Source organism: Xenopus tropicalis, chromosome 8 (genome assembly GCF_000004195.4).
Source record: "Xenopus tropicalis strain Nigerian chromosome 8, UCB_Xtro_10.0, whole genome shotgun sequence".
NCBI lineage: Eukaryota > Metazoa > Chordata > Amphibia > Anura > Pipidae > Xenopus > Xenopus tropicalis.
Window position 1 is genome coordinate 130,474,514 of NC_030684.2, and position 286,540 is coordinate 130,761,053.

Here is a 286,540-nt window from a genome sequence, read left to right on the forward strand (position 1 = left end):
GACTGTTACCCCCAATGTTTCTATATATCTGTAACCTTGTTATGGGCTAAGGGGGCCCAGCCTGAAGGCCAGTTAGGGGGAGATTTGGGGTGAGTGCTAATCAGTGCCCTGGGTACCCCTGGAACTATAGCAGGGTGACTGTTACCCCAATGTTTCTATATATCTGTAACCTTGTTATGAGCTAAGGGGGCCCAGCCTGAAGGCCAGTTAGGGGGGATTTGGGGTGAGTGCTAATCAGTGCCCTGGGTACCCCTGGAACTATAGCAGGGTGACTGTTACCCCAATGTTTCTATGTATCTGTAACCTTTTTATGAGCTAAGGGGGCCCAGCCTGAAGGCCAGTTAGGGTGGGATTTGGGGTGAGTGCTTATTTGTGCCCTGGGTACCCCTAGAACTATAGCAGGGTGAGTGTTACCCCAATGTTTCTATATATCTGTAACCTTGTTATGGGCTAAGGGGGCCCAGCCTGAAGGCCAGTTAGGGGGGATTTGGGGTGAGTGCTTATTTGTGCCCTGGGTACCCCTGGAACTATAGCAGGGTGACGGTTACCCCAATGTTTCTATATATCTGTAACCTTGTTATGGGCTAAGGGGGCCCAGCCTGAAGGCCTGTTAGGGGGGGATTTGGGGTGAGTGCTTGTGCCCTGGGTACCCCTGGAACTATAGCAGGGTGACTGTTACCCCAATGTTTCTATATATCTGTAACCTTGTTATAGGCTAAGGGGGCCCAGCCTGAAGGCCAGTTAGGGGGAGATTTGGAGTGAGTGCTTATTTGTGCCCTGGGTACCCCCTGGAACTTATAGACTTATGATAACTTAGCTGTGTCTGTGCTGTGATAACTCAGCAGTGTTTTTAAAAATATATGGGACATCAAACATGCATTCTACCCAAATATCACCTTAAGTGGCCTTAATGTTGGGTGGTAAGCTGGCCATTTAATAGTGTTCAATTCCTGGTCAATGCAGAACATTTTGCCCCCCACCTTGAAACAAACATCTTTGTACATTCACCAAGGCAAATCCCAAACACGTTCCCACTTAGATTGGGGAGTCCCCTCTCTGTCTCACCCAAAAATGCACCCATAAAATGTGAATGTGAGTGTTCCTGCTGCTCATTCCCTACTTCTATGTGCTGCTCATTCCCTACCTCTATGTGTTGCTCATTCCCTACTTCTATGTGCCGCTCATTCCCTACTTCTATGTGTTGCTCATTCCCTACTTCTATGTGCTGCTCATTCCCTGCTTCTATGTGCTGCTCATTCCCTACTTCTATGTGCTGCTCATTCCCTACTTCTATGTGTTGCTCATTCCCTACTTCTATGTGCTGCTCATTCCCTACTTCTATGTGTTGCTCATTCCCTACTTCTATGTGCTGCTCATTCCCTACTTCTATGTGTTGCTCATTCCCTACTTCTATGTGTTGCTCATTCCCTACTTCTATGTGCTGCTCATTCCCTACTTCTATGTGTTGCTCATTCCCTACTTCTATGTGCTGCTCATTCCCTACTTCTATGTGTTGCTCATTCCCTACTTCTATGTGTTGCTCATTCCCTACTTCTATGTGTTGCTCATTCCCTACTTCTATGTGCTGCTCATTCCCTACTTCTATGTGTTGCTCATTCCCTACTTCTATGTGCTGCTCATTCCCTACTTCTATGTGTTGCTCATTCCCTACTTCTATGTGTTGCTCATTCCCTACTTCTATGTGCTGCTCATTCCCTACTTCTATGTGTTGCTCATTCCCTACTTCTATGTGTTGCTCATTCCCTACTTCTATGTGCTGCTCATTCCCTACTTCTATGTGCTGCTCATTCCCTACTTCTATGTGCTGCTCATTCCCTACTTCTATGTGCTGCTCATTCCCTACCTCTATGTGTTGCTTATTCCCTACTTCTATGTGTTGCTCATTCCCTACTTCTATGTGCTGCTCATTCCCTACCTCTATGTGTTGCAGGAGGAGGAGACGTCCCTCTCCCAGTGACTGGCCGTGTAGGGGAGACTGTCACACTGACACCCCGTCTGTCTCTCACACATCCCATTGAAGGAGTCATATGGATGTTTCATGTTAATGGGATAAAAAAAATCCTGGCTGAATTCAGAGACCAGAAGTTTATCAGAGTGAATGAGAATTATTTCCCCAACCGGCTGGAAGGGTCTAACAGTGGCACCGCATTACTGATCAGGGAGCTGAGAATGGAGGATTCTGGGATGTTCACTGCACTCATTTTTGTTAATGGAAAAATGAGAGACATTTCTTATAATCTTACTGTGTTTGGTAAGTAAGTGTGTGTGTGAGTGTATGTAAGTGAGTGTATGTTCCTAAAGGCGAGAGAGTTGTTGCAGCTCAGAGCACACAGACCTGTATGGAGGAAGTGTGTTGCTCCCCAACCCCTTGGGTGTTGCTCTCAGTGCCCCCAAACCAGGGAGTTATTTTTGAATTCCTGACTTGGGGGCAAGTTTTGGTTGAATAAAAACAAGATTTCCTACCAAATAAAGCCCCTGTAAGCTGATAGGGTGCATAGAGGCCCCTAATAGCCAATCACAGCCCTTATTTGGCTCCTCCATGAACTTTTATGGTGCTTGTGTTGCTCCCCAAATCTTTATACATTTGACTGTGGCTCACGAGTAAGAAAGGTTGGGGATCCCTGTTACACAGAGACAGACAGAAGCCAATAGGGGAGTTACTTTTCACAAAAAGAAAACAGATTATTGGATAAGAAAATATGTAGGTGGTAGTGGTGGGTGAAAAAATTTGCCAGGCATGGACTCGAGGCAAATTTCTGTGTCGCTATAGGCTAGTGTGCTATTTTAAGCACCAGTAACACCTTTACAAAACCTTCTAAATACCCCATTTCCATGAATATATTGGGTAACAGGCTGGTTTTCATGGATAGCAAAGTGAGGAAAGTAGTCTTCAGTTTCCAGATTTAGATTGGACCCCAAACGATGGCCAAGGAGTTTGCACAGGAAGCAAAACAACTATTATAATGATGTACAGACATTGTCTATTGTATGTGTTCTGAATAATGTTCTTGTAATTGCAGAGCCCATCCCTACACCAGTAATAGAGAAGACATTAGATGGGAATTCCACTGATCTCTGCCATCTTCATTGTTCTGTCCCATCAAACTCACCAACCCTGTCCTACAGTTGGACCTACAGAGATACTGGCACTGACAGACTATATGCCAATGGCAGCACAATCACTGTATCACTGAAGGATAAGGCATTGGGGGCAGAATTTACCTGCTGGGTACAGAATCCTGCTCACAGCAACAGCACATCCGTCCCTTTATATCCATGTGGGGAGGCACAGACAGAGGCACAAAGGAAGGGTATGTATGGGGAGGCAGAACACTAACAGTCTAACTGGATCCCAAGTTTACATAAATAAAAGGTAATTAGGATTTAAAAGAGAAGGAAAGGCTAGTAAAGTTTTAATCTTAAGCTGCAGGCATACCTTCAGTTCTCTCAATAGTGCCCTTAAGTCCCCATATTTCGCCTGTTCAGATGATCAGAAGAAACAGAGAAACTTTGATGAACAGTATTAAGTAGGTACGAGTATGGAACATATTATCCATGCTTTGGACCTGGGGTTTTATGGATAGGGGATCTTTCTGTAATTTGGAACTCCTTGACTTAAGATTGCTAAAAAATCATTTAAACATTAAATTAACCCAACAGGGTTGTTCTGCCTCCAATAAGGGGTAATTATATCTTAGTTGGGATCAAGTACAGGTACTGTTTTATTATTACAGAGAAAAGGGAATCATTTAACCATTAAATAAACCCAATAGGGCTGTTCTGCCCCCAATAAGGGGTAATTATATCTTAGTTGGGATCAAGTACAGGTACTGTTTTATTATTACAGAGAAAAGGGAATCATTTAACCATTAAATAAACCCAATAGGGCTGTTCTGCCCCAATAAGGGGTAATTATATCTTAGTTGGGATCAAGTACAGGTACTGTTTTATTATTACAGAGAAAAGGGAATCATTTAACCATTAAATAAACCCAATAGGGCTGTTCTGCCCCCAATAAGGGGTAATTATATCTTAGTTGGGATCAAGTACAGGTACTGTTTTATTATTACAGAGAAAAGGGAATCATTTAACCATTAAATAAACCCAATAGGGCTGTTCTGCCCCCAATAAGGGGTAATTATATCTTAGTTGTGATCAAGTACAGGTACTGTTTTATTATTACAGAGAAAAGGGAATCATTTAAACATGAAATATACCCAATAGGATTGTTCTGCCCCAATAAGGGGTAATTATATCTTAGTTGGCAACAAGTACAGGTACTGTTTTATTATTACAGAGAAAATGGAATAATTTAAACATGAAATAAACCCAATAGGGCTGTTCTGCCCCCAATAAGGGGTAATTATATCTTAGTTGGGATCAAGTACAGGTACTGTTTTATTATTACAGAGAAAAGGGAATCATTTAACCATTAAATAAACCCAATAGGGCTGTTCTGCCCCAATAAGGGGTAATTATATATTAGTTGGGATCAAGTACAGGTACTGTTTTATTATTACAGAGAAAAGGGAATCATTTAACCATGAAATAAACCCAATAGGGCTGTTCTGCCCCCAATAAGGGGTAATTATATCTTAGTTGGGATCAAGTAGGGGTACTGTTTTATTATTGCAGAGAAAAGGGGAATCATTTTTAAAAATTAGAATTATTTGCTTATAATGGAGTCTATGGGAGATGGCCTTTGGAACTTTCTGGATAACAGGTTTATGGATAATGGATTCCATACCTGTACCTGTAATAATGCTAGAATTGAGGGGGAAGAGGGATGCAGGATTATGAGTAAAAACATGTAGATTTGCAGCTAAATAGTGCACTGTGACCTTGTGCTTGTGTGTAAATGAGCCCTGAGATGACTCCGCCTCCTTTTATACACAGTACAGCTGTAGGACAGATAGTGACCCAGTGTTTAATGGAGTGACAGTTGCATTGGCCTAATGGCTCAGATGAGTGACCTAATGAGTTGCCAGTACACACATTGCTAATACCCCTCTAATTCATTCATAGCCAAAAGCTGCCATTGGATTGGGAAAACAGATTTCCATCACAGAAACTATTTTAAACAGTGAAAGGTAATGTTTTTCATAAACAGATAAACAGAAAGACGTAGTTATGCTAAAGGAAGGATTTAAATTTGATCAGGATTCCCCAACCTTTTTTGCTCATGAGCCACACGCAGATGTAAACAGTGTTTGGGAGCCACACAAACACGATGCCAAATAAGGGCTGTGATTGGCTGTTTGGTAGCCCCATGTGACTGCTGGCCTGCAGGAGGCTCTGCTTGAAGGAAAACTGTGTCCCTGTGCTTCCAAAACTTGTCTCCAAGCCAGGGCTGGAACTAGGGGCAGGCAGAAGAGGCATGTGCTGAGGGGCACCAGACACTTACCTTATCTGCCATCCAACCCTTAGTTCAGTCCCTTCTATCTTCTCTGTAGCTCCCGCTCCTCCCCTGGTCCCCAATCCCCGCTCTTTAAGTTGGGCGTGTAAGGAGGGAATTGGAGAAAGGGAAGGAGCAGGAGGGAGGGTGATGAGCAAGGGGCGTGGTGATCTGGGTCCTGCTGTGGGGAGGAGCTGGAGGGAGGGTGACGAGAGGTTGGGGGGTTGGTGTGGCAATCTGGGTCCTGCCTTGGGCGGATTCAAATCTCATATTAAGTGAATAAATACTGCTAAAATAATGAATTTTGCAACAACAGCTCCACCTGCTGATCAGTTTCTGCTCATGATCCAGCCGAGGAACTTGTTAGATAAAAGGAAGAGGACTATTCTGAATTTCTGCTCATATGTGTCAACTTACTTGTGCACACTCCCATACTAATCCGGTAGCTACAGATACCCACTCACATTCACACTCTTCCTACATATATAAGCATATATCCCTTACTCACATTGATGCTTAAAAATGAATTCTGCAGGAAATTAGATTAACTTTTTCTTCTTGGCCAATTATTTTCGTCAGTTGTTGAAACTGATAACCTTTTATCTTTTCAGCTTTACTACTACTGTATATATCAGTATAAATTCACTCATCTGGCTTAACTTTGACTCCTTTATTGTATCCTTATTTTAATAAACAGTAACCAAGGAATAATGGTAACTTTCTCCTTTTTCATTACAGATGGAATTTGCTGGATTAAAGTATATATTTATCTCCCTGTTATTGCCGTACTCGTTACAGTAGTCGCTACAGTAATATTTGTTACAAGACAGAAGCACACAATAAACCAAAGAGCAAGGTGACACCAAACCCCATACAGCCTCTTTATGTTAATAGCCCACCCTTTTTTTAACTGTTACTGTGCCACATAAATAAGGGGGATTATGATGCAGAATTTGCTAGTAGATGAGGCTTCTTTAACATTTATAGACATGTATAGGGGTGGGTGTGTGTTAGTAGAACATCCATTTGAGTTCTGTAGGTACATTGATGGATGCCACAGATGGAGTGCTTGCTTGATGGATCAGAGATGGTGGGCAGTGATGAGCAAATCTGTCGCTTTGCTGAAAAATTTGCAAAACAGCAAAAAATTAGCAAAATGCATTGAAGTCAATAGGCAACTTTTTTACGCTGGCGAAATTTTATACTTATTTTCTTATTCCAAATGCATTAAAGTCAATGGTCAAAGTATGAATACTGGAGAATGAACAGCAAGTAGGACAGAACAGTTCAGTATTAACAATATCAGCAACATGTTGACCAATGCAGTTTATTAAGTTGATTTTAAAGCATCAGAGAATGTTTTCTGAATAAATGCAAAACTACTGTATATACAATAAAACACATGTATTGAAATACATTTGGAACATGACTGGTTAAATTATTATGGGAAAAGGAATGCACATGGGCTAATGGTGGAACTCATTTCTTGAAAAAAATCTGGGGTGGGCTCACCAGGGCAATGACTTTTGTTTAATAAATAGATTTCCAGAAATAGTTAAATTTTAACAAAAATAATAACCACAAATGATACTCTTTGCAAGGCTATGGCTTCTCTGCTCTCTCCCTTCACACTGCTAGAGAGTGCTATTACAGGAGACTTCTCTCTAGAGAGAGCTCACCTCCATTATCCAGTCACCTTGTCTCTCACTGACTTACTTCTCTTCTCACTGAATTTCCTCAGTCCATTTCTTCTTTACTGGGACCTATTTAGCTTTGGGCTGCCTGCATCATCCACCCTTCTCTAAAAAGTAGTCTCCAAAGGGGCTGATGCCTAGGATCCTTCCTTCTTTATATGCCTGGAAACCCACCTGACACCCCTGGACCAATAAGGAGCTTTAGACATATACTGTAAAGGATCATTTAATAAACACAGCATAGTATAATGAGCACAAAAAGGAGGGAGCAGGGAGGGCATGCCCCCTGCGATCGCATGGGGTTAGTGCGAGCAGGGGGGCACCAGCTATTGGTGCGGCAAGGTGGCGCCACGGGTGGGGTGAGCGCGCTCATTGGTGGGAGCGCGGGGCGCGAGGGGTTAAAAGGGGGTGGTTTTCGCGGGCTTACCGCTTCACCATTGCGAGCTGTGCAGGAACGGCGGGCTGCGTTTGGAGTGTGAAGCAGAGGGGCGTCTCAACATGGCGGCTGGGCGGCGACTTTCTTTTCAGGAGGTACGGGAATGGCTGCAGAAGGAGGCTGGTCAAGAGGAGTTGAGGGAGTTATCTCATTTGGTGGCTCCAACGTCTGACACGCCTTCAGAGGAGGCGGCTGTTCCAGCAACTGGCAGGGGAAGGGGGAAGAGAAGAGCAGCTGTTACCAGGTCTGTCAGTGCAATTAAAGCTACAGCAGCAGTGAAAAAGGCAAAGAAAAGGAGAGTGGCTTCTGCAAGCTGTGCAACAGGTAATACTTACCAATGGCCAGCAATGTCTCCTCCTGCTTCAGTTGGTGCTTCCCATGCGGATTCTGTGGAAGCAGGTCCTAGCACTTCAACAGCTGGGGAAACAAGTCACAGAAGGGATGGTAATGTATTAACTACTTCACTTCTTTCTAACACTGCCACAGCTGACACTCATAAGGATTTTGAAAGTTATGTGCAGAACTTGGTGCAGGCTATGTTAACTCCTTCAGCTGATACCTCTAAGTCACGGTTGGGGACAGGGATTCCTGAATCGTGTCACAGAGATATCATTACATGTAAAGGCACTTTGTTGGGTTTACACTTACCTTTAGCGGTGAAGGAAAAAATTTATAGAGGTGATTATATTGATATTTTATCTTTGTTGCCAGCTGCAAAAGGGTTCATTAAAAACAAAGGGGACTCTGAGGAAGAAAGGAGAAGGCCATTAGCCAGGACCTTTTCAAACTGGCTTCAGGCTTTCTGCATTTTTGCAAATTTATTATCTTCTAAACAGCCTCACTTAGCGCCACAGTTATTCAAGCACATAGACATAGTTCTTGAGGCTTATAAAAGTTTTGGTGGAATTGGGTGGTTTATCTATGAGGAAAGGTTCAGGCAAAAAATGGCGGTACATGGTGATATGGAATGGGGTTCTAAGGACATTGATTTATGGTTAGGAATGATGTCCTATAGAGTTCAGAACCCCAGCCCAGTTGCTACTCCAAAGCAACCGGGCGCTAAGCCTAATGCTTGCTGGGCATTTAATGAATCGGTCTGTAAATGGCAGGCCAATTGCCGGTATAAACATGAGTGTTCGGGTTGCGGAGGCAACCACCCTGCTTTTCGTTGCCTTAAAAAGTTTATGGCCAACACTTCAGCCAGAGGAGCAGGAAAAGAGCAAATGGCAAAGGGCGAACACCCCAGTGAAGGTGGCAAGCATGGAGCCCTATTTAAAACTTTACCCAAATCAGGAGAAAGCGGCACTAATTAGGTTTGGTTTTAGTGAAGGGTTTTGGATTCCCCATTTTGATAGCATTGAGTCCCAACCAGTTTTTGCTAATTTGAAGTCTGTTTTGGCAGCCCCTGATACAGTAAGGGAAAAAATACATAAGGAAATTTTGTTAGGGAGGGTTGAAGGCCCATTTCAAAACATTCCCTTTGAAGGATTCAGGATTTCTCCGTTAGGTTTAGTCCCTAAAAAAGAGTTAGGCCAATTCAGATTGATTCATCACCTTTCATATCCTCGTGGCGAGTCCATAAATGATGGGATTGACCCTGAGATTTGTTCGGTGAAGTATGCGTCTTTTGACCGTGCTTTATCTATGTTGAATCAGTGTGGTAGAGGTGCTTGGTTAGCAAAAAGTGACATTCAGTCAGCTTTTAGATTATTACCCATACATCCGGGTTGTTTTAAATTATTTGGTTTTCATTTTGACGGGCATTATTATTTTGACAAATGTCTTCCAATGGGTTGTTCCCTTTCTTGCTTTTATTTTGAACTTTTTTCTACGTTTTTAGAATGGGTAGTTATGGTGGAATCCGGTTCTAAATTAGTATTACATTACTTAGACGATTTTTTATTCTTAGGTCCATTTAATTCTAAGTTATGTGCATCCAATCTTGAGCATTTCATTTGGATTTGCAGCAAGTTTGGTATTCCGCTAGCAAAGGAGAAGACAGTCCCCCCTTGTAGGGTTATTCAATTTTTGGGTATTGAAATAGATACAATAAAAATGGAATTTAGGCTTCCCCAAGAAAAATTACATAAACTGAAAGAGCTTGTGCGTGCTGGCTTGCAGTGTAACAAAATTAAACTGAAGCAGCTCCAATCTTTACTTGGCCATTTGAACTTTGCAACAAAAGTAATCCCAGCTGGGAGGGTTTTTAGTAGAAGACTGGCGGCTTTAACTACCGGGGTAAAAAATCCCAATTGGCACATTAGAATCCCAAAGGCATTGAAAGAGGATTTGGCCATTTGGGACGAATTCTTATGTTCATACAATGGGAAATCAGTATGGCAATCTGAATTTTCGGATAATGATTCCCTTAACCTATTTACTGACGCCGCAGCTTCTTGCGGTTATGGGGCATTTTTACAAGGCCATTGGAGTATTGGCAAGTGGCCTGAGCAGTGGAAGGATTTTGGCCTGTTAAAAAATTTGGTATTTTTGGAGATGTTCCCCATAATTGTGGCGTTGGAGCTATGGGGAAGTAGTTTAGCAAACAAAAGAATTATACTTAATTGTGATAATGAAGGGGTAGTTCATGTAATCAATAATCTTACTACCAGTTCCCCCCCTGTTTGGAGACTTTTGCGTCATTTTATTTTAAAAACACTTAAATTAAATATTTGGTTTAAAGCTAAACACCTCCCCGGTTATGCTAACAGAACTGCGGATGCTCTCTCACGTTTCCAGATAGATGTGTTCCGGGAACTGCAGGATCAAGCAGACCCCATGTATACTACTTGCCCACAACACATATGGGACATCGTCTGGATGGAGTGATGGAATTAGTTTGTGAATCTGTCTCTAAAAAAACATGGGCAGCTTATTGTGCCGCATGGAGGGATTGGATTGAATTCCTGGCAGCTCACCCTGTAGATAGTGAGCAGGTGGAAACTTTGGCGCAATTTGTGTTGGAAGCGCATAAAGGAAAGACTACAGTAGCTAATATTAAGAAAAAGCTAATGGGTATTGCATTCTTTCTTAAGTTAAATCGTCAGGCGGATATCACTAAGGCCCACTTGATTAAGCAAATGTTAAAGGGATTGGCTAAAAAGAAACCGGTAATGGATTTAAGAAAACCTATAACCCTTAGCCTGCTTGAAAAGCTTATGCATGGCTTGGAGTCAATTTGTTTTGACATATATGAAACAAAGTTATTCCGTTCATTATTTTCCATTACATATTTTGGGGCCTTCAGGATTGGTGAAGTGGTAGCTTCTACAAAAACAGCGGTTAATGGGCTTCATGTGCATGATGTTTCTTTATGCCAGCGCAGGCTAAAAATTATCTTAAAAAAATCCAAGACTGACCAGTTGGGCCTTGGGAAGTGCATTTGGTTGGGTCCTATTCAAAACAATTTATTATGTCCCGTTGCGAATTTCCTAAGATTCACGGGGGTACGGCCCAATTTAAACTCCCAGTTCTTTATTCACAGGGATGATACCCCTGTTTCTAAATTTCAATTTAACAAAGTGTTTTTGAAATGTTGCAAAGTGATTGGTATACAGGATTCCAATTTCACTTCACATTCTTTTAGGATCGGGGCGGCCACACAGGCTTCTTTGCTGGGTTTCAGTGAGGAGCGTATAAAGAAACTGGGTCGTTGGCAGTCCCACAGGTTTCGTTCTTATATTAGGCCTTCATTTGTCAGTTCTTGTCCTAATTAATTTATTTTTGCATAGATCCAGTGGTGAGGAACGTATGGATCATAGGAGACTCATATATCGCTTGGTCAGAGAAGAGAGCCAGGGTGAGACCATATGGAACCAATTTAGAATTCGATAAAACTTCAGTCAAAATTATCTGGAAAGGAGTTCGTGGCATGGTTTGGTGTCAGGTTATGGAAGTTTTAGCACAAATGCAGTGGGAATGGGGTATGCCTGATATTGTATTATTTCATGTTGGGGGAAACGACATTGGGAGAGGTAGTTCAATTAATATTATTAGGACGATTAGGAGAGATTTATCTTACTTGCATGTAAGCTGGCCTGAAGTCGTGTTCATCTGGTCAGAGGTTGTATCCAGATGGATATGGACATCCAATTGGGGCCTGAGATACTTAGAGAAATGTAGGAAAAAAGTTAATTTCTCTGTTGCAAAATTTACAAAAACTTTAAATATGTTGAGTTATAGACATGTAGATCTTGAAGGAGGTGGTGTTGGCCTGTATCGTGCGGATGGAGTTCATTTATCCGACATTGGCCTGGATATATTAAATATAGGCTTACAAACAGCAGTTGACAGAGCCTTATTGAGATGGGAGGTGGCCAAGCCCCACTAAAAGTTTATATTCTTTTTAGGGGGCTTGGCGTGGAGGAAAATATGTTTAAAAGGTTATACAAACATGCTGGCCGGGTTTATGGCAGTGTTATATATTTCATTATTTCGGAAGACGGCCTGCTGAGGTAAGCAGAGGCTGGTCAGTCATATATAAAAGTGTACAAGTTATGATTTAATGAACTTTAAGTTGTACGTTGATTTAATAAAACAAGCTGCGGCCTTACACCACCTCACTCATTGTCTCTGTCTAGTTATTGTGTGTCTAAGTTAGTATGGTGAATGCAAGCTACTAACCCCAAGGAGGGAGCAGGGAGGGCATGCCCCCTGCGATCGCATGGGGTTAGTGCGAGCAGGGGGGCACCAGCTATTGGTGCGGCAAGGTGGCGCCACGGGTGGGGTGAGCGCGCTCATTGGTGGGAGCGCGGGGCGCGAGGGGTTAAAAGGGGGTGGTTTTCGCGGGCTTACCGCTTCACCATTGCGAGCTGTGCAGGAACGGCGGGCTGCGTTTGGCCCTCCCGCCCCCCCCTTTTTTCCTTTCCTTTTTTGTTATTTCTATATAAAAAAAAAAAAAAAATTATATATATATGGTTTGTCACAGCTTGTTTTGAGGAAAATATGTTTAAAAGGTTATACAAACATGCTGGCCGGGTTTATGGCAGTGTTATATATTTCATTATTTCGGAAGACGGCCTGCTGAGGTAAGCAGAGGCTGGTCAGTCATATATAAAAGTGTACAAGTTATGATTTAATGAACTTTAAGTTGTACGTTGATTTAATAAAACAAGCTGCGGCCTTACACCACCTCACTCATTGTCTCTGTCTAGTTATTGTGTGTCTAAGTTAGTATGGTGAATGCAAGCTACTAACCCCATGTGCAGGACATCACTCAGTATTGGCACAGGGAAAAGGGACATTTTAGACTATCCCTTGATTGACCAGAACCACCCACATTTATACTCTGTCTGTCTTAATCTCTGCTACTTACCTGCAACCTCTGCCCTTTTGGGGTCTGCAAGTAAAAGGCACGGTGTAAGAGCTGTGCACAAGGAAGAAGGTCTTTCATCCATTTACGGAACAAAAAGGAAATGCACAATTGGATACCAACACATTTGCCCTATGGAGGGAACCCACAAGTGATGATGAAGGAATTTTGGTGGTGAGATTAAGAAACTGAGGTGTTTAATGGTAGCAAATAAAGGGGTCTCAGATCCAAAAGGCCTTAGACCCAAAGGTGCTAATAGATGCTAAAACCTTCACCCGATACTCAAGATGTGGTCTAACCAATGATTTTTACACACTGTTTCCACTGTATCATACCTGTATCCATTGAATTAAACACACTTTTTTTTAACATTTTTATTTATAATTTTGCACATGACGTTGGCCTTTACAGCTGCTGTTAGGCACTGAGCACTGCACAAAGCTTGCTATCTACTGTTATTCCTAGATCCTTTTCCAATAAATGATTTGCCAGAACTAAAAGCTGTCAAGCTATAATGAAATTACTTGTTACTCCAGCTTGGGGGCATGATGTTAAATTGTTCAAACTGCTTGTTGAGTTTAATCATTGTTTTCTAAAAATATTAGTCACAGCCACAGCCAGCAGCTCACGTTTCTACTGATCAATGAGCCTCACTTTATTTTATATAGTAGCGCTGCCACTGGGACTTTAGGGCTTGATGTCTACTATATGCCTAGCACCCGAATTAATATTTTATTAGTATATAAACATGAAGTGCTATACTTTTGAAACTGCTAGTAGGCTGCATCCATATGACTCTCCAGTGTCAACTACTGAGCACTGTTCATTTCAAGCATCAATTATCAGCCAAATAAAGTGTTTATCCTAGATTCACAGTTCCTGATTGATAGCGTTGATCCCCAGACACAGTGAGTATCATGTAATATTGCTAATAATAAGTTAATAAGTAAATGTATTATTGTTGTAGAGCAGTCATACAGAAACACACCTCTCCCACACACTAGTAGGTACCATTGACCACCTGATGCGTGGGCCCTGACCATATCCGTTACAAGTGATAATGCTAACGTGGGGTTTGGCCGACTGTTTCACTCCCCTTAGTAAAACAGAAAGTCTCTCACTTGCTTGGTGTAAATGTGTTAACCAAATACTAGGAACTCTCTAAACCAAATGAAACAGAGCTGACATAATCAGAAAAAATAGAAATTAGATGTCTTTTCATGTACAAAAAAAGTCAACGAGACAAATATTTCCTACTGGAAATGCAACCTTTAACCTTATAACCTTATATATTATATGGGGCACATTTACTAAGCAATTTTGAGAAAAAAAATACATTTTTTTAACTATTTTCAAGATTTACAAATGGGTTTTTGCCAGTACAGGTATCTGACCCCTTATCCGGAAACCCATTATCCAGAAAGCTTCGAATTACGGAATGCCCATCTCCCATAGACTCCATTTTAATCTATTGGGTTTATTTCATGGTTAAATGATTCCCTTTTCTCTGTCATAATAAAACAGTACCTGTACTTGATCCCAACTAAGATATAATTACCCCTTATTGGGGCAGAACAGCCCTATTGGGTTTATTTCATGGTTAAATGATTCCCTTTTCTCTGTAATAATAAAACAGTACCTGTACTTGATCCCAACTAAGATATAATTACCCCTTATTGGGGCAGAACAGTCCTATTGGGTTTATTTCATGGTTAAATGATTCCCTTTTCTCTGTAATAACAAAACAGTACCTGTACTTGATCCCAACTAAGATATAATTACCCCTTATTGGGGGCAGAACAGCCCTATTGGGTATATTTAATGGTTAAATGATTCCCTTTTCTCTGTAATAATAAAACAGTACCTGTACTTGATCCCAACTAAGATATAATTACCCCTTATTGGGGCAGAACAGCCCTATTGGGTTTATTTAATGGTTAAATGATTCCCTTTTCTCTGTAATAATAAAACAGTACCTGTACTTGATCCCAACTAAGATATAATTACCCCTTATTGGGGGCAGAACAGTCCTATTGGGTTTATTTAATGGTTAAATGATTCCCTTTTCTCTGTAATAATAAAACAGTACCTGTACTTGATCCCAACTAAGATATAATTACCCTTATTGGGGGCAGAACAGCCCTATTGGGTTTATTTAATGGTTAAATGATTCCCTTTTCTCTGTAATAATAAAACAGTACCTGTACTTGATCCCAACTAAGATATAATTACCCCTTATTGGGGGCAGAACAGCCCTATTGGGTTTATTTAATGGTTAAATGATTCCCTTTTCTCTGTAATAATAAAACAGTACCTGTACTTGATCCCAACTAAGATATAATTACCCCTTATTGGGGCAGAACAGCCCTATTGGGTTTATTTAATGGTTAAACGATTCCCTTTTCTCTGTAATAATAAAACAGTACCTGTACTTGATCCCAACTAAGATATAATTACCCCTTATTGGGGGCAGAACAGCCCTATTGGGTTTATTTAATGGTTAAATGATTCCCTTTTCTCTGTAATAATAAAACAGTACCTGTACTTGATCCCAACTAAGATATAATTACCCCTTATTGGGGCAGAACAGCCCACATTTCGCCACCAGTGGTTTTTTTTGTGAAACAGGGGCAAAATTTTGCTACAAAAAAATTGCGGTTGCGTCAAAAGTGATGCAGCCCCGTTAAAATGGGCATGGTCGCATCCAAAAATTTGCATGTGTCAAAAAAAGTTGCATTTCATGAATTGTTCCATGAAGCAAAATGGGATAGATTCACTCCTCACTACATGTATCATTTTTATGTTTAGGAGTGTAATTGAATAAGGGCACATTCTCATTCTGTAGTTCAGATAATTTCATTGGATTTCTCTCATATTTAGGAGGTAGATTTTGACTGAACTAAATCAGGAAATAATGTTTTCACTTTTTTCTGCAACTCTCAGGCTTGAAATGTTAGTTGTTGCTAGTGCTTAATTACCCTAGCAATCAGGAGCTAGTATGGAAGCCAGAATAGAACATCAACAGGACAGGTCCTCAAATGAAAGATAAGAAATTTAAAATAAAAATATCAATGAACATTAAACCCTGACTGTCAATGTGGTATTGGGTTTGGGAGGCAATTTCATTCAAAATGAGGAGAATCAAAACTTTAAAGAAATAGTTATATGTTATGGGGGCAGATTAATCAAGTTACATTACATTATTCGGGTCAGTACCAATGTGTTTTGCAGCAGTTACAGCATTTCCCACCATCACATCAGTAACATCACTAATATTATACTCACAGTCACTTCTCCCCCCTGTTTCCTGTTATACTGCTGCCTCTCATTCCCCTTACTGCTCTCATTTACCCCCCGGCTGAGGATATGAAGGGTTAAATGACACTCTTATCATTCATATATTTATTTCTTATCTATTCAAACCAAAGATTCAGGTCTATTTTATTTTTTTAATTTCATATATCAACAGCAAGCTTCCCAAGCCAGTGGCCCTCTGCTTTGATATTAAGAATATTTTTGAGGATTTTCACTCTACAGGCCGCTGATATGCTCTGCCCATAGTGTAATACCAACGTGGGCTTTTGTTTTCAGCTTTGCCCTGGCCGTACAGCTTGGCAATCAGGGGCAGCAGGAAAGTGATCTTGTGGGATTATTATACTAGGGGGCTGATTTACTTACCCACGAACGGGTCGAAATGAGTCCGATTGCGTTTTTTTCGTAATGATCGGTATTTTGCGATTTTTTCGTATGTTTTGCGATTTTTTCGGATTCTTTACGAATTTTTCCTTACCCATACGATTTTTGCGTAAAAACGCAAGTTTTTCGTATCCATTACGAAAGTTGCGTAAAAAGTTGCGCATTTTTCGTAGCGTTAAAACTTACGCGAAAAGTTTCGCATTTTTCGTAGCGTTAAAACTTACGCGAAACTTTGCACCTTTTAAGTTTTAACGCTACGAAAAATGCGCAACTTTTCGCGTAAGTTTTAACGCTACGAAAAATGCGCAACTTTTTACGCAACTTTCGTAATGGATACGAAAAACTTGCGTTTTTATGCAAAAATCGTATTGGTAACGAAAAATTCGTAAAGAATCCGAAAAAATCGCAAAACATACGAAAAAGTCGCAAAATGTTCGTTTTCAAGTCGGAACTTTTCCAATTCGGGTCGGATTCGTGGGTTAGTAAATCAGCCCCTAATTGTCAGCTCCTGTGTAACTGGGATAACTGGCTCATTTAATCAATATGATTACATTTAGTTCTTGGGTTTCCCACTTGATGTTTTGGGCTTCATTCCTCATTCCCTGTGGTGAGTACATTTGCTTTAGTCCTCTATCCCTTATTCCCTACTCCCCAATGTACATTTAATCAACTTTTAATTTACATTTCTGAGCAGTGTATAAAATTCACCTGTAACCAGGTATTTTAAAAAAAATAAAGCATCTTTATTTTAATGTGAGTTGCTGAGCTGCAATGATTGCATTAAATATTAATCCTTTTAGGGGGCCAAGCCTGAAAGCCAGTTAGGGGGGGATTTGGGGTGAGTGCTTATTTGTGCCCTGGGTACCCCTGGAACTAGAGCAGGGTGACTGTTACCCCAATGTTTCTATATATCTGTAACCTTGTTATGGGCTAAGGGGGCCCAGCCTGAAGGCCAGTTAGGGGGGGATTTGGGGTGAGTGCTTATTTGTGCCCTGGGTACCCCTGGAACTAGAGCAGGGTGACTGTTACCCCAATGTTTCTATATATCTGTAACCTTGTTATGGGCTAAGGGGGCCCAGCCTGAAGGCCAGTTAGGGGGGGATTTGGGGTGAGTGCTTATTTGTGCCCTGGGTACCCCTGGAACTAGAGCAGGGTGACTGTTACCCCAATGTTTCTATATATCTGTAACCTTGTTATGGGCTAAGGGGGCCCAGCCTGAAGGCCAGTTAGGGGGGGATTTGGGGTGAGTGCTTATTTGTGCCCTGGGTACCCCTGGAACTATAGCAGGGTGACTGTTACCCCAATGTTTCTATACATCTGTAACCTTGTTATGGGCTAAGGGGGCCCAGCCTGAAGGCCAGTTAGGGGGGGATTTGGGGTGAGTGCTTATTTGTGCCCTGGGTACCCCTGGAACTATAGCGGGGTGACTGTTACCCCAATGTTTCTATATATCTGTAACCTTGTTATGGGCTAAGGGGGCCCAGCCTGAAGGCCAGTTAGGGGGGGATTTGGGGTGAGTGCTTATTTGTGCCCTGGGTACCCCTGGAACTATAGCAGGGTGACTGTTACCCCAATGTTTCTATATATCTGTAACCTTGTTATGGGCTAAGGGGGCCCAGCCTGAAGGCCAGTTAGGGGGGGATTTGGGGTGAGTGCTTATTTGTGCCCTGGGTACCCCTGGAACTATAGCAGGGTGACTGTTACCCCAATGTTTCTATATATCTGTAACCTTGTTATGGGCTAAGGGGGCCCAGCCTGAAGGCCAGTTAGGGGGGGATTTGGGGTGAGTGCTTATTTGTGCCCTGGGTACCCCTGGAACTATAGCAGGGTGACTGTTACCCCAATGTTTCTATATATCTGTAACCTTGTTATGGGCTAAGGGGGCCCAGCCTGAAGGCCAGTTAGGGGGGGATTTGGGGTGAGTAGGGATGAGCGAAAAAATTCGCCAGCGTCGGTTTCGCGGCGAACTTTTGTGTTTCGCGAAACGGCGGCAAAAATTCGCCGCGAGGCAGAATTTTGACGCACGTCCAAATTTTTTTGTGGGGCGGTTATTTTTGGCGCGCGCGCGGCCAAATTTGGTCGCGCACGAGCAATTTTTGCCGCGAGCCGCCAATTTTAGTCGCGCGCGGGCAATTTTTGACGCGTGTGCCGATTTTTCCGCCGTGCGACGAAAAAAAACGCGCGACAAACGGAAACATCATTTTTGCCTTGCCCATTTCTTCCACATCAGCCAATTAGATTGGAGCCCTCCCACTGTCCATATAAGGAGGTGCAGAGGCGGCCATTACTCAGTGCGTTTTTGGTAGTGGATAGAGTAGGAGCTGAGGTGTGTGAGGTGTTGTCTGTTTAGCTAGAGGTAGGAGTTTTCTGTGAGCTTTCTGTGAGTCAGTGCAAGTGGAAGTTGTGGATTTCAGTTCACTGCTTTCCCTCTTCTGCTTGCCTGCTCCCCTGTGAGACCCAAGAGCCCTTGTTAGGGCTACGTTTGTCTGTCTTTGTTTGTGTGTGTGTATCCCTTGTGGGTGCACACTTCTGGGGTTTAGTCTTTTATTTATTTATCCCTACCTTCCCCCAAATATCCAAACCCCCCTATTTTTTTTTCTTTTTTAGTTGGTCCAGGATGACGGGCCGTGGGATGGGAGGAAGGGTGGGATGGGAGGCAAGGGTGGTGAGGGTGGGAGGAAGGGTGGTGTGGGTGGTGAGGGTGGGAGGTGTGGGTGGTGAGGGTGGGGTGGGAGGCAAGGGTGGTTTAGGTGGGAGAAGCCGTGGTGCTGGCTGTGGGCAAGAGCCCAGCACACGTGCTATGCCCAGTCTGGGCAATATAGGGCAGCAGCCACAGCAGCAGCAGCAGGTGGCAGGTCGCAGTGGGGCAACTGGCAGTCGCAAGACTTTGCCAGATTTGTTTGCCACCACTTCGCGACCTATTCAGTCGCAGCAGGCAGAGGCAGTTATGGACTGGCTCACCCAGGCTACCTCGTCTGCTGCAGACTCTAGTGAGCAGCAGGAGGTGGCATCACCTGCTAGCTCAGTGATAAGGGGCATGCTATCCCCCTTATTATTTGATCCTGAGGTGGAGTTCAGCCCAGACACCCAGGATCTTTTTGATGATCAGACAGGTATGGGGGGGCATTCCTGTCTGATGAGGAGGAGGTGTATGTGGCACAGCACACCACATCAGCTGTAGGGGATGTTGGGCAGGGTCCCCTAATGGCAGGGCAGCAGGCTGATGAGCCAGATGTGGATGCAGGGTCTGATCTGGGGGAGGATGTTGAGGATGATGGGGACAGATCCTGGGTGCCGGCTCAGGAGGATAACAGCAGCAGTTCAGAGGGGGAGCTGTGTGTTGTTGTTAGTGATGCTGATGAGCCGGCCCCAAAGAAGCAGAAGACCCCACCAACCACTGCTAGGGGGGGTAGGCAACAGGGCAGCACTGCACCTGGGTCCACAGGCTCTGGGCGTATGGGCAGGGACCTTCAGCCTTCAGGTCCCCAGCCCTCCACAGCAGGCAAGGTGGTGGCCCGCACTTCAGCAGTGTGGGCATTTTTTACGTGCCAGAGTCAGGACCCGTCAGTAGCAGTCTGTTACCTTTGCCGACAGAAAGTACGTAGGGGGCAGACAGGGTCACATATGGGAACATCAGCATTAAGTTCCGATATGAAACGTCATCACAGGATGACGTGGGAGCAGCACCAAAGTGGCAGGGCACCGGGCGGCAGCGGTGCTTCCTGTCCACCTCCTCCCATTCCCCAGGGAACAGGTGCTAGCTCTCCAATCCCTGTAGCAAGGGAAGAGGATTCTGAGGCTCACAGTAGGAGGCGGCCACTGTGCAGCTCTGCCTCTTCTGCAGCCCCCTCTGTCTCCTCCTCCTCCTTATTGCCATCTGCACAGCCCCTGACCCGGCAGGTCTCCCTCCCCCAGTTCCTTGGCCGCAAGGCACCTCTTTCCTCCAGCCACCCCCAAGTGCAGAGGCTCAATGCCTGCCTGGCAAAGCTTCTGGCAGTGCAGCTGCTGCCCTATCAGCTGGTTGACGCAGCCCCCTTCCGAGAGCTGATGGCTTGCGCTGCCCCTAACTGGCGGATCCCCAGCCGCCATTATTTTGCCAGGAAGGCCGTCCCTGCCCTCCACCAGCAGGTGGTGGATAATGTGTCCCTGTCCCTCGACTATGCTGTTGGGGGCAGGGTGCACTGCACCACAGACACCTGGACCAGCAGGCATGGGCAGGGGCGATACATTTCCTATACTGCCCACTGGGTCACCCTCATGAGTGCTGGGGAGGGTGGAGGCAGCAAGACTCCCCTCAGGCTAGAGGTGCCTCCCCGTGGGGTAAAGGGCAAACCCCACACGGCCACTTCCTCCTCCTCCTCCACTATGGAATAGCCACCCCTGAAGCGTCCCCGCAGTTGCCAGGATGTGCTGCAACTCCTCTGCCTTGGAGAGAGGAGTCATACTGCACCTGAGCTCCATGCCGCCTTCCAGACTCAGGTGCAGCAGTGGTTCACTCCCCGCCAGCTCCAAGCAGGGAATGTTGTGTGCGACAATGGTCGCAACCTGCTGGCCGCCCTCCACCTAGGCCGTCTGACCCACATGCCTTGCTTCGCACATGTTCTCAACCTTGTGGTTCAGCACTTCCTGAAGAGCTACACAGGGTTGGGAGTGGTGCTGGAGAAGGCACGTAGGGTATGCGGCCACTTCCGCAGGTCCCCCACCGCCAGCGCGTCTTTGTTACGGATGCAGCGGCAACATAGTTTGCCACCCCACCGGCTGATCTGTGACCTGCCGACGCGCTGGAATTCGACCCTGCACATGGTGGAGCGCCTTGTAGAGCAGCGCTGGGCGGTCAGCAACTACCTGCTGGAGCACAGTGCCAGGGGTACTCAGGGGGCAAATTTGGGCTATTTCAGTACAGAGCAGTGGCAGCAGATGAGGCAGCTCTGCCGAGTACTTGCCCCCTTTGAGCAAGCCACACGCTTTGTTAGCAGGGACAATGCATGTGTGAGCGACATTATACCCCTGGTTTTCCTCCTCAAGCGCACGTTGGATGGCCTGCTAGAGGAGGGTGACGTGCCTGAGGAGGAGGAGGAGTGCAGGCCCCGTAGGCAGGTGGAAGGGGCTGCGAGGCATGATGAGGAGGACATGCCTGATGAGGAGGATGAAGGAGAGGAGGACTGGGTGCCTGCTGAGCAGGGGGAGCAGGGCCCACGCCACCCTACCACCCCAGCTGTTGTCCGCGGCTGGGAAGACACAGAGCAGGGGGAGGAGGCAGGAGATGACCTGCTGCATCTCCAGGGCAGTCAAGAAGAGGTTGGTCGGGGACACCTCTTCTACATGGCTGCCCATATGCAGACATGCCTCCGGAGTGATTCCCGGATCTGCGCCATTAAAGACCGGGAGGATTATTGGGTGGCTACAATGCTTGACCCACGGTACAAGGAAAAGATGGCGCAGTTCCTTGTACCCAGCCAGAGAGAGAGGAGGGTGGGTCAATTGAAAAGGGCTCTGTGCGCCAAGCTGATGGAGGCCTTCCCCCAGCCTGACACTCAGGCCTCCACTACTCCACACATCCAGCAGAGACAGGAGTCTAGCAGCAGCAGCAGCAGCAGCGCAGCTAGAGGTGGTGGGAATCTAATGGATGTGTGGAGAAGCTTCTTCGAGCCTCGCAAGGCAGCAGCAGGCCTGGTTAGCACCCAAAGTCACCACCAAAAACGGCTGGAGAATATGGTGGCTGACTACATGGGGTCTGTGAGTGTGCAGGACGCCATGCACACTGATGATGACCCCATGAATTTTTGGGTGTCGAGGCTCGACCAGTGGCCAGAACTGGCACAATACGCTCTGGAGGTGCTGGCTTGCCCCCCTGCCAGTGTCCTGTCAGAGCGTGTCTTCAGTGCCGCAGGTGGGGTGGTCACGGAGAAGCGGACACGCCTATCCACTGGCAGCGTGGATAGGCTATCATTTATGAAAATGAATGAGGCATGGATTAGCGGGGATATGTGCCCATTGCTGACATCAGGGACTAGCCTCCTCTCCTTCCTCCTCTCCTCCCAGATGTACCCTCCTCTCTCAATTGCTGCCTTATACTCCCCTAATAATCTAGTTGCTGCTGCTGCTGCCACTATATCATCTCATATCATATTCTAATTTGTGGCCTATCAAGGCTCCTTACAATGTTGCTACTCTTTCTTAAATTCTAATTTCTTCTAATTTGGGGTCTGAAATGGCTCCTAATTATATTGTGGCTAATCCTGCAAAATATCATCTACTTTGGGGCCGGAAATGGCTCCTAATTATACCGTTGCTACTTCTGCTAAAATATGGACCAATGTCTTCTAATTTGTGGTCTGTCATTTTCTAATAACCTGCTGCTGCTGCCGCTGCTGCCACAGTATCGTCTAATTTCTTTTAATTATGGCCTATCAAGGCTACTTGCAATGTTGCTATGCCTGCAAGTAGCGTCTACTATGGGGCCGGAAATGGCTCCTAATTATACCGTTGCTACTTCTGCTAAAATATGGACCAATGTCTTCTAATTTGTGGTCTGTTGTTTTCTAATAACCTGCTGCTGCTGCCACAGTATCATCTAATTTCTTCTAATTATGGCCGATCAAGGCTACTTGCAATGTTGCTATGCCTGCAAGTATCATCTACTATGGGGCTGGAAATGGCTCCTAATTATACCGTTGCTACTTCTGCTAAAATATGGACCAATGTCTTCTAATTTGTGGTCTGTTGTTTTCTAATAACCTGCTGCTGCTGCCGCTGCTGCCACAGTATCGTCTAATTTCTTCTAATTATGGCCTATCAAGGCTACTTGCAATGTTGCTATGCCTGCAAGTAGCGTCTACTATGGGGCCGGAAATGGCTCCTAATTATACCGTTGCTACTTCTGCTAAAATATGGACCAATGTCTTCTAATTTGTGGTCTGTTGTTTTCTAATAACCTGCTGCTGCTGCTGCTGCTGCCACAGTATTGTCTAATTTCTTCTAATTATGGCCTATACTGGCTACTTGCAATGTTGCTATGCCTGCAAGTATCGTCTACTTTGGGGCCAGAAATGGCTCCTAATTATACCATTGCTACTTCTGCTAAAATATGGACCAATGTCTTCTAATTTGTGGTCTGTTGTTTTCTAATAACCTGCTGCTGCTGCCACAGTATCATCTAATTTCTTCTAAATATGGCCTATCAAGGCTACTTGCAATGTTGCTATGCCTGCAAGTATCATCTACTATGGGGCTGGAAATGGCTCCTAATTATACCGTTGCTACTTCTGCTAAAATATGGACCAATGTCTTCTAATTTGTGGTCTGTTGTTCTCTAATAACCTGCTGCTGCTGCTGCTTGGTTGGTTTCAACCAAGATCAGCTGCTGGCGATAATTGCCATTTGATTTCCAAACTTGTGCTGAGGTAAACATCGTTGGTCTGTAGGCACAAGAATTTTCCGTGCTGCAATTTGCGCCGTCTGATCCCAAAAGCCTGTGCTGAGGTAAAACAGTGATGGTATGTAGGCACAAGGTTTGAACCAAGATCAGCTGCTGGCGATAATTGCCATTTGATTTGAAAAGTGAGAGATCTATGCTGTTGTAATGGGAAGATCTTTTATTAGAGAAGCGCCGTGGAATTGAAAAACTTATGCCGAGGTAAAAATCAGTGGTATGTAGGCAAAAAGCTTCAATTCCTAATATTTAATTTTATGTAAGCTCTAATTGGTAATTTAGTTTGGTCATTGGATGCTTTTGATTTTTATGGAGGAGGTGGGGGAGTTTGATGCATTGGTAAACTCCCTTCCCCCTCCTCCCCTTTTCGAATGTAGAAGCATTGTATTGCCAACTGCCTGTGCTGAGGTAAAAACGTTGGTATGAAAGCACAAGGCATAAAGTGATGATATTGTCTCTGCCTTCTAGGTGTTTAGTGATAACTGCTGTCGATCATTTTATAGGTGCTCAGTAACAGGCTGAGATTGACCATTGCGGCAGGAGTAACTGTACATTAAAAGTTATTTAGTCCCTATGTAGTGGACAATTATATGTGGAACATTTTGAAGCTAAGTAATTGCAATATTGATTGATGATGGCAAATAAATAAATAAACAATTAAAAAAGGAAATCAAATAAATAAATAATGAAAATAATTTACTTCACACAAGTTTATTATAAATAAGGATATATTTGGTGACATCTATAGAAATACATTTATAATACAATAATAATACAATAATTTACAATCCTTATGTTTTCATTCAGGCCGACCCCATTACTTCTAGTTTGGGGGGTGTAAGATTGGCAGCAGTTTCAGTTTCCCCATAAAAGTCAATGGGTGAAATTTGGCTGTTGTTGACTTTAAGTCATCCAACAAATGTTGCTGTGTAATTCGAGGTGACCCCATTATTATGTTATTCAAGTTTGGGGGGTGTAGCTTCAAAGCTGTAAGAGTGACAGCAGTTTGATAATCTTCCCTGTCAAAGTCAATGGGAAAATTGGGGGGTTCAGAGGGGCACCACAAAAAAACGGGGGTGGGATCGCTTAGAAAAGCACAAGCAACCTGCTCCGCTATAGGGTGAGGAAGTGTGTGGAGTTTGGGTGTTGTACCCCTAAACCTGTAGGAGGAGTAGCGTTTAGAAAATGGGGGGCGCTAAGAATAAGAAGAAGCGGAAGAATCAGCTGATGTTGAAGAACAACCCAACATAATAATAAAGTTATTGTATTGTACTTGTATTGAAGGCTTGCATTTCATTATAATTAATTGAATTATTTAATGGAGGTGCAAGCCAAAAAAGCATAATGGTTCTGAGGCTTATTCAATACAATAGCAGAATAGTCAAAATTGTCACTTACGTGTCAAACTAGAGGCCTGTGCGTAAAAATTCACACTTGCACGTCAAAATATATGCTTGCGCGACCAAATGTACATTTTCGCGACCAAATATAACCTTGCGCGACCAAATGTAAATTTTTAAGACCAAATATATACTTGCGCGACCAAATGTACACCTACACGACCAAATATACACTTGCGCGACCAAATGTACACCTACACGACCAAATATGCGCTTGCACGAACAAATGTACGGTTCGCGACGAAATATTCGTGCGCGCGACAAGCCCGGAGTGCGCCGAATTCGTTGTTTGCGCTGTAATTCGCGCGCGTGCGCGTTACGCGACGCATCCGCGTTACGTGACGCGCGCATGCGGGTTACGCGGCGCGCGCGTCAATAGGGTGTGTCCCTAGTATAAATACCTGGTGCCCTGCCCTGTGACCATTAGGACTGGAAAAAATTGCAAGGCGTGGACATGGCAGGACCTGGGAACATGAATGAGGTGCAGCTGCGGTACTTCATTTCCTTCCTGCACCGGGAGGGATATGACAATATCCCAGCAGGGACTCCCGGGATACAATTCATCCGCAGGGGGATAATCAGGAGACTGCGGCGGCGCCTCAGACGGGATCACCAGGTCAACCTTAGTGTCCGCGTCTTGCAGCGTCTGTGGAGTGACGTCAAGCGACGTCACACAGAGCTCGTGGAAGAGCTGAGGGGAGAAGTGGAAGGTAGATTTTATTAAAAATTAGTATAAAGTTTTTCCTTCAAAATTACCACTCACTTGTTTCCTATTTAATTTGCTATTTTTGAGCAAAAATGTGTTTGTGCAAAATAACATTAGGATTGGAACAATAGCCATAATTGCAGATTATTTAAATAGAGATTATCTCTTAATGGTGTTGCCCATCCCATAACTGCCATGCTTATAAATGGCCTGCCCCATACCTGCCATGCTTATAGATACCCTGCCCCATACCTGCCATGCTTAGAGATGCCCTGCCCCATACCTGCCATGCTTATAGATGCCCCTGCCCCATACCTGCCATGCTTATAGATGCCCCTGCCCCATACCTGCCATGCTTAGAGATGCCCTGCCCCATACCTGCCATGCTTATAGATGCCCCTGCCCCATACCTGCCATGCTTATAGATGTCCCTGCCCCATACCTGCCATGCTTATAGATGCACTGCCCCATACCTGCCATGCTTATAGATGCCCCTGCCCCATACCTGCCATGCTTATAGATGCCCCTGCCCCATACCTGCCATGCTTATAGATGTCCCTGCCCCATACCTGCCATGCTTATAGATGCACTGCCCCATACCTGCCATGCTTATAGATGCCCTGCCCCATACCTGCCATGCTTATAGATGCCCCTGCCCCATACCTGCCATGCTTATAGATGTCCCTGCCCCATACCTGCCATGCTTATAGATGCACTGCCCCATACCTGCCATGCTTATAGATGCCCTGCCCCATACCTGCCATGCTTATAGATGCCCTGCCCCATACCTGCCATGCTTATAGATGCCCTGCCCCATACCTGCCATGCTTATAGATGCCCCTGCCCCATACCTGCCATGCTTATAGATGTCCCTGCCCCATACCTGCCATGCTTATAGATGTCCCTGCCCCGTACCTGCCATGCTTATAGATGTCCCTGCCCCATACCTGCCATGCTTATAGATGCCCCTGCCCCATACCTGCCATGCTTATAGATGCCCCTGCCCCATACCTGCCATGCGTATAGATAATGGTTTTCCTGTAGTTACATGACACATCTCAGCCTGTATCATTTGTTCAGTACAAATTTCTCAAACTGAAATTCTTTCATTGCCTGACGAATGGCTACAGGTGGACCCAGGTGCAGATGGGGCGGAGGCACCAGATGCAGCTGGTCCACCACAGCATCCACCGTCACCTGCACAGGCTCCCCATGATGACGAGGCAGTGGCAGCAGCACCAGCAGCACCCCCCCAGGAGCATGTGATGCCGCCTCCCAAACAGGGGGGGCAAATGTCTTTTTGGACCTCCTACAAGAGGTCTGCCAGGAGATGGCCCAACTTAACCAGGGCATGGCCCTTATGAGGCAGGACATGGCCCTTATGGGGCAGAACATGGCCCTTATGGGGCAGGACTTAAAAATCATTCAGGAGGCTGTCCTGTCTGGTTCTCCTCCTCCCCCTCCTCCTCCTCCTCCTTCTCCTTCTCCTCCTCCTCCTCCTCCTCCTCCTCCTGCTTTTATGTAGTTTAAGTGCATTGCACCGTTGTGCAATTTTGTTCATTAAAATCGTCTTCGTCTTCATTTTCAATTTTCATTAAAATCTTCTTCATTTTCAATCTTCAACATTTGTATTTTATTTCATTTAACTACTGATCAGATGATACTTGAAGTCGTGTAACATTACATAGTATTTTAGTAGATTCATTACATTTACACAAAAATATACAGTATATTCATGTTAATGTGGAATACAAAGCACCCAGATGTTATCTGTTCATATTTGTGTTTGTAAGCTAGTAGTAACATATAAAATATAGATTGTACTTTTAGGTACTTTTTTAGTGCAGTAGTAGATACCATTACCTGTCAACCAGAAGTAATGTTAAAAATCACAAACATGTTTTTAAGTAACTTACAAAATGGGAGTCTTTTTTCACTTGGGAGAAAACACTTGTAGCATAGCGGATAGGAGGATCTCTAACAATGTAGGGCATGTGTGTAGCAGGCAGTATACTCAGCCAAACTGCATGGGAATTGGTCTTCCCATTGACTGCAATGCAATTTAGCCAATTTTGCAACCTGTTTGGGAATTTTGCCACAAAGCAAAACATGGCAGATTAATTTAAAGGGTGGTTCACATTTAAGTTAATTATTAGCATGTAGTAGAATAGCCAATTATAAGCATAGTAACATAGTAAGATAGGTTGAAAAAAGACATACGTCCATCACGTTCAACCTTAATGCCTATATATAACCTGCCTAACTGGTTAATTAAGAGGAAGGCAAAAAACCCCATCTGAAGCCTCTCTAATTTGCCGCAGAGGGGAAACAATTCCTTCCTGACTCCAAGATGGCAATCGGACCAGTCCCTGGGGCAACTTGTACTAAGAGCTATCCCCCCTACCCCTGTATTCCCTCACTTGTACTGAGAGCTATCTCCCCTACCCCTGTATTCCCTCACTTGTACTGAGAGCTATCTCCCCTACCCCTGTATTCCCTCACTTGTACTGAGAGCTATCTCCCATACCCCTGTATTCCCTCACTTGTACTGAGAGCTATCTCCCATACCCCTGTATTCCCTCACTTGTACTGAGAGCTATCTCCCCTACCCCTGTATTCCCTCACTTGTACTGAGAGCTATCTCCCCTACCCCTGTATTCCCTCACTTGTACTGAGAGCTATCTCCCTACCCCTGTATTCCTCACTTGTACTGAGAGCTATCCCCCCTACCCCTGTATTCCCTCACTTGTACTGAGAGCTATCCCCCTACCCCTGTATTCACTCACTTGTACTGAGAGCTATCTCCCATACCCCTGTATTCCCTCACTTTACTGAGAGCTATCCCCCCTACCCCTGTATTCCCTCACTTGTACTGAGAGCTATCTCCCCTACCCCTGTATTCCCTCACTTTACTGAGAGCTATCCCCCTTACCCCTGTATTCCCTCACTTGTACTGGAGAGCTATCCCCCTACCCCTGTATTCCCCACTTGTACTAGAACTATCTCCCCTACCCCTGTATTCCCTCACTTGTACTGAGAGCTATCTCCCTACCCCTGTATTCCCTCACTTGTACTGAGAGCTATCCCCCTACCCCTGTATTCCCTCACTTGTTTACTGAGAGCTATCTCCCATACCCTGTATTCCCTCACTTGTACTGAGAGCTATCTCCCCTACCCCTGTATTCCCTCACTTGTACTGAGAGCTATCTCCCATACCCCTGTATTCCCCCACTTGTACTGAGAGCTATCCCCCCTACCCCTGTATTCCCTCACTTGTTACTGAGAGCTATATCTCCCTACCCCTGTATTCCCTCACTTGTACTGAGAGCTATCCCCCCTACCCCTGTATTCCCTCACTTGTACTGAGAGCTATCCCCCCTACCCCTGTATTCCCTCACTTGTACTGAGAGCTATCCCCCCTACCCCTGTATTCCCTCACTGTACTGAGAGCTATCCCCCCTACCCCTGTATTCCCTCACTTGACTGAGAGCTATCTCCCCTACCCCTGTATTCCCTCACTTGTACTGAGAGCTATCCCCTACCCCTGTATTCCCTCACTTTTACTGAGAGCTATCCCCCTACCCCTGTATTCCCTCACTTGTACTGAGAGCTATCCCCCTACCCCTGTATTCCCTCACTTGACTGAGAGCTATCTCCCCTACCCCTGTATTCCCTCACTTGTACTGAGAGCTATCTCCCCTACCCCTGTATTCCCTCACTTGTACTGAGAGCTATCTCCTACCCCTGTATTCCCTCACTTGTACTGAGAGCTACCCCCCTACCCCTGTATTCCCTCACTTGTACTGAGAGCTATCTCCCCTACCCTGTATTCCCTCACTTGTACTGAGAGCTATCTCCCTACCCCTGTATTCCCTCACTTGTACTGAGAGCTATCTCCCTACCCTGTATTCCCTCACTTGTACTGAGAGCTATCTCCCTACCCCTGTATTCCCTCACTTGTACTGAAGCTATCCCCCTACCCCTGTATTCCTCACTTGTACTGAGAGCTATCCCCCCCTACCCCTGTATTCCCTCACTTGTACTGAGAGCTATCTCCCTACCCCTGTATTCCCTCACTTGTACTGAGAGCTATCCCCCTACCCTGTATCCCTCACTTGTACTGAGAGCTATCCCCCCTACCCCTGTATTCCTCACTTGTACTGAGAGCTATCTCCCTACCCCTGTATTCCTCACTTGTACTGAGAGCTATCCCCCATACCCCTGTATTCCCTCACATTGTACTGAGAGCTATCCCCCTACACCTGGTATTCCCTCACTTGTACTGAGGAGCTATCTCCCCATACCCCTGTATTCCCCATCACTTGTACTGAGAGGGCTATCCCCCTAACCCCTGTATTCCCTCCACTTGTACTGAAGAAGCTACCCCCCTACCCCTGTAATTCCCCTCACTTATACTGAGAGCTATCTCCCATACCCCTGGTATTCCCTCACTTGTACTCGAGAGGCTATCCCCCCCTACCCCTAGTATTCCCTCACTTGTACTGAGAGCTATCCCCACCCTACCCCCTGTAAAAACCTAGTCCCCCCTGCACCCCCTTGTACTGAGAGCTATCATCCCCATAACCCTGGTAATTCCCTCACTTGTACTGAAGACGCTATCCCCCCTACCCCTGTAATTCCCTCACTTGTACTGAGAGCTATCCCCCCACCCCCTGTATTCCCTCACTTGTACTGAGAGCTATCCCCCCTACCCTGGTATTCCCTCACTTGTACTGAGAGCTATCCCCCCTACCCCTGTATTCCCTCACTTGTACTGAGAAGCTATCCCCCCTACCCCTGTATTCCCTCACTTGTACTGAGAGCTATCCCCCCTACCCCTGTATTCCTCACTTGTACTGAGAGCTATCCCCCTACCCCTGTATTCCCTCACTTGTACTGAGAGCTATCCCCCTACCCCTGTATTCCCTCACTTGTACTGAGAGCTATCTCCCCTACCCCTGTATTCCCTCACTTGTACTGAGAGCTATCCCCCCCATACCCCCCTCGTATTTCCCTCACTTGTACTGAGAGCTATCCCCCCTACCCCTGTATTCCCTCACTTGTACTGAGAAGCTATCTCCCCTACCCCTGTATTCCTCACTTGTACTGAGAGCTATCTCCCCTACCCCTGTATTCCCTCACTTGTACTGAGAGCTATCTCCCCTACCCCCTGTATTCCCTCACTTGTACTGAAGAGCTATCTCCCCTACCCCTGTATTCCCTCACTTGTACTGAGAGCTATCTCCCCTACCCCTGTATTCCCTCACTTGTACTGAGAGCTATCCCCCCTACCCTGTATTCCCTCACTTGTACTGAGAGCTATCTCCCCTACCCCTGTATTCCCTCACTTGTACTGAGAGCTATCCCCCTACCCCTGTATCCCTCACTTGTACTGAGAGCTATCCCCCTACCCCTGTATTCCCTCACTTGCTATCCCTACCCCGTATCCTCACTTGTACTGAGAGCTATCCCCCTACCCTGTATTCCTCACTTGTACTGAGAGCTATCTCCCCTACCCCTGTATTCCCTCACTTGTACTGAGAGCTATCCCCCTACCCCTGTATTCCCTCACTTGTACTGAGAGCTATCTCCCTACCCCTGTATTCCCTCACTTTGTACTGAGAGCTATCCCCCCTACCCCTGTATTCCCTCACTTGTACTGAGGCTATCTCCCCTACCCCTGTATTCCCTCACTTGTACTGAGAGCTATCCCCCTACCCCTGTATTCCCTCACTTGTACTGAGAGCTATCCCCCTACCCCTGTATTCCCTCACTTGTTACTGAGAGCTATCTCCCCTACCCCTGTATTCCCTCACTTGTACTGAGAGCTATCTCCCCTACCCCTGTATTCCCTCACTTGTACTGAGAGCTATCCCCCCTACCCCTGTATTCCCTCACTTGTACTGAGAGCTATCTCCCCTACCCCTGTATTCCTCACTTGTACTGAGAGCTATCCCCCATACCCCTGTATTCCCTCACTTGTACTGAGAGCTATCTCCCCTACCCCTGTATTCCCTCACTTGTACTGAGAGCTATCTCCCCTACCCCTGTATTCCCTCACTTGTACTGAGAGCTATCCCCCTACCCCTGTATTCCCTCACTTGTACTGAGAGCTATCCCCCCTACCCTGTATTCCCTCACTTGTACTGAGAGCTATCCCCCCTACCCCTGTATTCCCTCACTTGTACTGAGAGCTATCCCCCTACCCCTGTATTCCCTCACTTGTACTGAGAGCTATCTCCCCACCCCTGTATTCCCTCACTTGTACTGAGAGCTATCCCCTACCCCTGTATTCCCTCACTTGTACTGAGAGCTATCCCCCTACCCCTGTATTCCCTCACTTGTACTGAGAGCTATCTCCCCTACCCCTGTATTCCCTCACTTGTACTGAGAGCTATCTCCCCTACCCCTGTATTCCCTCACTTGTACTGAGAGCTATCTCCCCTACCCCTGTATTCCCTCACTTGTACTGAGAGCTATCTCCCCTACCCCTGTATTTTCCCTCACTTCTACCCTGTATTCCCCTCACTTGTACTGAGAGCTATCCCCCCTACCCCTGTATTCCCTCACTTGTACTGAGAGCTATCCCCCCTACCCCTGTATTCCCTCACTTGTACTGAGAGCTATCCCCCTACCCCTGTATTCCCTCACTTCTAATGAGAGCTATCTCCCCCTACCCCTGTATTCCCTCACTTGTACTGAGAGCTATCTCCCCTACCCCTGTATTCCCTCACTTGTACTGAGAGCTATCTCCCCATACCCCTGTATTTCCCTCACTTGTACTGAGAGCTATCCCCCTACCCCTGTATTCCCTCACTTGTACTTAGAGCTATCCCCCTACCCCTGTATCCCTCACTTGTACTGAGAGCTATTCCCCCTACCCCTGTATTCCCTCACTTGTACTGAGAGCTATCTCCCCCTACCCCTGTATTCCCTCACTTGTACTGAGAGCTATCTCCCCTACCCCTGTATTCCCTCACTTGTACTGAGAGCTATCTCCCCATACCCCTGTATTCCCTCACTTGTACTGAGAGCTATCTCCCATACCCCTGTATTCCCTCACTTGTACTGAGAGCTATCCCCCCTACCCCTGTATTCCCTCACTTGTACTGAGAGCTATCCCCCCTACCCCTGTATTCCCTCACTTGTACTGAGAGCTATCCCCCTACCCCTGTATTCCCTCACTTGTACTGAGAGCTATCTCCCCTACCCCTGTATTCCCTCACTTGTACTGAGAGCTATCCCCCTACCCCTGTATTCCCTCACTTGTACTCAGAGCTATTCTCCCATACCCCTGTATTCCCTCACTTGTACTCAGAGCTATCTCCCATACCCCTGTATTCCCTCACTTGTACTCAGAGCTATCTCCCATACCCCTGTATTCCCTCACTTGTACTGAGAGCCATCTCCCCTACCCCTGTATTCCCTCACTTGTACTGAGAGCTATCTCCCCTACCCCTGTATTCCCTCACTTGTACTGAGAGCCATCTCACCTACCCCTGTATTCCCTCACTTGTACTGAGAGCTATCTCCCCTACCCCTGTATTCCCTCACTTGTACTGAGAGCTATCCCCCCTACCCCTGTATTACCTCACTTCTACTGAGAGCTATCTCCCCTACCCCTGTATTCCCTCACTTGTACTGAGAGCTATCTCCCCTACCCCTGTATTCCCTCACTTGTACTGAGAGCTATCTCCTCATACCCCTGTATTCCCTCACTTGTACTGAGAGCTATCCCCCCTACCCCTGTATTCCCTCACTTGTACTTAGAGCTATCCCCCCTACCCTGTATTCCCTCACTTGTACTGAGAGCTATCTCCCCTACCCCTGTATTCCCTCACTTGTACTGAGAGCTATCTCCCCTACCCCTGTATTCCCTCACTTGTACTGAGAGCTATCTCCTCATACCCCTGTATTCCCTCACTTGTACTGAGAGCTATCCCCCCTACCCCTGTATTCCCTCACTTGTACTTAGAGCTATCCCCCCTACCCCTGTATTCCCTCACTTGTACTGAGAGCTATCCCCCCTACCCCTGTATTCCCTCACTTGTACTGAGAGCTATCTCCCCTACCCCTGTTTTCCCTCACTTGTACTGAGAGCTATCTCCCCTACCCCTGTATTCCCTCACTTGTACTGAGAGCTATCTCCCCATACCCCTGTATTCCCTCACTTGTACTGAGAGCTATCTCCCCTACCCCTGTATTCCCTCACTTGTACTGAGAGCTATCCCCCATACCCCTGTATTCCCTCACTTGTACTGAGAGCTATCCCCCCTACCCCTGTATTCCCTCACTTGTACTGAGAGCCATCTCCCCTACCCCTGTATTCCCTCACTTGTACTGAGAGCTATCTCCCCTACCCCTGTATTCCCTCACTTGTACTGAGAGCCATCTCCCCTACCCCTGTATTCCCTCACTTGTACTGAGAGCTATCTCCCCTACCCCTGTATTCCCTCACTTGTACTGAGAGCTATCCCCCCCTACCCCTGTATTCCCTCACTTGTACTGAGAGCTATCCCCCCTACCCCTGTATTCCCTCACTTGTACTGAGAGCTATCTCCCCTACCCCTGTATTCCCTCACTTGTACTGAGAGATATCTCCCATACCCCTGTATTCCCTCACTTGTACTCAGAGCTATCTTCCATACCCCTGTATTCCCTCACTTGTACTCAGAGCTATCTCCCATACCCCTGTATTCCCTCACTTGTACTCAGAGCCATCTCCCCTACCCCTGTATTCCCTCACTTGTACTGAGAGCTATCTCCCCTACCCCTGTATTCCCTCACTTGTACTGAGAGCCATCTCCCCCTACCCCTGTATTCCCTCACTTGTACTGAGAGCTATCTCCCCTACCCCTGTATTCCCTCACTTGTACTGAGAGCTATCCCCCCTACCCCTGTATTCCCTCACTTGTACTGAGAGCTATCTCCCCTACCCCTGTATTCCCTCACTTGTACTGAGAGCTATCCCCCCTACCCCTGTATTCCCTCACTTGTACTGAGAGCTATCCCCCCTACCCCTGTATTCCCTCACTTGTACTGAGAGCTATCTCCCCTACCCCTGTATTCCCTCACTTGTACTGAGAGCTATCTCCCCTACCCCTGTATTCCCTCAATTGTACTGAGAGCTATCCCCCCTACCCCTGTATTCCCTCACTTGTACTGAGAGCTATCTCCCCTACCCCTGTATTCCCTCACTTGTACTGAGAGCTATCTCCCCTACCCCTGTATTCCCTCACTTGTACTGAGAGCTATCCCCCCTACCCCTGTATTCCCTCACTTGTACTGAGAGCTATCTCCCCTACCCCTGTATTCCCTCACTTTTACTGAGAGCTATCTCCCCTACCCCTGTATTCCCTCACTTGTACTGAGAGCTATCTCCCATAACCCTGTATTCCCTCACTTGTACTGAGAGCTATCCCCCCTACCCCTGTATTCCCTCACTTGTACTGAGAGCTATCCCCCCTACCCCTGTATTCCCTCACTTGTACTGAGAGCTATCCCCCCTACCCCTGTATTCCCTCACTTGTAATGAGAGCTATCTCCCCTACCCCTGTATTCCCTCACTTGTACTGAGAGCTATCCCCCCTACCCCTGTATTCCCTCACTTGTACTGAGAGCTATCCCCCCTACCCCTGTATTCCCTCACTTGTACTGAGAGCTATCCCCCTACCCCTGTATTCCCTCACTTGTACTGAGAGCTATCCCCCCCTACCCCTGTATTCCCTCACTTGTACTGAGAGCTATCCCCCCTACCCCTGTATTCCCTCACTTGTACTGAGAGCTATCCCCCCTACCCCTGTATTCCCTCACTTGTACTGAGAGCTATCCCCCCTACCCCTGTATTCCCTCACTTCTACTGAGAGCTATCTCCCCTACCCCTGTATTCCCTCACTTGTACTGAGAGCTATCTCCCCTACCCCTGTATTCCCTCACTTGTACTGAGAGCAATCTCCCCATACCCCTGTATTCCCTCACTTGTACTGAGAGCTATCCCCCCTACCCCTGTATTCCCTCACTTGTACTTAGAGCTATCCCCCCTACCCCTGTATTCCCTCACTTGTACTGAGAGCTATCCCCCCTACCCCTGTATTCCCTCACTTGTACTGAGAGCTATCTCCCCTACCCCTGTATTCCCTCACTTGTACTGAGAGCTATCTCCCCTACCCCTGTATTCCCTCACTTGTACTGAAAGCTATCTCCCCATACCCCTGTATTCCCTCACTTGTACTGAGAGCTATCTCCCATACCCCTGTATTCCCTCACTTGTACTGAGAGCTATCCCCCCTACCCCTGTATTCCCTCACTTGTACTGAGAGCTATCCCCCCTACCCCTGTATTCCCTCACTTGTACTGAGAGCTATCCCCCCTACCCCTGTATTCCCTCACTTGTACTGAGAGCTATCTCCCCTACCCCTGTATTCCCTCACTTGTACTGAGAGCTATCCCCCATACCCCTGTATCCCCTCACTTGTACTCAGAGCTATCTCCCATACCCCTGTATTCCCTCACTTGTACTCAGAGCTATCTCCCATACCCCTGTATTCCCTCACTTGTACTCAGAGCTATCTCCCATACCCCTGTATTCCCTCACTTGTACTGAGAGCCATCTCCCCTACCCCTGTATTCCCTCACTTGTACTGAGAGCTATCTCCCCTACCCCTGTATTCCCTCACTTGTACTGAGAGCTATCTCCCCTACCCCTGTATTCCCTCACTTGTACTGAGAGCTATCTCCCCTACCCCTGTATTCCCTCACTTGTACTGAGAGCTATCTCCCATACCCCTGTATTCCCTTACTTGTACTGAGAGCTATCCCCCCTACCCCTGTATTCCCTCACTTGTACTGAGAGCTATCTCCCCTACCCCTGTATTCCCTCACTTGTACTGAGAGCTATCCCCCCTACCCCTGTATTCCCTCACTTGTACTGAGAGCTATCTCCCCTACCCCTGTATTCCCTCACTTGTACTGAGAGCTATCCCCCCTACCCCTGTATTCCCTCACTTGTACTGAGAGCTATCTCCCATACCCCTGTATTCCCTCACTTGTACTGAGAGCTATCCCCCCTACCCCTGTATTCCCTCACTTGTACTGAGAGCTATCCCCCCTACCCCTGTATTCCCTCACTTGTACTGAGAGCTATCTCCCCTACCCCTGTATTCCCTCACTTGTACTGAGAGCTATCTCCCCTACCCCTGTATTCCCTCACTTGTACTGAGAGCTATCTCCCCATACCCCTGTATTCCCTCACTTGTACTGAGAGCTATCCCCCCTACCCCTGTATTCCCTCACTTGTACTTAGAGCTATCCCCCCTACCCCTGTATTCCCTCACTTGTACTGAGAGCTATCCCCCCTACCCCTGTATTCCCTCACTTGTACTGAGAGCTATCTCCCCTACCCCTGTATTCCCTCACTTGTACTGAGAGCTATCTCCCCTACCCCTGTATTCCCTCACTTGTACTGAGAGCTATCTCCCCATACCCCTGTATTCCCTCACTTGTACTGAGAGCTATCTCCCATATTCCTGTATTCCCTCACTTGTACTGAGTGCTATCCCCCCTACCCCTGTATTCCCTCACTTGTACTGAGAGCTATCCCCCTACCCCTGTATTCCCTCACTTGTACTGAGAGAAATCCCCCCTACCCCTGTATTCCCTCACTTGTACTGAGAGCTATCTCCCCTACCCCTGTATTCCCTCACTTGTACTGAGAGCTATCCCCCATACCCCTGTATTCCCTCACTTGTACTCAGAGCTATCTCCCCATACCCCTGTATTCCCTCACTTGTTCTCAGAGCTATCTCCCATACCCCTGTATTCCCTCACTTGTACTCAGAGCTATCTCCCATACCCCTGTATTCCCTCACTTGTACTGAGAGCCATCTTCCCTACCCCTGTATTCCCTCACTTGTACTGAGAGCTATCTCCCCTACCCCTGTATTCCCTCACTTGTACTGAGAGCCATCTCCCCTACCCCTGTATTCCCTCACTTGTACTGAGAGCTATCTCCCCTACCCCTGTATTCCCTCACTTGTACTGAGAGCTATCTCCCATACCCCTGTATTCCCTCACTTGTACTGAGAGCTATCTCCCATACCCCTGTATTCCCTCACTTGTACTGAGAGCTATATCCCCTACCCCTGTATTCCCTCACTTGTACTGAGATCTATCCCCCCTACCCCTGTATTCCCTCACTTGTACTGAGAGCTATCTCCCCTACCCCTGTATTCCCTCACTTGTACTGAGAGCTATCTCCCCTACCCCTGTATTCCCTCACTTGTACTGAGATCTATCCCCCTACCCCTGTATTCCCTCACTTGTACTGAGAGCTATCTCCCCTACCCCTGTATTTCCTCACTTGTACTGAGAGCTATCCCCCCTACCCCTGTATTCTCTCACTTGTACTGAGAGCTATCTCCCCTACCCCTGTATTCCCTCACTTGTACTGAGAGCTATCCCCCCTACCCCTGTATTCCCTCACTTGTACTGAGAGCTATCTCCCATACCCCTGTATTCCCTCACTTGTACTGAGAGCTATCCCCCTACCCCTGTATTCCCTCACTTGTACTGAGAGCTATCTCCCCTACCCCTGTATTCCCTCACTTGTACTGAGAGCTATCCCCCATACCCCTGTATTCCCTCACTTGTACTGAGAGCTATCCCCCCTACCCCTGTATTCCCTCACTTGTACTGAGAGCTATCCCCCCTACCCCTGTATTCCCTCACTTGTACTGAGAGCTATCCCCCCTACCCCTGTATTCCCTCACTTGTACTGAGAGCTATCTCCCCTACCCCTTTATTCCCTCACTTGTACTGAGAGCTATCTCCCATACCCCTTTATTCCCTCACATGTACTGAGAGCTATCCCCCCTACCCCTGTATTCCCTCACTTGTACTGAGAGCTATCTCCCCTACCCCTGTATTCCCTCACTTGTACTGAGAGCTATCCCCCCTACCCCTGTATTCCCTCACTTGTACTGAGAGCTATCTCCCCTACCCCTGTATTCCCTCACTTGTACTGAGAGCTATCCCCCCTACCCCTGTATTCCCTCACTTGTACTGAGAGCTATCTCCCCTGCCCCTGTATTCCCTCACTTGTACTGAGAGCTATCTCCTCTACCCCTGTATTCCCTCACTTGTACTGAGAGCTATCTCCCCTACCCCTGTATTCCCTCACTTGTACTGAGAGCTATCTCCCCTACCCCTGTATTCCCTCACTTGTACTGAGAGCTATCCCCCCTACCCCTGTATTCCCTCACTTGTACTGAGAGCTATCCCCCATACCCCTGTATTCCCTCACTTGTACTGAGAGCTATCCCCCATACCCCTGTATTCCCTCACTTGTGTTGAGAGCTATCCCCCCTACCCCTGTATTCCCTCACTTGTACTGAGAGCTATCTCCCCTACCCCTGTATTCCCTCACTTGTACTAAGAGCTATCCCCCCTACCCCTGTATTCCCTCACTTGTACTGAGCGCTATCTCCCCTACCCCTGTATTCCCTCACTTGTACTGAGAGCTATCCCCCTACCCCTGTATTCCCTCACTTGTACTGAGAGCTATCCCCCCTACCCCTGTATTCCCTCACTTGTACTGAGAGCTATCTCCCCTACCCCTGTATTCCCTCACTTGTACTGAGAGCTATCTCCCATACCCCTGTATTCCCTCACTTGTACTGAGAGCTATCTCCCCTACCCCTGTATTCCCTCACTTGTACTGAGAGCTATCCCCCCTACCCCTGTATTCCCTCACTTGTACTGAGAGCTATCTCCCCTACCCCTGTATTCCCTCACTTGTACTGAGAGCTATCCCCCCTACCCCTGTATTCCCTCACTTGTACTGAGAGCTATCCCCCCTACCCATGTATTCCCTCACTTGCACTGAGAGCTATCTCCCCTACCCCTGTATTCCCTCACTTGTACTGAGAGCTATCTCCCCTACCCCTGTATTCCCTCACTTGTACTGAGAGCTATCCCCCCTACCCCTGTATTCCCTCACTTGTACTGAGAGCTATCTCCCCTACCCCTGTATTCCCTCACTTGTACTGAGAGCTATCCCCCCTACCCCTGTATTCCCTCACTTGTACTGACAGCTATCTCCCCTACCCCTGTATTCCCTCACTTGTACTGAGAGCTATCTCCCCTACCCCTGTATTCCCTCACTTGTACTGAGAGCTATCTCCCCATACCCCTGTATACCCTCACTTGTACTGAGAGCTATCCCCCCTACCCCTGTATTCCCTCACTTGTACTTAGAGCTATCCCCCCTACCCCTGTATTCCCTCACTTGTACTGAGAGCTATCCCCCCTACCCCTGTATTCCCTCACTTGTACTGAGAGCTTTCTCCCCTACCCCTGTATTCCCTCACTTGTACTGAGAGCTATCTCCCCTACCCCTGTATTCCCTCACTTGTACTGAGAGCTATCTCCCCATACCCCTGTATTCCCTCACTTGTACTGAGAGCTATCTCCCATACCCCTGTATTCCCTCACTTGTACTGAGAGCTATCCCCCCTACCCCTGTATTCCCTCACTTGTACTGAGAGCTATCCCCCCTACCCCTGTATTCCCTCACTTGTACTGAGAGCTATCCCCCCTACCCCTGTATTCCCTCACTTGTACTGAGAGCTATCTCCCCTACCCCTGTATTCCCTCACTTGTACTGAGAGCTATCCCCCATACCCCTGTATTCCCTCACTTGTACTCAGAGCTATCTCCCATACCCCTGTATTCCCTCACTTGTACTCAGAGCTATCTCCCATACCCCTGTATTCCCTCACTTGTACTCAGAGCTATCTCCCATACCCCTGTATTCCCTCACTTGTACTGAGAGCCATCTCCCCTACCCCTGTATTCCCTCACTTGTACTGAGAGCTATCTCCCCTACCCCTGTATTCCCTCACTTGTACTGAGAGCCATCTCCCCTACCCCTGTATTCCCTCACTTGTACTGAGAGCTATCTCCCCTACCCCTGTATTCCCTCACTTGTACTTAGAGCTATCCCCCCTATCCCTGTATTCCCTCACTTGTACTGAGAGCTATCCCCCCTACCCCTGTATTCCCTCACTTGTACTGAGAGCTATCTCCCCTACCCCTGTATTCCCTCACTTGTACTGAGAGCTATCTCCCCTACCCCTGTATTCCCTCACTTGTACTGAGAGCTATCTCCCCTACCCCTGTATTCCCTCACTTGTACTGAGAGCTATCCCCCCTACCCCTGTATTCCCTCACTTGTACTGAGAGCTATCTCCCATACCCCTGTATTCCCTCACTTGTACTGAGATCTATCTCCCCTACCCCTGTATTCCCTCACTTGTACTGAGAGCTATCCCCCTACCCCTGTATTCCCTCACTTGTACTGAGAGCTATCTCCCCTACCCCTGTATTCCCTCACTTGTACTGAGAGCTATCCCCCATACCCCTGTATTCCCTCACTTGTACTGAGAGCTATCCCCCCTACCCCTGTATTCCCTCACTTGTACTGAGAGCTATCCCCCCTACCCCTGTATTCCCTCACTTGTACTGAGAGCTATCCCCCCTTCCCCTGTATTCCCTCACTTGTACTGAGAGCTATCTCCCCTACCCCTGTATTCCCTCACTTGTACTGAGAGCTATCTCCCATACCCCTTTATTCCCTCACTTGTACTGAGAGCTATCCCCCCTACCCCTGTATTCCCTCACTTGTACTGAGAGCTATCTCCCCTACCCCTGTATTCCCTCACTTGTTCTGAGAGCTATCCCCCTACCCCTGTATTCCCTCACTTGTTCTGAGAGCTGTCTCCCCTACCCCTGTATTCCCTCACTTGTACTGAGAGCTATCTCCCCTACCCCTGTATTCCCTCACTTGTACTGAGAGCTATCCCCTCTACCCCTGTATTCCCTCACTTGTACTGAGAGCTATCTCCCCTACCCCTGTATTCCCTCACTTGTACTGAGAGCTATCTCCCATACCCCTCTATTCCCTCACTTGTACTGAGAGCTATCTCCCCTACCCCTGTATTCCCTCACTTGTACTGAGAGCTATCCCCCTACCCCTGTATTCCCTCACTTGTACTGAGAGCTATCTCCCCTACCCCTGTATTCCCTCACTTGTACTGAGAGCTATCTCCCATACCCCTGTATTCCCTCACTTGTACTGAGAGCTATCTCCCCTACCCCTGTATTCCCTCACTTGTACTGAGAGCTATCTCCCATACCCCTGTATTCCCTCACTTGTACTGAGAGCTATCTCCCATACCCCTGTATTCCCTCACTTGTACTGAGAGCTATCTCCCATACCCCTGTATTCCCTCACTTGTACTGAGAGCTATCTCCCATAACCCTGTATTCCCTCACTTGTACTGAGAGCTATCTCCCATACCCCTGTATTCCCTCACTTGTACTGAGAGCTATCTCCCATACCCCTGTATTCCCTCACTTGTACTGAGAGCTATCTCCCATACCCCTGTATTCCCTCACTTGTACTGAGAGCTATCTCCCATACCCCTGTATTCCCTCACTTGTACTGAGAGCTATCTCCCATAACCCTGTATTCCCTCACTTGTACTGAGAGCTATCTCCCCTACCCCTGTATTTCCTCACTTGTACTGAGAGCTATCCCCCATACCCCTGTATTCCCTCACTTGTACTGAGAGCTATCCCCCTACCCCTGTATTCCCTCACTTGTACTGAGAGCTATCCCCCCTACCCCTGTATTCCCTCACTTGTACTGAGAGCTATCCCCCCTACCCCTGTATTCCCTCACTTGTACTGAGAGCTATCTCCTCTACCCCTGTATTCCCTCACTTGTACTGAGAGCTATCCCCCATACCCCTGTATTCCCTCACTTGTACTCAGAGCTATCTCCCATACCCCTGTATTCCCTCACTTGTACTCAGAGCTATCTCCCCTACCCCTGTATTCCCTCACTTGTACTGAGAGCTATCCCCCATACCCCTGTATTCTTTCACTTGTACTCAGAGCTATCTCCTATACCCCTGTATTCCCTCACTTGTACTCAGAGCTATCTCCCATACCCCTGTATTCCCTCACTTGTACTGAGAGCTATCTCCCATACCCCTGTATTCCCTCACTTGTACTGAGAGCCATCTCCCCTACCCCTGTATTCCCTCACTTGTACTGAGAGCTATCTCCCCTACCCCTGTATTCCCTCACTTGTACTGAGAGCTATCCCCCCTACCCCTGTATTCCCTCACTTGTACTGAGAGCTATCCCCCCTACCCCTGTATTCCCTCACTTGTACTGAGAGCTATCTCCCCTACCCCTGTATTCCCTCACTTGTACTGAGAGATATCCTCCCTACCCCTGTATTCCCTCACTTGTACTGAGAGCTATCTCCCTTACCCCTGTATTCCCTCACTTGTACTGAGAGCTATCCCCCTACCCCTGTATTCCCTCACTTGTACTGAGAGCTATCTCCCATACCCCTGTATTCCCTCACTTGTACTGAGAGCTATCTCCCATACCCCTGTATTCCCTCACTTGTACTGAGAGCTATCTCCCATACCCCTGTATTCCCTCACTTGTACTGAGAGCTATCCCCCCTACCCCTGTATTCCCTCACTTGTACTGAGAGCTATCCCCCATACCCTTGTATTCCCTCACTTGTACTGAGAGCTATCTCCCATACCAATCATACATTGAAGGTTTCAAAGCCAGAAATGTTTTCACGCCGTTTACGATCGCCCAGATATGAAAAATTTGTGACTTTCGGAACGCAACCACGATATTTTCGTACAACCGATAAAAGAATTTTCATGATCTTTTCGAACATCAGAAATTATTGTGGTTACTACAAATTTTTTCCAATCCTACTTATAACAATGCCAAATTCGCACTTCAATGAATGGGCCCCTAAGTGTACCACTGGCCTGAAGCCTTAGGGCTAATTCCCAATGCCCCACACAGTGAGTATGGAAAGTGCACAAAAAGCTGCAATCAGTCATTTTTTTCACTTTGCCCACTGCATGGGACAAGCACTGTGCACCCCCGCTCTACTGGCATAGAGCCACCTATGGGTGCCATTCTGAATCATTGCCATACTAGAACCCACAGGGTTAAAAACAGCACCTGCTCCTGTTTATGAAGTTTCCAATCTAAACACCACATGAAAAGAACCATCTGTCATATCCCCCCCCCCCCACCCATTGCCCTCTTACTGTTCTTACCTCTGCTTAGCCTCCCCATGCTTTCATTTTATATATATATATATATATATATACGCACATTGTACAATAAATATGTTTAAACAATAAACATACAAGAACCCATATAAAAACAATCATTATTACAAGAGGTAAAGACGGCCTTGCCCTGAAAGCCACCCCTGTTTGTTGTCCTGTTCCTACTTCTTAGAATAAATGATAATATTATTATATGACATTCTGATTTTGCTTCATAGCACATTGTATTTCAATTGGGCAGTGTCTGTTATATAGCCTTATTAAAGGAGAAGGAAAGTCATTTTGGCATTTTACTGCCAATAGATTTGCCACATTAGTGCCACCTAGAACAATATATTTATTCTGCAGAAACCATTACCATACCTGAGTAAACAGCTTTAGAAGCTTTCTCTGTTTGCTTAAGACAGCAGCTGCCATTTTAAGTAGCTTCCTGCCTGCAGCTATAGCCCTTATAGCTGAGATCACACATTCTCAAGGGAGGGGGGGAGGGAGTTCTTAGCATTCTAATGGGAGGGGGAGCAGGAGAGGGGGTAGAACTGCGCAGACTCTGGCCCAGGGAAAAAAAGATGTTTCTGAGAGAGGAAGTCACACACTGGAACATCATGTTTACAAAAAGAGAAAATAAATCCTGTGTTTCTTTTGATAGAGGACTCAGTGCAGCTTTACTGTAAGTGCTTATGGCTGTATTTACATAGACCTTTCTGACACTTATTTTCTGATCCTTACTTAGTTTTTACCTTTCCACAGGGCTCCCTTCCCCTCTTGTATCGGTTATTGATTGCTTTATATGTTACTCTGTATGTCCCATGTATGAAACCCACTTATTGTACAGCGCTGCGGGATATGTTGGCGCTTTATAAATAAATGTTAATAATAATAATAATAATAATAATGTAGATTGTAAGCTCTTTTGGGCAGGGCTCCCTTCCCCTCTTGTATCGGTTATTGATTGCTTTATATGTTACTCTGTATGTCCAGTGTATGAGACCCACTTATTGTACAGCGCTGCGGGATATGTTGGCGCTTTATAAATAAATGTTAATAATAATAATAATAATAATAATGTAGATTGTAAGCTCTTTTGGGCAGGGCTCCCTTCCCCTCTTGTATCGGTTATTGATTGCTTTATATGTTACTCTGTATGTCCCATGTATGTAACCCACTTATTGTACAGCGCTGCGGGATATGTTGGCGCTTTATAAATAAATGTTAATAATAATAATAATAATAATAATAATGTAGATTGTAAGCTCTTTTGGGCAGGGCTCCCTTCCCCTCTTGTATCGGTTATTGATTGCTTTATATGTTACTCTGTATGTCCCATGTATGAAACCCACTTATTGTACAGCGCTGCGGGATATGTTGGCGCTTTATAAATAAATATTAATTATAATAATAATAATGTAGATTGTAAGCTCTTTTGGGCAGGGCTGCCTTCCCCTCTTGTATCGGTTATTGATTGCTTTATATGTTACTCTGTATGTCCAGTGTATGAGACCCACTTATTGTACAGCGCTGCGGGATATGTTGGCGCTTTATAAATAAATATTAATAATAATAATTTCCTTCTCCTTTAAAGTGCAGTAAGCACACAGATATGCCATTAAAACACCATTTTAACCTTTTTACTGTCGTTCGTGCTGGCATTATTCTAAATGACAATGCTGGATCACCCACCAGGTACCTATTTTACATGGACTACTGTAGTCACTACAGGCAGTGGTAACATGAACAAATGGGAAAATAACCCCCTTGAATTATTCATTACACATTTATTATTCTTCCATTGGTTTTGCTCTTCAATGTAGCAGATGGCTGATCCTAACATGATGGCAGCTGGCAATGCTACAAAACACTAGCTCCAAGTAATCAGCACTTTTCAGTCTTTCATAACATTGTCTTTGCATGCTATTTATAATTTTACCATAAAAGTATTTGCCCAATGCCTTTACATTCCCTATCTGATCCCCCATGTTCCCCTATGAGGGGGCGGCCATATTGGTGCAGCAGGAGTCCGTTAGCATTAGGAGCTATAACTGACAGGCTGAGAAGGGACACTCAGGTTTAGGGACTTTAAGTTACAATTACTTACAAAAGCAGCCCTATCAGGGAAAAACAATTCACATTATTGTACATTAATACTTTGACGAGTAGTTTTTTAGTGTCAGTATTACTTTAGGCAGTCTCCTCAACCCTAATGATTTGTTTAAGTATCGCTTTGAGAATCTCTGCTTTAGCACTATGTTTTATGAGCGGGTCTTATCTTCTACTGAACTAAAGAGCTGCTGGGGTATTTTTTAATCATACAATATACAACAGTGATCCCCAACCAGTGGCTCAGGGCAACATGTTGCTCCCCAACCCCTTGGGTGTTGCTCTCAGTGCCCCCAAACCAGGGAGTTATATTTGAATTCCTGACTTGGGGGCAAGTTTTGGTTGAATAAAAACAAGATTTCCTACCAAATAAAGCCCCTGTAAGCTGATAGGGTGCATAGAGGCCCCTAATAGCCAATCACAGCCCTTATTTGGCTCCTCCATGAACTTTTATGATGCTTGTGTTGCTCCCCAAGTCTTTTTACATTTGCCTGTGGCTCACGAGTAAGAAAGGTTGGGGATCCCTGGTATACAATATTAAATTCCAGTTGTTTGGGGTCTGATTTTTTATCAACTCTTTCCACTGGCCATCTTCTTGCCAAGCAAGTAAAAGTGATTTTGTAGCTGGGACTTTATCACATTAACCCTTTTTATGCAATGTAATGTCATTTTTTTGGAGTTAAGTAACAGTCTCAATTGCGTTATTTTTGGGTATCAATTTCAATCTTAATCTCTATAGCAAACCAAGATGTCCCTAAGGAGGTGGATGGACTTGAACAGCATTCAGTCTGGTTACAAAACGATCTAGATCTGACTGTTCCTGTGTTGGAGGTTTTGTGGCTGTTTAAAAACAAAGAAAGAGAAGTCAGACTGGCGTATTTTCGGAAGCCGCACTTTGAGATCAGAATTCTTCAGTTCCACAACCGACTGGAACTATTAGACAGCGGAACAACACTACGAATCAGTGACCTGAGGATGGAAGACAGTGGGATCTACACAGCAGCCATTACTTATACTGACAATGAAACAAAGAGACTCACGTTTAATCTCACTGTGTATGGTAAGTGCTTTTTGTACAGATGCTAAAGCAATGCATTATGAAGTATGATTAAGACCAAGACAGTCCAGATGTAGATCCACAGAGCAGATGTGTCCATCCAAGAGTTCTTTATAGCCACAGACTTCTTGTAGTGCAGTCTCAGATTATTAGGTGAAAGCCAACAATTAATGGTAAAGTGTTACTCAGATTCCAAAACCCCTTAACTGTCATTCAGAACATATGATCAGGGGTTACCTGTAATTATTATTTTACCATTCTCCATGCAAATCAAAGTTAAACTCAATAAATACAGTTTCCTGCTCATCACCAGTTACGTGGCTTAATGTAAACACAGTACGATATATACATGTTTGAATTTGACATTATTATAGGCAAAAAACAGCTACACAGATGACTCCTATAGAAGGTGGCACTAAAAGTTAAAAAATGCATAAATAGTTTCCTTAATGTCCTACAAATAGTATGTAGATTCCAAATGATAATCAGACTTCCCTGTATGCACATATTCCAACATTTGTATATCAAATGTCAGGACCTTTTGTCTATGCCTCCTGTCCAGAATAGCACTTAATTATAAGGATTTTAGAAGTCACTGAGGGGTTCTGTGCCCATATAAAGGCACAAGGCTGCAGGCTGAGTTATACAGGGAACTCTGAGTATCACTCATGTATTATAAGGGATAATGTACCCCCTACTGTAAATGATAAGGATATTAGCAGTCACTGAGGGGTTCTGTGCCCATATAAAGGCACAAGGCTGCAGGCTGAGTTATACAGGGAACTCTGAGTATCACTCATGTATTATAAGGGATAATGTACCCCCTACTGTAAATGATAAGGATATTAGCAGTCACTGAGGGGTTCTGTGCCCATATAAAGGCACAAGGCTGCAGGCTGAGTTATACAGGGAACTCTGAGTATCACTCATGTATTATAAGGGATAATGTACCCCCTACTGTAAATGATAAGGATATTAGCAGTCACTGAGGGGTTCTGTGCCCATATAAAGGCACAAGGCTGCAGGCTGAGTTATACAGGGAACTCTGAGTATCACTCATGTATTATAAGGGATAATGTACCCCCTACTGTAAATGATAAGGATATTAGCAGTCACTGAGGGGTTCTGTGCCCATATAAAGGGACAAGGCTGCAGGCTGAGTTATACAGGGAACTCTGAGTATCACTCATGTATTATAAGGGATAATGTACCCCCTACTGTAAATGATAAGGATATTAGCAGTCACTGAGGGGTTCTGTGCCCATATAAAGGCACAAGGCTGCAGGCTGAGTTATACAGGGAACTCTGAGTATCACTCATGTATTATAAGGGATAATGTACCCCCTACTGTAAATGATAAGGATATTAGCAGTCACTGAGGGGTTCTGTGCCCATATAAAGGCACAAGGCTGCAGGCTGAGTTATACAGGGAACTCTGAGTATCACTCATGTATTATAAGGGATAATGTACCCCCTACTGTAAATGATAAGGATATTAGCAGTCACTGAGGGGTTCTGTGCCCATATAAAGGCACAAGGCTGCAGGCTGAGTTATACAGGGAACTCTGAGTATCACTCATGTATTATAAGGGATAATGTACCCCCTACTGTAAATGATAAGGATATTAGCAGTCACTGAGGGGTTCTGTGCCCATATAAAGGCACAAGGCTGCAGGCTGAGTTATACAGGGAACTCTGAGTATCACTCATGTATTAAAAGGGATAATGTACCACCTACTAAGGCCATCTGTCCTGTTTTGAGTACTGTAAAAAGCAGCAAAGTCTGTGTTTGACTTCCATGTGGAGCCTTTTATTTTCTACCTACAGAATTGAGCCTTTAGGATGTGAGTGTGCACCTCACCACATGTTACAGGTTGCTATGGGTTACTAGACCTGGGGCAAACTTTGCGCATGTTATTACATTACCTAGTGCTACCCAGTGTATTTTTCAAATGACTGCATTTATTTCTTATCACAGAGCCTGTCCCTACCCCACACATATGGATAGAAGGGAAGAAGCAAACCACTGAGTGGTGCAATTTTACTGTTCGCTGCTCTGTCAAAAATAACGACTCAGCACTTACATTTACCTGGATAAACAAACCCAATAAGACTGAATATCTGGCCTTCAGCAATGGGACAGTTGTGGCATCAGTGGAATCACCAACATCGGACAAAGAATTTCATTGTTTGCTGGAGAACCCCGTGGACCAAAAAAATGCCTCGATCCATGTTCAAACAATCTGCTCTACTCCAGGTAAATGATATTGATACTGAGAAGCATACTTAATAATAGCGTATTCATTAGATCTGGGGGAGTTTAGCATGTGATGGGGTTTTGCCAGTCTAGGGTGGCTTATAATACAATGACAAAGTGTAACAGAGATATGTGTATGGCCTATGGCACAAAAGGTATTTTAAGCCCCTGTAATGTTTTCAGTGAGAACTACAGTGCCCTAAATCCTGATTCTTCCTGCAGCCTCTGTTATATGAATGGGAAATGATCAACCTATGGCACTGCTGGGTGAGAATAAATGGGAAATTCAGAATTAGAATTGTGTCATCCTTGGGCCGGCATCAGCTGAGCATTATTAATAAGAATGGGAAGCGGCTACAGGACACTGTTTTAACAAGTGCAGAAGTCCCCAACCTTATATACTCATGAGCCACATGAGGAGCAACACAAGCATAAAAAAAAGTTGCAGGGGTGCCAAATAAGAGCTATTGGCTATTTGGTAGCCCCTATATGGACTGGCAGCTTTACACTGGGTTTTTATGCAACCAAAGCGTGCCTTCAAGCCAGGAATTCAGAAATGAGCCCCTGCTTTGAGGCCACTGGGAGCAACACATTGCTCACAAGCAATTGCTTGTGGGGAGAGGAGCTGTGCATTGATTTGAGGGAGAGTTTAAGTAGGTTTTCTGGATAGTAATCTACTTTCTACTGCTCTGTGATTGTGTGGGGAGAGGAGCTGTGCATTGATTTGAGGGAGAGTTTAAGTAGGATTTCTGGCTAGTAATCTACTTTCTACTGCTCTGTATTTGTGTGGGGAGAGAGCTGTGTATTGATTTGAGGGAGAGTTTAAGTAGGTTTTCTGGATAGTAATCTACTTTCTACTGCTCTGTATTAGTGTGGGGAGAGGAGCTGTGCATTGATTTGAGGGAGAGTTTAAGTAGGTTTTCTGGCTAGTAATCTACTTTCTACTGCTCTGTATTTGTGTGGGGAGAGAGCTGTGCATTGATTTGAGGCAGAGTTTAAGTAGGTTTTCTGGCTAGTAATCTACTTTCTACTGCTCTGTATTTGTGTGGGGGGAGAGCTGTGCATTGATTTGAGGCAGAGTTTAAGTAGGTTTTCTGGATAGTAATCTACTTTCTACTGCTCTGTATTTGTGTGGGGAGAGGAGCTGTGTATTGATTTGAGGGAGAGTTTAAGTAGGTTTTCTGGCTAGTAATCTACTTTCTACTGCTCTGTATGTAGCTGCTGTGGGCAGCTGTCCTGCTGATCTCATCTGCTGACTGCTGCAGCTCCGTCTGTGTGTGTTGGAGACAGGCGTGCTGCTCATAGTTGTGCACCAAACACGTTATACATAGAAGTGACATTGCATTGCAATAAAATCACCTGAGTGACGTTTTGCCACCAGCAATAATATATTCCATATCCACTACTGTATACGTTGCCCTTGCAGGCCTTGTTGCCCGGTGTCTTCAACCAAGTGCCACCTAGCTGTGTGAGCTTTTTCACAATTTGTCTAAATAACAATAATAATTCCGTGTCCAGAAACATCACCTGAGTAACGTTTTGCCACCAGCAATAATATATTCCGTATCCACTACTGTATACGTTGCCCTTGCAGGCCTTGTTGCCCGGTGTCTGCAACCAAGTGCCACCTAGCTGTGTGAGCTTTTTCACAATTTGTCTAAATAACAATAATAATTCCGTGTCCAGAAACATCACAAAAGTTGTTGTTGTTTTGTAAAAATAAAAAAAATGCCAGGCAAAGGCAGGCCGCCACGCAGAGGCACTAGGGGCCGTGCTGCTATGATATCCTGTGGCCCTAGGAAATTGCCCAGTTTTCCGAAGGCACTTACCCTGCCAAAATGCTGAAGAGGTAGTTGACTGGCTTACACAGCACACCCCATCCTCTACCGTTTCAAACTTTGCCACAACATCCTCATCCTCCTCTGCTAAGGACACCCCACCTACCACTTCCTCCACCACCGCCACCCCTTCTTCACTGGAGTCAGAGGAGTTATTTACTCATGAGTTGTTGAACTGAGTGATGCGCAACCATTATTGACAGAAGAAGATGAAGGAGATGAGGACGTTACACCAGATATCATAACTCAGGCAGGCAACACAACAGAGATGGACATAAGGTGTGATGAGGTCCCCGCTGCTGCTGTCTTCTGTGAGCTGTCAGAAGAAATTGATGCATCTGAGGAGAATGATGATGAGGAGCTTGATGTTTTGTGGGTGCCCACAAGAAGAGAGCAAGAGGAGGATAGTTCAGATGGAGAGACGGAGAGTCAGAGAGGCAGGAGGAGAATAAGACTTAGAAGAAGCAGGGACAGCTCACAGGGAACAGTAGGGCAACAACGTGAATCGGCACCTGTGGTCAGCCAGCCAACGCACCCGCCAACTTCTACTGTTACCGATAGAAAGCCCACATCAAAAGTCTCAGCAGTGTGGCATTTTTTTAATGTTTGTGCCTCTGACAGAAGCGCTGTAATTTGCAATGAGTGCAGTCAGAAACTGAGTCTTGGGAAGCCCAACACCCACATAGGTACAACTGCTATGCGAAGGCACATGAACGCCAAACACAAAGCACTATGGGAGCAACACCTCAAAGGCAGCAGCCAAACTCAAAGCCACCCTCCTTCTGGTCCAGCATCTTACTGCTCTACCTCTGCTGTCCTTGACCCGTCTCAACCACCCTCCACTCCACCTTCCACCTTGACCACCAGTTCCTGCTCATCTGCCCCCAGCCAAGTTTCTGTGAGGGCCATGTTTGAGCGTAAGAAGCCAGTGCCTCTGAGTCACCCCCTTGCCCTGGCTTGTCTGTGCTCTTAGCCCGCCAGCTTTTACCATACCAGCTGGTGGACTCTGAGGCCTTCCACAAATTTGTAGCAATTGGGACACCGCAGTGGAAGGTACCCAGCCGCAATTTTTTTTCCCAGAAGGGAATACCACACCTGTACCAGCATGTGCAGAGCCAAGTCACCGAATCTCTGTCATTTAGTGTTGGGGCAAAGGTCCATATGACTACTGACACATGGTCCTCCAAGCATGGTCAGGGCAGGTATGTCACCTACACTGCCCACTGGGTGAATCTGGTTATGGCTGGGAAGCAGGGAATGCGTGGGTCAACAACAGTGGAGTTGGTGTCACCGCCACGGGTTGCATGCGGGTCTGCCACCACCTCTACTCCTCCTTTGCTCTCTAACTCGTCTTATAAGTTGTCTTCTAAGTCGTCTTCTAACTTGGCTTCTTCCTCGGCTTCTTCCTCCTCGGCTGCTGTGTCCTCCTCCACACCTGTGCACCCCCAGCTCCCCATAGGCTATTCGACGTGCCAGGTACGCCGTTGTCATGCTGTCTTGGGCATGATGTGCCTGGAAAGCAAAAACCATACTGGATCTGCACTCCTGTCATCTCTGCACTGACAGGCCGATCGGTGGCTGACCCCACACCAACTGAGGATCGGAAAAGTGGTGTGTGACAACAGAAGCAATCTGTTGGCAGCACTTAGACTGGGCAATTTAACACATGTGCCCTGCATGGCACATGTTCTAAATTTAATAGTCCAACGTTTTGTCTCGAAGTACCCAGGATTGCAGGACATTCTCAGGCAGTCCAGGAAGGTGTCTGGCCATTTCAGACGTTCCTACACAGCCATGGCACGCCTTGCTGACATTCAGCGGTGGCACAACTTGCCAGTCAGGCGTTTAATTTGTGACAGCCAGACTCGCTGGAATTCAACGCTCCTCATGTTTGAACGTCTGCTGCAACAACAAAGAGCCGTCAATGAATACCTGTTTGAACTGGGTGGTAGGACTGGATCTGCAAAGCTGGGGATTTTTTTCCCCCATTACTGGGTGCTTATGCACGATGCCTGCAGGCTCATGCGCCCTTTTGACGAGGTCACAAACATGGTTAGTCACACCGAAGGCACCATCAGCGACCTAGTACCCTTTGTGTTCTTCCTGGAGCGTGCTGTGCGACGAGTGACAGATGAGGCCGTAGACCAGCGTGACCAGGAGCTGGAAGAGTACGATTTGTGGGCAGAATCACCAGAACGAGCCCAGGCACCTGCTGCAATGCAGGGAGAAGTGTCAGAAGTGGAGGAGGAAGGTGGCTTTGTGGACGAGGAAGACCAGCAGGAGCAGGCTTCCCAGGGGGCTTGTGGTCACCTTTTGGGGAGCCCTGGTCTTGTACGTGGCTGGGGGGAGGAGACAGTGGTGGATGAGGACGTAGTCCTTGATAACGAGGAAGGGGAGATGGATACCTCTGCATCCAACCTTGTGAGAATGGGGTCTTTCATGCTGTCATGCCTGTTGAAGGACCCCCGTATCAAGAGGCTTAAGGAGAAGGACCTGTACTGGGTGGCAACGCTACTAGACCCTCGTTACAAGCATAAAGTGGCAGAAATGTTACCAACTTACCACAAGTCCGAAAGGATGCTGCATTTCCAAACCAGCCTGCAAAACATGTTGTACAATGCTTTTAAGGGTGATGTCACTCCACATTCCAGGGGCAGAGGTGCCAGTAATCCTCCCACGAGCACACCTGCAAGGACAATGCACTTTTGCCACTCTGTAACGTCAGACATGCAAAGTTTTTTCAGTCCAAGGCAGCGGCAGGACCCTTCTGGATCCACCCTCAGAGAACGCCTCGACCGGCAGGTAGCGGACTACCTGGCATTAACTGCAGATATTGACACTCTGAGGAGCGATGAACCCCTGGACTACTGGGTGCGCAGGCTTGATCTGTGGCCAGAGCTGTCACAATTTGCCATAAATCTCTTGTCTTGCCCTGCCTCAAGTGTGCTCTCAGAAAGGACCTTCAGTGCAGCAGGAGGGATTGTAACTGAGAAGAGAAATCGCCTAGGTCACAAAAGTGTTGATTACCTGACCTTTATTAAAATGAATGAGGCATGGATCTCGGAGGGTTACTGCACGCCGGAAGACTTGTTCTGACTGCCCATGCAGCTGTCCTTCTCTGCACGCCGCTTGACACCACACACAGCTGTCCTTTAGCGTCCTCCTCCACCACCGTACAAACTAGGGTGCAAATCCTACTGGCTTAATTTTAAGCCAAACTTTTTGGACAGGTAAATCCTGAAATTTTCTGTCTTCTGTGCTTGGCACGCTATCTTAATTTTTTTTAAAGGGTTTGCCTGGGGCATGGTTGTGATACCATTTATCTAACATATTTTTTCTGTCTTCTGTGCTTGGTACATTATCTTTGTATTTTTAAAGGTTCTGCAATAGGAATGGTTGTGATACCATTTATCTATCTAACATATTTTTTCTGTCTTCTGTGCTTGGTACACTATCTTCGTATTTTTAAAGGTTCTGCCATAGGAATGGTTGTGATACCATTTATCTAACATATTTTTTCTGTCTTCTGTGCTTGGTAGGCAATCTTCATTTTTGTAAAGGTTCTGTCTGGGGCATGGTTGTGATACCATTTATCTAACATATTTTTTCTGTCCTCTCCTCTGTGCTTCAGTGGCTGCGACAAAAAAAACATAATTTTTCAGGAATGTACACATTCCTGATTTTTCAGGGTTCTGCAACAGCGGCAAAATCGTATCTTTGGTCACCACAGGTGATCAATAAAGTAGGACAAAACTGGGCCCACACTGCAGAATCAGTGTTTTTTGGTTCACGTCACTGTACATTGAATTACCTCTGCCTGACCGTGCACGTGCGCACAAGCACGGTGACTGCTAAACACACCACTACAGAAATATTCCCACCGACAGGTGACAAGCAACTAGTAAAAACTATTATTCGCTCACTTGATGGTATCATTAAAGCTTTTTGTGTTTTTTTTTCGTTCAGTAAACGCAGCGTTTTGTCTTTGCGCGTGAACCGGCCGTAACCTTTACACGACTTGATTGGCATGTAGACGCCGGACGTTTTAAAGCAGTTTATTACACAAGTTTAGGAATGTAGTGTGATTTCTGCCCTTTACAGCACAAAACGCAACGCTGTGTCAACAACGTATTTTTCAGAGACATTTTTGCCCTTGATCCCCCTCCTGCATGCCCCTGTCCAGGTCGTGGCACCCTTTAAACAAATTTAAAATCAGTTTTCTGGGCAGAAATGGCTTTTCTAGGTTTTAAAGTTCGCCTTCCTATTGAAGTCGTTCGCACTTTTCGGCGAAAGTTCGCGAACGGGTTCGTGAACATTTTTTTTGAGGTTCGCTACATCCCTATATAAGAGCACAAAGCAGTGTAGCGGGTACAACACAGACAGACAATAGCACGGTCAGACAGGGTGCAATACAAGTCCCAGTTTCTCTGTCCCTGTGCTGTTTACAGCCCAGATGATATAGTTGTTTGGACTGATGTTATTGCTGAGTCCTACCTAATACATTAGCTATCGCTCTCCCATTTACACAGTGAATAAACTCCCCCTGTCAGCCCTGTATAATTACCAGCCTCCCTTGTTCCCTACATGATGTGGCTTCCCCCAGGCACCTTGTATCAAACATTTCCCTTGGAATGAGCAGAGGTTTTAGTGCTCAAAGAGGATCTCACACTATTTCAATTATAGAAAAAGTACTTTCAATATGTGATAAATGGAATTAACGGAATAAAAAATAGCAAAAATAATAATTGCAAAGGGGTAAGGTTGCTCCTGGTTTCAGTTAGTGATCCCCCTTACTGTGCTGTTCCTAAAGACATAAGAAAGTGGAAAGTAAATATTGTACTAAAATTATAGATAAAATGGCCAAAATAAAAAATTGTAAAGCAACTGAAAAAAACTTATTACTAATTAATTCTGATTTACATTGTAATACTTGGCTTGTACCCCAAATAGGCCTTTGGCTACTACTCACCTTAAACAATGGTCAGGGAGTTTTCACAAGAAGCAACATAGCTATTAGGCTGAGAGCACACTGAGCGAGTTGCCCGCTTTCCTTGGCAGGGTTTTTTTTTTTTAAAATGCAGAGGAAAGTGGATCCATTCTAATGCATTTACCCCTGTAGCTCCATTGTCAGGCCCTCTGTCAGTCTGTGTGGAGCTCCATGGAGTAGATATTGGCCCAACAATTCATGCATTCCCTTTTTTGGACATTAGTGCACTAGAACGGATCTGCTTTCCTCAGTATTTTTTAAAAATAAAAACCCTGTGGAGGAAAGCAGGCGATATGCTCAGTGTCTCCTTAGCTTTAGAATCATGTATAAACATTCTTTAGAAATTGCATTTTGAATTCTAATTGCAGAGCCTCTCCCCATCCCTACACCAGTAATAGATAAGACTCTAGATGGGAATTCCACTGATCTCTGCCATCTTCATTGTTCTGTCCCATCAAACTCACCAACCCTGTCCTACAGTTGGACCTACAGAGATACTGGCACTGACAGACTATATGCCAATGGCAGCACAATCACTGTATCACTGAAGGATAAGGCATTGGGGGCAGAATTTACCTGCTGGGTACAGAATCCTGCTCACAGGAACAGTGCGTCCGTCCCTTTATATCCATGTGGGGAGGCACAGCCAGAGGGACAAAGAAAAGGTATGTATGGGGGGGGCAAAACACTAAGAATATGATTTGTAATACAATATAGGTCTCAGTGTGCAAAATGCTAAAACGCCATAATTGGCCATTTTTTTTGCATTTTGCACACTGCGTCCTGCATTGTATAACTAGCCGCAGGCTTCTGCTCTCTTTTTTCTTTTTTTTGTGTGGTTAGCCACTCCAAGGCTAAGTAAAATATTCAATACACAATGAAAGTGCGACTGACCTGGCAAAATTAGCTACACGCATACAAAAGAGAGGGCATTGAGTAAGGCACATTCCCTGGTCCCCTGTTCCATTAGTCATTTAGTATCTATGCTAGTGCATATATTTTCAGAAAACAGGGGTTTCCAGTTACAAAGTTAGGATTAGTGATGGGCGAAATGTTTCGCCAGGCATGGATTCGCAAAATAATAGCAGCGGATGACAAAATAATAGCCGCGTGACAACAGGGCCGCTGCTCCCTATAAGCAGAGTATGCAGTCTGCATAGGGCACCAACTCCCAGGGGGGCACCATCCCAGCTGCTCAAAAAAAATCGTTTTTATATATTCTAACATACACCCCCAACACTGTCCCGCCGGTTTTTATAGCGCATTCCGCTGTCCTGCATAGTTCAATCAATGTCCCACATTTCCGGGACATTCATTGAACTATCAAGCACAGCGGGATGCGCTGGCTGTACCCTACCGTCGGCTTCTTCTGCTGCTCTGCAACTTTTGCGGCGGTGACAGACCCTTTTATAAGGTTGCGCTCCGTGGTACGTGTGACGTCATACGCATGGGGCGCAACCTTTTAAAAGGGCCTGTGCCTGTCGCTGCCGTAAAAGGAGCAGAGCCGTAGAAGAAGGAGCAGCTGTGTACGGTGGGGGCTACTGTGTACGGTGGGGGCTACTGTGTACGGGGGGGACTACTGTGTATGGGAGGGGCTACTGTGTACGGGGGGCTACAGTTTATGGGGCTACTGTTTATGGGGCTACTGTCTATGGGGGCAATTGGGGGCACTTACTAAGGGGGCATTGTCTATGGGGGCTAATGGGGGCATTTACTATGGGGGCATTGTCAATGGGGGCTATTGGGGGCACTGTGGGTGGGGCCCCTATAGTAGGTGTTTTTTTTATTATTTTATTTTTACTTCCGTAATATTTGGGGGGGGGGGGCCCAAAAGTAAATTTCTGCTTAGGGCACCCATTTGGCCAGCAGCGGCCCTGCGTGACAAAATAATAGCTGCGTGACAAAATAATAGCCGTTTGACAAAATAATAGCCGTTTGACAAAATAATAGCCATGCCACGAAATAATAGCCGCGGGCGACAAAATAATAGCCGTGCGATGAAATAATAGCCTCGGGCGACAAAATAATAGCCGTGCGATGAAATAATAGCCGCGGGCGACAAAAGAATAGTCCCGCGACAAAAGAATAGCCACGGGCGACAAATTTTTTTCGAGAATTTTTCGCTGTTTCGCGAGTCTTCTGAAAGATTTGCAAATTTTTTGGCGAAGCGAAACGGGACAGATTCGCTCATCACTAGTTATGATTATAAAGCTGACAAGCCACCATATCACGTCAAGGTAAACCGCATATTTAGCTCCGGTCACATAATTAAAGGCTGGCATCTCCCTGCATGGGAGCATTTCTTGGGATGTGTCCCATTGGTTTCCCAGCAATTATCTTTTATAGGAGAGAAATTGTCAAAACAAATGCATTGGTTTTAATCATTCCCTGCTTGCGGCTTTTATAGGAGAAGACCAACGCTCTTGGTGGGTGTGGGGGTGTTACAGCCACATGGAAGTTTGGCCATTCTTCCTGCAGAATAACTCTGCTAAAATACATAAATACAAAAAGGGGGGTTGTGGGAGCGTTCCAAGGGTAAGAAAAATATACAGTGGTGTGAAAAACTATTTGCCCCCTTCCTGATTTCTTATTCTTTTGCATGTTTGTCACACAAAATGTTTCTGATCATCAAACACATTTAACTATTAGTCAAAGATAACACAAGTAAACACAAAATGCAGTTTTTAAATGAGGGTTTTTATTATTTAGGGAGAAAAAAAATCCAAACCTACATGGCCCTGTGTGAAAAAGTAATTGCCCCCTGAACCTAATAACTGGTTGGGCCACCCTTAGCAGCAATAACTGCAATCAAGCGTTTGCAATAACTTGCAACGAGTCTTTTACAGCGCTCTGGAGGAATTTTGGCTCACTTATCTTTGCAGAATTGATGTAATTCAGCTTTATTTGAGGGTTTTCTAGCATGAACCGCCTTTTTAAGGTCATGCCACAACATCTCAATAGGATTCAGGTCAGGACTTTGACTAGGCCACTCCAAAGTCTTCATTTTGTTTTTCTTCAGCCATTCAGAGGTGGATTTGCTGGTGTGTTTTGGGTCATTGTCCTGCTGCAGCACCCAAGATCGCTTCAGCTTGAGTTGACGAACAGATGGCCGGACATTCTCCTTCAGGATTTTTTGGTAGACAGTAGAATTCATGGTTCCATCTATCACAGCAAGCCTTCCAGGTCCTGAAGCAGCAAAACAACCCCACACCATCACACTACCACCACCATATTTTACTGTTGATATGATGTTCTTTTTCTGAAATGCTGTGTTACTTTTACGCCAGATGTAACGGGACACGCACCTTCCAAAAAGTTCAACTTTTGTCTCGTCGGTCCACAAGATATTTTCCCAAAAGTCTTGGCAATCATTGAGATGTTTTTTTAGCAAAATTGAGACGAGCCATAATGTTCTTTTTGCTTAAAAGTGGTTTGCGCCTTGGAAATCTGCCATGCAGGCCGTTTTTGCCCAGTCTCTTTCTTATGGTGGAGTCGTGAACACTGACCTTAATTGAGGCAAGTGAGGCCTGCAGTTCTTTAGATGTTGTCCTGGGGTCTTTTGTGGCCCCTCGGATGAGTTGTCTCTGCGCTCTTGGGGTAATTTTGGTCGGCTGGCCACTCCTGGGAAGGTTCACCACTGTTCCATGTTTTTGCCATTTGTGGATAATGGCTCTCACTGTGGTTCGCTGGAGTCCCAAAGCTTTAGAAATGGCTTTATAACCTTTACCAGACTGATAGATCTCAATTACTTTTGTTCTCATTTGTTCCTGAATTTCTTTGGATCTTGGCATGATGTCTAGCTTTTGAGGTGCTTTTGGTCTACTTCTCTGTGTCAGGTAGCTCCTATTTAAGTGATTTCTTGATTGAAACAGGTGTGGCAGTAATCAGGCCTGGGGGTGACTACAGAAATTGATATTGAAATTGAAAATTGAAATTGATAAACCACAGTTAAGTTATTTTTTAACAAGGGGGGCAATCACTTTTTCACACAGGGCCATGTAGATTTGGAGTTTTTTTTCTCCCTTAATAACGTAAACCTTCATTTAAAAACTGCATTTTGTGTTCAATTATGTTATCTTTGACTAATAGTTAACGGTTTTTGATGAGCAGAAACATTTAAGTGTGACAAACATGCAAAAGAATAAGAAATCAGGAAGGGGGCAAATAGTTTTTCACACCACTGTACAAGTACACTGGAAGTGCGACTGATCTGGCCATTTAGCTACAAACATACAAAGAGAGGGGGATTGATCAATGCACATTCCCTGGTCCCCTGTTTCATAAATAATTAAGTATCTATGATAGTGTATGTATTTTTAAAAAATACTCTCTTTCATACACCCCCTCTCTGTTGTATTCCTCTGTCGTTACCCCACTAAAATTGAACAAAGGGAGAGCATTGAAGATAAGAAGTTTTGTTCATCCCTGTATTATTTAGTGTTACAGAAACCACATGACTGATGCTAATTTTTTTTCTCTTCCTTTTTGTTACAGATGGAATTTGCTGGATAAAATTATATATTATTCTTCCTGTTCTTGCCGTACTCTCTGCTACTGTGCTATGTGTATCAAAATAGAAACAACAAATCCACCACAGAACCAAACTGCCAAATGTCTGCTTTATGGTGTTGGCTCACCCTTTCTGGAACCCTTTAAATCAGTACAATTGGGAAGTATGGGACTAAGATGATGGCTTTTCTATATGTTAGTCCTTTAACATTCGTAGCTATGTATAGGTAACGTCTATGGTAATAGCAGAACATTAATCTGAGCTTTCAGGGTACTTTGAAGGCAGGCAATATAGGTAAAGGAGTGCTTGCTCAGTAGAGTAGAGATGGCTGGTTCTGTTGCTGGTATAAAGGATCTCAGTGAGTAACAGTCCCAGGAGATTGATGCACCAAACATTATCCTGGATCTGCTTCCCAGGCAAAGTATGAATACTGGAGACTGAATGGCAAGTTAGACAGACCAGATCAGTATTAACAAGTTACCAAAATCTCAACCACAGGGGTTTATTACATTAATTAAAAGCGGTGGATAATGTTTTCTGATTAAATGTAAAACTTCTGTATATACAATTCAGTAATCTATATATAGTGAATTAACATGGCAGAATAAAGTATTATAAGGTTCATAAAGCACAAGTTATAATGGTGAAACTTATTTCTTGAAGCAAATTCACCCAAAAAATGTCACACATGTCAATTTTCTTAACACACACAACAACTGTTTTTGATGTGGGCAACAATTTTTTATCACTTGGCGAATTTTCCTGCAACAAAATTTTGCACCCGTTTCGTGAAACCCGGAAATTCGCCACTAATTCACGCCTTGCTAAATATTTTGCTCATCACTATCAGTCACATTCTGTACTGTACTTAAAAGAAAAACTCAAAAGACAAAATAAGAACATGTTCAGTAACAGCTTACAGTCTGACTTCCCTGTGAGTTCATAGTAAGGAAAACAGAGAGAAGCAGTGAGAGTTGGGAAGGGATATCCCTGAGTACTGACCTGTAACAATAACAATGTCTAAAAGCAATTTAGACAGTAGGGAGGGTCACTCCTAATGATGTGCTGCAAAGTAATGGAGTTACCAGTCTCTTTCTCTGCATCGTTCCACTATGTGTTCTAACCTCTCATGAACTTTGCCATGCCAGATGCCACTTACTGGTCACCCCTGATGGCTTGAATCTGAAATGCCGGGGCAGCCATGATGCCTCTGTGTTCATAGTTGGATGGATACTTATATATATATATATATATCCGAGTATAAGTCTTATCTATATTGAGTTTTTTATCTTAAGGGAAAATTATACCCCCAGAATGAATACTTCACCAACAGATAGTTTATATTAAGTTAAGTGACCTAATAAATCTCACCAAACTGGAAAATATATATCTGAAAATATTGCCCTTATACATCCTTTCCCTTGAGCCGCCATTTAGTGATGGGCTGTGGGCTCCCTCAGAGATCAGCTGACAGGAAATAATGCAACTCTAACTGCAACAGGAAGTAGTGTGGGAGCAAAAGGCAGAACTCTGCCCATTCATTGGCTGATGGGGCCTAGCATGTATGTGTGCCTTGGCTTGTTTGTGTGCACTGTGAATCCTACAGTATGATCCCAGGGGGCGGCCCTTAGTACTTAAAATGGCAATTTTCTATTTAGGATTACCCAATGGCACATAGTCTTAAAAAAGTCTATTTTTATGAAAATGGTTTATTTAGATGAAGCAGGGTTTTACATATGAGCTGTTTATGCAATATATTCTTATAGAGACCGACATTGTTTGGGGGTATAGTTTTCTTAATGTCAGTTCAGAATTTGTAATTATGAGACTTAACCTTATGAGGTTATTGGTAATATGATCATTTTCTGCCCTCTTCATTTTGCTTTCAGCTCTTTGCAGAGTTACATTTCTTGCTGTATGCCTTGTACTGCTAGTAGAAGATATTGCATCATGAAAGCCATTCCCTTACACAGCATCAATTTAATATTAGTTCCACTTTCTATGATATTGTCACAGACCACAAGGGATTCTTTCTGCTTTCACGTATCCAGCAATGTACTGCAGTGTATTTCACTGAGGTTTCTTAGCTCAGTAGTCTTTCTAGATGTTGCCTGAAAAGTAGATTTGTATTTTTATTTTTGTTATCATCACATATCTTAGCAATCAGGTACATTGGAGAAAAGTAGAACAAAATCTTGGTGAAGATGGACGGAATAAAATGATGACCAACTGCAAACTGTCTAAAATATCACTGTCTACATTACACTAAAAGATGATTTTGAGGAGAAAGTCCCCATTAACTATACCTTAGTTCATTGTTCCCTTCATACACATTTACTAAGTACAAAACTGTGTGTGCCTCCAACATTGGCATGGGAAATGGGGAATTTTCCTGGACCAGAATGGTATTGTATATATATATACTTTGTCAAAGTGTTCATTATTATTTAGTTCATTAGTTTGGTGTTCCTTCTATCATTTAGTTCTACTTCTTTTATGTTGTTTTATAGATTTGCAAACTCCTTACTCTTAAAGGGGTGGTTAAGTTACATTTTAGTATGTGACAGAATGCTCCATTCCTAGCAACTTTGCATTATTAATTTTTTATAGTTTTTGAAATATTTTGCCCTCCTCTTCTGCCTCTTTCCAGCTTTCAAATGGGGGTCACTGACCCCTGCAGCCAAAAATCTATTGCTCTGTGAGGCTACAAATATATTATTATTGTTACTTTTTATTACTTATATTTCCATGCAGGCCCTCTACTATTCATATTGCCATCGCTGGTTGCTAGAGTAAATAAGACCCTAGCAACCAGAGAGATGCTAAACAGCTGAACAAAAATTTAAATCACTAAAAAACCATAACAAAATATTAAAGGAAGACCAATTGCAAATTATTTTAGAATATAAATGTCTACATCATATTAAAAGTTCATTTAACTACCTCTTTAAGATGTGGTCCAACCAATGATCTTTACACACCGTAGCCACTGCATCACCCCTGTATCCACTGTATCAAGCACACATTTTGTAACATTTTTATTTGTAAACTCACACATATAAGATCAAATTCTACTGACTTTTGCAGCTGCTGCCTGGCACTGAGCACTGTACTAAAGTTATCTACTGTCATTCCTAGATCCTTTCCCAATAATAATAATAGCTTTAACTTTAATTAAATTGCTTGTTACCCTAGCTAGAGAGCATGATGTTTCATTGGTTGCAAGTTACCAAACTGTGATTAGATGAGCATTGAGTTTAGTTGGCTGCTTTCTAAAGGTATTAGGCCTTAGCTGTCAAGCAGCTCTCATTATTTCTCTTATGTTTTTACTAGTACATAGGTGGGAAGCCTATTTTCAAATAAAATGTTTATCCTAGAGCCGATACCCAGACCCAAACATCATTATCATGTAAATATATTGCTATAAATGAGTTAATAAAGTGCATGTATTATTGCTGTAGAGCAGTCATAGAGAAACATGTCTCTCCCGCACACTAGTAGGTGACAGTGACCATCTTTTCATAAGAAATGACACACAGGGCCTGACCATATCCGTTACAGGTAAGGCTTCTAAAACCAATTTGTGTGGTTTGGTTGGTCATTCCACTCTTCTTAGTAAGATGGAAAGTCTCCCGCTAATGCTGGGTATAAATGTGTTAACCAAATACTCACTAAATCTAATGAAACTGAGCTGGCAATTTCAGAATTTAAAAAATGAACTGCAGAAAGTTGACAAATTACAAGTCATCTAAATGCTAGGAGACTAATATTCTCCACTGTAAATGGAAAACTACACCCCCAGAATGAATACTTAACCAACAGACAGTTTATATTATGTTAAGTGACCTATTAAAGAATCTCACCAAACTGGAATATATATATATCAGTAAATATTGCCCTTTTACATCGTTTCCCTTGAGCCGCCATTTAGTGATGGGCTGTGTGCCCCCTCAGAGATCAGCTGACAGGAAGTGATGCAGCTCTAACTGTAACAGGAAGTAGTGTGGAAGCAAAAGGTAGAACTCAATGGGGTTTTCTTGTGATAAACCAAGAAATTAAGTTTTCTTATCGAATTGATTCTGTCCCATTATACTTTAACACATGTTATTAATAATATTATGAATTAAATATTAAAGAAAATATGACTTTTAGATTTATTGTTTTTTTTAGGGGTTGGGGGGGTTTAAAAATTTGCCTTGGAGATTTAATGAAATAAGTATATTTATTTAAGTATCTATATTATGTTATTATTGTGTTTGTTATAAAACTGCAGATGGGGAACACGGTCACCTAGTATTTCTCAAGTCTTCAAGTAATTTATTAGCGAGATACCAAAATTTGGAATGTATTTATCATATCACTTAGCTATAAGTTATCAACAGTTTAGAAGGTATCATTTAATTTAAAAAATATGTTCATGAAATGTATTATTTTTTAGGGATCTATTTTAAAATAAGGACACATTTAGGTGGTTTCTCTCATATAAAAGAGGTGCAATGATTGCTAGGGGTTATTTACCCCAACAACCAGGAACCAGTTTGGAAGTCAGAATAGATGACTAGTAGGAGAGGTTCTTAAACAAAAGCAATTGAAAATCAATTCTGGTATAGGACCCGTTATCCAGAATGCTTGGGACCAAGGATATTCCGGATAAGGGGTCTTTCCGTAATTTGGATCTCCATATTTTAAGTCTACTAAAGAATCAATAAAACAGTAATTAAACCCTATGGGACTGTTCTGCCCCCAATAAGGGGTAATTATATCTTAGTTGGGATCAAGTACAGGTACTGTTTTATTATTACAGAGAAAAGGGAATCATTTAACCATTAAATAAACCCAATAGGGCTGTTCTGCCCCCAATAAGGGGTAATTATATCTTAGTTGGGATCAAGTACAGGTACTGTTTTATTATTACAGAGAAAAGGGAATCATTTAACCATGAAATAAACCCAATAGGACTGTTCTACCCCCAATAAGGGGTAATTATATCTTAGTTGGGATCAAGTACAGGTACTGTTTTATTATTACAGAGAAAAGGGAATCATTTAACCATGAAATAAACCCAATAGGGCTGTTCTGCCCCCAATAAGGGGTAATTATATCTTAGTTGGGATCAAGTACAGGTACTGTTTTATTATTACAGAGAAAAGGGAATCATTTAACCATTAAATAAACCCAATAGGGCTGTTCTGCCCCCAATAAGGGGTAATTATATCTTAGTTGGGATCAAGTACAGGTACTGTTTTATTATTACAGAGAAAAGGGAATCATTTAACCATTAAATAAACCCAATAGGGCTGTTCTGCCCCCAATAAGGGGTAATTATATCTTAGTTGGGATCAATTATTGGTACTGTTTTATTATTACAGAGAAAAAGGAAACCAGTTGGGGTCAGTGACCCCAAACAACAAGATATCATTTTTATATAAATACTAGAAATATGTAGGCAGAAAAGCAAAGTTATTTATTGAAAAGAAAATATACAGAAATAACTTATAAAGACCAGTTATTTAGAGTAGATTCTATAACAAATTAAAGAAAATAATCAAAGTTGATGCAAAAGGCAAACATCCTTTTAATGAATAGAAATGAATGGAAAATACAGGTAAAAGAATAAAAATGAATTACGGGCTAATTTTACTAAGATACTTATTATTGAGTCTTATTGCCTTTTTTACTTTATGAGTTGTATAGATGGGAAGGAAGTTGTTTTTCCCACCATCACATCCGTAACCATCACTGGTATTACACTCACAGCCACTTCTCCCCTCTTGTTTCCTGTTACACTGCTTCTTCTCTTTTACACAGAGAAGGAAAGCGAGAGTCAAAGATTTTTCTTTAGTTTGTTTTGAATTCATAGACCCCCAGATATGGGCTACCTATAGTGGAACACATATGTGGACATTTCTTTTGAGCTTGGCCAACAAGGGCAGCGGGGGATTGTTTTTCTGGGATCATTATCCTTATTGTCAGTTCCTGTGTAACTGAAGAACTAACTCACCTTCATCGACATAATGACATTTAGTTCTTGGGATCTCCTCTTCGTCTTCCACGTATTTCTCATACCCTGCGGTGAGTACATTGTCTCCTATATAATATTATTTAATATAATTTTCTACTGTTAAATTCTTTACAATTTCAACAAATTTGATGAGCTCTCAAACTTCCATTTCTAAATACCTTTCCACTAGTTTATGGTCCAGACCAGATCATTTCAAAATTTAGGGATTCTTGTAGTTAAAATCAAATGCAATCGGTGAAGACCTTCTATCTGGGTTTCCTGGATCTTTCACATGAAGTTGTAACCTTACTTTAAAGGAGAAGGAAAGTCAAAATCTATGAAGCACACTATTAAATATTACTACTACTGCTGTGTAAAATCGCTATATTCCTGGCTTGCCTAATGAAAGATTTACAGAGATACACATACTAGAACCTACATACTTGTTTCAGTGTGCGGTGCCGCCATCTTGTCCAGCATGTCTGTATAGGGTATTGCTGAAAACCACAAGCCAAAACCTCCCCCCCCGCTCTGATCCCCGCACCTACTGGCACCCCCCCCCCTTGTGCTTTGATCACAGCATCTGCCACCTGCCGGCTTACAAACACCCCCCCCCCCCGCTCCGATCCCCGCACCTGCCACCTACCGGGTGTGCATGGCACAGGATATAGCACTTATATAGCATGGGGTATTGCTGAAAAGCACAACCCCCCCCCCCATACTCACTGCTCCTCGCTCCTGCTGGCTGCGTCCTCTTCTGCATCGCCATAGCAACCAGACGCTCCTGATGTGTGCACATGTGCAAACTAAGGATCTGGTCGTAGTGTCTGTGCAGGAGCATTGCATTATGGCAATCTTCTCTACCCAGCTCAGCGTTTTATTTTTTACCTGTTTGGCTTCTGATCATCTGAACAGGAGAAATATGGGGAGACTTAAGGGCACTTAACTGAAGGTATGCCTGCAGCTTGGGATTAACTCTTTATTAGCCTTTCCTTCTAGTCAAATCAATATAAGCCACTGGTGTAGGCTGTTTTTATTTCCCCTTATTTCCCTTTTAGTTCCCCCTATTTCTCTCAAAATGGGCATGGTCATGTCAAATTGGGTGCAGTCGCATCAAAATGGGCATGGTCGTATCAAAATGGGCATGGTTGCGTCAAATTGGGTGTGGAGAGCCATAATGGGCACAATTACGTCAAAAGGGGTGTGGTCACGTCCAAAAACAGGTATGGTTGTATAAAAAATTGCGTGCAGTACCAGATTTTCGCAAATTTTTCACCGTTGTGCACATTTTTCTGTAGTTTTGTGGATTTTTTGGCGAAGCAAAATGAGATAGATTCACTCATCACTACTCACTGGCTAATTAGTCAAAGGTTTGTACAACTGAGTTTCTAAACCAATAGAATAACTTCTCTTGTTTTCCCTGCTTTTGGTGGTTCTGTTTGTATCAGATTGATATGTTTTCTGTGGTTTTGATATGTACTCCTTCCCCATAGGAATGAGGCTGGTTTTCCACTATTTAGATATTAATGCCTGGGCAATAGTTTACAATGTTGCTAGGAATGGTTTTATTTTGTAGTGAAAGAAAGGGGGGCTGAATTCTCTATTGGCAGGTAAGTAATTGTCTTCCCAATATGCCTATATATTGGAGTAACAATTGGTTGGCCACATCTCCAACAAGAATCTAAAAATCCTGGATACATTTTGGACAGTTTTCTGGGAATCCGGTACCACTGAGATAACAGATACATACAGATGCTGCCAGCAAATTTTTACATTTTGTCTCACCATGTCCAGACACCATTTTTTGAGTGTTAAATTCTGCCTCTAGATGGTGCTAGAGTGCAAAGACACAATAAAAACTGCCATAGCCCATGTGCAACTTGGTGGCAAATTTAGTTTTTTTTATTCCCTGTGTTAACTGGAAGAGCCATAATGGTGACTTATGAAGCATGTGAGTATTTTATATGATGTGTTTAAATGTAGTGACATGGTGGAACACGGTGAGACTGCCCTGTCTGGAACACGGTCATTTTGCCTTTTTTAAATGAGTATTTTTACAGTGAGTTTGGCAGAGTTTTGGAATATATATATATATATATATATATGTAGGGACCGCGTTACATATAAATATATAGGTTTCCATGCATGCAAAAAAAAAATAACATTTCGGTATATTTAAAAAAAAAAAAAAAAAAAATTAATTGGTGGCCTTGACAAACATTTTACTCCAATTTAATGGACAGTATTTTTTTTACCCTCCTGCATATCAGTAAGTGAAGTAAAGCTGGATCATTCCCTACTTCTATGTATTGCAGGAGGAGGAGGAGGAGACGTCCCTCTCCCAGTGACTGGCCGTGTAGGGGAGACTGTCACACTGCCATGCCCTCTGAATCTGGCAGATCCCATTGTAGGAGTCTCATGGATGTTTTGTAAAAATGGGAAAAAAATTCTACTGGGTGTATCCAGAAACCAGAAGTTTATCAGAGAGAATGGGAATTATTTCCCCAACCGGCTGGAAGGGTCTAACAGTGGCACCGCATTACTGATCAGGGAGCTGAGAATGGAGGATTCTGGGATCTTCACTGCACGGTTTCTTGTTAATGGCGAAGAGGCAGAAATTACTTATAATGTCACAGTGTTGGGTAAGTATGTGAGTGAGTGTGTCTGTGAGTGTGTATATGAGTGTGTGAGTGTGTATATGAGTGTGTGTAAGTGAGTGTGAGTATGTACATGTACATGTGGGTGAGAGAGTTGTTGCAGCTCAGAGCAGACAGACCTGTATGGGGGAAGTGAATTTATTGTTACACAGAGACTGGCAGAAACCATTAGGGGAGGAGCCAGACTTATTAAGTATTTCATTAAATGTCGGTGACTTTTCATTAAACAAATGAAGCATTAAGCTTGTGAGTCCCAAAGCATTTTTATCTTGCTGAAAATACACTGGGATCCTCATGCTTAAGAGATTCATTGTTCAAACTTCATATATATGCCCAAGTATGTTCTGTTTTTCAGTACAATTTGCCCAATAGTCTATATGGCACCAGTCCAGTAAAGTCTATATGAAATATGTTATGCAGAGACAGCAATCACTGTGGCACCTTCCACAAACACTCATTCAGGACTAATTCTATGTGGGCGGCTGTGCTCTCCTGTGGGTTCTGTTTGTTGCATTATTGCTGTACAAGCTGGGTGAGAGCACGGAACTATACAGTAAATACACAGACAGACAGACAGTATAGCACAGACAGACAGCAGGCCAAACCTTTCTATCCCTGTGCTAGTTACAGCCCAGGTGATGATGTTGCTTTGTGTTGGGGGTCCCCAACCTTTCTTACTCGGGAGCCACAGTCAAATGTAAAAAGACTTGGGGAGCAACACAAGCACCATAAAAGTTCATGGAGGAGCCAAATAAGGGCTGTGATTGGCTATTAGGGGCCTCTATGCACCCTATCAGCTTACAGGGGCTTTATTTGGTAGGAAATCTTGTTTTTATTCAACCAAAACTTGCCCCCAAGTCAGGAATTCAAAAATAACTCCCTGGTTTGGGGGCACTGAGAGCAACATCCAAGGGGTTGGGGAGCAACATGTTGCCCTGACGCACTGATTGGGAATCCCTGTGCAAATTCCTCTGCCCCTGCCTGCCCTAATGTATATAATTAGCAGCCTCCCTGGATTTGGCCTCATTTTTTTTCTTGCCTCCATCACAGAGCTAATTTGTCCCCTTCCGAGTGAGTCAGCAGCTTTAGTGTCTGTGTATGAGCCCTGCCTGACTGTCTCCTCAATAGATGATTCCCAGTAACATTCAATATACGTCATAATATTCAATGTATAAAAACAAACAGTGATTGTAATTATGAAAATAACTAGGTGATAAGAGATATCTGGTGCTGACTGTTCTTTTCTATACGTCAGTTGGGTAACTGAGCTGTATGCTCCATACATTTTCTATTTGCTCCAAACAGTAGCTTTCTGGCAAAGTTCCCTGTAATTTCTCCTGTGTGCAGCAATTGTCTTTTGTGACCACTTTTAAAAACCCATGAGTGCAGTTTTACAAACCTGTGTATACCAAGGAGTAAATAGGTCTGAATAAGTACAAAACACATTTTGCACACACAATTCGCACACACGTGCATAGCTAATAGGGAACATTTTTTCTAGTACAGGTATTGGACCCCTTATCCAGAAACCCATTATCCAGAAAGTTCCGAATTATGGAAAGGCCATCTCCCATAGACCCCATTATAAGCAAATAATTCTAATTTTCCAGCATGATTTCCTTTTTCTCTGTAATAATAAAACAGTACCTGTACTTGATCCCAACTAAGATATAATTACCCCTTATTGGGGCAGAACAGCCCTATTGGGTTTATTTCATGGTTAAATAATTTCCTTTTCTCTGTAATAATAAAACAGTACCTGTACTTGATCCCAACTAAGATATAATTACCCCTTATTGGGGGCAGAACAGCCCTATTGGGTTTATTTCATGGTTAAATGATTCCCTTTTCTCTGTAATAATAAAACAGTACCTGTACTTGATCCCAACTAAGATATAATTACCCCTTATTGGGGGCAGAACAGCCCTATTGGGTTTATTTCATGGCTAAATGATTCCCTTTTCTCTGTAATAATAAAACAGTACCTGTACTTGATCCCAACTAAGATATAATTACCCCTTATTGGGGGCAGAACAGCCCTATTGGGTTTATTTCATGGTTAAATGATTCCCTTTTCTCTGTAATAATAAAACAGTACCTGTACTTGATCCCAACTAAGATATAATTACCCCTTAATTGGGACTAGCGATGGGCGAAAAGTTTCGCCAGGCATGGATTCGCGGCGAATTTCTGCGTTTCGCCATTGGCGGATTGTTTCGCGAAACGGATGAAAAATTTCGTCGCGGAAAAATTCGCCGCACGTCCAAAAATTGTCGCGGCGTCACAAAAGAATAGTCGCGGGCGACGAAACAAGAGCCGCGCGACGAAACAAGAGCCGCGCGACGAAACAAGAGCCGCGGGCGACGAAACAAGAGCCGCGGGCGACGAAACAAGAGCCGCGCGACGAAACAAGAGCCGCGCGACGAAACAAGAGCCGCGGGCGACGAAACAAGAGCCGCGGGCGACGAAACAAGAGCCGCGCGACGAAACAAGAGCCGCGGGCGACGAAACAAGAGCCGCGGGCGACGAAACAAGAGCCGCGGGCGACGAAACAAGAGCCGCGGGTGACGAAACAAGAGCCGCGCGACGAAACAAGAGCCGCGGGCGACGAAACAAGAGCCGCGCGACAAAACAAGAGCCGCGCGACAAAATAATAGCCGCGGGCGACAATTTTTTTGTCGCACGACATTTTCGCCGCTTCGCAAATTTTTCGCCGTTTCGCGGATCTTTTCAAAGATTCGCAAATTTTTCGCCGAAGCGAAACGGAACAGATTCGCTCATCACTAATTGGGACAGAACAGCCCTATTGGGTTTATTTCATGGTTAAATGATTCCCTTTTCTCTGTAATAATAAAACAGTACCTGTACTTGATCCCAACTAAGATATAATTACCCCTTATTGGGGGCAGAACAGCCCTATTGGGTTTATTTAATGGTTAAATGATTCCCTTTTCTCTGTAATAGTACCTGTACTAGATCCCTGAGCATTCTGGATAATGGGTCCCATACCTGTACTCTGTTTCTTTACAGAACATGTCTTATTGGATTATATATGTATAATACGTGGCCACCGTCTCTCTCTCACTTTTTCCTCCTCGCTTTCTGGGTTACTGCCTCTTTTCTCTTTCTTCTATACATGTTAAAAGGCACAGACCTGCCAAATTAGTGATTTTTGGAAAGGTATGGAAATCTGTGTTTAAGTCAGCACTGTACATTTGAAATTACTATAAAATGCACTCTGTCTGACAGTTTGTAATTTTATCTTAAGCAAGAGCAGACCCAGAGGTGCCCTGAGCCTCCTGCACCATATATTAAGGCTTTTGGTACATAATACATGTATGCCTGTATTCTGTAACTTGACAATGTTAAGCAAGGTTGTCAGCACATAGGGCCTAATATGAAAGGACCATTGATTGCTGAAAACTTGCACTCCAAGTTGTCCCACTATTGATCTCAAGAAATAACCAAGGGTTACTCAGAGCAATAAGAACAGCTATTATAATGAGTTATAAACATTCTTCATTATATATATTCTGTGACTATGATCTGTTTCTAATTGCAGAGTCCATCCCTACACCAGTAATAGAGAAGACATTAGATGGGAATTCCCCTGATCTCTGCCGTCTTCATTGTTCTGTCCCATCAAACTCAACAACCCTGTCCTACAGTTGGACCTACAGAGATACTGGCACTGACAGACTATATGCCAATGGCAGCACAATCACTGTATCACTGAAGGATAAGGCATTGGGGGCAGAATTTACCTGCTGGGTACAGAATCCTGCTCACAGGAACAGCACATCCACCCCTTTATATCCATGTGGGGAGGCACAAAGAAAAGGTATGCAGGAGGGAAAAACTACTGTATGTTTTGGATATAAAGCTGCGATTAATTAAAGCAAATTAGGATTTTAAACACATATCAAGTAGGGGAGAGAATATAAGCGTAGTCTCAGGATAATGGCACATGGGGAGATTAGTTGCCTGTGGTTAAATCTGCGCTTCTGCAGGCAACTAATGTCCCCAAAATGCCTTCCCACTGGCAATAAAGTGAATCGCCGGTAGAAAGGCACATGCAGTGCTTTGTTTTCTGAAGTCACCCAAAGTTTCCTGCGCAGGAGGTATAAGGCTGCACCAATGCAGATGAGTTTGAATTAGCCCAGACATTATATATTATAGGCAGCTTCATGGGGAGAAAGTTACATGTTACATGTACCCCCTTGCTGGTAAAAGATATATTTCAGTTTCTGTTGGCTAAACTTTCTTCTGATTCCCATTGTCAACTTAGTCCTTCCAGCAGGGGGCGCAGCTGCATAAAGCGGGAGTCTCAGAACTGGGAAATCAATGAGGTAGCAGGATTAGGTATCATTAATAACAATAATATTATTCATTATTAACATTATAAGGCAAACTCAACCTTAAACTTTTTTACATAATGGGAGGAAATTCTAGTTCTAAGCAACTTTCCAATATACCTGTACATTCATTACATAGTTTCAGTGGTTTTAAAGTTATTTATAAATGCAATTGCTACTGAAAGAGAATCTGTCTGTCTGTTTATATTCTCTGGACTCTTCTGATACATTAACTCAAGGGCCAAGACCACCAAAGACAAAGGCATAAATAATTTATTTATTAATTGCATTCAGCTGCAGGTACAATTACAAATATCATTTTTAATTCATGTATATTGGAAAGTTGCTTGGAATTAGGTTTTCTTTTATAATGCAAAAATAAATGTTTCTGGGTTGACATATCTTTTAACCTGAACATCACAAGGGACTGACTTTTGTTGCCTCACAAGCCAGGTTTATAAATGTAACTGCAAACTGCAGTATCTGTTTATTCCTTTTACCTTTTGCCTGTTCAATGAAGCAGAAGTCAGTTAGTAACCAGACCTGTGCATGCAAAGCATTGTTGGAATTGGAGACTTGGACGGAATTCTAAGACAGTTTAAGAGTCTGAACCAATAGTGCAAAAAAAAAGGAGAGAAAAATACTGGTTTATTTTGTGATTACAATGACAAATAACCATTGATACCACTTTTAATAAATGTTTCCTTCATCATATTTGGCTTTATATCCCCTTTAAGCTATATGAGGCAGATGAATAGTCACCCAGTGCTTCCCACTAACATTTACAATGTGAAAGTGCTTGCCAATTCATGTCATTGTTATTTATTGACGAACAATGCATATTTGAAATGTTGCAAGTGGATTTTTAAAATATTTTAGAGAAAAATACGTACTGGTATCCTCTGCCCTGTTACTCCTTCTGTCTATTACATGCTGGAAGTAATTATGGGTAATTGTTGATGTCCCCGGGCAGAAGTGTAAGATCAGTACGGGGTGGTGCAGAGTATAGGCCTTGGTGTTCCAAAACAGGGTACAGAGACCTGAGGCAATCCTGGGGGAAAGGAAGGCAGTGTGCAAAGTGCAAACATGGTGGATTATTTACACTTGTTGCACTTTGCACACTCCTGTCCCAGTCGTAAATGAGCCCAACGATCTGCTCTGTTGTACAACTATATATTTACAGTAATCACTACTAAGGCCAGCATTCTATCAGGCCTACACACCAGCATATTATACAATTATAACACACAGCACATAAGTGCATAGTGTCACATACACCAGCACACACTACTTATGTTGTAGTTAGGAAGACATATATAAATACATTCTGCAGGAACTTGGATAAAACTTTTGCTTTCCTTTTGGCAGTGCTTTTAATTAAATGTTAAAGTTAATTGTGTTTGTGTCCGTTCATCAACCTTGGCTATTTTATTAGATACTACTGTAAATATCGGTATTTCACTCATTTTCGCTTTAGTGTATGTTCAGCAACCACAGGACTAACACTAATTACTGTTTTACTTTCTTTTTCTTGCAGATGGAGTTTGCTGGATTAAGATATATATTATTCTTCCTGTTTATGCCTTACTCTCTGCTACTGTAATGTTTGTTATATTTGTTCCAGTATAGAAACAAGAAATTGTGACAGACCCAAACAGACAAAGTGACAATGACTAGTGATGAGCAAGGTTTTTTGCCAGGCATGGATTTGCAGCGAATTTCCGCATTTCGCCATTAGTGAATTGTTTCGCATAATTCCGTGAAAATCTGCTGTGGAAAAATTTGTAAAACTAGGGTGAGGTTGCGTCAAAAAAAGCACGGGCAACAAAAAAAAAACCTGCGGGCGACCAAAAAAGACATGGGTGACAAAATTGACGTGGGTGACAAAAAAAATCATGCAACAAATGCGTTTTGCAAATTTTTCGCTGTTTTATGGCAAAGCAAAATGGGACAGATTCGCTCATCACTAACAATGACCTGTTACACTAAACCAAACCGCATACAATCACATGGCCCAACCTTACTTGAACTGTTACTCTCCCACCCACCCACGATTGGAAAGAATGCAATGATGGAATTTTAACCATATGGTGCTTCTTTACCATCTATAGACATGTATAGGGTTTGGTGTGTGCTAGCAGGAACATTCATTTGAGTTTATATAGTAGGTACATTGATGGATGCCACAGTCAGTAAAGGAGTGCTTGCTCAGTGGAGCGGACGTGGAAGGTCCTGGGGGTGGTGCATACTAGTACTATCTCTTTAAATAACAGTCCCAGGAGATTGATGCACCTAAAATTATATGTCTCTGCTGCCCTGTTGAAATTTGAATACCAAAAACTGCATGGCAAGTTCGGACTACCATTTTGGTATAAAAAATGTCTGAAAGACCTTAACCCATGGGGTACTGGATATTGCATTCTGGTTATAACTACTGTGTATATAGTACAAATAAATGTTTTGTACAATAAACTTATTTCTTAAAATCCATTTGGAACATGATTGAATGCATTATTACGGGGCAGGGATAGTGGTAGAACTTATTCCTTGAAGCAAATCAACTAACCAATCACCATTTTGGCCCCTGTGACAGGTTCCCACAAAGCAAGTATCAGGACAGCAAAAAAATGGCTTTTATGTCAGCCGGCAGCAGTATATCAAAAACAAAGGCAGCTTTCTTCTGCAGCTCTGCACCTAAACAGTGTCAGTGTGTGATTCTTTGTGTGCAAGTCTGCTGCACCTATTGACACATCACTGTCACATTCTGTGAACATGGCTATAGTTTCAGGGTTCCCCACCATACAGTAAATAGGGGTAATATGTGTGATTTTGTGTTATTGACTTATAAGTAGTAATTGTCAAGATGAATTATAACACAGTGTGACATCAGTAGTGAAGCAGCCAATCATAAAAGATGTAACTACACCATACATTAATAACTACAGCAGGGTATGCTCCTTTCATTGCCTGTACATATAATAAATATCATCCTAGCACTTCTAAGCCTCTCTATTTAACGACTTTTGTCACTGATAACATAATGACCTACCTCATGTTGCTCACCCTCCCAGACTGGTAGCCTTGCTCAACTTGTATTGGTGCTTCCTTATATACAGTTCTGAGCAACCCACTCATGCCTTACTCAGGGGATAACAAACTGCTTTTAACCTTATGTGTTTTTGATTACCCTTGCCAAAACATCCCAGAAATAATAAAAAAGTTTTTGTTTGAAACCATAAAAAGGCTCACAATAATGAAGCAGGTCATGGAGGCACGTGCCCCAGAGCTACAGCTCGAGGAGGGAATTTTTACCAACAAAGTTTGACAGGCACTCACACACATTGTAAAATAAGTAAATCTTATTTCAAATAAATTTAGGACACAGAATAGCCTTGTGCATTTCATGCACCAAAGACTTAATGATAGGCCATTGATTAAGTATTTGGTGCACAAAATGCATAAGGCTGTTCTGTCTTCTATATTTATCTGAAATTTTTAACAGGCCTTCTTGACCCATAAACCATAACATGGTATATTTATCAGGCAAGAGGTCAGGGATATGATTTTCTGGTTAATTTAATCAGTGATTAGCACAAGGTGTTGGTACCATGTTAAGTCACTCTCAGTGTCCCACAGAGAGTCCATGTGTAGCTAAGCCACAAGCTGGAATACTGTAGTCCTACAGTTGTTACTGTTCCATAAAAGTTCAATTTGCATTGCTGGGAGGAATGTTGGTCTCCGGGCCTCCCCCAGGCTGTACCTAGTGAATGATTATTCCTTTTCCTTAGGGTGGTTTCCAATTCCAATACTGTGTATAAGGAGCCATTGCCCTAGTGGAATCCCAGTGCTCTCTCTGCTAACCCCCCTTTCCTAGTACTTGCTCCCTAACTTATCAGGCCCTGCAGTCTGAAACAGGATTTTGTACTAATCTATATTCTGGGCTCTATAGGGGAAACCATAGACAAGGTATGGAAACACAGCGGGGGATATTGAAAGGTGTTAGATTCAGCAGATAGTATGGCACCAGTGCTGTTTACTTCTCTGTTACAATGCCTGATTGTAAGATCTGTGAGTGCCTGCTGAGACTTTGTTGGTAGAACATCCCAGACCCTGTACACTCAAAAAGGAGTCCCATATAAAGCAGGTTTGTGTTTCTTGACCAATGCAGTGCAGGATCAGACACAATGGGGCCAGTGGTTCTCAAGCAGCTGCCATTTTATTGCAATATAAAAGACAAATACAGGTTCTACAAATGAACGAGAACAGATTTCAAGCGCCACCAGTAGGATAGTCCTTATTATGGTCTGACATTGTGGTTATTTAATTACAGCAATATTATAAAAGCCTATCTTGTCAAAGCTGCTCCCGTCTCAGGTACATTTCTGGATTAAAGGATTTTCATTTACATCACATATTGCAGCATAATGCCTATACAGATACTTATGTAGGACAAAAATAACAAAATATAGGGTAAAATTAAATATGTTTTTCTAAAGCCTGTACTAACTTTTTTTACTTTTGGCATAAACTGCAATGTAAAGGCTCAGGGATACACCAGAGTTTGTATCAAAATCATTCACAATTATATGGCCCAATTGTACTAAATAATTGACAGGTAAAATCACATAAAAGGAATGCTAGTGAGAATAAACCTAAACCACAGGGATGAGCAGGGAGGGGGGACACAGGATGCGCCACAGGACAGGATGGGGATGTGGGCACCCACAGTTTCTAACACCCAGTGCTGAATGTGAAGCAGCCCATTTAAGAGTAAGGCTGAAATGTATCTCTCTATTGGTCATTGTAACTTCCAATAAATAAAAAATAGCCAGAAGATAAATGACAACAACATTAACAACCTAAAAGCTGGACATGTTATTGGGGTGCGCACTGACGCCTAGTTTTGTTTTTTTGTCAGTTTCATTTTTCTCATTCACACTATTCATAGCCATTTCCTGTGGCCCCTCATTGTCTCCCCCCCACCCAGTCAGTGGAAGAGACCGGTCAGTGTCAAATGACTGTACCCAGAGAGGCAGAGGAAGATGTCGGTCAGTGTCAGTGAGAAGCTGCTGCTCTGCCTTCTCTCTCCTGCCCTCCTCACTGTTACAGGTCAGTATAATGGGTATAATGGATAGTAACTCATTTATTAAAATGCTTAACTTTGTCTCACTATGTTCCTTAAAATAAACCCTTTGGTCAGTCTATAATGTATTACTGAATATGACCTTTACTACCTTTAGTTTTTCTTTCAGTTTATCCAGTCCTGATAACAGAAACTAATTTATATTCCCAGGAATCCATTTAAACCTATTTGTACAAAGTGTGCAGTTGAACACAAATTGTGTTTGGTTTTTGTATTTTTTTTACTACAGCGCAAGTTGGCCCAATCCGGGTGTATGGGCTAATAACCCAGTCTGTCAGTCTGGCACCCACTGAGCACTTGGCACAGCCAGTAGAAGAGGTATTATGGCATTATATAAGCAATGGAACAAGATACAGACTGGCAGATTACAGGAACCAGCGGCTGAGTATCCGGCACAGTCAGTTCTCCCAGCGACTGGATGCTGATAACAGCGGCACAAGGTTATGGATCAGGGAACTGAGGAGTGAGGATACCGGGAGTTATACAGAATCCATTACACTGCAAGGCACAGCACAAACAGTAGATCATTTAATCTCATTTACTCTCACTGTGTATGGTAAGTGTTCATATAATGGCACCTGTATTATATTTTCAGTATGCAGAGATATAGGCAAAGTTATTTACACACCTTGCCCTTTCCCTGTGCAGTCTGCAAAGTTTGGTGCCCAAAGCACAGACTGCTTGCCCAAATTTTCTGCACAAAATGGAAACTACATAATTCACATAAATTCTCCCATATTCTCCAGGAGTTCTGACTAATATCCACTGAGGTTTTTGTGCCACATGATCTGTACTTGATGGACAGATGTATTTTTTTAACTTAAATCACTGTGTAATCTACAAGTTAAAAAAAAGAATATATATATATATATATATATATATATAATCTACTATATTACCTTTCATTCTCTCTTGTACAGATAGAAATAATTTGGAAATGTATCTTTCTATACACAGAGCCAATTCCCACCCCAGATATAAAGATGGAGATGGAGCAGATTAGCCCTGACTGGTGCAATTTCACCCTTCATTGTTCTGCCCCAACAAACCCATCAGCGCTGTCCTACAGTTGGATGTACAGACACAAAGGCCGGTACCAGCCCTATCCCAATGGTACCACAATCCGTGTGTCACTGCAGCCTGAATCCTGGGATGGGGAGTATCTGTGCTTGGTACAGAACCCGGCTGATCAGAACAATGTCTCTATTGCCCCTCGGGAATTCTGCCCTCATACCAGCCTCACAAAAGTCATAAATGGTGGGTACAATTTAAGACAAACTACAGTGATGTTGGCTTCAAATTTACAGACACGTGATTAACAGAGCTTTATTGGCATCGGTAACCATCTATGTCGCTACAGGATAGTTGGAAATGTCACATTACCTATTCATAGTAAGATTAGTTAATTACTGGGATCTGTCTGTTTGTGTTTTAGGTAAAACCTGCTGGATAAAAGTATTCATCACTTTGCCGATTCTCACTGCTCTCTCCTTCTCAGTAGGAGTTACCATCATTGTAACAAGAAATAAAAAAAATCTAAGATAAAAGAGATGTGTTTTTAATCCTTCCAAGTTAAGGGATACGCAATGAAAACCTGTTACCTTTCCTAATATCTTGGGAACAAAGATAATGAAAATGATGATGATAATGGCACAGGGCTTAGCATTGGTGCTGGGAATTCCTTGTGGCCCTGGATTAGATTCCAATTGGGCCCTACTTGCACAGGGTTTTTATATATTTTCCTCAGACTTTTGGGAATTCCTCCTATACTGTAATTATGATTTAAACTGATGCTATTTTATGTGCTTGGAAATAAGCATTACTGTACAAATATTCTCTGTATCCTAGAGTGCTATACAAATAAAGGGTCATAAATAGATGGAGTTATAATGTCTCACAATAGGAATCTAAACATGTACAGGAATAGGATCTGTTATCCAGAATGCTTGGGACTTCAGATACATTTTCCAGATACAGTAAGGGGTCTATCATTAATTTAGTTCACCATTCATTAAATCTGCTGAAAACCATTTGAACATTAAAGAAACCCAACAGAATTGTTTTGCTATCAATATGGGTTTATGCAGCTTAGTTAGCATCAAGTATAAACTAATATTTCATTATTACAGATAAAAAGGGAATAATTACAAATCAAAATTATTTGCTGAAAATGGGAGATGACCTTCCCATAATTCAGAACTTTCTGGATAATGGATTTCTGGATTAGTGATCCTATACCTGTAATAATTATGATCAGATGAGAGGCATCTGGTCCATTTAGTCTACACCAGTGGTTCTCAACCTTCCTAATGCTGTGACCTTTTAATACAGTTCCTCATGTTGTGGTGACCCCCAACCATAAAATTATTCCTAAGACCATTGGAAATATGTGTTTTCCGATGTCTTAGGTGGCTCCTGTGAAAGGATGGTTTGACCCCCAAAGGGGTCCCGACCCACAGGTTGAGAACCGCTGGTCTACACAGTAAATGCTTCATTCACCTGATTTTCAAGAAATATTTACAATAGAAAAGTGGGCCCTCTGCACATTATAATACTGGATTCTTAAAATTGTATTATATCTGCCCCCATGTGTGTGTATGCAGTCCTATACAAATGAGTCTCTATGACGTAGGCAGGAAAGCTATTTACTGTACTTATTGCTTCTCTCCGTAAACAACTTTCCTTTTGCTTCTTTTTGGTTTACAACTGGTTAAATATAGTCACATAGGTCTAACCTCTATGACATGTTGCCTTCCTGAGCTCAGTCAATGGGATACTGTGAGCAAAGCACCACATTTTATCTTTAACCTAACAAAAAAAAATAAATAAGGGAAATCTATTGTGATTTTGAAAAGAAAAGTGTTTACTTTGCAGCAAAAACCGTAATAAATAATATTAATGATTCTACCTTCAGCCTCATGAAAAGTATGTTTTTATTTAAGATAGGGAAAGATTGGCATCTTTTTTAACCACAACAATAATTTCTGCAACTGAAGTTCTGGTCGTTTCTCTTGGCAATGTGAGTAAAGGGATCTGCTACTTTCAATGTAGGTCCCTGAAATCTCCAGCCCTGAAGTTTACAGCTTCCTGGTTGTTGGTTCCTCTGGTGAGAAGTGAAATGGGAGCCCCTCCTCCCAAGAGATCATGTGGATGGTTGAGTCCTTACCATGGGGAGATTATAAGGGAAATATTTGTGCCTAGAGGTGGAAACATTAGCCACATATATGAATAGTACAGCAGAACAGAACTCCCAGATGAACTAAAAAGACAGAAAGACCAATCTGTGTCTGGACTCAAATTATCAGGCTTAAACTTAACTTGCAAGAATTAATACTTTTTACTTATTACATATCCAATTACAGGGGAGGAGAAAAATAACATAACACAATTATTGGCCAATAAGCATGCACTATGAATGACATCGGATGATACCATTGACCATCATGATTCTTTGGGTGCAAGGCTACTACGCCTATAGACACAACACACTAAGGGAACCCTAGAATCACTGCCATGTTCAGTAGCCAAATGGCAGTAGCTCCAGGGTTCGCCAGCATAAATAGGGGTAATTTTTGTGGTTGTGTGTTATTGACTTACAAGTAGTAATTGTCAGGATGAAGCCAAAAGAAAAAAAAGCCTCACCGGTAATGAAGCAGGGTGTGGGTGCACGTGCCCCGGACCTATAGTCTGAGGAGGGAATTTTTACCAACAAAGTATGACAGGCACTCACAGGCATTGTAAAATAAAAGTAATATGTATTTAAAAAAAAACCTAGAACACAGAACAGCCTTTTGCATTTCATGCACCAAGCACTTGATAGACTTTTGATTAAGTGTTTGGTGCAAAAAATGTATAAGGATATTTTGTGTTCTATATTTGTCTAACATAAAGTTTATTTCTCTGTTACAATGCCTGATTGTGGGAGCTGTGAGTCCCTGCTGAGACTTTGTTGGTAGAACATCCCAGACCCTGTGCACTCAAAAATGGGTCCCAGATAAAGCAGGTTTGTGTTCCTTGACCAATGCAGTGCAGGATCAGACAGAATGGGGGCCAGTTGTTCTCAAAAAGCTGCCATTTTATTGCAATATAAAAGTCAAATACAGGTTCTACATATGACCAAGAACAGATTCAAAGTGCCATCTATAGGATAGTCCTTATTATGGTCTGACATTGCGGTTATTTAATTACAGCAATATTATAAAAGCCTATCTTGTCAGAGCTGCTCCCGTCTCAGGTACATTTCTGGATTAAAGGATTCTCATTTACATCACATATTGCAGCATAATGCCTATACAGATACTTATGTAGGACAAAAATAACAAAATATGGGGTAAAATTAAATATGTTTTTCTAACGCCTGTACTAACTTTTTCTACTTTTGGCATAAACTGCAATGTAAAGGCTCAGGTATACACCAGAGTTTGTATCAAAATCATTCACAATTATATGGCCCAATTGTACTAAATAATTAACAGGTAAAATCACATAATAGCATGCTAGTAAGAATAAACCTAAACCCCAGGGATGAGCAGGGAGGGGGGACAGGATGCGCCACAGGACAGGATGGGGATGTGGGCACCCACAGTTTCTAACACCCAGTGCTGAATGTAAAACAACCCTTTTAAGAGTAAGGCTGAAATGTATCTCTCTATTGGTCATTGTAACTTTTAATAAATAAGAAATAACCAAAAGATAAATGACAAGAACATTAACAACATATAAGCTGGAGATGCTATTGGGGTGTGAGAAGCTCCTGCTCTGCCTTCTCTCTCCTGCCCTCCTCACTGTTACAGGTCAGTATAATGGGTATAATGGATAGTAACTCAGAGATAGTCATTAATATGTGTCCCTTTGTCTCACTATGTACCTTACAATAAACCCTTTGGTCAGTCTATAATGTATTACTGAATATGCCCTTTTCTGACCTATAAACGTCTGCAACACATTAAGTTATTAGTTTTAGTTTTTTGTCTTTTTTTAGTTAATCTAGACCTGATAACAGAAACTAATTTATATTATCAGGAATACATTTAAACTTATTTGTACACAGTGTGCAGTTGAAAACAAATTGTGTTTGATTTTTGAATTTGTACTACAGCGCAAGTTGGCCCAATCCAGGTGTATGGGCTAATAACCCAGTCTGTCAGTCTGGCACCCACTGAGCCCTTGGCACAGCCTGTAGAAGATGTATCATGGTATTATACACCTAACAGAACCAAAATCAGATTAGCAGAATTCAGGAACCAGCGGCTGAATATCCGGCACAATCAGTTCTCCCAGCGACTGGATGCTGATAACAGCGGCACAAGGTTATGGATCAGGGAACTGAGGAGTGAGGATACCGGGAGTTACACAGAAGCCATTGTACTGCAAGGCACAGGACATACAGTAGAAATGTCATTTACTCTCACTGTGTATGGTAAGTGTTCATATAATGGCACCTGTATTTATTTTCAGTATGCAGAGATATAGGCAAAGTTATTCACTCAACTTGCTCCCTACCTAGACAGTATACAAATAGCGATGAGCAAAATTTTCCGCAGGCACGGATTTGTGGTGAATTTCCGCAGTTTGCCATTGGCGTTTTTTTTTGTGAAATGGGCACAAATTTATTATTATATACAATATAAATAAGAAAAGAATAGTGTAAATAAATATATATATTTTTATTTTACATACACACTCATGTATACTGGTTTGTCACAATCATAGTGGGATAACCATTCCCAGAAATAAATATAACTTTTCTTGCCCTGTAATGCAACAAAGTTTTTATATTTAGAACATTTTCCCTACAGTTTGTTCTTTTCTGGGTAGTGACTCTTTTATGAATATCTTTCTGTAGACTGGGCTTGCAAGATTTAATTCAATATTTATGTTGAGGAAGGTATAAATCAGGAATAAACTGGCTAATTTTACTTTATTGATATATAGATTCAATATACAATCTGCAATTAGATTTGCCTTCCTGCCATTTTACTTGTTTGCTTGTTTACTTTTAACTCCTGTTAAAGTACAGTTCTTAGATCCTGTTTTCACTGATGATATAAATTAGTCTGTCTGCCATATATATGTGCATAGGCGGAGGGTGACTCTTTTGTTTGAAGAGGCTGAAGATGGGCCATATATAGACTGACCTAAAGCTAATGTGAGTGGATTTGCTGCTGGTGAAAAAAAAATAACTTCCCAAATACCTCTTGTGGTACCCACTGATTTCCAGGGATACTGTTCAAAAGTGCGGGTGGGAGGGCTTGTTGCACCCTAAAATGCTTAGGATGTAAAAACTTTTCATACAGGCACTTCTGTGAGGGGTTCTCCATCCATTTGTGTTTCGGATCAGTTAGCTTAAATGGATTTTAGTTTTATAGAGAGAAAGGCAGCGGGTACTGACATCCCAGGCACATTATATACAGTGAGACGCAGTCCGTATTTACAAAACCAGCACAGTATATACAGTGAGACGCAGTCTGTATTTACAAAACTACCACATTATATACAGTGAGACTCAGTCTTTATATACAAAACCAGCACATTATATACAGTGAGACTCAGTCTTTATATACAAAACCAGCACATTATATACAGTGAGGCGCAGTCTGTATTTACAAAACCAGCACATTATATACAGTGAGACGCAGTCTGTATTTACAAAACCAGCACATTATATACAGTGAGAGGCAGTGGGTACTGATGGCAGATATTCAGGCTCTGGCACTATAACATTGGCACTGATACACAACATTGGTTTGTTTCCCAGCTATGCAGTCTCATGAGGGCTATACTGTAACTGTCTAGAAATTAACAAAACACTGACAAAAGTAAGAGAAAAAGTAAGTGCATTTATTCAAGTAAATTACTTTATTCAAGATCCCAAATCCTTGTGCAGTCCAATGATTTGAAATATGGTTACTAAAGCTACATAATATAATCTAATGTATTTTTTTCAGTCTTTCTTGTACACTGGATTTATTTAGAAATTTCCCTTCAATCCCTCTCTTGTACAGATATGATTTATTTATAAATGTATGTTTCTATACACAGAGCCAGTTCCCACCCCAGATATAAAGATGGAGATGGAGCAGATTAGCTCTGACTGGTGCAATTTCACCCTTCATTGTTCTGCCCCAACAAACCCATCAGCGCTGTCCTACAGTTGGATGTACAGACACAAAGGCCGGTACCAGCCCTATCCCAATGGTACCACAATCCGTGTGTCACTGCAGCCTGAATCCTGGGGTGGGGAGTATCTGTGCTTGGTACGGAACCCGGTTGGTCAGAAAAATGTCTCTGTTACCGCTCAGGAAATCTGCCATGGTACCTTGACTACAAAAGTGATAAATGGTGGGTACAATTTAAAACAAACTACAGTGATGTTGGCTTCAAATTTACAGACACTTGATTAACAGAGCTTTATTGGCATCAGTAACCATCTATGTCGCTACAGGATAGTTGGAAATGTCACATTACTTATTCATAGTAAGATTAGTTAATCACTGGGATCTCTCTGTTTGTGTTTTAGGTACAACCTGCTGGATAAAAGTATTCATCACTTTGCCGATTCTCACTGCTCTCTCCTTCTCAGTAGGAGTTCTCATCATCGTGACAAGGAATAAAAAAAATCTAAGATAAAAGAGATGTGTTTTTAATCCTTCCAAGTTAAGGGAAAAGCAATGGAAACCTGTTACCTCTCCTAATATCTTGGGAGCAAAGATAAAGAAAATGATAATGGCACAGGGCTTAGCATTGGTGCTGGGAATTCCTTGTGGCCCTGGATTAGATTCCAAATGGGCCCTACTTGCACAGGGTTTTTATATGTTTCCCTCAGACTTTTGGGAATTCCTCCTATACTGTAATTATTTATTTTCTTTTTTATGTAATTATTTTATGTTCTTGGGAATAAGCTTTACTGTACAAATATTCTCTGTATCTTAGAGTGCTATACGAGGGTCATAAAAAGATGGAGGTATATTGTCTCACAATAGGAATCTAAACATGTACAGGAATAGGATCTGTTATCCAGAATGCTTGGGACTTCAGATACATTTTCCAAATACAGTAAGGGGTCTATCATTAATTTAGTTCACCATTCCTTAAGTCTGCTTAAAACCATTTGAACATTAAAGAAACCCAACAGAATTGTTTTGCTATCAATATGGGTTTATGCAGCTTAGTTACCATCAAGTATAAACTAATATTTATTTTTTACAGAGAAAAAGGGAATGATTACAAATCAAAATTATTTGCTGAAAATGGGAGATGACCTTCCCATAATTCAGAACTTTCTGGATAATGGGTTCCTGGATTAGTGATCCTATACCTCTAATAATTCTGTCCAATAATACTCTTTATATAAAACTTTACAAAGTATCTAGCAAGATCAGATGAGAGGCAAATGGCCCATTTAGTCTGCACAGTAAATGCTTCATTCATGAAGTCACCTGATTTTCAAGAAATATTCACAATAGAAAACTGGGCCCTCTGCACATTAAAGCCTTAATTCTGGATTCTTAAAATTGTATTATATCTGCCCCATGTGTGTGTATGCAGTCCTATACAAATGAGTCTCTATGACATAGGCAGGAAAGCTTTTTACTGTACTTATTGCTTCTCTCCGTAAACAACTTTCCTTTTGCTTCTTTTTGGTTTACAACTGGTTAAATATAGTCACATAGGTCTAAACTCTATGACATGTTGCCTTCCTGAGCTCAGTCAATGGGATACTGTGAGCAAAGCACCGCATTTTATCTGTTAAAAAAATTAATAAATAAGGGAAATTGATTGTGATTTTGAAAACAAAAGTGTTTACTTTGCAGCAAAAACCCTAATTAATAATATTAATGATTCAACCTTCAGTCTCATGAAAATCATGAGACATCTTTTTTACCACAACAATAATTTCTGCAACGGAAGTTCTTGTCTTTTCTCTTGGCAATGTGAGTAAAGGGATCTGCTACTTTCAATGTAGGTCCCAGAAATCTCCAACCCTGAAATTTACAGTTTCTTGGTTTTTGGTTCTTCTGGTGAGAAGTGAAATGGGAGCCCCTCCTCCCAAGAGATCAGGTGGATGGTTGAGTCCTTACCATGGGGAGATTATAATGGAAATATTTGTACCTAGAGGTGGAAACATTAGCCACATATATGAATAGTACAGCAGAACAGAACTCCCAGATGAACTAAAAAGACAGAAAGACCAATCTGTGTCTTGACTCAAATTATCAAGCTTAATCTTAACTTGCAACAATTATTACTTTTTACTTATTACATATCCAATTACAGGGGAGGAGAAAAATAACACAACACAATTATTGGCCAATAAGCATGCACTATGAATGACATCAGATCTTGATAATACCATCGACCATTGTGACTCTTTGGGTGCAAGGCTACTACACCTATAGACACAACACACTAAGGGAACCCTAGAATCACTGCCAGGTTCAAAGTGATGGAAGCTCCAGGGGTCCCCAGCATAAATAGGGGTCATTTTGGTTGTTTTGTGTTATTGACTTACAAGTAGTAATTGTCAAGATGAAGCCAAAAGAAAAAAAAGCCTCACCAATAACGAAGCAGGGTGTGGGCGCACGTGGCCCAGACCTATAGTCTGAGGAAGGAATTTTTACCAGCAAAGCATGACAGGCACTTGCAGGCTCTGTAAAATAAAAGTAATATGTATTATAAAAAAAAACCCTAGAACACAGAACAGCCTTTTGCGTTTCATGCACCAAGCACTTGATAGACTTTTGATGAAGTGTTTGGTGCACAAAATGCATATGGATATTCTGTGTTCTTTATTTGTCTGAAATAAAGTTTATTTCTCTGTTACAATGCCTGATTGTGGGAGCTGTGAGTGCCAGCTGAGACTTTGTTGGTAGAACATCCCAGACCCTGTACATTAAAAAAGGGGTCCCAGATATTGGAGGTTTGTGTCCCTTGACCAATGCAGTGCAGGATCAGGCAGAACGGGGCCAGTGGTTCTCAAACAGCTGCCATGTTATTGCAATATAAAAGTCACATACAGGTTCTACATATGACCAAGAAAAGATTCAAAGTGCCACCAATAGGATAGTCCTTATTATGATCTGACATTGCGGTTATTTAATTAAAGCAATATTATAAAAGCCTATCTTGTCAAAGCTGTTCCTGTCTCAGGTACATTTCTGGATTAAAGGATTTTCATTTACATCATATACTGCAACATTATGCCTATACAGATACTTACAGTATATAGAAGAAAAATAACTACACATGCAGTAAAATGAAATATGTTTTTCAAAAACCTGTACTAACTTCAAGTTTCAAGTGTGGTATAAACTGCAAGGTAAAGGCTCAGGGATACACCAGAGTTTGTATCAAAATCATTCACAATTATATGGCCCAATTGTACTAAATAATTAACAGGTAAAATCACATAATAGCATGCTAGTGAGAATAAACCTAAACCCCAGGGATGAGCAGGGAGGGGGGGACACAGGATGCGCCACAGGACAGGATGGGGATGTGGGCACCCACAGTTTCTAACACCCAGTGCTGAATGTGAAACAACTCTTTTAAGAGTAAGGCTGAAATGTATCTCTCAATTTGTCATTGTAACTTTTATTAAATAAGAAATAACCAAAAGATAAATGACAACAACATTAACAACATATAAGCTGGACATGTTATTGGGGTGCGCACTGACGCCTAGTTTTGTTTTTTGTCAGTTGCATTTTTCTCACTTACACTATTCATAGCCATTTCCTGTGGCCCCTGATTGTCTCCCCCCCACCCAGTCAGTGGAAGTGGCCAGTCAGTGTCACATGACTGTACCCAGAGAGGCAGAGGAAGATGTCGGTCAGTGTCAGTGAGAAGCTGCTGCTCTGCCTTCTCTCTCCTGCCCTCCTCACTGTTACAGGTCAGTATAATGGGTATAATGGCTAGTAACTCATTTATTAAAATGCATAACTTTGTCTGATTATGTTCCTTAAAATAAACCCTTTGGTCAGTCTATAATGTATTACTGAATATGATCTTTACTACCTTTAGTTTTTCTTATAGTTCATCCAGACCTGATAACAGAAACTAAATTTATAATCCCAGGAATCCATTTAAACCTATTTGTACCCAGTGTGCAGTTGAACCCAAATTGTGTTTGGTTTTTGTATTTTTTTTTACTACAGTGAGTCAAGTTGGCCCAATCCAGGTGTATGGGCTAATAACCCAGTCTGTCAGTCTGGCACCCACTGAGCCCTTGGCACAGCCTGTAGAAGAGGTATCATGGCATTATATAAGCAATGGAACAAGACACAGACTGGCAGATTACAGGAACCAGCGGCTAAGTATCCGGCACAGTCAGTTCTCCCAGCGACTGGATGCTGATAACAGCGGCACAAGGTTATGGATCAGGGAACTGAGGAGTGAGGATACCGGGAGTTACACAGCAGCCATTACACTGCAAGGCACAACACAAACAGTAGATCTGTCATTTACTCTCACTGTGTATGGTAAGTGTTCATATAATGGCACCTGTATTATATTTTCAGTATGCAGAGATATAGGCAATGTTATTTACACACCATGCTCCTTACCTATACAGTTTACAAAGTTCGGTGCCAAAAGCACAAATTGCTTGCCCCAAATTTCTGCATAAAGAGGAAAATACATAATTTACACAAAATCACCTATATTCTCCAGGAGTCCTGACTAATATCCACTTTCTCAGCCCCCAAGATTTTTGTGCCACATGATCTCTCTGCACACATCTGAGCAATATAACAGCCTACATACACATATAATGAAAGGCAAAAATGCCATGAGTAAGTTTAATTGAAACATATTTGCACCTGTACACATAAGGCATCAGTTTTTAACTTTCCCATATTGTGCAAGTCCCATATACTGTATACATGGGGCCATTTAGATGCCTGAGCTAGAGAGCCCCATCTAGGAAAGTGCTGAGTACAGGTTATACCCCAGAATGCCGTGCAGCACTGTGTGGGGGCTTTGCAGCACTGTTGGCATCAAGGGAGCCCTGTACTTAGTGTCAGCCTTGCTGGTGCCCCCTTAGCTTGCACATCTAAATATGGTTCTGTAGTGTTGGGGGATACACTGAACTTGGTGATAGATGGTAGATGTATACTATTATATTTAACACCTATATGTGTGTGTGTAACTGTGTAATATAATATACTTTATAAATGTGAAAAAGAATATATACATATATAACGTATACTTGTTTGTTACAATCCTAGTGAGATTGCACTGTGCCCCTAAAATTGGAACCCCCCCCCAAGTAAATATCACTTTTCTGCCCTTTGATGCAAGTGTATGTATTCAACTATGTTCCATCTAATTTGTTCTTTTCTGGGTAGTGACTCTTATGAATACCTTTCTGTAGACTGGGCTTGCAAGATTTAATTCAATATTCATGTTAAGGTCTCAGTAGAAAGGTATAAATCAGCAATAATCTGGCATTCTTATTTTTCTAATACAGGTATATTTTGTTATACAGACTGCAATTTGACTTCCCTTCCCTGACATTTATATGTATATATATTATAGAATTTATGTTTCTATACACAGAGCCAGTTCTCACCCCAGATATAAAGATGGAGATGGAGCAGATTAGCCCTGACTGGTGCAATTTCACCCTTCATTGTTCTGCCCCAACAAACCCATCAGCGCTGTCCTACAGTTGGATGTACAGACACAAAGGCCGGTACCAGCCCTATCCCAATGGTACCACAATCCGTGTGTCACTGCAGCCTGAATCCTGGGATGGGGAGTATCTGTGCTTGGTACAGAACCCGGCTGATCAGAAAAATGCCTCTATTGCCCCTCGGGAATTCTGCCCTCATACCAGGCTCACAAAAGGCATAAATGGTGGGTACAATTTAACACAAACTACAGTGATGTTGGTTTCAAATTTACAGACACTTGATTAACAGAGCTTTATTGGCATTAGTAACCATCTGTGTCACTACAGGATAGTTGGAATTGTCACATTATTTATTTATAGTAAGATTAGTTAATTATTGGGATCTCTCTGTTTGTGTTTTAGGTACAACCTGCTGGATAAAAGTATTCATCACTTTGCCGATTCTCACTGCTCTCTCCTTCTCAGTAGGAGTTCTCATCATTGTAACAAGAAATAAAAAAAATCTAAGATAAAAGAGATGTGTTTTTAATCCTTCCAAGTTAAGCGATGAGCAATGAAAACCTGTTACCTCTCCTAATATCTTGGGAGCAAAGATAATGAAATGATGATGATAATGGCACAGGGCTTAGCATTGGTGTTGGGAATTCCTTGTGCCCCTTTATTAGATTCCGAATGGGCCCTACTTGCACAGGGGTTTTATATATTTTCCTCAGACTTTTGGGAATTTCTCCTATAATGTAATTATGATTTAAACCAATGCTATTTTATGTGCTTGGGAATAAGCTTTACTGTACAAATATTCTCTGTAGCTTGCAGAGTGCTATACAAGGGTCATAAAAAGATTGAGGTATAATGTCTCACAATAGGAATCTAAACATGTACCGGTATAGGATCTGTTATCCAGAATTCTTGGGAACTGGGGTTTTCCAGATACAGTAAGGGGTCTATCATTAATTTAGTTCCCCATTCCTTAAGTCTGCTTAAAACCATTTGAATATTAAAGAAACCCAATAGAATTGTTTTCCATCAATATGGGTTTATGCAGCTTAGTTAAGTACAAGCTAATGTTTCATTATTACAAAGAAAAAGGGAATAATTACAAATCAAAATTATTTGCTGAAAATGGTAGCCTTGCACAAGATGTATTGGGGCTTCATTACATACAGTTTTGAGCAACCCACTCATGCCTTACTCAGGGGATAACAACTTTAACCTGCTGTGTTTTTGATCACCAAATAACCCTTGCCAAACACGGCCTAAATCATACCAGAAACAATAGAGAAGTTTATAGTGTGAAACCCCCAAAAAAAGCCTCACCGGTAATAAAGCAGGGTGTGGGCGCACGTGGTCCAGACATATAGTCTGAGGAAGGAATTTTTACCAACAGGGTTTAAGAGCCACTCACAGGCTTTGTAAAATAAAAGTAATATGTATTTTTTAAAAAAAAACTTAGAACACAGAACAGCCTTTTGTGTTTCATGTACCAAACACTTGATAGACTTTTGTTTAAGTGTTTGGTGCACAAAATGCATAAGGGTTTTCTTTTTTTTTTTTTTTTCAAATATCTTTTTATTTGTTTTTCAAAAGATAAAGGGATACATAAAGGAAAGGGGTAGGGGTTAAAAGGTAAGTATATACAAAGCAAAGCATAAATTGTCACTTATATATTGTACTGTTACATTTTATCTGATACCTGTTGTTAACTAGATATGTATATATTTATTTCAAAGAAAAGAAAGTTAGATTGCGATAAACATTTCAGAGACATGTTTAATTAGTTGTCGATCAATATTAACTATTGTATATTATAGTTTCATATTTAGAGGTGCAATTTGGAGATATCTCACTGCGTATTGGACTTATTTTGGTTTAGATAATCAGACCATGCTCTCCAATTTTTGAAATGATTGAATGCGTTGTCTATTTTGTAGGCAATTGCTTCTTCCATTATTTTAGTTTCATTCAGTAGTTGTATCCATTCTTGTATTGTAGGTATTTCTGTAGTTTTCCATTTTCTAGGAATTATTGCTTTGGCTGTTGTTATCATATATTTAATCAATGGAATTTTTACTGTCTTCTTTTTGGTATTGTCAAATAATAACATTACTATTGGAGATGTGAGTTTTATTTCATTTGGGAATATATAATCAATTATCTTTTGGATATTTTTCCAATAATTTTCAAGTTTTTTGCATTTGAACCAGATGTGTTCGTAAGATCCTTTCTCCATATTGCACCTCCAGCACAAGTCAGATACATTATACATGTTATTAAGTTTTATAGGAGTGTAATACCACCTGGCCAATATTTTATAGTTAAATTCCTGCAATTTTGTTGAAGTAAAAATTTTACTGTTATTTTGGCATATTTTCTCCCATAATTCTGGCGTAGGATTTATATTTAAATCATTTTCCCATTTGTTTGCGAAAGGTGTTTTGTCTCTATTTTGTTTTATTAACTTCTTGTATGTAAAGGATAATGTTCTAGTAATTCGGGATCCTCTCACGATTATATCTTCTAATCAGGTAGGTTCTCTTTGTATTTTCAATATTTGTAGCGTATTGATATATTTTATTATTTGGTCGTATATTTCTTTAGAAATGATATTTGCTCCTAATTTATGGTTTATTTTTTCCAGAGATAAAATTGCATCTTTTTCTATAAAATCTTTTATTCTAATAAGTTTGGTTCTGTTCTCTATCTCTGGCTCAATTACTTTGATTTCCATACCTGGTGGGAATTCTGGGTTATTCCATATAGGAGTTAATAAAGACGGATAAGGTGAGAGATCATATTCTTTATTTACTTTATACCACCACTTTAAAGTTGTATGGACTGTTATGTCTTTTTGTGTAATTTTTGTAGTTTGTATTTTTTTTGTCCAAATTAAGGAAGATAGTGTCTTAATGTTGTCTCCTCTCTCTGCATTGTTGGTTGGAGAGAGATAATTTTCATTGTTCCAGGATATTATTCTAGCTAGCTGTATTGCTTTATAGTAGGTTTCTATACAAGGTAATCCTAGCCCACCTATATCTTTAGTTCTTGTCAATGTTTCATATGCTATTCTTGGTTTTTTATTTTTCCAGATAAATTGAGAGATTTTTGTTTTGATTTTATGGAAAAAAATTCTGGGTATATCTATCGGCATGTTTTGGAATATATACAATATTTTGGGGAGGATTAACATTTTAACAATGTTAATACGTCCTACCCATGATATGCAAATATCAAAACATTTCTGTATATCTTTATCTATCATATTGAAAATCGGTATATAATTTTTCTGGTATAAAAGTTTTTCGTTTTGAGTAAGATATACTCCTAAGTATTTTATTTCTTCTTTTGCCCATTTAAATGAAAAGTTTTGTTTTAAATTATGTATTTTTTGATGTGGTAACGTGATATTAAGAATTTCAGATTTATTGTAGTTTATTTTAAAGTTAGAAAGATGACTAAAGGTATTAATTTGTTTCATCAAATTTGGCAATGTGATATGAGGTTGTGTTATATAGAATAACAAGTCATCAGCAAATGCCGATACTTTGTGTTCCATGTTAGAGATTGTTATTCCTTTAATGTTGGAGTTTTGTCTAATAGAAATTAAAAGTGTTTCGATAGTTAGAACAAAGAGAAGTGGCGATAATGGGCATCCTTGTCTTGTTCCATTATTGATCATCAATCTTTCAGATAGTGTTCCATTTACTCTGATTTTTGCGCTAGGATTTTTGTATAGAGACATTATTCTATCAATTAGGATATTTCCAAAGCCCATTGCATGTAGTGTATTTTCCATAAAAAACCAGTCTATTCTATCAAACGCTTTTTCAGCGTCCATTGAAATAATTATCGCTTCTTTCTTTCTTCATAACTTTTATTATGTTTAATGTTCTAATTGTGTTATTTTTTCCTTCTCTTCCAGGTATGAAACCTGACTGATCAGCTTGGATCAATGATGGTAAGTATATTTTTATTCTGTTTGCTATTAATTTAGCAAATATTTTTTGGTCAAGATTAATAAGGGATATTGGTCTGTAACTTGAGCATTCATGTGGGTCTTTACCTTGTTTATGAATTAACGTTATGTGAGCTTCTTGTGATTGTTCAGGAATGTTAGACAATCTATTTTGTGAGTTGAACATGGATAGTAATATAGGATTTAGGATATTAGAAAATGTTTTATAATAGCATGCCGTAAATCCATCCGGGCCTGGGCTTTTCCCTATTGGCAGTTCTTTGATAACTTTTGAAAGTTCTTCAATGGTAAAAGGTCTGTCTAGATTTTTGGAGGATGTCCTGTCTAGTTTAGATATATTCAGAGATGATAAAAAAAAATTTCTTTTTTCTTTTGTTATTTCCTGGGTTCTAAGGTTGGTTTTTTGTTTCTTTAGGTTATAGAGACTAGAGTAATACTCATGGAAGCAGTTGGCTATGTCTGATGTTTTATTGACCATTTGTTGTTTATGATTTTTCATTTTTAATATATATGACTTAGCAAATTGTGTCTTAAGCATATTTGCCAAGTGTTTTCCACATTTATTACTGAATTCGTATATGTTGCGTTTTACTCTTAAGAAAGCCTTGTTTGATTCAGTATCCAACAAAATTTTTAAATTTTTTCTTTTTTGAGTTAACTCTTGGTATGTATTTTCTAATTGAGTAGCTTTGTGTTGTGTTTCTAATTTACCAATTTCTTTTAATAATTTGTCTATTTTTTCTTTTCTTTCTTTTTTACAGGGTGAACCCAAGGAAATTAAATTACCTCTTATTGTACATTTATGTGCTTCCCATCTGATATGTTGTGATGTCTCATGTTCAGAATTATCAATAAAAAATTGTTTTATTTTATCTGAAATTTTCTCTCTGTGTGTTTCATTATATATAAGACTTTCATTCAATCTCCAATTATAGTTTGGTTTTAACTCAGTAGGTAATCTAATTATCACTGACACTGGACAGTGATCAGACTGAAAAGAGTTATCAATTTCTGTTTTTTGGACAATATCTAGGCATTTATGTTCTATAAATATATAATCAATTCTTGCATAGTTTTTATGAACACAAGAATAATGGGTGAAGTCCCTATCTTGAGGATGAAAGGTTCTCCATATATCTACAAAGAGATTTAGTTGTAATGTTTGGTTTAAACCTCTAATCATTGAAAAAGGTAAGTATGATTTTCTGGATGATGTATCTAGAAAAGGATTTAATGGAGTATTAAAATCTCCTCCCATAATTACTATACCTTCTTTAAAACCTTTTAATTTATTGAGAATTCCTTTCATAGTTTTTAATTGGTCTTTATTTGGTAAATAAACATTGCATAATGTAATTTTTTGGTCATATAACATACCTTTAACCATGATACATCTACCATCTTTTCTTGTATAAATATCAAGAACAGAAAAGGGAGTATTTTTATGAATTGCTATTAGTACTCCATTTGTTTTTTTATCCACATTATTTCCCAAGTATATCTTATCATAGTTTCTATGATGGATTTTAGGCATATTTTTTTCCTTAAAGTGAGTTTCTTGAAAGAATAGTATTTTAGCACCCATGTTATTACAATGGTTAAACATCTGTGCTCTTTTTATGGGTTCATTTAAACCATTTACATTTACAGATGTAATCTTAAGTTTCCCCATATTGAAAAATTGGGTTTATGCATAAAGACTGTATAATATGTCTCTGAAGGGATATTGCATTTTCTAATGATCTTGGTATCAGAGATAATTGCAATGAAGAAAGAGAAAAGTAAACTATATACAAATTGTGACATAGAACTGTCAGTGCTGCATTAATCCACATACTTTTCTGGTTAATTGTAGATTGTTTCATAGCAGCAAATTATCTATAAGATAGATTTTTTGTAAACTATCTTTATAGTAGAGGGGGGAAGTGGAAGGTATACCTGTACCTTGAAAAGAAAACACCATTTGTTGTGGCATAACAAATTCTACCCTGTTTATAGATAGTATAACATCAACTTTATAATACAGATAGTATTCCCTGTATTAAACTAAAATATGAAATGAGAGTTAAATTGTGCAGTGTAACTTCAAACACATATTTAAGTACACTATATTAATAAAGCATATAGTGAAAAATTTTTCAAACCATTAGTATGAGATATAGCTGATATTACATCAGTTAAACAAAATATCATAAGTTTAGTTTAAACTTTCTAAACTCTGAGGAACAGAAAAAGCATCATTTTTTACCAGTTTATTTATCTGCTGTTTTCAAGTTTCGCTTTTGTCAGATAAAAAGGATATTTCTCTATCTTTTAGTCTTGGTGTATGAGGAGATCTTCTTGGATGTTTCAAAGGTGTGCTCCAAAATTCTGTTGCTTTAGGAATATTAGCGTCTGATGATGGTATAATGTCCCATCCAGGTAGCGCGATTCTCTCAATGTCCAATCTTTTACAGAAGTCATCAGTGTCTTTTGGATTTCTTAGGATAAAAAGTTGACCATTATTTCTTACTGAAAGGCTGAATGGAAATCCCCATTTGAATTGTATTCCTTTTTCTTTTAGTAGGTCTGTGAGTGGTTTTAGTTGTCTTCTCTTGTTTAGTGTTCTCCATGATAGGTCCTGGAAAAGTATAATTCTGCTATCTTCAAATGTAATGTTTTTCATTTCTCTTGCTTTCATCAGAATGGTTTCCTTAGTAGTATAGTCATGTAATGCACATAAAACGTCTCTTGGAGAATCTGGAGGGGCATTTTTTGTTTTTGCCACTCTGTGATATCTGTCCATTTTTATTTCGTTGTTTAGATCTTTGCTAAGGATGTTATTAAAGATTTGCTGTAGTGACCCTTTGAGTTCTCCCTGTGTAACTGTTTCTGGGATTCCTCTTATTCTTATATTTATCCTTCTGCTTCTATTTTCAAAATCTTCCATTTGTCTTTCAAGCTCATCTATTTTTTCAGCTTGATTATGTACAGTTTTGTGTAAATAGGTATTGTGTTTGATCAGTTTTTCATGGTTTTTTTCCATAGTGTCAGTTCTAGCACTTAGGCTTATTACATCTTTTTTGAGATCTCTCATTTCATCTCTTATGGCTGTGGTAAGTTCCTGCAACATATTCTTAATTTCTGCTTTAGATGGTAAGCATTTTAGGTAAGATCTTATGTCTTCCTCACAATCGCTTTCTGACTCTGAAAGTTCTTGCTGACTTTCTGTGTCTTTATCTAGCATGCGTTTTCGAGCGGGCGCCATCTTGGATTTTACACGCAGCTCAGTATTATTGTCAAAATACTCAGTAGGTTCTTCTATATCTTTAGCGATTTTACTTTGTTTTAGTTTAGCCGTTTGTGCAGGTGTCTTACCTTGCTTTTTCATTTTGTTAACAGGGTGTACTATGTTGTCAGGGTGAATCTGGCCACGGAGCTCTGCTAATGTGCGACCATGCAGGCAGACAGCAAGCCACGCCCCTTCTGCATAAGGGTTTTCTATGTTCTATATTTTTCTGAAATAAAGTTTATTTCTCTGTTACAATGCCTGATTGTGGGAGCTGTGAGTGCCTGCTGAGACTTTGTTGGTAGAACATCCCAGACCCTGTGCACTCAAAAAGGGGTCCCAGATATTGGAGGTTTGTGTTCCTTGACCAATGCAGTGCAGGATCAGGCAGAATGGGGGCCAGTGGTTCTCAAACAGCTGCCATTTTATTGCAATATAACAGTCAAATACAGGTTCTACATATGACCAAGAAAAGATTCAAAGTGCCACCAATAGGACAGTCCTTATTATGGTCTGACATTGTGGTTATTTAATTAAAGTAATATTATAAAAGCCTATCTTGTCAAAGCTGCTCCTGTCTCAGGTTTATTTCTGGATTAAAGGATTTTCATTTACATCATATACTGCAAAATAATGCCTATACAGATACTTATGTAGGACAAAAATATCAACATGTTTTCCTTAAGCGTGTACTAATAAGTTTCTACTTTTGGCATAAACTGCAATGTAAAGGCAAGGTAAAATCACATAAAAGGAATGCTAGTGAGAATAAACCTAAATGACAGCGATGAGCAGGGAGGGGGGACACAGGATGCGCCACAGGACAGGATGGGGATGTGGGCACCCACAGTTTCTAACACCCAGTGCTGAATGTAAAACAACCCTTTCACGAGCAAGGCTGAAACAACAACTGTTCATTGTAACTTCCAATAAATAAAAAATTAACCAAAGAATAATCAACGTTAACAACATATAAGCTGGACATGTTATTGGGGTGTGCACTGACGCCTAGTCAGTTGCATTTCTCTCACTTAAACTATTCATAGCCATTTCTTGTGGCCCCTGATTGTCTCCCCCCCAACCGGTCAGTGGAAGAGGCCTGTCAGTGTCACATGACTGTACATTGAGAGGCAGAGGAAGATGTCGGTCAGTGTCACATGACTGTACCCAGAGAGGCAGAGGAAGATGTCGGTCAGTGTCACATGACTGTACCCAGAGAGGCAGAGGAAGATGTCGGTCAGTATCACATGACTGTACCCAGAGAGGCAGAGGAAGATGTCGGTCAGTGTCACATGACTGTACCCAGAGAGGCAGAGGAAGATGTCGGTCAGTGTCAGTGAGAAGCTGCTGCTCTGCCTTCTCTCTCCTGCCCTCCTCACTGTTACAGGTCAGTATAATGGGTATAATGGATAGTAACTCATTTATTAAAATGCATAACTTTGTCTCACTATGTACCTTAAAATAAACCCTTTGGTCAGTCTATAATGTATTACTGAATATGACCTTTACTACCTTTAGTTTTTCTTTTAGTTTATCCAGTCCTGATAACAGAAACTAATGTATATTCCCAGGAATCCATTTAAACTTATTTGTACACAGTGTGCAGTTGAACACAAATTGTGTTTGGTTTTTGTATTTTTTTTACTACAGCGAGTCAAGTTGGCCCAATCCAGGTGTATGGGCTAATAACCCAGACTGTCAGTCTAGCACCCACTGAGCATTTGGCACAGCCTGTAGAAGAGGTAACATGGCATTATATAAGCAATGGAACAAGATACAGACTGGCAGATTACAGGAACCAGCGGCTGAGTATCCGGCACAGTCAGTTCTCCCAGCGACTGGATGCTGATAACAGCGGCACAAGGTTATGGATCAGGGAACTGAGGAGTGAGGATACCGGGAGTTACACAGCATTCATAACACTTAATGGCACGACACATACAGTAGATCTGTCATTTACTCTCACTGTGTATGGTAAGTGTTCATATAATGGCACCTGTATTTATTTTCAGTATGCAGAGATATAGGCAAAGTTATTTATAAAACTTGCTCCCTACCTATACAGTATAGAAATAGCGATGAGCAAAATTTTTCGGCAGGCACAGATTTCTGATGAATTTCCGCAGTTCGCCATTGGCGTTTTTTTTTTTGTGAAATGGGCACCAATTTATTATTATATACAATATAAATAAGAAAAGAATAGTGTAAATATATATATATATATATATAGAGATATATATATATATAGATCGACGTTCCGGTCCTCACCCGGGACCTTTATCTTGATAAAGGTCCCGGGTGAGGACCGGAACGTCGATCTAAATAAACTAAGTATCTTTTTTTTTTATAAAATTTTCCTGGTGTGCATCAGCATTTTTTACATATTTACATTTTTTATCTGATTTGCACCCAGGTTGTTATCCCTATAAGTGTGTGCCTCAGCCTTTTTCTATATATATATATATATATATATCAATCCAAATGGTGTCCGCACTCCAAGGCTCAATATTCTGCGGGGTGCTTAGCCAAAATTATGTGTATACAGAAAATAATCATCTGTGGCCAGCACACCCTTCAATGTTTCATCAAAAATTTTTTATTGCAGATATATTGTTAAAACCAACGTTTCAGTCCTTGTTAGGACTTTTATCCTTGAGAAAGGTCCTAACAAGGACCGAAACGTTGGTTTTAACAATATATCTGCAATAAAAAATTTTTTGATGAAACATTGAAGGGTGTGCTGGCCACAGATGATTATTTTCGATATATATATATATATATATATATATATATTTTTTTTTTTATATACACACTCATGTATACTGGTTTGTCACAATAATAGTGGGATTACCATTCCTCGAAATAAATAAAACTTTTCTTGCCCTTTAATGCAACAAAGTTTTTATATTTAGAATATTTTCCCTACAGTTTGTTCTTTTCTGGGTAGTGACAAAAGTAAGAGAAAAAGTAAGTGCATTTATTTAAGTAAATTACTTTATTCAAGATCCCAAATCCTTGTGCAGTCCAATGATTTGAAATATGGTTACTAAAGCTACATAATATAATCTACTGTATTTTTTTCAGTCTTTCTTGTACAGTGGATTTATTTAGAAATTTCCCTTCAATCCCTCTCTTGTACAGCTATGATTTATTTATAAATGTATGTTTCTATACACAGAGCCAGTTCCCACCCCAGATATAATGATGGAGAAGGTACAGATTAGCCCTGACTGGTGCAATTTCACCCTTCATTGTTCTGCCCCAACAAACCCATCAGCGCTGTCCTACAGTTGGATGTACAGACACAAAGGCCGGTACCAGCCCTATCCCAATGGTACCACAATCCGTGTGTCACTGCAGCCTGAATCCTGGGATGGGGAGTATCTGTGCTTGGTACAGAACCCGGTTGGTCAGAGAAATGTCTCTGTTACCGCTCAGGAAATCTGCCCTGATACCTTGACTACAAAAGTGATAAATGGTGGGTACAATTTAAGACAAACTACAGTAATGTGAGCTTCAAATTTACAGACACTTGATTAACAGAGCTTTATTGGCATCAGTAACCATCTATGTTGCTACAGGATAGTTGAATTTGTCACTTTACTTATTTATAGTAAGATTAGTTAATTACTGGGATCTCTCTGTTTGTGTTTTAGGTAAAACCTGCTGGATAAAAGTATTCATCACTTTGCCGATTCTCACTGCTCTCTCCTTCTCAGTAGGAGTTACCATCATTGTGACAAGAAATAAAAAAAATCTAAGATAAAAGAGATGTGTTTCTAATCCTTCCAAGTTAAGGGATAAGCAATGAAACCTGTTACCTCTCCTAATATCTTGGGAGCAAAGATAATGAAATGATGATGATAATGGCACAGGGCTTAGCATTGGTGCTGGGAATTCCTTGTGGCCCTGGATTAGATCCCAATTGGGCCCTACTTGCACAGGGTTTTTATATGTTTTCCTCAGACTTTTGGGAATTCCTCCTATAATGTAATTATGATTTAAACTGATGGTATTTTATGTGCTTGGGAATAAGATTTACTTTACAAATATTCTCTGTATCCTAGAGTGCTATACAAATAAAGGGTCATAAATAGATGGAGGTATAATGTCTCACAATAGGAATCTAAACATGTACAGGTATAGGATCTGTTATCCAGAATGCTTGGGACTTCAGATACATTTTCCAGATACAGTAAGGGGTCTATCATTAATTTAGTTCACCATTCCTTAAGTCTGCTTAAAACCACTTGAACATTAAAGAAACCCAACAGAATTGTTTGTTATCAATATGGGTTTATGCAGCTTAGTTACCATCAAGTATAAACTAATATTTCATTATTACAGATAAAAAGGGAATAATTACAAATCAAAATTATTTGCTGAAAATGGGAGATGACCTTACCATAATTCAGAACATTCTGGATAATGGATTTCTGGATTAGTGATCCTTTACCTGTAATCATTCTGATCAGATGAGAGGCAACTGGTCCATTTAGTCTACACCAGTGGGTCTCAACCTTCCTAATGACCCGACCCTTTAATACAGTTCCTCATGTTGTGGTGACCCCCAACCATAAAATTATTCCTAAGACCGTCGGAAATATGTGTTTTCTTATGTCTTAGGCGACCCCTGTGAAAGGGTTGTTTGACCCCCAAGTGGGCCTTCTCCACATTATAATACTGGATTCTTAAAATTGTATTATATCTGCCCCATGTGTGTGTTTGCAGTCCTATACAAATGAGTCTCTATGACGTAGGCAGGGAAGCTATTTACTGTACTTATTGCTTCTCTCCATAAACAACTTTCCTTTTGCTTCTTTCTGGATTACAACTGGTTAACTATAGTCACATAGTACTAACCTCTATGACGTGTTGCCTTCCTGAGCTCAGTCAATGGGATACTGTGAGCAAAGCACCACATTTTATCTTTAACCTAACAAAAAAAAATAAATAAGGGAAATCTATTGGGATTTTGAAAAGAAAAGTTTTTACTTTGCAGCAAAAACCCTAATTAATAATATTAATGATTCAACCTTCAGCCTCATGAAAATGATTGTTTTTATTTAACATAGGGAAAGATTGACTTTTTTTTACCACAACAATCATTTCTGCAACTGAAGTTCTAGTCGTTTCTCTTGGCAATGTGAGTAAAGGGATCTGCTACTTTCAATGTAGGTCCCTGAAATCTCCAACCCTGAAGTTTACAGCTTCCTGGTTTTTGGTTCCTCTGGTGAGAAGTGAAATGGGAGCCCCTCCTCCCAAGAGATCAGGTGGATGGTTGAGTCCTTACCATGGGGAGATTATAATGGAAATATTTGTTCCTAGAGGTTGAAACATTATCCACATATATGAATAGTACAGCAGAACAGAACTCCCAGATGAACTAAAAAGACAGAAAGACCAATCTGTGTCTGGACTCAAATTGTCAAGCTTAACCTTAACTTGCAAGAATGATTACTTTTTACTTATTACATATCCAATTACAGGGGAGGAGTAAAATAACACAACGCAATTATTGGCCAATAAGCATACATTATGAATGATATCAGTTCTTGATGATACCTTCAACCATTGTGATTCTTTGGGTGCAAGGCTACTACACCTATAGACACAACACACTAAGGGAACCCTGGAATCACTGCCGTGTTCAAAGTGATGGTAGCTCCAGGATTCCCCAGCATAAATAGGGGTCATTTTGGTTGTTTTGTGTTATTGACTTACAAGTAATTGTCAGGATAAAGTCAAAAGAAAAAAAAGCCTCACCGGTAATGAAGCAGGGAGTGGGCGCACGTGCCCCAGACCTATAGTTTGAGGAGGGAATTTTTACCAACAAAGTATGACAGGCACTCACAGGCATTGTAAAATAAAAGTAATATGTATTTAAAAAAAAACCTAGAACACAGAACAGCCTTTTGCATTTCATGCACCAAGCACTTGATAGACTTTTGATTAAGTGTTTGGTGCACAAAATGCATATGATATTCTGTGTTCTTTATTTGTCTGAAATAAAGTTTATTTCTCTGTTACAATGCCTGATTGTGGGAGCTGTGAGTCCCTGCTGAGACTTTGTTGGTAGAACATCCCAGATATTGGAGGTTTGTGTTCCTTGACCAATGCAGTGCAGGATCAGGCAGAATGGGGGGTCAGTGGTTCTCAAACAGCTGCCATTTTATTGCAATATAAAAGTCAAATACAGGTTCTACATATGATCAAGAACAGATTCACCAATAGGATAGTCCTTATTATGGTCTGACATTGCGGTTATTTAATTAAAGCAATGTTATAAAAGCCTATCTTGTCAAAGCTGCTCCTGTCTCAGGTACATTTCTGGATTAAAGGATTTTCATTTACATCATATACTGCAACATTATGCCTATACAGATACTTACAGTATATAGAAGAAAAATAACTACACATGCAGTAAAATAAAATATGTTTTTCAAAAGCCTGTACTAACTTCAAGTTTCTACTTGTGGTATAAACTGCAATGTAAAGGCTCAGGTATACACCAGAGTTTGCATCAAAATCATGCACAATTATATGGCCCAATTGTACTAAATAATTAACAAGCGAAATCACATAATAGCATACTAGTGAGAATAAACCTAAACCCCAGGGATGAGCAGGGAGGGGGGACACAGGATGCCCCACAGGACAGGATGGGGATGTGGGCACCCACAGTTTCTAACACCCAGTGCTGAATGTGAAACAACCCTTTTAAGAGTAAGGCTGAAATGTATCTCTCAATTGGTCATTGTAACTTTTAATAAATAAGAAATAACCAAAAGATAAATGACAACAACATTAACAACATATAAGCTGGATGCTAGTTTTGTTTTTTTGTTAGTTGCATTTTTCTCACTTACACTATTCATACCCATTTCCTGTGGCCCCTGATTGTCTCCCCCCCCACCCAGTCAGTGGAAGTGGCCAGTCAGTGTCACATGACTGTACACAGAGAGACAGAGGAAGATGTCGGTCAGTGTCACATGACTGTACCCAGAGAGGCAGAGGAAGATGTTGGTCAGTGTCACATGACTGTACATAGAGAGGCAGAGGAAGATGTCGGTCAGTGTCAGTGAGAAGCTGCTGCTCTGCCTTCTCTCTCCTGCCCTCCTCACTGTTACAGGTCAGTATAATGGGTATAATGGATAGAAACTCACTTATTAATATCCATAACTTTGTCTCACTATGTACCTTACAATAAACCCTTTGGAAGATCAGTCTATAATGTATTGCTGAATATGATCTTTACTACCTTTAGTTTTTCTTATAGTTCATCCAGACCTGATAACAGAAACTAAATTTATAATCCCAGGAATCCATTTAAACCTATTTGTACACAGTGTGCAGCTGAACCCAAATGACGTTTGATTTTTGTTTTTTTTCACTAAAGCTCAAGTTGGCCCAATCCGGGTGTATGGGCTAATAACCCAGTCTGTCAGTCTGGCACCCACCGAGCACTTGGCACAGCCTGTAGAAGAGGTATTATGGCATTATATAAGCAATGGAACAAGACACAGACTGGCAGATTACAGGAACCAGCGGCTGAGTATCCGGCACAGTCAGTTCTCCCAGCGACTGGATGCTGATAACAGCGGCACAAGGTTATGGATCAGGGAACTGAGGAGTGAGGATACCGGGAGTTACACAGCATTCATTGCACTGCAAGGCACAGCACATACAGTAGAAATGTCATTTACTCTCACTGTGTATGGTAAGTGTTCATATAATGGCACCTGTATTATATTTTCAGTATGCAGAGATATAGGCAAAGTTATTTACACAACTTTCCCTTTCCCCGTACAGTTTACAAAGTTTGGTGCCCAAAGCACAGATTGCTTGCCCAAATTTTCTGCACAAAATGGACACTGCATAATTTACATAAATTTAACCATATTCCTCATGATCTCTCTGCACACATATGAAAACATCTGGGCAAAATAACAGCCTAAATAAAAATATAATGGAAGGCAAAAATGCCATGGGTAAGTTTAATGGAAACATTTTTGCACCTGTACACATAGACCAATATTGTGCAAGTCCCATATACTGTGCATGGGACCATTTAGATGCCTGAGCTAGAGAGCCCCATCTAGGCAAGTGCTGAGTACAGGTTGTACCCCAGAATGCCGTGCAGCACTGTGTGGGGGCTTTGTAGCACTGTTGGCATCCAGGGAGCCCTGTACTTAATGTCGCCTTGCCGTTGCCCCCTTAGCTTGCACATCTAAATATGGTTCAGTGGTGTTGGAGGATACACTGAACTTGGTGGGCAGATGTATTTTTTCAACTCAAACTTATATCAATGTGTAATCTACAAGAATATTAACATACATCCTGTATACTGATTTCCCAAAGTAACTATAACTTTACTTGCCCTTTAATGCAAGAACATTTTTGGATTTAGAACATACACTTTATCCTTTTCTGGGTAGGGACTCTTTTATGAATATCTTTCTGTAGACTGGGCTTGCAAGATTTAATTCAAAGTACAGTTCTTAGATTCTGTTATTCTGTTTTCACTGAAAGTAAATTAATCTGTAGCCTAAGGAGGTATGTGCCATGTATAATGTATGTGTGAAGTTTATCTTGTTACTTTATTCAGGATCCCAAATCCTTGTGCAGCCCAATTATTTGAAATACAGTCACTAAAATTACATTATATAATCTACTATATTACCTTTCATTCTCTCTTGTACAGATAGAAATAATTTGCCAATGTATGTTTCTATACACAGAGCCAGTTCCCACCCCAGATATAAAGATGGAGATGGAGCAGATTAGCCCTGACTGGTGCAATTTCACCCTTCATTGTTCTGCCCCAACAAACCCATCAGCGCTGTCCTACAGTTGGATGTACAGACACAAAGGCCGGTACCAGCCCTATCCCAATGGTACCACAATCCGTGTGTCACTGCAGCCTGAATCCTGGGATGGGGAGTATCTGTGCTTGGTACAGAACCCGGTTGGTCAGAACTATGTCTCCATTACTGCTCGGGAAATCTGCAACGGTACCTTGACTACAAAAGTGATAAATGGTGGGTACAATTTAAGACAAACTACAATAATGTGAGCTTCAAATTTACAGAGACACGTGATTAACATAACTTTATTGGCATCAGTAACCATCTATGTCGCTACAGGATAGTTGGAAATGTCACATTACTTTTTCATAGTAAAATTAGTTAATTACTGGGATCTCTCTGTTTGTGTTTTAGGTAAAACCTGCTGGATAAAAGTATTCATCACTTTGCCGATTCTCACTGCTCTCTCCTTGTCAGTAGGAGTTCTCATCATTGTAACAAGGAATAAAAAAAATCTAAGATAAAAGAGATGTGTTTTTAATCATTCCAAGTTAAGGGATAAGCAATGAAACCTGTTACCTCTCCTAATATCTTGGGAACAAAGATAATGAAAATGATGATGATAATGGTTATTACAAATCAAAATGATTTGCTGATCATGGTAGCCTTGCACAACTTGTATTGGTGCTTCCTTACATACAGTTCTGAGCAACCCACTCATGCCTTGCTCAGGTGATAAGAAACAGCTATAACCTGCTGTGCTTAGATTGTAAGCTCTATCACTTAGATTGTAAGCTCTATGGGGCAGGGACCTCCTTCCTACTGTGTCTCATACCACATGGCACTTACTCCCTGTGTATTTATACTTATTTATTGTATTTATTTATTATAACTTGTCTTCCCTGTGTGTAATTGTGTATATTGTAAGATTGTACAGCGATGCGTACCCTTGTGGCACTTTATAAATAAAGTTATACATACATACATACAAATGACCCTTGCCAAAACATGCCCTAAAATATCCTAGAAACAGTAAAGAAGTGTAAAACCAAACATTTTTTACTAACAGTTAATCAGGCACTCGCAGGCATTGTAAAATAAAAGTAATATGTATTTTTTTAAAAAAACCTAGAACACAAAAAGCCTTATGTGTTTCATGCAACAAGCACTTCATAGGCTTTTGATTAAGTGTTTGGGGCACAAAATGCATAAGGATATTCTGTGTTCTATATTTGTCTGATATTAAATTTATTTCTCTGTTATATACTCCAACATAATGCCTATACAGATATTAAAATGGGACAAAGATAAAACCAAATATATAGTAAAATTAAGGGGGTGACAATCAACCTTCAAATTATTATTTTTTTTTTTGGCAAATCAAACTCCCTATATTCAAATGTATTGCTCAAAAACTCAAATTGCCTATATTTATTAAGTGCAACAAAAACCAAAAACTTGAATATAAAACTCTAAAAGCTTGCGAGTTTATGTAAAAAGTCAATGGGAGTTGTCCTAGGCAAAATCAAGCCATATATTCAATTATTTATTTATTGTATTTATTTATTAACATTTATTTATAAAGCGCCAACATATCCCGCAGCGCTGTACAATAAGTGGGTTTCATACATTGGACATACAGAGTAACATATAAAGCAATCAATAACCGATACAAGAGGTGAAGAGGGCCCTGCCCAAAAGAGCTTACAATCTACATTATTATTATTATTATTATTAACATTTATTTATAAAGCGCCAACATATCCCGCAGCGCTGTACAATAAGTGGGTTTCATACATTGGACATACAGAGTAACATATAAAGCAATCAATAACCGATACAAGAGGTGAAGAGGGCCCTGCCCAAAAGAGCTTACACTCTACATTATTATTATTATTAACATTTATTTATAAAGCGCCAACATATCCCGCAGCGCTGTACAATAAGTGGGTTTCATACATTGGACATACAGAGTAACATATAAAGCAATCAATAACCGATACAAGAGGTGAAGAGGGCCCTTCCCAAAAGAGCTTACACTCTACATTATTATTATTATTATAAACATTTATTTATAAAGCGCCAACATATCCCACAGCGCTGTACAATAAGTGGGTAACATACATTGGGCATACAGAGTAACATATAAAGCAATCAATAACCGATACAAGAGGTGAAGAGAGCCCTGCCCAAAAGAGCTTACAGTCTACAAATAGAGATTCTTTATTTTTTTTCATGTTTATAAACTCACAAATTCAAGTTTATTTATGTGAACAAGTTTTTCCTACTTGGATTTTTTAAATACATAAGCAAACATTTGAGTTTTTTTAAAATGTGAGTTTATTCAAAGTAGAAAAAAACTCTCCAAGCTTCCACTTTTGCCGTAAATTGCCATGTAATGGCTCTGGCATACACCAGAGTTCATGTAAATATCATGCACAATAATACGGCCCAACGGCACTAAATAATTAACAGGTGAAATGACACAGCAGAAATGCTAGTGAGAATGAAGCTGTTGTACATCAGCACCTTGCCTAACCCACAGTGATGAGAATATTAGGGGACAGGATGCGCCACCGGACAGGATAAGGATGTGGTCACCCACAGTTTCTAACACCAAGTACTGAATGTGAAAGAACCTGTCCAAGAGCAAGGCTGAAAATATATCTCTCAACTGGTCAGTGTAACTTCCAATAAACAAAAATAACCAAAAGATAAATAAAAAACAGTAAAGTTATTAAATTAGAATGTTTATTATACATGTATTATTAAGACCAACACAACATTAACAGCAAGAAGGAGATGTTATTAGGGTGTGCACTGACACCTAGTTTTTTTTTTTTTTTTGTCAGTTGCATTGTCACACTATTCATAGCTGTTTCCTGTGGCCCTTGATTGTCTCCCCCCCACCCGGTCAGTGGAAGATACCCGGTCAGTGTCACATGACTGTAAATAGAGAAGCAGACCAAGATGTCGGTCAGTGTCAGTGAGAAGCTCCTTCTCTGCCTTCTCTCTCCTGCCCTCCTCACTGTTACAGGTCAGTACAATGGGTATAATGGATAGAAAGTTAGGGATATTAATTAATATGTGTTGCTTTGTCTCAGTTTGTAATTACTATAAACCCTTTGGGAGGTCAGTGTATAAAGTAATACTGAATATGCCCTTATCAGACGTTTCTGCAAAACATTAAGTTATTAATTTTGTTTTTCTTGCAGTTCATTCAGACCTGTTAACAGAAACTAATTTATATTCTCAGGAATACATGTAAACCTATTTGTATACACACAAAACACAAATTATGTTTTGGTTTTTTTTTACTACAGCGCAAGTTGGTCCAATCCAGGTGTATGGGCTAATCACCCAATCTGTCAGTCTGGCACCAACTAAGCCATTGGCACAGCCTGTAGAACAGGTATCATGGCAATATATAAGCAATGGAAAAAAATATAGACTGGCAGATTACAAAAACCAGCAGCTGAGTTTCCGGCACAGTCAGTTCTCCCAGCGACTGAATGCTGATAACAGCGGCACAAGGTTATGGATCAGGGAACTGAGGAGTGAGGATACCGGGAGTTACACAGCAATCATTGTACTGCAAGGCAAATCACAAACAGTCGATCTGTCTTTTACTCTCACTGTGTATGGTAAGTGTTTAGTGTTACACAACTTGCCCTTTCCCCATACAGTTTACAAAGTTTGGTGCCCAAAGCACAGACTGCTTGCCCAAATTTTATGCACAAAGTGGAAACTACATAATTCACATAAATTCACCCATATTCTCCAGGAGTTCAAACTAATATGCACTTTCTCATCCACTGAGGTTTTTTCACCACATGATCTGTCTGCACACATATGAAAACATCTAGGCAATATAACAGCCTACATACACATATAATGGAAGGCAAAAATGTAATGAGTAAGTTTAATGGAAACATGAAAATACTGTTCAACACCGAGTGGCCACTTTTGGCATCAAGGGAGCCCTGTACTTAATGTCAACCAACATTTTAACAATATAAATATAAAAAATAATAAATACTGTGAGAGATGCAATGAAAAAAGATCATTATTTGGTGTATTTCCACCAGTGTTTAAGGTGGAATACAAATGGCCCAAGGTAAAATACCTGGTTTTACAGCAGGTAATGCTGTTTTGGCCAGCTGTAGGGAGCTGCCTGATTAGGCTGCAGGTGAGCAGCCAATAAAAGGGCTGTGTGATTTACACCGAGAGTTGGAATTGAACCTTGACTGAGTGAAGGTCACTCTCAGAGCAGGGCACAGAGCAGGAGGGCTGCCTGTGTCAGGAACTCCCAGAGGAGCTGGGGGTGCCACTTGCCACTGCAGGGAGCAGAGGGAGTTCTGACCAGATGGATGAGTGCTGAGAGGGCTCAGCAAGGCTTACTGTGAAGCCTGAGTGTTCCAGAGTGTGGAACCAACCCTGGAAGTTGAGAACCCTGAAGGAGGGACATATCATAACACTGAACTGTTTATGAACGTATGTCTTTATGTTTCTGTTGGGAAGAACTGGCCCTAAATAAACCTGAGTTTTGCCTGAAGTCTTGGTGTCCCTGTCTCTATGCTCCAGATCCTCTGCCTACCATTGCTAATTCCCCCAAAATTGCATGTACAGGCATTCAGCATGTCACAAGACTGGGCTTGCAAGATTTAATACAATATTCATGTTGAGGTCTCAGTAAGGAGGTATAAATCAGGAGTAAAGGGGCAGTCTTATTTTTTTAATATATCTTTCTATACAGACTGCACAGCGCTGCGGAATATGTTGGCGCTTTATAAATAAATGTTAATAATAATAACTACAATTTGAATTGCCTCCCTGCCATTTTACTGCCTTGCTTGTTTACTTTTAACTCATCTTAAAGTACAGGTCTTAGATCCTGTTCTTTCACTGACAGTAAATCAGTCTGTAATTAGCCTTAGGAGGTATGTGCCATATATATGTGTTAGCTTATTATAATGCATTCAAGATTCCATATCCTTGTGCAGTCCAATGCTTTGAAATATGGTTACCGAAACTACATCTACTGTATTTAATTTCAATCTCTCTTGTACAGATAGAATTTATTTCTAAATGTATGTTTCTATACACAGAGCCAGTTCCCACCCCAGATATAATGATGGAGAAGGTACGGATTAGCCCTGACTGGTGCAATTTCACCCTTCATTGTTCTGCCCCAACAAACCCATCAGCGCTGTCCTACAGTTGGATGTACAGACACAAAGGCCGGTACCAGCCCTATCCCAATGGTACTACAATCCGTGTGTCACTGCAGCCTGAATCCTGGGATGGGGAGTATCTGTGCTTGGTACAGAACCCGGCTGATCAGAAAAATGCCTCTATTGCCCCTCGGGAATTCTGCCCTGATACCAGGCTTACAAAAGGCATATTGGGTGGGTACAAATTAAGACAAACTACAGTAATATTAACTTTAAATTTACAGACAGATGACTGACAGAACTTTATTGACATCGGTAACTATTGCTAAAGGATAGTTGTAAATGTCACATTACTTGTTTATAGTAAAATTAGTAAATTACTGGGATCTCTCTGTTTGTGTTTTAGGTAAAACCTGCTGGATAAAAGTATTCATCACTTTGCCGATTCTCACTGCTCTCTCCTTCTCAGTAGGAGTTACCATCATTGTCACAAGAAATAAAAATTTCCAAGATTGAAGAGGTGTTTTTTTACTCCTGCTCAAGCTTAGGGAACAGCAATGAAAACCTTCCTGATTTCTTGGTTGTAAAGATAATGATAATAAAAGTTATGGCACAGGACTTAGCACTGGTGCTGTAAATTCCTTGCGGCCCTGGCAGAGTGCTATACAAATAAAGGGTCATTAAAAAGACTGGTGTATAGTGTCTCACAAAAGGAATCTAAACATGTACAGGATCTATATATTCAGAATGCCAGGGATATGGGTTTTCCAGATAAGGGGTCTTTCCTTAATTTATTTGCCTTAAGTCTGATAAAAAGTATTTAAACATTAAATAAACCTAACAGGATTTTTAGGTTAGTTACCATCAAGTACAGGTACTGTTTTATTATTACAGAGAAAAGGGAATCATTTAACCATGAAATAAACCCAAAAGGGCTGTTCTGCCCCCAATAAGGGGTAATTATATCTTAGTTGGGATCAAGTACAGGTACTGTTTTATTATTACAGAGAAAAGGGAATCATTTAAACATGAAATAAACACAATAGGGCTGTTCTGCCCCCAATAAGGAGTAATTATATCTTATTTGGGATCAAGTACAGGTACTGTTTTATTATTACAGAGAAAAGGGAATCATTTAACCATGAAATAAACCCAATAGGGCTGTTCTGCCCCCAATAAGGGGTAATGATATCTTAGTTGGGATCATTATTATTATTATTATTTTATTATTACAGAGAAAAAAGAAATACATTACATATAAGGTCCTTACTAATAAAGCCCCTCCGTATACTTCATCTCCAATCCCAAAATACACTCCTTCACGCAACCTATGTTCTATGTTCTGCCTTCGCCTCACTTCTTCTCTCATGATTTCTTCCCTTTCCCGACTGCCAGACTTTTCCCAGGCTTCTGCCTGTCTCTGGCACTCTCAGAATCTCCCCTTCCTTCCAAACCTCCAAACACTCCCTAAAGACCCATCAGTTTAGGGAAGCATATTCATTATATCTAAACTGATCAAACATTTATGTATGTATCTTAAATCATCAATCAGTACCCACATTCCTTTTGTTTTAATGTACCCCTAACCCCTGTAGATTGTAAGCTCTTGCGAGCAGGTCCATCTGATCCTATTGTTACTGTGTATTCCCTTGTTTATTATACTTTTTTAAGATCCCTGTTTATTCTGAAGCACTGCATAATTTACTGACACTGTATAAATAAATGATGATGATGAAGGAAATCATTTCAGTAAATTAGCTATTAAATATTATTTGCTTAAAATGGACTTTTTGAGAGATGGCCTTCTGGTTATTCCGATCTTTCTTGATAATGGGTTTCCAGATAAGGGATCACATACCTGTATTAATTCTGTCCAATTATACATTTTATATAAAACTTTGCAAACCACCCAGCATCAGGATCAGACCAACAGGTAACAGAGGCAAAGGTCCATTTAGTCTCCACATTAAATGCTCAATTTTCTTTAGTAACCTTATCTTCAAAAACATTTACAATAGAAAATAACTTACTGAACTCACTGCCCATTAAAGCCTTGATTTTGGCTTTTTTTAATTAAAAAATTAATAATAATAATAGTAATAATTTTACCTTCACCCCTAGGAAAATTATTGTTTATTAGAGATGAGGAGCGGTCAACATATTTTTGTCAAATTTTTGGCACCAAAATATAGTTTGTATTAGGTAGGGGTGTAACATACTCCAGAAGCATTATGGGTACTCAAAAGGTGCACTCTGGAATATACAATGCATAGCATTATATTATCTGATAATAAGAATCTAAGTTTTATTTTACTGGTTAGCTATTTTTTATGTCTTCCAATCAGTTTATGGGTCTGAATTCTTCTGAAGTTAAACTTTAGGGCAACGACATACATGCATTTTTGAGAGATCATTAGACAGTTTGCGCTGAAACCTCTGTCTAACAAATCTATAGCTAATGTTTTTACCAGTAAAATCTAACTGAATTCTTTATGTATAAGCATATTTATCACCTCTTAAGTTATAGAGAAATGTATCAGAGGGTATACACATAGTACATTTTAGCTGCATTCATCATGTGCAGTTGAAACTTTTTCTTTTCTTTGTTGTGGTTTGACTACTTTGTAATAAAGATGGGTTATCTAATGCTTGCCATACATGGACTGATAAGAAAACCTTTTGGCCTGTGTAGGGGGCCAAAATGATGTAACAGGCCATAGATGTGGTCCTCTCCAGAATGGTCTGCCCAGACTAACCAATTTATTCTATCTTTAGCTATTGACTTGCACATATACCAAAAGTTCTTCCTCTACTAGGGTCTTTCTTGTCCTTCTTCTATTGGTTCCTGTTGAGTTGCCTGGAACAAGAAGGAAACAAAATGGAAGGGCTCATTGGGAGAGCATAGACAACTGTCCTACAAGACAGGGATGTGACTTTAGTGACTGTTGTGAGAAAAAAACACTTTGGGATTCCAAGAAAAGCCCATGTGAGCATATTCAAGCAGAAAATCACTTACACCTGCACTCCTGTGTGTTTCCATGGGAGTTCCCATAGGCAGTCCTGCACAAGCAAAATAAATAGCAATAAATAACACTCCTGGCCCCTAAACCTTTTATTTCCAACTACGTCAGCCTACTCAGCTATGAGCATGATAAAGTGTATGGAAGTATGTGTAAAGTCAATGTAGAGAACTGCAAAACTATTGCATTCGCTGATGCCATGCAATGGAGGAATAGCTTATTTCTATATGCCAAAGAAATGTTATTTTCCCTTTAACATTGAGTATATTATATAATTGTGTCTTGTGTCCTTTGTCTAAACTAGTTTCTGTACTATAATTGCAGGCACCAACATGAATGTCAATATATCCCAGTATATACAGCTTTACTGTATTTAGTCTGGGATAAAGCCCATCCCCAGTACTCCGCAATATACAGTATACAGCTGGACAGTAGCCTGCTTCTTGCAGATCTCTCTGCCTTATGGGAGAAGGAAAATCTTACACTAGCACAGTTCATTTATCCCCCAGCTGTCCCATTTCTTTTATGCCACAGAGAGTGTGACTAAAAGTTCACAAGTTGATTTTCAAAATATTTGTTTTTCCTTTAATAAAAGACACCTTGAAAAGCGCTTTGGGCAAACTGACTATTCCTATTGCCTTCATCGCGTAACTAGTTCTCACTGGCTGACAGGTGTATGTACTAGAAATACAATGCTTTGAGTTCAATCTAGATGCTGATCCCACATAATAGGACACAAATCATATTCTGTCATGTCATAATGTCGTATATCAAAACAGGTTACACAGGATCTCTCCCCTTGTGCAAGATGTCTAACATTCTTTGTTTGCTTTGAATATTTTTTTTTTACCTTTTTTGCTTTGCAGGTTTTCAAATAAAGGGGTAGTATAATTTAATTTTTTGTTTTCCCTGAAAATAAAAAAAACTGAAATGGACTCAAATATTGGGCTTATGCCATTTAATAAAGGTACTTGGTCCAAACCTGAATAGTTGCACTAAGCACCACTGGGTTCCCCCTGCCTTTTCTGCTGAATTGTGTGCACCTATTGATGCTGGAGAACACTTGGAGCTACTGCCACCCTGAACATGGCAGTAATTCTAGGGTTGGCACAGCTGGTTTTACATGGTTGGAAAGGCAGCATCAGAAGTAAATAACTAGGTACACCCAGGGTCAGACTGGGTTGCCAGGACATCGGGAATAAACCCCATGGGCCCCGGCGGCCCATACCTTGCTGGTGCTCCCTTGACCGATGGTGTTCCTCCCCTGAAACGTTAAGGACGTTGGGTGGGGGGGGCTAGGGAGGCTCAGTGGGGGCCCCTAGGGGATGGGGGGGGATGTGGCCGGCAGGGGCACCTGCAGGGACCCTGGGGTGGGAGCCCCAGTCTGTCCCTGGGTACACCAGCATTTTAACACAGACATTTTGGCCCCAATGTCATGACCTACTGTGGCTCAGAGAATTCCATGACACACTGTGGCACAGTGTGTTGCCCTCAGCACATCATGACACAGTGTGGGACTGGTATTTTATGCCACAGCCTGGGCCCTCTGATGCCTGACTGTATCCCTATAACCAGGGCCGGACCTAGGGGTAGGCAGAAGAGGCAGCTGCCTAGGGCGCAACAATTGAGGGGCGCCAGGCAGGACCCTCTCCTGCCTACCCCTAGAGCTACTTTGTCATTGCCTCCGCCGCTTGTCATTAGCAGCGGAGGCAATGACCGATCTAATCACCCCACCCTCCCTGCACCGCCTCCTGTGCTTTGGCACGCATGCGCCGTTGGGGGGGGGGAGGTGGGCGGAGTTGGCCGACCGGGTTGCCCAGGGCGCCTGGTCGGCTTGGCCCGCCCCTGCCTATAACATTAAATAACAACCTGCCTCTTGACTTACTGGACAATTATTTGACTATTATAGCATCTTCCCTTAAATTTCCTCGTTTTTGTCCCTTGAGTTGTCAAATATCTATCCACAAAAAAAACAAAAAAACACTGGCACTTGATGCTGAGTGAAAACACTAAAGTTTATGTCATTTTGCACAAAAAAACCCTCAAATATTCTTTTTGGGAGAAGAGAATCTGGTTGTTGTTGTTCACTGGCACAGAGCTCTGAGCAGAGTTGAAGAAAAAATCTTCTTTTGATTAAATATTGGGAAGGCCCTGGCTTACTTTGTAGCTGTTACACAGCCTCCTATTGCAAAACTGTGACAAAATGTTAGGAGACAGCAGGAAGGCATGCCCTGCATGTTATGGATACTAGGGTGCTTTCAATAGCAATTACATTTACACATAACTTTAACAACACTAAATATGTCTAATGAATGTAAGGGAAATCTGTATTATTGTTGCTTGTGTGTCCAAAGTAAAACAAGTTTTCTTGTTAAAGAAAATAGGTGCAAAGGAGTCTGGGAGTGGGTGGGTGTGGTTTCCCCACAGAGTAGCTGTATTTGCTTGTTGTGAGGTAATTTTGACCAGAGCTTTGTTGATGAAGAGTGTCAGCTATCTGATATTAGACTGTATTAGAGAAGCTGCCCACTCCCCCCGATCTATAAAGTTAATTTCCAACAAACACTGTTTGTGTGCTGGAGGAAAGTCAGTAGTGAAAATTCAAAGGTCCAGCCTTTATTAAATGAAACAAAAAGAGTAACTGGTATTGCTGAGGCTAAATACCCATTAACCCCCTGATCCCATGACATGCATTTGTATATTACACTTAAGGGCAGGTTTATCAAAATATGAGTTTAGAGCTTAATACATAAAAACTCACCCACATTCTATTCATTCCCATGGGGATTTTATAAGTATATTTATCACATGGTGAGTTCTAACTTTCACCCATTGATAAATACACTTATAAAAATCCCATAGGATTGAATAAAAAGTGGGTGAATTTTTCATTTATAGAAACTCGCAAGCTATTAGATGGTAAATTTTTACATTTTAGTGTAAAGGTTTTTTTGCACTTAATAAATACCAGACATTTGAGTTTTTGAACCATAATTCGAATTTGAGTTTTTTTAGGGCAGAAAAACTTGAATCAAGAAAAAAAAAACCTCAGACGTAGATAAATCACCATTGTCTCTCTGGCAGGCTAGCTAGCAGGAAAGCTCCTTATCACAGGCAAGATGCCTTTACACTCTTCTTCGCAGTTATGCCTTAATTTGTCTTTACCCACCTGATAGGAAAGTAGTGAGTGTGGTTGTATATAACCTTTACCACAAGCCCCTTATCACCTACCCACATGCCTCCTGTTGTGTTTATAGTCAAATTTAAAGATGTCAGAATGCAGAATGGGGCATGGTCAAACAGGCACAAAATGTGCTCCAGTTCTTGGAAACCATAACAATGAGACGGCAATTACTTGTCAGCTTTTTGAAAGCAAACATCTAATTGGTTGCTAAGGGTTACTAGACCTGGAGCAAGACTAGCTCTATTAGTAATACATGTCTTCGACTGAGAAAAAGTAACCAAGGAATCCCAAGGAATACAAATAAGAAAAGCATGCTGTCAAAAGGACAATGAATATATTTATTAATACATTATTTAGACTTTTACGGGGGATCTAAAACTATAAGTAATACAGGATTAGTTACTTGAAAACAAATCTAAACATATTTTATTATATTATAAAGGGTAACAGCCTGCTAGGAGCTGTAGTCCAGCAGCATTAGGGTTATATTTTTAAAGCAATATTGCTTGATAAAACATATTGACATGAATGGGAGGGGGTAGTGGTAGGTTTGGGTGCTTCTCTGCTATCTGAATTCCCCTTTAGGAGAAATCTTCTCTTCACCCATCCCCACTGCAGTTGCAGGATCAGAGGACACAGTAGAGTTATGTGCCTAGGGCCCTAGTGTACCCTACCGCCACCGTTGTGCCCTAGCTATGTGCCTCTTCTGCCTACACCTAGTTCTGGCCCTGCCTCACTCCCAACTCTACCTTCCCAGAATATATCCTATATCAGGGATCCCCAACCTTTCTTACTTGTGAGCCACAGCCAAATGTAAAAAGACTTGGAGAGCAACACAAGCACCATAAAATTTCATGGAGGAGCCAAATAAGGGCTATTAGGTACCCTCTATTCACACTATCAGCTTACAGGAGGCTTTATTTGGTAGTAAAGCAGCCAAAACTTGCCTCCAAATCAGAAATTCAAAAACAACTACCTGGTTTGGGGGCACTGAGAGCAACATCCAAGGGGTTGGGGAGCAACATGTTGCCCCCGAGCCACTAGTTTGGCATAACTGCCCTATATAATTCTTTTTCTCTTCTAGGAAAAGAAGAAGCAGGTTTAACCTTTTGAGTGCCTCCACATTATTCAAGTGCAGGAGGCATGTTGTCATGTAACACATGTTCTACATTTGATTTGCACAATGTAGTATATATACGGCACAAAATGCTGCCATTTTAATCTCCCCTTGCTATGAAAAATGAGGGCACACTGCCCTGTCACAATGGAAACCCAAATACACTTTAGCTGAACATTTATATGGGAACCGGGACCCTATAAATGTTGCGTGCTGTGCAATGGAAACATTCTTATACTGTGTTTCCCAGATCTGCAAATTCATGTGACAAACATTTACCTTTGTGACACACACACACACATATATATCACACACGCATATATCACTATGAAAATATGCAGTCATTTATTCTATCCCCAAAGGAAAAATGTAAAGTACACATTTAAGCCTGAACTTTCACATATCTCAAGGGTTGTTTTCTCTGTGTTTGTTCCCTTTTTCAGGCCTCTCTTTTTCACTCCAAACTGTGATGCCTTCCACACTTCCATAATTGGCATAAATAGCTTGTTGCATTAAGGCACCAGTTAAGAGTATATTGGGCAAAATGGTTTAGCAACAGCTATTACTTTAAACTAAAGCTGCTGACAAAACAATGTCCAAGACGTCTATTAATCAGCTGGCTTCTGCTACATCAGTGATCCCCAACCAGTGGCTCGGGGGCAACATGTTGCTCCCCAACCCCTTGGGTGTTGCTCCCAGTGGCCTCAAAGCAGGTGCTTATTTTTTAATTTCTGGCTTGGTGGCAAGTTCTGGTTGAATAAAATCCAAGTGTACTGCCAAACAGAGCCTCCTGTATGTGGCTCCTGAATGTGGCTGACAGGTAAAAAAGTTTGGGGATCCCTGTGCTACATTGGGGCCGATTTACTAAAGGTTGTTAATGCTTAACGCATAGTTTTATGTGTTAAAAAGTGTTCCTTAATTAAGTACTGATTCATCAAAGCAATTTCGCATGCGTTACTATTCATATTGCATGCGCAAAAATCTCAATTATCACAAAGCGTTTTTTCCATCGCACTCCCAGCAGTAGGCGTTACTGAACAACATTGCAGCAGGTGATTGTCTGGGGTGACAAGATGGAGTTTGTAGAGGGATTTTTTCTGGAATCTGAAGAAGAGAATCAAGTCTGTGTTGGCCCTAGAGTGATGCAGCCTCCAGTTTTCAGGGAAATGGTAATTTTCAGAACGGTAGTTTTCAGAAAGTAACGGTTATGTGTGTAATAGGGTGCGCTAATATCATGTGCTACTAAATAACACAGAAATAAATTGCATTGTTTAAAATAAGGCTTGAAAATATGTCGTCGCCAGATAAATAACGACAATAACATCGCTTCTTAATTCAGACAAGTGTCTTTTTTGTGAATTGATCGTTAATTCTCCAAATTTAAGAAGTGATAATATTTTTAACGCATGCTAAAAATAACATTTGTTTTTTCAGCCTTCAGTGAATCAACCCCATTGTTACTTTTTTCCTCTGTGGGAATCAATTCACCCATCCTAAGTTAGGATCACTAAATACTTTTAATGAATGAAAGATGCTTTGAATTATATTTTCTTAGGCAAAATTGTACTATTGAGTTTACATCCCCTTTACTGCACATTTGTTTAGGGAAATGCAGACAATAATCTGACTGCCTTAGTGTCATAAAACAGGCCTGTAACAGTTAATCAAGCAGGCTAAGGTATCCAAAAATCTTCCCTAATGTACCAGAAACAGATATTTAACAGGCCACTAGCATCTGGAACCAGTTAAGTGTAAAGGTCTCACAACCTGGGATGCCCTGCTCTAATCCCTGGCTGATAAGAGCCATGCCATGTGGGGGGTAAACAGGACATAGGACACCCATCATAGGTGATGTGGAGGTCACATTATAACATAAACTCACACACATTTATCCCCCTAGAACCCATACCATTTAAACCAACGGTACCAAACACTGGGTATAGGTTTTATTGGATATTGCCTGTCAAACAAGTCCAAACATGATTGGCTTTGGGCACTCGGTTTGTAAGATAGGAATATCTGGGCAGGGGCAGGTCACACAGTAGTGATGTTTAGTCTGTATGGGACCGATGGGATCATTTATAATTGTTGAATTTAATTTCATGTTTTTATTATGTTCCTATAAGGAGTAATGGGCATTATATCATTGGTCCAGTTCATACACTCAGGAGGTCCTAAAGAACTCACACTGTGTCCTGCTAATGGTGACACCCCTTGCATTCCTGAGGGAGGGGGGAGTGTCCAATTACCTGATGTCCCTAATCAGCTTGAAAAAGGAACTAGAATCTTCTGAAAGCTTGCTATGGGTATCTTAGTTAGCCAATAACAGTATCACCTTTATACCACTTTTGTTATTTCTTATTTCAAAAGGGTTACCCTGTAACATGCAAACTGGGATAAATAGTCAGCTCTTCTGACTACACTTGGGATTTACTTTGGAGGACCAGTTTCAATTGGAAGTTCATCCTGTGGTTTCCCCTTGCCTCCAGGACTAGAAGGACTCTGGTACAGTATAGGATTTCTATGTTTTTCCCTGTGTGTAATTATATTTTTGTATGTCCTTTTTGTAACATCTTTTTGTACAACTGCAGTGTTATACCTTTTATAATATTAAAAATACAGTTTAATAAGTGTTGTCTTTGATGCTCTAAAGCGTACCTGGCCAAGAGTGTGTAACTGTGTGCCTTAACCCTCCACATGCTGTATGCTGATTAACCATTTGACTGCTGGTAGTAAGAGTGTGTGTGTGTCAGTTCCTTACATTAATCCGTTTACTTGGCATCTCTCATCGCCAGTGTAAGAAGTATGAGAGTGGTGGCAGCAAGTTTTGTATGAGTTTTTAAGTGTTGGTTGGACTTTGGGGTGTTGTGACGCTAGTCTGACCTGTGTGCAAGGTGTGTGAGACCCTCTAGACAGCCATGCCTAAAGCCACGTGCGTCTGAAATGGCGTAATCATGACACTTAGCCTTCAAGGAATTTAGGCCTAGAAGTTTAGGTGGCTGAACCACCAAGAAAGATCTGATCTTTTGGTCCTGGACTGGTGGGGTCCTTTTCCAATGGGATCTTTAGACCTGCCACATACAAAACTGGCCAATCTTTAGCCAGACATCTGTTAGGGAGGCAGTGGGAAAGGGGCCATACACAGGCAGAGAAAGCCGACTTGGCCTGAAGGGGCTAAATCGGCAACCTAAGTCTATTTGTGTATGGCCAGCTTAATTTTGTGGGACAGTGGTTACCCACTACTGCAATGGGTTAATGGATACATCTTGGTTAACACAGACAGGTTATTTATATTACAATAACTCTGCCATGTTTAACTCTTGCTATTGGGAATGAGTTGACACAATGGAAACCCAGCTGCACTGTACATGAAACTCACATTTTGTTTCCCAGGGAAGCAAACCTATGTTTTATCCTTTATCCTTTACATAACTGACAATAACCTTTATAACACAAACAGTATTGGAAATATGAGGTCTTGTATTCTGTCCCCAGAAGGAAAAATGCAAAACAAACATCTAAACCTGAGCATCCACATATCTTTTCACTCCTTTTGCATTTTTCCCTGATTTATGCCTCTCTTTTCACTGTAGGGTTCCTGCCACTTATAAACTGCTGCTGTCACTAACTAATAACTGCTACCAGCAATATCTATGTTCTTTTTTAGATGTATTTATTTATTATGTATATAATTATGTATTTAAAAGCCAATATTCTTTAAAAATATTAGTTAATTTAACCGTAATCTTGTGCTTAGTGAGAGTCACCTCCTAGTGTCAACATGTCATGTGGGAGTGAACAGCCTAAGGGAATTATGGGTACTCCCTAGGTTATAAAGGGAAGGGAAGCCTAAGCTCTGGTGCCTTTGGACTCCAATCTATGAATGAAGCTGGATGTACTGGAGATCCCATGGAAGACTTCATTACTGGAAGGGACTATATTATTTGAAGGCACCCTGTATATGAGGACCAAAGGAGTTATTATGCTGATGGAATCTACAGAGTAGGAACTCCAGTGTGTAGGACCAGTGCAGCAGAGCATCTCTAAGAGGCATCACTGTGAGTTCTGGGCTGGTATACTGGGCTGGACACCTGTGGGTACTCATATCTTTAACATCACTGAATACATTTAATGAATGCTTAAAGTTATATTTTTTTTATTAGGCAAATTGTACTATTGGGTTTATATCCCCTTTAAGAATGTGGGTTACTACACATTTGTATAGGGGAATGCAGAAATGAATCTGACTTCCTGAGCCTTCAACTAATTCAGGCCTAGAAGTCTAGGTGGCCGAACCACCACAAATGATCTGATCTTTTAGCCCCAAACCAGTGCAGTCCTCTCCCAATGGGATTTTTAAACCTGCCAGATACATAACTGGCCAAATTTCAGTCAGATATCTGTTAGGGAGGCAGTGGGGAAGGGGCCATACACAGGCTGATATCTTGGTCTGAAGGGCCAACCTAAATCTGCTTGTGTATGGCCAGCTTTATTCTTTATGTCTATTTTATAAACCCATTTACTGTACAGCGGAATATGTTGGCATTTTATAAATACATGTTAATAATAATAATAATAATAATAATAATAATAATAATAATAATAATAATGTATTCTCCATTTCAATTGCTGGAATCATTGGCTTTGACACAAAGGTCCCTAAGGGCTTTTGTTGTAGACTTAATAATGTACATCACTAAATTGGTTAATGAATGCACTTAATAGGTTAACTGATGCACAAGTAAATTATATTAAAATAAAATCTGCCATGTTTATCTCTTGCTGTTGGGAATGAGTTCACTCTGTCACAATGGAATCCCAGCAACACTGGGTGCAGTTTGTTTCCCAGAAACCTATGGGTTTTTTTTTTCTTTCAGATAACAGACAATAACCTTTCTAACACACAGAATTGAGGTCATGTATTTTGTCCCCAGAAGGAAAAATGCAAAACAAATATTTAAACCTGAGCATCCACATATCTTTTCACTGCATTTTTCCCCGATTTATGCCTCTCTTTTCACTGTAGGGTTTCCTGCCACTTGCAAACTGCTGCTGTCACTAATAACTGCTATCAGCAATATCTGTGTTCTTTTTTAGATATTTATTTATTATGTATATCATTATGTATTTAAAAGTCAATTTTCTTTAAATTTAACCATAATCTTGTGCTTAGTGAGAGTCACCTCCTAGTGTCAACATGTCATGTGGGAGGGAACTGATTTCTGTCAGCCTAAGGGAATTATGGGTACTCCCTAGGTTATAAATGGAAGGGAAGCCCAGGCTTTGGTGCCTTTGGACTCCAATCTATGAATGAAGCTGGATGTACTGGTGAGCCCAGGTAAGACTAAATTATAGGAAGGGACTACATTATTTGAAGGGACCCTGAGGACTAGAGGAGTTAGTATGTTGAGTAGGAACTCAGGTGTGTAGGACCAGCATCTCTAAGAGGCATCACTGTGAGTTCTGGGCTGGTATACTGGGGCTGGACACCTGTGAGTGAGACTAATCTATCTATATCATTGATCTTATTGGTATGATATGTCATTACTATCGTAATACAATCTATTTCTGTATACAGGTATAGGACCCATTATCCAGAATGCTCGGGACCAAGGGTATTCCGGATAAGGGGTTTTTCCGTAATTTCCGTAATCTCCATACTTTAAGTCTATTAAAAAAATCAAGAAAACATTAATTATACCCAATAGTATTATTCTGCATCCAGTAAGGATTATTTATATCTTAGTTGGGATCAGTTACAAGATACTGTTTTATTACTACAAAGAAAAAAGAAATCCGTTTTAAAATTTGGAAATAATTGATTAAAATGGAGTCTATGGAAGACAGGCTTTCCGTAATTTGGAGCTTTCTGGATAATGGGTTTCCAGATAAGGGTTTTTTTTCCGTAATTTGGTTCTGCATACGTTAAGTCTATTTAAAAAATCAATAAAACATTAATTATACCCAATAGGATTGTTCTGCATCCAGTAAGGGGTAATTATATCTTAGTTGGGATCAAGTACAGGTACTGTTTTATTATTACAGAGAAAAGGGAATCATTTAAACATGGAATAAACCCAATAGGACTGTTCTGCCCTCAATAAGGGGTAATTATATCTTAGTTGGGATCAAGTACAGGTACTGTTTTATTATTACAGAGAAAAGGGAATCATTTAACCATTAAATACACCCAATAGGGCTGTTCTGCCCCAATAAGGGGTAATTATATCTTAGTTGGGATCAAGTACAGGTACTGTTTTATTATTACAGAGAAAAGGGAATCATTTAACCATTAAATAAACCCAATAGGGCTGTTTGGCCCCAATAAGGGGTAATTATATCTTAGTTGGGATCAAGTACAGGTACTGTTTTATTATTACAGAGAAAAGGGAATCATTTAACCATGAAATAAACCCAATAGGGCTGTTCTGCCCCAATAAGGGGTAATTATATCTTAGTTGGGATCAAGTACAGGTACTGTTTTATTATTACAGAGAAAAGGGAATCATTTAACCATGAAATAAACCCAATAGGGCTGTTCTGCCCCAATAAGGGGTAATTATATCTTAGTTGGGATCAGTTACAAGATACTGTTTTATTACTACAAAGAAAAAAGAAATCAGTTTTAAAATTTGGAAATAATTGATTAAAATGGAGTCTATGGAAGACAGGCTTTCCGTAATTTGGAGCTTTCTGGATAATGGGTTTCCAGATAAGGTTTTTTTCTGTAATTTGGTTCTGCATACGTTAAGTCTATTAAAAAAATCAATAAAACATTAATTATACCCAATAGGATTGTTCTGCCCCCAATAAGGGGTAATTATATCTTAGTTGGGATCAGTTACAAGATACTGTTTTATTATTACAAAGAAAAAAGAAATCAGTTTTAAAATTTGGAAATACTTGATTAAAATGGAGTCTATGGTAGAGGGGCTTTCCGTAATTCGGAGCTTTCTGGATAATGGGTTTCCGGATAAGGGATCCCATACCTGTACTAAGTAAAGTAACTCTTTTTTTCACCATTAAAGGTTGTGTTATTATTGCTAAGAACCATTGGCACCCAAACTATGTGTATAATTCACTCTTTGCCACAGAAAGGACCCATCTGTGAGAATGTACCATGTAAGGATGCTTTTCCTCAAGAGCAATAGAAGCTACTTAATAATAACTGTACAATCTCTTCTTTACATTTTATACAGAGCCAACTAATATACTTTACTCATAGTGAGACACAAATGTTTAAGTCTGCAACAGCAGACTTACCTTCTGGGACTATTACCCCTATTTTCATCGTGTTGTATATGGCAAACAAGTTCTCATCCCAAAAATGAAGAAATTCACTTGTGATATCCTCTTTCTCTTATGGACATCTTTCCTGATAACCTGCGGTGAGTAAATTATATTCACCTGTCTTCTTTCTCATATTACACAGAGACTTTAACTAACAATCTCACATATTTGAGGAGATTTTAGCTTTCACTTCTGAATGGTTTGTTAAAGATTTTTAGATTTCATTCAGGGAATCAGAAAAAGAGAAACTCTTATAAATAGTGATGAGCGAATTTGTCCCATTTCGGTTTACCGAAAAATGCCCGGAACTACTGAAAAATTAACAAAACATTGAACATTTGCGAGCCGTGGGTGTTGTGCAACCATTTTGTAGCGCAACTTTTTTTGCTGCAACCTATTTTGATGCAACTGCACCCAATTTAACATGCCCCTGCCTATTTTGATGCAACCTTTTTTTGACTTGCGGCCAATTTTTTCACAGAGAATTTTCGCTGAAGTTTAGCAAACCAATTCGCCAATGGCAAAATGCAGAAATTCGCTGTGAATCCATGCCTGGTGAAAAAATTCGCTCATCACTACTTTTAAATTCTATTTGTATCTTTTTTTCGCATTTTATTAGGGCCACAAATGCTGTAATAGTTATCTTCTGAAGGTATATTTTATGAAGATTTGTGGCACTGTTATTTATATCTAATTGGACTGGACAATTAAACAGTTTTAAACTTACCCTGGGATATCAGCCCCCTTTCCCAAAGCTGGGCTGGTGCCCCTGATGCCTACACTTAGGGGCTGATTTACTAACCCACGAACGGGTCGAAATGAGTCCGATTGCGTTTTTTTCGTAAAGATCGGTATTTTGCAATTTTTTCGTATTTTTTGCGATTTTTTCGCCGTCTTTGCGAATTTTTCGTTACCAATACGATTTTTGCGTAAAAACGCGAGTTTTTCGTAGCCATTACGAAAGTTGCGCTTTTTTCGTAGCGTTAAAACTTACGCGAAACTTCGCACCTTTTAAGTTTTAACGCTACGAAAAAGGCGCAACTTTTCGCGTAAGTTTTAACGCTACGAAAAAATCGCAAGATTTTACGCAACTTTCGTAAAGGCTACGAAAAACTCGCGTTTTTACGCAAAAATCGTATTGGTAACGAAAAATTCGTAAAGACGCCGAAAAAATCGCAAAACATACGAAAAAGTCGCAAAATGTTCGTTTTCAAGTCGGAACTTTTCCAATTCGGGTCGGATTCGTGGGTTAGTAAATCAGCCCCTTAGTCACAGGTGACTTGCAGATAAAGGAGAGAACTGGTTGGAATGGCTATGGGCAAAAAGATGAGCGTGAGGTGGAAATAACCAACAATTGATACCTGTATGAGTTGACTTTAGATTAGGGCAAGGACTGGTGAGGAATTGAAGACAAGCCTGAAATACCAAAAGTAATATTTGAAAGGGTGGAGAAACCTACTTAAGGCAAAACAGCCAAAAGTTGAACTGCAGAGTATTCAGATGCAGTGAAATGTAAACGCCCATATTCCTACAAAGACAAGAGGCACTTTATAGGGTATTTGGCACAGGAAAGAGATGGGATGGCATGTAATGAAAATAACATTTTTGTAACCTATTTTTCATTGACATGTGAGAGTTGTAAACAATATTTTGTGTACGTTATTACCTCAATTAATTCCTCTGTATATGCTTTGGTTAGAGGGGAATGAAATGGTTAATAACTGGGAGGGGAAGAGGGTGCCTGTTTCTTAGACAACCCTCTTCCCTCCAGTGATTTTAATCACTAACTTTCGAAACCCCAGGCCAGTGCCCCGCTGAAGAATATATAATACCCCAGTTCAGGGAAGAATGCGTGGCAACCTGTGGTTTAAAGTTAGATATTATAATTACTGGTGTGTGCCTAACAAATCGGCACCCCCCAGTAATTAAGACGTCCTTGTCCTTCAAATATTATTTTCTAAGCTGGGTAAAAAAAGAACAGCATCCTATAAGGCTAGAGCTTGGTTAGGATGCTTATAGCTGAGGGGGAGAGGGGCTGGGAAAGGAGGAAGCTTATTTGGCATGATTATCTTGAAAACAGAAGCCAAAAAGTACAAGAGGTACTTCTCTAGGTGGGGACCTGTGCTTCCAGGTTGACCGTGTAAGCTAAACAGAAGATAAGTCCTGTTATAACTCACCCCAGAAGTAAAAGGCAGCTAGAATAGCACCTGGTGGAACATGATAATGGAGGAATGTGGGAACAGTATCATATTTCTGGAGGACCCCACTGTATGCTGTTGGGCAACTCTCCTGTGAGGTTTCCTTATGGCACCATAACTCAGGTTGAGCACTACATGGCTTGATAGAAGACAAGGAGAAAGAAGTGTGACTCTGAGGAGGTGTATGTGGGCCATTAGTGCAGGGAAAGCTGAACCCGGTACCTTAGTTATCTAGCTGGAATTTAATCAGAAAGTTGCAAGCATGAAGATGCAACCAAACATAGAATTTTACAGTCCAGGTTATCAGGCAAATAATTAACTAAAAAGATGAGTTATAAATTATGTCAGAATATCACTCTTGCATCAAACAAAAAGTTCATTTTGGTGAGCTTCCACTTTAATAATAGGGAGACCCAGGCCATTGAAAAACTCTCATTTTGAAAATAAACAACTTTATTCATGGATAGTCCAACCTGAGACCCTTTAGCTGCTGATCAGCTGCCATTATTTCCTCTCTTTGTAAGGTTATTCCTTTTTGATGAAATGTAGGGTACTGTAGTCAGCAACAGCTGAAGCGCCTCATCAGAGATGTGAATACTGCAGATATATAACACAACATGATGGCTCATGACAAATGCCTGTTCTGCCCCACCCAACAATGAGCCCTTAACATGTTGAACAATGTTGATCATTCCCTATTTTTGTGTATTTGCAGCAGGAGGAGAAATCCAAGTTATTGGGCGTTTAGGGGAGACTGTCACACTGCAGTGCCCTCTGAATTCACCAGCAAAAATCTCATGGATGTTTGATGATAATGGGGAAAAAATACTTTTGGCTGAATTCAGAGACCAGAAGTTCATCAGAGTGAATGGGAATTATTTCTCCAGGCGACTGGAAGGATCTAACAGTGGCACCGCATTAAGGATCAAACATCTGAGAATGGAGGATGGTGGAGTGTTCACTGCTCACATCACTGTTAATGGAAGCGCTACAGACATTAGTTATGTTCTCACAGTGTTGGGTAAGTGTGTAAGTGAGTGAGTGTATGTACATGAGGGTGTGGCAGTTGTTGAAGCTCAGAGCAGACTTGTATGGAGGAAGTGAATTTATTGGTAATAACATATTAAATATAATTTTTTAATAAAATGAGCTTTTAAACACTGGCAGACTGTCGCTACACTTGTCTAATTTACTAAAATCTTAATTTTGAGTTTTTGCCATGGTTTAAGAAACTCTTGAAAGATCTTGAAATATACAGTATATGAAAGAAGATGCAGTTGAGGTTTTTCTATCCATGACTTAATGTGAGCGAGTGTTTCCAATCTGATTTTTTAAATATCCTAGTGACTGAGGGAAAAAAATTGCTTACCCACAAGGTTTTTTTTTAACCAATTTTCAATAGTTTATGGATTTGAAAATTCATAAATCAGCCCAAGCACACAACTGCATAAGAAAATGTTTAAATCAGTACGAGCTAAGTGCAGATAATGCTGGTAACTGGGTAATGGGAAGTGGTATGTTAAGACAATATGCAGCCATTATTTATTTTTGTTTGTTTTTTTTAATTAGTTAACATTTTGTTGTGCTGCACTTCTTTCTTGTTGCTAAGGCTGAAATTACACTAGCAACCAAGCTTTTATTTGAATAATTGGAATATGAATAGTAGATGATCTGAATAGCAAGTGATAAAAACTATAACAATCCTCAGCCTCAGAATGAATCTGCTTTTTGGCTCAAAGGGCTGATGATGCAAACATTCAAATACCATTTTTAATGCCAGGTTAAGAGAAAAGCAAGCAGTGATGGGCAAAATAATTTGCCAGGCATGGATTCCTGGCGAATTTCTTGCGTTTCGCCATGGGCGGGCATTTTCGCTCTTTCATGGATTTTTCGTTGTTTCGCAAATCTTTTCAAGGATTTACTATTTTTTTGACAAAGCATAATGGGACAGTTTTGCTCATCTCTACTGAAAACCACAAATTGTCTGAAAATATCACTCCCTGTATCATACTAACACTAGTGATGGGCGAAAAGTTTCGCCAGGCATGGATTCGCGGCGAATTTCCGCGTCTCGCCATTGGCGGATTGTTTCGCGAAACGGAAAAATTCGCCGCACGTCCAAAAATTGTTGCCGGCATCAAAAAAGAATAGTCGCGGACGACAAAATAATAGCCGCGTGACAAAATAATAGCCACGGGCGACAAAATAATAGCCGCGGGCGACAAAATAATAGCCGCGGGCGACGAAACAATAGCCGCTCGACAAAATAATAGCCGCGCGACAAAATAACAGCCGCGGGCGACGAAATAATAGCAGCGGGCGACGAAACAATAGCCGCGTGACGAAATAATAGCCGCGGGCGACGAAACAATAGGCGCGTGACAAAAAAATAGCCGCGGACGACAATTTTTTTTTGTCGCACAACATTTTCGCTGTTTCGCGAATTTTTCGCCGTTTCGCAGATCTTTTGAAAGATTCGCGAATTTTTCGGCGAAGCGAAACGGAACAGATTCGCTCATCACTAACTAACACACTAACAATCAATGGGTTAATTACCCATTAATAATAAGGTGTCCAGGGGTGCAAGATAAACACCCTCTCTGGCTCATAACTAACACATAAAATGGGCCAAGTGCCAGTGCTGATCATTCCCTACTTCTATGTGTTTGTAGGAAGAGGAGACATCATTCTGCCAGTGACTGGCCTTGTAGGGGGGAATGTCACATTGCCAACCTATCTGACTCTGCCAGCTGCCATCGAAAAAATCTCATGGATGTTTCATGACAAAGGCAAAAAAATACACCTGGCTGAATTAAGAAACCAGAAGTTTAGCAGACTGAACAAGAATTATTTCTACAACCGCCTTGAAAAATCTAATGATGGAACCGCATTACAGATCAGAGAGCTGAGAATGGAGGATTCTGGGATCTTCACTGCACACATTCATTTATATGGACGAAAAAGAGACATTTCTTATATTCTAGCCGTGTTCGGTAAGTAAGTGTGTCTGTATATACATGTCATGTGAGGGTGGAAAGAGTTGTTGCAGCTCAGAGCAGACAGACCTGTATGGAAGAAGTAAATCTATTGTTACACAACTGACAGTTGCTATAATGTGCAACATATCACATATCACGTATTAAATGGATTGTGCTGACTAATGCTACTTATGAGGTTGTCAATGAAGCAGCCATAGAGGTCAAGGTTCTCCCCAAGAACTTCTGTCAGCAAAACATAATGGTCCTCCCAGTATCCCAGTGGTATAGCTAGGGGAAACATGTAATAGAGGGCTGTGTCAGTTATATAGATTTTGGACTATATGAAATCAGGTCAAGCAGATCTTTTCTTCCATATATCTGCACCTAGTGGTGGAGTGTCTTTGAAAATCATATAACCCTCCTAGCTAGTTACGTTTTATAATTGTTCACTTAATATGGCCTCATGGTGAACAATTATTTTAAAAAAAGCTCCTCAAAGAGTAATCCTTCATAAATTCCATGCCTGGTACTAAAAAGAGAAAGTGTGCCCTATCAGGTATGGCTATAGAGTTGAGGGATGATATTGTGAGAGTTTAGTGCCTGGCCACCAATTACCCAGCCAATAGACTTGGACCATATCACTGGAAATGTATATACTCTGTTCTGCACAATTAGGTTAAAAAAGGAGCCCTGATCACTATTGTATTGACTATGCTCAAGTAGGCATTTGCCCACTATTAATCTCAAGCAAACAACAATGGCCAAGGAGTTCTTGCAGTGAACAAGAACTATTAGAATGAATGTTATTGTTGGTATATAAACAGTCTACAATAAATGTATTTTAAAAACATGATCTATTTGTAATTACAGAGCCTATCCCAACACCAGTGATAAAAGTGACGTTTGATGAGAATTCCACTGATCTCTGCCATCTTCATTGTTCTGTCCCATCAAACTCACCAACCCTGTCCTACAGTTGGACCTACAGAGATACTGGCACTGACAGACTATATGCCAATGGCAGCACAATCACTGTATCACTGAAGGATAAGGCATTGGGGGCAGAATTTACCTGCTGGGTACGAAATCCTGCTCACAGCAATAGTGTGTCAGTCGTTTTAAATTCACTTGGTGGGAGACAAACAGAGATACGAAAAGAGATACAACCAGGGATGCATAAAGAGATACAATTAAAGATAGAAACAGAGGTACGACCAGGGATACAAACAGAGCTACAGCCAAAGATACAAACAGAGATACGACCAGGGATACAAACAGAGATACGAACAAAGATACCAACAGAGCTACAACCAGAGATAAAAACTAAGCTAGAACCAGGGATACAAATAGATCTACAACCAAAGATACAAACAGAGCTACAACCAAAGATAAAAACAGAGATACGACCAGGGATACAAACAGAGATACGAACAAAGATACAAACAGAGATACAACCAAAGATAAAAACAGAGATACAACCAGGAATACAAACAGAGATACGACCAGGAATACAAACAGAGATACGGCCAGGAATACAAACAGAGATACGGCCAGGAATACAAACAGAGATACAAACTAAGCTAGAACCAGGGATACAAATAGATCTACAACCAAAGATACAAACAGAGATACAACCAAAGATAAAAACAGAGATACGACCAGGAATACAAACAGAGATACGAACAAAGATACAAACAGAGCTACGACCAGAGATAAAAACTAAGCTAGAACCAGGGATACAAACAGAGCTACAACCAAAGATACAAACAGAGATACAACCAAAGATACAAACGGAGATACAACCAAAGATACAAACAGAGATACAATCAAAGATACAAACGGAGATACAACCAAGGATACAAACAGAGATACAACCAAAGATACAAACAGAGATACAACCAAGGATACAAACAGAGATACAACCAAGGATACAAACAGAGATACTACCGGAGTTACGAACAACGATAAAAACAGACACAAAATCAGAAATACAAACAGACATAAAGATACAAACTGAGGAAAAAATAAAAGGTTTGTATGGGGGGGGGGGGGGGGGGGGGAATCACCGTACTAACAAACTGTTAAAATAATGTTTTTTTTAATATATAGGATTTTAAACTTTAATCAGGTACTGTAGTGCATGTAACAGTATTTTTACATGGAAAGCAGATAACGCATCATATCACAACCTGAGAGAGTGTGTGCAATGTCCCAATTACCAAGAATGTCAAGAATATGACATTACAGGAACAGTAGACCAATCCTCCTATTCATGTGATACTTGCCCCACATAGTGGCCCACGGTTCTGCACTTGCTTGTAGCTGAGGGGCAATAAACTACATTTCTATTTCTGGCCATAGCTCAGTACATGAGATCTCCTAGACTCTATGTGGCCATTAATGCACTTATATTATCGTATGAAACGGTGCATGTATGGTGGGAGACAAGGCGACCAACATCAGCAAAAGCCTTGGATATTGAACCTCTTGTTGATTGGGCAGGGAGGAAAATTTTGATTAGGTGTTTTTCAAGGTGCCCCAAAATCGACAAACTTTAATGCTAAATTGTCATATAAGGGTAGAATTCTTTTCTACCAGCATATCTGATGATTCAGCTCTTAATGTTAATGGAGTAGACAACTGTAAAATGACATGTAAACATTGTTTTGCCTGTTTTCTTTGTAACAGAGGGTAAAACTGTATGCCCCCTCACTCCGACCACATGACCCCTTAATCCCACTGCCAGGTCTACACTAGCTTCCCCATAATACTCTAGCTCACCCTCTCCCCGCTGAGATGCTATCCATCACTGCTATATAAATTGTACCCCAAGAAATAGTCAGCTATAGGAACCAAATCTCTTCCTTCCTACAACAAGACCTTAGGAAGACATTTCGCTCCCTAAGCTCTTGCTGTCTTCATAAACTTGCAAGTGGCACAGGCAAAATTTCTTTAAGGTCTACCTACCATTCATTTTGTCATTAGTACCAATATGCAGAAGATGTCTAACATAATAGCCAGAACACTGGCAGTCAGTAACCAATCAGTGACTTTAGGGGGGACCACAAAGGACATAACTGTTCAGTTAGTTTGCTCTTAAATCTGACCTGCAGGCTCACAAACTAACTGAACAGTTATGTCCCTTGTGCCCCCCCTAAAGTCACTGACTAACTTAGAGGTTATAGAGATGTAAAGAAGGAAGTAGAGTTCTGGCTATTATGTTAGACATCTGCCCACTCCAGCCTTTTCAGCATTATTATCTAGAAAACTGAAGCCGAAAAGTACAAGTGTTACTTCTCTAGGCGGGGACCTGTGCATCCAGGATGACCCTGTAAGCTAAACAGAAGATTTGTCCTGTTATACCTCACCCCAAAAGTAAAAGGCAGCTAGAATAGTTAGTGAGGGCAGCTGTAGTTACTACAAGGAGGCTAGTGAAGTGAGGGCTTTGTCCCCACTTTGCCAGGTAGGGAAGTTCAGCAAGTAGGATTAGGCTAGCCTGGGAATATAAGAGCTGCTAGTGAGGGCAGAATGTGTGGCCCTGGTGGAACATGATAGGCGAGGAATGTGGGAACCAGTATCATTTTTCTGGAGGGCCCCACTGTATGCTGTTGGGCAACTCTACTGTGAGGTTTCATTATGGCACCATAACTCAGGTTGGGCACCTCATGTCTTGATTGAAGACAAGGAGAAAGAAGTGTAACTCTGAGGAGGTGTCTGTGGGCCATTAGCGCTGGGAAAGCTGAACCAGGTGTTCCATTACTGTAAAGAATTGGTTAATGTTACACACTGATTGTGTACTCTTTGAAAGTGCTCAACTGAAATTGCCATTTAATGTAATGTAGATATTCTAAGACAATAAGCAGTTGCCTCTTTATTCTCTGTGTTTCTAATACATTTACTTTATTTGGTTGCTAATATCCCACATACCTTAGATACCTAGCAGGAAAATGAACAGGAGAGAATTTAATCAGAAAGTTGCAAGTGTTGAAGCAACCAAACATAGCATTTTACCATTTTAATAATATTGGAGACCCAGGCCACCACTGAAAAACTCAACCCTCATGTTGAAAATAAACAACTTTAATCATGGATAGTCCAACCAGGGATCCTTTAGCTGCTGATCAGCTGAAACGCCCATCATTCCCTGTCTTTGTAAGGCTATTCATGTTTGATGAAATGTAGGGTCCTCTAGTCAGCAACAGCTGAAGGGCCACAGCTGAGATGGGAACACTGCAGATATATAACACAACATGACAACCCCAGATAAATGCCCGCTCTGATACATCTAAAAATGAGCCCTTAACATAGGAAAGTGAGAGTCAATGTTGATCATTCCCTACTTTTGTGTATCTGCAGCAGGAGGAGAAATCCAAGTTATTGGGCGTTTAGGGGAGACTGTCACACTGCAGTGCCCTCTGAATTCACCAGCAAAAATCTCATGGATGTTTGATAATAATGGGGAAAAAATTCTCCTGGCTGAATACAGAGACCAGAAGTTCATCAGAGTGAATAACAACTACTTCATCAACCGGCTGGAAGGGTCTAACAGTGGCACCGCATTAAGGATCAAACATCTGAGAATGGAGGATGGTGGGGTCTTCACTGCTCACATCACTGTTAATGGAAGCGCTACAGAAATTATTTATGTTCTCACAGTGTTGGGTAAGTGTGTGTGAGAGAGTGGGTATGTGGTTGTTTGTGTGCTGTTTACAACATATAAAATATAGTTTCTAATTAAATTAGCTTAAAAACTGGCAGATTGTAGTTACAATCTGCCAGTTGCAAATTTACTAAAATTGTAATTCAGTTCAAGATCTTGAAAGCTCAAACAAAAAAAATGTCAACTAAAACCTGTTGAGCTTCAGAAGCTAATGGGACTGGTATTCAAGAGACTTTATTTTTTTAAAATACATTTTAAAGAGTAAAGCCGCTCACACAACAGTCACATTTATGAGAAGAGAAACAGTTCATATTACTGACTGTTGAGGTGCGTCAGCAGTTTCTTTATTTAGCAAGATTATTAACTAAGAGCAGTTAATGCTGGTAATTGGTCAATGCAAAGTGGTATGTTGATACAACATGCAGCCACTGTGGATGCAAAGGCTAAAATTACACTAGCAACCAGGCTTTTGGAATATGGGTATGAGATCTGTTATCCAGAATACTCAGGACCTTGGGTCTTCCAGATAAGGGATCTTTCCGTAGTTTGGATCTCCATGCTTTAAGTTTACTAACAAATCTATTAAATATTAAATAAACCCAATAGGATTGTTTTCCATCCAATAAGGATTAATTATATCTTAGTTGGGATCAAGTACAGGTACTGTTTTATTATTACAGAGAAAAGGGAATCATTTAACCATGAAATAAACCCAATAGGGCTGTTCTGCCCCCAATAAGGGGTAATTATATCTTAGTTGGGATCAAGTACAGGTACTGTTTTATTATTACAGAGAAAAGGGAATCATTTAACCATGAAATAAACCCAATAGGGCTGTTCTGCCCCCAATAAGGGGTAATTATATCTTAGTTGGGATCAAGTACAGGTACTGTTTTATTATTACAGAGAAAAGGGAATCATTTAACCATGAAATAAACCCAATAGGGCTGTTCTGCCCCCAATAAGGGGTAATTATATCTTAGTTGGGATCAAGTACAGGTACTGTTTTATTATTACAGAGAAAAGGGAATCATTTAACCATTAAATAAACCCAATAGGGCTGTTCTGCCCCCAATAAGGGGGAATTATATCTTAGTTGGGATCAAGTACAATGTACTGTTTTATTACTACAGAGAAAAAGGAAATTATTTCTATAAATTAGAATCATTTGTTTAAAATGGAGTCTATGGGAGATGGCCTTTCCATAATTCTGAACTTTCTGAATAATGGGTTTCTGGATAACGGATCCTATACTTGTAATTAGAAGATGAATAAGAAATTTATCTTTATAGCAAGTGATAAACACAATAACAATACCTAGAATGAATCTGCTCTCTGGTTCAAAGGCCTGAATAAATAATAAATAATAAGAAAGAAGGGAAAGGTAAACAAATTGTCTTAAAATATCACTCCATGTATGATACCACCACACTAACAGATAATTTTAGGGTCAATTACCCATTAATAATAAGGTGTCCAGGGGTGCAAGATAAACACCCTCTCTGGCTCATAACTAACACATAAAATGGGAAGCCAAGTGCCAGTGCTGATCATTCCCTACTTCTATGTGTTTGTAGGAAGAGGAGACATCATTCTGCCAGTGACTGGCCTTGTAGGGGGGAATGTCACACTGCCAACCTATCTGACTCTGCCAGCTGCCATCGAAAGAATCTCATGGATGTTTCATGACAAGGGGAAGCGAATACACCTGGCTGAATTCAGACACCAGAAGTTTATCACAGTTAATAAGAAATATTTCTTAAACCGCCTTGAAAAACCTAATGATGGAACCGCATTAAGGATCAGAGAGCTGAGAATGGAGGATTCTGGGATCTTCACTGCACACATTCATTTTAATGGACGAAAAAGAGACATTTCTTACATTCTAGCCGTTTTCGGTAAGTGAGCATGTCATGGGCACGAGGGTGTGAGATGAAGTGAATTTATTGGTACACAGAGAATGACAAAACAATTTAGTTGATGGACATATTGTTATGCAGTGCTGTCCAACTCGTTACAGGTAGAGGGCCAATTATATCTCGAGGACAAGATTAAATTAAAATGATGGTGTCATAGAGTGAAGTCTATGGAGATGCTGAGCAAGCTGGGGGCCATCAAAATCCTTTAGAGGGCTACATCTGGCCCACAGGCCTCCAGCTGGACAGCCCTGATATAATGTGTTACAGATCAATATCCCCTGTTAGACTTACTTAGTCACATACTATAGTTACATACTATCAGACTGTGGCTGCAGTTTATAAAACAGACAGTTTGTAGAAAACTTCAGACCAGCAAACTTTTTTTTCAGGCAGTTGGGAATCTCTTAAATAAGAGATTACTTTTTGACCATGGATTGTAGCACATATTTAAATCAATTAGTTGTAATAGTGGATGTACCTACTACTATAGGTCTTCCAGATAATTATTACAACAATAAATATTTTGTGGTTCAGGTTAAACGATTTGGGTATTGGGGTATTCTACCCAGGCTGAATGAACTATTCGGCTTCTTACAAAATGTTCTCATGGAGTCACTCTTTAATATTTAATATATCTTTATCTACAAGCATCTGTCATGCTACATTTTTGTGTGCTTTCAGGCTCTACAAAATATTCTCATGGATCACTCTTTAATATATATCTTTATCTACAAACATCCATTTGTCCCTATATCAAGCCCCTACTGTATTTCCCAATATAAAGGTTGGGTAGAGCCAGAAATGTTGCTGTTCAGAGAGCTTTAATGAATTCTTGCTGTGTAAGCAAATGGTGCCATTTACAGTGTGCCGACGTATACACATTGCCACTAGACTAGGTCTATTCACTTAGTAGTTCTGCACTCACATGGTGAAAAATGGTTATATCTGTGGGGGAAGAATTGGGGAAAAATGACCTCCTTTATTGTCATTGAATGTCTCATTCAACTTGAATGTCTCATTCAACTTGAATGAGACATTTTTTTCTGAACAAATGGTATTAGATTATCCAGGTTCAAAAAAAAAAAAAAAAAACCAAGGTGTACCATGTACATACATATATATATATGTATAATAGACTCGGACCATATATATATATATGTATAATAGACTCGGACCATATATATATATATGTATAATAGACTCGGACCATATATATATATATATATATATATATATATATATATATATATATGTATAATAGGCTCGGACCATATCACTATAATACATAGTAACATAGTAACATAGTAAAATAGTAAGTTGGGTTGAAAAAAGACATACGTCCATCAAGTTCAACCATAATGCCTATACCTAACCTGCCTAACTACAAGTTGATCCAGAGGAAGGCAAAAAACCCCATCTGAAGCCTCTCTAATTTGCCGCAGAGGGGAAAAAATTCCTTCCTGACTCCAAGATGGCAATCGGACCAGTCCCTGGATCAACTTGTACTAAGAGCTATCTCCCATAACCGTGTATTCCCTCACTTGCTAAGAATCCATCCAGCCCCTTCTTAAAGCTATATAATGTATCAGCCAGTACGACTGATTCGGGGAGGGAATTCCACAACCTCACAGCTCTCACTGTAAAAAATCCTTTCCGAATATTTAAATGGAACCTCCCTTCTTCTAAACAGAGTGGGTGCCCTCGTGTCCGTTGGAAGGACCTACTGGTAAATAAAACATTAGAGAGGTTATTATATGATCCCCTTATATATTTATACATAGTTATCATGTCACCCCTTAAGCGCCTCTTCTCCAGTGTAAACAGACCCAACTTGGCCAGTCTTTCTTCATAACTGAGACTTTCCATACCCTTTACCAGCTTAGTTGCCCTTCTCTGGACCCTCTCTAACTCAATAATGTCCCGTTTGAGCACTGGAGACCAAAACTGAACAGCATATTCTAGATGGGGCCTTACCAGTGCTCTGTAAAGGGGAAGAATAACCCCCTCCTCCCGTGAATCTATACCCCTTTTAATACAGCTCAAAACCTTGTTTGCCCTTGCAGCTGCTGCCTGGCATTGCTTGCTACAGCCAAGTTTATAATCTACAAGGACTCCAAGGTCCTTCTCCATTATGGATTTGCCTAGTGCAGTCCCATTAAGGGTATACAGGGCTTGCATATTTTTACATCCCAGGTGCATGACCTTACATTTATCCACATTAAATCTCATCTGCCACTTAGCTGCCCAGATTGCCAGTTGGTCAAGATCCTGCTGCAGGGATGTCACATCCTGGATAGAATTGACTGGTCTGCAGAGTTTTGTGTCATCTGCAAACACTGATACATTACTCATAATACCCTCCCCTAAGTCTATAATATCACTGAAAATTGACACTCTGTTCTGCACAATAAGGTTAATAAGGTTAAAGAGGAGCCTTGATCACTATTGTACTGACTATGCTCAAGTAGGCCCAAACCACTAATAGGCAAGGAGTTTTTGCAGTGGAACAAGAACTATAAGAATTAATTTTGTTGGTTAGGGATGCACAGAAATAAAAGATTCTGCCTTTTGCAGCAGGATTCGGATTTGGCCAAATCCAAGTGTCCGGCCTAACCAAATCCAAATCCTTAAAATCACGTGTCACATAAACGTGGAAATTTAATTTTTTTTACCTCTTTAACCCTTCCATACCTAATTTGCACATGCATATGCAAATTAGGATTCAGATTTGATTCAGGATTCAGCTGAATCCCAATATAGTGGATTTATTGCATTCTTATTTTTGGTATATTAACAGTCTATAATAAATGTATTTTAAAAACATGATCTATTTGTAATTACAGAGCCTATCCCAACACCAGTGATAAAAGTGACGTTTGATGAGAATTCCCCTGATCTCTGCCATCTTCATTGTTCTGTCCCATCAAACTCACCAACCCTGTCCTACAGTTGGACCTACAGAGATACTGGCAATGACAGACTATATGCCAATGGCAGCACAATCACTGTATCACTGAAGGATAAGGCATTGGGGGCAGAATTTACCTGCTGGGTACAGAATCCTGCTCACAGGAACAATGCATCAGTCCCTTTAAAGTCACTTCATGGGAGACGAACAGGAATACAAACTGAGATACAACCATGGATACAAAGAAAGATACAATCAAAGATACAAAAAGAGATACGACCAGATATAAAAGCAGAGATTCAACATAAAATACAAACAGACACAAAACTAGGAACGCAGACAGAGATACAACCTGGAACAGAGATACATCCAGAAATACAACCAGAGATACAAATAGAGCTACGACCCAGGATACAAACAGAGATACAACCAGATATAAAAGCAGAGATACGACCAAAGATACAAGCAGGGATACACACTGAGCTACAACCAAAGATAAAAACAGAGATACGACCAGGGACACAAACAGAGCTACGACCAGAGATAAAAACAGAGCTACGACCAGAGATAAAAACAGAGCTACGACCAGAGATAAAAACAGAGATACGACCAGGGACACAAACAGAGCTACGACCAGAGATAAAAACAGAGCTACGACCAGAGATAAAAACAGAGCTACGACCAGGGATAAAAACAGAGATACGACCAGGGACACAAACAGAGATACGACCAGAGATAAAAACAGAGCTACGACCAGAGATAAAAACAGAGATACGACCAGGGACACAAACAGAGCTGCGACCAGGGATACAAACAGAGCTACGACCAGAGATAAAAACAGAGCTACGACCAGAGATAAAAACAGAGCTTCGACCAGAGATAAAAACAGAGCTACGACCAGAGATAAAAACAGAGATACAACAAGGGATACAAACAGAGCTACGTCCAGAGATAAAAACTGAGCTAGTACCAGGGATACGTACAGATATACAACCAGGGATACAAACAGATCTACGAACAGAGATACAAAAAAAGATACAAACAGACACCAAACCAGAAATACTAACAGAGGTGCAAACAGACATAAAGAGACAAACAAAGGCAAAAATAAAAGGTTTGTATGGGGAAGAGAATCACAGCACTAACAAACTATTAAAATACTGATGATAAATATATAAAAGGTAACTAGTATTGATTTTAAACTTAAATTGGGTAATCTAGTGTATATAGGAATATTTTTACATGGAAAGCAGACAACACATCACATCACAACCTTAGAGAGTGTGTGCAATGTCCCAGGAGTTTTTCTCCAAATGAATAATGTTCCATTCCCAAATAGCAGGGCTGCAGCTAAAGCTCAACTTATTACAATCAGCCCAGCTAGCTCATCCTAATAAACTGACCACTAAAATGCTCCCGCAGGTGCTTTAAGGGTATTGGCTCATATGAGCAGTAGATTGTCATAGCCCCCTTGATAAGAACCCTCTGTGTCTTTGGCTTCCTGTCCATGAAACACAGTGTCCAGCCCTGTGGAGGATCGTTCTTTACAGAGACAGAAGAGACACAGATATCTTGCAGATAAAGAAGAGAAAGGGTTGGAATAGCTTTAGGGGAAGAGATGAGAGAAGCAGAAATAGTTGAGGGCTGATATTTGTAGGGGTTGATTTATGGAGATTCAGGATTAGGCCAGGGACTGGTGAGAAAAGGAAAGGATAAAAAACCCAAATTTGAACCCTTACAATAGGAAGGTAGGAGTTAGTGCTGATCTTTGTCTGCTTCTGTGTATTTGCAGCAGGAGGAGACATCCAGGTAATTGGCCGTGTAGGGGAGACTGTCACACTGCAGTGCCCTCTGAACCTACCAACACGAATCTTGTGGACGTATGATGATAATGGGGAAAAAATACTCCTGGCTGAATACAGAGACCAGAAATTTATCAGAGTGAATAACAACTACTTCATCAACCGGCTGGAAGGGTCTAACAGTGGCACCGCATTACTGATCAGAGAGCTAAAAAGAGAGGATAGTGGGGTCTTCACTGCTCACATTACTGTTAATGGAAGCGCTACAGACATTAGTTATATACTGAATGTACTGGGTAAGTGAGTGTGTTTGTATGCGAGGGTGTGTGACTTCTTGCTGGTCAGATCACACAGACTTGTACGGAGGAACTACATTTATTAAGCAACATATAAAATATATTTTATTAAACGAACCTAAACACTGGCAGGCTGCAGCTACATTTAGTGCCAACTAATTCAAATTCAAGTTTTTGCTATGATTTGTGTTTATCAATTATATCAATCTTGTAAGCTTGAATAAAAAAAATTGTTAACTAAAACCAGTTGAGTTTCTATAAAAGTTAATAGGTTGCATATTCAACATACTTTATTTCTAGAGATGCACCGAACCCAGTTTTTTGGGTTCGGCCGAACCCCCGAATCCATTGACAGGGATTTGGGCGAATATTGAACAAATTCCGAATCCGGAAGGGTTAAATGTCGCAAAAATTGTTCCGCTTCCGTATTCACGCGCCGACATTTAACCCTTCACATTCGGATTGGGTTTGGCCAGGACCATGGATTCAGCTGAATCCTAGCTGAATACCGAACCAAATCCTGGATTCGGTGCATCCTTATTTATTTTTAAAGAATAAGGACATTTCGGGCTACTTCACGACACATATATTTACCCGCCAGTTTGGGTGGGAAGGAAACAAAGGGCATTTTGTCTCTGGCGGTACTACAGATTCGCAGTGGGCGACAAAATATTTGCTGTGCCATTGTCCTAAATGTCAGGTCATAGATAGAAAGGTAAACAATTCAGACAAATTGTCTCGAAATTGTCTCCCTATATCATACTGCTACACTAACAGTGTTTTAAGGTCAATTGCCTGAGTGTTAGTGCTGATCATTCCCTACTTCTATGTGTTTGTAGGAAGAGGAGACATCATTCTGCCAGTGACTGGCCTTGTAGGGGGGAATGTCACACTGCCAACCTATCTGACTCTGCCAGCTGCCATCGAAAGAATCTCATTGATGTTTCATGACAAAGGCAAAAAAATACACCTGGCTGAATTAAGAAACCATAAGTTTAGCAGACTGAACAAGGATTATTTCTACAACCGCCTTGAAAAATCTAATGATGGAACCGCATTACAGATCAGGGAGCTGAGAATGGAGGATTCTGGGATCTTCACTGCACACATTCATGTTAATGGACAAAAAAGAGACATTTCTTATATTCTAGCCGTGTTCGGTAAGTAAGTGCGTCTGTATATACATGTCATGTACACGAGGGTGAGAGAGTTGTTGCAGCTCAGAGCAGACAGACCTGGAGGAAGTGAATTTATTGTTACACAGAGACCGACAGAAGCCATTAGGGGAGGGGCCAGACTTATAGTCATAGCAACAGCACATGGATCAGTTTCCTTTAATAGACTCTACACACCATTAGACTTTAGCTACAATGCAAAAATCAGACCGCTGTGAACCCCTCCATCTACAAGTTTTCCTCAGGTAAATGTGAGGAATATTGTATTGAAGACTGTATATTTTTTTACCATGGATTGTAGCCATGACACCCAGGTGGGAAAGGGAGCTATTCCAATTCTTATAAAATATTCTCATCAGGTCACTCTTTAATACTTAATATATCTTTATCTTATACTCTCATACAATACAGCTGGCCATACATGCACCATAATATCATACAAAACCTTGTTTCGTACGATATTCGGTGTGTGTATGGCAACTCAGCGAGGTGACCGATATCGCAGAAGGCTGCTGATATCGGTCGACTCGCCCATTGGGCAGGTTAAAAGAATTTGATCGGGCGGCATTGAAGGCACCTGAGCAAAATCTGCCTCCAGGGCTGAATCGGCAGAAAGAGGTAGAAATCCTATTGTTTCTACCTCCATATCTGACAATTCATCCCTGAATGTCAGTAGAGGGTTGGAACGATCATTAGTGCGACTGATGGTCGCACGAAAGATCGAAAATCGCCGCGTGTGGCCAGCTTACCTGTCCCTTTAGCAAGCTGATAACAGGTCTGCTCTGCAGCCAGTTCTAATGAGCTTTTGCTGTTAAATAAGGCAGTTTTAATCAAATCGGTTCCAATGCTGTGACTACTGCTACTTTTGAGGTTATCATTGAAGCAGCCATAGAGGACATGGTTCTCCCCAAGAACTTCTGTCAGCAAAATCTGTTGATCATCCCAGTATCCTATAAAAAGGTTAGTGGAAATGTGTAATGGAAGTCATTGTCAGTTACTTGGATCTCTGGCTATATAAAACCAGGTCAAACAGGGCTTTTCTTCTTAAAATCTCCACCTTGTGGAGTAGCGTCTTGAAAAATTATGTAACCCTCTCAAATAGTTTCTTTTAAACATTGTTTACTTAGTAGGGCCATGTTGTGAACAATTCTGTGAGAAAAAAAGCTCCTCAAAGGGTAATCTACCACAAATCCCATGATTATTAATTAGAACAGAAAGTGTACCCTGTCTGGCATGGGTATAGAATTGAGGTTGATGTTTTGAGAGACTAGTGCCTGGCTAGCAAGTACCCATAAGTAAGTAAGGCATGTGTTCATGATTGGGCTTTATGCATGCACATTGACACTAGGCTCAAGTTATTATGAATCAACATTTCTACACGTGCCATTTTTGACTGTGCACTGAGCAGCAGTCCCGTCAACTCACATGGGGACTAATGGCTATATCTGTAAAAAATTTATTTATTTATAACAAATTAGATTAAATTATTCAGGTTCAAGCATAAAGTGTACCGCAGGTACTGTAGTATCATGAACCATATTTAAATTATTGCTTTTTGGACCATATCACTGAAACTGTGTTATGCTCAATTCAGTTTAAAGAGGAGCTCACTGGTGGATTGCCTATCCCCAAATAAGCCTTGGTCTGTTATTCATCTGAAGCAACCAGTAATGGCCAAGAAATACTCAGTGGGTAAAGAACTATTAATACAAATGTATAATATATCTATAATAAAATTATTTAACAGTTTTGATCTGTTTCTACTTGCAGAGCCTATCCCAACACCAGTAATAGAAGTGACATCTGATGAGAATTTCCCTGATCTCTGCCATCTTCATTGTTCTGTCCCATCAAACTCACCAACCCTGTCCTACAGTTGGACCTACAGAGATACTGGCACTGACAGACTATATGCCAATGGCAGCACAATCACTGTATCACTGAAGGATAAGGCATTGGGGGCAGAATTTACCTGCTGGGTACAGAATCCTGCTCACAGGAACAGTGTGTCAGTCGTTTTAAAGTCATATAGTGGGAGACAAACAGGAATACAACCAAAGATACGACCAGAGATACAACAAAAAATACAAACGGAGACACAACCAGAGATAAAAACAGAGATACGACCAGGGATAAAAACAGAGATACAACCAGAGATAAAAACAGAAATACAGCCAGGGATAAAAACAGAGAAACAACCAGGGATACTAACGGAGATACGACCAGGGATAAAAACAGAGATGCGACCAGGGGTGCAAAAAGAGATACAACTAGGAATACAAAAAGAAATACGATCAGAGATACAAACTGAGATACGACAAGGGATACAAAGAGAGACACAAAAAGAGACAGAAATAAAAGGTTTGTGTGGGGGTACCACAAACTAACATGTTACATTGTAGAATACTCAGTATAAAAAAAAAATATATATACAGTATATATACAGACAGTGAGCCGCACACACAGGGACTTTGCAAAAAAATGAACACATTTATTAAGAAAAAAGGTCCAACGTTTCGAGCACCAACTGTGCTCTTCCTCAGGGACAAACCAAAAGCTTTTGGTTTGTCCCTGAGGAAGAGCACAGTTGGTGCTCGAAACGTTGGACCTTTTTTCTTAATAAATGTGTTCATTTTTTTGCAAAGTCCCTGTGTGTGCGGCTCACTGTGTATAATTATCTTTTTGCCAGCACCCTGGGCATTTGAACATTTATAGGGTGTGCTCTGTTTGTTCTTGTATATATATATATATATATATATATATATATATATATATATATATCAATATCAGGTAAGTAGTGTTTGTAATGCAGATAATGTACCATATCCCAGCCTAAGAGAGTGTGTGCAATATCCCATGTTACAGAAACAGTACATCAATCCTTTTAGGCTAATGCCACATAGTGCAGATTCTTGGCCAGTAGATAAACATAGGCCAAGAATGATCCCTTCCTCTCGCATCATCCTTCTCATGTGCTTCCACCCAGGCCAACACAGTTGCCGCATTTATCAGCCTCATGTGGCCGTAGCCTTAGGGCCATATGGTGAGGTAGATGGGAAATGTGGGGAAAACAGCACTTACAATTATTTGAATTGTGAGTTTATGTAGGTAAAAATATTTAAGATTTATACTCAATATCACAGTCGACCATTTTTTTTTGAATACTTAACCAATAGATTATATTATGTTAAGTGACCTATTAAAGAATCTCGGCAAAGTGGAATATCCAGTATATACCTGTATATATATATCAGTAAATATTGCCCTTTAACATCCTTTCCCTTGAGCCGCCATTTAGTGATGGGCTGTGTGCTCCCTCAGAGATCAGCTGACAGGAAGTGATGCAGCTCTAACTGTAACAGGAAGTAGTTTGGGAGCAAAAGGCAGAACTATGCCCATTCATTGGCTGATGGGGCCTAGCATGTATGTGTGCCTTGGCTTGTTTGTGTGCACTGTGAATCCTATGATCCCAGGGGGCGGCTCTTAATTCTTAAAATGGCAATTTTCTATTTAGGATTACCCAATGGCACATACTACTAAAAAGTATATTTATATGAAAATGGTTTATTTAGATGAAGCAGGGTTTTACATATGAGTTTATGCAATATATTTTTATAGAGACCTACATTGTTTGGGGGTATAGTTAAGAACTAGGTAAGAATCAATGCTGATCATTCCCTATTTTTGTGTATTTGCAGCAGGAGGAGACATCCAGGTGATTGGCCGTGTAGGGGAGACTGTCACACTGCAGTGCCCTCTGAATCTACCAACAAGAATCTTGTGGACGTATGATGATAATGGGGAAAAAATACTCCTGGCTGAATACAGAGACCAGAAGTTTATCAGAGTGAATAACAACTACTTCATCAACCGGCTGGAAGGATCTAACAGTGGCACTGCATTAAGGATCAAAAACCTGAGAATGGAGGATGGTGGGGTCTTCACTGCTCACATCACTGTTAATGGAAGCGCTACAGAAATTAGTTATATTGTCAATGTATTTGGTAAGTACATTTATCTGTATGTGCATGGGCACCGGGGTGTGAGAGTTCTTGCTGGTCAGAGTATATAGACTTGTATGGAGGAACTGAAAATACTGTTAACCCTATTAAATATCATTTTTTTGACTAATGAGTAAACACTGGCAGACTGTACATACACAAGTGGAGATTTCTCTAAATTCAAAATCAACTTTTCACTGACATTTGAGAAATATTTTCACATTTTTTCAAACCCAGAATTATGATTCTGAAAATCTCAAATAAAAAAATATGGCAAAAATGTGATGACCTTCTACAGAAGTTAATAGAATGTGTACTTTTTAGATTTTTTAGACAAACTTTTACAGACTAATTGAAAATAAATGGAAGAATTTGATTTTTGTTACAGTCAAGGGGTCATGATAATGTGTTTTTCCATTCAATTTTCTAAATATACCGGTAGTTGCAATTGAGAAAAATAACGGAAAAAAACTACTTTGCTTCACTACTGATCTTTGCTTAAAAATATAAAAATGTATAAGTTAGCCTCGTTGCTAAGCAGACAACCACATAATAAAATGTTTAAATCTGTAAACTGATTAAATAGTTGTGAAATGAATAAAAAAAATAACTATATTAAATACCTCTGACTGTTCAGGTAAAGAGTAAAGTAGTTGATATAAAAAGAACATGTGTAAGAGGAGAAACAGTTTGTATTACAGGTAAGGGATCCCTTATCGAGAAACCCGATATCCAGAAAGCTCCGAATTACGGAAACCCTGTCTCCCATAGACTCCATTTTAATCAAATAATTCAGATTTTTAAAATTGATTTCCTTTTTCTCTGTAAAAATAAAACAGTGCCTGTACTTGATCCCAACTAAGATATAATTACCCCTTATTGGGGGCAGAACAGCCCTATTGGGTTTATTTAATGGTTAAATGATTCCCTTTTCTCTGTAATAATAAAACAGTGCCTGTACTTGATCCCAACTAAGATATAATTACCCCTTATTGGGGGCAGAACAGCCCTATTGGGTTTATTTAATGGTTAAATGATTCCCTTTTCTCTGTAATAATAAAACAGTACCTGTACTTGATCCCAACTAAGATATAATTACCCCTTATTGGGGGCAGAACAGCCCTATTGGGTTTATTTCATGGTTAAATGATTCCCTTTTCTCTGTAATAATAAAACAGTACCTGTACTTGATCCCAACTAAGATATAATTACCCCTTATTGGGGCAGAACAGCCCTATTGGGTTTATTTCATGGTTAAATGATTCCCTTTTCTCTGTAAAAATAAAACAGTGCCTTGTATTTGATCTCAACTAAGATATAATTAATTCTTACTGGATGCAAAATAAACCTGTTGGGTTTAATTAATGTTTTATTGATTTTTTTAGTAGACTTAAGGTATGAAGATCCAAATTACGGAAAGACCCCTTATACGGAATACCCTTGGTCCCGAGCATTCTGGAAAACGGGTCCTATACCTGTACTAATTGTTTTGTAAGATGCATCAGCAATTTCTTTAATTAACACAGATAATGCTGGTAATTAGTTGATAGACAGTGGCATTCTATGACAATTTAATGTTTCTCTGTGGTTTTTGAATTAGTGCTGCTTTCTAATTTATGCGGTTGCTAAGGCCTAACTTACCCTAGCAATAAGGCTTTTGATTGAATGATTCAAAGAGGTATATGGAAAGTACTGAACAGAAAGGTAAGTGATTCCCATTGGCTGAAAGTCAAGGATAGAGACAAATTGTTTTAGAATATCACTCACTCTATCACACTAACATACTATCAGTTCATTTTAAGGTGAATTGTATTTAATAATAAGGGGAAAACTTACCCATAAAATGGGAATGTGAGTCAGAGTGCTAACCATTCCCTACTTCTCTGTGTTTGTAGGAAGAGGAGACATCATTGTCCAGGCAACTGGGCGTGAAGGGGACACTGTCACACTGCCAACCTATATGAATCACGCAACTTCCATTGAAAGAATCTCATGGATGTTTCATGACAAAGGGAAGAAAATACACCTGGCTGAATTCAGAAACCACAAGTTTATCAGAGTAAATAAGAATTATTTCCCCAACCGTCTTGAAAAATCGAATTATGGAACCGCATTGCAGATCAAAGAGCTGAGAATGGAGGATTCTGGGATCTTCACTGCACACATTTATGCTAATGGAAGAAAGAGAGACATTTCTTATATTCTTGTTGTGTTCGGTAAGTGAGTGTATACACGAGGGTAAGAGAGTTGTTGCAGCTCAGAGCAGACAGACCTGTATGGGGGAAGTGAATTTATTGTTACACAGAGACTGACAGAAGCCATTAGGGGAGGAGCCAGACTTATAGCCAAAGCTCAGCAACAACACATGGGAATATGATTTGACCAAGTGGCTTGTTGTACATAATGCACATATTTAAATAAATTAGCTGTAAGACTAGGGGGCACATTTACTAATCCTCGAATCCGAATCCCGAATGGGAAAAAAACAGATTGGAAATGAAAATTATTTAGTCGCTGTCGCAATTTTTCCGTATTGCGCTATAGTAAACGCCGGAAAAACCAATCCGAACGGTGACGAAAAAGTTGTGCAAAATACTAAACAATCGCGAGGGCGATGAAAAAATCTCAAAAATACCGATCATTACGAAAAAACGCATTCGGGCGCTTTCGGACGTTCATGGATTAGTAAGTGTGCCTCTAGAAGTACCTACTTCTATGGGTCTTCCAGGAGGATTATTCCATAGGTATTGTTGGTTCTTATAAAAATAAGAAGCCATCACATTACCATAATACCAAAGCTAAAAAAAAAAAAATAATATTCTTATGGGGTCGTACTTTAATATTTAACATATCTTTATCTCCAAATATCCATTTTTGCATGTTTTCAGGCTCTACCTGGCTTTTTATCAAACTGTTAAAGGGCCAGGAAGAGCCCAAAATGTTGCTGTGCAGATTGCTGTAATGAACTCTTGCTGTCGTTTTTAGTCAAGTTGATTTCGGTGCTGTTTAGTTCTGCTTTAAAGGCACATATGCCTATGGTTTGGATTGAGCTTGGCTGAATACTTAGCATTTAGCTAAATCCTGAAAAAAGTTCTAGGATTTTGCTGAACCATGAACTAAGTACATCCCTATATAGGGGTATATTTATCAAAGGGTGAATGTAGAGCTCGCCGTAGTGTGATAGTGTGAAATTCTGCCACTCTCCGTTCATATCTAAGGCATTTTTAAAGGTGTATTTATCAAAGGGTGAACTTTCACTCAATGATAAATACTCTCACTCGTTTTAAAAATCCCATAGGAATTAATGGAGAGTGGTGGAATTTCACTCTAGTGGACTGTGGTGATCGCTAACTTCACTCTTTGATAAATATACCCCATAGTGTCTGTATGCTACAGAGGCTGAGTGGTTTAGTCAGGAAGATATGGAAGCCTATGATTAAGTGCCCCTAACGCACAAAACGCGTCAGGCATTTTTGTTTTTAACATGATGGAATAAAGTTCGAGTTTTAGCAGTCCGAAGTGCTTGATGTCCTATTCCTAGATTTACAGAGGCTGAGTGGTTTAGTCAAGAAGATATGGAGGGAAACCTTCATAATTTGATAATTCATGTCCATGTGCATGTACTTGTTTAAATTTAAATATATATATTTGTTGCCTAAAAATACATTTAGACTGATATGTTTAAACTTTAGCATATTATCTGAAAGCCCAAGCATGTCTAGCCATTCAAAGGCAGGAGGGGCTCATACCATTTTGCCACTATTTAAGCAAATATAAGTATATGGTTGCCACAATTGCCACAAGTCAAGCTCAGTATATCCACTTTACAGGGGGTCCAATAAAATTACTCATAGGTAGTTATTATTAAAAAAAATCTAAATTGATTAGAATGAACTTGGTTTAACAAGGGCAACTACACTCACAGATGGTGTGTTACATGTGTCAGTAATATGAATCTCAGAATATATACAACTTAAGGTGGAGGGTCTTGGAAAGTTCCGCAACCCTCCCAGCTTGTCTCATTTGATCATTGTGCCCTTAGTAGGGTCTCGTGCTGAACAATTCTGAGGGAAAAAGATCTTCAATGAGTTATCTTCTGAAAATCAGTCCCATGTATGGTACTAAGAACAGGAAATGTGCCCTGTCTGGTATCTGTGTAGAGTTGGGGTTGATGTTTCATGTGAAAGACTAGTGTCTAAAGGAAAAAAATATAATTCAAAATGTATATATCTATCAGGATTCTGGCTCAATATTGGGCTAGATGTTAAGCTACAGTATATGTAAGTTGCTGTGTCATATTTGTACACTAGGTCCAAGGAGCACAGTTTTTAAAGATATGCAATTTTTTGCTTTGTGCTTACACTCTAAAAGCTGTTAGGCATATTCTACCTTTAAAGAAAAGTACTAGAGCAAGGCCTCTCTAGTCTGTAGTTCTAGACTCACATGGCCAATAATGGCTACATCTGTGGGGAAGGAACTTGAGAAAAATCACCTCTTTTATAATTAAAATTCATATTATTAATTATATATATATATGGATCTATAATAAAAGTATTTTAAAAAATATAATTTCTTGTAATTTCAGAGCTTATACCAACACCAGTAATAGAAGTGACGTATGACGAGAATTTTACTGATCTCTGCCATCTTCATTGTTCTGTCAATTCAAACTCAACAACCCTGTCCTACAGTTGGACCTACAGAGACAATGGCACTGACATACTATATGCCAATGGCAGCACAATCAGTATATTACTAAAGAATATGGCATCAGGCTCAGAATTTACCTGCTTGGTACAAAATCCTGTTCACAGGAACAGTGCGTCAGTCCTTTTAAAGTCACTTGGTGGAAGACGAACAGATATACGAAAAGAGATACAAACTGAGATACGACAAGGAATACAAAGAGAGATACAGCCGGAGATACAAACTGAGATACGACCAGGGATACAAAGAGAGATACAGCCGGAGATACAAACTGAGATACGAACAGGGATACAAAGAGAGATACAAACTGAGATACGACCAGGGATACAAAGAGAGATACAGCCGGAGATACAAAGAGAGATACAGCCGGAGATACAAACGGAGATACAAACAGAGATACGACAAGGGATACAAAGAGAGATACAGCCGGAGATACAAACGGAGATACAAACAGAGATACGACAAGGGATACAGAGAGAGATACAGCCGGAGATACAAACAGAGATACGACCAGGGATACAGAGAGAGATACAGCCAAAGATACAAACAGAGATACAAACTGAGATACGACCAGGGATACAGAGAGAGATACAGCCGGAGATACAAACTGAGATACGACCAGGGATACAGAGAGAGATACAGCCAGAGATACAAACTGAGATACGACCAGGGATACAAAAAGAGATACAGCCGGAGATACAAACAGAGATACAAACTGAGATACGACCAGGGATACAAAAAGAGACACGACGAAAGATACATAAAGAGATAGAACCAAATATACAAACAGAGATAGAAAAAGAAATGCAACCAGACATACGACCAGAAATACATACAGAGATAGAAAAAGATATTCAACCAGAGATACAATCAGAAACACCGAGAGAGGCACAAATAAAAGGTGTGTATAGGGCCTGGGTGTGGTGGAATTACAACACTTACAGCCAGTGTCAGACTGGCCCACCAGGAGAACTCCCAGTGGGACCGGGTGTCAGTGGGCCTTCCTGTTCCTGACCTTTGGCCTGCTTTATGGTCATTCCTTATGGGAACAAAGAATAGATATAGATGGAATAATAGATGCTAGCATGTAAATAAGAGACTCAGAGAATAATGCAGTTTGGATAACAGATAGCATGCCTGAATAAGAAAGCATAAGTCATCAAGTTCCAAGAATGCCACAGAAATCTTAATCACCTGTGTGCCTGCACTTTATAATAAAACGAGATCCCGCTTGGAGCGCACTACATGGGACAAGGTCACATCTACATACCTAATCATGTTCACGGCCCATTTCAAAGGACCAGACAAATGATAATATCAAACAAATGGGCCAAAAACAAGAAAACATAAAAACGCAAGCTCAGCTAAATATTTTTCACTATTATGTTATGACGAATATATATATTTTTTGTCATTTCAGGACCGAAAAAAGATTCTCGTATACTGACAGTAATAATTGCAGTTTCGATACTGTGCGGAATATTTGTTGGTATAGCTCTTTATTATGGAATAAGACGACGACTAAAGGTACCTAATTTTGTAAAATGTTTCACGCCATACTACCTGCAATTCTATTTTAATACTACATCAGCTAATTAATTAAGTACTGACAGGGTTGGACTGGGTGGTGAAGGGCCAACCTGGGCTGCTGCCCCAGGGGCCCCGCACCTTCCAAGGTGCCCCCATCGGCCGCTCTATAACCAGGGGCACTACTGCCAGGGCTGGAACTAGGAGTAGGCAGAAGAGGGGCGCCAGGCAGGAGCCTCTCCTGCCTACCCCTAGTGCTACTTTGTCATTGCCTCCGCCGCTTGTCATTAGCGGCGGAGGCAATGACCGATCTAATCGCACCGCCCCCCCCCCCCCCTGCACCTCCTCCTAAGCTTTGGCGCGCATGCGCAGTCTGGGGGGGGGCGGGGAGGTGGGCGGAGTTGGACGACCAGGTTGCCTAGGGCGCCAGGTCGGCTTGGCCCGCCCCTGACTACTGCTATAAGGCATATTGAAAAACTTTCCTCAGGGGCGGCAAAAAGAGACAAAATTCTGTTATTTTTCCCAAAAGAATTATTTAGCTGTAATGAAAATAGCAAGTGTGTTTACTTTCTTTCAGGTTAAAAATCAGTCTAATTGCACTATTACATACAGTGAAGTTCTGACAAGTACTCAGGTAAGGAAGCAAGGAATGTGCAGGATATTTTTATTTCAGTTTCATATGTGTAAAATCCTAAAAATTTGTGCACTTACAAATTAAAAAAGAACATAAAAACCTCTAAATCCACAAAGAAAAGAAAGAATGTTACAATTTGCCTAGGACAGCTTCCATTAACTTCTACATGACCTCGACAGCTTTAAGATGGGGAAGTTTGAGGTTTTTTTGTTCGTGGATATTAATAAATCACACATTTTTTGTGGTTTAGAGAAAACCACATTTTGTTGCACTAAAAACTACAATAAAAAGTAAAAACCACAACCTTTGTTGTGGTTCTCCTTATACTTTTATATGTATATTAGAGGAAAACCTGAGCCACAGTCAAATGTAAAAAGACTTGGAGAGCAACAAAAGCACCATAAAAGTTCATGGAGGAGCCAAATAAGGGCTGTGATTGGCTATTAGGGGCCTCTATGCACCCTATCAGCTTACAGGGGCTTTATTTGGTAGGAAATCTTGTTTTTATTCAACCAAAACTTGCCCCCAAGTCAGGAATTCAAAAATAACTCCCTGGTTTGGGGGCACTGGGAGCAACACCCAAGGGGTTGGGGAGCAAGATGTTGCCCCTGAGCCACTGGTTGGGGATCACTGCTATACACCAATGTATTCTCAAACCACGAACCCATAAGTCATCACAATTTTCTGTGCCATTCTTTTGGGCACTCAGGCATGGGTTACCTGCAGACACTGATGATTTTCAGTGACCTGAAAATAAAGGTGGCCATACATGGCAGATTTTAGCTGCCCATTTGACTCCATCAGTCCAAGAGTGGAGCAATCTGACGTGCCTACCAGAGTGATATCTAGAAGATTTTATGATATTGATCTGACAGTGTGGTCCTAGTCAAAGCGACATTGGTGGTCTTTCCAACACCATCAGATTTTAACTTGTTGGATGCAGACACAGCATTCCCTTACGGGTGTCAAATGGCAAAGCCTCCATGTAGTTAAAACATCAGATTTGTATTAATCCCATTTTTTTAACCCATGCATCTAAATCTGACTTGTAGGATGTGATCTTTCTATCCAACACATTTTACTCTCATGTAGTTAAGCTCTAAGGGGTGCACTAACATTTGGTGAAAGGCAACCAACATCCTCTTTGGATGTTTAGCTATAAGGATATGTCAATCAGGGATTCTTTGCAGGACAACATTGATTATAAAACATGTAGTTATTTCATTTCATTATATTCACCCATTGTATATAAGAGTGGACCTATGGATGTTGGGGGCAGTGATTAGCCTTCTTGTCAATGTTTTACTTGTCCAAAACCTAAACAGGCAGTTTTGAACAAAACAGTTCCTACAAACTCCCTGGTTCAAAAACTGGACATGTTGCAACCATACTCATTATATTTGATGAAAGCCAAAATATGCACATTCTTTTCCCTTTTTTAATTTAAGAATACTTTTGCATCTGTAATAAAGTCTATGAAGATTCTCATTCATCCAGGTCATGATATACAGTATCTAGTAGAATTAAGTCTATAGTAAAACAACTGGACTTTCTTCTTGAAAACGTTTCACCACTTATCAGAGGGGCTTCTTCAGTTCAAGGGTTGAAAGTGGTAAGGAATTCCCCAGCATTTAAATCCTTGAGGGTAGTACAGTCACAGAGATCCAGACATCCAATCACAATGGTTCTGTAGTACCCATATTGGAAATTTCTCAAAACAAAATCAAAGGCAAGTAAAAAGACCAGACCAACAAACAGGGAGGAACACAGCAAGATAGTCATCCCATATGTTGCTGGAACATAAAAAAACTTTTTGACAAACATCGCATTCCTGTGTTTTTCAAACCCAGCAACACCCCAAGACAGAATTTGGTGCACCCTATAGATCCAACACCAAAGCACATAGAAAGTAATGTGGTCTATGCTGCCCAGTGTAGTGAAGAGTGCACGGATCTATACACTGGGGTGACAAAACAACTCCACCACTCTAACCTGTCTCTCACTAACCCAACTACTACTCCTCGTTGGTACCTGGCTCTGTGTCATTCACTTGTTCAGCTAAATAAGAACTAGTAAACTGCACTCTCCCTTATATAGCCTCTCCTGGGGACTTCTCTCTCTCTCGCCTCTCTCACCGCGACACCTAGTGGCTAAAGTATAAGTGTTTATCCAACAAAATGTTTCCCACTCCTTACAAGGGACAATGTTTGGCCCAGTATTTGTCCATGTTTCAGTATGCTGAAACCCAGACAAGCAGTTTTGAACCATAAATCCCCCTCAAAAAATCAGACTGTCCAGTTCAAAAGTGGACAGGTGGCAACACTTGTTCTAATGTCCATTTAAGTTTAGGCTACCTAACTGGAAATTCTTTTACCAAAGGAATAATTTTGATTAAATAAAATGGAATGAAATGTATTATCTTTCAGGATAAAGAGCATATTAAAGACTCTATTACATACAGTGAAGTTCAGATAAATACTCAGGTAAGGAATTTGATTTGTTGTTTTTAGTTAAATCGATTGCATGTGGGATTAATCAATAAAAGCCAGATATGAGATCCATACTGCAGAGCAATTAACAACTAAAGGGATAATTCTATTGCAATTACCCTCTTCTTCTTGTTTCATATTCATATTTTTTATCCTAGTCTAATAGGGTCAATATTTTACCCCACAAAGAAGCAGGGAGGAAACTGTTCTGCTTTAAGCCATGCTTGATTCAATAGGGGAGGGTGAGATAGGAGCGTCAGGATCTGCAGCCCACATGGGGCCCTGTCCCTTTACATCATTTCTTTTCAAAGTAATTATATTGCTGGAATGAAAATAGCAAATGTTTTAAATGTTTTTTTTCTTTCAGGATAAAGTGCATACTAAAGACACTATTACATACAGTGACGTTCAGATAAATTCTAGGAGAAATATGCAGGTAAGGAAGCAAGCAACTTGCAGGGATTTTTTACATTTTCATTTAGTTTGGAACTACACATACTTGCCAAGTGGAGCTGATCAATGAGAGAGACATGAGAGAGCTGGGAGTGTGAATAGGACAGATTTATGGAAGCTGTATAGGCCTTCAATTTTTTTTTTCAATGGAACATTTGGTTGGAATGAAAATATTAAATGTTTCATTTTCATTTTATCAGGGCAAAGAAGAACCTGATTATAATGATTATACTATTACATTCAGTGAAGGTCAGAGACATACACAGGTAAGGAAGTAAAGAATTTTCAAAATATCAAAAATTTGATTTTGATTTTTTCTAAACTGGGTCCATGGGGCCCAGGGTCCTTTGCATTTTCTCCACCATCCCTCAGTATAACTTCCACAACTAAGTTACTGACCCTGATAAATGTACTGACTGCCCAAACCTCATTTACCCACTACAGGGTCTGTTCCTATAAAGTTTAAATCACCTACGCTGGAGAGCTGGGGATGTGAGCAGGGCAGCTTTGTAGAAGGTTTATGTCCCATTACAATATTGTTTTTTAAAGGACTTAGCTTGAAAGAAAATAACAAGTGCTTTATTTTTTCTCTCTTAGAATAAAAAACAGTCTGATGATGCTATTACATACAGTAAAGTTCAGATAAATACTCAGGTAAGAAAATTTCCGCGATTAATTTAAATTAGTGATGAGCTGATTGTTTCGCCAGGCTTGGATTCTCCGTGAAATTCCGCATTTCGGCACCAGCAAATCCTTTGGGAAACTGCTGCAGAAATTTGCCGCAACAAAAATGTGCAGAGTGAGGAAAAAGTTGTGATCTAGAATCCTAAGGTGCAAACACTAAATAAGAGTATCACTGATTCAAACAGCAGAGTTCTAACAGCAAACAACCCTCTTCACAGAAACCTGTAGCTCAGGCAGTGAGGTCATGTGATCAGCAGCTATAAAAGGCTTTGGGAGAGGATTGGCTTATACACAAGGGGATGAATTTAACTGTTTGTTTACTGAAAAACATACCCAGGTTCCTAACACCAATATAGCCAGCATAGATTGTAAGCTCTTTTGGGCAGGGCTCTTGTATCGGTTACTGATTGCTTTATATGTTACTCTGTATGTCCAATGTATGGAACCCACTTATTGTACAGCGCTGCGGGATATGTTGGCGCTTTATAAATAAATGTTAATGTAATGTAATGTAAGGTGTCCCAGGCCATTGGGCCCCATCCTGATTCTTACTTTCCTGCTCCTTTCTTCTCATTAGGGATGCTGTACCTTCTTACAGACGTTAAGTACAGGGGTCATCCTTGTATTCCATACAGAATATGCCCTACATAACCTAGTTCTTCTTCCACTGGGTCCCTATCTGGTCGAGATACTGCCGGGATACTGGTCCCTTCCTATCTTCTTAGATTCTCACTAACATCTCACTAACCTACTACTCACTCTCACAAAGTACAGTAAGCTCCACCACTCTAACCTGTCTCTTATTAACTAACCTAACTACTACTCCTCGTTGGTACCTGGCTCTGTATCATTCACTTGTTCAGCTAAATAAGACTAGTAAAATGCGCTCTCCCTTATATAGCCTCTCCTGGGGACTTATTCCACTCCTTACAAGGGACAATGTTTGGCCCAGTATTTGTCCAGGTTTCACTATGCTGAAACCCAGACAAGAGGTTTTGAACCAGAAATCCCCCTCAAAAAATCAGACTGTCCAGTTCAAAATTGGACAGGTGGCAACATTTGTTCTAATGTCCATTCAAGTTTAGGCTACCTAACTGGAAATTCCTTTACCAAAGGAATTATTTTGATTGAATAAAATGGAATGAAATGTATTATCTTTCAGGATAAAGAGCATATTAAAGACTCTATTACTTACAGTGACGTTCAGATAAATACTCAGGTAAGAAATTTGCTTTGTTGTTTTTATTTTGGATTGAAACATTGCATGTGGGATTAATCAATAAAAGCCAAATATGAGATCCATACTGCAGAGCAATTAACAACTAAAGGGATAATTCTATTGCAATTACCCCACTCCTTCTTGTTTCATATTAATATTTTTATCATAGTCTAATAGGGTCAATTGTTTTCCCTACAAAGAAGCAGGGAGGAAACTGTTCTGCTTTAGGCCATGCTTGATTCAATAGGGGAGCGTGAGGTAGGAGCGTCAGGATCTGCAGCCCACATTGGGGCCCTGTCCCTTTACATCATTTCTTTTCAAAGTAATTATATTGCTGGAATGAAAATAGCCAATGTTTTAAATGTTTTTATCTTTCAGGATAAAGTGCATACTAAAGACACTATTACATACAGTGACGTTCTGATGAATTCTAGGAGAAATATGCAGGTAAGGAAGCAAGCAACTTGCAGGGATTTTTTACATTTTCATTTAGTTTGGAACTACACATACTTGCCAAGTGGAGCTGATCAATGAGAGAGACAGAGAGCCAGGCTGCAGAGAAACAGCTACAGGGATAATTTTGCAATTTATTATAATTATCTGTTTCGGTAATGATGTCAGATTGGTGGCCCTGTTGCATCAGAAGCGGGCTGTGACATTATGGGCTAAAATATGATGTCAGGGGTCTGTGTTTTTATTATTAAATGTTTTACGTATTATTAATATATTTTTCAGGATAAAGAGCAAACTAAAGGCACTATTACATACACTGAAGCGCAGAGACATTCTCAGGTAAGAAAGTGAGAAATTTGCAGAATATCTTACAATTTTAGTTTTATTTGTAACTTTGCTGGAGAGCTGGGGGTGCGAGTAGGACAGATTTGTAGAAAGATTCTATCCCTTTACATTTTCTTTTTTTTTAATGAATAAGTAATATTTGTCACATGGGATTAGCCCCAGGAAAAAAGCATGACAGTATATTCCCACGCATGTTTTGTCTCAGAAAAAATGAATGTTTTAATAACTGGGAAAATAAATAAATAAAGTCAATTCTTACTGAGTTCTATTGAACCTCACCAGCTTTTACTTGCTGAGTTTTTCTGACCCCCTTACGGGCCAATTTATCAAAATTCAAGCTCCAATTCGAGAAAAAAAGCAGTGAAAAAAATGCAAATGCAACTATACTCGAGTATATTCTTAAGAACCATAAATAGTCATTATTTAAAATAAAAAAAATCCTCAAAATTCTGGTGAGGTTCAATAGAAGTCAATGAGCATTGTCTCTAAAACTTCTATTTATTTATTTTTCCATTCAAATGAATGGAACAATGTGATTCTCACCATCATGCAACTTTTTTTCTGAGACAAAATGCGCGTGGGAATATTCTGTAGCACTTTTTCCTTAAAAAAGCTAGCATTTTTTTCACAAATTCAAATTTTGCTAAATCATCTATTGAGCATGTACAAGAGCATGTATCAAGGAATGAGCGGGAAATGTAAGTCTCAAACCTTAGAACTTAGAGTCAGATTTATCAAAATGTGAGTTTTAAGCTTAATACATAAAAACTCACCCATATTCTTTTCATTGCCATGGGATTTTAGAAACATATTTAACAATGGGTGGAATTTAGAACTCCTTGTTTGATAATATGCTTCTAAATATCCCATAGGAATGAACAGAATGTGGGGATAAATCTGTCCCTTTTTACCAAAGCACGAATTCAAATCACGAATGGCAAAAATTCGGATTGGCTAAGAAAATGTTGCCGTCTTTTCGTTGTCGTTGCGACTTTTTCGTATTTGTCGCAACTTTATCGTATTTTGCGCAACTATTTCATCGGCGCCGCGTTTTTTTCGTATTGAGCGATTGCAAACGGCAGAAAAACCAATCTGATTTTTTCGCGACGGCGACGAAAAAGTAGTGGAAAATATACGAAAAAGTTGCGGAACATACGAAAAACTCTCGACGGTGACGAAAAAGACGCAAAAATACCGATCATTATGATAAAAACGCATTCGGACCGTTCGTGGATTAGTAAATGTGCCCCTTAGTGTTACTTCCTGGCAAACTTCTAGATTAGTGATGAGCAAATCTGACACTTTGTGCTTCACGTTAACTATTTGCAAAACCATAACATAGCACTGAAATACATGGAGTTAATGAGAAGGGAAATTACTTTGTAGTTAAAGCATTTTCTCTCAAAAATAGCACATAGATTGCTCTACATTATTTCCCACTATTCTGCAAAAGGTTGCCAAGGTGACAATGTCCTACAAACATCTTTTCTGTCAATATATTACCATCTAAATATCCTTTCTCCCCACTATCGCACTACCTCTGAGAAGGCTACACCTGAGGGGAACAGAGTGTATGCAGCGCTAATAACTTCACACTTCAGTTTTATATATTTGCCTCTTTCTATGGTTAAATATAACAGTTTTTTCCAAAAATGTGTTTCTTTCCTTAACAGAATTTAGAAAATGTTGACCAGTCTGCATCTAACAAGCAAAATGTGATGAGCAGTGTATCTGGGGGTAAGAAAGTTGCTTTTTAACAAAAATTTGGCTTTTATAGTTTACAACTAATTAAAAAAAATCTTTAGAAACAGATAATATGGTTGGTAGCTTTTACAAACATTGAAATGAATGGACCATGTTATTTATGTGCTAAATGTATAAGATCAGAAATACTTTGTATATGTTACATGACTGAGATTGTGAATAGTCATGGGCTATGATTAAACGGAAGGTGGTGCCCAGGTACGCTGCTGCACTGGTGTGCATTTTAGGTTGGGGTTTGCAATAGGGGCAAAAGGTGCAAAATAAATAGGACTTCATTATATTTTGTAATTTTACCTTTCAGATCATCTTGGATACTCTGGGTCAGGTCTATATGGCGCCTCTTTACATCAGACCAGATCTGCAGGATTATCCGAAGCTACAACTCTATACAAAAATGTCTCTGGAGTCTCCATCTCAGCCTCTGCATCATCTGCATCATCCTCTTCTGGATACCTTGTATCCCCAATGGAAAGCAGTCTTAAGGTGATCTCATCAGGATCTTTTTGAAATATCTAAGCTGGTGCTTATCCAGGCTAGACATTCAGCCATCTTTAGACAAAAATGTTAGGCTGGGTGTTAGCTATTTATACTAATGTCACACCCAGGATGCTTGTGTCATGTGTTGCATTAATATTGTGTTAAAGTATATGCAACAACTTATTTGCAGTAAAACCATTTTTATGCCTTTTATATGCACACTTGCTGTTGAGTAACATAGGTGTAAAATTCTAGTCCTCACACGTTTTGAATATTTGTCTTTAAAGCTCTTTCTATATGTTTAAATATAACTGTCTTTGTCCAAAAATGTGTTTCTTTCCTTAACAGAATTTAGAAAGTGTTGGTCAGTCTGCCTCTAACAAGCAAAATGGGATGAGCAGTGAATCTGGGGGTAAGAAAGTTGCTGTTTCACAAAAATGTGGCCTTTATAGTTTATAACCAACTAAAAAAAAATCTTTAGAAACAGATAATATGGATGGAATCTTTTACAAACATTGAAATGAATGGACCATGTTATTTATGTGCTAAATGTATAAAATCAGAAATACTATGGGGCACATAATACTAACCCATGAATCCGAATCCAAATTGGAAAAATTCCGATTGGAAAACGAACATTTTGCGACTTATTATCGTATTTTTTGCGATTTTTTCTGAGCCTTTACGACTTTTCGGAAATTGTCGCGACTTTTTCGTTACCAATACGATTTGTTCGAAAAAACGCGACTTTTTCGTTGCCATTCCGAAAGTTGCGCAAAATCTGGCGATTTTTTTCGTAGCGTTAAAACTTAAAAGGCGCGACTTTTCGCGCAAGTTTTAACGCTACGAAAAAATCGCAACATTTTGCGCAACTTTCGGAATGGCTACGAAAAAGGCGCGACTTTTCGCGCAAGTTTTAACGCTATGAAAAAAATCGCCAGATTTTGCGCAACTTTCGGAATGGCAACGAAAAAGTCGCATCAATTTTCCGAAAAAATCGCAAAATACCGATCATTACGAAAAAAACGCAATCGGACGCATTCGGCCCGTTCGTGGGTTAATAAATGTGCCCCTATGTGTATGTTACATGAGATTGTGAATAGTCCTGGGCTTCTACGATTGAACGGAAGGTGGTGCCCAGGTACGCTGCTGCACTGGTGTGCATTTTAGGTTGGGGTTTGCTATAGGGACAGTTTTTTAAGTTACAGTGTGGGATAAGGGAGAGAGTTTGTGTCACTGCATCTACAGAGTTTTCTGCCAGTGGTGCAGTAGGCAGTATAGAGAGGACAGGTAGTGCAGGCTCATCTGCCACATTGGCATTGCCCTCAGCTGATCAGCTTGGGCCTGTTGAGAAGGCAAGGACATCATTTGAGTTTGTGTAATTGAACAACTTTGTTGTAAGTAAGAGTAAAAATGATACAGGTATGTAATGTAATATCTGGAAACATCTATAGGTATGTGAAGTATGGGGAGGAAGAGTTTATTTAAGCAGATAATGTATATTTGATAGCTGATTTTCTTGGGTAAAGGGAAAGGAGCAAAGTAAAATCTTAAAAATCTTAAAAGGAGCAAAGTAAATAGGACTTCATTATATTTTGTAATTTTACCTTTCAGATCATCTTGGATACTCTGGGTCAGGTCTATATGGCGCCTCTTTACATCAGACCAGATCTGCAGGATTATCCGAAGCTACAACTCTATACAAAAATGTCTCTGGAGTCTCCATCTCAGCCTCTGCATCATCTGCATCGTCCTCTTCTGGATACCTTGCATCCCCAATGGAAAGCAGTGTTAAGGTGATCTCATCAGGAACTTTTGGAAATATCTAAGCTGGTGCTTATCCAGGCTAGACATTCAGCCATCTTTAGACAAAAATGTTTTTCACTCTTAAACTTCTAGACTGGGTGTTAGCTATTTATACTAATGTCACACCCAGGATGCTTGCGTCATGCGTTGCATTATTATTGTGTTAAAGTATATGCAACAACTTATTAGCAGTAAAAGCATTTTTATGCCTTTTATATGCACATTTAGTTTACTTTTACACTTGCTGTTGAGTAACATAGGTGTAAAATTCTAGTCCTCATACGTTTTGAATATTTGTCTTTAAAGCTCTTTCTATATGTTTAAATATAACTGTTTTTGTCCAAAAATGTGTTTCTTTCCCTAACAGAATTTAGAAAATGTTGGTCAGTCTGCTTCTAACAAGCAAAATGTGATGAGCAGTGTATCTGGGGGTAAGTTGCTATTTATGGCCTTTATAGTTTATAACTAATAAAAAAACATCTTTAGAAACAGATAAAATGGTTGGACTCTTTTACAAACATTGAAATGAATGGACCATGTTATTTATGTGCTAAATGTATAAAATCAGAAATACTATGTATATGTTACATGACTGAGATTGTGAATAGTCATGGGATCAGTAATCAAAAGTATGGGGTAGTTAAATTAAAATATGTTTTTAAGTTTAAGATAAAGACATTTTTTAGGTCCAGAAAATAATGTTTCTCCATTCCTTTCAATACAAAGCTGGTTTGTCAGATAATCCTCAGTGCTGGGCATCTGTTCCTGCAGCATGTACATTTTGGCATCTTAGTTGCTCCCTGGTACCCGGTACCTGTCTGAGAGCTTGTGCAGAGTACATCTGTTTCAGTTTGTGTCACTGCATCTACAGAGTTTTCTGCCGGTGGTGCAGTAGGCAGTATAGACAGGACAGGTAGTGCAGGCTCATCTGCCACATTGGCATTGTCCTCAGCTGATCAGCTTGGGCCTGTTGAGAAGGCAAGGAAACCATTTGCGTTTGTGTAATTGAACACCTTTGTAGTAAGTAAGAGTAAAAATTATACAGGTATGTGATGTAATATCTGGAAACATCTATAGGTATGTGAAGTATGGGGAGGAAGTGTTTAAAAGAGTTTATTTAAGCAGATAATTTATATTTGATCGCTGATTTCCTTGTTCTCTGCAATAATAACGACAGTCACTTTATCTTGATGGTGAAGGGACAGTATATACCTAAAATACTCTCAAAAGAAGCAAAATAAATAGGACTTCATTATATTTTGTAATTCTACCTTTCAGATCATCTTGGATACTCTGGGTCAGGTCTATATGGCGCCTCTTTACATCAGACCAGATCTGCAGGATTATCCGAAGCTACAACTCTATACAAAAATGTCTCTGGAGTCTCCATCCCAGCCTCTGCATCGTCCTCTTCTGGATACCTTGCATCCCTAATGGAAAGCAGTGTTAAGGTGATCTCATCAGAAATTTTTTGAAATATCTAAGCTGGTGCTTATCCAGGCTAGACATTCAGCCATCTTTAGACAAAAATGTTTTTCACTTTTAAACTTCTAGGCTGGGTGTTAACTATTTATACTAATGTCACACCCGGGGTTGCTTGCATCATGTGTTGCATTATTATTGTGTTTAAATATATGGAACAGCTTTTATATGCACATTTAATTTACTTTTACACTTTTGTTACTGCTGTTGAGTAACATAGGTGTAAAATTCTAGTCATCATGTCCACAGTCACACAATAACAGTGAGTATACCCTCCTAATTATAGTTGCTACCTGTTCTGGCTGTGAAATTTAGACAAAGTGGCAGTGGGATGATGCCAGGAGGTGGGACAATTACATTTTTTTTTTTTCAGGATAAAGAGCAAACTAAAGACACTATTACATACACTGAAGCGCAGAGAAATTCTCAGGTAAGAAAGTGATTTGTAACTTTGCTGGAGAGCTGGGGTGTGAGTAGGACAGCTTTGTAGAAGGATTATATCCCTTTCCATTTTTAATTTTTTAATGAATTATGAAAACAGAAAATGTTTTGCTTTTTTCTTTCAGGATAAAGAACAAACTAAAGAAACTATTACATACAGGGAAAGCCAGATAAATACTCAGGTAAAGATATAAGGGAGTTTAGTTTTGTTTGGGACTTTTCCACACATTTGTCACATGGGATTGTTCCCATTAAAAAAGCGCGACAGAATATTCCTGCACAGGTTTATGAATGTTTTAATAATTGGGAAAATAAATAAAGTTATTAGAGACAATTCTTATTGAGTTCTATTGAACCTTGCCAGCTTTTACTTGCTGAGTTTTTTCTGGCTTAGGGGCCGAAATATCAAAATGTGAGTTTATATTTTTTTTACGATTCGAGAAAAAAAAGCAGCAAAAAAAATGCAAATGCAACTATATTTAAGAACATTCTTAAGAACCATAAATAGTCAGTATTTATTAAAGAAAATATTCTCAAAATTCTGATGAGGTTCAATAGAAGTCAATGAGCATTTTATTTATTTATTTTTCCATTCAAGTTTTTAACCTCATTGAAAATGAATGGAACAATGTGATTCTCGCCATCATGCAACTTGTTTTCTGAGACAAAATGCACGTGGGAATATTCTGTAGCACTTTTACCTTAAATAAGCTAGCATTCGAGAAGAAAAGTCGCACACGTTTTGTTGAAGTTATTTTTTTCACACCTGCGTGTTTTTTTCATGAATTCGAATTGAGATAAATCATCAAGTCTATCAAGGAATGAGCGGGAAATGTAAGTCTTAAACCTTAGAACTTAGGGCCAGATTTATAAAAATGCGAGTTTCAAGCTTAATACATAAAAACTCACCCACCTCCTTTTTATTGCTATGGGACTTTTAGAAGCGTATTTATCATTGGGTGAAAGTTAGAACTCACCATTTGATAAATATGTTTCTAAAAATCAGAACAGAATGTGGGTATAAATCTGCCCCGTACTGTTTCTTCCTGGCAAACTTCTAGATTAGCGATGAGCAAATCTGACACATTGTGCTTCACATAACTATTTGCAAAACCATAACATATCACTGAAATACACTGGAGCCAATGAGAAGGGAAATTACTTTGTAGTTAAAGCATTTTTTCACTCAGCAATAGCACATAGATTGCTCTACTTTTTTTTCCACTATTGTGCAAATGGTTCCCAAGTTGACAATCTTTTTTTATAAACATTGTGGCGACTTCTCTGTCAATATATTACCATCTAGATACCTTTCTACCACTTGTTCAGGCCACAAATTCACAAAATCACCTTGACCAAAAGCTCATTTTACGTTTTCATTCATTATTCACTTTAGCAAAGTTATTATACTATCCCACTAGGGCCTCAGTCATCATTACAGTTTTTTCCAGTTATCCCACATATGACTATTAGTCATGGGACAGGGTATCAGACAACATTGATGTTGGGTGATCTGGGACCTGAGCTAAAGGGGTATCCCACTACCTCTGAGAAGGCCACACCTATGGGGAACAGAGTGCATGCAGGGTTCATCTCCTCACACTTCACTGTTAAATATTTGTCTTTAAAGCTCTTTTTATATGTTTAAATATAACTGTTTTAACCAGAAAATGTGTTTCTTTCCTTAACAGAATTTAGAAAATGTTGGCCGGTCTGCCTCTAACAAGCAAAATGGGATGAGCAGTGTATCTGGGGGTAAGAAAGTTTCACAAAAATGTGGCCTTTATAGTTTACAACTAATGAAAACAAAATCTTTAGAAATAGATTGATATCTTTTACAAACATTGAAATGAATGGACCATGTATTTATGTGCTAAATGTATAAAATCAGAAATACTATGTATATGTTACATGACTGAGATTGTGAATAGTCATGGGGTCAGTAATCAGAAGTATGGGGTAGTTAAATCAAAACATGTTTTTAAGTTTATGACAAAGACATTTTTTAGGTCCAGAAAATAATGTTTCTGCATTCCTTTCAATACAAAACTGGTTTGTCAGATAGTCCTCAGTTCTGGGCATCTGTTCCTGCAGTGTCAATTTTGGCATCTTAGTTGCTCCCTGGTACCCGGTACCTGTCTGAGAGCTTGTGCAGAGTACATCTGTTTCAGTTTGTGTCACTGCATCTACAGAGTTTTCTGCCGGTCGTGCAGTAGGCAGTATAGACAGGACAGGTAGTGCAGGCTCATCTGCCCCATTGGCATTGTCCTCAGCTAATCAGCTTGGGCCTGTTGAGAAGGCAAGGAAACCATCTGAGTTTGTGTAATCGAACACCTTTGTAGTAAGTAAGAGTAAAAATTATACAGGTATGTGATGTAATATCTGGAAACATCTATAGGTATGTGAAGTATGGGGAGGAAGAGTTTATTTAAGCAGATAATTTATATTTGATCGCTGATTTCCTTGTTCTCTGCAATAATAATGACAGTCACTTTATCTTGATGGTGAAGGGACAGTATACACCTAAAATACACCAAAATAAATAGGACGTCATTATATTTTGTAATTCTACCTTTCAGATCATCTTGGATACTCTGGGTCAGGTCTATATGGCGCCTCTTTACATCAGACCAGATCTGCAGGATTGTCCGAAGCTACAACTCTATACAAAAATGTCTCAGGAGGCTCCATCTCAGCCTCTGCATCATCTGCATTGTCCTCTTCTGGATACCTTGCATCCTCAATGGAAAGCAGTGTTAAGGTGATCTCATCAGGAATTTTTTGAAATATCTAAGCTGGTGCTTATCCAGGCTAGACATTCAGCCATCTTTAGACAAAAATGTTTTTCACTCTTAAACTTCTAGGCTGGGTGTTAACAATTGATATGATACTAATGTCACACCAGGGGATACTTGCATCATGTGTTGCATTATTTTTGTGTTTATGTATATGGAAAAACTCATTTGCAGTACAACCATTTTGTATATGCACATTTAGTTTACTTTTACATTTGCAATTGAGTAACATAGGTGTAAAATTCTAGTCATCGTGCCCACAGACACTTAATAACAGTGTGTACCCCCTCCTAATTATAGTTGCCACCTGTTCTGGCTTGGAAATCCAGACAAAGTGGCAGTGGGATGATTCCAGGAAGTGGGACAGTTATATTGGGGGTTGTGTCATGCTGTCCGGTTGGCAGATATGTGGTGTTTTGGGGCGTGGTTATAAGGTGGGGGCTCGTATATAATGTCTAGGGGTGGTGACTGTACCAATTTGGTTCCAGTTTTTTACAACCACCTATGCTGGAGAGCTGGGGGTGTGATTAGGCCAGTTTGTTGTGAGGTTTATAGCTCTTATTTTCTTTTTAACTAAATTATTTAGCTGGAAGACAAATAGTAAATGTTTTTTTTTTCTTTCAGGATAAAGAGCAAACCAAAGACACTTTTACATACATTGAAGCTCAGATAAACTCTCAGGTAAGGAAGTAAGGAATTTACCAGAAGGCTGGTCAGTAACATTTGGGTGGGGTAATGACATCAGGTAGGTGGATCTGTACAATTCAGAGGTGGGGTCATTATTACTATTTTTATTTCAGGGCAAAGAGCAAACTAAAGATATTATTACATACAGTGAAGCTCAGAGACATTTTCAGGTAAGGAAATGAGGAATTTGCAAGATTTTAGTTAAATATTTAGTGAAATATTTACACATATTTGTCAAATTTGGGAAAGATCAAAGAGAGGCAGACATGAGATCCAGGCTGCAAAAAAACAACTAAAGGGATAATTTCTCACTCATTGTTAATACCTGCTCACTTCCATATGTTTGTGACTATCTATATTCTCATTTATATAGAGCTACTTATGTACACAGCACTGTTAAGCAGATTTTTTTTAAATTTTGTTTAGTTTGGAACTTTTCCACATATTTGTCACATGGAATTGATCAATAAGAGAAATAATAAAAGGGATCATTTTTCAACTTGTTGTAATTATCTGTTTTTTCATGCATACATTTTATCTTATAGCTATACATGGTCATTGTATCTAAATAAAACATGTTTTGCTTTTGCCTAAGGAAACACAGCGCCTCCCCCCCCTTAAGTTGGGTTGCCACCTTTGCCAGTTCTAAAAACCAAGCAAAGGGGCAGAGTAAAGATGCCAGAAAGCTGGTTAATGACATTGTGGGTGGGGTAACGTTGTCAGATGGGTTGATCTGCATTTATAAGGAGGGTCATGACATCATGGGCTGGGATGTGACATCAGGGGTCAGTGTTTTATTATTAAATATATCTATTTTTTTTCTTTCAGGATAAAGAGCAACCTAAAGAGAGTATTACATGTAGTGAAGTTTATAGAAGTACTCAGGTAAGGAAGCAAGGATTTTCCAGTATCTTTTCTAAAACCTTATAGTTTAGTTTGGAATTTTGCTGGAGAGCTGGGGGTGTGAGCAGGACAGCTTTGTAGAAGGTTTATATCCCTTTACATTTTTACTTCTCAAATAAATTATTTAGCTGGAATGAAAATAATGAATGTTTTTTTTTTTTAGGATAAAGAGCAAACTAAAGACACAATTACATACAGTAAAGTTCAGAGAAATATGCAGGTAAGGAAGGAAGCAACTTGCATTGATATGTTTAATTTTAGTTTAGTTTGGAACTTTTCTATTTATTTACTACACGGGAGTGATCAATGAGAGGCAGACATGAGATCCAGGCCACAGAGAAATGAACTATTAAAGGTATAATGTTTTCTTTTATTGTATGTACCAACACATTACTGAATTCATTTATTTCATATTTAATGTAATGGATAAATGAAGCAAATTACAGCCCCTTAGTAAACAAAACTCACTTTATAGGGGCCGATTCACTAAGGTATGAATCCGAATCACGAAATCCGATCGTTTCTGATGATCGAAAATGTCATGAAAACTTTTTTCATTTGAATACGAAAATTTTGTACTTACGATCCGAAAGTTCTAAAATTTTCGTATTGAAACGATCGTTTAAGTATGGCGATCCGATAGTCACTAAATTTTCGTTTCTCAACAATCGTAAACGGCGCAAAACCCTTTTTGACCTTGACACTTCAATGCATGATGTGGGAAGCTTTCCAAAGGACTCAATGGCACGATACCGAAGCTTGAATGAATTCTGAAAGTTTAGTACTCGTTTCGAAAAATACAATTTAGTCTTTAAAAATGTCGCAAAGTATGAAAAAGTTGCGGAATATAAACGGAAAAGTCACGGAAAATACGCACAGTTCTAAAAGTTAGAAAAAACACTAAATTTTCCAATTCGTAACCAATCCTACTTTGATAAATGGCCCCTATGTCTCATAACCTCAAACCTTAAACATAAAGCCCTATTTATCATTATACAAATGTGTGTAATTTTAGAGATTTTTGTATACCACAACTAAAAAACAACAAACTCATCTCTAAAAAAAAAAAATCCAAATTTAAAAAACATGACTGAAATTCAAAGATCTCACAATCCTTGATTTCGTAGGAATCCCTAGCACTAAAAACATAAAAACCACAAATTAAATATTGTTCCAGTTTGCCTAGGACAGTTCCTATAGACTTCTACATGACTGCACCAGTCTTAAGTCTTTAAAGCTTTTTCATATGATTAATATAACTCTTTCACAAAAATATGTTTCTTTTCTTAACAGAATCTAGAAAATGTTGGTCGGTCTGCCCCTAACAGGCAAAATGTGATGAGCAGTGTATCTGGGGGTAAGTATTTTGCTGTTTAACAAAAATGTAGCATCTATAGTTTACAATTAGTTTCCTTTATAAACAGATAATATGGTTGGTATCCTTTACAAACATCAAAATGAATGAACCATATATTTATGTGCTGGAGGTACTGAATCAGAGGTACTTTGTATATGTTACATAACTGGGATTGAGAATATTTATGGTGGGGTTAATAATCTGAAGTACTGAGTAGGTAAATATGAATTAAAAAGTCAGTATTAAAACTTTATTTCTATTTCCAACATATACACTTTTTTTTTATATGTGCTTTCCTTGTTTTATGCAATAAAAAATGGCGGTCACTTGTTCTTGATGGTAAAATGAGCATATTCACCTAAAAACACCTTTGCTCAAAATGAGCAAAATGAATAAATTCTAATATTCATTATAATTTGTTGAAAATATTCTTTCTAGATCATCTAGGAAACACTGGACCAAGTCTGTATGGGGCTTCTTTAGCAGGATTATCCGAAGCTCCAAGCTTTCCATCATCCATCTCTTCCCCTCCTGTATACCCTGTGTCTCCAACAGAAAACAGTCAACGGGTAACCTCAGCAGCAATTGTATGAAATATGACATTTTTATTTTATAAAATAACTGGTGTTCATCCAGGCTAGAGATGCCAGCCATCTTTAAAAAACATTTTCTACTCTTAAACTCTTGGTGATGCTTGCTTTACGTGTTGTGTTATTATCATGTTCAAGTTTATGCCATGCTGTATTTGCAGTTAAACCCTTTTGATTTGTTTATTTTTTTATTTTACTTTTATGCTTGTATATATATATATATATGTGTATATATGCTGTTGGAATATTTTATCTGCTATTGAGTAGCATAGGTGTAACATTTTAGTCACCACATCCCTGGCCTACTGAAAAGAGGTGACTACTCATCAGAGCTGTGTCATCTGCCGTCACTGCTCTCTGCAGAAGTAAATCAGCTTTGCCCATTGTGTACCCTTGTCACCATGTTTTGGTAGGTAATTGCTGACCCCATCACTGCACTAAATGTCACGGATGAGTCAGTGCGGTGGCAGTTTGTGTTGCTGCCTGCTACATCCTTGTTAAGCAGTTCTCCAGCACTTTGCCAGTTCTGGGTTGTTGTTAATGTGCAAAGCAAGACACGTATGTCAGTTGGCCTTGGTAGAGGTAGGCAGAAGGTTGTGTCCATTGCTGCAGACCACATTATTTGCTTGGTGCTGGCAGAAAATAAACTATTTGGAAGGTGGGCAGGAGTTCAGGCCTGGGGGCTGATTTACTAAGACACAAATTCGAATCCGAATCGGAAAAATCCGATTGGAAAACGAACATTTTCCGACTTTTTCGTATTTTTTGCGATTTTTTCGGCGCCTTTACGACTTTTCGGAAATTGTCGCGACTTTTTCGTTACCAATACGATTTGCGCGAAAAGACGCGAGTTTTTCGTAGCCGTTACGATGCGCTCGTATCTTGTCGCGCCTTTTATCGTATTGAGCGCTCGTAAGCGGCGGGCGAAACTTTCAGACTTAGCATGATTTTGGAAGTCTCCCATAGGACTCAATGGCACCCTGCAGCTCCAACCCGGCCCAAGGAAAGTCTCCCATAGGACTCAATGGCACTCTGCAGCTCCAACCCGGCCCAAGGAAAGCCTCCCATAGGGCTCAATGTCACTCTGCAGCTCCAACCCGGCCCAAGGAAAGCCTCCCATAGGGCTCAATGTCACTCTGCAGCTCCAACCCGGCCCAAGGAAAGTCTCCCATAGGGCTCAATGGCACTCTGCAGCTCCAACCCGGCCCAAGGAAAGTCTCCCATAGGTCTCAATGGCACTCTGCAGCTCCAACCCGGCCCAAGGAAAGTCTCCCATAGGGCTCAATGGCACTCTGCAGCTCCAACCCGGCCCAAGGAAAGTCTCCCATAGGGCTCAATGGCACTCTGCAGCTCCAACCCGGCCCAAGGAAAGTCTCCCATAGGGCTCAATGGCACTCTGCAGCTCCAACCCGGCCCAAGGAAAGTCTCCCATAGGGCTCAATGGCACTCTGCAGCTCCAACCCAGCCCAAGGAAAATCTCCCATAGGGCTCAATGGCACTCTGCAGCTCCAACCCGGCCCAAGGAAAGTCTCCCATAGGGCTCAATGGCACTCTGCAGCTCCAACCCGGCCCAAGGAAAATCTCCCATAGGGCTCAATGGCACTCTGCAGCTCCAACCTGGCCCAAGGAAAGTCTCCCATAGGGCTCAATGGCACCCTGCAGCTCCAACCCGGCCCAAGAAAAGTCACCATACTGAAGCTTGAATGAATCCGAATCTTTCGTACTCGACTTTTCGCGCAAGTATTAACGCTACGAAAAAATCCGTAGATTTTGCGCAACTTTCGGAATGGCTACGAAAAACTCGCGTTTTTACGCGCAAATCGTATTGGTAACGAAAAAGTCGCAAAATACCGATCATTACGGAAAAAACGCAATCGGACGCATTCGGCCAGTTCGTGGCTTAGTAAATGTGCCCCCTAGTGTCACTCCTCTCCCCCAAACAACAAATTGCCTGGCCATTTTTGGTTTGCAGAGAAGCAAAACTACAGTGACGTCCCAAGTAGCCCCTCCAAAATAATGCAGAAATTCTCCACACACTGCCCTGGGGGATCCCTATAGATATGATCCATATAGAGCAATGACTAAATAATCAATCACTGATTTTGCTGTATTATAGAACTTTCTATCTGCTTTTCAGGGCCAGAGGCCGAATGAATGCAAGAAACTATTCCAGTGACAACCCTGCATTTTTTTACTGTTATTTTCACTTCTATTTTACTGTTTTTTAATTCTATTTGAAGGTATTTAATGCAGATAGTCCCTTGTAATAAGGGTTGCCACCTGTTCCAGCTGTAAAATCCATACATAGTGGCAGTGGGATGATGCCAGGAGGTGGGATAATTACATTTAAAAAAATGATGCTCACAGCAATATTTTTGATGCGCATCTTTATCATGTTTCACTAATTTTTCTTGTGTTTCACAAAATGTTCACAAATTGAAATGAGACAGATTCGCTCTTCACTAGTTATATGTTTAATTTATTTTATTTCAGGATAAAAAGCAAACTAAAGACTCTATTACCTACAGTGTTGGTCAGATGAATACTCAGGTAAAGAATTTACCATCAAGATGATATGACATGATGAAGGGGGTCATTGTTATATTATGTAACCCTTTCTTGGCAAGCTCACTTATTTGGGCAGTATACTTGCTGAAAACAGGAGATTTTTTATAGATCTTTGCAAATGTGAAAGAACTGGGATTTAGTGCAGTGCTGCCACCTAGTGGACACTGAGGAGCACACCTCAAGAGAATTTCCACTAGGAAAAATAATCACACACACTTTGCAGCAAGGATAACTTTATGTAACAGTGGAAATAGAATGTAAAACAACTTTATGGATAACTGATTAACCTGCCCTGAGGAACCCGTGCAGTCTATCCACTGCTGGCACAGTCTCTGTAGGTGCCCAGTCCCAACTTGGATCCGGATAGACCACAACCCTTTTATTCAGTTCATTCTTTTCCCCAAGAGCTCTTAAGTCCCCCCAGGTAGCGCTACCTGCCCCGGAGTACCTTCCCCTTTGAAAAGGTGGCTGCTCCTACGTAGCAGGCAAGTGAGCACTTCCTGCCCTCACCAGGGGACACACACAGAGATTCCACAGAGGACTCTGTAATCACCAGCAGCCCAGCAGTCTTTTTGTTTTGCAGTCTGAACTCACAACAATTTGCACTGGCTACTCACTCTGGATCTATCTTCCAAAAGCTGGCAAAATAACAGGGGCTCCTTTATAAGCTGCTGGGCCCGCCCCTGGATTTTGGCTCCAAACCTAGGCACGCCTCCTCTTTCCCAATAGTGCACTGGGGCATCCAGCCAATCAGGTTTCTCCCCAGTCTGTAGCCGGGCTGGATGCTGTCACAGACTGAGAAACAGGGGAAAGAGTTCTCGGATTCCCTACATTTATATATTTTATTCCTTTTGTTTCAGGATAAAAAGCAAACTCTATTAACCTACAGTGTTGGTCAGATAAAGTCTCAGGTAAGGAAGTAAAGAATTTACCAGGAGGCTGGTCAGTGACATTGGGTTGGGCTAATGATGTCAGGCGGGTAGATCTGTTGCATTCAGAGGTGGGTTCATGAAATTAACAGCTAGAATATGATAAAAGCGTATCTGTTAAATGTTTTTAATTTTTTTTTAATTCAGGATATAAAGCAAACTAAAGACACTGTTACATATAGAGAAGGCCACATAAACGCACAGGTAAGGAAGTAAGGAATTTACTAGGAGCCTGATCAGTGGCACTGGGGATGGGCTAGTGATATCGGGTGGGTGAACTTGTTGTGTGCAGAGGTGGGTTCATGACATCATGAGCTTGGAAATGATAAAAAGGGTTGGTGTTTCATTATTAAATGTTTATTTTTTTTTCAGGATGAACAGCAAATGAAAGACTCCATTACATACAGCGCAGCCAAGATAAGTACTCAGGTAAGGAATTAAGGCAATTGCAGGATGATTTTTATTTTTTTTTCTTTACATATTTGTCACATGGGATCAATCAATGCAATCCAGACATAAAATCCAGACTACAAAAAAAAAACTACCATTTTCACTGTCATGTCACTTATTGTAATTACTCACTCCTTTTTGAATCCATATGTACAGTATGTATGTAAATGTTTATTTATATAGCACTACTTATGTACAGAGCACTGTACAACAGAACATTAAATGCATAGAAAGTTCTAAGTGTTAACAAGACACGAGGAAGGAAGTCCCTGCCCCATTAAGCTTATAAAAAAATATCACAAAAACTGTAGGATAATAAGGGTTGTAGGTTACAGTGGTTGTCAGTGTAAGTGGTAGAAAATGGTCAGATGTTATGTGAGGGCTTTAAGAGGGAGTCTTCTTTACCCTTAATATTCAGAATCATCTTCTTTAATTACACCGGGAATTACAGTTTTGAACTCACAAGTAGGTGCCAACATGTTGGCACTCCCCTGGTAATTTGCCTTCTAGATGATTGATAATCTGTGGTATTTTTCTTTACATAAAGATTTGTAAAAGCAAAATGCATTGAAATCAATGGGAAGGTGGAGTAGGATATACATTTGCCCTACTTTGTTAGAGAAGCTAATTTCCACCATGCTACAACTGTTTTTTTATGGGAAAAATGGTTCCCATGTTGGCAATTTCTTACAAACATGGGGGTGACTACTATGTCAATATATTACCATCTGGATATCCTTTCTACTAGTTACTCACGCCACAAATTTAATTAATTATCCACTTCAGTGAAGTTGTTCTACTTTCCTGCTAAAGTTTTAGACATCACTGCTGTTAGAGCAGTACTCCAACGTATGGCACAGGGTATCAGCAACCTCCATGATGGGGATCTGGGACCTGAGCTAGATAGAGGGGTATCCCACTATCTCTGAGGAAGCCCCTTTCACAAAAAAATGTTTTTTTCCTTAACAGAATCTAGAAAATGTTGGTCGGTCTGCCCCTAACAGGCAAAATGTGATGAGCAGTGTATCTGGGGGTAAGTATTGTACAGGTATGTTATGTAATACCTAGAAAACCATCATTTATAAGGATGGAAAGTATGGAGAGGAAATCTTTAAAAGAGTTTTTAAGCAGATAATTTATATTTGATAGCTGATTTCCTTGTCTTCTTCATTAATAATGACAGTCACTTGATCTTGATGTTTAAGAGACAGTATACACCTACACACCTTTGCTTATAAGTGAAAATTAAATACGACTTTGTTGAAAGTGCCTTCTGCTTAATGTTTTAATTTTAAGAAATCAGCATTTTTATTTCAATAAAAAAAAATGAATTATATTTTGTTAAAAATTCTACCTTCCAGATCGTCTTGGATACTTTGGAGCAAGTCTGTATGGGACCTCTTCACATCTGCCCTGGCTTGCTGGATTAATTGAAGCTCCAAGTCTATGTAACACTTGCTCCAGAGTCTCCATCCCAATCTCAGCATTATGTGCCTGTGCCTCTTCTGGATCCCATATGTCCCATTGGGATAGCAGTCATAAGGTGATCTCAGGAGGCATTTTATGAAATACCTGAGCTAGTTTGTGTTAATTAAAAATGTTTCCACCATTGAACTTCTTTTACTTTATATATACCAATGCCACAACCAGTGAAGTTTGCATCATGTGTTGCAGTTGCATTATTATCACGTTAAACTTAAGGCCTAACCACCCTTGCAGTAAAAGCATTTTATTTCTTGTATATGCACATTTATTTTACTTTTATGCATATATAATGTGGAAAAACACTGGTTGGTAGTGTTTTGTGTAAATAATTGCTATTTTCCTTTAACAGTTTTGAAAAATAGCCCCCATAGGGGATTACCGCTTCAAGTATTGGTGGCAAGATGGCAACCCAAGTTCAGAGAATCAGCACTTGTTACTATACAAAGCAATATCACACTATTACACTAATATCAATATAAGATGTTACTGGACTAATAAACTTTCCATTAGCTCTCCAGGGCCAGTGATCAAATGAATGCATGAAAATGTATTTAGATTGTTGCCTGCTCTGTGTACCACATACTTTTTTCATGATATCTGCTAAAGGTATTAAATGCAGTTTAACACGTAAATGACAGTGTATGTGGCCTTCTAATTAGGGTTGCCACCTTTGCTGGTCATAACAACAAGACAAAGGCCAGTCCTTGATGCCAAAAGGCAGACTGATGATGTGGGCGGGGTCATGGTACCTGGTAGGTGGATCTATTACATTGAGTGGTGGGGGTTATGACATTGATATGATGTGATATGATGTCAGGTGATGTCAGATGATGAAATTATTCCATTTTAAATGAATTCTTAAGCTGGAATGAAAATAGCAAATGTTTTATTTTATGCTTTTTTCTTTCAGGAGAACAATCAAACTAAAGACATGATTACATACAGTGAAGTTCAGACAAGTATGCAGGTAAGAAAGTAAGGAATTTGCTGGGTTTTTTAATTTTAGTTTAGTTCAGAACATTTCCACATATTTATCAAATGAGAGGCTGCAGAGAAATAACTAAAAGGATAATTTTTTACTTATTGTAATTACCCTGCTCCTTTTTAAATTCATATATTTTATAATATACATTTACAGGGCCATTCTACCCAAATAATAAATGTTTGTTTTTGCCTAAAAAGTAGCAGGGAGGAAACTGAGGACAGTGGTAGTTGCAAAGTCCAATCTGCAGGGAATTATAAGCATCAGGCACATACTTATTAGAGTAAAATATATTCTCTTTTGTGCAAGTATAAGTCTGCTAAGGGATGAATGGCAAAGGTAAGAAACATGGCATTTTTTAACCTGCCCAGGGTAAAAAATTAGCAATTAAGTATATTGGTAGCTGCCCAACATACTGGCACCCCACAGGGAATTTTCCTTTGTTTTCCTTTAAAGGGCACCTATCACGCTAATTTCCAGGTTAATGGAGCCTGCATTCCAGTTGGGGGAAACAAAAAAATGTTGCTCATTGGGGCCAGTTGTCACATTATTTCAAGAGAATTGTAACCCTATTTTGGCTACTGTTGTACTTTTAACACGCAATCACCTGTGTGTGGCGCTACAGGAGCCCTGAGCCCCCGCTTATTATGGGGGACAGGTATGATATAAATGAATGGCGTGCCTCCACCCATAGGTAGAAGGTATAGGTAGAACTATATGGATTATAGGATATGAATTCAGAAGGTTTTGATTGGCTTACTGTTTACACATTCTTTTTCCTGTTCTTATTAGAGAATCCTTTTGTATCTCTAATAAATTTCTTTTCAAAGAAATGATTTAGCTGAAATGAAAATAGCAAATGTTTCATTTTTTTGTTCTTTTAGGATGAACAACAAGCTAAAGGCACTATTACATACAGTGATGGTCAGGTAAAAACTCATGTAAGGCCTTTTTCATTTTAGTTTAATTTAGGACTTTTCTATTTATTTGTCAGACAAACGAAAAATAAAATCAAAAATGTTGCCACCCCTTCTTTTAGAATTCATATCTTTTAACAATGTTTTACAGGGTCATTGTATCCAAATAAATAACATGTTTGTTTTTGCCTTATAGGTGTTTGCAGAACAAAAGTCCAATCACCAAGGCACCAGGAGTATCAGACAAGAAGGTGGTCAGATGTCAGCGCTGATCAAGGTGACAGCAAACAGGATATTAGAGCACTCACAAACTTACTTAGATAAGATCTAAAATCGGCACCTTGCTAGGATGAGTTGGGTATTTGGTTGTATTTAGAGTTTTGGTTGTAAGGTACTGTGTGATGGCATCATGATGCTACATCAACTTGTTTAGCTTGAAAGCCTTTTTTATGGATTAATGGCAGACCTGGAATTAGGTTTTACACCAATATGAATAAAGGCCAGAATAGAAGTTTTATGGTCTCTTGAAAGGCCTTAGTTCTGGTGGTCAGGGCCAAATCAGGATTTCACACACATAAGATCGATATGGGAATCATACAGGGTTTTAATCCAAAAACATGCAACTGTTATTTTTTTAGTCTAAAATCTGCCCCCTTTATGCAATGATTGGGGGATGCCATGCCAGTCAGGGCTTCTGGAACAGACTTCTGGAACAGGGCTTCTGGAACAGACTAGCTAGGGCTTCTAGAACAGACTAGCTAGGGCTTTTGGAACAGACTATCTATGGCTTCTGGAACAGGCTAGCTAGGGCTTCTGGAACAGACTAGCTAGAGCTTCGGAACAGACTAGCTAGGGCTTCTGGAACAGACTAGCAAGGGCTTCTGGAACAGACTAGCTAGGTCTTCTGGAACAGACTAGCTAGCGCTTCTGGAACAGACTAGCTAGGGCTTCTGGAACAGGCTAGCTAGGGCTTCTGGAACAGATTAGCTAGGGCTCCTGGAACAGACTAGCTAGGGCTTCTGGAACAGACTAGCTAGGTCTTCTGGAACAGACTAGCTAGGGCTTCTGGAACAGACTAGCTAGGGCTTCTGGAACAGGCTAGCTAGGGCTTCTGGAACAGACTAGCTAGGGCTTCTGGAACAGACTAGCTACGGCTTCTGGAACAGACTAGCTACGGCTTCTGGAACAGACTAGCTAGGACTTCTGGAACAGACTAATTAGGGCTTCTGGAACAGACTAGTTAGGGCTTCTGGAACATACTAGCTAGGGCTTCTGGAATAGACTAGCTAGGGCTTCTGGAACAGACTAGCTAGGGCTTCTGGAACATACTAGCTAGGTCTTCTGGAACAGACTAGTTAGGGCTTCTGGAACAGACTAGCTAAAGGCCATTATTTCTTCTATTCTTATAAAGTAATTCTTTGGCATCTATGTATAAGTTTAGATCATCTTTGCTGAAAAGATGGGGGAAGCATGCAGGAGAGTTTTATGGAAGGTCTTTTTAAAAATTTTCCTTCCTAAAGACGTTTGAAATAATTTTCTTTTCCAGAATAGCGAAATATCTGAAGACAATATTACAGATGATATAAGGTAAGAGATTTACACATATTTCCTTTTCCACATATTTGACTGTGCACTTCAACACTGCTCTCTACATAGAGCCGTATTTTTATTCTGGTGCTTGGTGCAGAGTGCAGCGTTCCCTGGGGTGCCAGTGCTTATTAAGAAAAGCACTAAGGGGCGTACACTTGTGCTCTTTAAACCTTATAATACCGTATTTTTCGGACCATAAGACGCACTTTTTTTCCCCCAGAAGTGGGGGGAAAAAGTCCCTGCGTCTTATGGTCCGAATATACTTTAAAAAAATGTTTTTACTTGCCCGTGTGGTCTCCGTGCAGGGCCCTCCTCTATTCACCGGCGCTTAGCTCTGGCGCTGTGCGCATGCACAATGACGCGCATGCCCATACGCATGCGCGTCATTGTGCATGCGCACAGCGCCAGAGCTAAGCGCCTGTGAATAGAGGAGGGCCCTGCACGGAGACCACACGGGCAAGTAAAAAACCTTTTCTTAAAGTATATCTGTAGGCTATATGCTGGCACAGATGGGGGCAATATGTTGGGTGCTGCTGGTACAGGTAGGGGGCAATATGTTGGGTGCTGCTGGTACAGGTTCGCTTTTAATGCACATAAAATATTTTAGGACAGTATTTGTTTCAGAATCTTTTTTTCTTCATTTCCCTTCTCTAAAAACTGGTGCGTCTTATGGTCCGAAAAATACGGTATTTCTGCTTGGATAGAGAACTGGCTGACAAAGAGTGTTGGTAAATGGAACATTGTATAATTGAACCAATGATAGTGGAGTACTGCTGGGATCTGTCATTGGCCCTTTGCTATTTAATTTGTTCCTAAATGATTTTGTCTAAATGGAAGTGGATTTTTGTGAATAACAAACTGTGTAACTCTAGCAAAGTATCAGTCTGTGTCAGCTAAAGAAAATTAAGTGCTCTCTTGCATAAAAGGGCATTCACTGGTGAGATGGAAACATAATTTTACCTCTTTACAGATCTCTGTTAAGGCCTCATCCTGAGTGTCCAGTTCAGTTTTCGGGCCCAGCCCTTATAAAGGATGTTAGTGAGCTGGAGAGAGTGCAGTGCCATTCAACTAAACTGGTAAAAGAGATGGGAGAATTTAGCTATGAGGAAAGACAATCAAGGTTGGTGTTTTCTTTCTCTTAAGTACAAGGGACATTATAGACAGATAGCAGGGAATCATTTTTACATCGTAAGGAACAAAGAAGGCCAGTGTAGACTTGGGAACAGAACTGTCACCTAAAGCACTGTTAATGGTTTTACTTTGTGAGGGAGTGGAATGCTGAGTGAGGTTGTTATGGCAGACACTATTAATGCCTTCAAGATTGACTTGAACGCAGAGCTTCAGTATTTTCAATATCTACAGTTAATTACGCCCATTTTTGTTTATTTAACTATATGTGTTTATATATGTATGTGTGTGTGTGTGTGTATGTGCTGTTTATGCATGTATATGCTCATTGGGGGTCATTTGGAGGGGCTGAATTTGAAGGCAGTGGATCATTGGTCAGCTTATGAATTAATAATTAAGCTCTTACCATTCTTTTCTACAGTGCAAGCTTTCCCCTGCAGCTCTCATTCAAACAGGGAGTTTCCAAAGACTTGGAGGACATCACTTCAACCTATGTCTATAGCCCTGGGATTCATACTGCATGCATAGGCAATAACAATGTTCTGAAGTCTGTGTATACGTATAAAGGTTTGCAAACTGACAGCCTTCATGCTGATATCATGAATGGTAATGAGTGCAAATGCACAGAAGAGACCAGCAATCATCTTAATGACGGCAAATAATTATGTGGCCAGGAATGGATTCCCTTAAAAGTAATCATTTTTTGGATCAGTAAAAACTAAGGAATCCTCAAGACATAAGGGAGCACTACAAATCGGAGAAATGGTGTTTAAAGTGGCCTTTACTTGTCCTTTAATTAACTGTTTTATTTTTAGTACAAATCAAATATCTGCTTATACATGGATGCTGATTGTTCATTTCCTCCTTAAAAATCAGTAAGCATAAACTTAATTGTGGTAATTATCATTCCTTTTTATATTTTCTGCAAAAGAGGCTGCATTTCTTCCTTAGATCCCCTGCTAGGGATTCTGGTGGAACACATATAACTGCCATAGCTCAGCAAAAGTAGTGTAAAGTGAAAGGGTATGTTATGTAAAGCACTAAGCACTGGTAGCCACGTAGATGTACTGATTATACATTTACAGAAGGTAATGACCTGACATTAGTCAAGTGAAGAAGTGAGGGATATCCTCCCTGACAATTGTTTTTGTCAGATTTCATAGATTGGGACTAGATTGGAAAAAGATGGAACTAGAATGATGTAGGGATTGGGAGGGCCCAGCCAAAGAAAAGAACCAAATCATGTCAATATACATAAAGTTCATTGGGAGCAAAGCAATAACTCAAAGATTCATTAGCATCAAAGAACCTCGGCATGGGTCCAAATAACAGAAGAGCTCATAAACTGGTACAGGTATAGGACCAATTATCCAGAATGCTCGGGTGAAGGGTATTCCAGATAAGGGGTCTTTCCGTAATTTGGAACTCCATACCTTGTCTACTAAAAAAATCAATAAAACATTAATTAAACCCAATAGGATTGTTTTGCATTCAATAAGGATAATTTATATCTTAGTTGGGATCAATTACAGGTACTGTTTTATTATTACAGAGAAAAGGGAATCATTTAGCCATGAAATAAACCCAATAGGGCTGTTCTGCCCCCAATAAGGGGTAATTATATCTTAGTTGGGATCAAGTACAGGTACTGTTTTATTATTACAGAGAAAAGGGAATCATTTAACCATTAAATAAACCCAATAGGGCTGTTCTGCCCCCAATAAGGGGTAATTATATCTTAGTTGGGATCAAGTACAGATACTGTTTTATTATTACAGAGAAAAGGGAATCATTTAACCATGAAATAAACCCAATAGGGCTGTTCTGCCCCCAATAAGGGGTAATTATATCTTAGTTGGGATCAAGTACAGGTACTGTTTTATTATTACAGAGAAAAGGGAATCATTTAACCATTAAATAAACCCAATAGGGCTGTTCTGCCCCAATAAGGGGTAATTATATCTTAGTTGGGATCAAGTACAGGTAGTGTTTTATTATTACAGAGAAAAGGGAATCATTTAACCATGAAATTGTCATGAACCATCGACGCTCCCTACCTGCTCCTGGCGTGCGGCGGCGTCCTCCTTCCCGGCGCGGCGAATCCAAGATGGCGGCGCCCAGGACTCCACGTGGGCGCAAGGACGCCGGCGCGATGACGTCACGCGCTATGGCGCCAAATTCAAACATAAAAGGACGCCAGAGACCCAGGTTCAATGCCCGAGTATAGCTCAATATTTCTATTGTGTTCCTGGGTCTCTAATTGTCTGTGCTGCTTTCCTGTTGCTGATCCATTGCCTGTTCCTGACTTTGAACCTTGCTGCCTGCCTCAAGTGACCTTTGCCTGAACCTGACCCTTCTATTGGATTATCCCGCATCTGTACTTCGCTCGGACTCGCTGGAAGCGGCCTTCCTCCTTGATCCTGACTTCACCCCCCCCCGTGGGTGCCGAAGGCCCCCGCTGACAGAAATAAACCCAATAGGGCTGTTCTGCCCCCAATAAGGGGTAATTATATCTTAGTTGGGATCAAGTACAGGTACTGTTTTATTATTACAGAGAAAAGGGAATCGTTTAACCATTAAATAAACCCAATAGGGCTGTTCTGCCCCCAATAAGGGGTAATTATATCTTAGTTGGGATCAAGTACAGGTACTGTTTTATTATTACAGAGAAAAGGGAATCGTTTAACCATTAAATAAACCCAATAGGGCTGTTCTGCCCCCAATAAGGGGTAATTATATCTTAGTTGGGATCAAGTACAGGTACTGTTTTATTATTACAGAGAAAAGGGAATCATTTAACCATGAAATAAACCCAATAGGGCTGTTCTGCCCCCAATAAGGGGTAATTATATCTTAGTTGGGATCAAGTACAGGTACTGTTTTATTATTACAGAGAAAAGGGAATCATTTAACCATTAAATAAACCCAATAGGATTGTTCTGCCCCCAATAAGGGGTAATTATATCTTAGTTGGGATCAAGTACAGGTACTGTTTTATTATTACAGAGAAAAGGGAATCATTTAACCATGAAATAAACCCAATAGGGCTGTTCTGCCCCAATAAGGGGTAATTATATCTTAGTTGGGATCAAGTACAGGTACTGTTTTATTATTACAGAGAAAAAGGAATCATTTAACCATTAAATAAACCCAATAGGGCTGTTCTGCCCCCAATAAGGGGTAATTATATCTTAGTTGGGATCAAGTACAGGTATAGGACCCATTATTCAGAATGCTCGGGAAAAAGGGTATTCCGGATAAGGGGTCTTTCCGTAATTTAGATCTCCATACCTTAAGTCTACTAAAAAAATCAATAAAACATTAAATAAACCCAATAGGGCTGTTCTGCCCCCAATAAGGATTATTTATACTTTAGTTGGGATCAGTTACAAGGTACTGTTTTATTATTAAAGAGAAAAAGGAAATCAGCTTTAAAATTCTGAATTATTTGATTAAAATGGAGTCTATGGGAGACTGGCTTTCCATAATTCAGAGCTTTCTGGATAACAGGTTGCTGGATATTGGATCCCATACCTGTATACTTCCTATACTAAGAACATTTCTACTGGAACATGAGGGTATAGAGGCCTTTAACTATACATAGTTATCATGTCACCCCTCAAGCGCCTCTTCTCCAGTGTAAACAGACCCAACTTGGCCAGTCTTTCTTCATAACTGAGACTTTCCATACCCTTTACCAGCTTAGTTGCCCTTCTCTGGACCCTCTCTAACTCAATAATGTCCCGTTTGAGCACTGGAGACCAAAACTGAACAGCATATTCTAGATGGGGCCTTACCAGCGCTCTGTAAAGGGGAAGAATAACCCCCTCCTCCCGTGAATCTATACCCCTTTTAATACAGCTCAAAACCTTGTTTGCCCTTGCAGCTGCTGCCTGGCATTGCTTGCTACAGCCAAGTTTATTATCTACAAGGACTCCAAGCTCCTTCTCCATTATGGATTTGCCTAGTGCAGTCCCATTAAGGGTATACGGGGCTTGCATATTTTTACATCCCAGGTGCATGACCTTACATTTATCCACATTAAATCTCATCTGCCACTTAGCTGCCCAGATTGCCAGTTGGTCAAGATCCTGCTGCAGGGATGTCACATCCTGGATAGAATTGACTGGTCTGCAGAGTTTTGTGTCATCTGCAAACACTGATACATTACTCATAATACCCTCCCCTAAGTCATTTATGAACAAGTTAAACAAAAGTGGACCCAGTACAGAACCCTGAGGGACCCCACTGAGAACCTTACTCCAAGTAGAGAATGTGCCATTAACAACCACCCTCTGTACCCGATCCTGTAGCCAGTTTTCTATCCATGTGCAAACGGCTTCACTAAGACCAATAGACCTTAGCTTAGAAAGCAGTCGTTTGTGGGGAACGGTATCAAATGCTTTGGCAAAATCCAAATAGATTATATCTACTGCATCCCCACTGTCCAGCTTCTTACTTACCTCATCATAAAAAGCAATTAAATTGGTCTGACATGACCTGTCCTTCATAAAGCCATGCTGATTCCTACCCATAATGCCATTCTCCACTACATAATTTTGTATGTGATCCCTTAACAAGCCTTCAAATAACTTGCCCACCACGGATGTCAAACTTACAGGCCTATAATTGCCAGGCTGAGATCTTACTCCCTTTTTAAATATAGGAATGACATTCGCCTTCTTCCAATCCCTAGGTACCATACCTGATGAAAGAGAGTCTGAGAATATCAGAAACAAGGGCCACTGCAATTCTGCCCCTAGCTCTCTCAGTACCGAGGGTGTATTCCATCTGGCCCAGGTGCCTTGTTTACATTTATCGTGTGTAACCCTTTAAGCACCATATCCTGTGCCAACCACTGTGTAGTTGGAGCTGAGGCAACAGTGCAGCTATTGGGTGGGACTTGGCCCACTGGCTCCTCTACTGTATACACAGAAGAAAAGAACTGGTTAAGCACATCTGCCTTTTCTGTATCCGCTGTAACCATATTGTTATTATAACTCAATGGGGCCACACCCTCAACCTGCATCTTTTTACTATTAATATAACTTAATAAAACTTTTTGGGGTTAGTCTTGGCCTCGGCCGCGATGCGCTCCTCATTTTCTATCTTTGCCTTCCGGATTGCTGTTTTACAACACTTGTTATAGTGTTTATATTCATTAAACATGGACATAGATGAGAAATATAATGAGCAAATCTGTCCTTTCAAAAGATTTGCAAAACATGGCTAAATGAGGAAAATGCTTAGGTAATTCCCCAGTAATGATGTGCAGGCATGGCATGTATTTACCCTCAAGTCTTTTGGGTGTGGGCTGAAAAATTGGCCTCCACTTTGGGTCCTGGTTATACTTGCCCAAACACAGCACATATAACTTTTTATTTGTGCACTGCAGCTGGGGTCCTATATCCTTGGTGGAGTAGTAAAACTTTTTGGATCCTCCCTATCCTTGTAACATCATCTTTGATAAGGGGGCAGGGTGGGCGAGTCAGGTTTGGGTCCCAAATTCCCTTTCATCCTATGGCTGGGTCGGGCCTGGGTTGAGGAGGGACAGGATAGGGTATTTTTAGGGTTGGAATATTTCTGCACATATAATAGACCTGCACATCCCTAATCCCCAGAGGCACCCACCAGGCTGTAAGGGCTCCAGCTGATAGAGTGCAGGAAGAGAGAATACAATCCCTTCAACCACTCTGTAAGATCCTTGTATGCTAGTAGTAGACGTCTGTGGTGAGAATATACAGTACCTTTCAGTCAGCTATCTCCTAGCCATGTAAGTGGTATATTAGCACAAGTGACACTGTCTGCCATATGTATATTGCTGTATTGGAAGCACCTCGTTATTATTTGTGCAAAGTAAGCACCTCATATTCTATAGCCAGCTGGCCAGTACATCTACTGTTAGTGTTCAAGAAAAACTAGTGCCCAAGATTTTTTGTTAACGTCCATGTGTGTTATAGATTAGCGTGGGCGCCCATCGTCCAATACCCCTGCAAGCACCCAGCCGAGGGGAGGAGTCACATGTAGCAGTGCTACCCTTCAGAGCAAGTTAGATACCCCCGTGTCTGGTGTTACATTTACATTGGAGCTGTGGCCCGAAAACTCTGTTAGTGGAAACATTATTAAATATATTTATTTTTCTGAAACAATGTATTTGTTGCTGTACTTTCATGTGACCGACTTTTACCTTTGTAAGAACTATATTATACAATCTACACCCAAAGTAAAAATGTAAACCAGAGAATCCACATATTTAAGATTTTATTTTACTGTAATTATTCCCCACCGTAGAGTTGCCACGTAAGCTCACAGTCACCCCATGGCTTTTGATTGATTGAGGCCAATCACGATATAATGGAGTGTGGCTAACCTATGGCCATATTACAAAATGTCAAATTTGATCAGCCTTACCCACATATGAGGCATGTTATTAAATGTATGCCATGTAGTGGCACAGGTGATATGTTGCCTAATATACAGACATTCCTGGAGTCCTGTACCTGTAAGTACAACTAGGACATTTAAAGCAACCAGGATTGTCATTATGTAGCCATGATGTCTGCCTTTCCTGATAATATAGAATAGTATCACTCTTCCCAGGGATATCATGTAAACGTGTGCCTCTCTTAAAATGAATGAGCGTTGCGTCCTGTTATTCATATAGCGCCACCACATTTCCACAGCGCATTTAAAGAGGTTGTACATCATTCCCATCAGCCCCTGCCCCAGTGGAGCTTACAATCTAAGGTCCCTATCACATTCCCATCAGCCCCTGCCCCAGTGAGCTTACAATCTAAGGTCCCTATCACATTCCCATCAGCCCCTGCCCCAGTGAGCTTACAATCTAAGGTCCCTATCCCATTCCCATCAGTCTCTGCCCCAGTGAGCTTACAATCTAAGGTCCCTATCACATTCCCATCAGTCCCTGCCCCAGTGAGCTTACAATCTAAGGTCCCTATCACATTCCCATCAGTCCCTGCCCCAGTGGAGCTTACAATCTAAGGTCCCTATCACATTCCCATAAGTCCCTGCCCCAGTGGAGCTTACAATCAAAGGTCCCTATCACATTCTTATCAGTCCCTGCCCCAGTGAGCTTACAATCTAAGGTCCCTATCCCATTCCCATCAGTCCCTGCCCCAGTGGAGCTTACAATCTAAGGCCCCTATCCCATTCCCATCAGTCCCTGCCCCAGTGGAGCTTACAATCTAAGGTCCCTACCACATTCCCATCAGTCCCTGCCCCAGGGATCTTACAATCTAAGGTCCCTATCACATTCCCATCAGTCCCTGCCCCAGTGGAGCTTACAATCTAAGGTCCCTATCACATTCCCATCAGTCCCTGCCCCAGTGGAGCTTACAATCTAAGGTCCCTATCACATTCCCATCAGTCCCTGCCCCAGTGGAGCTTACAATCTAAGGTCCCTATCACATTCCCATCAGTCCCTGCCCCCGTGGAGCTTACAATCTAAGGTCCCTATCACATTCCCATCAGCCCCTGCCCCAGTGGAGCTTACAATCTAAGGTCCCTATCACATTCCCATCAGCCCCTGCCCCGGGGGAGCTTACAATCTAAGGTCCCTATCACATTCCCATCAGTCCCTGCCCCGGGGGAGCTTACAATCTAAGGTCCCTATCCCATTCCCATCAGTCCCTGCCCCAGTGAGCTTACAATCTAAGGTCCCTATCCCATTCCCATCAGTCCCTGCCCCAGTGAGCTTACAATCTAAGGTCCCTATCACATTCCCATCAGTCCCTGCCCCAGTGGAGCTTACAATCTAAGGTCCCTATCACATTCCCATCAGTACAATGGGGAATCATCTTCTCCCCTGCCTCTTTCTGTCGGGGTTCCTCAAGGCTCTGTCCTGGGCCCCTTACTATTTTCTCTCTATACCTCCTCACTTGGCAAACTAATCAGTTCTTTTGGCTTTCAGTACCACCTCTATGCTGACGATACTCAGATCTATCTTTCCTCTCCTGATCTCAACCCAGAGCTTCTAACTCGCGTCTCTTCTTGCCTGTCCACTATCTCCACTTGGATGTCCCAACGTTACCTTAAATTAAACCTCTCTAAAACTGAACTGGTTCTCTTTCCCCCATCCAACGCCCGCATTGTTCCCGAGGTATCTATAACGGTTAACAATTCTACCATCACCCCATCTTCCCAGGCCCGGTGCCTTTGGGTTATCCTTGATTCTACCCTGTCCTTCACCCCTCATATCCAATCACTTATCAAATCATGTCACTTTCACCTAAGAAATATTTCAAAAATACAATCATTTATCACCCACGATGCTGCCAAAATTCTTATTCACTCTCTTATAATATCTCGCCTGGACTACTGTAACTCCCTATTAATTGGCCTTCCCCTCCAAAGACTGTCCCCTCTCCAGTCCATAATGAATCCTGCTGCCAGGCTCATACACCTCTCCAACCGCTCCTCCCCTGCCGTGCCGCTCTGCCAATCCCTGCACTGGCTTCCCCTACCATCCAGGATAAAATTCAAACTAATGACTCTCACATACAAAGCAGTTCATAACTCTGCCCCACCCTACATCTCTGAACTCATCTCTAGGTACCACCCAACCCGCTTGTTACCCCCCTACTGACCTGCTCCCCAACTCCTCTCTCATTCCCTCCTCACACGCTCGCATTCAAGACTTTGCAAGGGCTGCCCCCCTTCTCTGGAATTCGCTCCCACAAACTGTCAGACTTTCTCCCAATCTCTCTGCCTTCAAGAGATCTCTAAAAACACATTTATTTAGAGAGGCTTACCCTAATCTAGTTTAGCAATACCCTGTGCCCCACCTCTCACACCTCTGGTCTTGCCCATTCCCACACCTTGTGTCTCAACCCTTTCTCCTTGTAGAGTGTAAGCTCTTTTGGGCAGGGCTCTCTTCCCCTCCTGTATCGGTTACTGATTGCTTTATATGTTACTCTGTATGTCCAATGTATGTAACCCACTTATTGTACAGCGCTGCGGGATATGTTGGCGCTTTATAAATAAATGTTAATAATAATAATAATTATAATAATTTCCATCAGTCCCTGCCCCAGTGAGCTTACTATCTAAGGTCCCTTAGTAAAACTTTTTGGATTCTCCCTATCCTTGTAACATCATCTTTGATAAGGGGGCAGGGTGGGCTAGTCAGGTTTGGGTCCCAAATTCCCTTCTCATCCTATGGCTGGGTCAGGCCTGGGTTGAGGAGGGACAGGATAGGGTATTTTTAGGGTTGGAATATTTCTGCACATATAATAGACCTGCACATCCCTAATCCCCAGAGGCACCCACCAGGCTGTAAGGGCTCCAGCTGATAGAGTGCAGGAAGAGAGAATACAATCCCTTCACCCACTCTGTAAGATCCTTGTATGCTAGTAGTAGACGTCTGTGGTGAGAATATACAGTACCTTTCAGTCAGCTATCTCCTAGCCATGTAAATGGTATATTAGCACAAGTGACACTGTCTGCCATATGTATATTGCTGTATTGGAAGCACCTCGTTATTATTTGTGCAAAGTAAGCACCTCATATTCTATATCCAGCTGGCCAGTACATCTACTGTTAGTGTTCAAGAAAAACTAGTGCCCAAGATTTTTTGTTAACGTCCATGTGTGTGTGTTATAGATTAGCGTGGGCGCCCATCGTCCAATACCCCTGCAAGCACCCAGCCGAGGGGAGGAGTCACATGTAGCAGTGATACCCTTCAGAGCAAGTTAGATACCCCCGTGTCTGGTGTTACATTTACATTGGAGCTGTGGCCCGAAAACTCTGTTAGTGGAAACATTATTAAACACATTGTTTCAGAAAATAAAATATATTTTTCGTTGTACTTTCATGTGACCGACTTTTACCTCTGTAAGAACTATATTATACAATCTACACCCAAAGTAAAAATGTAAACCAGAGAATCCACATATTTAAGATTTTATTTTACTGTAATTATTCCCCACCGTAGAGTTGCCACGTAAGCTCACAGTCACCCCATGGCTTTTGATTGATTGAGGCCAATCACGATATAATGGAGTGTGGCTAACCTATGGCCATATTACAAAATTACAAATTTGATCAGCCTTACCCACATATGAGGCATGTTATTAAATGTATGCCATGTAGTGGCACAGGTGATATGTTGCCTAATATAAAGACATTCATGTAGTCCTGTACCTGTAAGTACAATTAAGACATTTAAAGCAACCAGGATTGTCATTATGTAGCCATGATGTCTGCCTTTCCTGATAATATAGAATGGTATCACTCTTCCCAGGGATATCATGTAAACGTGTGCCTCTCTTAAAATGAATGAGCGTTGCGTCCTGTTATTCATATAGCGCCACCACATTTCCACAGCGCATTTAAAGAGGTTGTACATCATACCCATCAGCCCCTGCCCCAGTGAGCTTACAATCTAAGGTCCCTATCACATTCCCATCAGTCCCTGCCCCAGTGAGCTTACAATCTAAGGTCCCTATCACATTCCCATCAGTCCCTGCCCCAGTGAGCTTACAATCTAAGGTCCCTATCACATTCCCATCAGTCCCTGCCCCAGTGAGCTTACAATCTAAGGTCCCTATCACATTCCCATCAGTCCCTGCCCCAGTGAGCTTAAAATCTAAGGTCCCTATCACATTCCCATCAGTCCCTGCCCCAGTGAGCTTACAATCTAAGGTCCCTATCACATTCCCATCAGTCCCTGCCCCAGTGAGCTTACAATCTAAGGTCCCTATCACATTCCCATCAGCCCCTGCCCCAGTGAGCTTACAATCTAAGGTCCCTATCACATTCCCATCAGTCCCTGCCCCAGTGAGCTTACAATCTAAGGTCCCTATCACATTCCCATCAGTCCCTGCCCCAGTGAGCTTACAATCTAAGTTCCCTATCACATTCCCATCAGTCCCTGCCCCAGTGAGCTTAAAATCTAAGGTCCCTATCACATTCCCATCAGTCCCTGCCCCAGTGAGCTTACAATCTAAGGTCCCTATCACATTCCCATCAGTCCCTGCCCCAGTGAGCTTACAATCTAAGGTCCCTATCACATTCCCATCAGTCCCTGCCCCAGTGAGCTTACAATCTAAGGTCCCTATCACATTCCCATCAGTCCCTGCCCCAGTGAGCTTAAAATCTAAGGTCCCTATCACATTCCCATCAGTCCCTGCCCCAGTGAGCTTACAATCTAAGGTCCCTATCCCATTCCCATCAGTCCCTGCCCCAGTGGAGCTTACAATCTAAGGTCCCTATCACATTCCCATCAGCCCCTGCCCCAGTGAGCTTACAATCTAAGGTCCCTATCACATACCCATAAGCCCCTGCCCCAGTGGAGCTTACAATCTAAGGTCCCTTTCACATTCCCATAAGTCCCTGCCCCAGTGGAGCTTACAATCAAAGGTCCCTATCACATTCTTATCAGTCCCTGCCCCAGTGAGCTTACAATCTAAGGTCCCTATCACATTCCCATCAGCCCCTGCCCCAGTGATCTTACAATCTAAGGCCCCTATCCCATTCCCATCAGTCCCTGCCCCAGTGGAGCTTACAATCTAAGGCCCCTACCACATTCCCATCAGTCCCTGCCCCAGGGATCTTACAATCTAAGGTCCCTATCACATTCCCATCAGTCCCTGCCCCAGTGGAGCTTACAATCTAAGGTCCCTATCACATTCCCATCAGTCCCTGCCCCAGTGGAGCTTACAATCTAAGGTCCCTATCACATTCCCATCAGCCCCTGCCCCAGTGGAGCTTACAATCTAAGGTCCCTATCACATTCCCATCAGCCCCTGCCCCGGGGGAGCTTACAATCTAAGGTCCCTATCACATTCCCATCAGTCCCTGCCCCAGTGAGCTTACAATCTAAGGTCCCTATCACATTCCCATCAGTCCCTGCCCCAGTGAGCTTACAATCTAAGGTCCCTATCACATTCCCATCAGTCCCTGCCCCAGTGAGCTTACAATCTAAGGTCCCTATCACATTCCCATCAGTCCCTGCCCCAGTGAGCTTACAATCTAAGGTCCCTATCACATTCCCATCAGTCCCTGCCCCAGTGAGCTTACAATCTAAGGTCCCTATCACATTCCCATCAGTCCCTGCCCCAGTGAGCTTACAATCTAAGGTCCCTATCACATTCCCATCAGTCCCTGCCCCAGTGAGCTTAAAATCTAAGGTCCCTATCACATTCCCATCAGTCCCTGCCCCAGTGAGCTTACAATCTAAGGTCCCTATCACATTCCCATCAGTCCCTGCCCCAGTGGAGCTTACAATCTAAGGCCCCTATCCCATTCCCATCAGTCCCTGCCCCAGTGGAGCTTACAATCTAAGGTCCCTATCACATTCCCATCAGCCCCTGCCCCAGTGAGCTTACAATCTAAGGTCCCTATCACATACCCATAAGCCCCTGCCCCAGTGGAGCTTACAATCTAAGGCCCCTATCACATTCCCATCAGTCCCTGCCCCAGTGAGCTTACAATCTAAGGTCCCTATCACATTCCCATCAGTCCCTGCCCCAGTGGAGCTTACAATCTAAGGTCCCTATCACATTCCCATCAGTCCCTGCCCCAGTGAACTTACAATCTAAGGTCCCTATCAAATTCCCATCAGTCCCTGCCCCAGTGGAGCTTACAATCTAAGGTCCCTATCACATTCCCATCAGCCCCTGCCCCAGTGAGCTTACAATCTAAGGCCCCTATCACATTCCCATCAGCCCCTGCCCCAGTGATCTTACAATCTAAGGCCCCTATCCCATTCCCATCAGTCCCTGCCCCAGTGGAGCTTACAATCTAAGGTCCCTATCACATTCCCATCAGCCCCTGCCCCAGTGAGCTTACAATCTAAGGTCCCTATCACATTCCCATCAGCCCCTGCCCCAGTGATCTTACAATCTAAGGTCCCAATAACATTCCCATCAGCCCCTGCCCCAGTGGAGCTTACAATCTAAGTCCCTATCCCATTCCCATCAGTCCCTGCCCCAGTGGAGCTTACACTCTAAGGTCCCTGTCACATTCCCATCAGCCCCTGCCCCAGTGAGCTTACAATCTAAGGCCCCTATAACATTCCCATCAGTCCCTGCCCCAGTGGAGCTTACAATCTAAGTCCCTATCACATTTCCATCAGCCCCTGCCCCAGTGAGCTTACAATCTAAGGTCCCTATCACATTCCCATCAGCCCCTGCCCCAGTGAGCTTACAATCTAAGGTCCATATCACATTCCCATCAGTCCCTGCCCCAGTGAAGCTTACAATCTAAGGTCCCTATCACATTCCCATCAGTCCCTGCCCCAGTGGAGCTTACAATCTAAGGTCCCTATCACATTCCCATCAGTCCCTGCCCCAGTGAAGCTTACAATCTAAGGTCCATATCACATTCCCATCAGTTCTTGCCCCAGTGAAGCTTACAATCTAAGGTCCATATCACATTCCCATCAGTATAATGGGGAATCATCTTCTCCCTTGCCTCTTTCTGTCGGGTTTCCTCAAGGCTCTGTCCTGGGCCCCTTACTATTTTCTCGCTATACCTCCTCACTTGGCAAACTAATCAATTCTTTTGGCTTTCAGTACCACCTCTATGCTGACGATACTCAGATCTATCTTTCCTCTCCTGATCTCAACCCAGAGCTTCTAACTCGTGTCTCTTCCTGCCTGTCCGCTATCTCCACTTGGATGTCCCAACGTTACCTCAAATTAAACCTCTCTAAAACTGAACTGGCTCTCTTTCCCCCATCCAACGCCCGCATTGTTCCCGAGGTATCTATACAGGTTAACAATTCTACCATCACCCCATCTTCCCAGGCCCAGTGCCTTGGGGTTATCCTTGATTCTGCCCTGTCCTTCACTCCTCAAATCAAGTCACTTATCAAATCATGTCACTTTCACCTAAGAAATATTTCCAAAATACGATCATTTATCACCCAAGAAGCTGCCAACATTCTTATTCACTCTCTTATAATATCTCGCCCGGACTACTGTAACTCCCTATTAATTGGCCTTCCCCTCCAAAGACTGTCCCCTCTCCAGTCCATAATGAATACTGCTGCCAGGCTCATACACCTCTCCAACCGCTCCTCCCCTGCCATGCCACTCTGCCAATCCCGCTGCCGTGCCACTCTGCCAATCCCCCTGCCGTGCCGCTCTGCCAATCCCTGCACTGGCTTCCCCTACCATCCAGGATAAAATTCAAACTAATGACTCTCACATTCAAAGCAATTCATAACTCTGCCCCACCCTACATCTGAGATTATCGCTAGATACTAAACCCCTTGGCTACTCTACTGACCTGCTCCCCAACTCCTCTCTCATTCCCCCCTCACACGCTCGCATTCAAGACTTTGCAAGAGCTGCCCCCCTTCTCTGGAATTCACTCCCACAAACTGTCAGACTTTCTCCCAATCTCTCTGCCTTCAAGAGATCTCTAAAAACACATTTATTTAGAGAAGCTTACCCTAATCTCGTTTAGCAACACCCTGTGCCCCACCTCTCACAACTCTGGTCTTGCCCATTCCCACACCTTGTGTCTCAACCCTTTCTCCTTGTAGATTGTAAGCTCTTTTGGGCAGGGCTCTCTTCCCCTCTTGTATCGGTTATTGGTTGCTTTATATGTTACTCTGTATGTCCAATGTATGTAACCCACTTATTGTACAGCGCTGCGGGATATGTTGGCGCTTTATAAATAAATGTTAATAATAATAATGTAGATTGTAAGCTCTTTTGGGCAGGGCTCTCTTCACCTCTTGTATCGGTTATTGATTGCTTTATATGTTACTCTGTATGCCCAATGTATGGAACCCACTTATTGTACAGCGCTGCGGGATATGTTGGCGCTTTATAAATAAATGTTAATAATAATAAAGTAGATTGTAAGCTCTTTTGGGCAGGGCTCTCTTCACCTCTTGTATCGGTTACTGATTGCTTTATATGTTACTCTGTATGTCCAATGTATGAAACCCACTTATTGTACAGCGCTGCGGAACATGTTGGCGCTTTATAAATAAATGTTAATAATAATAATAATTATAATAATTTCCATCAGTCCCTGCCCCAGTGAGCTTACTATCTAAGGTCCCTTAGTAAAACTTTTTGGATCCTCCCTATCCTTGTAACATCATCTTTGATAAGGGGGCAGGGTGGGCTAGTCAGGTTTGGGTCCCAAATTCCCTTCTCATCCTATGGCTGGGTCGGGCCTGGGTTGAGGAGGGACAGGATAGGGTATTTTTAGGGTTGGAATATTTCTGCACATATAATAGACCTGCACATCCCTAATCCCCAGAGGCACCCACCAGGCTGTAAGGGCTCCAGCTGATAGAGTGCAGGAAGAGAGAATACAATCCCTTCACCCACTCTGTAAGATCCTTGTATGCTAGTAGTAGACGTCTGTGGTGAGAATATACAGTACCTTTCAGTCAGCTATCTCCTAGCCATGTAAGTGGTATATTAGCACAAGTGACACTGTCTGCCATATGTATATTGCTGTATTGGAAGCACCTCGTTATTATTTGTGCAAAGTAAGCACCTCATATTCTATATCCAGCTGGCCAGTACATCTACTGTTAGTGTTCAAGAAAAACTAGTGCCCAAGATTTTTTGTTAACGTCCATGTGTGTTATAGATTAGCGTGGGCGCCCATCGTCCAATACCCCTGCAAGCACCCAGCCGAGGGGAGGAGTCACATGTAGCAGTGCTACCCTTCAGAGCAAGTTAGATACCCCCGTGTCTGGTGTTACATTTACATTGGAGCTGTGGCCCGAAAACTCTGTTAGTGGAAACATTATTAAATATATTTATTTTTCTGAAACAATGTATTTGTTGTTGTACTTTCATGTGACCGACTTTTACCTTTGTAAGAACTATATTATACAATCTACACCCAAAGTAAAAATGTAAACCAGAGAATCCACATATTTAAGATTTTATTTTACTGTAATTATTCCCCACTGTAGAGTTGCCACGTAAGCTCACAGTCACCCCATGGCTTTTGATTGATTGAGGCCAATCACGATATAATGGAGTGTGGCTAACCTATGGCCATATTACAAACTGTCAAATTTGATCAGCCTTACCCACATATGAGGCATGTTATTAAATGTATGACATGTAGTGACACAGGTGATATGTTGCCTAATATAAAGACATTCCTGGAGTCCTGTACCTGTAAGTACAACTAGGATATTTAAAGCAACCAGGATTGTCATTATGTAGCCATGATGTCTGCCTTTCCTGATAATATAGAATGGTATCACTCTTCCCAGGGATATCGTGTAAACGTGTGCCTCTCTTAAAATGAATGAGCGTTGCGTCCTGTTATTCATATAGCGCCACCACATTTCCACAGCGCATTTAAAGAGGTTGTACATCATTCCCATCAGTCCCTGCCCCAGTGGAGCTTACAATCTAAGGTCCCTATCCCATTCCCATCAGTCCCTGCCCCAGTGAGCTTACAATCTAAGGTCCCTATCACATTCCCATCAGTCCCTGCCCCAGTGAGCTTACAATCTAAGGTCCCTATCCCATTCCCATCAGTCCCTGCCCCAGTGAGCTTACAATCTAAGGTCCCTATCACATTCCCATCAGCCCCTGCCCCAGTGAGCTTACAATCTAAGGTCCCTATCACATTCCCATCAGCCCCTGCCCCAGTGGAGCTTACAATCTAAGGTCCCTATCCCATTCCCATCAGTCCCTGCCCCAGTGGAGCTTACAATCTAAGGTCCCTATCCCATTCCCATCAGTCCCTGCCCCAGTGGAGCTTACAATCTAAGGTCCCTATCACATTCCCATCAGCCCCTGCCCCAGTGGAGCTTACAATCTAAGGTCCCTATCCCATTCCCATCAGCCCCTGCCCCAGTGAGCTTACAATCTAAGGCCCCTATCACATTCCCATCAGTCCCTGCCCCAGTGAGCTTACAATCTAAGGTCCCTATCCCATTCCCATCAGTCCCTGCCCCAGTGGAGCTTACAATCTAAGGTCCCTATCACATTCCCATCAGTCCCTGCCCCAGTGAGCTTACAATCTAAGGTCCCTATCACATTCCCATCAGCCCCTGCCCCAGTGGAGCTTACAATCTAAGGTCCCTTTCACATTCCCATCAGCCCCTGCCCCAGTGGAGCTTACAATCTAAGGTCCCTATCACATTCCCATCAGCCCCTGCCCCAGTGGAGCTTACAATCTAAGGTCCCTATCACATTCCCATCAGCCCCTGCCCCAGTGGAGCTTACAATCTAAGGTCCCTATCACATTCCCATCAGCCCCTGCCCCAGTGGAGCTTACAATCTAAGGTCCCTATCACATTCCCATCAGCTCCTGCCCCAGTGGAGCTTACAATCTAAGGTCCCTATCACATTCCCATCAGTCCCTGCCCCAGTGGAGCTTACAATCTAAGGTCCCTATCACATTCCCATCAGTCCCTGCCCCAGTGGAGCTTACAATCTAAGGTCCCTATCACATTCCCATCAGTCCCTGCCCCAGTGGAGCTTACAATCTAAGGTCCCTATCACATTCCCATCAGCCCCTGCCCCAGTGGAGCTTACAATCTAAGGTCCCTATCACATTCCCATCAGCCCCTGCCCCAGTGGAGCTTACAATCTAAGGTCCCTATCCCATTCCCATCAGTCCCTGCCCCAGTGGAGCTTACAGTCTAAGGTCCCTATCACATTCCCATCAGCCCCTGCCCCAGTGGAGCTTACAATCTAAGGTCCCTATCACATTCCCATCAGCCCCTGCCCCAGTGAGCTTACAATCTAAGGTCCCTATCACATTCCCATCAGCCCCTGCCCCAGTGAGCTTACAATCTAAGGTCCCTATCACATTCCCATCAGTCCCTGCCCCAGTGGAGCTTACAATCTAAGGTCCCTATCACATTCCCATCAGTCCCTGCCCCAGTGAGCTTACAATCTAAGGCCCCTATCCCATTCCCATCAGCCCCTGCCCCAGTGAGCTTACAATCTAAGGTCCCTATCACATTCCCATCAGCCCCTGCCCCAGTGGAGCTTACAATCTAAGGTCCCTATCACATTCACATACACTATTGTTCACATCTGTACAAAATATTACAGTGATCATTGACCACCTTGATGCTATAACATGACCTGCTCTTATAGGTGATACTAAAAATTACTTTCAGGTAACTTTCTTACCTCCACAATGTAAGGAAGATATAAGGGCCTGACTCAATTTTTGTTTTGTAAAGTGAGATCACATCTCCTTAACCTGTACTTCTGCTTGCTGCTCGTCAGAATTGTTCCTTAGAACCCTGCAGAACAAAGAATTTGGGGTAACAACTATTATAATGAAGGAGAACATTTTGATCTGTACCTTCACAGAACAGGGAATATTCCAACCGATTGCCCTTATTCCAAATAAAGCTATAAAGTTATACATACAAATCCCAGAATGCAGAAAATGTATTCATTCATTATATAATAATTATATAATTTAATGCTCTATTATGTAGAGCATTAAGCTCACTGGCCGTCCTATCAAATTAAGTTCTGTGCCACACCAAATAATAGTCATATTGTCAATGTAATGGTGAAAAAAAGAAATTTATATATTATAAATAAATAATGTGGTGCTGCTCAAATTGGAAAATATTGTCATATAACGGTGCCTTCCTCCCTACAGGCTGTGTTTCCATTTTTCCTTCCTACAGTGATTGATCCGAACCCCTGCGGATGAGAGCAGTAGTGGCAAGGGTAGGGGTGGGATGGCAGCACTTGTCCCTTTAAGTTATAACAGCGTGTTCTGATGTAGGAATGCGCTATTTATATAGTGAATAAATAAAATATAGGGATATTTTAAGTCACAGAGGAGTTCCATGGCCATATAAAGGTTATTTGTGGCTCCTGTATATTATATAGTGAATAAAGTACCCCCTATTGTAAAATATAGGGATATTATAAGTCACAGAGGGATTCCATTGCCATATAAAGGTTATTTGTGGCTCTTGTATATTATATAGTGAATAAAGTACCCCCTATTGTAACATATAGGGATATTATAAGTCACAGAGGAGTTCCATTGCCATATAAAGGTTATTTGTGGCTCCTGTATATTATATAGTGAATAAAGTACCCCCTATTGTAACATATAGGGATATTATAAGTCACAGAGGAGTTCCATTGCCATATAAAGGTTATTTGTGGCTCCTGTATATTATATAGTGAATAAAGTACCCCCTATTGTAAAATATAGGGATATTATAAGTCACAGAGGAGTCCCATGGACATATAAAGGTTATTTGTGGCTATTGTATATTATATAGTGAATAAAGTACCCCCTATTGTAACATATAGGGATATTATAAGTCACAGAGGAGTTCCATGACCATATAAAGGTACGAGGCTGAAGGCCGAATGCTTTTATACAGGTCATGGAACTCCGAGGTGACTTCTAATATCATATTTTACAACAGGGGGTACTTTATTTATACTAATATACAAGTTTTAGTAAGTCATGTGACACAAATGACATCACTGAGCTCAGATTATATCTGATGACATCATTAAGCACTGTTTATAAGGATATAATTACAGTTTGGTCCCATAAGGAAAAACCAAACTATATATTCTATATTAAAAACAGCAAAAAGTGCTCACTTCATTACTTGTTTGATCACAATTAGCATTGGACCCTAACCATGTACTCCAGCTTGATACATTGTTTCTGTTTTTGATTTAATATAATGTAGTCAACATTCATTTTGTTTGGAAACTATGCTAACATAATAATGTTGTTGTGACTGGTTTGACACACTCAGTAAGGGTGTCTACTGAAGTTGCTATGGCAACTTGGACTTTTTGGCAGCTTTTTTATGTGGGGGGTTATGTAGGACTGCCCTTTGTACAGCACTGTAACCTTAATAAAGGTCTCTGAGATTAAAACATTGGTTCAATAAATTTATTTAAATAATAAAATTCATTTTATTTTTTTTTGTTCATCACTAAATGCTATATATATACAGTGGCTTGCAAAAGTATTCGGCCCCCTTGAACTTTTCCACATTTTGTCACATTACAGCCACAAACATGAATCAATTGTATTGGAATTCCACGTGAAAGACCAATACAAAGCGGTGTACACGTGAGAAGTGGAAGGAAAATCATACATGATTCCAAACATTTTTTACAAATAAATAGCTGCAAAGTGGGGTGTGCGTAATTGTGGGTGAAGTGGATGCACCAGGAGAGCGTGAGGTAATGAATATCTCGGAGAGGGCCCCGGTGGGTAAAGGATAGATACTGTAAGTTTAAAACCTTGTTATATTACATTCTAGGAGTTTCCCACTAAGATGGTAAAATGCGCGGTTACAATTCCCCAAGTTACACTAGGTAGGAACTCTATGGCTAGGTCATGGGAAGTGATAGGTTTCTTTATAAGTAGGGAACAGGAATAAGAGAATTTACTTTTCACCCTTACGTACCCTTTATCTTATCTGTATGATGTGCCTTGCTAACAAGTGCCTACAGGACAACTGTTAAGACATCAATGTGTGATTCAGCTTGAAGACCCTATACCTCTAATACTATTTGGTAATTATTGGGTTATTAAATAGCCGAAAACAATAACATTTGCTATAGTTAGAAATCCTATGACTTATTACCTATGACTACGTGTATATACACGAAACGCGTCAGGATGTATTTATGAATAAAGCTGTTTAACCTTCACTGCTGCCCTGGTGTCCCATTGAGAGTGTGCCACATGGTGCTTTCATTCGGTGTTTCTCCCTGTGCTGCGGTTCTGGGGCTTTGCACCCGAACCACCGATAAGGAGCAGTGAGTGACCTGACTCTTTTTAAAGTTTTTCTGAGTTGTGTGGCTAATTGAATGGAGTAAACATTTCTAGTGAAAGGCTTGGGGCATGGGCACCCAAGTCCCCTATTTAATCTGGTGAGCTTGTCTCCGTATTTAGAAATTGCTTAAAATTGTAAAGGCTGTTTAACCTAAGATAGATTGGGAGCCTCCTTTTGGTATAGTAGTATAGTTAGAAATCCTTGAAAAGTTTCTAGAGAGTGGGCGGTCCTGGGCCGAGGGGTTGGGAAAGAGTGGGCTGACATGATAGGGTGAGACATTATAAGGTGAGACCAGTGGCGTTTGCCTTAGAACTTAGAGGCAGTAAAGACCTGAAAATCATTACCAAAGGTATCCCGACTTTGTCGGAGACAGTTACAGGTGTTTACCATTGAAAGCAGCAGGAACTACTATATAAATAGTATTACAGTGTATTACTCACCTTTTGTTACAGGCATAACGGCTTCCAAAGTGCCATATAAATGTGAGATTTTGGCTTTGCAGTACAGCTTGGAAATTCAGGGCAGAGGCAGACTGATCTTTTACACGTATTTTTGTAACTGGAAAAACTTGCTCTCGTCTCAAACAACATGACATTCATTGGACGCTTCTTCATCTTATGCGCATCATTCCGGACAACCTGGGGTAAGTAAATTCTCCATTTCTTCAGTGTCTTCATTTGTCTCCTATCTCATATTACATAGAGGTGTTTACTAAACGTGGTACATGATACAATCTTCACAAATGCAATCTCTATACTAGTTCTTGTTTTAAGAGTGAAATCAATATAAATGCTGGTGTAGGATCTCTCTGATCCTCTGGGGTACTGGAAAAAATCCTCTCTGGGTTTTGCAGAGTTGCCAGTGGTGGGGGTGAAGTTGGTTGGTGCTGGCAAGCGGGAGGCTGGTGATGGTGGGGGTTCCTGAGGTGATCTGGTGGGCACAGGGACCTCAGTTCAACATTGTGTTAGGGAAATTCTGCAAATAACTCAGGGCTCTCAGAATCAGGCAAGGTAAAGTGTTTATTCGCAGCGAAGAGACAAGCATATATCAATAGATGTCTGACTTATACAGGATATGCTAGACTTTTTATAGTCTCAGTACATAGCCACACCCAAAGACCCCTCATCTCTATTGTTTATTGAGGGGGCTCCCGGACATTTACATCTGTAGCCCACCCTAGGGTATGGCTTGGTGTACTGTAGTTGTGACTGTGGTGACACCCCAAAGATTCCCAGTAAATACCAACACAAACAGGAAGTAAACCCAGATTTATTACACAGGAACTGGGCTGAAAATGAGTTAGAAAAATTAAATGCAGATAAATGCAGAAAGTATGAACAGGCAGAAATAGCAATAACAGTGCAATGCAATGTAAACTGCACTAGCAGTTAAGTTCTAACAACAAAGTTTGGGAGCTCCCCTAATGTCCTATAAGCCGGCAGCGTTGGGGCCCTTAAACAACAATTTACATCCAGGATGCTTGTACTTTGTTATTATAGCTTCAAATGTGTACTGTCACAATTATCTGTGATTCTAAGTAGTGTTTTCACTGTAATCCACTTGTGTTGGTCAGTAATAATAGTCCCACAGTGGCTTGTTGCAGTCTGTATCTCCTGTGACAACTGACACAGATTGTTCCTCCTGTAAAGTATGTATGAGGGAACTATATTGTACAGGATATCCCAGTGTTACTGCTGCTGCACCAGTTACATATATACTGTATGTTAGTTACCTGTATCTCAGTACTGTGGCACACTTACTACTGAGATGTGAGACAGGAAACTTGTTTGGGGCCGCAGGTCTCCCCTCAGTACTGAGCTGGGGACTAGGAATGGTGCTGGCAGGATTTCAGTCAGCTTCCCACACTGCGCAGGGGGATCTCTGTCACTGGCTCCCATGCAGCATCCACACATACTCTGGCCTTTAGCAGAGATCTCTGGCAGCTCTCCACCCCTCAGGTGCTCAGATCCACTTCCTCCCTTCTTCCTCTTCCTTTTTTGGAGCGCATCCTCTCCAGAGCATGGCCTGATGGGATCTGTAGTCTTTTTGTTCCTATTACTATAGATACTGCTGCAGTCCTTATATCAACAGTGAAAATCCACATAAAGCAGGAAAATAGGCTTACTTTCAGGGAAACCAGCTTGGCTACACTCTCCCGCCACTAGAAATCTTGTGTCCCCACAAGGAAACAATAAGACCACAAACCCAAAAAAAAACCTATACATTACTTATCATGCTTGAGCAAAAATTACAATATGGTACCTTTTGCACATTCCAACAATATTCATTTCCCTCTGAATAATACTGGGTTGGGATGCCACCACTTAAGTCAAAGCATAAGGGAGTTTCCTTTGCTTCTGTAAGTATCCTTCTGCACCATCAGTATGGCATTTAGGGAAACTGTTATGATCCCTGTGTCTTCTTGAAGTCTGCTTACGGGCATTTTTAGGTTGTGGATGAGGGTCGCTTTTGTTAGACTGAGCTGCCTCCTCACACCTTTTAGCACTATTAAGGGTTTTCTTGGAGCATTCATTAAATGAGCGCCCAGCTTGCTCCATCACTGAGGCTCTCTGAAGTTTCCCTGCATCTTTTTCCTCTCTGCATTCAGTAATTTAGATAATTGGTTGATTACTTTATCGGTGTTTGGTTTGTTTCGACATCGTGCTCTATAATGACCAGCCTCTCCACACTTGTAACATATCACTATGTTTCCGAAAGTGTTATCAGGGGTAGGACCAGGCCTGTCTGACCTTGCAGATGTGGTATTGAGCATAGTGCTAGCTGCCCCCGAGGTTGACAAATGACTTTTGGTTAACTGAGTCATTAGTTCGGTTAACATCTGTAGTTGTCCCCTCATCTGGGTCATCTCTTGACTTGATTCCATAGGGCATACAGTTTTGACTGTGGCTTTTGGCCCAGAGCTGGCACCCACCACCGACCCTTTGACCTCTAGCCTGGCTTCCTCCTCTCGGACTTCTTTTATTAGCTGATTGTACGTGAGTATTTCCTCCCCTTGTTTCATCCTCAACTTCAGCATTATGGGATCAAGGGGTTGAGCTCCCTGTAGGATCTGTTTCACTCTCACTTTGTCCACCAACTTTGGATCCAAGCCCTTCTTTAACAATATCTGATGAAGGATTTTGTCTAGACATTGTATATAGTCTGACAATTTCTCTCCATGCCCCTGATAAGTATGCTCAAACTGGTAAAGTAGATCAGCAGCATTTTCAGTTCTGCCAAACACATCTTGCAAAGCTTGCAGATAATCATAGGCAGTGCAGTCCTGTTTACTTAACTTCAGATTCCGCACAGTGTCTGCAGCTGCTCCTCTCAGACTTTCAGCTATTCTTTGTTTCTTATGGGCCTCAGGAATATCCCATTCATCCAATACTTGCATAGACTGTTCCATCCAAGACTCATAATCATCCTCACCTGTAGGAACAGGCTGGGATCCAGAGAAGAACCGCAGTTTACGATAACCAATCCCATTATAGGGGCTGCTGCCCTTTGTACATTTCTCAACAAAGTCACCTAGGGCAGTAATGAAGTCAGGTCCTATTGTTGTGGACACAGCCAAAGGTGGCTCATTTGCAGTAGATGTAGGAGATCCCCCTTCTGGTGACCCTTCAGTGGGGAAAACTAACCGAGCTTTGTGGCCCTCTTTACCAAACTCTACTGTAGGTGGTGCATTTAGGTTTATTACTCGGCAGTCCCACTCCAGCAACACACTTGTGGTAGCAGTAGCATCATCTTTCTTCATGCCTCTTATGAAACAACGACCCTGGGGAATGACTTCATCCATTAATTGATATATTTGCCTAGTAGTAAAATCTTCTTTAGGAAGTAGCAGTGCTAGACAATGGTCTGTGTTGATGTTTAGGGTTTGGCACCACTCTGCAACAGTTTCAGGGTCCATATTTGATCTCTTCTCTGGCTGTTACTCTTAAAGGGAATGTGGGCGTAGCTTCAAGAATCCCGGACGAGCCACCAAATGTAGCCCACCCTAGGGTATGGCTTGGTGTACTGTAGTTGTGACTGTGGTGACACCCCAAAGATTCCCAGTAAATACCAACACAAACAGGAAGTAAACCCAGATTTATTACACAGGAACTGGGCTGAAAATGAGTTAGAAAAATTAAATGCAGATAAATGCAGAAAGTATGAACAGGCAGAAATAGCAATAACAGTGCAATGCAATGTAAACTGCACTAGCAGTTAAGTTCTAACAACAAAGTTTGGGAGCTCCCCTAATGTCCTATAAGCCGGCAGCGTTGGGGCCCTTAAACAACAATTTACATCCAGGATGCTTGTACTTTGTTATTATAGCTTCAAATGTGTACTGTCACAATTATCTGTGATTCTAAGTAGTGTTTTCACTGTAATCCACTTTAATAATAGTCCCACAGTGGCTTGGTGCAGTCTGTATCTCCTGTGACAACTGACACAGATTGTTCCTCCTGTAAAGTCTGTATGAGGGAACTATATTGTACAGGATATCCCAGTGTTACTGCTGCTGCACCAGTTAGATATATACTGTATGTTAGTTACCTGTATCTCAGTACTGTGGCACACTTACTACTGAGATGTGAGACAGGAAACTTGTTTGGGAGCGCAGGTCTCCCCTCAGTGCTGAGCTGGTGAGTAGGAATGGTGCTGGCAGGATTTCAGTCAGCTTCCCACACTGCGCAGGGGGATCTCTGTCACTGGCTCCCATGCAGCATCCACACATACTCTGGCCTTTAGCAGAGATCTGTGGCAGCTCTCCACCCCTCAGGTCCTCAGATCCACTTCCTCCCTTCTTCCTCTTCCTTTTTTGGAGCGCATCCTCTCCAGAGCATGGCCTGATGGGATCTGTAGTCTTTTTGTTCCTATTACTATAGATACTGCTGCACTCCTTATATCAACAGTGAAAATCCACATAAAGCAGGAAAATAGGCTTACTTTCAAGGAAACCAGCTTGGCTACACATCCATATATGTCCAAAAGGTCCATTCTGTCTAAATATCACAGTGGCTATTAGCACAAGTCAGTGTCTAGAATTATGTTTGTTATCTTAAAAGCAATCAGCAGAGCTTGAGAAAACAAGGGGTTACTTCTTACCACATTTCATAACATTTCAGCACATTATTTTTCAGTACATTATGCATACTTAAAGTATTAATTCTTAATTTTCCTTACACCCCCAGAGACCCCCAGAAAACCATATATTTTTATAGTACACATTCTGCTGGATTCAAAATAGGTAAAGTTATTTTTCTACACCAGAGTACCACATGGCAAAGCTATACTAAAAACAGATCAGGAACACTAATACAGGGATAAAAAATGCAATAAAACCACAAAAATTGTGCAAATCAATGAAACAACAAAATAAGTCACAGAACAGCTGCTTGCTGCTTGTAGGTCAGTCCTGCAACAATCGCATTGCAGGACCGACATGACAGCCCCCCTGGCTTGTTGCTCAGGGGGCTGTCATTGCTCCTAACTCTCTGCAGAAGCGGCACATGCCTCCTCTGCAGAGAAAAACCTTAATCTGCCAAACGACGTATGTAGGCTTTTTTTATGTCACATGTGCTCGGCAGCTGAAATGTTAAATTAAGGTACCCTTTGACATCTATGGCAATTTGCATTTAATACGCAAGTTTTTTGAATGGCCTTTGACAACAGTACAACATATAATTCAGGTTATATGATCTATTATCTGGAGTTCTTTTTGCTTGGAATATTCCGGATAAGGGATCTTTCTTTAATTTGGATCTCCATACCTTACGCATACTAAAAGTCATTTAAACATGAAATTTACCCAGTAGGATTCATGCAGCTTAGTACCATTAAGTGCAAGCTACTGTTTTATTATTATTGAAAATAGCTGAGAATCTACAAGAAGTTTCCAGAGAATGGGAGGTCCTGGGCCCTAGAAAACCCTGTAATGGGGCTGGAATAGGCTTATATGTCTAGAGTCAAATCAGTTTCTTCCATATCTCAGGTGTGGGTGGTGCAGGCTAACATGGATAAGCCAAGCCACTGTGTCAAGTTATACCTGTGGAGCTCAGCAATGACAGGCAGACAGGTTTGTTAGCACAGGCAGCGGTCATCCCATTGAGAAGATTAGTGTTGACTTTAACAGTTAGACCAAGTTAAGTTAGGGAAAATAGCATTGATGCGCAGTCCCAGGAAGAGCTAGAAGAGGAGCAGCACTGAATTGTGCAGTATGGTATGTGGCACAGTAGTGTTAGAAGGGGATAGCATTCTCCAGGGTGTCCCCCTCAGTAGCTTCTGGCAACTCTGTGAGTTTGTAGCCAGGCCACAAGGATAGACTGAGATGGGAAGAAAAAGAGACCCTCCCTTGAGAGCAGCCAGAGCTACTTCATAATAGCATTAAAGTTGCCTTTGCTTTCAGAGACTAATTCTCTGTGTTGTCCATAGTGGGAAACAAATACTGGTGTTTATTTGCAAATATGTCCCTGCAGTGATGCTCAGAAATCAAGGACAGCAGAAAACCCCGAGTGCCCGTGTAACTGGAAACAACACAATGACAAACGCTGGACTCCTCTTCATCTTATGGACATCATTCCTAACACCCTGTGGTAAGTGGAGTATTCCCTTTTTCATATTACATTGGCTAAATATCTTCTGAATAGCTGGTTAAACTCACCTCTACACTAAGGGGTTTTTTAATCAAAGATTATGGAAAAGGTCCTGTGCATTGTGCATTGTGCATTGGCGTCTAATTGCAATCGCAACTTTCCCCATGATTCTCAAATTTTTCATTTGATTTTCTGCATATTCAATCATGAATAGGTTAAACACAGTTTATGTAAATGTATGTTAAAAAATCTCTGGCATTTCCAAGCCATTTGATAAATCCCACCTGGTGCAAAATCATGAAAAAAACTTGATTTTCTACTTTTCCAAAATACTAAAGATACACTTTCTGTTTATTTCAATAGTATCTTACAATATATGTACTGTTGCCCTGCACTAGTAAAGGTTCAGTGTGTGCTTCAGAAGACTACTATAGTTTATATAAACATAACTGCTGTGTAGCCCCGGGGGCAGCCATTCAAACTAGGAAGAAGGACAAAAGATATAGCAGATAACAAATAAGCTCTGTAGAATGCAATGGTGTTTAACAGAGCTTATCCGCTTTTGTAGTTTAGCCCTATTTTAATTTGAATGGCTGTTTTTTTTCTTGTTACTGTTCTTTTAAGGTGGAATAATTTGTCTTTTCTGATAAATTGTGCAAAACTGCAGCAAAAAAAAACTTTTTGCTGCGTGTGATAAATTTCGTGCTACCGTGTGCATTAATTTTAATTCTTGCGTTAATTTGCACGCCAAAATAACACTAACGCATGATTCACAAACACTTAGACGCGCTAAATATCGCATTAGTCTGTGCGAAAATTAACGCCTACTTGGGGCAGGCGGTAATTATAGAAAAGTACAGTTCATGAGCTTTTGGCAACACAATATGGACTTTGCAGTGGGATTTATTCAAGTCTGTGTTGGTCCCAGAGTGATGCAGCCGCCAGTTTGCAGGGAAATGGGCATTTGCAGAAAAGTAGTTTTCCAAAAGTAAAGCCTTGTATGGCAAATATGGCATTTTTTCGCACGCGGCGATTATTTGTACACAATGCGTTGATTAGCGCGTGTTGCATCCAATACCGCACGAAAATAGTCTTCGTGATTTAAATTACGCATGTAGCATCGCGTCTAAATTAACGCAAGTATCCTTTTAGTGAATCGTGTGTTAAGAGGCAAAAAATTAGACGCGATAAAATTTTTTTAACACATGCTATAAATAGCGCTCGTTTTATTGACCTTTAGTGAATCGGCCCTATGGTGTTTTGTTTTCTGAAGTCAGCCAAAGTTTGCTTGCATGGAAACTTCAGGCAACAGTTTTCCCGCTGACGATTCACTTAATTGCTGGTGGAAAAGCATTCTGGTGAGATTTGTCTCTCAGTGGCCCAGATTTAACCAAAAGTGACAAATCTCCCCGTGTGCCATTACCTAAATGAGGTGGCACACAGGAAGATTAGTTGCCCGCGAAAACTTCGCTACCACAGACGACTAATCTCCCCAAAATGCCATCCCACTGGCAAGAATGTAAATGACTGGTGGGATGGCATATGCATTACTTTGGTTTTCTGAAGTCGCTGGAAGTTTCCTTGAGAGGAACTTGCAACTCTGAGTAGGAACACTTGTATAGAGCAACTGAATTTATTTAGTCTGTGAGTGTCAAACTGTCAGTATTGATCATTCCCTACTTCTATGTGTTGCAGCAGCAGCAGCAGGAGGAGGAGGAGGAGGAGACGTCTCTCTCCCAGTGACTGGCCGTGTAGGGGAGACTGTCACACTGCTGTGCCCTCTGAATCTGACAGATCACATTTATAGAGTCACATGGATATTTCACGACAATGGGAAAATAATAATCCTGGCTGAATTCAGAGACCAGAAGTTTATCAGAGTGAATGGGAATTATTTCCCCAACCGGCTGGAAGGATCTAATACTGGCACCGCATTACTGATCAGGGAGCTGAGAATGGAGGATTCTGGGAACTTCATTGCACAATATCATGTTAATGGAGAAGAGGAAAATATTTCCTTTATTCTTATAGTGGAGAGTAAGTGAAATGCATTCGTGGAAAGACAAAAATTTGTGGAAAGCCAAAAAAAAAAACACATTGTCAATGTTTTATTTTGTTTTTGGTTTTTTTTGCAGTGGAACCTGGCAAAAAATTGCTCATCACCATTACAGAGATTATGCATCATTCCCACCAGTCCCTGCCCCAGTGGAGCTTACAATCTAAGGTCCCTATCCCATTCCCATCAGTCCCTGCCCCAGTGAGTTTACAATCTAAGGTCCCTATCACATTCCCATCAGCCCCTGCCCCAGTGAGCTTACAATCTAAGGTCCCTATCACATTCCCATCAGTCCCTGCCCCAGTGGAGCTTACAATCTAAGGTCCCTATCCCATTCCCATCAGTCCCTGCCCCAGTGAGCTTACAATCTAAGGTCCCTATCACATTCCCATCAGCCCCTGCCCCAGTGAGCTTACAATCTAAGGTCCCTATCACATTCCCATCAGTCACTGCCCCAGTGAGCTTACAATCTAAGGTCCCTATCACATTCCCATCAGTCCCTGCCCCAGTGGAGCTTACAATCTAAGGTCCCTATCCCATTCCCATCAGTCCCTGCCCCAGTGGAGCTTACAATCTAAGGTCCCTATCCCATTCCCATCAGTCCCTGCCCCAGTGGAGCTTACAATCTAAGGCCCCTATCACATTCCCATCAGCCCCTGCCCCAGTGAGCCTACAATCTAAGGTCCCTATCACATTCCCATCAGTCCCTGCCCCAGTGGAGCTTACAATCTAAGGTCCCTATCCCATTCCCATCAGTCCCTGCCCCAGTGGAGCTTACAATCTAAGGTCCCTATCCCATTCCCATCAGCCCCTGCCCCAGTGGAGCTTACAATCTAAGGCCCCTATCCCATTCCCATCAGTCCCTGCCCCAGTGGAGCTTACAATCTCAGGTCCCTATCACATTCCCATCAGCCCCTGCCCCAGTGGAGCTTACAATCTAAGGCCCCTATCCCATTCCCATCAGTCCCTGCCCCAGTGGAGCTTACAATCTAAGGTCCCTATCACATTCCCATCAGTCCCTGCCCCAGTGGAGCTTACAATCTAAGGTCCCTATCACATTCCCATCAGTCCCTGCCCCAGTGAGCTTACAATCTAAGGTCCCTATCACATTCCCATCAGTCCCTGCCCCAGTGGAGCTTACAATCTCAGGTCCCTATCACATTCCCATCAGCCCCTGCCCCAGTGGAGCTTACAATCTAAGGTCCCTATCACATTCCCATCAGTCCCTGCCCCAGTGAGCTTACAATCTAAGGTCCCTATCACATTCCCATCAGCCCCTGCCCCAGTGAGCTTACAATCTAAGGTCCCTATCACATTCCCATCAGCACCTGCCCCAGTGGAGCTTACAATCTAAGGTCACATTCACACACACACACACTAGGGGAAGTTTTATCAGGAGCCAGTTATTCTGCCTTATGTTTATGGAGTGTGGGAGGAAACTGGGGAGAACATTTACTCCATTAAATTATATGTAATTTCAAAACAAATTAATCTAAAATTGCTCAGAGAGCTCTTCTAAGCACTATTGCAATATATGTTCTCTTTCTTTTTTTTCTGTCTAGAGTCAGAAAAAACTGTGAGAACTGTGAGAAAAATTGTGATGTTGTTTTGCCTAGAAAATTAAGTTAAAAGAATGATTTGATGTTTCCCTAGTCAGAGTAACATCACAGTACTTACGCCCATTGTAAATGTATAATAAGGGATCATTTGCACACGTTTTCCTCAGTGTACCCTGTATGTGGTTGCTGGGTCCTACCTCTGTATTTAGAGCTTGTGTTGGCATTTTAGGTGAGAGCCAAGTGTCTGGTCTCATATTACCCAGCCAAGTTTAGCCAAAAATCAAACATAAACCCCACCCTCTGAGGTGACAATTCATTTGGGGCAAAGGGCTTTCCTAGACCATCCACCCTTGTAAAGAAAAGCTAAAGGTGCAATGCAGGCTTAGATACAGTGACAGTTGTGGATATGGGTCCTTGGGTAAGATCATTATGCTCATGTCTTTGGTACTGTTAAGATAATGTTATTGTAGATGATTGTGAAGTCATCATATTTTATTAGCGGTTATCAAATTATCATTACAGAATTTGTGGTACAGAATAAATTGCGACCAGAGAACTGTGCTCACAAGATCATACAAGGATGTATTTTGAGATTATTATTGGGATTTGGTCAGGTGTAAGTTGAAAAATTCATGGCCTGGCCTTCACTACTCCTTATTCCATTACGTCCTACAGGCAGCACACCCAGGGTTAACTCCCGCTCCCCCTGATAGGACAGGTAGCACAAAAAAATATTAGCCAGCCTTTAAAACAACCACTTAACCCCTCCCCCAGCATGTTTTTTTTCCTGTCCTACCTGAGGACATGGTAGTGAAGAGGATGAAGATCCAGACTTCTAGGAGTCTGATGGCCGTACTGGGGACTACCTTAGGGTGAGACCCCGGGGGAATGGAGGTTCCTAGGCAGAGGATCGCTGGAAGTGGAGGCGATCCATTGTGCTTGCCAAAGTTTCTCCAGTTGCTGGGAAACTGAGGGCAGCAGGACATGCTGAAGCAGGAAGAATACAGGCAGAAGCATGATGTGATGTCACTTCCGCCCTTACATGTGCACACCAGGAAGAAGGGCACAAGGAGTTTTGCACCGGCGTTTTGACCGGCGTGGATCAAGAGAAAAGGAAGAAACCGAGGAAATAAAGTTTCAAAATCATCAATTGCTAGGTGGCTTAAATAAACGATTAAGACAACCTATGTGTTGGAGGATAGTGGACCTCCAGAAATGATTAATGCTCATTCTACAAGAGGCATGGCAACATCCAAGGCAGAATGGCCATTCGCATAACCTTAGGATATTTGTAGTGCGAAGACTTGGACCAGTCTGCATACATTTGCAAAGCATTACAGACTAGACATCTTGTCGGCATGTGACACAGCCTTTGGCACTAAAGTACTGCAAGCAGTTCTCCAAGAGAGACATGACCCTCCCGTTTAGGAAAGCTAGCAATTTCCCTGGGTGTGCTGCCTGTAGGACATAATGGAATGAGAAAATTGGTAGACTTACCATTGAAATTTTCTTTTCCATTAGTCCGTAAGGCAGCACAACAATATCCCTCCCTGTAAATAAAATTGTGTGTCAGCAAACAGTGCTTTTGTCATTGTGTTGGTTGGCTAGGAAAATAACATGCTGGGGGAGGGGTTAAGTGGTTGTTTTAAAGGCTGGCTAATATTTTTTTGTGCTACCTGTCCTATCAGGGGGAGCGGGAGTTAACCCTGGGTGTGCTGCCTTACGGACTAATAGAAAAGAAAATTTCAATGGTAAGTCTACCAATTTTCTCACTGCTTCTCAATAGAGGGTGTATAATTTCCTACCATGGTGGGTGTGAGGAACATACACAGACCCCCTCTAAAGACATAGACATTATTTTTAACCTACAGAACAGATGCTACCCCCATCCTGAAAATGGCACAACTTGTGTGCAATCCACATGCTAATTAGACTACCTACAGTATTACTACAGGTTGTAAGTTGGATTTGGCAACAAGCAAGGACCAAGGAGAACTCACAGGGAGCAAAATAACAAATACAATAATGTATAAACAAACTTTATTATACAATTCTGAAAATATGATCTGTTTCTAATTGCAGAGCCCATCCCTGTACCAGTAATAGAGAAGACATTAGATGGGAATTCCTCTGATCTCTGCCATCTTCATTGTTCTGTCCCATCAAACTCACCAACCCTGTCCTACAGTTGGACCTACAGAGATACTGGCACTGACAGACTATATGCCAATGGCAGCACAATCACTGTATCACTGAAGGATAAGGCATTGGGGGCAGAATTTACCTGCTGGGTACAGAATCCTGCTCACAGGAACAGCACATCCGTCCCTTTATATCCATGTGGGGAGGCACAGACAGAAGGTATGTATGGGGGAAAGAAAATCAAAGCACTGAACACTGAAGTTTATATAAATTTAGAGATGATTAGGATATTAAAATATACAATAAGAGAAAGGCTGTGGACACGGCCGAAACGTTAGATTGACGTTTTTCACAATAAACTCCACTATTTTTTCTCTAAGTCCTGTGAGTGCGGTATTTTGTTTCTATTGTAAATATACAGTATATATATACTTTAATATCCTAATCATCTCTAAATTTATATATAAAATATATATATATATCAAAATAAAACAGCCGGCACCAAGGGTCTTTGTGTTTCAAAAAATCTCTTGTGTATTATAATTGCATGTACAACCGACCTTTTTCAAGGTGCAAATACATACAGCAACTCAGTTTAAATAGTCTGTGTGGACTGTTTTATATATATATATATACAGTATATTCAATAGTTTATGTAAATGTAATTTTTAAGTGAAATGCAGGTAATACATCATATACTAGCCCCAGAGGTGCAGTGGTTCTTAATCTATATTACAAGAATATTATATTACTTTATTCGATAATGCTATTTGCTAATTATTTTTTAATGGACTAATGTTTAACAACAGTTGGGTGACATTTGCACTGACTGAATGAGTTGCCAGTAGGGACATTGCTAATTTCTGGCAAATTGGAAAATTCACATATCAGATGTGTACACAACAAAATGGCAGAGGCGTTTGACTACAGTGTCTGATAAATAAGCCCCTTACTTGTTAAATTAAATATAAAAATGCCTCCAGCATTTTTAAAGTTAGACTATACCTTCAGAATGAACACTAAACCAACAGGTAATTTAAAGTAAAGCCAACAATTTTGTAGGGAAGTGCAGAAAATAAACCACTGGTGCAGGACCTTCAATAAAGTGGATTAAAGTGCAAACATGCCAATATTAATGCTTTATTCGCTTAAAAATGTGGACCTTAAAAAAAAGGTACCAACAGTCTATGTGAATATCCACTGAAAACAAAGTGCGCCAAAAAAAGTGTACAGGTATTGGACCGATAATTCAGAATGCTCGGAACCTGGGGTTTTCCGGATAAGAGGTCTTTCCGTAATTCAGATGCCCTACCTTAAGTAATCTAATAAAATTATTTAAACAGTAATTAAACCCAATAGAACTTTTTTTTACAGAGAAAAGGGAATCATTTAACCATGAAATAAACCCAATAGGGCTGTTCTGCCCCCAATAAGGGGTAATTATATCTTAGTTGGGATCAAGTACAGGTACTGTTTTATTATTACAGAGAAAAGGGAATCATTTAACCATTAAATAAACCCAATAGGGCTGTTCTGCCCCCAATAAGGGGTAATTATATCTTAGTTGGGATCAAGTACAGGTACTGTTTTATTATTACAGAGAAAAGGGAATCATTTAACCATGAAATAAACCCAATAGGGCTGTTCTGCCCCAATAAGGGGTAATTATATCTTAGTTGGGATCAAGTACAGGTACTGTTTTATTATTACAGAGAAAAGGGAACCATTTAACCATGAAATAAACCCAATAGGGCTGCTCTGCCCCAATAAGGGGTAATTATATCTTAGTTGGGATCAAGTACAGGTACTGTTTTATTATTACAGAGAAAAGGGAATGATTTAACCATTAAATAAACCCAATAGGATTGTTCTGCCCCCAATAAGGGGTAATTATATCTTAGTTGGGATCAAGTACAGGTACTGTTTTATTATTACAGAGAAAAGGGAATCATTTAACCATGAAATAAACCCACTTATCACTTTTAAAAATTGGAATTATTTGCTTATAATGGAGTCTCTGGGAGATGGCCTTTCCATAATTCAGAACTTTCTGGATAACGGGTTTCCGGATAAGGGATCCCATACATGTAGTGTCGTGGAACACTATGATTCATTTTTTCGGCCCTTTTGTTACAGATATGCTCACCTATCCTATATCCCACATTTTTTTGTTCTGCCAACATAAAACTAATTGCATGGATATATAATTAGGTAAACATCATAAATGGAAGCACCATTGATTAATGTATTTCTTAGCGGAATATAATTCCCCATATTCCTTTTTGATAAATAAAAGGGCATGCCACAAAACATTTGCAATCGCACTTAAAAGTGCCTAAACCTAAAGGTATTGGTCTTGGTGTGTTGGTATTTTTTTTCCCAAATTTTGGAGGGGGGCCACTGTATCCTTAACCTTTTTACTGCCAGTGATGTATGGGATACGTCGTGGCAGTAAAAGGGCTTAAATGCCAATGAAGTGTCCCATACGTCGTTGGCATTTAAAGGCTACTCTCTGCAGCGGTGGCGTGTGCCGCCGCTGCAGAGAGTTTCTAGCAATGACAGCCCCCCTGGGCAACGAGCAAAATGTTCAAAAACTGTCTGGCAATACAAGTTCCGCTTTGACCAAAATGGCTGGCAGTAAAAGGGTTAATAGTACCTGATTTCTTTAATCAAATTCTTTTCTTAATATGGGATCTGCTGTGATGAGGTGCCAGTGTTTATAAATGGCCTGTCTAAAACATAATACTTTCTGTAAAAATGGCCCCTTTATTGGAGCTCCCTATAGATCCTCTCAGGTACCTGTCTGTGTTTTAAAGGAGGGGTGGGCGTGTCATGACAGTCCCTGCCAGAAGCACAGTAGGAGGAGGAGAGCCAATCACAGTTGTACAGTCACACAAGCACAGATAGGCTTTAGTTCCTTATCAGTAGAGATGTAGCGAACCTCACAAAAAAAGTTCGCGAATCCGTTCACGAACTTCCGCCAAAAAGTGCGAACTTTTGCGAACTTTGCGAACCCCATAGACTTCAATGCAGGAGGGGGATCAAGGGCAAACATTTCTCTGAAAAATACGTTGTTGACACAGCGTTGCGTTTTGTGCTGTAAAGGGCAGAAATCACACTACATTCCTAAACTTGTGTAATAAACTGCTTTAAAACGTCCGGCGTCTACATGCCAATCAAGTCGTGTAAAGGTTACAGCGGTTCACACGCAAAGACAAAACGCCGCAGTAGTGGATACGGAATATATTATTGCTGGTGGAAAAACGTTGCTCAGGTGATTTTATTGCAATGCAATGTCACTACTATGGGGCACATTTACTAATCCACGAATCCGAATCCCGAACGGCAAAAATTTGTATTGGAAACGAAAATTTCTGAACTTTTTCGTCATCGTTGCAACTTTTTCGTATTTTTGCACGACTTTTCGTTGTGAATTTTTCGTATTGAACGATCGTAAACACTGGGAAAACCTTTCTGACTTTGATCCTTCAGTGCATGTCTGCATGGGCTCGATCAGTGCACTTGCGCACGAAAGAACGTTCGTTGCACAACAAACGTTCTTTCGTTCAATCCAAAACTTTCGGTAAGGAGACGAAAATTCGGGGAAAATACGAAAAAGTTGTGATGGCAACGAAAAAGTCGCAAAAATACCGATCATTACGAAAAAAACGCATTCGGACACCTTCGGAGCATTTGTGGATTAGTAAATGTGCCCCTATGTGTAACGTGTTTGGTGCACTACTATGAACAACAGCAAACAGCACTGGACACATTAAAGAACAGTAAGTTAAATAAAAAAAAAAATTAATAATAAAAAAAAAGTGATCTCTGGTTGGTGCTGGGGGTGAACTACTAGGAGCAGCACACCAGTCCCCAACACAGCTAGACTAATAGCACTGGGCTCTATAAATTACAGTAGCAAAGTAAAAAAACACAAATAAAAAAGAATGATGTGAATGTGTGGTTGGTGCTTAGTGCACTACTATGAGCAGCACACCTGTCTCCAACACACACAGACGGAGCTGCAGTACACAATGAAAAGAAGAGTAACAGTAATCAGAAAATAAAAGCAGTCCTTACAAGGACTATTGGGTTACAGCAGATGATCAGCACAGGACAGCTGCCCACAGCAGCTACATACAGAGCAGTAGAAAGTAGATTACTAGTCAGCAAAGCTACCTAAACTGTCCCTCAAACCCCTGCACAGCTCTCTCCCTATGCTAACTCATCAAGCACACACAGGCAGAATGTAAAATGGCTGCTGGGCTTCGGTTTATATATGGAAGGGACTGGTCCGGGGGTGGTCCAGAAGGGAGAGCTGCCTGATTGGCTGCCATGTATCTGCTGGCTCTGGGGTGAGAGGTCAAAATTTGGCTCCAGCTAAGGCGAACCCAAAATTGCGAACATCGCTAAAAGTTCGCGAACTTGCGAACACCCGATTTTCGTGCGAATTAGTTCTCCGGTGAACAGTTCGCTACATCTCTACTTATCAGGTCAGCCTAGCTGCCGATTGGTTCCTATCCTACAGTGCAGTGTGCTGAGTGCCACCGCCCCCCCTGCACAGTCTGGAGAAGGAGGCAGCAGGAAGTGGAACTGATGGGCAGGGCTAGTGGGGTTTTGGGAGAAATTTTCAATAAATCAGCCCTAAACACTACTTTTTAAATTTTCTATATTTAGATGACAGACACAATATTGTTTTTAATACAATATGTCCCCTTTAAGTAATTAAAGTGGGAATTTTTCTGTTCAGCATTATCCAATAGCACATACTACTAGAGAAATATATTCTTTAGGCTTCTTTTTAACATATGGACTGTTTTATTTGATATACTGTACATTTATAGTGATCTGCAATGTGCAGGGGTATAGTTTTCCTTTAAGGCTATTGTTGAATAGATGCAATGTAATAAATCAATTGTGTGCCATGAACTCCATACTCAAACTTATCCTGACTGGAGCTCCATTAGTTAGGACCACACGTATGTATTTAATCACCTACAATGTATGGCCCTTTCCATATGACAAGACAAATAGTTGTAGTAAAGAAGAATATTGTTAGTGGGGCAGAAACAAGAAAACAGGGACAAGTTTAGCTGAAAGTTTTTTACTTTTATTATATGGAGATGGATATTTTGTAATCTATGTTGTTGTTTTCTATCATTTCAGCACCTAGAAGAGATTATCTTCAGCCCTTAATAATTGCCATGAGTTTGCTCTGTGTTATACTTGTCTGCATCATCATTATAGCTGTATATAAAGCTGCATGTAAAGCTGTATATAGCAGAAGAAGACAAGCAATGAAGGTAAGTGATATATCTAAAGTTTCAAGTTATACCATCTGCAAAGGTTCCTCTGAAGTTTCATAGCTTTTGTTTATACTTTTTTAAGCACCAAGCATAAAGTCTAAAGACCAGTCCAGCACCTTTCCAATGCAGTACTACACTGTGTTCAGCAATACTGTATTCATGAGGGGGAAGGATGGGTGTTGTGTTGGCATCCTCTTTGATACCACCTAGGGGCAGATTTATCAAAACACATGTTCGAATCCCAAATGGGAAAAATTTGGATTGGAAACGAAAATTTCTGAAGATCACAAATATCACTAAAATGCTTCCGAAAAAATCGTATTAGTCCCGATAATATCGTACTGGGGATCCGAAAGTCATGAAATTTTCGTACCGAACGATTGTAAACAGCGGCAGTCCCAATCCGATTTTTTTGCGCTAAAAATACGAAAGAGTCGCGCAAGGTACGAAAAAGTCGCGGAAAATACGCTCATTACGAAAAAAACGTGTTCGGATGCATTCGGAGCATTCGTGGATTAGTAAATGTGCCCCCTAGTGTGTGCACCCACAAGCATTGACGGGGAAAGTAGTATTGGTGCCCAAGGTAATACTACTTGATTTAGTACCCTGCCTACCTGCTTCATACCTGCATGGTACCACTGGGAGTGGTGATTGCCAAAGAGATCCTGTCCATCAGGCTCCCCTGTGGTTGTGGGGTTCCGCTATATGGTAGTTATGCCACAGTTATTAAAATTGTTTTACATCTGTAATAAAGTTTAGGTCCCCAGTTTTAGAGAGCTGGGTGTGCACATTGGAGAGTTTTATTGAAAGCTTTATGGCCCTTTTATTTAACTTTTTCTTTTCAAAAGACTTTTTTGCCTGGAATTAAAACAGCATTTTCTTTTGCTTCTTTTCAGAATAAAAAGACCCCTAAAGATGATATTACATACAGTGTTATTAACAGAAATATTAATCAGGTAAGACATCTGAAGGAATTTATTTCTAATATTTTCTGGTATGTTACTCATACTTATCCCTTGGAAACGATGAATAAAAGCCAGACATGGGCTAGATCACAGATCTCCTCCAGCAGGTAGGTCATGTCAGCAACTCTATCAGATAAAAGTTATTTAATGCTACTTTGTACGGGACATTTTCATACCAAATGCAACATGCAAGTGCAGTTTTGGGTGCAATTCACCATCTTTTCCACAATGCAACTTTTCCCACTGCAACCGGTGGATAGGGGAGTCTCGAATGCACTGTTTTATATATCTGCTTACAACATAATTCCCTGTGTTTAATTAGCCTAACTTTATCAGATGTACATGATATCAATGTGTACCAAACCTAAACCATATGTTATAATATATTATTCAAAGAAAGTATCACTAAGAAAAACTGAGAGTGCAACGACCAGAAGTAATTTGGTTCTGAGCAGAATGTCAGGTTTCTATTATAGAGATCATAGACATTAAATACCTGTTCAATGAGACATAAGTTCCATTTCCTACCACTTAAAGATTACATTTATGGTTAAATGATACTGCACAATAATAATACTATTATCTTATATTGTTTTTGCAATGCTAAGGTGCCATACACAAGCAATTTAGACACTAGAAAATGCAAAACTGTGAAATTAGACTGCAGCCCCTGTGGTTTTTATCATTGTTTAGTAATATTGAGCCTTTATGTAATTTGTTGTTTGTCTGTTTGCTTTTTATAGGGCGCAAATATCCAAAATGTGAGTGATGTCCATACCAAAGCATCTTTGGCAAAAAATGAAATTAATAATGGAATGACTGAAGAGGTATAGTTGGTGAGTATATGTACAACAGCACCCACTTGTATGGTCCTTTCTGCCACCTACCTGTACTGTATATTCTGCATCATTCCAAAAATTGCTTTACTCCTTGCTTGCCAGAACTGACTATAGGACTTCTGGCAACTTCAGGGGGATCCCAGCCAGATACAAGCCACTGGCAGGAGCCACATATCACCTTGACATTGAGGCAGTGCTGAAAGCCAACCACTACTTCTTTTGCATTGGTAGTGGATTTCATGGTGCTAAGTTGGATAATAGCCGCACTCACCACAATTCATTACACTAGTGGTGCAAACTTCCCTCAATGACCAGCACAGTCAGAACCACAATGCAAACAGTGTCCAAGGAGTCATACACACTACTTTATATGTAGTCAGGGAGCCTACCCCATTTATTGCTTTCAGGTGCAAATCCTTGAAGATATTTTGCATTGATGGTGCCAAGGCAATTGGACATTCAGACACCTGTGACTTTTAGTTCAGATAGCTATGTTAGCTAATATGAATCAGGATCTTACACTAATGTAGCCCACTTTTGCGGATTCTGTGGCACTACTTGCTGGAGCACGATACTTTGGCGCTACAGGAGTCTTGAGCCCCCGCTTACTATGGGGGTTTACAAGGGATTCTCCCTTAAATGGCGTGCCTCCACCCAGGGATGGTTTTGTGAAACTGTAATCCACCCCCTGGGAAATGAACAGGATGATATGCCCCTTCTGGGACCCACTTACTCCTGGTGTGAAGTACCCCACCCTGGGGTTATTCCTTACCAGATTGGTAGTGGTCCTCCGGGCGTGGTAGATACTCAGATACACAGACACAATATTGTATGTGAACTAGATGCAAGGTTTATTAGGCAGAAACCTCTCCAGGAGCGGCATATCAATCATACACAGTGCAGGGCATATACTCCTTACTTCTCATTGAGAACCTTTTCCTGTTGGCATACCCCACGGTACTCCTGACATATGCTCCCCTCTGGGTGCTCTCCCAGGTACTCACGGCAGAGACACTCTCTCATAGAGTTCCCCCGGTACTCCGCTAGGACGTTACACCCCAGGGACCCACACCGGTACTCACATAAGGCACCCTCAGATCCGGCCTCCTGGACTAATGGGGACCTTGTCCACCTACCTAGCCACTTGTGTCCCTGCACTCCAGCAGATGTAATGCTGGGAGGTCTTAACCTCGCTACCACTCCTGGAGGGGCGATGTCTGCCCATTCTAACCTCTGGTGTCCTACATGACACTCCTAGAATGTCCTCTTATATAGAAACTGCTATCTATTAACTGTGCCAGGGGTGCAAACTACCTGTGCACTCTCTGGACTAACAAAATGTCTGCTAGCACATGGCTGCATCCCTTTATATATCCCAGCACCCCATCTAGTGGTTGCTGGTGAGAAATGCAGGGGAAACTCCCTTTCAGCAGAAAAACATCCAGGACCACTTTTAGGTGTCCAGTTCCCTAAGGCCACCCTCTAGTGCCTGTCTAAGGAGAACCCATCCTAGGGGCCCCAAATCTTGGGGATCCCTACATTCTCCCCCTGCTAAAAAATTGTCACCTCCTGGCTGACACATCCCATCACACCCAAATACCAAACACAATACTTTTACCATATTGTTCACATCACACTTCAACAGCCTCTCCTGAGGTCTGCCAAGGGTACAATGGGTTGCCTGCAAGGAAATAGTAAACACATAAACATTTTCAATCAATCATATCTCCACCTCTCCTTGAGGGAGTCCATGTCCCAAGGTGATCAGCACCCTGGGATACCTTCCACCAACGGGTGGGCACTTTGATCAGTCCTCTTTAGACTGATGGACCCTCCTGGGTCAACTTTGGGCCTGGCATCCTCCATGGCCAACACAAAAAGCTCCCCTCCGGGAGTCAAACAGGAGCAGTCCTTGCTTCCCAACCAGCCGGTTGGCTGTGGTGTGGGTATCCTTCCCCCATCCCCCAACAGTCCCTTCTTGGGAGAACACAAGTCCCTCCTGAGGGGTACACCAAAACTGTAGGTGCTACTTCCCTTTTAAACTCAGTTACAGCTGTGCAGTGTGGCGCAGTACAGTGCGCCCAAAATTTCCGGGCCCACATGTAGCGGTACCCTGCATCACAGGCGATGCCACCAGCCGGTTTCTCTGGCAAGGAGGTAAGGCTGGCACCGTCACTGCTGGACACAGTAGTCATGGTCTGTATTAGAAGATGCAGACACTCACTTGCACAATGCTTCTCTGGTGCAGGCTCACACTGCTCCAAGATGGCCACCATGACGTCAGGTCGCATTGTCACTCCCTGGCTCACTGGCGCCCTTTCTAACACTTCTTATTGGCTGCTGAACCTCACAGGGCGGTCACTTTACACACGTAGCTACACGTCACCCTCGGCCCGCCTCTATTTCACGTGTCTTCCCCGGCTCTCTCTTGGCGCCCACTTGCCTGCAATCCTATTGGCAGGAGCTGCCTTGCTCCTCTTTGGCGCCAAATCCCCCTCCTTGGGATGCGGATCAGGGTGGCCCAAATCTAGCCCGGTCGGAAGAAGGGTGCAACAGACACTCTAGGCCACAGTTCCCTTAGGGCCCTGTCTGATAAACAGTTCTCAATACGATCTCAGCAGTGCCTCCAAATGTAGCCCACTTTTGCGGATTCTGTGGCACTACTTGCTGGAGCACGATACTTTGGCGCTACAGGAGTCCTGAGCCCCCGCTTACTATGGGGGTTTACAAGGGATTCTCCCTTAAATGGCGTGCCTCCACCCAGGGATGGTGTTGTGGAACTGTAATCCACCCCCTGGGAAATGAACAGGATGATATGCCCCTTCTGGGACCCACTTACTCCTGGTGTGAAGTACCCCACCCTGGGGTTATTCCTTACCAGATTGGTAGTGGTCCTCCGGGCGTGGTAGATACTCAGATACACAGACACAATATTGTATGTGAACTAGATGCAAGGTTTATTAGGCAGAAACCTCTCCAGGAGCGGCATATCAATCATACACAGTGCAGGGCATATACTCCTTACTTCTCATTGAGAACCTTTTCCTGTTGGCATACCCCACGGTACTCCCGACATATGCTCCCCTCTGGGTGCTCTCCCAGGTACTCACGGCAGAGACACTCTCTCATAGAGTTCCCCCGGTACTCCGCTAGGACGTTACACCCCAGGGACCCACACCGGTACTCACATAAGGCACCCTCAGATCCGGCCTCCTGGACTAATGGGGACCTTGTCCACCTACCTAGCCACTTGTGTTCCTGCACTCCAGCAGATGTAATGCTGGGAGGTCTTAACCTCGCTACCACTCCTGGAGGGGCGATGTCTGCCCATTCTAACCTCTGGTGTCCTACATGACACTCCTAGAATGTCCTCTTATATAGAAACTGCTATCTATTAACTGTGCCAGGAGTGCACACTACCTGTGCACTCTCTGGACTAACAAAATGTCTGCTAGCACATGGCTGCATCCCTTTATATATCCCAGCACCCCATCTAGTGGTTGCTGGTGAGAAATGCAGGGGAAACTCCCTTTCAGCAGAAAAACATCCAGGACCACTTTTAGGTGTCCAGTTCCCTAAGGCCACCCTCTAGTGCCTGTCTAAGGAGAACCCATCCTAGGGGCCCCAAATCTTGGGGATCCCTACACTAAATATTGTGCCCCAATGTTAATGTTATGACACTGAGGAGAAGCAATCAGATGGGAGTCTGTATACGGGGTAACCCAGGGTATACCCGCAAAAATGGCAGAACTGAGCCATGAAGCCATGATTACGTGAATGCTATGTTTAAAGGGGACCTGTCACAAAAACATAAAAAGCTGAATAACAAAAGTCCTTTTCAAGTTAAACATGAAACCCAAATTCCTTTTTATATTAACACATCCAAACCCATTATAAAGGCATTTAAAAATCCCAGCTGTCAATCATATATTGCCTGACCCACCTTTATGCCTTAGGCTGCCTTACTAAGAGTGCCCACAAAATGGCAGCTTACTAACTGTGCCCACAAAATGGCAGCTTACTAACAGTGCCCACAAAATGGCATCTGCCTGCTTACTGTGATTGTGTAATTCCAAGACTGGAGGAAACAAGATTTATACTATCTCTATAGTGTAAGTGAAGTTTATTTTGCTCAACTAACAAGAATTTTGAGTTATTTCTTAGGGTGACAGGTCCCCTTTAAATGAAGACAAAATAACAGAACAGCAACTGGTGCAAAGAATAAATATAAAAATATATACAGGCCAGTGACAGGAGCAATTGAAGTACTGGGGAGCTCAACTCTCTGTTAACATACCCAAACGGGTGTCAGGTGCAAATACTGGAAGAACATCACCTTGCATGGGGGTCAATATCCAACAGCAAAAAAATCCAGTAGCACACTGATGTTGCAAGTGCCGTGTAAAAAAGTGCTTTATTTGCCCAAGTACATACCAAAAACAAGAGCCAGGAGCAATTGGCAGGCAGAGACAGAGTCCAGTAATCGGGCCGGTAGTCAGGACAGGCAGCTGGCAATGATCAGGCCAAGGTCAAATGATCAATGAGATCCACAAGAACAGGTCAAGAAGGGGCACCGGAGTACAGGAACAAAGTAGGGAACAAGGAACCAAGCAAGGACTCAGGAACCAGATGGGGGTCTCCGGAACAGAATACAGGAATCACAGGATGGCAAGATCTCAGCTATTAAACATAAAGGAGAACTATAATCCCCAGACACTAAAAGCCCCCTTAACTATCATTGCCTAGACCCCCTCATCTCTCATACTTCCCTGCATGTTACTCCCACCCAAGGCCTTCTCTCTCCTGCTGTCTCTGAGCTCAGTTGACGGAATGTCTAAGAAGAAGGAAAGGCATTTTGGCATGTTACTGCCAATAGATTCGCCACATTAGTGCCACCTAGAACACTATTTTTTCTGCAGAAAGCTTTACCATACCTGAATCCTAGAAACCTGGATGTGGTGCATTCCCAGGGTAAAATACCTAGTAGGGTCAGTAAACATGGAGTCAGGTTGCTACCAGCTGAAAGGATCTAAAGCAGTACTGTCCAACTTCTGTGGTACAGAGGGCTGGAATTTCTCCGGCCTACATGATGGAGGGCCGATAATGGAAGCCAGTTTTGTCCACTCCCCCTTTTTAAACCACACCCACTTGAAACCACACCCGTGTTATCACATGACCATACCCATATTAATGGTGGTAGTGCAGCAAAAACCTGCCATACTCTGCCTTCCCTACTCCTGCCTGTGTGTGCCATACTCTACCTGCCCTATGCTGCCTGTGTGTGCCATACTCTACCTGCCCTATGTTGCCTGTGTGTGCCATACTCTGCCTGCCCTATGCTGCCTGTGTGTGCCATACTCTGCCTGCCCTACCCTGCCTGTGTGTGCCATACTCTGCCTGCCCTATGCTGCCTGTGTGTGCCATACTCTGCCTGCCCTACCCTGCCTGTGTGTGCCATACTCTGCCTGCCCTACCCTGCCTGTGTGTGCCATACTCTGCCTGTCCTATCCTGCCTGTGTGTGCCATACTCTGCCTGTCCTATTCTGCCAGTGCCGGACGTCGGGGTGGGCGCCGGCACAGTGCCGGACGTCGGGGTGGGCACTGGCCAAATGACGGATGTTGGGGCGGGCGCCGGCACAGTGACGGATGTCGGGGTGTGTGCCAGGCCAGTGATGAACGTCGGGTTGGGCGCCGGGCCAGTGACAGACGTCGGGTTGGACACTGGCTCAGTGATGGACGTCGGGGTGGGCGACGGCCCAGTAACGGACGTCGGGCTGGGCGACGGCCTGGTGACGGACGTCGAGGTGAGCACCAGGCCAGTGATAGACGTCTGGGTGGGCACCGGCCAAGTGACGGACATCGGGGTGGGCGCCGGCACAATTTACGGACGTCGGGGTGGGCCGGCCCAATGACGGATGTCAGGGTTGCACACTGGCTTAGTGACGGACATCGGGGCGGGCGACGGCCCAGTGACGGACCTCGGGGCGGGCGCCGGGCCAGTGACGGACGTCGGGGCGGGCGCTGGTCCAGTGACGGACGTCGGGGCGGGTGCCAGCCAGTGACGGATGTCAACTCAGTAACGGACGTCGGGGCGGGTGCCGGCCCAGTGACGGATGTCAACTCAGTAACGGACGTCGGGGCGGGTGCCGGCCCAGTGACGGTCGTCGGGGCGGGCACCGTCCCAGTGACGGTCGTCGGGGCGGGCGCCGTCTCAGTGATGGTCGTCGGGGCGGGCGCCGTCTCAGTGACGGGCGTCGGCCCAGTGACGGGCGTCGGGGCGGGCACCGGCCCAGTGACGACGTCATTTTTTAGATGAACGCAAAATTTTTGTTGCCCCATATTTTGTGTTTCACTAATTTTTTCCCAGTATCATGTGTATCACATGACCATACCCATATTAATGGTGGTAGTGCAGCAAAAACCTGCCATACTCTGCCTTCCCTACTCCTGCCTGTGTGTGCCATACTCTACCTGCCCTATGCTGCCTGTGTGTGCCATACTCTACCTGCCCTATGTTGCCTGTGTGTGCCATACTCTGCCTGCCCTATGCTGCCTGTGTGTGCCATACTCTGCCTGCCCTACCCTGCCTGTGTGTGCCATACTCTGCCTGCCCTATGCTGCCTGTGTGTGCCATACTCTGCCTGCCCTACCCTGCCTGTGTGTGCCATACTCTGCCTGCCCTACCCTGCCTGTGTGTGCCATACTCTGCCTGTCCTATCCTGCCTGTGTGTGCCATACTCTGCCTGTCCTATTCTGCCAGTGCCGGACGTCGGGGTGGGCACTGGCCAAATGACGGATGTTGGGGCGGGCGCCGGCACAGTGACGGATGTCGGGGTGTGTGCCAGGCCAGTGATGAACGTCGGGTTGGGCGCCGGGCCAGTGACAGACGTCGGGTTGGACACTGGCTCAGTGATGGACGTCGGGGTGGGCGACGGCCCAGTAACGGACGTCGGCTGGGCGACGGCCCGGTGACGGACGTCGAGGTGAGCACCAGGCCAGTGATAGACGTCTGGGTGGGCACCGGCCAAGTGACGGACATCGGGGTGGGCGCCGGCACAATTTACGGACGTCGGGGTGGGCCGGCCCAATGACGGATGTCAGGGTTGCACACTGGCTTAGTGACGGACATCGGGGCGGGCGACGGCCCAGTGACGGACCTCGGGGCGGGCGCCGGGCCAGTGACGGACGTCGGGGCGGGCGCTGGTCCAGTGACGGACGTCGGGGCGGGTGCCAGCCAGTGACGGATGTCAACTCAGTAACGGACGTCGGGGCGGGTGCTGGCCCAGTGACGGATGTCAACTCAGTAACGGACGTCGGGGCGGGTGCCGGCCCAGTGACGGTCGTCGGGGCGGGCACCGTCCCAGTGACGGTCGTCGGGGCGGGCGCCGTCTCAGTGACGGTCGTCGGGGCGGGCGCCGTCTCAGTGACGGGCGTCGGCCCAGTGACAGGCGTCGGCCCAGTGACGGGCGTCGGGGCGGGCACCGGCCCAGTGACGACGTCATTTTTTAGATGAACGCAAAATTTTTGTTGCCCCATATTTTGTGTTTCGCTAATTTTTTCCCAGTATCAAAGTTTTTTGGCAAAGCAAAACAGGACAGCTTACTAACAGTGCCCACAAAATGGCAGCTTACTAACACGCCCACAAAATGGCAGCTGCCTGCTTACTGTGATTGTGTACTTCCAAGACTGGATTTTGGCATGTTACTGCCAATAGATTCGCCACATTAGTGCCACCTAGAACACTATTTTTTCTGCAGAAAGCTTTACCATACCTGAATCCTAGAAGCTCCCTGTGTTGCTTTACGATAGCAGCTGCCATTTTAACTTGGTCTCTGTAACTTCCGTGCTGCAACTCTAACTGGTAGCTGGTAGCTCAGATTACAAGTGGAATGTGCCACGAATCCATGCCTGGTGAAAAATTTTGCCCAGCACTAGTAATTGTCATGACTTAGGTCAAACAAACGGCCCAGTGACGGACGTCAGGGTGGGTGACGGCCCGGTGACGGACGTCGGGGTGGGTGACGGCCTGGTGACGGACATCGGGGTGGGCGCCGGCACAATTTTCGGACGTCGGGGTGGGCCGGCCCAATGACGGACGTCAGGGTTGCACACTGGCTTAGTGACGGACGTCGGGGTGGGCGACGGGCCAGTGACCGACATCGGGGCGGGCGCCGGCCCAGTGACGGACGTCGGGGCAGGCGACGGGCCAGTGACGGACGTCGGGGCGGGCGCCGGCCTAGTGACGGACGTCAGGGCGGGCGCCGGGCCAGTGACGGACATCGGGGCGGGCGCTGGCCCAGTGACGGGCGTCGGGGCAGGCGCCGGCCCAGTGACGGACGTCAACCCAGTAACAGACGTCGGGACGGACGTCAACCCAGTAACAGACGTCGGGGCGGGCGCCGGCCCAGTGACGGACGTCGGGGCGGGCGCCGTCCCAGTGACGGTCGTCGGGGCGGGCGCCGTCCCAGTGACGGTCGTCGGGGCGGGCGCCGTCCCAGTGACGGGCGTCGGGGCGGGCGCCGTCCCCGTGACGGGCGTCGGGGCGGGCGCCGTCCCAGTGACGGGCGTCGGGGCGGGCGCCGTCCCAGTGACGGGCGTCGGGGCGGACGCCGTCCCAGTGACGGGCGTCGGGGCGGGCGCCGTCCCAGTGACGGGCGTCGGGGCGGGCGCCGTCTCAGTGACGGGCGTCGGGGCGGGCGCCGGCCCAGTGATGGGCGTCGGCCCAGTGACGGACGTCATTTTTTAGATGAACGCAAAATTTTTGTTGCCCCATATTTTGTGTTTCACTAATTTTTTCCCAGTATCAAAGTTTTTTGGCAAAGCAAAACAGGACAGTTTTACTCATCAGTATTCTCATACACTGTATTGCACAAACTGGTATTGTAGTAAAACAAGTCACACCACATTCCGCTCCTGCAGAGACTCCCCAAATCCTCAGACATTCACTCATTCACACAGAAATGTAAGAACACTGTTAAATCTCTCCAAGTATGGCCAACCTTTATAGCCAGCAGGAGAGAGATCAAGATCTGGTGTGGGTAGAACATACAGGAAAGTCCTTTCTGTTTGTTTGGTGCTGTTCCTACAGAATCACCAGATACTGGATTTCGTTTGCAATTTGTTTGACTCAAAAAACATTTTGCTGCAGAATTTGGTGCCTGGCCGAACTTAATCCAAACCCTGAAAATCAACTGAATACATTACATGACAACAGAAAGTGACATTTGTTCTGCTTGTTTTGTGCACTTTTTTAGTATGGAAAACAGAAGATTTATTTTTCAGCCACATCCAAAAAAAGTATTTGGTGCATCCCTCATGGAGACGTACAAAGACAGAGCCATCTTTTCTCTTGCTGGGCCACTCTTGCCTTGAGGCAATCTCAGAATCTTACCTCAGGCAGTAGTGAGTGACCCGTTACTAGGGGTGGCAAAAAGCCCCTTCTGGTAACTTTAAGAGCTGAATTTCTGTTTTTAAAATGGAATTTTGGCTCTGCACTAGTGATGTGCCCCCCCTGGACCCACCCTGCCGCTGGAGAGCTGGAAAGCGTTGGCATTTTTGACTGTTGCCTCAAGCAGCAGCAGCTCCAGGAACACTACTGTTCTCTAGAGTGTTGGCCATCCCCCTACAAATACATTTATCTAACAGATTACTACAAAACATGTCTCCAAATATCTGTTTATGCACTAACAACGAGGTTCCTTTCATGATGATACTTCCTTTATGTGTTTCAAATTTAACCTCTCTTTCACTATGAGTAGTGTAACATTTTATAAGGCATTACTATTTCTTCTATCGAGCTTTTCCCCATGTTTCCCCCCATGGGAAGAAAGGCATATGTTTGTTCTGCCTACCAACATCAGTTACCCATCCAATCCACTAGCCTGCCTAGGTATTGCACCACAAAGGTCCATAACAGCATAGCAGGATTGAATATTTTGCTATAGTCATACAGTCAATGTACAGTAAAGTTCAGTATGTTCCATGCTTTTCTCATTGTTGCAATATTAATGATAACAGTATTATTTTGTTACTGAATGTTCTCTTAACCTTGTCTTCCAGATAAAAGTCACATGGTTATCTGTAGCTCACAGAACTTTCTTCATCTGGTCATCCTGCCAAGAGTTTCCATTATGGATGGACACATAAGACTTCTATTTCCATTAAGCTTTTTCCTAAGTCTTTTTTACTCATACTGAAGAGAGTAATGCATTTACCGGAGTAATTTATCTGATATCTATTACCTACTGTATTTATTGGGACAAAAAGTGATTTAAATCCTTCTTAAGAATCTACTATTCATTAGGCAGGTTTCACTTAGGCAAAAAGGTTGACCTTGATAGATGTGCCCTTTTTCAACCTCAACTACCACGTTACTATATTACTCTCGGTTTTTGCTGTCTGTGTCGAGCTAAGCTAACTACCTCACACAATCAGCATTACTGCTAAAATTTGTAGCAGGAGGGAATATTTTGTTAGTTGATGATGTTAGACTATGTGCTTTCTATATACAGTGTAGGGGCCCATAATGTTCACTTACCCTATGGGTTGGAAATCGTCTGGCTTTATGCTGAGGAAGGTGGGTGTCTGCTGAAAAGCCTAGAACTTAGGCCCCAGTAAAATTAAAGCCCAAGAGAGGTGAGTCCTGGAGAAGTCTGGGAACAGGGCTCCATGAATGAGGCATTAGATAGTGGCAGGTGTAGCTCCCTTTATAGTACACTCTAGGGGTGTAAGGCAGTTAGGGTTGGGCCCCCGTACCAGTACCACTCTAGGGGTGTAAGGCAGTTAGGGCTGAGCCCCCGTACTAGTACCACTCTAGGGGTGTAAGGCAGTTAGGGTTGGGCTAGAGAGAGCAGTTCTGAGCTCCTACATAGGACTGGCAGTTTTGGAGATTACCTCCCAGGCCATTTTGCCTGTTGTATAGGGATCCCAGTGAATAGGGAATCCAGGCCACTATGGGGTGTTGCAGAGGTGAAGTCAGATTCTCACCAAGTCTGTCCTCAGGGGAGTGTCAGTGTCTGATACGATCTGTTATTGAATGTGCCTTGACCATTTAACCTCAGAAAAGCTTGTATTTTGAGTTTATTTTACCTGTTAATAAATTGTTTTTGTAACCCTTTCTTGGCATACTCTGCAGTAATTGTGTTACACTCACTTCTCTGGGCCGTATTTAATTGCTTAATTCAGAAGACTGAGTTCCCTGTGCATAAGAAGATACTGGAGAACTGGGGTTTACAGTGCAGTGCCGCCACCTAGTGGACACTGAGGAACACACCTCAGGGGGATTTCCACTAGGAAATAATCACACACAGTTTTGCAGCAATATCAAACTTTATATAACTGTTTGAAAATACAATAACTGTAAAATGAAAATAGTAATAAAGCCTGCTTTGGCAAAGGTCCTTCCCCAGAGCTAATTTGGTTTCCCCAGGTAGCACTCCCTGCCCCAAAGTACCTCTCCCTTTGGAATAGGCAGTTGCTCCCACATAGCAGGCCCCGAGAAACCTTGTTCTCACTGACTCAATTTTGCCCCTACACAACAGCAATACTAACCACCACGCCACAGTCTCTGCTCTTCATTGTCTGTGCACAAGAAACAAACAGGAGGTGTAGAAGATTTTCAGTTCCTCCTCCTTCAGTTGCAGGAATACAATGAATCTCTGTTAGTTTTGTTCTTCCCCTTTAGTTCTTGTCACAATGATGAGAGCTGCTACTGACACGGAGAGAGCAGTGAGTATGGGCAGGTACATGTACAGCTTCATCCCACAGCTTTTATCTGAAATACACACACAGAGACATTGCAGTCATTTACTATAATCTAAAATAAATGGACCACAGGGTCGGACTGGGCCGCCGGGACACCGGGAAAAATGCCGGTGGGGCCCCGGCTCTAGTGGGACCTGGTGGCCCAGACCCGACCCTTGCGGCCCTCCCCCTGCCCGACCACTCCTGCCCTGACGTGTTAATTTTACGCACTCAGGGGGAGGACGTTGGGTGGGGGGGCCCTGCAAGGGGGGTTAGGGGGGTCCCTCGGGGGGGGCTATGGGCACGGGCACCTGCAGGGCCCCTGGGGTGGGAGCCCCAGTGGGCCCTTCACCCCCCAGTCCGACCCTGATTTATTAACTGCTCCATTCAAGACAAGCACTTGTTAATAAACCAGGAGACCCTGCAGTGCTACACATAAGGGGAAGCCAATTTAACCATGAACACCAGGTGAGTGCATTTTTTAACCAGATTTTTATTATTATATATTTTACACTATTGCAGCTGAATATGTCCTACAGTTTGTACCTGACAGAGAGCTTCACTACAAAAGATTTTTTACATGCAAGCTGTGAAATGTAATGTTTGTAAGTACCCATCCATAAGCAGTGGATGGTAAGATTATTTGGCTTTTAAACCTTTGGTACAATGATGATCTTTATCCACACATCCTGCGGTGTCTGCATAGATCCCAGGTGGAACACAATAAATGGTGGTGTCCATTTAAAAATGTATTACACTATATGTTTTCTCTGCTTGCCTTCCCTGGAGCCTATGCCAGTTGGATCTTATTTAAGGTAATGCTTTTTGGACTTGAAGGGATATAAGTACAGGAAGAAAAGGGACTGCGAAATGACCGAGACCTTGGCAACAATTTTACATAGATGCCCACTTGTAAGGAGGTAAAATAAAGATGTGTGTAAATAATTAAGGCTATAACTAGTTTGGCCAGCAGGTGGCACCAAGAACATCTGATGGCAGTACAGGCAACTGGGCCCGTCAATGAAAAGGGTGCTGCACTTGGCAGCGATTAGGGTACCAGAATCACCCCAGGGGTGACAAGGTAGCTGTTTAGCTAGCCATAGAAGTCTATAGCCCTGACAAGGAAGCAGAGATCGGTGTTAGGACCCCAGGCAATTGTGCGCCAGTTAGGGATCGAAGCTCCTTGAGGTCCTATGAGCTGTAGAGAGACAGCTGGAAGGGAACAGTAAAGGAGAAGGACCCCTTAAATGGCCAATGGCACTCTGCTAGTGTTCATCCACAAGACAGGGGGCTTCTGAGTATAAGAGAGATTAAATGCTGTGAGAGTAAATTGAATAGTGTTGTGTGTAACTGAATATATACCAGTCAGATCAGTTGTGTGATATCACTCTACTGTACTTGCCATCCCCTGTCTTGAAGTTGCCAAGTAAAAGTCTTCCTTGCTTTATCACACCCTTGTGTAAGATGTGTGCTTTCAAAATGAAAGGCCCTATCAAGTCCATCGATGATAAAATCACCCATAACCCACTGGAGATTGCTGAGACCTTTCGGAAATATTATGAGACCTTATACTCTTCTACCAACTCTAATAGCAAGTTGAGAAAACCATTCTTTAACAACATAACTTTTCCCAAGATATCCCAATCAGATTTGGAAAATTTTAATTCTCCTATTACTGAAGAAGAAGTAAGATTCACGATTTCATCCCTGAAGAAATACAAAGCTGGAGGTCCTGATGGTTTATCTGGTCCTTTCTATAAGTGCCTAATTAATGAAATTCCACCTTTTCTTACAGAATTGTATAATTTTATCATTAATCAAAAACAATCTTTACCCTCCAGCCTCAATTCATACACTTCAGTACTGCTCAAACAAGGAAAAGATCCAACCATTACATCCTCGTACAGACCCATTGCACTAATCAACCAGGATGTGAAGATATTGTAAAAAATTATTGAAAATTGTTTATCTATAATTCTCCCAAAACTCATCTTCCCAGAACAATGTGGTTTTGTCAAGGGGAGATCAGGAACCAAAAATTTGAGAACCTTAATTAAAGTCATATACTCAGCAAAAACTAATCCCAATCTCTTTGGTGGGAATAGACACAGAGAAAGCTTTCAACAACATTTGCTGGGACCATCTGTTAGACACTCTAGAAGCTTTTGGTGTCCGTGGTCCATTCATTGATTTCATTCAATTATTATATTCAGTCCCAACTACTCAGATATTGGCAGCAGGAGAAATCTCAAAACTAATCTACTTGAAAAGAGGAACTAGAAAAGGCTGTCCTTTATCACCGCTTTTATTTAACCTATCCTTGGAACTATTAATTAGAACACTAAAATATGCTGATTCATTACCCAGATTATCAATAAATAAAATAAGAGTTCAATTAACTGCTTTTGCAGATGATTTACTTCTAATTGTCAATATCTCTACTCCATACTTTCCCCTAGCGAAGATCTCGACACTACCCAACTCATTTCAGCCTCCTATGTCTACTACCTGGAAACAAAAAGGAATACAATATATAAAAGACATTATTTCACCATCTTCTGATAAAATTATGGATTGGTCAGAATTCAGCAGTAAATACCAAATTTCAGAAAAAGAAAAATTACATTATTTCCAAATCTCTCATTGGTTTCATCATCACAACCACTTAGTCTCCATATCAGACTATAATCCACTACTTATTACTGCTCTTGGTAATCTTATGGCTTCTCAATCTCATAATAACATCAGGAGTATATGAACTTCGATATGGAGCAACCCGATTCTTAAAGCTCATCCTCTAGATTTGACTGCAAAAAAATTTCCCCAGAAATCTTAACCAATTGTATAAAGCGTTTTGACAAACTCATTCACACAGAAATCTGGAGGGAGCAAAACTAAAGACTTATCCATCTAGCCTATAAAGGTTTTAACTTTGACTCCAAAAAAACAAATTTCCTTAATAAATGTCCCAAATGTACTTCACCGCTTCCAAACATTATTCATCTACTTTGGGATTGCCCTCATATTAATAGTTTTTGGAAAGTCATTGAGAATCATTTAAATTCTACATTGGACTTTAAATACAATCTGACTCCATATCCGCCTTATTAAACTTTTCAGAAGATTCAATGCAAGTATCTCACCTTCTTCAACCTAAATTCGGGAACATTTCCTACTCCATAAATTACTTAAACCTTATTTTGGCAGCAGTAAAGAGGATTATTTTCAAGAAATGGATTGATCCTAACCCCCCCTTTAATAGTGAAGGTAATTTCAGAGCTACAAGTTCTCTGTACAAATGAAGCCATGGCTTTCAAATTTAGTAACACAAAAAACTAAATGGAGATTCCTCATGAATACCCTTTCTCCCAAGGATAGATCTCATCTAGACTCATTAATTAACTAACCATAGTTCCATGAATGCTTACAAACTCTTACTAGCCTGTCTAATTGTAACAATAAGAAATGCTTAATGTAGTATTATTCTTATTCAATTGTATAATACTAATCTATGTTTTTCTTTTATTACCTTTTCATGCATTGTCAACTGTAAATGTATTCTGAATTGTTCAATTTGCTAATCTATTTATGTACCTTATTAATCCCGTTTGGGATATGCTTGTTTCTCAATGATGTTGTATCTTGTTGTATCTGTCAAATCTAATAAATAATAATAAAAAAAAAAAAATGAAAGGCCTACTCCCTCCCCTGTCCTGAAATGGGGAGCTACCAGTCACTGGTAGCAACTTTACACACTGATGCCAACAAGGCTCTGACATAATGCATGAAAGTAAATATTCATCAACAAGAAATATGACTCCAACTGATCTTGAATTGTACCCACCAGTCGTGGCTTTTGTGAGCCTGGTATGAGGGCAGAATTCCCGAGGGGCAATAGAGACATTTTTCTGATCAGCCGGGTTCTGTACCAAGCACAGATACTCCCCATCCCAGGATTCAGGCTGCAGTGACACACGTATTGTGGTACCATTGGGATAGGGCTGGTACCGGCCTTTGTGTCTGTACATCCAACTGTAGGACAGCGCTGATGGGTTTGTTGGGGCAGAACAATGAAGGGTGAAATTGCACCAGTCAGGGCTAATCTGCTCCATCTCCATCTTTATATCTGGGGTGGGAACTGGATCTGTGTAGAGAAACACATTCACTTTCATTCTACTTGTACAGAAAACTATAAGGAAATATAGTACATTATCCTAGGTAGTATGAATAGTATACTGAAGAATCATTGGAGGACTGCAGAGTGGTTTACACATTAGTGGTTAAACATTATAAAACAAAATGTAAAATAAAAACACAGGGCACATGAATCCTAATGCTGAATATAGACTGAATGGTAACACTATTAGTAAAATAATACCACTATTTGGGAAATACATTATTAATATGAGATGACTTATGACAATGAAATACTACAAGATGGCAATGAAGGCAAGTTGTGGGGAAAGCAATCACATACTGAGCCATGAAGAAAGAGGGATTACTGAGGGAAAGAGGGAGGTTAAACTGCCACTTACAAACCACTGATGAGGAATCACCTTGGATATTGTATTCAGTTTTAGTAATCTCCACAAAAGATATAGGTAAAACAGAGGTATGAGCAGTATACGCAGAAGATGAAATATGCCCATTTGAAGGTGATTTTGTTTTAGGTAGACTAGGGTGTCAATTGCATACAGCTACTTTTTTGAAGGTGTCAGACACTGTGAAGCGACTTATTAATGGGCTTATTTTAACTGCCTGAGCAAAGGGTTAATTTGTCAGGGCAAATAATTGGGGGGAAAGGGAGCATCCCTGTTCTGTTCCCCTGTGCAGGGAGAAACTAAAAGTACAGAAAAAGTAAATGTAAAGTGTGGCTGGTGCCACTTACAAAACAGCTGCACCATGCTAATAAATTTAGGGCCAAAGTAAAATAACATGAGAGAGGACCTGCCAGAGGTACAGCCATTCAACTGAATCAAAGGATATTACGATATTCAGAGTCAGATTTAGGTACAGTGGTCTGGAGTTGTGTGAAGTCCTTTTTGGAAAGAATAATGACAGGACTTTGGCAAAAAAGTTACATTAGTGGTAAACAGGGATATTAACCTAAACCACTCATCTGGGTGTGGATATTTTTCCAGTTTGGGTAGCCGACTCGTCTGGGTGTGAATATTATTCCAGTTTGGGTAGCCTACTCGTCTGGGTGTTGATATTTTTCCAGTTTGGGTAGCCCACTCGTATGGGTGTGGATATTGTTCCAGTTTGGGTAGCCTACTCTTATGGGTGTGGATATTTTTCCAGTTTGGGTAGCCTACTCTTATGGGTGTGGATATTTTTTCAGTTTGGGTAGCCTACTCTTATGGGTGTGGATATTTTTTCAGTTTGGGTAGCCTACTCTTATGGGTGTGGATATTTCTTCAGTTTGGGTAGCTTACTTGTATGGGTGTGGATATTTTTCCAGTTTGGGTAGCTCACTCATCTGGGTGTGGATATTTTTCCAGTTTGGGTAGCCTACTTTTATGGGTGTGGATATTTTTCCGGTTTTGGTAGCCCACTCGTATGGGTGTGGATATTTTTCCAGTTTGGGTAGCCTACTCGTATGGGTGTGGATATTTTTCCAGTTTGGGTAGCCTACTCGTATGGGTGTGGATATTTTTCCAGTTTGGGTAGCTCACTCATCTGGGTGTGGATATTTTTCCAGTTTGGGTAGCTCTTCTCATCTGGGTGTGGATATTTTTCCAGTTTGGGTAGACTACTCGTATGGGTGTGGATATTTTTCCAGTTTTGGTAGCCCACTCGTATGGGTGTGGATATTTTTCCAGTTTGGGTAGCCTACTCGTATGGGTGTGGATATTTTTCCAGTTTGGGTAGCTCACTCATCTGGGTGTGGATATTTTTCCAGTTTGGGTAGCCTACTCTTATGGGTGTGAATATTTTTCCAGTCTGTGTAGCCTACTCGTATGGATGTGGATATTTTTCCAGTTTAAGTAGCCTACTCTTATGGGTGTGGATATTTCTTCAGTTTGGGTAGCTTACTTGTATGGGTGTGGATATTTTTCCAGTTTGGGTAGCTCACTCATCTGGGTGTGGATATTTTTCCAGTTTGGGTAGCCTACTCTTATGGGTGTGGATATTTTTCCGGTTTTGGTAGCCCACTCGTATGGGTGTGGATATTTTTCCAGTTTGGGTAGCCTACTCGTATGGGTGTGGATATTTTTCCAGTTTGGGTAGCCTACTCGTATGGGTGTGGATATTTTTCCAGTTTGGGTAGCTCACCCATCTGGGTGTGGATATTTTTCCAGTTTGGGTAGCTTACTCGTATGGGTGTGGATATTTTTCCAGTTTGGGTAGCTCACTCATCTGGGTGTGGATATTTTTCCAGTTTGGGTAGCTCTTCTCATCTGGGTGTGGATATTTTTCCAGTTTGGGTAGACTACTCGTATGGGTGTGGATATTTTTCCAGTTTTGGTAGCCCACTCGTATGGGTGTGGATATTTTTCCAGTTTGGGTAGCCTACTCTTATGGGTGTGGATATTGTTCCAGTTTGGGTAGCCCACTCATCTGGGTGTGGATATTTTTCCAGTTTGGGTAGCCTACTCTTATGGGTGTGAATATTTTTCCAGTTTGTGTAGCCTACTGGTATGGATGTGGATATTTTTCCAGTTTAAGTAGCCTACTCTTATGGGTGTGGATATTTTTTTAGTTTGGGTAGCTTACTTGTATGGGTGTGGATATTTTTCCAGTTTGGGTAGCTCACTCATCTGGGTGTGGATATTTTTCCAGTTTGGGTAGCCTACTCTTATGGGTGTGGATATTTTTCCGGTTTTGGTAGCCCACTCGTATGGGTGTGGATATTTTTGCAGTTTGGGTAGCCTACTCGTATGGGTGTGGATATTTTTCCAGTTTGGGAAGCCCACTCGTATGGGTGTGGATATTTTTCCAGTTTGGGTAGCCTACTCGTATGGGTGTGGATATTTTTCCAGTTTGGGAAGCCCACTCGTATGGGTGTGGATATTTTTTCAGTTTGGGTAGCTTACTCGTATGGGTGTGGATATTTTTCCAGTTTGGGTAGCTCACTCATCTGGATGTGGATATTTTTCCAGTTTGGGTAGCCTACTCTTATGGGTGTGGATATTTTTCCAGTTTGGGTAGCCCACTCGTATGGGTGTGGACATTTTTCCAGTTTGGGTAACCTACTCGTATGGGTGTGGATATTTTTCCAGTTTGGGTAACCTACTCGTATGGGTGTGGATATTTTTCCAGTTTGGGTAGCTCACTCATCTGGGTGTGGATATTTTTCCAGTTTGGGTAGCCTACTCGTATGGGTGTGGATATTTTTCCAGTTTGGGTAGCCTACTCGTATGGGTGTGGATATTTTTCCAGTTTGGGTAGCCTACACTTATGGGTGTGAATATTTTTCCAGTTTGGGTAGCCTACTCATATGGGTGTGGATATTTTTCCAGTTTGGGTAGCCTACTCGTATGGGTGTGGATATTTTTCCAGTTTGGGTAGCCCACTCGTATGGGTGTGACTATTTTCCTGTTTGGATAAATGAAAAATGGCTGAGTGTGTGAGAAGATGATTCTTAATGGTGCGTGGTCTGAAATTCCCCTTGGTATAAATAAGAAGATTAAATCACATAGGTGGGTTTATATTTGTGTGATACAGTATAGCATAAGTTTTGTTGGGTCTGAAGGTGTGCTGTTCACCATGGGTTCACCATGAGTCAGAATAACATCATTAGTCAGGATAATTGTGTTTAGTCAGTAGGTGTTGGTCTGCGTTTGTATGTCAATTGCTGGGTACAGGACATGAAAGAATAGCCTTGGATATTATGTGTGTGATTAAGAAATCATCCAAGCCACTCTTAAGGACAATGCAAGTCAAAATGTAAAAAGCATACTGCCCAATAGTCCTCCTATTGTTTAGTAAAAACGCCACACTTTTGGCTCACCTAATCAAATATTTACTCAGTCACACTTACTCACATTTTCTAGAACAGGCAGCCATCTCTAAAAAGGTATTCTCCCTTCCTTTCCCTCCTTGCTTCATACTGCACATGTGTTTCATTCCCCCCCCTCCCCCCCTGCCAGATCCGCTTCTGATTGGCTGGTGGGCATGTGTAGCTCAGAACAGGAGACAGGATCAAGTTACACACATGCTCAGAGAATAGGAAGGCTGCCGCTGGCACCTACAGGAAGGGGAGAGAGATTTCAGTGATGTCACTGTAGGCTTCACACTGCTGTAGGCTGCCAGCACCATATCTCAGAGAAGCAAGCAGGGATCTGGGAATTTAGATATGCAGTAAGTACTTACTTTTAATTTATATTAACCTTTCATTGCTCTTTAAAGGCGTTAAAAGAATCTGCCATCACAACATCCCCCATCTGGGCATTCCCCAAACTCACTGCTCTTCTTCTAGTCTATAGGGATGACCTCTAGTGTGTTGAAATCTTCTATGGACAAATGATCCCCCAGTCTCTGCCTATAATCCCCTCTAATGGGTTTGTACAGAGTAATCATGTTGTCTCAAATGCGTCTTTTTTTCCAGAGAAATAACCCAACCTTGACAGTCTAACCTTATAGTTTATATCCTTCTTCCCTTTTAACTATTGCACATCTCTGTACTCTCTGCAGCCCACTAGAGATGTAGGCGAACTGTTCACCGGAGAACTAATTCGCACGAAAATCGGGTGTTCACAAGTTTGCAAGTTCGCGAACTTTTAGCGAAGTTCGCAATTTTGGGTTCGCCTTAGCTGGAGCCAAATTTTGACCTCTCACCCAGAGCCAGCAGATACATGGCAGCCAATCAGGCAGCTCTCCCTCCTGGACCACCCCCGGACCACTCCCTTCCATATATAAAACGAAGCCCAGCAGCCATTTTACATTCTGCCTGTGTGTGCTTGATGAGTTAGCATAGGGAGAGAGCTGTGCAGGGGTTTGAGGGACAGTTTAGGTAGCTTTGCTGACTACTTTCTACTGCTCTGTATGTAGCTGCTGTGGGCAGCTGTCCTGCTGATCTCATCTGCTGTAACCCAATAGTCCTTGTAAGGACTGCTTTTATTTTCTGATTACTGTTACTCTTCTTTTCATTGTGTACTGCAGCTCCGTCTGTGTGTGTTGGAGACAGGTGTGCTGCTCATAGTAGTGCACTAAGCACCAACCACACATTCACATCATTTTTTTTTATTTGTGTTTTTTTTACTTTGCTACTGTAATTTATAGAGCCCAGTGCTATTAGTCTAGCTGTGTGGGGGACTGGTGTGCTGCTCCTAGTAGTTCACCCCCAGCACCAACCAGAGATCACTTTTTTTTTATTAATTTTTTTTTTATTTAACTTACTGTTCTTTAACGTGTCCAGTGCTGTTTGCTGTTATTCATAGTAGTGCACCAAACACGTTACACATAGTAGTGACATTGCATTGCAATAAAATCACCTGAGCGATGTTTTTCCACCAGCAATAATATATTCCGTATCCACTACTGCGGCGTTTTGTCTTTGCGTGTGAACCGGCTGTAACCTTTACACGACTTGATTGGCATGTAGACGCCGGACGTTTTAAAGCAGTTTATTACACAAGTTTAGGAATGTAGTGTGATTTCTGCCCTTTACAGCACAAAACGCAATGCTGTGTCAACAACGTATTTTTCAGAGAAATTTTTGCCCTTGATCCCCCTCCTGCATGCCACTGTCCAGGTCGTGGCACCCTTTAAACAACTTTAAAATCAGTTTTCTGGCCAGAAATGGCTTTTCTAGGTTTTAACGTTCACCTTCCCATTGAAGTCTATGGGGTTCGCAAAGTTTGCAAAAGTTCGCACTTTTTGGCGGAAGTTCGCGAACGGGTTCGTGAACTTTTTTTGTGAGGTTCGCTACATCCCTACAGCCCACACATATCCTTCTTAAGGGCTGGAGCCCAAACCTGCACTGTATACTCCAAGTGGGACAGGGACCTATAAAAATTCTATGCTTTAATGCCCTTTTTTATGCAAGACAGCACTTTATTTGCTTTTGAAGTCACTGAAAGAAATTGCCTAGTTGCACAGCTTTTTATCCACAAAAATCCCCAGATGCTTCTTAATGGAACAGTAACACCAAAAAAGTGTATCAAAGTAATTAATATATTATGTACTGTTGCCCTGCACTGGTTAAAGTTGTGTGTTTGCTTCAGAAACCCTATTTTATAAAAACAAACCTGATTTGTAGCCATGGTGGTAAGTTTTTAAATGAAAAAAAGGAGAAAAGGCAAAGGTTACATAGAGAAAACATATAAGCTGTGACTATCCCCATTGTATTCTTCAGAGCTTATCTGCTATATGCTTTCTCCCTTTTCCCAGCTTAAATGGCTGCCCCCATGGGTACACAGGAGCTTTGTTTATATCAACTATAGTAGGGTTTCTGAAACAAACACACAACTTTTACCAGTACAGGGCAATAGTACATAATATTTGTATTACATTAAAACATTACATTTTTTGTGCTATTGTTCCTTTAATTAAATATGCCCCAACACACTGGGGCAGATTTATCATAATGTGAGTTCAGAGCTTAATACAAAAAAACTCACCCACATTCTATTCATTCATATGGGGTTTTTATAAGCGTATTTATCAATGGGTGAAAGTTAGAACTCACCATTTGATAAATACACTTCCAAAAATCCCCATAGGAAGGAATAGAATGTGGGTGAGTTTTTATGTATTAAGTTCTAAGCTCACATTTTGATAAATCTGCCCCACCATATATTGTTTAACTCACATTTATATTATTTCTACCAAAGCATATAACTTTGCACTTATCAACAAAGAACCTTATTTACCAGTTTTCCAGTTTAGTCAAATCACTCTCTAAAATGGCAGTATCCTGCATGGAACTCTTAATTTTGCACAAAGAATTGGATTTAACATCCATTGGATAAAGTACTTTGCATAAAGACAGTATTACTGCTCACCTCACAGTCATTAACAAGCACGTTAAAAAGCAAAGGGCTTTAGAAAATACAACATTGTAAGATTTTTGCAAAATATAGATATATATTGTGGGTTCCAATATTTTATTAATCAATAATGAAACCTTTTACTCTAGTAGAGGAAACAGTCTAATTAGCTTAGCATCAGGTTGTCTAGTCCAAACAATAGGAGTTTCCTAATTTGGAAAACAAAGGTACTGGTCTGGGAAAGGTGCTGTCACACCTAAACTCTAATTAACATTGACAAATGGTAAGGACACTGGAGCCAGCTGAATGGATCCCTGGTGATATGCATAATCAGTTAGTCAGGAAGAACAGTGTAACAGTTAATAGGGTGGTCCCCCAAATACTCAGCGCTTCTTGGTGGAGTTCTTTGAAACCAAATCTTCAGTATTGTAGAAACTGTGTGATCGTGTGCTGCCTCCTCATAAGAACAACCCTCCCTTTTTAGATGGGTCTCAGATGTGTGTAATCGTGTTGATGGAAGCGCATGGAATTAGAGAAAAGCAAAACTAGTGCAATCCATACAAAACTTTCTTTGTGACTAAAACGCTAAAAGATTTTTAGCGGTCTAATTTGGTGCAAAATGTGCAAATATATTAAGTGAATCGGACAATCAAAAGTGCTTATATATCAGCCCAATGCAGTGTATCACACCCACACGATGTGTCCAAAGTAAATGCTCACCAGATTTAATTAAAATAAGAGCATGTAGAGAAGTCAATTCGGCTATTGATTGCAGTGCATCCTTAGTCCTCAGAGTATATGGAATGAAGAGGAATCGAAAATAGTATAAAATCATTTAATATGTAAAATAAAGCCCCTGCACAATGCAGGCTACTTACAGTGTGAAGCAGTATATCAGACACAACAAAAAGCCCAACGCGTTTCGCGTGCTCACGGCACGCTTCCTCAGGAGCAAATGAGCCCACCATCAATCCCCCCTGGCTATTTACAGTATACCCTTCCCACTTTTTTTTTTTTTTAAACTTTACGGAAACATACATAGTAATTTCACACAGTGGGGATTGATTAAAATCAGCGGAATAATAAAATAAAATAACACATACATATAAATATAAGAGGACAATAAATGCCTATCTTTACCCGCCAACAGCAAGATATAATAAAATAAAGCATACCCATAGATATAAGAGGACAATAAGTGTCAATATGCCTATCTTTACAAAATACGTGTATATCAAGATTTGTTAGTCAAATATTTATAATGATAACCTATGGTGCCGGCGACCCGAGACCATCTCAGCAATATCAAAAATATATCACTTATTATAAAAATACAAAAAGAGAAAATATCATGCCGTATACATTGCTCGATTTGTCCTCATATCAATTAAAATGGGTCAATTTAAGACTAATCATAATCTATCTAACTTAAAAACCAACAGTGAAACTAAGTCCTTAACTAGACTAATAAGGGAAGCCTAAGATCAGAAAGCAGCCAAATCTATATCTACATTAAGCCCCAATGGATGCAACGTGTTGAGTTTAAAAATCCAGAAGGTTTCTCTTTGTCTAAGTTTAATAAAACGGTCGCCCCCTCTAATACTAGATGTTATTTGTTAAGGCCAACGAAGATCAGACCTTTTGGGTCACTATTATGCGCATGCTTAAAATGTCTAGGGACCCCATGATTAGTTTTTCCAGCCCTGATGTTCCGTACATGTTCAGAAATTCTGGTCCCTACCGATCTAATAGTCCTACCAACATAAAACTTGTTATAGGGACAGACTAATAAGTATACAACATATATAGAGCGGCAATTAATAAAGTCTTTAGTTTTTGGTATGCCCTCTATATTAAGTTTTTTTGGTGCAACAAATGAGCATGTTCCACAACGTTTTTTGCCGCATCTGTACGTACCACTGAGACCGAATGGATTAAGATGTTTTTTATGCTCATGTCGGCCCCGGACCCTTGAGGGTGCTAGTATATTATTCAGAGTTTGAGACTTTTTAAAGTGGACCTGTGGCCTCGGACCACAAGACCCCCTAAGAAGGGGGTCCGCTAAAATAATGTTCCAGAGTCGTTGAATGATGTTTCTAATACTATATGCTGCTGAATTATATTTGGTATAAAAGTTATATTCATACGGGGTGTGGCTGGAAGATTTTTTATTATTGTGTATAAGTTGATTCCTATCAGGAATCAATACTGATAGGAATCAACTTATGCTGGTTCTGTTCTCTCCGTACAGGGGCACCAGCCTGGGATACAAGGTAAGCGATTAAACCCAATAGGGCTGTTCTGCCCCCAATAAGGGGTAATTATATCTTAGTTGGGATCAAGTACAGGTACTGTTTTATTATTACAGAGAAAAGGGAATCATTTAACCATTAAATAAACCCAATAGGGCTGTTCTGCCCCCAATAAGGGGTAATTATATCTTAGTTGGGATCAAGTACAGGTACTGTTTTATTATTACAGAGAAAAGGGAATCATTTAACCATTAAATAAACCCAATAGGGCTGTTCTGCCCCCAATAAGGGGTAATTATATCTTAGTTGGGATCAAGTACAGGTACTGTTTTATTATTACAGAGAAAAGGGAATCATTTAACCATTAAATAAACCCAATAGGGCTGTTCTGCCCCCAATAAGGGGTAATTATATCAATATATATATATTTGCCATAAGGCAATGAGTAATATATATCCACAATGTACAGTGCTCAACATTTTTGCTTCAATCTTTTTTTCTAGTAAGCAATCGCTCTGGATATAATATTACTAATATATAACTAATATAATGGTTCAGTTTGGCCAAACCAACTTTACATTTACCCTTGTGCACACACACATATACTTACCAAAGATGGTGAGAATATAAGAAATCTCTCTTCGTTCTCCATTAACAAGAAATCGTGCAGTGAAGATCCCAGAATCCTCCATTCTCAGCTCCCTGATCAGTAATGCGGTGCCACTGTTAGACCCTTCCAGCCGGTTGGGGAAGTAGTTGTTATTCACTCTGATAAAATTCTGGTCTCTGAATTCAGCCAGGATTATTATTTTCCCATTGAAATGAAATATCCATGTGACTCTATCAATGGGATGTGTGAGAGTCAGACGGGGTGTCAGTGTGACAGTCTCCCCTACACGGCCAGTCACTGGGAGAGGGACGTCTCCTCCTCCTCCTCCACCTCCTGCAACACATAAAATAGGGAATGAGCAGCACATAGAAGTAGGGAATGATCAGCACATAGAAGTAGGGAATGATCAGCACATAGAAGTAGGGAATGAGCAACACATAGAAGTAGGGAATGAGCAACACATAGAAGTAGGGAATGAGCAACACATAGAAGTAGGGAATGAGCAGAACATGGAAGTAGGGAATGAGCAACACATAGAAGTAGGGAATGAGCAGCACATAGAATTAGGGAATGAGCAACACATAGAAGTAGGGAATGAGCAACACATAGAAGTAGGGAATGAGCAACACATAGAAGTAGGGAATGAGCAGCACATAGAAGTAGGGAATGAGCAACACATAGAAGTAGGGAATGAGCAGCACATAGAAGTAGGGAATGAGCAACACATAGAAGTAGGGAATGAGCAACACATAGAAGTAGGGAATGAGCAACACATAGAAGTAGGGAATGAGCAGCACATAGAAGTAGGGAATGAGCAACACATAGAAGTAGGGAATGAGCAGAACATGGAAGTAGGGAATGAGCAACACATAGAAGTAGGGAATGAGCAACACATAGAAGTATGGAATGAGCAGCACATAGAAGTAGGGAATGAGCAACACATAGAAGTAGGGAATGAGCAACAGATAGAAGTAGGGAATGAGCAGCACATAGAAGTAGGGAATGAGCAACACATAGAAGTAGGGAATGAGCAGCACATAGAAGTAGGGACTGAGCAGTACATAGAAGTAGGGAATGAACAGCTCATAGAAGTAGGGAATGATCAGCACATAGAAGTAGGGAATGAGCAGCACATAGAAGTAGGGAATGAGCAACACATAGAAGTAGGGAATGAGCAGCACATAGAAGTAGGGAATGAGCAACACATAGAAGTAGGGAATGAGCAGCACATAGAATTAGGGAATGAGCAACACATAGAAGTAGGGAATGAGCAACACATAGAAGTAGGGAATGAGCAACACATAGAAGTAGGGAATGAGCAGCACATAGAAGTAGGGAATGAGCAACACATAGAAGTAGGGAATGAGCAACACATAGAAGCAGGGAATGAGCAACACATAGAAGTAGGGAATGAGCAACACATAGAAGTAGGGAATGAGCAACACATAGAAGTAGGGAATGAGCAGCACATAGAAGTAGGGAATGAGCAGCACATAGAAGTAGGGAATGAGCAACATATAGAAGTAGGGAATGAGCAGCACATAGAAGTAGGGAATGAGCAGCACATAGAAGTAGGGAATGAGCAACACATAGAAGTAGGGAATGAGCAACACATAGAATTAGGGAATGAGCAGCACATAGAAGTAGGGAATGAGCAACACATAGAATTAGGGAATGAGCAGCACATAGAAGTAGGGAATGAGCAACACATAGAAGTAGGGAATGAGCAACACATAGAATTAGGGAATGAGCAGCACATAGAAGTAGGGAATGAGCAACACAAAGAAGTAGGGAATGAGCAGCACACAGAAGTAGGGAATGAGCAACACATAGAAGTAGGGAATGAGCAACACAAAGAAGTAGGGAATGAGCAGCACATAGAAGTAGGGAATGAGCAGCACATAGAAGTAGGGAATGAGCAACACATAGAAGTAGGGAATGAGCAACACATAGAAGTAGGGAATGAGCAGCACATAGAAGTAGGGAATGAGCAGCACATAGAAGTAGGGAATGAGCAACACATAGAAGTAGGGAATGAGCAACACATAGAAGTAGGGAATGAGCAACACATAGAAGTAGGGAATGAGCAACACAAAGAAGTAGGGAATGAGCAGCAGGAATGCTCAGGTTCACATTTTTTGGGTCAGTTTTTGGATGAGACAGAATAGGAATCTATCTGGAGTAGCGATGAGCAAATTTTTTCGGCAGGCATAGATTTGCAGTTTTCACAATTCGAGATCAGCGATTTGTTTCGCGAAATGTCTGCAAAATGCTGCCACGGAAAAATGTGGCGTGCTGTAAAAAAAAGCTGTAGTTTTCTTTCTATCCTCTAATCTAACATCTAGCTATACTAGTTATCTGTCTATCTATCTATCTATCTATCTATCTATCTATCTATCTATCTATCTATCTATATATCTGTCTGTCTGTCTATCAATCTACCTATTTTTTTATCCTTGTAATTGCTTTTTTTACACAAGACAAGCTGACCAATAGATACTATGATTCAGTTTCAACTTGGCAGATAAAACTTTGTCCTGTTTCAGCAGGGTCAATGTCTTAAAATAAACATTCTTCCTTGAATCTAGTAGCTCTTTCAGGCCCTTCCATTTAAAACCACCTAAACTTATTTTTGAAAAAACTGCAAGAAATGAACCTTAAAGGGGTTGTTAACTTTCTTCTGTGTAATATTCTTATTATTACTTAACTTTAGGCCTCTCCTATTCAACTTCCAGTCTCTCATTCAAACCACTGTTTAGTTGCTAGCCAGATAGCTGCTGAACAAAAAGCTAAATAATTCCACAAACCACGAAAAATTAAAAATGAAAACCAAATGCGAATATTCCCGAATGTCTGCATCATACTAAAAGTTAATTTCAAATATATTTGGAAATGTTCATTTCTTAAACAGATATTTAAAAGGCCCAAAACAAATGGAGGCCTAGGGTTTCCAGATTTTAAGTCTTAAAGGTGGCCATACACACTAAGATCTTACTGGGGCTAATTCGGTTGTTTGGCCCTTGGGTCAAATGATCAAATTAGGATGACAGGTCCGCATTGGGGACTGCATTGGCCCATCAGTTTAATGAGCCAATGCGGTCCCCAGTCATTTTGACATTTTACTGCCAATAGATTTGCCACATTAGTGCGACCTAGAACACTATATTTATTCTGCAGAAAGCTTTACCATACCTGAGTAAAGAGCCCTAGAAGCTCATTCTGACTGCAGCTGCCATTTTAGCTTGGTCTTGGTAGCTTCCTGCTGCAGTTATAGTCATTGGAAGCTCAAATCACACATTCCTAAGGGAGGGGGGAGTGAGTTCTTATGCATTCTTATGGGAGGGGGGAGCAGGAGAGGGAGAGAGGAGAGAACTGAGCAGACTCTAGGCATAAATCCAGGCTGGTAAGTTTTTTAGCAAAGTGGATAGTGACTGTGTCAATAGTGTTTGTCACCCCCAGTAAAATAATGGTTTTCTTGTCCTTTAAAGGTTATAAAGCTGTGCATTTTTTTCCTAGTGCAAATACACTATGTTAGAGGTGCAGTCGACATATATTCTGGTAATGTGACTCAATACACATATATTGGGATACATTTGTTTAAATATACAATAAAAACCTTAATCTAAATGCCAAAAAGAATTCTGTAGGATTCCCCAAGCTAACTTCAGCAGACTTGTAGAAAAAACTCTAGAGCAATAAGCTTTGAATGCAGCCAGATTGTATATATCCCACACAATGAAACTCAACAACTCCCACCTAACTAGAGGAATGGGATCTGTAGATTTGAGAAGAGATATACAGAATACTTAGAGAACATACAAATGTGGTTGGTCTACATGGCGCCCCTAGACTCTTTTACAAAATGAAAAATCCTTTTGCACAACAAACACTACCATATTTCTACATTAACAGGATTACTGCCACTTAAATTTGATTTAATGAAATTTTTTTCAGCCTGTTGTAATTCACTGTAATGCTTGAAACTGGTATAAGATGGTATAAGATATGCTTCTCTGATTTAGCTTGAATTATTTGACATTTTTTGACTCCACATAAATATATTTTATTTTGGAAATACACATAGATTAATGCAATATGGGGAAATATGTTTTTCTACTCTAACTACAAGCATTGCTAAATGTAGCAATTTTTATAAGATTTCTAAGGGGCAGATTTACTAAAACTAGAATTCTTCTGGCCTTGAAACTTGTATAAATTCGACTTGGCATTTTTTTTAGAATAAAACTTGATCATTCTTGCTCTTGTTTCTGAGAAAAATATAATTTGTTTTTTATGTTTCATTTTTTTCGCGAAAAATTTGAGATTCTTTAAAACCATGAACGTTCATGACTTATAACACTTTGGGCCTGATTCACTAAAGTGCGATAAAACGTGCGCTATTTATAGCGTGCGGTAAAAATTTTGTGTCTTAATTTTGGTGACTTTTCGCACGATTCACTATAAGCATACTTGCGCTATTTTACGCGCGATATTGCATGTGTTATTTAACTCGTGAAGACTATTTCAATGCGGTATTTGCCGGTACATGCGCTAAATTACGCACGCGAATAGTTGCCGCATATGAATAGTAGCTTAGAAATAGTGTATAAAAATTGTCACCGCATATAAATAGTGTATATAAATATTAGCCACATATAAATGGTATCATATAAATGGTAGCATATAAATAGTAGCATATAAATAGTAGCATATAAATGGTAGCATATAAATGGTATCATATAAATAGTAGATGCTTATAAATAGTAGCCACTAGTGATGAGCAAATGTGTTCTGGTTTCTTTAGCGAAAAATTAGCAAATCTTTCAAAAGATCCACGAAACGGCAAAAATGTTGTGCGGGCAAAACAATTGTTGCCCACGACTATTATTTTTTGACGCCTGTGTAAATTTTTGGACGTGCGGTGAATTTTTGCGTGGCGAATTTTTTCATGCGTTTTGCCATTGGCGGATTGTTTTGTGAAACGCATGAAAAAATCCACCACGGAAAAATTCACTGCGAATCCATGCCTGGCGAAACATTTCATCACTTGTAGCCGCATATAAATAGTCGCGCAAATGAACGCACGCCATGTTAGCCATACACGCCAATACTTTCGTAAAATTACTGTATTAAAAATGCCCATTTCCCTGCAAACTGGCGGCTGCGTCACTCTAGGGGAAAACACAGACTTGAATAAATAACACTGCAAAGTCCATATTTTATTGCCAAAAGCTCATTTACTGTACTTTTCTATAATTTTTCGCCTGCCTGTAGTAGGTGTTAATTTTCGCATAGCCTAATGCGATATTTAGCGCGCCTAAGTTATAGTGAATCATGCGATCGTATTCTTTTCAGCGTGTAAATTAGCGCGAGAAATACCGCATGCGAAAATGGCGACTTATCGCACACGATAATACTATGGTGAATTGCACGCTAATTATCGCGACTTATTTAACGCAAAAAAGCGTGCAATAAATTTTATCGCACTTTAGTGAATCGGGCCCTTTGTGTGACTTTTTTAGACTGACAAATAGTACACCAGGTTTAAGCTGCTGAGAATCATTGACTCCTAAGGCTTAGAATAGCAGAGGAATAGAATAGTTTGTGACAGCCTGTCCTTGACACATTTTCAAAAGAAAGTTAATCACATCATTGTTTTCTATTTCACCCAGTTTTAAGGGGAAGTTAAGCACATTATTGTTTTCCAAGAATGAGCGTCAATGCAATGCAATGAACAGGGTTGGACTAAGGGGTTCAGGACCCAATGGGGCTGCTGCCCCAGGGGCCCCACACCCCCCAAGGTGCCCGACTGGCCACGTCCCCCGCACCCGCTACAGGGGCCCCTGCCACCTGCCCGACATCCTCCCAAAATGCATGTAAATGAAACACGTCAGGGGAGGACACTGGCAGCAGGGGGAGCAGTAACAGGGATCGGGTCTGGGCTGCTGGGGCCCACTGGGTTTTTCCCGGTGGCCCAGTCTGACCCTGAAAATGAATAAATATGAGATTTTCTAAACATCTTGATACACAATATTCATAGTACTACAAAACTATGCGGCAAGACCATAGTATCAAAATTACTGCAGGCGTAATTCTTAACAAAAACAAGCCATCAAAACATCAAAAACTATGCTGAATGCAATATATTCTAAAACAAATTAAACATTAATATTTCTGAGGTGGGTTAATGAAAGAATGCCTTTAAATGCTGTCCCTGTGGGACAAAATGAGTTAACTGTATTATTGTAAGCAAATCCCTCTGGGTAATATGTAATAGGAGACTTGAACAGAATTTACTCACCGCAGTTTATAATGAATGATGACCATAAGAAAAAGAGAAGTTTATAATAAGCGCATTTCATCTTGTAGTTTTAGACACAAGTCTGTTTTCCAGTAATATAGGCAATGCAAATAGGGGTATTAATCCCTCAAGAACAATTTTTGTTGCCCTTGATTTCTGTCCTGTTCTGCAGAGACAAAGGCGAAAGCCTCCTTGTGTGTATGACCACCGTTAATAAATATCTGTAAGGCAAATAATGAAAATATCCATGCCACCGTCTAAAGTCTTAGTTTGAATACATGAAAAAATATAATCTTGTGAGTCTTGGGTTTCAATAAAAAATGCAAATACATAAACCAATAAAATGATTACTATAAAAATATCTTGCTATTAGCTGTCAGTTAGTGATACCTATAGATTGCATTTCTCCTTCAAATCCCCACGCAGAACATCAGTGAAGGCAGTCAAGCAAGAAAAGTGAATCAGAGGCAGTGGTTTAACAGGAAACAAGGGGATAACTAAGTGGTTAAGTATAAAAAAAGTGTTGGTTCCTGATGTCATGGTTGGAACATGCCGTTATGTATTCTGAAAGCAATAGTTTTCTGAATTATAGACAGAGCTAAACAATCACTGATCAGTTACTTTTAGTAACTGACCTAGAGCAATTTAGCATATAGTTAGTAAATCAGCCCTACTGGGCTGTAAATATTCTGCAAAGGACTATAGTGTGTCACCTTCAAACCTCTGAGCAAATGTTTTTTCCCCAAAGGGTCACCATCGGAAATCTTTGGGCCCCATGCAACTGTAACAGGTACGGTTATGGAAAACTGGTGTTCTGAGAACTTTTAGAATTTATTCTCAGTATTCTGTGCAACAAAATACAATAAAAAACAGGTTACAGTATTGCCATGTCTATCAGACATGAACTCTTGGGGGCCCATTTACTTACTCACGAACGGGCCGAATGCGTCTGATTGCGTTTTTTTCGTAATGATCGGTATTTTGCGATTTTTTCGGAAAATTATCGCGACTTTTTCATTACCAATACGATTTTTGCGGAAAAACGCAAGTTTTTCGTAGCCATTCCGAAAGTTGCGATTTTTTCGTAGCGTTAAAACTTGCGCAAAAAGTTGCGATTTTTTCGTAGTGTTAAAACTTGCGCAAAACGTTGCGCCTTTTAAGTTTTAACGCTACGAAAAAAGCGCAACTTTCGGAATGGCTACGAAAAACTCGCGTTTTTTCGCGCAAATCGTATTGGTAACGAAAAAGTCGCGATAATTTCTGAAAAGTCGTAAAGGCGCCGAAAAAATCGCAAAAAATACTAAAAAGTCGCAAAATGTTCGTTTTCCAATCGGAATTTTTCCAATTCGGTCGGAATTCGTGTCTTAGTGAATCAGCCCCTTGGTCTAAAACTGAAAAAGAAAGTTTGGTGTATGGGCCCCACCTGGACCATTATATTAGTCTCAGATGGTGGCAGTGCACCAGTAAACTATATGTTGGGGATATATAGAAGTCACTCGCCCTCTACTGTGTAAACATACACAAAGGGATGTATCCTCTTTCATTTATTTTGTTGTTAATTAAATCTACTGTTTAAGAACCACTGGCACCCAAGATTTCTTATAAAAGTGTGCATTCGAGTTATAGTTCAGCTTAAAGACCCCCTATCCCCCTTTATCTGAGAGGCCCAGCAGAGGAAAGGAGTCAGGTGTAGCATTGCTCTATCCAAAAGCAGCTGAAAATCAATATCCTATGTCAATCTTTGCTCCCCAGTCTCTTTTCTTCTGGATCAGCTGGTATTTTCAGTTGCTTTATCATCTGTAACACTTGGGTGGCTTAATAGGGGTATTATAACCAGGCTAGTTGGACGTTAGAGCATGTGTTACATGCAACCCCCTTTCCCAGGATGGGCCTCCGCTATGTGGGAGCTATGTCAGGGGCTGGAAGGTGTTGTTGAACTACAACTCACACTGGTGTTGTGCAGTAGATTAAAGTAATAGGACACCAGGAGCTCTTGCAGAATAACTGGATAGTACTTTATTGTCCAAGACAAGGGTATTCAGGGTATTTCAATATACTCACTCCGATGTTACACAGATCAGCATGCAGTTATACAATTGATGTAAAGATGGATCAATAGCAGAAATATGATGCTCCCCTGTGTATCCCTTCTCATCAAGAGGTTGGGCAGGTAGAACAACAACAGTGTGATAGGTAGGAAAGCTCACCGGCATAGTCCCATGCTCTTTTGGAGGTTAGGGCAAGGCATATTTGCTAACCTATTTCCCTAGCACTTCTGTGTCCCTAATCTAAGGCCAGTAATGCCTGTTAGGAAGACTACTCCTTTGCTATTTTCCTGGATGGAGCAAATGGCTGCTCTTTCTATAAAATTCTGTCTGAACTCACCACTCCTAGAGGGTGCTATTACAAATATTGCTATGCTGTCTTTTCCTCATTCACGGGCCCTGTCCCCGACTTAAATTTGGATGGAATTGGCTTTACTGGGCCGGATCTGTACCCAGGCTCAGTTGGGGCTCTGCCTAAGACACAGCATGCAGCCAAAAGAGGAAGTCACACCCTCCTGCCAGACACTATATCAGTCTGCAGGGGGCGTGTACTACCTGGCTAAACCTATAGGGGATAGCTTTACACTATAAACTAAGTACAGGGGCTTATGCCCAATAACAGTAAAGATGTGAAGAGGTAGGGAAGTAAAGCCATAGGGAGCGTAACCCTATGGGTCCTTACACATCCATAGGAAGAAGATTTACAGGCAGCAAAGTGCTCAGTCTGTCATCACCATTAAGTATCTGTTGATGGAAACGTACAAGTAACAACATACTTAGCCATAAATGCCCTCAACCCTATCATTAAGTGCACATTTGAGAAGAAAAGGCTTTAGGTTCTGCCAGAGATGTTATTTTTTTTAAAAAAATGCCTTTTTCCTTTTTAATATATTTACAAAGCCTCCGTGTTTTTTAACCAATGTCCTATTTTACATGGAAAAATGTCAATTCTATAGCCGTGTAGAGAGCCATGAATGGTATTTGACCCATGACAAGTTACCCATTTATACAAATAACCCATGACAAATTAATTTTTTGCTTTTTTTTCCAACTGGTAGTAAACTAACTGTGCCTGATTTTCTAAGGCCACTGTATTATAATTTGCTGGGTTCTTTGGGACATATATTGCCAATGCCATTGCGGTATGAAATGCTGGGTCACTGGGTCATAAATGCTGGAGTAACTGCTTAACAAAATGTTTGGGCGACAGTGTTATAAAACCCTGGTTAGCATAAAAAAGGGGTCCAGCATACACAAAACAATTAATGCTTTGATGTTGTTTATTGTGCCATACCAGAGAAAAATATTTTCAGGGGGTAAAGACCTCCCTTCCTCCTGAGGTGCATGAATTGACACTATTCACAAATGGACTTTGGTTTGCCACCATTAACTTCAGCAAAAACAGGACAAAAGGGTGAGATGATATATAGGGGTGGGGTCATGATGTGTTTATGCCTCGTGGGGGTGGAGCCATGATATCAGCCTTCACAAGGCTAAAAATCAAACATACCCAAACAGCCCTATGAAAAACTGAACTGTTCAACAGGTGGCAAATGGACCTCTGTGCATAAGTGCTATTTGCAGCAGTACCAATGCACCTTTATAACCTGTTCTGATGAATTACATGCAAGTGCATGTACTGATGCAAGGGCACCCAGGTATTACTGCTAGCTTGGGGGTTGTGTGAGCTCCAGGGTGGGTCCCACTAGAAAGCTGTATCACTAGATACTACTAATATATAGTGATGAGCAAATCCGTCCCTTTTCGCTTTGCTGAAAAATTCACAAAATTGCAAAAATTCGCAAAACTGAAAAAATTCGCAAAACTGTAAAAAAAATCGCAAAGCACAACTTTTTTGATGCATGCAACATTTTTTTTGGTGAGCAACTTTTTTTTAACGCATGCAACTCTCTGCTGCAAATTTTTGCACCCGTTTTGCAAAAAAAATTCAGCCGGTGGTGAAATGTTAAAATTCACCCACAAATCCATGCCTGGTGAAAAATTTCACTCATCTCTACTGATATATGAAAAGCAAATCAGATTCAAATGCTAATACTGTACTCTAGAAACAGTACTATACTAATGCAAAAACCTGCGAAAAGTTGCTTCTGTCGCAGTGATTTACCAAATAAATGCCAGCATATTGTTATTTCACAAAAGAGGCAACTAAGCATGCACCTGTAGGACGCATAAGTGAGCACGTCAGGACCTGCCCTCCCTCGCAGGATGACTTCTCCTCCTTAGTAACCAGAGCCTTTTCCAAGTTACTAAGAACAGTGTGTATACTAGAATTACAATAGGATTTAAATCAAAATGATACACTTTAATAGACTTTGTTAATTCCATTGATATGTATGGAAGATGCTGGCACCAAACCAGTAAACTTAGAAATGAGCATAATTAGTTAATAAATTAATTAATAAAATTGTGTAAGAATTCAAGCAATTTAAGCAGTGCAGTTTTAGGCTCCAGTCCTTAAGAAGGATATTAATGAGCTGGAGAGAGTGCAGAGACTGCAACTAAACTGGTAAAGGGGATGGAAGGGTTAAACTATGAGGTTAGACTGTCAGGGTTGGGGTTGTTTTCTCTGGAAAAGAGGCGCTTGCGAGGGGACATGATTACTCTGTACAAGTACATTAGAGGGGATTATAGGCAGATGGGGGGGGTTCTTTTTTCCCATAAAAACAATAAGCGCACCAGAGGCCCCCCCTTTAGATTAGAGGAACAGAGCTTCCATTTGAAGCAGCGTAGGGGGTTCCTCACGGTGAGGGCAGTGAGGTTGGGGAATGCCCTGCCGGGGGATGTTGGGTAGGGGGTTCCTCACGGTGAGGGCAGTGAGGGGGTTGGGGAATGCCCTGCCGGGGGATGTTGGGTAGGGGGTTCCTCATGGTGAGGGGAGTGAGGGGGTTGGGGAATGCCCTGCCGGGGGATGTTGTGTAGGGGGTTCCTCACGGTGAGGGCAGTGAGGGGGTTGGGGAATGCCCTGCTGGGGGATGTTGGGTAGGGGGTTCCTCACGGTGAGGGCAGTGAGGTTGGGGAATGCCCTGCCGGGGGATGTTGGGTAGGGGGTTCCTCACGGTGAGGGCAGTGAGGGGGTTGGGGAATGCCCTGCCGGGGGATGTTGGGTAGGGGGTTCCTCACGGTGAGGGCAGTGAGGGGGTTGGGGAATGCCCTGCCGGGGGATGTTGGGTAGGGGGTTCCTCATGGTGAGGGGAGTGAGGGGGTTGGGGAATGCCCTGCCGGGGGATGTTGGGTAGGGGGTTCCTCACGGTGAGGGTAGTGAGGGGGTTGGGGAATGCCCTGCTGGGGGATGTTGGGTAGGGGGTTCCTCACGGTGAGGGCAGTGAGGTTGGGGAATGCCCTGCCGGGGGATGTTGGGTAGGGGGTTCCTCACGGTGAGGGCAGTGAGGGGGTTGGGGAATGCCCTGCCGGGGGATGTTGGGTAGGGGGTTCCTCACGGTGAGGGCAGTGAGGGGGTTGGGGAATGCCCTGCTGGGGGATGTTGGGTAGGGGGTTCCTCACGGTGAGGGCAGTGAGGTTGGGGAATGCCCTGCCGGGGGATGTTGGGTAGGGGGTTCCTCACAGTGAGGGCAGTGAGGTTGGGGAATGCCCTGCCGGGGGATGTTGGGTAGGGGGTTCCTCACGGTGAGGGCAGTGAGGTTGGGGAATGCCCTGCCGGGGGATGTTGGGTAGGGGGTTCCTCACGGTGAGGGCAGTGAGGGGGTTGGGGAATGCCCTGCCGGGGGATGTTGGGTAGGGGGTTCCTCACAGTGAGGGCAGTGAGGGGGTTGGGGAATGCCCTGCCGGGGGATGTTGGGTAGGGGGTTCCTCACGGTGAGGGCAGTGAGGGGGTTGGGGAATGCCCTGCCGGGGGATGTTGGGTAGGGGGTTCCTCACGGTGAGGGCAGTGAGGGGGTTGGGGAATGCCCTGCCGGGGGATGTTGGGTAGGGGGTTTTTCACTGGGAGGGCAGTGAGGGGGTTGGGGAATGCCCTGCCGGGGGATGTTGGGTAGGGGGTTCCTCACGGTGAGGGCAGTGAGGTTGGGGAATGCCCTGCCGGGGGATGTTGGGTAGGGGGTTCCTCACGGTGAGGGCAGTGAGGGGGTTGGGGAATGCCCTGCCGGGGGATGTTGGGTAGGGGGTTCCTCACGGTGAGGGCAGTGAGGGGGTTGGGGAATGCCCTGCCGGGGGATGTTGGGTAGGGGGTTCCTCACGGTGAGGGCAGTGAGGTTGGGGAATGCCCTGCTGGGGGATGTTGGGTAGGGGGTTCCTCATGGTGAGGGCAGTGAGGGGGTTGGGGAATGCCCTGCCGGGGGATGCTGGGTAGGGGGTTCCTCATGGTGAGGGCAGTGAGGTTGGGGAATTCCCTTCCTAGTGATGCTGTAATGGCAGATTCTGTTAATGCCTATAAGAGGGGCCTGGATGAGTTCTTGAACAAGCAGAATATCCAAGGCTATTGTGATACCAATATCTATAGTTAGTATTAATGTTTGTATATAGTTATGAGCGAATCTGAAAATGTAATGCGTCAAAAAAAATTGTCGCCCGTGACTATTTTTTTGTGGCCCGCAGCTATTCTTTTGTCGCCCGTGGCTATTCTTTTGTCGCACGGCTATTCTTTTGTCGGCCGCGGCTATTCTTTTGTCGCCCGTGGCTATTCTTTTGTTGCATGGCTATTCTTTTGTCGCCCACGGCTATTCTTTTGTCAAGCGGCTATTCTTTTTTTGACGTCTGACTATGCCGGCGACAATTTATGGACATGCGGCAAATTTTTCCACGGCAAAAGTTTCGTGAAACAATCCGCCAATGGCGAAATGCGGAAATTCGCTGCAAATCCATGCCTGCCGAAACATTTTGACAATCACTGTTTGTATATATAGTTTATGTATATGTTAGTAATAGATTGGTAAGTATAGGGTGTGGGTGCTGGGTTTACTTGGAAGGGTTGAACTTTATGGACTCTGGTCTTTTTTCAACCCTATATAACTAAGTAACTTTACTAGTCTAACAGTTTTCATTAGGACTTTACAACCCCATCAATGCTTTACAATGGCTGTAACACTTAAAGTTGTGGAAAAGAGTGTACACATATTTATTAATATGACAAAATGGCACTAAACAATCATATATTAGCAACACTACTAAGAGTGATAGCATTGTACTTCAGCAACTTGTCTGAGCCCCAGCGTTAGGCTGTAATGCTGCCATAGGACAGGATGGGGATGTGGTCACCCCACAGTTTCTAACACCCAGTGCTGAATGACATGCAATGAGCATATTTCCATTTTAAAGCTTTAGGGACAATGACCAACCAATCTACAGTAGTAGGACAGCTAAAAAATCTAAAGGTCACAGCCACTTCATTTTCTTGAATCCTTTCTGATACACACAAACCTTACTCACCTACTGCTTTCTCCCAATCATGTGATTCCAGCTCAGTCTCACCTTATAGTCAGTGGCGTGATATCTTGCTTTTATGTTATATTACAAAAATACAGCTGTTTGCAAAAACGGAGATAAAAGAGGTGTGGATTTGACAATCCGAATCTCCGCATTTCGCCATTGGCGGATTGTTTCGCAAAACGGATGAAAAAATTTGCAGCAGAAAAATTCGCCGCACGTCCAAAAATTGTCACCTGCGTCAAAAAAGAATAGTCGCGGGCGTCAAAAGAATAGATGCGTGATGAAATAATAGCCGCAGGCGACAAAATAATAGCCATGTGACAACATAATAGCTGCAGGCGACAAAAGAATAGTCGTGGGACGACATTTTCGTCATTTTCGACATTTTCCCCAACAACAAATAGTAAAAAGACAAATGCTTATTTATAGCACTATAATCACATAGGACTAATGTTTGTTAACATTATTGGTTAATACCAAATTGTGATATGAAAAACATAAACTGTTTGCGAAGTCGGCGAGTTGTACTTGAAGTAGTGCTTTCTGAACTATGTGCACTACCTTTTCTACTAGAGCGTGTTGGCGCCACTCATTACCAATTACCAATACACTGCACTTCGTAACCAATATTACCTGCAATGATAGAAAGTGACGATTATCTGACTTTGCTTCTGACAGGTGGTAATGATGAATCTGTTTTAAAAAACATTGTAAACATTTTATTAATATTAAGCTTCTCTGCAAGGGAAAATACACTTATATTAATGTCATTGGACCTACGTTTGGTGACATTTCTGTCAGAATCAAAAACACCAGCAACACCAGTCACGCTGTCTCCATGGATAAGAGGCAGGAACATTTCCTCATACGCAGTGAAGAAATTCTTTTTAGAAGGCCCACCTCCAGTTCCAGAACTAAACAAAATATATGAATGCTTTTATTGTGTTGCCTACAATAAGCAATCCCATGACAACAAAGTCAGTTTTTGTTACTCATTGTTGCCCAAATGAATCCCTGTCTTTCCAGTGTAACAAGTAGAATAGTAAGGCATGCTCTGACACTAACCCTACTAAACTACTGCAACTTGCTACTAACTGGCCTCGCTAACTCCCATCCCTCTCCCTTATATTCTGTATTAAACAATGCTTCCACAATGATCCTCCTTCATAAAGGAGAGTACAGGGCATTAACCATTTTATACAAAATTATTATTATGATGACCCCCTATTTACTATATTTATTTGTTGTTGTACTCAACATCCTTGGGTACTTAAGTAGCGCAGAAAATGATAGGCGTGCGTATGTACATACAGTGGCTTGCAAAAGTATTCGGCCCCCTTGAACTTTTCCACATTTTGTCACATTACAGCCACAAACATGAAACAATTTTTATGGAATTCCACGTGAACGACCAATACAAAGTGGGGTACACGTGAGAAGTGGAAGGAAAATCATACATGATTCCAAACATTTTTTACAAATAAATAACTGCAAAGTGGGGTGTGCATAATTATTCAGCCCCCTTTGGGCTGAGCGCAGTCAGTTGCCCATAGACATTGCCTGATGAGTGCTAATGACTAAATAGAGTGCACCTGTGTGTAACCTAATGTCAGTACAAATACAGCTGCTCTGTGACGGCCTCAGAGGTTGTCTAAGGCTGATGCCACACCAGACGTAGGGCTGATTTTTTCGGCAAGCGGAAAAACGCTTGCCGAAAATTCAGCCCTACGCCTGCTACTTGTGCTTGCACCCGAATGAATGGGATACGCTCGGGTGCAGGCACATGTAGCCGATATACGCACGAAAACGCGAGACTTTGCATTCTCTCGCGTTTTCGTGCGTATATCGGCTACATGTGCCTGCACCCGAGCGTATCCCATTCATTCGGGTGCAGGCACAAGTAGCAGGCGTAGGGCTGAATTTTCGGCAAGCGTTTTTCCGCTTGCCGAAAAAATCAGCCCTACGCCTGGTGTGGCATCAGCCTAAGAGAATATTGGGAGCAACAACACCATGAAGTCCAAAGAACACACCAGACAGGTCAGGGATAAAGTTATTGAGAAATTTAAAGCAGGCTTAGGCTACAAAAAGATTTCCAAAGCGTTGAACATCCCACGGAGCCCTGTTCCACCGATCATTCAGAAATGGAAGGAGTATGGCACAACTGTAACCCTACCAAGACAAGGCCGTCCCCCTAAACTCACAGACCGAACAAGGAGAGCGCTGATCAGAAATGCAGCCAAGAGGCCCATGGTGACTCTGGGGGAGCTGCAGAGATCTACAGCTCAGGTGGGGGAATCTGTCCATAGAACAACTATTAGTCATGCACTGCACAAAGTTGGCCTTTATGGAAGAGTGGCAAGAAGAAAGCCATTGTTAACGGAAAACCATAAGAAATCCCGTTTGCAGTTTGCCACAAGCCATGTGGGGGACACAGCAAACATGTGGAAGAAGGTGCTCTGGTCAGATGAGACCAAAATGGAACTTTTTGGCCAAAATGCAAAACACTATGTGTGGCGGAAAACTAACACTGCACATCACTCTGAACCCACCATCCCCACTGTCACATATGGGGGGGCAGCATCATGCTCTGGGGGGGCTTCTCTTCAGCAGGGACAGGGAAGCTGCTCAGAGTTGATAGGAAGATGGATGGAGCCAAATACAGGGCAATCTTGGAAGAAAACCTCTTGGAGTCTGCAAAAGACTTGAGACTGGGGCGGAGGTTTACCTTCCAGCAGGACAACGACCCTAAACATAAAGCCAGGGCAACAATGGAATGGTTTAAACCAAAACATATCCATGTGTTAGAATGGCCCAGTCACAGTCCAGATCTAAATCCAATGGAGAATCTGTGGCAAGATCTGAAAACTGCTGTTCACAAACGCTGTCCATCTAATCTGACTGAGCTGGAGCTGTTTTGCAAAGAAGAATGGGCAAGGATTTCAGTCTGTAGATGTGCAAAGCTGGTAGAGACATACCCTAAAAGCCTGGCAGCTGGAATTGCAGCAAAAGGGGGTTCTACAAAGTATTGACTCAGGGGGCTGAATAATTACGCACACCCCCCTTTGCAGTTATTTATTTGTAAAAAATGTTTGGAATCATGTATGATTTTCGTTCCACTTCTCACGTGTACACCACTTTGTATTGGTCTTTCACGTGGAATTCCAATAAAATTGATTCATGTTTGTGGCTGTAATGTGACAAAATGTGGAAAAGTTCAAGGGGGCTGAATACTTTTGCAAGCCGCTGTACATACATACATACATACATAACACAAAAGTAAAGAAAGCAGGAAAGAAGAATGAGAAAGAAGAAGCAAGAAAAGCAGATGAGCAAGTGTTAAATATAAATATCTCTGTATGATGTGTACCTATATTTGGATTCAACAGGCAGTTGCTCCCACGTAGCAGGTCATGAAAAACACCTGCCCTCACATAGGGGGCACACACAGAGACTTTCAATACCTTTCCCTCAGATGGATCACTCACTGGGATCCACAGGGTGTAGAGGCACCAGAAATAAAAGAGGTTGTAGACAGCAGAAATAAAAGCAGTAGGAGTGGAGTGTCAAAGCTAGAATTGCCACCAGGCTGATATTTCATGGCCCAGCTGGTAAATTACCAGCCAAGGCTGGGGCTGGCATTACATATTTTCCAGCAATGTACTTGCCAGTAAATTTGTTATAACTAGTCCTCCGACCCTGGCATGCCCCTGATCCACCCAAACCCCTATTCAAACTCCGCCTCTACCTGCTCAACTTATTTTACCATATTTTGCTCAATATTATAGCTGAAATCAACTTTATTGAAACTCAAATATGAAAAAAAAACACTTGAAAGAAGGTGAGATATAAATAAATAGTTAAGGTATTCTTTACTTTGGCCAGCAGGTAGTACCAACCCCTAAGGTGTGCCCTAAAACTGGCTATACACTGGAAGCTTTTAGCTGAGGATTAAAGCCGGCCATACACGCACCCATATTATATTGGTCGTCTTGTAGATTGGGCTGGTTAAAAAATTTTGATTGGGTGCAGTTGATGATAAAAAATTATAAAATAGGATTGGAACAGGTCCCCTTTAAATGAGTTTAGTCATTTGTTTATTTTATTACTGAACATGAGAAAAATCCACTTTTATCATATTGACCTATAAATGTTGTCACTGTATTTAATTATATCTCTTAACACTAAAATTCTAAACATAATTAACACAAGTCTACCTTTTGCACAATTTTTTTCAACATCTTAATCCACAAGCTCGGTTTCATTAGATTTCTGGTGAGTTACCACATGTTTATACCAAGCTGTAGTGTGAGATGCTGCATGTTACTAAGGGAAGTGAGGCAGCCGGCCATAGCAAGCGTGTTGGTATTGGCCTCGTCTGTAACGGATATGGTCAGTGCCCTGCATGATTTCTCTTATACAGATGGTCAGGAAATGTTTCTTTTCAACATCACCTACTTATATGTGGGGCCCAAACAGTGTCATAGTGACGGCACAGCCAGATAAATACAGGGGCCATAATGAAAGCATTTGCACTTACCCTTAAAGGAACAGTAACATCAAAAAATGAAAGTGTATAAAAGTAACTAAAATATAATGTGCTGCTGCCCTGCACTGGTAAAAGTTGTGTGTTTACTTCAGAAAGTCTACTATAATTTATATAAATAAGCTGCCATGTAGCCATGGGGGCAGCCATTCAAAGGAGAAAAGGCACAGGCACATAGCAGATAACACCATTGTATTCTACAGAGCTTATCCGTTATCTGCTATGTAACCTGTGCCTTTTCTCCTATTTTCCAGCTTGAATGGCTGCCCCCGGGGCTACACAGCAGCTTATTATATAAATTATAGTAGTGTTACTGTAGCAAACACACCAGTTTTACCAGTGCAGGGCAACAGTGCATTACATTTTTATTACTTTAAAGCTCTTTAATTTTTTAGTGTTACTGTTCCTTTAACTCAGGAAGTCTAGTGAGAAAGCAGGGAGCTGTTAAGCCCCAACTCATTAACGTACAACTAAATGTAGTTCCAAGCAAGAGTACCAAGCAAGTCAGTATTAGTTTGGCAACTATAATTTAAGACAGTTGGTATGAAACCTATAATGAGAAAGTGTAAACTATGCCCTGTGGTAAGGAGGTATTCTCATTGGCCCAAGGATGGTATGAGTAGTTTATTTTCCCTAGTCTATAGAACTGAAGGGACAACATGGTTTTTCCTCTTTAGACTGCACCTGGTGTCGGGGAGGATGTCGGCTTCAGTCTAAAGAGAAAAACCCATGTTGTCCTTTCAGTTGTGAAAACGCCGAGGTCAAAGTGGCATTGTATGTAGAACACCGCTTGTCACCAACATCCAGTGGCACTTTGACATCCTTACCCCAGCGGTTTCACAACAGTTCACACTTCCAGTCATGTACTTTGAAGGATTAACCCCTGCATCAATGAGAATCATGGTATAGGTATGGGATCCCTTATCCGGAAACCCGTTATCCAGAAAGTTCCAAATTATGGAAAGACCATCTCTCATAGACTCCATTATAAGCAAATAATTCTAATTTTTAAAAATGATTTCCTTTTTCTCTAGAATAATAAAACAGTACTTGTACTTGATCCCAACTAAGATATAATTACCCCTTATTGGGGCAGAACAGTCCTATTGGGTTTATTTAATGATTAAATGATTCCCTTTTCTCTGTAATAATAAAACAGTATCGGTACTTGATCCCAACTAAGATATAATTATCCCTTATTGGGGGCAGAACAGCCCTATTGGGTTTATTTAATGGTTAAATGATTCCCTTTTCTCTGTAATAATAAAACAGTACCTGTACTTGATCCCAACTAAGATATAATTACCCCTTATTGGGGCAGAACAGCCCTATTGGGTTTATTTCATGGTTAAATGATTCCCTTTTCTCTGTAATAATAAAACAGTACCTGTACTTGATCCCAACTAAGATATAATTACCCCTTATTGGAGGCAGAACAGCCCTATTGGGTTTATTTAATGGTTAAATGATTCCCTTTTCTCTGTAATAATAAAACAGTACCTGTACTTGATCCCAACTAAGATATAATTACCCCTTATTGGAGGCAGAACAGCCCTATTGGGTTTATTTCATGGTTAAATGATTCCCTTTTCTCTGTAATAATAAAACAGTACCTGTACTTGATCCCAACTAAGATATAATTACCCCTTATTGGAGGCAGAACAGCCCTATTGGGTTTATTTCATGGTTAAATGATTCCCTTTTCTCTGTAATAATAAAACATTACCTGTACTTGATCCCAACTAAGATATAATTACCCCTTATTGGAGGCAGAACAGCCCTATTGGGTTTATTTCATGGTTAAATGATTCCCTTTTCTCTGTAATAATAAAACAGTACCTGTACTTGATCCCAACTAAGATATAATTACCCCTTATTGGAGGCAGAACAGTCCTATTGGGTTTATTTAATGGTTAAATGATTCCCTTTTCTCTGTAATAATAAAACAGTACCTGTCCCAACTAAGATATAATTACCCCTTATTGGGGCAGAACAGCCCTATGGGGTTTATTTAATGGTTAAATGATTCCCTTTTCTCTGTAATAATAAAACAGTACCTGTACTTGATCCCAACTAAGATATAATTAATCCTTATTGGGTTTATTCAATATTTAAATGATATTTAGCAGACTTAAGTTATGGAGATCCAAATTATGGAAAGATACCTTATCTGGAAAAACCTAGGTCCCAAGCATTCTGGATAACAGGTCCCGTACCACTGTGACTGGATCATATCTTCTTACACCTGTCAGTCTCAGCCAACACCTAACTGATTAAGTTCAATGGAACCATTATGATTGGATGCCTGTGACTGTACTGCCCTCAAGGGTTTAAGTGCTGGGGAATTCTCCACCACTCAGTTGAACTGCAGAAGCCACTCAGATGAGTAGTGAAATGTTTTCAAGTAAAAACTCAGAAAAGTCCAGTTGTTTTAGACTTAATTCTACTAGATACTGGTACTTTGAAATATTCATTCATATACCGTCTAAAAACACAGGGCTTAAAATGCCCCAGAACATGTCTGTACTTGTTTCCCTGCAAGTTCCTGTATGCCTCCTCGATGATATTTTTAACAGACGCACATCGACTGCTATATCCTGCCCCTCCCCTTTTGTTGATCTTTATTTCTTCCATTCCTGAATTCTTCTCTAAGATGACTCTCTAAAATGCAAAGCCTACCTCATGGGGCATTAGCACGCCATCTCATTTAGTCTTGGCACATCCACCTTTCATCTCAGTGGGGCAAGGGCCTCCTTTCTCATGAGTATTAACATTTATAAAACATTTACTGTGGGCACGGGCACAAGTTTTGGAGTGCAAAGGGGTGAAAAATAGTGCTGTTTAAAGCTCATACACACAACACATGAACCCTTGCCTTTATGTGCTCCGTGCCTTGTGCTGGAGAGAAAAGCACAGTCCTCACAAGGAATGAGCTTACATTTTACAGTTTTTCTCTTCAGGGTTAAAATATTTCTTGGAAAGGGCCCATAGGTGTGTCTATTTGTGCCTTTTTTCAACTTGATCAGCTGTTTTTCTCCTACTTGGTGCAACAATGCATTGCTTTTTGGCATGCCTCTTCCTCAGGTAGTCCTCACACCTAGCCCACTGTTTATAAGTGTACCTGAATAAAGTAACCAAAAAGAAAAGCTCATAATGAAAATGGTTGAGCCGAGGTGGGGGGGGGGGGGACTTTTTTTGTACCAATTTGAAGCATTCTGGCCCTTTTTTTAGCACAGGTATATAATCTATTATCCAAAATGCCAGAGCCATATCCAATAGCACTCATTCTGTAACAGTTTTGCTTTAGAACAGTGATCCCCAACCAGTGGCTCAGGGGCTACATGTTGCTCCCCAACCCCTTGGGTGTTGCTACCAGTGTCCTGCCAAAAAAGCCTCCTGTGGGCTGCCTGTCCACATAGGAGCTACAAAATAGCCAATCACAGCCCTTATTTGGTACCCCTAGAAACATTTTTCATGAGTGTGTTGCTCCCTGACTTTTTTTTACATTTGAATGTGGCTTAGAGGTAAAAAAGGTTGGGGATCCTTGCTTGGCCACCAGTAGAATCCTATTAAATGCTAGCATTCATTCTATTCTTGCCCAAGTGCATAACCTTCATTCATCAACACTGAATTTAAGGGAGAACTAACCCTTAAACCAAATATGGGTAAAAAACTTATTGTACCAGCCTAAAGGGTCAGCATTTTTATAGTAGCAATGATGCAGGACTTCAAACTTGTCACCATCTTGGAAAGTGGCACTGCACATGCTCAGTGGGCTCTGGGCAGCTGTTGAAAAGCTGAGCTTAGGGGTCGTCACAAATTATCAACAGAAAATGAGATTTACCTGTTATATTATCTAATTATCTAACTTTGTCAACAATGAGGGCAATTTCAATCTTCACATCAGTGACATTTCTGATATTTTACCCACAACCACATTGTGTTTCCTGTTACACTGATGCCTCTGACCCTCTTCTCTCTGAGAACTTGCCTGGCTGTGGTTATTTGCTCTCTGTGTGGGGATGCAAAGAAACGAAAGCAGTCACTAACTGGACACCATCACTAGCAGGATATGGTTTCTTTTTCATTTAATTTTTTATTTGTTATTGTGTTTGCTTATTATCCAGATTCAGATTTGTTGGATTTATTTGTTCATTACTATAACCCTAGGCCCTATGCTGTGATATAGGATAGAATTTGGGAGGATTTTTGCTTACAGAAAGCATTATGAATTCCCCATAGTGGAATACAAATACTTGATTTAATTTCCAGCTTTGCCCCTGCAGAGCAACTCAGATACCAGGGGCAGCAGTGGACTGTTCTTATGGGATTATTACCCCCTTATGTCATTCGAAAAAATTTTGTCATTAGAAACAACATGGCGATGTTGACTGAACTCCTTTTCATCTTTTGGCTGTCATTCCGTATAACCACCGGTAAGTAATTTACCTTTTAATGTCCCCCTTCCTATATTATACAGATACTTTATCTAAAGATGGTGAAAATAATCTCCACAAATGCAGCAGATCTGAAAAGATCTCAACTTCCATTGAAATACATTGACTTGATCCGACTTTATATTACAGCCTATGGAGATCAGATAGATTTTGTAGGATCCTACAAAATCTTGTGGTTTTGCGTGTTGTTGCAAGAAGGATCAGATTAAAGCTGTCCCACAAAATCTGATGAAAATATCCTGAGGAGTTTAGCCCTTAGGCTCATCACTGGCTAATGAGGAGTCAGATCAGTATACGGTGCGGGTATAGGCTCTTTTTGTTTTTATTTTCATCTTTTCTTTTCCTGCTTTATTCTCTCAATTGCAGCTTTTCCATCACAAGGTTATTATTGTGCTTACTTTGTCAATGATGCATTGCATTGTAATGGTTTAAAGAAAAGTTGTAAAGAAAAGCTTATATATTTTGTTATAAAGGAATCTATGGGAAATGGACTTCATGTAATTCAGAACTTTCTGGATTACAGATCCCATAGTTGTATTACCAACATGATAAATTTGAAAGAAATTTTGAGGTCAGTGCACACAACCATCTGTGGTAAAGTCAAAGAATTTTGTATTTTAAAAGTACGCACAAAAGGTAACAATGCACAGCCAAGAACAGGCAAGAAACATTAGGTGATGGAGTTCCACCTTCTCACTACAGGTGTGTGAAAGGCTATATTGACCTCCATATATAGTAATTATTTTCCTATCAATACCAAGCTTATAGGAGACTGAAATTCACTGGCTGTGCCAATTTGTTATGCATCTCCATTGACTAAAATCACTTACTTTTTTGCAACTTCTTTCAATGTCCCAGGGATCCTATGCATATATACAGTAGGTCAATGCAGACATGCACACATCTATAGCGAGAAGCCAGAATATGAATCCCCTCAACCAATGTTCATGCACATTTGCTCCTCTTGTCTCTGTGCAAAAAAGATTATCTTTTATGTTCAAAATTGATTCCCTGACCTTATTTGTTTCCCTGAAGAAAAGGTCAAGGCACTCTGACCAAGCTAATCCAGAGGAAAGAAAGTATGAGTACTTGTTGCTAGAATATGTATAGTTTATGCAGTTAGCAAAGTAGATTTAAAACATTTTGCAGCATAAATTCAAGGGGTACATTTATCAAAAATTTGGGTACGGCTTGGAGTATAAAAAACTGCACCTTGCAGAATTTGAATTTGCCTATTGTACCCTGAAGTGCAACTTTTTGAGGTCCTATAATGGAATTGTGCCTAAGTCCTGCATAGAGGAGAGGCAGAAGGTGATTGGCGCTTGGGTGTCTCTTAAATTGCCTCTCGACTACACATTATACAGAAACTGAACAACGCAAAGAGCCAAGTATCCCTGTGTAGCCCTCTTTTGCTACTGCATGGGATCTAGAACGCATTCACCTGCGTGCGACGCTACAGGAGCCCTGTGCCCCCGCTATATGGAAGAGCAGGTACACTGATAAATGGCGTGCCTCCACCCAGGGTCAGGACAGGTTGGACTGCGGTACCCTCCCTGGGAAACTTCTCTGATCCACAACACACAAACACAGGAAAGGTTGATGGATTTATTGGCAGGACGCTATACCTTTAAATTAGCAGGGATAGATACAGCCTGCCAGCCAGGGGCAACCTCACTCACATAACATACAGTAGGTGGTACTTTCTGAACTGCTGAGGGGAATCCCCCACTTATGTGGCAAGTGCTTCAGAGTCTTAAGAACTCCCTTTGGCTTTCCGTGCCCTGAGAAGAGCATGCTTTGTTCTTCAGAGCCCTGTACAGGACCCCCTTTCCTTCTGCACCCTAAGAGAGCGCGCTTTCTGACACTGGGGGGGGGGGGGGTCCCAACTACTTTCTTATACAGAACCCTGTGTGAGCTACCAACACCTTGCTTGTCTATCTACTTCCTTGCTCCAGCACTCCTCCTCTCTCACTTCCTTCCTGTCAGCTCACACAGAGGATGGGGGCTCCTCCTCCTGCACAGTAACAACACAGAGGAGAGACAAGTATACACAGCTCCCATACACCTGTATTTAACAACTGATTATTAGCAAGAGTTGGGTACAGGACTGTCTTGTTTCTGATAATGCTGTGGTCTGGTCACTGACTGGATTTTAAATATTGAGGCATACATCATGCATGTGTCAGTGGAACAGATGGAATTACTCACTGTATTGGGGCACAGTATTGCACCCTATAGCACTTAAACACGTGTGCCTATACCACGCATGAGTAAACCTGCAGGTCTTTTCCCCAGTGATACCTCCTTCTACTTTCTTTGATCTCTTTCCCTAATTTCATACCCTTTTTTAACTTTTCTTAAGCTACTCCTGTCCTGTTTCTTCCAGCCCCCCCCCCAATATCCCTGCAGACCGAAGACATGGAAATATATATATGTAGGGGTTTACCAAAAATGGGCCCTTAGGACAGACACCCCTAGGACAGGCCACAGGGTGGTGCTAGTTACTGGGACACTGGGATGATTGGGTTCTAAATAGTTAACAGGGAGTATACCTGTGGTTCGGGCTGCAGCCACAGGGTGGTGTGCAGATTATATAAAGTGATGCAGCCATGTGCTGGCAGACATCTTAGGCTTGGGATAGAGGAGCTCCCCAGGTCCCATTATAGATAGACAGTTTCTATGTAATAGGTCGCTCCAGGAGTGATATATAGTAACACTGAGTTTAGAATGGGCGGATATTGCCCCTCCAGGAGTGGTAGTGGGGTTAAGACCCCCAGCATTACATCTGCTGGAGTGCAGGGCCACAAGTGGCTAGGTAGGTGGACCAGGTTACCTCTAGTCCAGGAGTCCGGATCTGAGGGTGCCTAGGTGAGAGTACCAGTGTGGGTCCCTGTGGTGAGGCTGCCTAGCGTGAGTACCGGGGAGAACTCTAGTGAGAGAGTGTCTCCTGGTGAGAGTACCGGGGAGATCACCTAGAGGGGAGCATATGGCGTGAGTACCGTAAGTTACCCAACAGGAAAAGGTTCTCAATGAGAAGTGAGGAGTATTGCCCTGCTGTGTATGAATTGTATATGCAACTCCTGGAGAGGTTTCTACTCTGAATAAACCACGCATCTGTTTCACATATACCAGTGTGTTTGAATATCCTTTATATCCAGAGGACCACTACCAAGCTGGTAAGGAATTACCCCAGGGTGGGGTATATCAGCCAGGAGTAAGTGGGTCCCATTGAGGGGTATAAATCGTGTTTGTTTCCCAGGGTGTGAATTGAAGTTCCACAAGACCATCCCTGGGTGGAGGCACGCCTTTAAGGGAGAAATCCCTGTAAACCCCCATAGTAAGCGGGGACTTAGGACTCCTGTAGCGCCAAAGAAAACCTGTAGCAGCACTGAATCCGCAAAAGTGGGCTACATATATATGTATTTTTTGCAATCGGGTATAAAAAACAAGAGTTGCATAAACATAATACTTAACTATATAGAAAAGTAAGGTTTTTTGGCTCCTGGAGTCAGTGACTCTCATTTAAAAGCTTGAAAAAGACAGAAGAGGAAGGCAATTATTTAAAAAATTATAAAAAAAAAAGGAAAAGTTAAAAAGTTGCCAGGAACAGGACATTCTATAACATACTAAAGGTTAACAAATATTAACTGTCCCTTTATTTTATCTTTTAATATAACTGCCTTCATCATACTAAAAATGTATTTTAAGTTTAACTGCCCCTTTAATAATGGGGGAACCCAGGCAGAAACCCTGGAACTCCCCCCTTTTTATGATAGTTCAACTAGTTTATGCAGCACTGTACATTTTTATAAAATAGAAGTATAAAGAAGTTAAATTAGGGAAGGCCCAACCTAAGACCTTTGAACTGATAAACAGCTACAGCCCTTAACTCCCAAGCGCTATTCACTGTTGATGGGATGCTGGGAACTGAAGATCAACAATATATGGAGGTCCACATCTGGGATTACACTTATACAAACGATATCACACAATGTATTGCATTTAACCACAGGTATCCCCCCTTATACCGGAGGCAAATCTTCTCTCTCTTTCTTAACCAAACACTGACCCTTAAATGGGAATCTGAGTGTCATTGCTAAGTCATTTCTTCTATGTGTTGCAGGAGGAGGAGAAGGAGGAGGAGGAGACGTCCCTCTCCCAGTGACTGGCCGTGTAGGGGAGACTGTCACACTGCCGTGCCCTCTGACTCTCACACATCCCATTGATAGAATCACATGGATGTTTCATGTCAATGGGGAAATAATATTCCTGGCTGAATTCAGAGACCAGAAGTTTATCAGAGAGAATGGGAATTATTTCCCCAACCGGCTGGAAGGGTCTAACAGTGGCACCGCATTACTGATCAGGGAGCTGAGAATGGAGGATTCTGGGATCTTCACTGCACAGTTTCTTGTTAATGGAGAAATACGAGTCATAAATTATAATCTCACTGTGTTGGGTAAGTGTGTAAGTGAGTGTGTACACGGGGGAGAGAGAGTTGTTGCAGCTCAGAGCAGACAGACCTGTATGGGGGAAGTGAATTTATTGTTACTCCGAGACTGACAGAAGCCATTAGGGGAGGAGCCAGACTTATAGTTACAGCTACAGAACATACATTCAGCTTATGGATAAACTTTATTGCAGCCAGTTACTTTTCCTTGAAAGGCTCTACACACTGACAGACTTTTTATCACAGTTTGTCACTACAAACAATTGAATTTTGATCTGTAAATTAAATAGTATTTTAAGACAGTATTTTTTTCTATTCCTTTTGGCACTGCTGGTTCTGTCTCTTGAAACAGCTTAAGTCAGCCATGTGGCCTTCATAGGCTTCTGCTACATTGCTATAAAAGGAACAGACAAACACTACATTCAATGGCAGTTACTGTATATTTACTACAGTATCTAGTAGGATTAAGTCTAAAAACAACTGGACTTTTCTGAGTTTTTCTTGAAAACGTTTTACCACTCATCCGAGTGGCTTCTTCAGTTCAAATGACTGGTAGGGAATTCCCCGGCATTTAAACCCTTGAGGGTAGTACAGTCACAGACATCCAATCACAATGGTTCCATTGAACTTATTCAGTTAGGTGTTGGCTGAGACTGACAGGTGTAGAAAGTATGATCAGGTGTAGAAAGTATGATCCAATCACAATGGTACCATGATTGTCATTGATGCAGTGTGAACTGTTGTGAAACCACCTGAGTAAGGATGTCAAAGCGGCATTGTATGTTGATGACAAGCAGTGTTGCCGGCCCCCTCCTCTGTTCAGGGATAGTTTTTCCAGACTGGCATAAATACTTTGGGGAGACAGGTAACGTGCATATTTTGGACTGAGAGGACAGATGGTTTGAAAGAGGTGTGAAAGAGGCCATTTATGCCAGCCTGGAAAAACCATCCCTGAACAGAGGAGGGGGCCTGCGACACCGCTTGTCATCAACATACAATGCCACTGTGACCCCCTTACCCCAGCGGTTTCACAACAGCTCACACTTCCAGTCATGTACTTTGAAGGATTAACCCCTGCAGCAATGAGAATCATGGTACCATTGTGACTGGATCATTCCTTCTTACACGGGTTAGTTTCAGCCAACCCCTAACTGAACAAGTTCAATGGAACCATTGTGATTTGATGCCTGTGACTGTACTACCATCAAGGGTTTAAATGCCGGGGAATTCCCTACCAGTCATTTGAACTGAAGAAGCCACTTGGATTGGAGTGGTGAAACGTTTTCAAGAAAAAACTCAGAAAAGTCCAGTTGTTTTAGTCTTAATTCTACTAGATACTGTATATCATGCATGTAAATACCTGGATGAATGAGAATCTTCATAGACATGTATATTTACTAATAACTAAAGCCACTGACTATTTGCAATTAATGTACTGTATTAATTACAATTTGTTTCCGTAGGCAAAACACTTTTTTAAGCTTTATGCAGAGCTGTCTCTGTGCAGGTCTATGCAGAGCAACATAAGATAATTCTTTCCTCAAAAAAATTGTTTAGCCAGCTAAGTAAAAATGACCAGCAGGTGTTCAAATTTTCAAACTCATTATATTACCAGTTTAAAAACTGCAAAAGAGGTTCAAAATTTTCCTGTTTTTGTTTTTTCAGACACACAGCTTAGTAAATTAGAGGCAGATTTTCTAAACTGTTATGATTTGCTACATTACATAGTTACATAGTTACATAGGGTTGAAAAAAGACCAGTGTCCATCAAGTTCAACCCATCCAAGTAAACCCAGCACACCTAACCCACACCTACCAATCTATACACTCACATACATAAACTATAAATACAACCACTAATACTAACTGTAGGTATTAGTATCACAATAGCCTTGGATATTCTGATTGTTCAAGAACTCATCCAGGCCCCTCTTATAGGCATTAACAGAGTCTGCCATTACCCCATCACTAGGAAGGGCATTCCCCAACCTCACTGCCCTCACCGTGAAAAACCACCTACCTAACATCCCCCGGCAGGGCATTCCCCAACCCCCTCACTGCCCTCACCGTGAGGAACCCCCTACCCAACATCCCCCAACCCCCTCACTGCCCTCACCGTGAGGAACCCCCTACGCTGCTTCAAATGGAAGCTCTGTTCCTCTAATCTATAGGGGTGACCTCTGGTGCGCTGATTGTTTTTATGGGAAAAAAGAACCCCCCCGTCTGCCTATAATCCCCTCTAATGTACTTGTACAGAGTAATCATGTCCCCTCGCAAGCGCCTCTTTTCCAGAGAAAACAACCTCAACCCTGACAGTCTAGCCTCATAGTTTAACCCTTCCATCCCCTTTACCAGTTTAGTTGCAGTCTCTGTACTCTCTCCAGCTCATTAATATCCTTCTTAAGGACTGGAGCCCAAAACTGCCCCCCATACTCAAGGTGAGGCCTTACCAGGGACCTATAAAGGGGCAAAATTATGTTCTCATCCCTTGAGTCAATGCCCTTTTTATACAAGACAGCACTTTATTTGCTTTAGTAGCCACAGAATGACACTGCCTGGAATTAGACAACTTGTTATCAACAAAAACCCCTAGATCCTTCTCCATTAAGGAAACCCCCAACACACTCCCATTCAGTAGATAGTTTGCGTTTATATTATTCCTACCAAAATGCATAACTTTGCACTTATCAACATTGAACCTCATTTTTCAGTTTTCTGACCAGTTTTCCAATTTTGTCAAATCGCTCTGCAAAGCGGCAGCATCCTGCATGGAACTTATAGTTTTGCACAATTTAGTGTCATCAGCAAAAATAGAAACAGTACTCTCTATGCCCACCTCCAGGTCGTTAATAAACAAGTTAAAAAGCAAAGGACCAAGGACTGACCCCTGCGGTACTCCACTAACCACACTGGTCCAATTAGAAAATGTTCCATTTACCGCCACTCTTTGTACTCTATCCTTCAGCCAGTTCTCTATCCAATTACAAATATTATGTTCTAGGCCAATACTCCTTAATTTGATCATTAACCTTCTGTGAGGTACTGTATCAAACGCTTTAGCAAAGTCCAAGTAGATGACATCAACTGCCATTCCAGCATCAAGGTTCCTGCTCACCTTCTCATAAAAGGCGACTAAATTAGTCTGGCAAGATCTGTTACGCATAAAACCATGCTGGCACAAACTAATAGTATTGTGAACTGCAATGTATTCAAGTACCCTATCCCTTATTACCCCTTCCAAAAGTTTTCCTACTACTGATGTCAGACTAACAGGGCTATAGTTTCCAGGCTGAGAACGAGATCCCTTTTTAAATAACGGCACCACATTAGCAATCCGCCAGTCTCTCGGCACCATGCCAGACCTCAATGAATCCTGAAAAATTAAGTGAAGAGGTTTGGCAATAACAGCGCTCAGCTCATTTAATACCCTGGGATGAATCCCATCCGGCCCTGGACCTTTGTTTACCTTTACATGTTCAAGTCTCTTTTGAATTTCCTCCTGAGTGACCCACGCGCCAGTAGCTAAATTACATTAGGTGATCAGAAGTCAGCAGTTAGTGAATCAGTTGTAACAGCTAAATATTGCAATGTTCAAGGAGCATGCTCAATAGAGCTGAAATAAAAAAAATGTATCAACTATTGTATGAATTGTTTAGAGACTTGGAGGCCCATTCATTGTTCTGATGTTCTAAAATGTCACAAAAATGCTTTTATTGGTCATACGAAAATATCATAATTGCCTTCCGAAAATCACAAAAATTTTGGATCCGAACGTTTGTAAACGGCACAAAAGCCTCTCTGGCTTTGAAACCTTTGAAACTTTGAAAAAATTAAGTAATACATGGAACCAATAGGAAAGACACTGAGAAAAATTGCCCCATTCGATGCCACTGGCACATTATACAGTGGTACTAAATACATTTATGACTTTGTCATTTAACTTAAGGCTGTTATCAAAACTCAGGAGAAGCAATGGTTAAAGGAGAAAGAAAGTCACTTGGGGATGCCAAAATGTTAGGCACCCCCAAGTGACTTTAATCGCCCACCTTTTACCCCGGGCTGGTGCCCCTGCTTGGAGAGAACCGCCCCAGCCCGGGGTAGCAGCGATCGCTTCCTCGTTCCGGGTTCCCTGCGCACGCATGCGCAGTAGGGGGAATAGTGGAGCTTTAACAGAGAAGTCGGCCTTTCACTCTACTGCGCATGCGCTGACCGCTGGCATTTTCATAAAGGGAAGCCGGAAGGAGGAAGCGCTGCACTCCAGGTACCCTGGGCTGGTGCTGTTTTCTCCGTACAGGGGCACCAGCCCGGGGTACGAGGTAAGCGATTAAAGTCACTTGGGGGTGTCTAACATTTTGATACCCCCAAGTGACTTTGCCTTTCCTTCTCCTTTAAGGTGTTGTTGTGAGTTGGAATGCACCCTAAGCAATGGCAAAGGAATACTAGGAAGCAAAACAGCTATTACAACAATGTATATATGTAATATTCTTTATTATATGTATTTTGTAGATATAATCTCTTTCTAATTGCAGAGCCTCTCCCCATCCCTACACCAGTAATAGAGAAGACATTAGATGGGAATTCCTCTGATCTCTGCCATCTTCATTGTTCTGTCCCATCAAACTCACCAACCCTGTCCTACAGTTGGACCTACAGAGATACTGGCACTGACAGACTATATGCCAATGGCAGCACAATCACTGTATCACTGAAGGATAAGGCATTGGGGGCAGAATTTACCTGCTGGGTACAGAATCCTGCTCACAGGAACAGCACATCCACCCCTTTATATCCATGTGGGGAGGCACAAAGGAAGGGTATGTATGGGGAGCAAAAGAGTAACAATCTAACTGGATACCAGGTTTATATAAATAAAAGGTAATTAGGATTTAAACATTACAATAAATGTAGATCATGCACTATATGTATCTGCTCATTCCAGGGGTTTCCTTTCTTTCCCAGTGGGCTGCCTTAATGGCCACAACTTCTGCCAATGGAATCAGACCCTAATCCCATTATTATTGTTGTGAGCCAGAATTTGTGCCCAGATTGGTTCACTAAAGAGAAGCTGCAAGGAACACAATTAAGCAGGGCCCTGCCATATTGATAGAATTTTTGGGGGGAAGGAACTGCTGAATTGTCGCTAAAAAAATGTAGATTTGCATCCAAATGACCTTGTGCTTGTGTAAATAAGCCCTAATAAGTATTGTTGAGAGGTTAAGTGCATTGAGATGACAGCTTTCTTTTCCAGTGATCCCCAACTAGTGGCTTGGGAGCAACATGTTGCTCACCACCCTCTTTGATGTTGCTCCCAGTGGCCTAAAAGTAGGTGCTTATTTTTTTTTATTTCAGGCTTGGAGGCATGTTTTGGAAACCCTGAGACACAGTTTTAGTCCAAGCAGAGCCTCCTGCAGTCCATCAGTTTACATGGGGCTACTAAATAGCCAATTACAGTCCTTATTTGGCATCCCCAAAGAACTTTTTTTCATGATCATGTGGCTCACTAACACTTTTTACATCTGCATGTGGCTCATGAGTTAAAAAAGTTTGGGGATCCCTGTTTCATACACAGTGCAGCTGTAGACCCAGTGTATAACACTAATGGAGTGACAGTGGCATTGGCCTAATGGCTCTCCCTCCTACATATATAAGCATACACCCCATTACTTACACTGATGCTTAAAAAATCTATTCTGCAGGAACTTGGATGAAGCTTTTGTCTTCTTCTTGGCCAATGATTCCCATCAGTTGTTAAAACTGATGAACTTGTATTATTTCAGCTTTTCTGTTTAATAGGGTACTACTGTAAATATCAGTTTAAAGTTACTTATCTGAATGATATTTTATTAAGGTTAGCCAGTCATAGGACTAATGTTAACTTTTTCCTTTTTTATTACAGATGGAACTTGCAGGATGAAATTATACATGTATCTTCCTGCTCTTGCTGTACTCTGTACAGTACTCGCTACAGTAATATTTGTTGCAAAATAAAAGCCCACAAGAAACCAACTCTATGGTAACGGCCCATCCTTTTTGAAACGGTTACCATCCTGTTACTAATTAGGGATGATTAGGAGGTATGCAATTATGATGCAGAATTTGCTAGTTCTTAGGGTTTCTTCCAGCACTGATAGAGGTTAAATCTTGTAATTCAACCTGCCAATCACAGGAAGGCAGAAGACTTTATTGACCCTGCCCCCCTCAGCCTGTTTTCCTGAGCAACAGGTTTTCTTGGTTCTTGTAAGAATTCTGTGTAGTAGTTGGAGTTAATCTTATTACATTTTCTGTGTATAACCTTGACCCTCCTCTTTAACTAAGAAAATGAATATTTCCTTGTTGCTTCTGTGAACTCCTGTGTATGACTCAGCGTCCCCCTGACTTTGCCTCCAATCTGTTACACTGGCTGTGACCTGGCTTGGCCCTAATTCTGATTCAATCTAATCCCCTGGCACTGCAATAACTGGCGTCTGCTTTAGGCTGATGCCACACGCGGCGTAGGGCTGATTTTTTCGGCAAGTGGAAAAACGCTTGCCGAAAAATCAGCCCTACGCCTGTTACTTGTGCCTACACCCGAATGAATGGGATACGCTCGGGTGCAGGCACAAGTAGCAGGCATTGGGGCTGAATTATCGGCAAGCGTTTATCCACTTGCCGAAAATTTCAGCCCTACGCCTCGTGTGGCATTAGCCTTACCATACTATTTAGCTATTACCTGTTGCTGTTTTAAACTGTGGTTATACTTGTTCTGTGCTGCAGCCCAGCTCCCCCTTTCTCCCTGCTCCTATTAGGCTGCTGCTATGTGTAACTGGTGCCTTCCCTGCAGACATTAAAGGAGAAGGAAAGGCTAAGTCACTTGGGGGTGCCAAAATGTTAGGCACCCCCAAGTGACTTAGAGCGCCTACCTTGTACCCCGGGCTGGTGCCCCTGTACGGAGGGAACAGCACCAGCCCGGGGTAGCTGCCGGCGCTTCCTCCTCACTTGCGCGCGCATGCGCAGTAGAGTGAAAAGCCGAACTTAAACATTAAAGTCGGCTTTTCACTCTACTGCGTATGCGCCGGCCGGCGGATTTCGCCGGCAGCGCGCAAAGGAAGGAGGAAGCGGTGTCTACAGGTGCCCCGGGCTGGTGCTGTTCCCTCCGTACAGGGGCACCAGCCCGGGGTACAAGGTAGGCGCTCTAAGTCACTTGGGGGTGCCTAACATTTTGGCACCCCCAAGTGACTTAGCCTTTCCTTCTCCTTTAACACAGTGGATTTCCTTATTGTTTAAAGTGCATGTTGTTCATTGTTACTAGCAACTGGGATCCTGAACTCTAATCCTAACATTAGTATATGTGGCTTCTTGAATATTGATAGACATTCATTTAAGTTTCTGGGTACATTGATACATGCCACAGTTTGCAAAGGAATACTTGTTTGGTGGATGGTGGGTCCTGTGGCTGGTGTAAAGCATCTCATTGAGTAATAGTCCCAGGAGACTGATAACTTTTGGGGTATCTTGCATTAGCTTTCCAGATGAGAAATGAATGGCAAATTGGAACAACCAGTTTCGTATTAATAATTTCAGAAAGATTTTACCTAATGGGTTTTATTAAATTAATTTAAAGTATTGGATAATGTTTTGTGACTAAATTTTAAAGTACTGTATATACAACTAAACATATTATATAATAAAGCAGTGTATTAAAAGCCATTTGAAAAAAATATCTGGAACTTCTTGAAGCTAATCAATAAAGCCTGTTTGGCTTAAGTGTGAATTGTGTGCCAGGGCAAGTTCAACAGTTTGTATCATAAAGAGACTTCCACAAACAGAAAAATGTTAACAAACTCAATTTATTAAGCAGTTAATATGGAAATACAAACTTGGGAAATGCGATTTGTTTATCTGTCCCAACTTCTATATTGTAGAAGTATGCTCATTATATCCTATACCTATGGTTGAGCAGTTCTGCAAATCACTTCCTGGTGTAACCAGAGTATTACCAGTTTGTCCCTTAGACCCCAAATCTTACATTATTTATTGCACAGATCTATAATTTATAGTGGAAACCAAATCAAAAATTATGTGTGCGAGCCTGATTTTACGTCAGTCCTACACAAATATCTATAGATTACTATTTTAGATATTTTGATCAGTGTAAGCAAAACATTCTTCTGGTTCTAGCAAAACAGACACCCTGGGATAGGGGTGAGTAGAGTTTCTGTACAATGCTCCCCACAGCCTTGTTAAACCTACTCTGAAACATCCTTTTTTTGAGGATCCTAAGCAAACTTTATGCTACAAAGAAAACAAGATACAATTCTGATGTTTATAATTCCACTGGCAAAATAATTTTTTAACTATCCTAAACCGGCATTTGTCTAAATAGGGGGTTAATATGTGCAGAAATTCTACAGTATAAAACATTTAATACACCGTCAACTTTTCTGCTTCTGCTGTTCAGCGAAATATACTACAATCGCAATAACACTTTGACATTGCTGCATATTTCCATGTAAATTTTTTTTCTTAAAAAGGTATACCCAATCATATTCATTTACACAAACTTTTACGAACCTTTAAGGAATAAGTACTAACAATTCTTTAGCACTAACCCTATTTTGTGATTATTGCTTTTTTCCATTGACAAGGAGTTACTCCTTTTCTCTACAGACCTGGGTCTTTTATAACAACAGGCTGGTCTGTTCATGGGACATTCTGTGCATTAGGTTCCCTTGCCTTTTTAATTGTACAAACCTGAGCTCAGGCATCATTTCAGGATTCTCAATAACATGATATGATTAAATTGTTTTAAACGGAAACATTTTTTCATAAAGTGCCCCACCTGGCCGCAGAAATGGCATAATACATTTTTATTCGCCTTTACATTTGCTTTATTTGATGTACTTCTGTAATTATTTTCTTATAATTTTTTTTTATATTTTCTTATAATGGAGTCTATGGGAGATGGCCTTTCCATAATTCAGAACTTTCTGGATAATGGGTTTCTGAATAATGGATCCCATACCTGTATTAATAACACATTTATAATTCACTAATGTATACTGCAGTGCTGTACAACAAATGCCTGTATTCATTGAACATACAGATTACACCAGAGCTGTCTCAGTGGTCCTAGCCACTCTGAGGAGGCCCAGTTGATGCTGCCTGCAATAATGCTCT

At 41.6% G+C, this 286,540-nt stretch overlaps 10 protein-coding genes across 42 annotated transcripts; 8 read left to right on the top strand and 2 right to left on the bottom strand.

Annotated features, from left to right (window-relative positions):
• Positions 1-1,960: 1,960 nt before the first annotated feature.
• Positions 1,961-6,373, top strand: LOC116406579 (CD48 antigen-like). Its single transcript, XM_031890816.1, has 3 exons — positions 1,961-2,272; positions 3,042-3,332; positions 6,155-6,373. The coding sequence occupies exons 1-3, from the start codon at positions 2,053-2,055 to the stop codon at positions 6,274-6,276; spliced, it is 633 nt and encodes a 210-aa protein (XP_031746676.1). The 5' UTR covers positions 1,961-2,052; the 3' UTR covers positions 6,277-6,373.
• Positions 6,374-47,086: 40,713 nt separating this feature from the next.
• On the top strand, positions 47,087-61,647 carry LOC100495557. Its single transcript, XM_031890818.1, has 3 exons — positions 47,087-47,424; positions 49,400-49,678; positions 60,998-61,647. The coding sequence occupies exons 1-3, from the start codon at positions 47,340-47,342 to the stop codon at positions 61,078-61,080; spliced, it is 447 nt and encodes a 148-aa protein (XP_031746678.1). The 5' UTR covers positions 47,087-47,339; the 3' UTR covers positions 61,081-61,647.
• A 5,362-nt stretch (positions 61,648-67,009) lies between these two features.
• LOC108648292 (CD48 antigen) lies at positions 67,010-75,727 on the top strand. Its single transcript, XM_018096495.2, has 4 exons — positions 67,010-67,085; positions 69,333-69,656; positions 73,234-73,512; positions 75,564-75,727. The coding sequence occupies exons 1-4, from the start codon at positions 67,028-67,030 to the stop codon at positions 75,653-75,655; spliced, it is 753 nt and encodes a 250-aa protein (XP_017951984.2). The 5' UTR covers positions 67,010-67,027; the 3' UTR covers positions 75,656-75,727.
• Positions 75,728-78,206: 2,479 nt separating this feature from the next.
• On the top strand, positions 78,207-86,572 carry LOC101731928 (SLAM family member 5). Its single transcript, XM_031891817.1, has 3 exons — positions 78,207-79,135; positions 79,399-79,725; positions 86,211-86,572. Exons 1-3 carry the CDS (start codon positions 79,069-79,071, stop codon positions 86,570-86,572), a joined length of 756 nt encoding a protein of 251 aa, XP_031747677.1. The 5' UTR covers positions 78,207-79,068.
• Positions 86,573-89,954: 3,382 nt separating this feature from the next.
• LOC101732060 (T-lymphocyte surface antigen Ly-9) lies at positions 89,955-102,825 on the top strand. Of its 3 annotated transcripts, none has more exons than XM_031890813.1 (4): positions 89,957-90,060; positions 90,326-90,649; positions 91,728-92,027; positions 102,701-102,825. In XM_031890813.1, the coding sequence occupies exons 1-4, from the start codon at positions 89,994-89,996 to the stop codon at positions 102,808-102,810; spliced, it is 801 nt and encodes a 266-aa protein (XP_031746673.1). In that variant the 5' UTR covers positions 89,957-89,993; the 3' UTR covers positions 102,811-102,825. The 3 variants fall into 3 exon arrangements, with proteins under 3 accessions (XP_031746674.1, XP_031746673.1, XP_017951988.2); XM_018096499.2 differs by lacking the exon at positions 102,701-102,825 and adding an exon at positions 92,206-92,330; XM_031890814.1 differs by lacking the exons at positions 91,728-92,027; positions 102,701-102,825 and adding an exon at positions 102,223-102,606 and having other exon boundaries at positions 89,955-90,060.
• A 3,176-nt stretch (positions 102,826-106,001) lies between these two features.
• On the top strand, positions 106,002-113,766 carry LOC108648295 (T-lymphocyte surface antigen Ly-9). 2 transcript variants are annotated; one of them, XM_031890815.1, is made up of 4 exons: positions 106,002-106,176; positions 106,444-106,764; positions 112,960-113,259; positions 113,432-113,766. In XM_031890815.1, exons 1-4 carry the CDS (start codon positions 106,110-106,112, stop codon positions 113,539-113,541), a joined length of 798 nt encoding a protein of 265 aa, XP_031746675.1. In that variant the 5' UTR covers positions 106,002-106,109; the 3' UTR covers positions 113,542-113,766. The 2 variants fall into 2 exon arrangements, with proteins under 2 accessions (XP_031746675.1, XP_017951991.2); XM_018096502.2 differs by lacking the exons at positions 112,960-113,259; positions 113,432-113,766 and adding exons at positions 107,786-108,085; positions 108,266-108,390 and having other exon boundaries at positions 106,006-106,176.
• An 8,947-nt stretch (positions 113,767-122,713) lies between these two features.
• On the top strand, positions 122,714-185,529 carry LOC100486501. Of its 30 annotated transcripts, none has more exons than XM_031891111.1 (52): positions 124,090-124,401; positions 127,543-127,731; positions 130,547-130,852; positions 132,504-132,824; positions 133,680-134,840; positions 137,166-137,471; positions 139,047-139,367; positions 142,232-143,410; positions 144,089-144,394; positions 145,234-145,554; positions 147,340-147,930; positions 149,268-149,573; positions 151,466-151,786; positions 154,156-154,884; positions 154,921-155,178; positions 155,698-155,804; positions 156,382-156,438; positions 158,865-158,921; positions 159,295-159,363; positions 159,581-159,646; positions 159,978-160,034; positions 161,227-161,283; positions 161,662-161,730; positions 162,019-162,075; positions 163,755-163,818; positions 164,147-164,328; positions 164,671-164,734; positions 165,937-166,118; positions 166,496-166,559; positions 167,407-167,579; positions 167,984-168,040; positions 168,177-168,233; positions 169,743-169,806; positions 170,631-170,812; positions 171,471-171,527; positions 171,647-171,703; positions 172,362-172,418; positions 172,600-172,656; positions 173,730-173,793; positions 174,232-174,380; positions 176,877-176,933; positions 177,812-177,862; positions 178,028-178,084; positions 178,253-178,309; positions 179,300-179,363; positions 179,692-179,873; positions 180,726-180,782; positions 181,682-181,738; positions 181,911-181,991; positions 183,261-183,301; positions 184,275-184,424; positions 184,854-185,529. In XM_031891111.1, the coding sequence occupies exons 2-52, from the start codon at positions 127,671-127,673 to the stop codon at positions 185,092-185,094; spliced, it is 9,708 nt and encodes a 3,235-aa protein (XP_031746971.1). In that variant the 5' UTR covers positions 124,090-124,401; positions 127,543-127,670; the 3' UTR covers positions 185,095-185,529. The 30 variants fall into 30 exon arrangements, with proteins under 30 accessions (XP_031746967.1, XP_031746997.1, XP_031746971.1 ...); XM_031891121.1 differs by having other exon boundaries at positions 154,156-154,649; positions 154,830-155,178; XM_031891129.1 differs by having other exon boundaries at positions 154,156-154,649; positions 154,926-155,178.
• A 21,283-nt stretch (positions 185,530-206,812) lies between these two features.
• LOC116406957 (paraneoplastic antigen Ma2-like) lies at positions 206,813-209,324 on the bottom strand. Its single transcript, XM_031892161.1, has one exon. It carries the CDS (start codon positions 209,107-209,109, stop codon positions 207,751-207,753), a length of 1,359 nt encoding a protein of 452 aa, XP_031748021.1. The 5' UTR covers positions 209,110-209,324; the 3' UTR covers positions 206,813-207,750.
• A 26,642-nt stretch (positions 209,325-235,966) lies between these two features.
• On the bottom strand, positions 235,967-264,793 carry LOC101732346 (CD48 antigen). Its single transcript, XM_004919320.4, has 4 exons — positions 264,715-264,793; positions 250,186-250,518; positions 240,234-240,533; positions 235,967-236,420 (listed from the first exon to the last, which is right to left on the bottom strand). Exons 1-4 carry the CDS (start codon positions 264,791-264,793, stop codon positions 236,308-236,310), a joined length of 825 nt encoding a protein of 274 aa, XP_004919377.2. The 3' UTR covers positions 235,967-236,307.
• An 8,062-nt stretch (positions 264,794-272,855) lies between these two features.
• LOC101732413 (CD48 antigen) lies at positions 272,856-283,854 on the top strand. Its single transcript, XM_018096503.2, has 4 exons — positions 272,856-272,913; positions 277,058-277,393; positions 281,914-282,198; positions 283,281-283,854. The coding sequence occupies exons 1-4, from the start codon at positions 272,856-272,858 to the stop codon at positions 283,370-283,372; spliced, it is 771 nt and encodes a 256-aa protein (XP_017951992.2). The 3' UTR covers positions 283,373-283,854.
• Positions 283,855-286,540: the final 2,686 nt, after the last annotated feature.

Excerpts from the sequence above, each read along its gene's own strand:
- LOC116406579 (XM_031890816.1), top strand. The coding sequence starts at position 2,053 with ATGTTTCATGTTAATGGGATAAAAAAAATCCTGGCTGAATTCAGAGAC. Across the intron at positions 2,273-3,041 it reads TTATAATCTTACTGTGTTTG|AGCCCATCCCTACACCAGTA; the intron begins GTAAGTAAGTGT and ends TTGTAATTGCAG. Across the intron at positions 3,333-6,154 it reads GACAGAGGCACAAAGGAAGG|ATGGAATTTGCTGGATTAAA; the intron begins GTATGTATGGGG and ends TTTTCATTACAG.
- LOC100495557 (XM_031890818.1), top strand. The coding sequence starts at position 47,340 with ATGGAAGACAGTGGGATCTACACAGCAGCCATTACTTATACTGACAAT. Across the intron at positions 47,425-49,399 it reads GTTTAATCTCACTGTGTATG|AGCCTGTCCCTACCCCACAC; the intron begins GTAAGTGCTTTT and ends TTCTTATCACAG. Across the intron at positions 49,679-60,997 it reads AACAATCTGCTCTACTCCAG|ATGGAATTTGCTGGATAAAA; the intron begins GTAAATGATATT and ends TTTTTGTTACAG.
- LOC108648292 (XM_018096495.2), top strand. The coding sequence starts at position 67,028 with ATGACATTTAGTTCTTGGGATCTCCTCTTCGTCTTCCACGTATTTCTC. Across the intron at positions 67,086-69,332 it reads CGTATTTCTCATACCCTGCG|GAGGAGGAGGAGACGTCCCT; the intron begins GTGAGTACATTG and ends GTATTGCAGGAG. Across the intron at positions 69,657-73,233 it reads TTATAATGTCACAGTGTTGG|AGTCCATCCCTACACCAGTA; the intron begins GTAAGTATGTGA and ends TTCTAATTGCAG.
- LOC101731928 (XM_031891817.1), top strand. The coding sequence starts at position 79,069 with ATGTCGGTCAGTGTCAGTGAGAAGCTGCTGCTCTGCCTTCTCTCTCCT. Across the intron at positions 79,136-79,398 it reads TGCCCTCCTCACTGTTACAG|CGCAAGTTGGCCCAATCCGG; the intron begins GTCAGTATAATG and ends TTTTTACTACAG. Across the intron at positions 79,726-86,210 it reads ATTTACTCTCACTGTGTATG|AGCCAGTTCCCACCCCAGAT; the intron begins GTAAGTGTTCAT and ends TTCTATACACAG.
- LOC101732060 (XM_031890813.1), top strand. The coding sequence starts at position 89,994 with ATGTCGGTCAGTGTCAGTGAGAAGCTGCTGCTCTGCCTTCTCTCTCCT. Across the intron at positions 90,650-91,727 it reads ATTTACTCTCACTGTGTATG|AGCCAGTTCTCACCCCAGAT; the intron begins GTAAGTGTTCAT and ends TTCTATACACAG. Across the intron at positions 92,028-102,700 it reads GCTCACAAAAGGCATAAATG|GTAAAACCTGCTGGATAAAA; the intron begins GTGGGTACAATT and ends TTTGTGTTTTAG.
- LOC108648295 (XM_031890815.1), top strand. The coding sequence starts at position 106,110 with ATGTCGGTCAGTGTCAGTGAGAAGCTGCTGCTCTGCCTTCTCTCTCCT. Across the intron at positions 106,177-106,443 it reads TGCCCTCCTCACTGTTACAG|CTCAAGTTGGCCCAATCCGG; the intron begins GTCAGTATAATG and ends TTTTCACTAAAG. Across the intron at positions 106,765-112,959 it reads ATTTACTCTCACTGTGTATG|AGCCAGTTCCCACCCCAGAT; the intron begins GTAAGTGTTCAT and ends TTCTATACACAG.
- LOC100486501 (XM_031891107.1), top strand. The coding sequence starts at position 127,671 with ATGAAGAAATTCACTTGTGATATCCTCTTTCTCTTATGGACATCTTTC. Across the intron at positions 145,555-147,339 it reads TTATATTCTAGCCGTGTTCG|AGCCTATCCCAACACCAGTA; the intron begins GTAAGTAAGTGC and ends TTCTACTTGCAG. Across the intron at positions 147,931-149,267 it reads AAAAGAGACAGAAATAAAAG|CAGGAGGAGACATCCAGGTG; the intron begins GTTTGTGTGGGG and ends GTGTATTTGCAG.
- LOC116406957 (XM_031892161.1), bottom strand. The coding sequence starts at position 209,109 with ATGGACCCTGAAACTGTTGCAGAGTGGTGCCAAACCCTAAACATCAAC.
- LOC101732346 (XM_004919320.4), bottom strand. The coding sequence starts at position 264,793 with ATGTTCCTGCCTCTTATCCATGGAGACAGCGTGACTGGTGTTGCTGGT. Across the intron at positions 250,519-264,714 it reads TGACAGAAATGTCACCAAAC|GAGGTGGAGGAGGAGGAGGA; the intron begins GTAGGTCCAATG and ends TATGTGTTGCAG. Across the intron at positions 240,534-250,185 it reads TTATATTCTCACCATCTTTG|ATCCAGTTCCCACCCCAGAT; the intron begins GTAAGTATATGT and ends TTCTCTACACAG.
- LOC101732413 (XM_018096503.2), top strand. The coding sequence starts at position 272,856 with ATGGCGATGTTGACTGAACTCCTTTTCATCTTTTGGCTGTCATTCCGT. Across the intron at positions 277,394-281,913 it reads TTATAATCTCACTGTGTTGG|AGCCTCTCCCCATCCCTACA; the intron begins GTAAGTGTGTAA and ends TTCTAATTGCAG. Across the intron at positions 282,199-283,280 it reads TGGGGAGGCACAAAGGAAGG|ATGGAACTTGCAGGATGAAA; the intron begins GTATGTATGGGG and ends TTTTTATTACAG.